The 288,358-nt window shown below is 37.2% G+C and overlaps 16 protein-coding genes, 1 long non-coding RNA gene and 1 pseudogene across 33 annotated transcripts in view; 5 read left to right on the top strand and 13 right to left on the bottom strand.

Annotated features, from left to right (window-relative positions):
• Positions 1-5,586, bottom strand: part of tomm40 (translocase of outer mitochondrial membrane 40 homolog (yeast)) — a 7,303-nt gene extending 1,717 nt beyond the window's left edge. Inside the window, exons 1-9 of one of the 3 annotated variants that reach the window (XM_051865789.1) lie at positions 5,433-5,586; positions 4,645-4,868; positions 4,489-4,556; positions 3,713-3,805; positions 3,462-3,563; positions 3,060-3,165; positions 2,368-2,490; positions 2,187-2,263; positions 1,979-2,081 (exon numbers count right to left, since the gene is read on the bottom strand). In XM_051865789.1, coding sequence (XP_051721749.1) covers positions 1,979-2,081; positions 2,187-2,263; positions 2,368-2,490; positions 3,060-3,165; positions 3,462-3,563; positions 3,713-3,805; positions 4,489-4,556; positions 4,645-4,867 — 895 coding nt within the window. In that variant the 5' untranslated portion in view covers position 4,868; positions 5,433-5,586. Of the gene's footprint in view, positions 1-1,978; positions 2,082-2,186; positions 2,264-2,367; positions 2,491-3,059; positions 3,166-3,461; positions 3,564-3,712; positions 3,806-4,488; positions 4,557-4,644; positions 4,869-5,064; positions 5,084-5,116; positions 5,349-5,432 lie in introns of those variants that run through there. The other 2 variants (XM_051865788.1, XM_051865790.1) reach the window with 2 other exon arrangements.
• Positions 5,587-6,925: 1,339 nt separating this feature from the next.
• On the bottom strand, positions 6,926-14,632 carry ddx61 (DEAD (Asp-Glu-Ala-Asp) box helicase 61). Of its 2 annotated transcripts, none has more exons than XM_051865786.1 (14): positions 14,465-14,632; positions 12,783-13,729; positions 12,573-12,636; positions 12,374-12,478; positions 12,125-12,254; positions 11,411-11,557; positions 10,566-10,660; positions 10,349-10,471; positions 10,088-10,216; positions 9,767-9,883; positions 9,030-9,093; positions 8,834-8,935; positions 8,457-8,665; positions 6,926-8,353 (listed from the first exon to the last, which is right to left on the bottom strand). In XM_051865786.1, the coding sequence occupies exons 2-13, from the start codon at positions 12,956-12,958 to the stop codon at positions 8,466-8,468; spliced, it is 1,452 nt and encodes a 483-aa protein (XP_051721746.1). In that variant the 5' UTR covers positions 12,959-13,729; positions 14,465-14,632; the 3' UTR covers positions 6,926-8,353; positions 8,457-8,465. The 2 variants fall into 2 exon arrangements, with proteins under 2 accessions (XP_051721746.1, XP_051721747.1); XM_051865787.1 differs by having other exon boundaries at positions 6,926-8,256.
• Positions 14,633-15,064: 432 nt separating this feature from the next.
• On the bottom strand, positions 15,065-40,245 carry bcl3 (BCL3 transcription coactivator). Of its 2 annotated transcripts, none has more exons than XM_051864259.1 (9): positions 39,936-40,245; positions 36,504-36,651; positions 27,520-27,628; positions 20,587-20,794; positions 19,641-19,729; positions 19,425-19,502; positions 18,659-18,826; positions 17,039-17,096; positions 15,065-16,945 (listed from the first exon to the last, which is right to left on the bottom strand). In XM_051864259.1, exons 1-9 carry the CDS (start codon positions 40,006-40,008, stop codon positions 16,428-16,430), a joined length of 1,449 nt encoding a protein of 482 aa, XP_051720219.1. In that variant the 5' UTR covers positions 40,009-40,245; the 3' UTR covers positions 15,065-16,427. The 2 variants fall into 2 exon arrangements, with proteins under 2 accessions (XP_051720219.1, XP_051720217.1); XM_051864257.1 differs by lacking the exon at positions 39,936-40,245 and adding an exon at positions 37,712-38,612.
• A 1,923-nt stretch (positions 40,246-42,168) lies between these two features.
• On the top strand, positions 42,169-57,366 carry cblc (Cbl proto-oncogene C, E3 ubiquitin protein ligase). 3 transcript variants are annotated; one of them, XM_051864261.1, is made up of 13 exons: positions 42,169-43,085; positions 43,328-43,930; positions 46,948-47,094; positions 47,195-47,351; positions 49,503-49,624; positions 49,733-49,870; positions 49,955-50,042; positions 50,190-50,321; positions 50,985-51,182; positions 56,033-56,179; positions 56,358-56,413; positions 56,643-56,698; positions 56,907-57,366. In XM_051864261.1, exons 2-13 carry the CDS (start codon positions 43,542-43,544, stop codon positions 57,062-57,064), a joined length of 1,788 nt encoding a protein of 595 aa, XP_051720221.1. In that variant the 5' UTR covers positions 42,169-43,085; positions 43,328-43,541; the 3' UTR covers positions 57,065-57,366. The 3 variants fall into 3 exon arrangements, with proteins under 3 accessions (XP_051720221.1, XP_051720220.1, XP_051720222.1); XM_051864260.1 differs by having other exon boundaries at positions 42,169-43,930; XM_051864262.1 differs by having other exon boundaries at positions 42,185-43,930; positions 56,033-56,161.
• Positions 57,367-58,333: 967 nt separating this feature from the next.
• On the top strand, positions 58,334-65,273 carry irgq1 (immunity-related GTPase family, q1). 2 transcript variants are annotated; one of them, XM_051864264.1, is made up of 4 exons: positions 58,348-58,431; positions 58,521-58,567; positions 59,288-60,022; positions 62,831-65,273. In XM_051864264.1, the coding sequence occupies exons 2-4, from the start codon at positions 58,560-58,562 to the stop codon at positions 63,543-63,545; spliced, it is 1,458 nt and encodes a 485-aa protein (XP_051720224.1). In that variant the 5' UTR covers positions 58,348-58,431; positions 58,521-58,559; the 3' UTR covers positions 63,546-65,273. The 2 variants fall into 2 exon arrangements, with proteins under 2 accessions (XP_051720223.1, XP_051720224.1); XM_051864263.1 differs by having other exon boundaries at positions 58,334-58,567.
• Positions 65,274-66,959: 1,686 nt separating this feature from the next.
• On the bottom strand, positions 66,960-69,677 carry LOC127496633 (interferon-inducible GTPase 5-like). 2 transcript variants are annotated; one of them, XM_051864265.1, is made up of 3 exons: positions 69,486-69,677; positions 68,857-68,927; positions 66,960-68,589 (listed from the first exon to the last, which is right to left on the bottom strand). In XM_051864265.1, exon 3 carries the CDS (start codon positions 68,565-68,567, stop codon positions 67,398-67,400), a length of 1,170 nt encoding a protein of 389 aa, XP_051720225.1. In that variant the 5' UTR covers positions 68,568-68,589; positions 68,857-68,927; positions 69,486-69,677; the 3' UTR covers positions 66,960-67,397. The 2 variants fall into 2 exon arrangements, with proteins under 2 accessions (XP_051720225.1, XP_051720226.1); XM_051864266.1 differs by lacking the exon at positions 69,486-69,677 and having other exon boundaries at positions 68,857-69,197.
• Positions 69,678-74,140: 4,463 nt separating this feature from the next.
• Positions 74,141-77,242, bottom strand: LOC127497799 (interferon-inducible GTPase 5-like). 2 transcript variants are annotated; one of them, XM_051866544.1, is made up of 3 exons: positions 77,043-77,242; positions 76,794-76,844; positions 74,141-76,352 (listed from the first exon to the last, which is right to left on the bottom strand). In XM_051866544.1, exon 3 carries the CDS (start codon positions 76,345-76,347, stop codon positions 75,178-75,180), a length of 1,170 nt encoding a protein of 389 aa, XP_051722504.1. In that variant the 5' UTR covers positions 76,348-76,352; positions 76,794-76,844; positions 77,043-77,242; the 3' UTR covers positions 74,141-75,177. The 2 variants fall into 2 exon arrangements, with proteins under 2 accessions (XP_051722504.1, XP_051722505.1); XM_051866545.1 differs by lacking the exon at positions 76,794-76,844.
• A 547-nt stretch (positions 77,243-77,789) lies between these two features.
• LOC127497355 (interferon-inducible GTPase 5-like) lies at positions 77,790-80,440 on the bottom strand (annotated as a pseudogene).
• Positions 80,441-85,683: 5,243 nt separating this feature from the next.
• On the bottom strand, positions 85,684-89,679 carry LOC127497274 (interferon-inducible GTPase 5-like). The gene has a single exon (XM_051865634.1). It carries the CDS (start codon positions 89,653-89,655, stop codon positions 87,904-87,906), a length of 1,752 nt encoding a protein of 583 aa, XP_051721594.1. The 5' UTR covers positions 89,656-89,679; the 3' UTR covers positions 85,684-87,903.
• Positions 89,680-92,790: 3,111 nt separating this feature from the next.
• On the bottom strand, positions 92,791-94,770 carry LOC127497440 (interferon-inducible GTPase 5). Its single transcript, XM_051865903.1, has 2 exons — positions 94,664-94,770; positions 92,791-94,504 (listed from the first exon to the last, which is right to left on the bottom strand). The coding sequence occupies exons 1-2, from the start codon at positions 94,723-94,725 to the stop codon at positions 93,019-93,021; spliced, it is 1,548 nt and encodes a 515-aa protein (XP_051721863.1). The 5' UTR covers positions 94,726-94,770; the 3' UTR covers positions 92,791-93,018.
• An 11,800-nt stretch (positions 94,771-106,570) lies between these two features.
• Positions 106,571-107,916, top strand: prss59.1 (serine protease 59, tandem duplicate 1). The gene is made up of 6 exons (XM_051866353.1): positions 106,571-106,726; positions 106,836-106,986; positions 107,066-107,316; positions 107,416-107,552; positions 107,642-107,743; positions 107,832-107,916. The coding sequence occupies exons 1-6, from the start codon at positions 106,687-106,689 to the stop codon at positions 107,877-107,879; spliced, it is 729 nt and encodes a 242-aa protein (XP_051722313.1). The 5' UTR covers positions 106,571-106,686; the 3' UTR covers positions 107,880-107,916.
• A 2,699-nt stretch (positions 107,917-110,615) lies between these two features.
• Positions 110,616-113,232, top strand: LOC127497461 (uncharacterized). The gene is made up of 4 exons (XR_007925559.1): positions 110,616-112,191; positions 112,373-112,528; positions 112,721-112,876; positions 113,041-113,232. It is a non-coding gene; the product is annotated as an uncharacterized LOC127497461 (long non-coding RNA).
• A 921-nt stretch (positions 113,233-114,153) lies between these two features.
• On the top strand, positions 114,154-115,584 carry mrpl17 (mitochondrial ribosomal protein L17). The gene is made up of 3 exons (XM_051866388.1): positions 114,154-114,560; positions 115,090-115,158; positions 115,259-115,584. The coding sequence occupies exons 1-3, from the start codon at positions 114,387-114,389 to the stop codon at positions 115,517-115,519; spliced, it is 504 nt and encodes a 167-aa protein (XP_051722348.1). The 5' UTR covers positions 114,154-114,386; the 3' UTR covers positions 115,520-115,584.
• A 667-nt stretch (positions 115,585-116,251) lies between these two features.
• Positions 116,252-136,569, bottom strand: tmem145 (transmembrane protein 145). The gene is made up of 15 exons (XM_051866383.1): positions 136,307-136,569; positions 131,933-132,007; positions 130,281-130,358; positions 129,802-129,888; positions 129,395-129,496; positions 127,060-127,144; positions 125,037-125,108; positions 124,752-124,820; positions 124,436-124,516; positions 123,590-123,668; positions 123,258-123,351; positions 121,665-121,837; positions 120,198-120,318; positions 119,920-120,105; positions 116,252-118,300 (listed from the first exon to the last, which is right to left on the bottom strand). Exons 1-15 carry the CDS (start codon positions 136,400-136,402, stop codon positions 118,064-118,066), a joined length of 1,635 nt encoding a protein of 544 aa, XP_051722343.1. The 5' UTR covers positions 136,403-136,569; the 3' UTR covers positions 116,252-118,063.
• Positions 136,570-136,743: 174 nt separating this feature from the next.
• On the bottom strand, positions 136,744-165,220 carry lipeb (lipase, hormone-sensitive b). Of its 2 annotated transcripts, XM_051866380.1 has the most exons (14): positions 165,055-165,163; positions 161,721-161,755; positions 155,909-156,150; positions 155,288-155,572; positions 154,471-154,561; positions 152,874-153,019; positions 151,841-152,026; positions 151,017-151,169; positions 148,019-148,163; positions 146,489-146,716; positions 144,761-144,901; positions 142,594-142,838; positions 140,863-141,123; positions 136,744-140,747 (listed from the first exon to the last, which is right to left on the bottom strand). In XM_051866380.1, the coding sequence occupies exons 2-14, from the start codon at positions 161,734-161,736 to the stop codon at positions 140,340-140,342; spliced, it is 2,547 nt and encodes an 848-aa protein (XP_051722340.1). In that variant the 5' UTR covers positions 161,737-161,755; positions 165,055-165,163; the 3' UTR covers positions 136,744-140,339. The 2 variants fall into 2 exon arrangements, with proteins under 2 accessions (XP_051722340.1, XP_051722339.1); XM_051866379.1 differs by lacking the exon at positions 161,721-161,755 and having other exon boundaries at positions 165,055-165,220.
• Positions 165,221-165,523: 303 nt separating this feature from the next.
• On the bottom strand, positions 165,524-168,480 carry cd79a (CD79a molecule, immunoglobulin-associated alpha). 3 transcript variants are annotated; one of them, XM_051866385.1, is made up of 5 exons: positions 168,316-168,480; positions 167,284-167,610; positions 166,154-166,269; positions 165,970-166,029; positions 165,524-165,883 (listed from the first exon to the last, which is right to left on the bottom strand). In XM_051866385.1, exons 1-5 carry the CDS (start codon positions 168,353-168,355, stop codon positions 165,767-165,769), a joined length of 660 nt encoding a protein of 219 aa, XP_051722345.1. In that variant the 5' UTR covers positions 168,356-168,480; the 3' UTR covers positions 165,524-165,766. The 3 variants fall into 3 exon arrangements, with proteins under 3 accessions (XP_051722345.1, XP_051722347.1, XP_051722346.1); XM_051866387.1 differs by having other exon boundaries at positions 167,284-167,598; positions 168,316-168,459; XM_051866386.1 differs by having other exon boundaries at positions 167,284-167,601; positions 168,316-168,457.
• Positions 168,481-168,580: 100 nt separating this feature from the next.
• On the bottom strand, positions 168,581-215,330 carry arhgef1b (Rho guanine nucleotide exchange factor (GEF) 1b). 5 transcript variants are annotated; one of them, XM_051866375.1, is made up of 33 exons: positions 215,075-215,330; positions 201,735-201,799; positions 197,557-197,643; positions 196,068-196,181; positions 195,194-195,292; positions 193,709-193,751; positions 193,481-193,586; positions 193,163-193,303; positions 189,122-189,151; positions 187,192-187,309; positions 187,017-187,074; positions 186,670-186,702; positions 185,930-186,103; positions 182,569-182,710; positions 181,574-181,585; positions 178,474-178,629; positions 178,090-178,280; positions 177,822-177,968; positions 177,597-177,679; positions 177,353-177,478; positions 176,984-177,098; positions 176,589-176,689; positions 176,263-176,337; positions 176,093-176,168; positions 175,812-175,979; positions 174,751-174,838; positions 174,491-174,610; positions 174,298-174,356; positions 174,059-174,202; positions 173,853-173,960; positions 173,042-173,214; positions 171,609-171,709; positions 168,581-171,500 (listed from the first exon to the last, which is right to left on the bottom strand). In XM_051866375.1, the coding sequence occupies exons 2-32, from the start codon at positions 201,759-201,761 to the stop codon at positions 171,635-171,637; spliced, it is 3,189 nt and encodes a 1,062-aa protein (XP_051722335.1). In that variant the 5' UTR covers positions 201,762-201,799; positions 215,075-215,330; the 3' UTR covers positions 168,581-171,500; positions 171,609-171,634. The 5 variants fall into 5 exon arrangements, with proteins under 5 accessions (XP_051722335.1, XP_051722337.1, XP_051722334.1 ...); XM_051866377.1 differs by lacking the exon at positions 201,735-201,799; XM_051866374.1 differs by lacking the exons at positions 181,574-181,585; positions 215,075-215,330 and adding an exon at positions 209,923-209,947.
• Positions 215,331-215,509: 179 nt separating this feature from the next.
• Positions 215,510-252,416, bottom strand: erfl1 (Ets2 repressor factor like 1). The gene is made up of 7 exons (XM_051866384.1): positions 252,106-252,416; positions 248,404-248,557; positions 225,773-225,849; positions 223,742-223,976; positions 222,144-222,330; positions 220,233-220,362; positions 215,510-218,456 (listed from the first exon to the last, which is right to left on the bottom strand). Exons 3-7 carry the CDS (start codon positions 225,834-225,836, stop codon positions 217,630-217,632), a joined length of 1,443 nt encoding a protein of 480 aa, XP_051722344.1. The 5' UTR covers positions 225,837-225,849; positions 248,404-248,557; positions 252,106-252,416; the 3' UTR covers positions 215,510-217,629.
• Positions 252,417-288,358: the final 35,942 nt, after the last annotated feature.

Raw genomic sequence — 288,358 nt, 5'->3', positions numbered from 1 at the left:
TTAATTGGTTCACAGTAAATGCTGCTCCACACAAACTCCATTGGCTCTGAGTTTGAGGCACTTTAAAGGGTTAGTTTACCCAAAAATGAAAATTCTGTCATTAATTACTCACCCTCATGGCGTTCCACACCCGTAAGACGAGAATATTTTTGGTGCGCCAAAAAAACAAAATAACGACTTATATAGTGATGGCCGATTTCTAAACACTGCTTCTGGAAGCTTCGGAGCGTTATGAATCAGCGTATCGAATCATGATTCGGATCGCATGTCATGTGATGCTGAAATCACGTAACTTTGGCGCTCCGAACTGCTGATTCGACGCGCTGATTTGACATGCTGATTCATAACGCTCCGAAGCTTCCTGAAGCAGTGTTTTGAAATCGGGCATCACCATATAAGTCGTTATTTTATTTTTTTTGGCGCACCAAAAATATTCACGTTGCTTTATAATATTAATATTGAACCACTGTACTCCCATGAACTGATTTAAATATGTTTTTAGTACATTAATGGATCTTGAGAGAGGAAATGTCATTGCTGGCTATGCAGGCCTCACTGAGCCATCGGATTTGAACAAAAATATCTTAATTTGCGTTTCGAAGATTAACGAAGGTCTTACAGGTGGAACGGCATGAGGGTGAGTAATTAATGACATTATTTTCATTTTTGGGTGAACTAACCCTTTAACGTGCATTTGAGAATGCAACATATGCCAACCTTCTTCCCATACTTGTAAGGAGAAGTGCTTATCGACTGTATTGGCGAGTCTCATAAACATTGCCAGTTGTCTTATGTTAAACAGTTGAGGAACAAAAACACATAATAAACCTGCTGCAAGCTGTCCTTAAAGGGACAAAAATGGAAATTGTCATTAATTACTCACCTTCATGTTGTTCCACACCCGTAAGACCTTCGTTCATCTTCGGAACACAAATGAAGATATTTTTGATGAAATTCGAGGTTTTTTTTTTTAATTCCCCATAGACAGCAATTTTTTAAAAGGTACTAAAGACATCGTTAAAATAGTCCATGTGACTGCAGTGGTTCAATCTTAACTTTATGAAGCGATGAGAATACTTTGTGCGCCAAAACAAAAATAAGTTTTTTCAACAATATCTTCTCATTTGTGCCATTCTCCTATGTTGTTTATGTCCAGTGCTTACAGGTTCTACGTCTGAACGCCGGCTCAGTATTGGCCGACGCTGTTCATGTGAGCAGCACGATGTATGTGTGTGATGCTGACGCAGGAGCCGGCCAATAATGAGTCGGCGTTCTGACGTAGAACCTGGAAGCGCTGGACAGTGTAGGAGCGTAGGAGATTGACACAGAAGATATTGTTGAAAAGTATTTTCGTCGCTTCATAAAATTAAGGTTGAACCACTGCAGTCACGTTGACTATTTGAACGCTGTCTTTAGCACCTTTTTGGAAAGTGGTGGTTAAATTGCTGTATATGGGGGATTTCATCAAAAATATCTTAATTTGTGTTCTGAAGATGAACGAAGTTCTTACAGGTGTGGAACGACATGAATGTGAGTAATTAATGACAGAAATTTCATTTTTGGGTGAACTAACACTTTAATTTTAATCAAACAAATGACAGAAAAATCACTCACTGCTCCTGACTGAATAACTTTTGTAACTTTAATAAGGATTAATCTACGTTTAATTTATACAGTTAAGACTATGCAGTGTTATTTTACTTTTGATTACTTTATTAAATTTCTATACCTGAAAATTGTGACTTTTCACTGGTATCTAAAATTTTGGTGTCATAACTGCCTGTTTTTGCAAAAACAGGCTCCCGGCTGGTAAAAAATATTTATGGCCAGTAAATTTCACCGGCCATTGGCAGGTGTGGCAAAAAGTTTTAGGTCCAGTGTGTATTTTTATATATATATTATATATATATATATATCAGGACAATCAATCTCAACTCAACTTTCGAATGCTAACAGTTCAAGAAAAGCCTTCCAATACCTTTAAACAGCAGATTTGCTTTGGGTACATCCAACTGATAACCAAACGACATGCTTGTGTCCTGCATCCGTGTGCTAGCCTCAAATTCCACCCCAACCTGGAGCTGTAGGAGGTTTTAAGATTCAAAGGAGTGAGTTTAACAGACCAAGGGTCTTATCTTGAGTAACAGATCTGTCATTTAATTGGTCTACATCCATATATGAAGTACCTGGTCATTAGCTTTGTGGTAGTATGATGCATGTGCACCAGCTCCTCCAACAGTCAACGTGGCAACATAGTTACTACCTGAGGATAAAAAGGTAGCATGTCAAATCAGTACATTTTATAAAATTATGATTTTTGCCAGACGTTGAATAAAATGTGATAAAGAATGATCTGGAAATGATTACCTGTGTACCTGCCCACTAATGATGTGACAGTGCCCTCCTCTCCTGGTCTCCTGTGATAGACCAGCTCACCCCCCAATACCAAAGAGGGAGACAAGGACTGGAGGTAGTGTGCCACAATGATACCTATCAGATGAAACATGAATGTGAATGTGAGCTCTTACATAAGGGAGATTATCAGTAAATAGTTTACATTTCTGTGTGTTCCTCACCAAAAAACAATCATATGACTTCTGAAGACTTACACTAACATTCAAAAGTTTAGGGTCAGTAAGAGGTTTTTTTTTTTTTTAGAAAGAAATTAATACTTCAGTAATTCAGCAAGGATGCATTAAATTGATCAAAAGTGACAGTAAAATGTATCTGGTTTCCACAAAAATATTAAGCAGCACAACTGCTTTCAACATTGATAATAAGAAATGTTTCTTGAGCACCAAATCAGCATATTAGAATGATTTCTTAAGGATCATGTGACACTGAAGTGACATGAAGGCCAAGTATGGTAACCCATACTTGGAATTTGTCCTCTGCATTTAAACCATCCAAGTTAGTGCACAAAAAAAAAATCTCACAGACCCAAATTTTTAACAGTAGTGTGTAATAGGAATATAGTGTAAAAAAAAAAAAAAAAAAATCTTGTATAGTAATTTTTGAAGCTAGACAATCATGGTCAATAGCAAATGCAAACTGGTTACCAGATCCAACAAGAACATCTGGGTTGCCAAGGGTAACAGCAGCTGTGAAGTCATTGCCACGGTATTCTGCATCACATTGCCAGTTTACAAACTTCTGTTGCTGCGTCTGTAACCCATGATTTAGTAAGGCAATTAATAACAGTACACTATGCAGCACTGAGCATCATTTAACAAGTAAAAGAAAAAAAAAAAAAAAAAAAAAATCAGTGCAGTAATTTAAAAATAATTTAGCCATCTAGGAATACAATTCTTCTCACCAAATCATAGGAATGATTTTTCTCACAGCAAGTCTTAATCACATTAAAAACAATGCCATGTGTAAGGTGTACTGGGCCATAATTTGTTCTATTTCCTTATAACTCTGATTGTAACCAGCGAACACGATTGCAAAGCTGTACATACCTGAATGGCCACTTTAGAGCGAACATGGTTGGTCAGCTGATGGATGATCTGTGCATTTAGACTGCCTGTGTTGTCCATGTCACCTACCATGACCGGAAAAGACTGAGGGGGGCAGAATGCAAAAAAGAGAGGTGTGAACATCACATCATACTCACCTTTTCATTCTGAAACAATAATGGTGCAGCAAGTTGACAGAAAATCAAGTCAAATTTTTGTCAGCCTGTCAGTTAAAAAGTAACTAAGGTGCTCACCTCTGCAGGTCCTGTTTGCTTGCTGCCCACATATGTGGCTCCGAATCTGTACCCCGAGTCCCCCAAGGTGCTTAGAGTAATTGTGTGACTAACCTGAGGAAGCAAATCAAGATGTTATACACTACAGTAAAAAGTATGAAATGATTTTTTTTAAAAAGGAGTCGCTTATGCTCTCAAAGCCTGCATTTATTTGATAAATACAGTAAAAAAATATATATATATATATTATGAAATTTAAAAATATTTCATATAAATATTTTATAAATATTATAATATATTTTAAAACATAATTTATCCCTGTGATGGTAAAGCTGGATTTTCAGCCATTACTCCAGTCTTCAGTGACACATGATCCTTTAGAAATGGCTGCTCATTTATTATTAATGGATCTTATTATACTTAATGTTGAAAACATTTTTTCTCTCTCTCTTTTATTTTAAATCTATCTTACTCCACACTTTAGAATGGTAGGGTATCACAATTTCCTCAACAATTTCAAGCAGCAAAAAGGCTCATGTGACACTGATATATATATATATATATAAAAAAGAAAATGGTTCATTTGAATTGTTTTAATATTTCAAAATAATTTTGATCAAATAAATGCAGCCTTGGTGAGCATAAGAGACTTCTTTCAAAAACATTAAAAATTCCTAATTATTCCAAACTTTTGGCCATTAGTGTATATATTGTTGTCCTTTGATATTTCAATTCTAAGAAGAAAAAAATGAATTATTCAAGAGCTTGTGAATCCCATTTATAAAGTGGTGACTGACCTGGAAGTGATTACTCAAGCCTTTGTTGACAACCAAGCGTACCCCCTCCATCTGCACAGGGAAGACCTCTGAGAAGCAGACGAAAAGACTGTAAGTAAACAGAACATATATTATGGAACCACAGGAGGAATGCAAGACAATTAGCCTTAAACAAACCTTTGCATTTGCGATGACACTCTTCAAACGTGCCGGGGTTGGGGAGAGAGCCTTCTGTGTCCGTCCCGGGCTGCCCTTGTGTGCCTGAGGAGGGTGGGACTGCAGACACTGGGGGCATAGTGAAACCTGGTGGTACCGTCACTAAACCTGCACCTCCTGGGGCACTGCCACCCCCTGAAGCCGGGGGTGGGTTTGGAGAGCTGGCAGCCAACACACTGCCCATGCTGAAGGACAAGACAACAGTATGATAACATTGAAATAACATTAAATGTCATAACACTATCATTAACTTCAGGATGATCTACTTCCACTGACAACAATCATAGGGCAAAAGGTCACGTTCCTACAATCAAAAAGACTATCAGTAACCAACATATTTTTGCTTCTAACAATTGCCAACTGTCAAAACCAAATGAAAACCTTGATCTCTCCCTAGGTTTAGGCAACTGACGAGTAGTTCAGCAGCGAGTACCTAGTTATGAACACCAATTTTGTGTGCACAGCAACGACTAGAATCTGGCTCACTAGAGAAAAGTAGTGCACTAGCATGTGAAGCTTCATTCACGCCTCATTGGCTATATAGCAGGTAAGCTAAGGTTAATGCTAGCTAACTAGCTAACGTGTGAAAAAACAAAGAAAGACTGGCACATTTCTAAATGAGACGCACGAAAGAAGCTGTATTCTATATTAGCTGGACAGTCGTTTCTATCAATAAATGACGGACTAATTAATAGTAAGTGTATGAATACATTTTATGTAACTATTTGCAGGCCTCGTGCTATACTCACGTTTAGCAATGCAGTCCAGTTATACGGCTGAGAGGCACCGGTAGGATGACAGACTACGTAACGGACGTCTTGGCCAACCCATTCCGGCTGTATTAATAGATCATTGGATAAAAGACGCCACAACTGTCTGATGATTGGCTACTGAATATGGCGTCCTTGTGAGGTATCGGGGAAGGAAATACGACGGTTCGTGGCGTGTATTCTACACTCCTTCAAAGTTACACTTCAAGGGTATGAGCTGTACATTTGCGTTTGCGTTATTCATGCATGTTTTTTGTTGTAAAGACTGGCAATAAAAAACGACAGGATGTTATTTACAAAAAAGCAAGGGTATGAGTGCTGTCATAGGATTCTCTTTATTATCATTAATAACTGACATTCAGATTTTAAAACAGTTCACATTACAAATAAATAAAGTTTTAACATTTTTTAAATATATTTTTTTTCCAGTTAACATTTATTTTAAGTAATGAAAATGTTTTTTTTTTTTTTTTTATGGTTTTAGATATCCCTGATTCTTGTGAGAATATATATTACAATTATATAGGCCTATTCATCATGAATTTGTATTTGTTTTATTCTCAAATGTGTTCTAGTGTTACTGAATTAAATTGATACTCTTTACTTTTCATACCTTCATACATTTAATATCTTTTGCATTAAAATATTTTAATTATGAAGGTTCATTTCTCTACAATGAAAAACTAATATATCCTGCATGAAAACCAAAGCTTTGCCTATAATTTTGCCTTTGAAGCCAACAAGATTTCTAGCTCTAACTAGACTTTTTTTTTTCCCTATCACAGCACAAAATCAGTTTTACAAAGTTTGAGATTGTTATGGCCTCAGGCGGGAGCTAATATTGATCTTTCACAGAAGTGGCTTTTCTTTAGCCTCCCAAAGAGGCTGAAGTGCTTAAGAGATTGATGTCTGGAGAGTTTCTACCATTTCAGCCAGAGTCCCACAGTACTGTTTGTGCTGTAATTGGCCACTTTTTCACTTTTTTGAAACTTACTTGTTCAGTTTGCTAGCCTTGGTATTGTGTGGGCTGAGCCATGTGGTTTTTTCCATTCTGTAGTGGGCCTAAAGATTTTATAACGTTTATCTCAAACTTTGCTCAACAAGACATAGTTTATGTAGTGTATAGTCACTTAAAAAAAAAAAAAAAAAAAACCTTTTAATACTATAGGAAAATACTATAGAAAAAACGGCTTGTTTACATATAGTTTATCTTATTTTAAACAATTCATGTAGCGATTGTAGATTAATATGTGAGAGCTGTACATTTATCTGGTGGTGGTGAGATTCAATCAACCTACAAAAATTTTGAAAATAAAAAATTATAGGAAAGAAAAGTTAAAGCATTCAACTGCTGTGCCTATAATATGAAGACAATCAACATGCATATTTATTCTGTGCCAATGCCAATTAGGTCACTGAAATGATAAAATTAGTTTCCTAGACTTCAAGGTACTTGGAAGAAAATACAAACATTTGGAGAATATGCTGGACTTTATTTTGTTTAAAAGCTTTGGCCATTCTCCCATAAATCCTCGCAGTAAAACATACAGCTTCTACTTAATACAACACATGGCAGAGAGCACAATTCAACACATACAATGGGACAAAAGTTTACACTTCAAGAGCTACCAACTTTATTACAGCTGCCATTTCATCTCAGCATTTGTGCTGATATGTTGTAAAAGACATTACTTAGATTCTTTCTGTGCATTAGACACCACCAGGGAAAGACTGAATTTAATCAATCACATTACATTGTTTTAATGAAATAAAACCTGACTGTATGATTCAACTGGAAAAAAGTATAATGAACAACCTAAACTGTCCGCCAGTTTTTAAAAAAAACCAAAAAAAACCAAAAAAAAAAAACAGGCTGAACTATTGAAATTAAAGTCCTGCCTCACCAAACATCTGAGCTGGGATACCTGGTTGCCAGACACAAGCAAATCTATTGCTCACCCAGTCAATGCTGAGGTAGGTACTGTTCACTACCAATGAACTGGTGGGTCAAATAGAGAACAAGTGATTTATGGGTTTGAGGTATTACAGCAGTCTAAATCTAGCTGGTAACAATTTCTTCCACTAACAATCCTGACCAAAGCAGAGGTTTTTTTTTTTTTTTTTTTTTGCACTGCGCACCTAGAGTGCTCCCTCCTACCCAGAGGAAGAATATAGATTAAGGCACTTGGAGAGACAGAAATGGCCAAAGTCAGAATGAATTTTAAAAATGGTTGGAAGTTTTCAAAAACTCTTGGGAAAGATGAAACGGTGGTGAGTCAAAAGTTAGCCAAAGAAAAAGTCTGTTTGCATTAGAAAGCACGAGCTTCTCTCAAGATATTTACACACACAAGGCTGTAAACAACCAACAAAAGACCATTATGAATGTGTTAAATCTCCCTGGTTTTCCCTGATCAACTGTAAAGCTCTGAGTAAAACTCATTATATAATGCGCAAAAACCTTTCACATTAGGAGATGGATAGACTAAACGTATTCCTAGTAAAGCTTAGGCATTTGTTTTGGCACCAACTCCTGCCAGTATTTTCTATTTTTATTGTTCTGGTAGATAAAAGAGGGGGCAAAATCCTTATGAACAGCAGTTATGGATGGTAAATGGTCTTTGCCAATGCTCTGGGTTCAAAGAACAGTGGCTTATTGTGCTCCAAATGGAAAAGGGGTAAGCTGCCTCAGTGAGTCCATAGAGAACAAGCCTAATGACTTTATACTGGCCTCTAAACTTGTGGCAGCCAATCACATTTTACCATGGCAGTTCCAGACCGCTGAAGCATTTGGTGAGAAGATGAACTACAACAAACAAAACAAAAACAAAAAACAAAGTCATCTTTGCGTCTGTCTTCAGTAAAAATTGTGCAGAATGCCAAGCATTGGTCCCTTTATTCTCCTGAAAGAAAGGGAGATATTGGTACATTACAAATGAATTTAGTCACATCTGTACATGAGTTGAAGAGCTTCAGATCAGGTCATTTAGGACATGGCCTTCTTACCAGTAAGGGTTAATTAAGCTCGCCTGGTTTGTGAGCAGCCTCCTCCTCGTCAGGGTTCATGGAGTGAAACTCCGCCACATACAGGCTCTTATCAATGCTGCTGGGTATGGGCTTTATGTCAGTCATCAGCTGGTCCTCAATGCCCTTTAGGTTGAAACGATCTTCTGAAGTGATCAGGTTAATGGCCAGACCCAGGTGACCGTACCTACCTGAGAACAGAGAGAGAAAACACTGAAATACACTACATGTAGACCCAAACACAAAACACATTTAAAAAAAAAAATAAATTAAAAAAAAAAAAAAAGACTGGACAAAAATGCAAATGATTAATTGAAACCCTACAATAGTAATCGGTTAAATTATGCATTGATGGTTACCTGATCGACCAATACGGTGCAAGTATGTCTCTGCGTTTTTGGGGAAGTCAAAGTTGATGACTACATTGACAGCCTGGATGTCAATTCCTCTTGTGAAAAGATCTGTGACAAGTAAAACACCACCAAAAAGGTTTCAGAAACATTTAGGAAAATCCCTTGAAAACAGGAAGAGTGGCGCGAATGTGGCTATCCATACCTGTGCAGACCAGGTTCCTACACAGTCCGTTTCTGAAGTCATGGAACACACGATTTCTGTATTCCTGTGATGATATAAAAATAATGTAGGAGAACACAAATCACAACATTATAAAGGACATGCACTACTGTTCAAAACTTTGGAGTCAGTAAGATTGTTTTTGAAAGTTCCTTAGGCTCAGCAAGACTGCATTTATTTGATCAAAAAGAAATTTTTGAAATACAGGGCTCTAACATTTTTCTTTAGGAGCACTTTCTGATCAAAAACATTGGGGGGGACTCGCACCGGTGCGCCTAAATATTTTTTTCACACTCGCACGCAGTAATTTTTAGTCGCAAATGCGAGCGAAATGGTCGCAGTGTAGAGCCCAGAAATATAATTTAAAATAACATTTCCATTTTAATTTATTTTAAAAGGTTATTTTAAAATATTACTTCGTTATTACTCCAGTCTTCAGTGTCACATGATCCATTCTATTTTGCTGATTTGCTGCTCAAGAAACATTTCTTATTATCAATGTTGAAAACTTTTGTGCTGCTTACCATTTTTGTGGAAACCACAATACATTTGTTTTCAGGAACAGAAGTTTAAAAGCACAGCATTTATTTGAAATAGAAATCTTTTATAACAAATGTCTTTACTGTCACTATTTATTTAACGCATCTTTGCTGAATAAAATATTACATTTCTTTAAAAACAACAACTTTTGAATTGTGTAGCTGCATTCTGAAGCTGACCTGCATCATCTTGGCATGGATGTAAAAGCAAGAATAGCCAAGCTGTGTGATCTTCTTGGCAAGGAGTTCCACTCTTTGAGTGGAGTTACAGAAGATGATAGACTGGTTGATTTGGAGCTAAGAAAGAAAGATATCAAATAAATACAAATAAAATAAATAAATGACTTTTTCCCAAGGTGAGGACAAATCGTTCAAAAAGGCTTTAAGACAATACAGTTAGTCAAATGTAGTATGCCAAAGAAGCTTTAGAGTAATACAAATGGAAAACTGGCAAAATACCAGTCGAATCTAGAGCAGATCTTGGAGGGAATGTCTGCTTACCCTTGAGAACAATGTGTTGAGACAGTGCACTTTCTGTCTTTCTGTCACATAGGCATAGTATTGAGTGATGCCTTTCAGTGTCAGCTCATCCATCAGATTGATTTCATATGGCTTCTGAAGGTGTTTGGACTACATAATGGGACATTAGCATGGTTAAAGCAAATTAATATGAAAAATAATCTGAATATAGTAAAATGTTGTACACATTAAATCCAAGACATTTGGCTTCAAAAAGTCTAGGCTGATTATAAAATCTCTCACCATAAATTTCTGCACACTGATGGGGAAAGTGGCAGAATAGAGAAGAATCTGACGGTTTTTGGGCAGGAAGCTGATGATGTCCTCAATAAGCACCACAAAGTCTTGAGAAAGCAACTTATCAGCCTGTGAAGAACAAATCAGATGTCATGAATCATTAGTATTCATTTAGAGAGGATGCTAAGTTGGAAATAGGCTGTTTTTGCATTATTTTTCTCACCTCATCCATGACAACCATCTGAGCTTTGTCAACCTTGGCCACACCTTTCTTTATCAAGTCAAGGATCCTTCCTGGGGTAGCTATTATAACATGTACTAGAGAGAAAAAAATATTAAGGTTAACAGAAGGAGAAAGAGGGACTTCATTCGTCATTGAGAGTGCATTGAACATCCAAATTCTTTTATATAAATTCAATTTCAACTGCCATGATGACATGGCCTGTATAAAAGGGGTGTCCAATCCTGCTACTGGAGGGCCACTATCCTGCAGAGTTTAGGTCCTTTGTCAATGTTAAGATTCTTTTTAATATGCCAATACAAATACTACAGGCTTTCTCAAAGTCTTTATCACTTTATCGCGTAGTACAAGAGCACAAGGATGCAAGATCACTTAAGAACACATTGAGAAATGGCCAAGGTCTTTGGGAATGCCAGAAACCTACAAGCAAATGTGTATTGAGGAAGGCTGGGCATTGGACAACCCTGTATTATAATGAAGTGCATATAATTATGAGACTACTTATCTAATATCATTGTTCCTTGAGAAACAAGGAAGCACATCTTAAGAATTGCTCAAATGACTGGTCTGGCAAGACTTCAGAAAACAGTCAGTAGGTGTGACATCCCGGCAAATCAAGCCATTTCGAGTGGAATGCCGCCTTTGGGCAAATTTACTGCTCAAACATTTCTCACTGAAGAATTCACACAAGGATTGCCTGCAAGGCTGCCATTTGTTACTGTAAAGTTTTTTTTAATTCAATTTTATAACCCTTTCCTTAATTCTCATATCACTACAAACGGTTTAAAACTTGGGGAAACTCAAAGATGGTAAAGAAATCCAATTACCAGTCTCATCAAGACGCATGATGTCATCCCTCAGGTTGGTGCCACCTGTTGTAGCCATAACCTTGATGCCACCAAGGTGCTTGCTCATGTTGATACTTATCTGGCTCACCTGCAGAGCCAACTCACGAGTTGGTACCATCACTAAGGCTAAAACAAAGTTAGAATAAATAATTAAGTAAATGTATATACACAACCATTCAAAGGTTTGAGGTCAGCAAGATTTTCTTTTTAAAGAAATTAACACTTCTTAATATTCTGCAAGGATGGATTAAATTGATCAAAATTGACAGTTATAGACTTTTACATAGCTACAAAATTTCTGTTTCAAATGTACGCTGTTCTTTTGAACTCTCTTAATCAAACAATCCTGAAAAAAAAATATTAGGAAGCACAACTGTTGTCAACAATGATAGGAAATGTTTCCTGAGCACCAAATTAGCACATTAGAATGATTTCTGAAGGATCATGTGACACTGAAGACTGGAGTAATGATGCTAAAAATTCAGCTTTGCCATCACAAGAAAAATTAAATTTAAAAATACATTAAAATATTTGAACTTGCAATGATCTTTCACAATATTACTGTATTTTTGATCAAATAAATACAGGCTTTGAGAGCATAAGAGACATCATACCAACCCCAAACTTCTGAATGGTAGTTTATGTAATTAGTGTATAGAATTTTATAAATAATTTATTCAATGCATGTCAAACCTTGAACATGGTCCTTCTTCAGATCAATCCTTTCCAAGAGGGGGATGAGGTAGGCTCCACTTTTACCTGTGCCATTTTTAGCTCGGGCGAGAATATCCCTCCCTGACAAGACAATGGGAATACTCTCCTCCTACAGAGACAATGTGGGATATAAATCTCAGGACAGGCTCATTCTAAAAGGAATAAGCCAAGCCAATAGAACACAAAAATACCACAGTTTATTTTGTAACTGTACACTAATTAGACTACCTGGATAGGGGAAGGCTTCTCCCAGCCCATCTCAAATATACCCATCAGCAGTTCCCTCTTAAGGCAGTAATCTTCAAATTCGTTCCCCTTAGTTGCGGTCACATCCTGTCAAAAAATAGGGAGTACAAAATCAAAAACTGGGATATCTGCAACCCATTCCAAAATAACCATCTAATAAGAAAAAATTCTCACAACTTACTGTGGTTCGCACTCTCATGTCTTTCGGTGGAAGTTGCAGGCACTTCTTCCAGTCATCTCCAAACCTAAAATTAATTGTTAACAAAATAAATTTGACTTTATACATTATGAATAAAAGCTTGAATAACAAACAGCTCAACTAGCATGAGTAATGAGGAAACAATGTCAAAAGGTACCAGACTCAATTCAAATAACTATACATAAAGATTACCTGATACCGCCACTGCTTTGTGGTATACTGCTTCCTTTCTGGGGCATCATAGGTGTTTTTCCTGACTGTGTTGAGGAAGTAAGCGATCCTGACTGGAGGGTCATAGGCTTGGACTGTCCATTCTGTTTGGTCATTTGCATGACTGAAGCAGGGATCTCTGTTCTCGCTGTAGCCATTGTCAGATGTTTTCCTCAACAGTTTCAATCAAATTAATATTTTTGTATTTTTCTTTTCTTTTTTTTGCTACTTTTGAGCTATTCTTTAAACTGTTTTACTGTTACGCTCAACGCGCTTTTGTGTAAACAGTTTCCGGTACGTACAGACCTCTTAAAAAGAAGAGTGCCTGGCGTATAACAATTGTTTATAATAAGCTCTCCCAAAATAGGAGAAAATTATATTTATATGAATAAATATATCACAAGCCTAGAGTCAACGTACAAAATAACTAGCAAACAAGTACTTGTAAAATTCAAGTCTTGCACAAGGATTTCAAAAATGCAAGTGAGCAAAAATCTATTAATGCCTTCCAAAAGTCACTTTTACGTTATCCCTGAAAAGTGACAAAGTATTCACTTTTATTTTTTAAACCGCTGGATTGCAGAAATCCTGAAGTACCCTCTGTATTCCTTTTGGTATCCAAAAAGTATAAAGTATTTACATTCAAAAGCACAAGGCTCAGCTAAAGGTTCTTAATGTGCTCTTAAAATTCTAGTATTCTCTTCGTCATGAGGAATTTCAAACTTTGCTCAGTGTCACTTGCTCCTATTTAACCTGCTGAAAAACTCCAACGACACTGAGGGATTTCAAACTGAAAGTCAATGCAGGATTATGAGTCCAAAATTAAGTTAAGTCCATAAATGTTTCTACTCTTGGCTTCACGATGTCCGTTTCTCCTCACTTTACTGTCACAGTTCCCGAACACTTCAGTGGAGGAAATTCTGGAACACCTGCCAAATATTAAAGTTATAAAACAAAATGAGTTTCATATCAAGGACATGCTATTTCTGGCATCAAGCAATGGGTTAGTTTCACAGTTTATCTTTAAATACATATGAACATTTGTGTTCAAATCATATTAAAAAGAACAGAACATATATAGCATAGTTCTGCGTTAATAATACCTTTCAACACACAAACTAGCTAATTAGCAAGACACCCACGTTTAGCTAACAATTTCAAACACTTGTTAAAAGTGTGGAAACACTTGGAATTCGTATGACAATTCGGATTAATAACACATTTGTTTCAATTCGAATCTGATTTAAGGTCCTTCACTAATTCGCTAAAGGTTTAACGATAAGCTCTGAAGCTAAAAGTGTGCGCGAGAGTCAAGAGTTGTTAGCGGAGCTAGCCGACAAACACCACAAAGGTGGTTTATCGACAAAGTTTTTTCGTGTCAGATTCAACGAGAGTTCGCGAATATAGTTCCGAGTATTATACAAGAACAACTCAGCGCAAAACGTTTTTCTGGGGACAGAGTGAACTTTGTTTCTTGAGTTGAGCAATCGCTTAACTATATTTAAAACCTATTATTAAACAGCATGCTAGCTCAACCTGCCAGCGGTACATTGTTAAGATGGGTTAGCTTAGCTAAATGCTAATAAGAGAGCAAGAGAGAGACGCTGTGCACGTTGGGAAAGATAAATGTCTAGTTTAACTAAATTCATGTTTGACTATGTTACCTCCTAATTTTGAAGGATTTGAATCTTCGTGGATTTGATTAATTCTTCGAATGTTTCTTGAGAAATTCTTTGTTGCTGTGGCTTTTGTCTCTTCCGTCTAGAGATTTAACATGGCCGTGCGCTGAATTGATCTCGGAGGACGTAAACGCACCGAAAAGTCGACATCGACCAATCAGGTGACAGAGTTTGAATTTGGTGGGCGGTACCATTATCAAATCCACCCCTGTACTTCTATGGGCACTTTCGTGCCTACATAAAAATATTGTTTAAAGGAGATTGATTTTTCTTTATTTTCATCACCCACCACAAGTTTTATATTTCATATCAAACATGCTTCACTGACAAGGCCAAATATATAGTTGTGGTAAAAATGTTGTCATGTTTGAAAAATTATAATAGCTTATTAAAATTATTAGGCTATTGATATAAATAATTTTCAAAATAAATATTGACATGATGTATATTTAGATCATTAGTTTTAAACATTAGTGTTCTTTTTATGTTAATACTGAAATCCTGTGTCACAAAAGGTGAATAAATAAATGCATCTATGCATAAAAAGAATTTGAAAAGTAGTAAAAAAATTATAAAGGCATGGGAAAAGTTTCAAAGACAGTTTTAATGTGACCTTCATATGACAAAAAGAAAATCATTAAAATATTTTTGTTGTCGTTGTTCCAAAAGTGCTTAATGTTGAAGAAATAATCATGTAGGCTACTGTATTATACAAATATTAGTCATGAAATGTACAGATATGTATAAAAATATGCATTATTTATTCAAAGCAAACTATGCTTCTTTATATTTCTGCACTTATATTCACACATTCATATGAAAATCAAAATTTATACATTCACATAACTGTCAGATATCACAATTAAGTACCTTTATGGCAAAACATAAAAGCCCGTGTTGGTATTTAATCACAGTTTCTAAAGATTCTGGGAATGGTTTTAATTCTCTAGCTACCACAGTTACTTTTTTCCAAATTGGCTTTCTACAAGATTATCCATTTTAAGCCACTGGACAGTGATTCAAAACTCATAATTTGTCACAGAACTTCATCAGAGATTTTAAGCTGCCATTCAAAGATTTGCACTAAAATAAAAGTGGCAATAAAAGTCACAATTTTGGTGTACATGGCGTTATCAACATGCACATAAACAATATACATAACTGCAAAAAAAATCTCAATCTCAGAATGTTTTCTTTGACAATAGTTGACAATGTTTATTGTAGATAAAACTATCCTGGCCTCTAGGCATTGTACTTGGTTGATATTGGCTGTCGTGTGTACCCTAATAACACCCTTTTGAGGGCCTTACTGTGTGATATACAATTTTTGACAATTACATTTTTTGTAAATACGAATGCTATTTTCTGTCATACGAATTTGGGTAACTTAAATCTGGACAATCTGAACATGGGAAAAACAAAATGTTGTCAATAAATAAACAGACTCCATGGTAAACAAAAGAAAACCACAAATGAAAACAGGAAAAAATAAAAGATAATTCTGCTGTCTTGCTATAGAAGTATAAATATCAGAGCTCTTTAAAATGCATGACAAAATCACCAAAATCATTTCAATTATGCAGCAAAACACTTGGTAACACAAATATACAGTTACATATTATTGATTTTGCAACACTTCAAAACATGAAAATCAACTTTTAAAAATGTGAAAAGATTAAAAAAAAAATGCTTAGATACATATAAATGCTATAATCAGTCAGTATGTTACCAACCACAAAAAATATTCAAACACCACTTATAAACGAGTCAGTTCACTCAAAAATCATAATTTACTCACTCTCATGTCACTCCAAACCCATGTCTCAGTTTTTTTTTTTCAATAGAAGTCTATGGTCACCAAAGCCATTTGGTTACTACATATGTTCAAACAGGATTTTTGGTAAACTATCCCTTTAAGATGGCCAGCTGCTTAAATATCTAGCAGCTATCAACTCACACCTCTTTCTTCACTGTTTACGCTCACAGTAGACATGTCTGATTGGTCACTGCTGCGGCTGGATGGCCGTGATTGGTTAATGGCACCCTGTGAGGGAGAACCATGTGTGATTGGCACGTGGATACTGGGGAGAAAGATTATGTGTGCATCTGGGTAATATGGAGGTCTTTGAATACCAGGGGGATAGTAAAGAGGGTTAGTGATTAGAGTACTTCTCTGGATGTGAGAGACAGTGGGCTTCATTTGGTCGTACCCAGACGGTGACAGATAATGGAAAGGATGGAAAGCCATTCCGTAGCCTGCCCTGTTGTCTGCTATATTATGGTGTGTCCGAGGCAACATTTGCAAAAGTGTTTTTTCATTGCTGTTCATCGGTGATTGACGTTCTGAAATGCTCTCCGCTGACTGACTTCGTGGTAAATTTGGAGTCACAGGAGAATGTGATGTACTGCGCTGAAATGTGGGAGTCATCCGGGGAGAATGGTTGGAGCTGCCAGGGGACAGTGAGCCTAAACAGGAGAAAAATGAGTAAAAATTTTAAATGGCCTACTTAAGTTGTTTAGAGATAAAGATCATGCTTGTAATTTCAGAGAGACTCTTACCATTACCCGTTTTTCCAGTGCAACTGCGAGTGCCCCTCCCACGCAGCACATCAGACACCTTAAGCCAAAACCACATAAATACTTGTTTAGATGAGTTACAGAAGTTGTGGTGACACACATGGATGGATTATGGGGTCAATGTTTTTTTTTTTTTTTGAGAAGCCTGAAGTGGACTGGCACAGAAAATAAGGCTTTACTAATGTAGCATTGAAATTGACAGATGGACAGAGCTTGAATGTGTGACAAAGTGAAGTAAAGATATGATAAATGTTATTAATCCCAGGTACTCTTTAATAATATAAACTGGAATTGTAGTTAAATTGTAGTTCTTCAATTTAAGCCACATTTTCATGTAATTATGATTTAAAATTCAGAGATTTTAAGCTGCAATATGAAATATTATTTTTTTTTATTGTTTTTTTTTTCTTACAAGAAATGGTCTCCATGAGACTTTATACAACTATAATTCATCTTTGGTGACACATCTGACTCGTAAAGGTGTATTTTTAAAGGATTAGTTCACGTCAGAATTAAAATTTCCTGATAATTTACTCACCCCCATGTCATCCAAGATGTTCATGTTATTCTTTCTTCAGTTGAAAAGAAAAGGATTTTGAGGAAAATATTCCAGGATTTTTCTCCATATTGTGGATTTCAGTGGGGTACAACGGGTTGAAGGTCCAAATTGCAGTTTCAATGCAGCTTCAAAGAGCTCTACGCGATCCCAGATGATAAATAAGGGCCTTATCTAGTGGTCATTTTCAAAAAAAAAAAAAATGTATATACTTTTTAACCACAAATGCTTGTCTTGCACTGCTCTGCAATGTGCATTATGTAGTCGTGTTGGAAAAGGTCACGCGTGAAGTAGGCAAAGTGCCGACTTGTGTTTATATAGCGAATGTGCAAAAACTTCATATGCCCTTTACAAAAAAAAAAAGGTAAAACAACGATGTCGAACGATTTTGAAGATGAGATGGAGTTTTTCACCCTACTACGGTACTTCCGTCTACGTGTCACCTTTCCAACGTGATTACGTAATGCGTATTGAAGAGCTAGTACAAGATGTGCATTTGTGGTTAAAAAGTATATATATTTTTTTAGAAAATGACAGATCGTTTCAGTAGATAAGACCCTTATTCCTCGGCTGGGATCGTGTAGAGCCCTTTGAAGCTGCATTCAAACTGCAATTTGGACCTTCAATCCGTTGAACCCCATTGAAGTCCACTATATGGAGAAAAATCCTGGAATGTTTTCCTCAAAAACCTTCATTTCTTTTCGACTGAAGAAAGAAAGACATAACCATCTTGGATGACATGGGGGTGAGTAAATTGTGACTGAGTAAAAGTGAACTAATCCTTTAATATGCAAAACAACTGAGCAATGAAAGTTTTGTGAATCGCCACTTGTTGGCAGTGTTGACATACTATATATAATATTCTACTGACTTTATTAACTATTATGATGAAAGACTTGGTGAATTTCTCTAATTTATTTCAAAATATGATGCTGATAAATAGAAAAAAAAACAATTATTTTGTAAATAAATACATAACTAGGCAAGACTAATAAATATACAGTACATGTTTTTGAATGCACTACTGCCATCCTTTCAGTTCTTACCTTTTTGTTTTTTGCTACCATGATGGCGGTGTCATTGTGGTTGTTTTTAAGACTACTGTCAGCTCCATTCTTCAGCAAGACCCTGACAATCTCTATCTGACCTCTGCCACAGGCGCTGTGTAAGGCTGTGTTCCCACTGTAAGACTGTGCGTTTACATCACACCCACTCTGAAAGACACAGCACACAGAAAAAGGCATTGTGAACACTAATAACTGCTTCACATCCACTCTCAGACAAACAATGAGTAATAATGAATAATAGTTTCAGTCTCCCCAGCAAGCAATTTCACATTTAAAAGACGTCTAATAGTCTAATATAGTCTAATAGTCCGAACACAGCCCTGATGTCTAGGCTAAAACAAGGCAAAATTTGGGCTGTCAGTGAAAATTTAATAGACGTCTAACCTTGTAATCACTGTTGACTTTACTTACATGAAGGATTATCATACATCTCGCAAGTTATTTTGGCAAAAACGACATGTAACCAAATTCAAGGATATTTTGGCTAGAAGTGGGTTACTCATAGCCAGACTATATAAGGTCTATAGTTAACAGAGATGGTGAAATGACGGCTATTGCTTGCAGGGTCATAGTCATACATGTTCTCTCTTGTGCTCACCAACATAGAAGTACAAGATAAAAAATGAAAGGAACAGACAAAAGTGATGATCAGAAAAATTATCAGCTTTAACAGCTGATTTATTGAATTTGATGTGTGAAGTGTGAAGTGTGAAAAAACAGAAAAAAAATATATATGCACACACACCTCGATCAGCAATATGACCATGTCATTAGAGTTGTTTTCTACAGCATGAATCAGTGCACTGCGACCGCTCTTATTATCCTGTGGTAAAAGAGGAAAAGCGACACAATAAACAGTGAGTGCGGTAAACCATAGAGATCATAATACACAATTAATTGCACAGATACTATCACACCTGAAAGCATAAAAGGTAGTGGAAATGATGACAAATTCACTTACCCCAGCGTTGATTTCTGCTCCGCTCTCCAATAAGAGTCTTGTCAATGTTTCATTTCCATTCTGCACAGCCAGGTGGAGGGGCGTCAGACCTTAAATGAACCAACAATATATTCATGCAGTAATCTGAATGACCCAGTGAAGCGAGTTTGGTCATGTTTCAATAGGTGAAATACACAAGCAAAACACTAAAACACATCCTCTCTGTGTTTCTAGGGACTTTTTGAATCATGACAGCAACAGGAAATGTCTCATCTTACATTTCATACACATGAATGAAGCCAATACCAAATGCAAGGACTGTTTAGGAGTACTCTGACAGATGATAATATTCTGAAACTCTGAAAATAAAATAAAATACTCTGAAATAAAATAAAATAAAATGCTAAAACTAATGTCGTTTTCGGCATACTTAAATATGACATTTTGTCTTTAGTAGTACAGAAGTGGTTATCTGAGTACTGTACTGTTACAAGAGGGAATTATTGTGTCAGAATCCACAAATAAAGCTAGATGGTGATATACTTCCCTCCTTCCTGATAAGCAAAAATTTGTTCCAAAACATAACCATCCATTAATGCAGGAAAATCAATGACAAGCAGCTCTTCTTCTGTCTACTGCCCCCCAGTGGAACACAGCATAGCAAAAAAGTTCATCCTTCTGAAGATGTCATGTAAAATTTTCCATAGTGTTGGATTATGACACAAACAGGAAGAATGTTCACTTCCAGTTATGTATTTGCTCATATTGCTGTACTAAACAGACCCATATAGTTAAGAGAGCTTTAGTGTCAGCACATCCATTCAAGTGGTGCTCACTGCAGAGCCAAATGGGTGGAGCTTAACCTAATTATGAAATAACATTTCCCTGAGATCAATTGTGCTACCATAATTTTTTTTTTAATATATTTCAATAAATGTACCCATCTAGATGTAGGTCCAGCACTCACCCTCATAGTTCCTGATCTCCAGGTGGGGTGAAGGGTTTTGGGGGTAGTGTCCGAGAATGACAGAGAGGCAGTCTACATGTTCGTGCTCGCAGCACAAGTGCAGCGCTGTCTGTCCATTACGGTCCAGTGCTCCAGGGTCAGATCCTGCATCCAGCAAAGCTTTCACCAGAATAGGCTGCTTGGTGATTACAGCCAAGTGCAATGGTGTCTGAGAGAAAAAGAGTTTAATGATTCAGTTAATCAAATCCACAATATATTTAAGAAACAGTTTTATTTAGAATGCATGATAAAAACTCTTACAACTCTTGTTGCATGTCAATATTTAAGCAGTGTATCACAAAAATCTACCGCTCTGATGTCTGATAAGGTGTTCAGGTTTATATGGGCTAATAGATTGAGTCACATCCTGGTTTGGATTCCTGTAACTGTAGCTGCTAACCTGGAACTTGTCTAACAGGTTAAAGGTCAGTTCCACAGATCTGATGAGATAAAAAAACGAGATAAAACCTTTGCAAACAGCTATGCGGTGACTTATCTAATGCACAAACAAACTGCTACTAAAGGCGTAAACATGACTTTGGGTGGGGGTGGTAATTAAGGATTTAAAGGGATTTAAGGAAATAAAGAAAAAGAAAGAAAGAAAAATGGTAAAAGAACAAGAATTCATTGCAAAGCAATACATTTGTGAATAATTTTTTGGTTTAAAATGTGCACATATTCACTCATTATCATATGCAAGTATGCTAAAAGCGAATTTGTTAATGTTTCTTGTCACATTCAATTATGAAATGCATGAATCTCGTAAATGATTGCCTATATTTTATATTCAAAACAGCAAAATTTGACAAAAATGTTGAGTAGTTTGCATCACTGGATATTACTGTCGGTTGTTTAACATTTCTATCACAAAACAACTGGAAATCGCGCTTGCTTCTGTGAATAGTAAAGCTAAGCGTAAATGTAAATAGTGATTACAATGTCTATGGTGGTTACAGCCCTATGTACTATAAACTGATTAAAGTAGAGTGATACATTTATAGAAAAATATAAACTTATAAATATTTAAATTTCACATACAAATTAAACACATTCAACCGACATAACTGTGACAAGCCAAAGTTTGCGTGTCTGCTTGGCGTTTATGCATGAGTGAACTCTTATGAGTAATCTTGGTCAAACCAATCAGTGTACTTTATTTTTGTTTCCTTCACCTGAGGTAAATTCCTAAGAACTAGCATTGTTGAAAGCAGTTAAACAATAAAGTGAAAGAAAAAAAAATAAAGGCTTTCCGACAAGAACTGAGAGTCAAGATGACAACACACAGCACTAGTTCCTTCAATGTAAGTATTTACCTCAGGCAAAAGAAGCTAAAATATTAGTATTACATGAGTCACTTGACAGTTTTTGAATATGTAAATGTTCAATCTTGCATTTAGATATATAATAAAATCATATATATATTTGAAGGTTAGCATTTTTGCTAATATAGGAAGCTAAAACTGCATAGTAAGTCAAATAATCTACTGGTATGTGTTTTGTTGACAGAGAGGAAGATTAAAAGATAAAGAGAGGTTTGTGGTTTTTAATGATACCCGCTAAAGATTAGCATCAGTTCAGGATTGCTAGCAGGTAAAGTTGGTTCTCGGCTAGGACACAGAGGTGGGGGGTGGGGGGCTGGAGGGAGGATGTTCCAGTAAGGCACAGTAGAGAAAAAAAGTACAGCGAGAATGAAGACAGAAATTCCTCTGGTGTCACAATGCCTTTGGCCCTCCCTTCCTATGAAAACAACTCTATTTCCCTGAATCCTGTCTGACTCAACAAGCATCACACACTCGAGTTTTGTGTGTATGTGCTAAAAGACATGTTACCACACACATAAAATTTGATGGGTATTTCTTTGTGCTCAGATCAATCGCAAATCTAACTTAGGAACAGTGATGGATAAAACACACTCACATCCTCTTTAGGCAAGCCCTGAAACAGGAAATTGTATAAGAAAGGACGTCACAATACATTGAGAAGAGAAATTATAGTGCAGTAGTACCTTTCTCATTTTACAATTCCAATGAACCTGCGATAACTGACCAATAAACCACCAATAAAGGTTTAAAGAGAAACTGTAAATGCTTAGGGGAGAAAAGGAGGGACGAGAAAGACAGAGAAAGGGAAAGGAGGAGCCGGAAATGATAGAGCAAAGGGAGCGATGAAGGGAAGAGATGGATCAGAGAGGGAAAATCCCTTTCCTCTCCCCTGCAGTGCGTCCTTAGATTCACATTCCTGCGTGTAAACACAGAAAAAAAAGAATGAATAAAGGGGAATGTTGGATGAATAAGGAAAGTGATTAAGGGGAAGACTCATGACACATGCATGAGCCAAAAACACATTCTAGTGAACTGAAACTAAATCCTGCATGATTTAGCATTGATGACTGGGCTGAAACAAAAACACACGGACAAGAAAAGACAGGAAAAATAAACAGTGCACTCAATGCATGCACCAAAAAGATGAATGCTGTTTTTATACATTAAGGTTAAAACCATTGTAATTCCATAATGTGACGTATGTGAAGCAGGATATTTGATGCAAAATAAAATGTCTTTTTTATTATCCATGGGGAATTGTAAAAAAAAAAAAAAAAAAAAAAAAAAAAAAAAAGGCGGTGGTGGTGGTGGGGGTGGGGTGAGGTGGGGTGGGGTGATCTTGCGTGCCAAAATAGAGCCAGATCTAAATGCTAAATGCCTGAAAACCCAGGTTAAACCAGCCTAAGATGGTTTTCCAGTCTTATGTGGTTTAAGCTGGTCTCCGAGCCTGGCCAAGCTGGTGTTCAGCTGGTTTTAGGATAATCAGCTGCCTGATCCCCCAGACCAGGCCCCAAACCCCTCTGAAACCGGCCAATGTGCCAGTCTTATGAGGCTGAGAAACCAGCTAAGACCAGCACACCAATTTAGGCTGGTTTCAATTTTTTTTTTCCGCAAGTTTGATTTGTCTGTTGGTTAACATTAAAATGCGAGTTTGTTAAAATATGCTAAATACCTGAAAGATCCAGCTTAAATCAGCCTAAGATTGCTGATTTTAAGCTGGTCTCCCAGCCTGGCCAAGTTTGTGTTCAACTGGTTTTAGACTGGTTGGCCATCTGGTCCCCCAGCCTGACCATCTGAAAAGTGCCCAAAATCCCTCTAAAACCCGTCCACGGAGCAGTGTGAACAAGCTGAGCATGGTAGCTATTTGGCTATTGGTTAACATTCACATTAAGCAACATAAGCAAGTTGACAGGAGCAAATTTTGACATCTTGACCAAAATCATAAATTGAAGGTATTTTTTCTTTGGAGTAACTAATCATTCACAATAAGACTAGGAACATGCATTAAGGAAGTAAAATGGCAGTACTGATCATATGCTTCATGCTTGAAATGAATGTTAATATAGCTATGCATAGTTAACTTATGGTTCAGTTTTTCTGTGAAGAAATCTACAGGTCTCTTAGTCGTAATAAAAGCATACAGGAATGTTTTATAATTCTGAGTTTAAAAAGATAAGCATGTTACAAGAGTGCAGAAGAGAGAGAGACAGCGAGAGAGAGAGAGAGAGAGAGAGAGAGAGAGAGAGAGAGAGAGCGAAAGGGAAAGTCCCTTTTAATACCCTGCAAAACCTCAACACAAGGTATGTTGAGAAACAACCCAGGGTGTGAGGGGGGTCATGTGACTTCTCGGAATGAGGATACTTAAGTTCAGATGCATACAGCAGCCTCTTTAACTGTGTTTGCACATACACTCATACTAGTATAAAAACATACATACTCCAGTAAACTGAATTCACTGACAGGCCATGCAAGCAGCTCATCAGCTGCGGTCTTGCTTGACTGATAATACGCAAAACACATTTGTCATGTGCACACACACACACACACACACACACACACACACACACACACACACACACACACACACACACACACACACACTGCATGCTGCTTCTCATGTGCATTTCAAATGCCAGTGTCAGTGCTGGTCATGACAGACGTGGGAGGACAAGACTTACAATAGTGAGGAGCAAACCGGAGACAAGGCGTCATTCCACCATGTACAATTTCTAGTAGTAGTAATAATGATAGCTGTAGTAACACTTTCCTCGGTACCGTACCAGTCTGCTGTGTGTCTACCAGCCGTTGTAATATCACGTCACTCATTGTATTCGCTCCCTAATCTTGGATTTTAGAAACACCAAAACAGGATTTTTTTTAACAAATGCTGCAACAAAACTTACTCAAAACTCCATCTAAGCTTCAAAGACATGCTAATGCGCAGTTCACATTTCTGGGGAAATAAGAATTGAACACAGGATATAACACAAAAGTTAACCTCAACAATCTGAGAGAAACAAGTTTCAGCCCGTGGCTAAGACATACGCGCAGCTTCTGGTAACTGCCGGCTGCCTGTGAATGTACAAGCATTCGTGTTTGTGTGTGTGAAAGAGTGCGTCTGTACGTCAAGTGAAACCTAACAATGAATTTGAGGTAATTTTTGAGGTCTGGCTAGACATGCAATGGCGGTAATTGATAATGCAGCTGAGTGACAGTGGTGGAAGTAAGGTTTAACATAAACCAGAAAAGGAGAAGAGCAGGATGTGAAAGCCTGGGAACAGTCTGACAGGTCGGTGCGCTCAAAATGCTGCTGACACATGGGAACAAGATGAAGCAGCACACAGGTTGCGTGTGTTGTGGTGACCATGTGGTGAGCACACAAGTGGGCAGGCCAGTGACTTCTAAAGGTGCTCAAATAACCGCAAACAGTACTGTGGCACTGCCTGAGAACAACAGTGCCCTGGGAGTAATTTCCTATTCTGCTCAAACCTAAGCTAAAAGTATCATGTAACAGTTAAGAACACATTTTTGGAAATTACAGTTAACAAACGTATGCCCCACAGGGACAAGAATTCGGGTTTAACTAGCCTGGTGATTTTTTGTGTATTAAATCCTCTAATGCAGCAATCGCTAACATTAATTCACTTCTTTCCTTCTACACCCTGTTGCAAAGACCAATGTAGGTATTCTTACTGTAACACTTTACAATAAGCTTTGCTTTGTTAACTTTAGTTAATGCATTAAGTATCATGAACTAACAATAGCATATCATTTTAATAATTAATTAACAATTCAATATTTTTTTTAAATATACAAATATTAATAATTTTATTTGTATAATTTTGACTGTTCATATATTATATACTATTGTTCATTATTAATTCATGTTTGTTCAAGATACATCAGTTGATTTTAATTTATAAAACTTGAAATGTTAAACATTTATTAGTCTACGTAGAAATTAACATTAGTCTAGATTCCCCTCATAAAAGATACAATATTTCCTCCAGTATTTCTGCCATAATTATGACAAAGCTGCTTGTTTTTATTAACAAAAATAAAACTTATATGATTTCTTGATTTTATGTGTTATTAAATGTTTTAATTAAGTATTAAATACGTTTTTAATATTAAATATTTCAATTATTTTTGTTATATTAATATTAATTGTATTCATAATAATAATAATATTATTATATTAATTTGAATAATTTAAAGGGTTAGTTCACCCAAAAATGAAATTTCTGTCATTAATTACTCACCCTCATGTCGTTCCACACACACAAGACCTTCGTTCATCTTCGGAACACAATTTAAAGGCGTAGTGTGTACATTTTAGTGGCATCTAGCGGTGAGGTTGCGAATTGGAATATAGAGAAGCTACGGTGGCCAACACAGGACAAAGATGTCATCATCTGAGACAGCAGAGAGAAGCCGGTCAAGCAAACGCGCTCTGTAGAGCAGTTTGTCCGTTTAGGGCTACTGTAGAAACATGCTAGCACAAAATGACGACTTAACATGTAAGGGGACCCGCGTTGTATATAGATAGAAATGGCTCATTCTAAGGTAATAAAAACATAACGGTTCATTATGTAAAGTCTTTATACACCACTGAAAACATTGTTATGTATATTATATTTATTATATTGCATTTCTGTCAATAGATCCTCCTAAAATGTACACATTGCACCTTTAAGATATTTTGTTGAAATCCGAGAGGTTTTTTTACCCTTCATTGAAAGCAAAGAAATTACCACATTCAATGTCCAGAAAAGTAGTAAAAACATCGTTAAACTATTCAACATGACTACAACCTTAATGTTATGAAGTGACAAGAATATTTTTTGTGCACAAAAATAACGACTTTATTCAACAATTTCTTCTTCCCTGTCAGTCTGTTGCGCAGTTGCCGCAGAGCTGCGTTTCCGTGTTTACGTCCGAACGCTGGCTCATTAATGGCCGGCTCCTGCGTCAGTCTCACACGCATGCCTCGTGCTGCTCATGTGAACAGGCAACAATACTGAGCAGCCGTTCGGACGTAGAACCTGGAAGCGCTGCAATGAAAACAGCATAGCAGAATGACAGGGGAGAGATGAATTAGTTGAATAAAGTTGTTATTTTTGTTTTGTTTTTGCACACAAAAAGTATTCTTGCCGCTTCATAACATAAAGGTTGAACCACTGTAGTCACGTTTATCTATTTTATCTATTTATCTATTTTAACGATGTTTTTACTACTTTTCTGGACATTGAATGTGGTCATTTCGTTGCTTTCAATGGAGGATAAAAACCTATTTTTTATCCAAAATATCTTAATTTGTGTTCCGAAGATGAACGAAGGTTTGGAACGACATGAGTGTGAGTAATTCATTTCATTCTGTGGCTCACTTACAAGTTTGCTGAGGCCCCCTGCTGGCTCCTAGCCCACTGGTTTAGAAACACTGATCTATTTTAATAAATGCTGTAAGTATAGTTTATTGTTAATTCATGATACCTAATGTATTAACTAATGTTAACAAATAAAAACTTATTGTAAAATGCTACCTTTTTTGCTGTGTTTGTATACACCTTACCTGCCATAGGTTATTGAAAATGTCCAGGTCTTTGCGGGCCCGTCGAAATATTTCAATAAGCCAACTGACCAGCTGGATGTTCCCCTTGACCACAGCAATGTGAAGAGGTCTGTAAATAATACACACATGCATTATTCACCTAAACACATAAATAACTCTAAAAGCAGCATGCATACTCCTGTAAATGCATTAACATTAAACCACACAAACAAAACTAGTAACATTAAAATGTATAGTGATGCATTTCTTGACTGTCTTTTGTAATGGCCCGCACAAGTCAGCTAACAAGTTCAAAAGGTTGACTGAATGACACTTCACCTGACGGACTAAAGGTTTGTGAAACAATCATGTGTATGACTCATCTTGTACACAGTGGCTTTAAATGCAACCAGTGTTGGTAAGTACAGGGAAATGCTTATCTCCCTATCGTTTCACAGAAAACCTCTCTGAGGTGAGAGTGTAGAAGTCAAAGTTTGGGAACAGGAAGAAAACAGTGTGTGAGAAAGAGAGAGGGACTCTTCATGAAATGTTTTAAATGATGTTTTTTTCTTTCTAAATCTGCTTCCAGTAACAGCTACTTTGGTTTGAAGTCACTTCCTGCCCTCAGGGACAATGGCACTGTTCTTTCTGTTTTGAATACTAATTATCATTATATTTACTGTTGCATTAGGGGCTTTCTGTGCTTTTCAGAGTCCTCTATCAGAACTTCCCATGAAACCCTGAAAAAAATTACAAAGAAAAACCTTGCACTGACTTGAAACACAAGCTCGGTATATTCACAGCATGCTCCATTTGCATGACAATTGATCACTACAAAATGCAAAACAATATTAAAACAGTGGAATCAATACTATGTGCAAAATGCAACAACATACAGTATATGGCCACAGAATATTGCATATTATGAAACAAATATCTGAAGCATTGCAAACATGCAGAAGTCATTAAGATAAAAGATATAATTTTAAAACACTGGCAAGAATGTTAATAGGCCCTGATGGGAAGCCGTACTGCAACAGCAGGAAAAAATGAAAGAGGGATAGAAAAAAGGGAACAGAGAAGAACAGGGGCTCTCATTGTTTATATTGTCTTTTGACTCGTATATTGAGTCATTGTGGGATGAAACAAGCCGGAACACAGAGAGTGGGAAAGCAAATGATTTGAATTATGGTGCTGATTCATATTCTTAGTGATATAAATGTAAATATTGTCATATAATGGGCTGTTGCGATTGCCTCATGTGGGTTATTCTATTGTGGCAAGATTTTGGAAATAAAACAGAGAGAAGGAAATCAAATACTACACATATAAGTGTATTAGGCACCATGCCACCTAACATCCTGAAGTGTGGCTTTCTGTTTGGATCAACAGTCACCATAAAATCAAAGTCCTTTACGAAGCATCAAACCAAAAGAGGAAGAGAAGAGTGATTTAGTCAAAATGAATACAAGCTGGCCTGACTCAGGCTATGACCCGCCTAAGTGAACTGCCTGTTCCTTGGTTTTGATAAGAAAGCAGAAGAGATTATATTAGTAGCTTAATTCTGTCTTTATTTGCCTCCATTCCTGTAAGTGAGCTCACTGTCAGCGTACTTCAGGAAATCTCATGCTTTTTCAGTTCTGCCATCAGGGCCATGTGTTCAGCCCTTCTGACAAGACCCTGTTTTGTTGATCAAGGAGTCTTTATCAGGTTTGAGAATTGTGTGTTTACATAGAACAAGTAAGACTGGACTGTGTCATGGTGCAAAGGCCACATTAAAAGCATACGGGCAGAAGTATTTTCTCTCTTTTCACCAAAACTGCAAGTAGAGCTGCACAAAATGAACAAATCTCTGCCTATTGCATTTGCAGTAAGCTCTGTAATAGTAAAATAATACAAGGGTCTTTAAAGTCATCATGGAACAGAAATTGCAACCGCTTTCTTTCTCTATAGGGGCTTATATTTGAGTAAAACAAACTGTATTGTAGAGCAGGAATTGATTGTGCCATTGTCGTTTGCTAATTGCTGCGATCTCATGTAAGCGACAAGTTACTGGAGGGGAACTGCACACATCATCAGAGAAGAGATTAAAGTCAGAATGAAATGGAAGTTGCGATAGTCTTTTCTTCCCTATTGTGACGTATATATCAGAGTAAAATGGCTTCCCGAACAAGAAAAAAAATGTAGGGCAGGACTTGATTTTGTCCATTGGGAATTGATTGGATCGTTGGATGGTTGTTGTTTACTATTGTTTTGATCTCATGTAAGTGACAGGTTGTCCCAACCTCGTGCCAGTAAACACATCATTCACGAGTTCACACTTAAAAATAAGTCAGATAGAATAAATGGTATGCATATTTGGCGTGCTGTCCGAGAAGAGGGCTCCGAGCTTGGTATTTGGCCCAAACCCAGAATACTCCCTCCGTATTCCTGGCTGTGGTAGGAACAAACCAAGAGTGAGGAGTCGGGGTGGTGGAGGGATGCTGAAAACTGTCAAGAAAAAACTGTAGGTGATTCGACTGTGATATTGATTAGACATGATAACTGCTGATGACGAGTTGATTGGATAGATCATTTGAACGTGCTCCTCCTGAACTTTGTTAAAGGATTAGTTCATTTCAGATATAAAATTTCCTGATAATTTACTCACCCCTATGTCATCCAAGATGTTTATGTCTTTCTACGGAGCCCCGGACATGACATGCAGGAAAAAAATAGTAGGCTAAATCGTGCGCACGATTTATTAATTCGTTCCCTCGATTTACTAAAACATGCGCACGATTTATATTTCATTCCCTCGATTTACTAAAACGTGCGCACGATTTATATTTCGTTCCCTCGATTTACTAAAACGTGCGCACAATTTACTATTTCGTTCCCTCGATTTATAAATCATGCGCATGATTTATAAATCGAGGAAACGAAATAGTAAATCGTGCGCACATTTTAGTAAATCGAGGGAATGAATTAGTAAATCGTGCGAACATTTTAGTAAATCGTGCGCACGATTTAGTAAATCGAGGGAATGAATTAGTAAATCGTTTTTTTCTTGCATGTTATGTGCGGGGCTCCATGTCTTTCTTTCTTCAGTCGAAAAGAAATTAAGGAAAACATTCCAGGATTTTTCTCCATATAGTTGACTTCACTGGGGTTCAACGGGTTGAAGGTCCAAATTGCAGTTTCAGTGCAGCTTCAAAGCGCTCTACACGATCCCAGCCGAGGAATAAGGGTCTTGTAAAGCGAAACGAATGGTCATTTTCTAAAAAAAAAAAAAAAAAAAAAAAAAAAAAATATATATATATATATATACTTTTAACCACAAATGCTCGTCTTGCACTAGCTCTGCGATGTGCCACGCATTACGCAATCACATTGGAAAGGTCACGCATGACGTAGGCGGAAGTACCGATCCAGTGTCTACAAAGCGAATGTGCAAAGACTAAGTCAAACGGCCTTTACAAAAAAAGGTAAAACAACGATGTCGGACGATTTTGAAGTTGGAGGAGAAAATGAGATTCAGTTTTTCGCCCTACCGCAGTACTTCCGCCTATGTCACACGCAAACTTTTCAACGTGATTACGTAATGCGTGGTGCATCGCAGAGCAGTGCAAGACAAGCATTTGTGGTCAAAAAGCATATAATTTTTTTTTTTTTTTAGAAAATGACCAATTGTTTCGCTAGATAAGACCCTTATTCCTCAGCTGGGATTGTGTAGAGCGCTTTGAAGCTGCACTGAAACTGCAATTTGGACCTTCAACCCGTTGAACCCCATTGAAGTCCACTATATGGAGAAAAATCCTGGAATGTTTTCCTCAAAAACCTTAATTTCTCTTTAACTGAGGAAAAACAGACCTAAACATCTTGGATGACATGGGGGTGAGTAAATTATCAAGAAATTTTAATTCTGAAGTGAACTAATCCTTTAATGAAACATCATTAAGAGAAGAGAAGAGATGTCGCTGCAAGATTTTCATTATGAGGGCATATGAATTTGAAAAAAATAGTGATGTCCTTGCACAAAGACGTCTGAAACGAAGGAAAACGTCTGAATACCACTGATAGTGCATACAGCAAAAAACAAACAAACAACAACAAAAACAGTTAGTCTTTTCATTAAATCTGTCTGCAAAGAGATCCTTTATATTTTATATCACTTTGTGGCTGACAAAGAAAAGCCAACCTTTGTGTTTTGGATAAACAGACCGATCATAAACACATCAAATGAAAATGTGTCATTTAATGTTCATACTAGTGTAAACTAATTGGCTATTTATCTTATATTCTTGTTACATATCTGTCTACGTGATGATCACTGGCTTTGCTGTCACTTATACTGCAGGTCAGAATTTAGTTTCTCTCTCTCTTTCTTTTCGACAGATGAAACTCTCTGGGTTCCTGGAAGTGACTGAGAGTTAGTTAGACCGCAGCCCCAGATAAGGCCCGGGCTGACACTGACGTAGGAACCTGAACATCATCAGAAGGAGATGAAGGGCTTATGGCGGGGCAGTGGCGCATGTGTGGCATCCTGTACAGCCCAGAAACACAAACCTCTAACATCCCCTGTAGCACATAGGGTTGCTGCTGCTGTAACAAACAAACTCAGAGGCTGAGACAAGACATAAACAGCCTGAGCCAAACACATGCAACCACTTACAGGTAGAGACTTTAAAAGTCCTACAAGCAAGGCGAGTGAAAGTAACTGTGTAAAGGCTCTGTTTCTCTGCATAGCCATGAGAGCTGAAAACAGCCTTCATAATACATATAACCTAAAAATCTACATGAATACATCTGGAAGACACTTATCCAAAGTGACTTTTATTGCATTGAATACATTCCCTGGGAATCAAATCCAAGACTATGGTGTTACTAAGACCATACACTACTGTTTGAGAAACTGAAATACATGCTATTCCAAGTCTATAATACTTTTAATTTTTTTTGTCCATATAATGAAAGTCAATGGGGTCCAAAAAATATATGTTGGACCCCATTGACCTTCATTATATGGACATTTTTCAAAATATCTTAATTTGTGTTCCACAGAATAAAGAAAGTCATACAGGTTTGAAACTACATGAGGGTGAATAAATGATATAAATGATGATAGCATTTCCATTTTTGGTGAACTAACCTTAAAAAGCATGCAATACCTGTCATGCAACCTTATGGTGCTTCATACAAATGTGCAGACTACAAAAGAGAAGGAAGGAGGACAAAGTGGGTATAAAGTGCAGAAATGTCACAGGGATGTAAGCTTACAGTACAGAGTGAAAGGGGGGAGAGAGAGAGTGATAAGCAACAGAGAAAAAGCGGTAAAGAAGGAAGTGAAGAGCGGATGTTTGGGTTTTTGAGCCCATTCATTTTAAACACACAAAGCAGTGAAAAAAGATGAAAGAGAGAGAGAGAGAGAACGACACCTGAAAAAACCGCAGTCACACAACAGACTCGCACTCACATCAGGCTTTCCCGAAAATGAGGGTCTGTGAGGTGCTGAGAAGAAAACAAGGTGAGAGCACGAGACGCCCTTTGACGCAAGAGCCAGAACAGAGTACAAACAAGGGGGAGGGCAGTGTGAGAAAAATTAACATAGAGAATGTTGTTTTTCTGTTTGTGTTTGTATAAATGCAGTTGATTTAATAGCATGATTGACAGATGTACATGCAAACAATACACAGAAACCAGGAAATGGGGATCTACTGGAAACCAAAACTTTGCTAAAAAAGTAAGCAGCGTATCAGTTTAGAGATGAAATGTGGTAAAAATGTGGTCAAAAAATCTCACCAATAAGAAAGCCAAAGAAAATATCAGCAACATTTTATTAAGAAAACAGTTCACCCTAACAGGTTACCTCATCATTTGCATGTTATTTTAAACTTACACATGAATTTTTTTTTTCCTTCTGTGGAACATAATATGAGAAATTCTGTAGAATTGTACTGGTGGTTCTTTTCTATGCAATTACAATGACAAGCATAAGCATCATAAATGTGGTCAATATGACTTGTGTGTTGCAGTACATATTATCATGCATGGTGTTGCTAGCGCCATGCTGAACCATTTGAATGACAGGAACACTGTCTTTTGAGTCTTTATGAAAGAAACAAACATAAATTTAAGTTGTTATTCACTGATATTCTTCTTCCAGGGAGCATTACATTACAGCTTCGTGCAAAACTTTTGTGGCATTTCCATTAACTGATGTTATTCAACTAAAACATAATTTTTTCTTCTCCGATCCTCCCCAGCGAATGTCCCGTTGATGGCACGACTCATAAATTGAATTGTACTGTGCATGTGTCGAACTCGGTCATCCGCGGTTGAGTATACTTTGAAAGATGCGCGGACACGACGCGTCTGGGTGCGGAAAGTGAAGTATACCCGGGCCTTAAATCCATTGCAGTTTTGCAAAATATTCCTTTTTCCAATTGCCTAAAAAAAACACAACATGAGAGCATTTTTTTTGTGATATACGGGAGTTTTTGCGAAATTGACGTGTTTCCATTGCATGTATTTTTCAATTTTTCAATTTCAATTTGCGCAATTTGAAGGGTAATGAAAACACAGCTAGTGATTTGAACTTTGAGAACAAAAACAGTGTTATTTGAGACTTATACAAAGTTCTGTCATGAAACTCTAGATGGCACAGGCTAATAGGTCCTAACTCAACCTGCCTGCAATCACATCATTCTCTATAGGCCACAGCTGATTGGCTCCTGCTGTATCAGTAGCCAATGAGCTTGTGTGCTCAACCTTCAAATACTTGGTTAGCATTTGCCTTGCAGCGGGCTTTCAGAAACCCTTCACCTTCCCCAGCTCCACCTGTATAGGTCTGCTACGGTTAATTCATGTACGCTATATTGTACAGCAGCAGCGTGTCATGTATGTATTGGCGGTAGCAAGTTACATACATGTTTTGCTGCAGCAACAGCAATAACCAACAGCAGCAGCAGCAGAACAGATCTATTCCACCAAGACCAAATATATCAACATTGTCATACTAATTACCATGCCAAACACTCCCGAAAGTTGTCATGACAGATAAATCATTCAGACTAGGGCTGCACGATTATTCAAATTTCTAATCGCGATTACGATTACGGATGCCACGATTACGTAATCGTTCAAAGGCGCGATTACATCAAAAAATATCCACTTACATTATTCTGCGTACTTAAGAGGTGTGTTTAGAGCATGTTACAGTGTGAGAGGCAAATCACGACTACTTCAGAGTGTTTAAATGTCCAACCCAGCACAAAAGGAACTACCAGTGACGTAAGTGTATGCCGATTTTTCGAACGAACGTGAAACACCAGCACCCACCATTTGTAAAAAGCCATGTACACAGCTTATCATGTTGACATTTGCTCCATATACTATTACTTTAATACACCACAAGGAGCTATAGGGCAGATTATCAGTGAATAAGGACTTTAAGTTTATTAAATGTTGGTCTGTTTCTCATAATATGGCTTCAGAATAAATCATATGAACAACTTTTACGATACTTTAGTGCCCATTTTAAAGCTTGAGGTACCTGTTAATTGTAACTACATGGAAAAGATCACGATTAACTCACTCAGTCAAAATATCTTCATTTGTGTTCTGAAGATGAACTAAAGTCTAAAGGTGTCGTCACATTTCACTTTGTTTAGTGGATTTTCCTGGGCAAAATCCAGTCATTTCAATAGGAATATTTGCAATCAGGAATTTAGTGTGAGGGGGAAAGATTTCCCCAAGCAGATTTCGCAATGGGTTCAAGGGATTCACCGTATTGACCAACAGAAAGCTGCTTAACGTGACTTCTGTGTGTACTGTGCTTCATACATCAATACACTATTAACAATAGACCTTTTTGCTTGAAAAAATTTGATAAAATTTCACCTTTATGGGTGTGGAACGACATGAGGGTGAGTAAATAATGACAAAAACAGGTTTATTTTTGGGGGCTGGGGGGATGGGGGGTACTGTCCCTTTAAATAACTATATGGGATAGGTTTTATGAAGCCATGCGGGATGAGTCAAATAAATATCGTGTTAGTAAAAATAAGCAGTGCTCCATATATCATCACATTTCTCAAAACGGGAATCAGCTTAATTTGCTTACTAAGCATTAGATGCTCACAGCAATGTTTTTAACTGCTGCTGACTAAACCTTGATATCAATATTGCGTGACACCAGGTGTCATTTTTGGAGAAGTTTCACTCACATGAGAAATGATATTTTCATACTGAGTGAAGGTTCAGATATTACAGTAACACGTACATGTACTTGTGTTCATGCCAAAGCCTGAGGGAGCCAGAATGTTCATCTCTGGCATCCCCGTGACCAGCCACACTCATAAAGCCAAGCCCTGAAACAGCAGCACGTGAAACAGCGAAAACCAGTTTCTCTCAGTTACTCATACCCACAAGCCATACCCTCCTCCAGAATCAGTCTCCCTTTCTCTCTCTCTCTTTCAAAAAGAACAGAGAATCTCTTTCTTTGGTGTTGATCATCAGATAAGATGATTTTGGTGGGCTCAATGATCTTGTTGAACAGGAAGTGTAACAATGGTGATGAAGTGTACTGGGTAACAGGGGTCACAATGACTCCTTACTAAAATTTTGTCTTTTGTGATTCAACATAAACAGAAGGCACGTCTACATATTTTTAGCCACACTGGATCTATGACTTAGGAATATTTCTTTTTGTTCTGGATGACTAAGCAAAGAGTCAGAGTGAAATATCTAGGATAATCTGGAATTTCCAAATAGCAAACAAAAAGTACGTCAACCCTACTGGTACTCATAATTTATCTTTAGATGCTAATAATAAACCCATACGCAGTTTGAATCTATTTAAATATATAGTACATTTTATAAAATATGAAAAATCCTGAATTGAAAATCCTCTGTTGAAATGCATGATGGCCCTGACAATTTTGAGGAACGTTGTTTAAGCTTAATCAATTTTTAGACTACATCATACCATGAAATGAGACCTCATAAAAGGGCGAAAGACTCACGTGTCACCATCTTCATCCTGATGAGTTGCCGCAGCAATATCTGCCAGTATCCGATCTGTGCTTTCCAACGTATAAGGAGGCGAAAGACTGGATTTCTGAGGACTGGTGTACTGCCGAGGACACGGGAAATATGGATAGCCTTGTATAACTTAAGAGGAGAAGAAATACGCACATTAGCCAAAACAACCATGCGTCTCAAACCAGCATTAATGAAAAAGAGTTCATTGACGAGTGACCAAAAATGGGAATGGCCATAATGAAAAATGGACCTTTGCCATGTATAGAAAGCAGTTTCTTTCATTGCTACTTCCTTACATCTTACCAACTAAGGAGAAGTAAAAAGAGATATATGTTTGTTAATAAGTTGCTAATATGCTTTGGCTCAATTTTATAAAGTGGCAGTGTGGATACATCTGGTTTTGTTTATCTATATGACAAAATAAGATTGTTCTGCATAGCACACCATCAAGACCAAGAAATCAGTGCCAGAAAGAGGAATGTATTCATTCCAATCTGTGACGTTTTCAGCATAATTATGTAGATTATTATTTGTATGTTAGATTATCTGTATAAAGCAGACTGAGGAATGGTAGGATGTAACACTGTCGGTTAAATATGAGCTAAAGGGGTTATCATATGGCCACCACCCACCACCATCTAGCTTTCTGAGCTAAGTTATGTTATATAACATCACACACAAGATATATAACAACACGCTTTTTATCCAAAAAAAAAAAAAAAAAAAAAATGGAAAAAATAAAAGAAATAACATTACTAATAATAACATGGGGACAGGTCATTTCATTGACATATATTCACGCACATAATTTACAATGTCTATGTTTTCAAACGGTGTTCCTTTGTAATTTGCTAAGTAATATGCCTATGAGGATATTATGTTACGATTTTGGTAAATAACATTATGTATTATAACACTCCTCGGTTTCACCTACAATACCCACTGACACGTTTTGAAAGCTGCTGAACCAAACATCCTGCTGATTAGCTCGATGGTTTCGCGTTGACTGTGTGGTTCGCTGACTGGACTGACCATGACTGCGCAATCATATTTCGGACGCACACGTTCCACGCGAACGGACACATACTTTCAAAATGACACATCAATTATGAACAAGCTGAACTGCGCAAAGTTTTCGCTTGAAATATGAAATGAGTGATCGATAAAAATAAACATATTGTAAACTTACGATATGGTACGTGTTGCACGAACTGAGAGTCATTAAAGCTCTGGATTTCAAGAATTGGATTGGATTTCCGTGCTGCACCTGTTTGTGTTTGTATTTGCAATTTTGCAGACGGGCTCTGTGGAATATTTCTTGGACCACTGCTATCATGATCCACATCCGGAGGGAAAGGACGTTTCCTTAACGGAAGCTTGGAAACTGAGGAATCCGCCGGCTTCCCTGCAGCGTCGGTCTGAGTGATGCACTTCACGCTGGGGGTTACAGGTCGGGTTTGTTTGGGACCCTCACGCGTCCTGTTTCCCCTTACATCGTCCGTTTGAGTCGTCTGCGATTCTGCTCCATCACAACTGTCCTGTGGTTCAGACGGAAGAATTCCGTGTCCATTGCTGCACTTGTGCTCCGGTTTCACCTGTCTTTCTGGAGTATGTCTAGGGCGACCTTGGTCTCCCGTCTGCGCGCTGCTCCCACGCTCTCTGGTTTTGTTGGTAAGATCCAGTGGCACAGATCGCATAGTGTGATTACTGCCGCTCATGGTCATTGTCCTCAGGTAGGCGATATTTGGGTCCTAGACGAATCCTTTTATTAACATTATGCCAATATGACTAACTTGTCTCGGTCCCAAGATGACTATCACCTCTTGCTGCCTAGATTAAACAACATACTTACATATTCTTTTCTCAATTTTAGCAGCTCACTGAAGCACTTAAATTCATAGTCTTCGCTTATAAAGTTTTCTATTAAATGATTAGTTTAAAAAAAATATAACTGAATAAACATCCTAAATAATTTCACATGCAATTATAATAATGCCATTTTAGGTCATCAATATGTCATGTGCATTATTATTATTATTAGGCTATTACTGATCACGCGCTGCAGTCATGATGATAACTTCTGCGCTGTGCTGCTCGCTGTCTCTATGATCTGAACTGAATTCACAGAGTCTCCCTCTCTCATTCACTCAAATTAGGAAGTAGGTGGGTGAGTGAACTGGGGGTTTTCCCTTCAGCTATAACTGAATCGTTCGCAAGCCACGGGCACCCATTTGAGAAACGATTAAAACGCTCTGCTGAAGGTCTGTGCAGTTGAGATCAAAACTAGTTTTTATTAGTAGGATATTTTGTAGCCTACTTAGCATTATTGTAACTTGTATGCGTCGTATAAGGTAAGAGGTTTCATGGAATCGGTTTCGGTTTAGTTACTAGATGACGGTGTTTGGCGTGTTTTCTTGTCTGGCTATTGAATCTTTTGAACCTTTGTGTTTTCATTTTTTCGGTGCAGCTGAATGTGTCGCGTGCTGTTGAATAACAGGTGTACAGTTTTGCTTTCCTTTTAGCCGTACTTTTTTGTTCACCCTGGTGCCTGGTAGGAAGCGGGCTGGATCTCAGGCGGGGATCTCCCTCACAGCTGTTGTCGGGAAACCTGCCAGACTCGACCTCCTGTCTTCCTGTTGCCTATTTGACCACATTCACATTGGGTCAGCGGATCATTAGTGGTTGATTGAACTGATAAGATCCTTTTCTTACATTAGAGATTAAATTTATGACTCATATCGATGATAACAACAAATGACTGGCTTTCACATGCCATCTCAGCATCTTATCTGGAAAGCACCCCCATTTTGATCAGATCCCTTAAAGATGCTTAGCCTAGCTAGTAATTTTTGGTTGCTAGAAGCAAACCAAGTTTTTGGTTACAAAATAAAACCTAAAGAGAACAGTCCTAGAACGATAGGAATTGGTTCTTTAAGAGAGAGAGAGAGAGAGAGAGAGAATTGTATGCTAACCTTAGAACAACACAGGAAGCAATTTTGAGTTTAAAGACGTCTAATAGCCGTACAAACACAGCCTGATGTCTAGGCTAAAACAAGGCAAAATTTGGGCTGTCAGTGAAAAGTTATTTTGGCAAAAATGAAATGTCACCAAATTAAAAGTTATTTTGGCTAAAAGTGGGTTACTCATAGCTGAACTATATTAGGTCTATAGTTAACTGAGATGGTGAAATGGTGGCTGTCGCTTGCAGGGTTAGCTTCTGTGTTAGCTGGGAGTTTGATATCATTAGCATCAGCCTTCTGATCTACCTCTATGTAGAATCAAGAAACCTTACAAAAAAGACACGGGTATCAGATTATGCTACAAATAAAAATCTTATGTCATACCCCTCTCTTTCCACCTACAGTACACCCCACTAGCCTTAGTCCCTCCTCACGCCAGGGGTTTGGAGTTACCTGGGCCAGTTTGGGACTTTCCTTCATTGTCGGGTTGAGTGGGTATGGAACGGCAAACGGAAAAAATATACATGGGTGTTTAAAGTCCCCAAAACACCAAGAAGAGTCCTTGGTGGGTCTGAACTTGTCAGTTGGTGACAATATCCTCAAAATGCTGAGTCACAGCCAGTTTAGTCCCCACGGGTCAACTGAAGATCTACAAAAAGATAGGATCTGCAAATTAATTTGAACACACAGTTCAGTTTAACAATATGTTAATGTTAGGTTTTTATTTAAACCACAGAAGGACATTAGGGCTACAACATGCTTTAGAGAGAAAAAAAGACAGCAATATACTGGTGTATTCAAAGTTGTTCAAATTTACTTACGGCCAATTGTATGTATTGTATATGTTTTATTCTTTTAAGCTGATATTATACGCTTGTATTATCTTTTGTGCTCTTCTGTGTTGTAAGGACAGGGTGTTCATCCTGTTCTCGGTTGTGTTTTCTTAGAATTGGCTACATGGAACACATTTTCAGGAAAAGTGATGTGCTATAGGCAGAACAGGCCCCAAAGGGAGAGTGTACATGTGCTAGAAATGACAGTTGGGTTGGTAGGTTGTAAGGCTAAGGTAAGTAAATGGCCTTAAATAATCAGATCTCATAGACAGTGCTAGACATTTTTTCTCCTTTTATAGTTTATAGTTTATAGTTTATTTTATTTTTTATTTATTTAACATATTTTATTTATTTATTTTTATTTTAAGAGGGGGTCACTAACATAATATGGGCTGACAGGGACTTTTTCCAGGACATGCTCCATTTATATGTGCCATTCATAGCCTACATTACAACCATATTAGTAGTGAGAAGGGGAAAAAAAACTATTTGGTATTTGCATTCAAGTAGCCTACATATTCAGGATTATGCAATCAATCAAGCCTAAAGTAAATCAATTTGTTCATGCATGTATTAATTATTTACCATAAAGGGACCAAAATCGTCAAAGCTACCCATTAGTTCATTCAGATCACTAAAAGCATCTTGCACATTTTTCAAAAGCTGTTGAACGCTTGTCATTCGAGCCCTTTGGTTGACGATGAAATGTTGTAAGGCAGTGCCCTCTGCTGGTGTCTCTTTAGAACACAAATTATTTCAACATGAAAATCACAGTAGATCAAATTCTGAAAACTATGTAGAATTCATTTATTTTGTAACAATAATTTTGTTCCTAATCAAATATGAGTTTGTCATAATAAGTCAGACAAAAAATACTCCCCCTCTATTGAACCGATTGGTAACGCCCAACCAATGAACCAACGTGAGTGGTGCTCTACTGTTTGAATGGGAGAGCACGGGTAGCACCAAAAATGAAGAGAACCGGGACGTTAAAAAGAATAAAACATGTACTGAGAAGGAGGTATGAGAATATTGTGTAATAGCTAAGTACACTCCACATATTAGCTAGCTATTCCATTGCAATTTAGCCATAACTATCAGTACAACAAGTTACCAGAAAAGCCGTCTGTTTTGTTAGTTCATTTTTTCAATAATGTCTATAATTATCAATGACAAAATTATTCACATCGGTGTTTGTTTTCTTCCTAAATTAATCTGACATTTGAACGAATTGGCTGCATGAACGATTTAAGTGGCTCACTCATTAAAACAGCGAATCGCTGCCGCCTACTGGCGGTTTCAATTTTTAACATAATTTCTTTCTTTTTAGAATCGCTCAGTTATGTTAGAATTTGATGAATGATTATACATAAATTTCATAAAGTTATGAGGTGTAGATAGATAGATTGCACTATGCACTATGGATTATGCACCGTAACAGAAAAAAATCCTTATGAAAGAATAATGGGTTACCCGAATATAATATATTAAAAATGAAAAATTTATATAAATTCAGAGTTATGATTATTTCATAGGCTATGGATTATTCAGGAAAATCCTGAAGAAAAAATATGGGTTACCCGAATATAATATTTTAAAAACTAAAAATAAATAAAGATTACAAACAAAGGTAAAAAGTTACACATGGCATGGTCAAGAGAAGCTTATGTCATTCATGTCCTTTAGAGGGCCACAAAGAGCCAACTGTTTAAATCAAGTTAAATCTCAAGAAAATTAGTGCTTATACTTACTAGCTGCTAATGTGAGATTAATATCAGTCTCTAAATCGTTTATTTTTTATCTGTGTGGATGTGTTGAGTCTTTGATTTCTGTTAGGATGTTAGGATTGTTGTTCTTTTTATTTGATGTAGTTCTATTTTATTTTATTCTAAAGGGATATACCCTATATATTGAAGATATATTTAACATCATATCATGAAGAGTCTTATCAACATGGTATTAGTTTTAATGTTAATTAATTTATGTCATTTTAAGGCCAGCCCTACAAAAGCAAAGAAACTCTATCACTCCCTCCCTTCTATAGTCTTTTGTTATGTATTCAGGAAGTTGTTCACACATGGTCTGTCCAATACGTCACAATTCAAACAGCGTCCCAACTGCACACAGCCCGTGCTACACAGCTCACTCACAGGCACAAAAGAAAACAAACCTGTTTGTCTGCCTCTTAGCTACCCGGAAACTGATCAGAGAGAGAGAGAGAGAGAGAGGTGAATGTCTTGAGTTCCTGTCCGCAACCAACATGAGTGTAAGTGCCTCTTCAAAATTTTGGACACAGAGATACAATCAGACAGATTGAGAGACACCATATGGATGAGAGAGATAATGACTGAGCAAGAGCACTAAATGGCTGTGTGGGTGGAGTGACGTTGCAGGAGGCCGGTAGATCTGAGAGCAAAAATTAGTATCTGAAGAATTCATGTTTTAGGGTTTCGTTTAGCTTGTTCGCAACATCTTTGTAATGGAGAAATGTCAAAAGGACACCTGAACTTTGGAGCTTTTTTTTCCTCTAGAGCAATAGCATATTTTTTGACGACATCTGGAACCAACCTGCATACTTTTCGTAAGGTGTTGCAGGTGTGTTGTTTGAATAAGTGAGCTCTTCTTGTTCTGCTTGTGAAGCATCTGTATCCCTCAGTAGCAATGGTGACAAACATCTCTCGTCACTTCGTCGCCTTTGACCTGATCTGTGGACCTTGATATGGACAATTCAAGATTTTTCAACTGGATTATAGAACAAAGTTTTGCAGTGGTAAGATGACAATTAATTTCGAAATCATTACAATTACAGACATTTTTAAACCACTGTTTCATCATTATATCATCAACATCAGTGATAACAAGACAAAGAGTTACCTGGGAAGTGGTTTTCAGATGCACGCTACCTAAAAATAGATATCTTTTCTGAGAATAATGGGACAAACTAACCACTTGTTATTGTATCTGACAATTTGATAAGTTATAGGCTCAGAGGTTTTCATCTTTTCATGCTAGCTCTGCTAAAAACGATGCTCTCCATAGACTCAACCGATCATCAATTGTTGTATCATGCATACAAGAGGACAACTGAATCGAATAGACCTTAATTGTGTGAAGGAAGTGAGTGGATTCAACACTATCTTAGACAACTGTTGATTCAGACTCTTGTCTGAACATTAACATAGGCTGGCTAGCACTCCACGTGTGACTCATTGGATACAACTCATCTATGATGGCAACAGCTAGGCGTTCAGGGCCTGCAGGCCGAACTCAAATTCTTGATGCTTCTCAATCTATGTCCCAGTCCCCCACCAGTGCGGACCGTAAACTTCTTGATAAAGTTTTCAAGAGACTGGACAAACTGCATAAACTGAGCACCGACCCCAGGCTGGGTCTAAAAAACAGTCCGCCGTACCTCCCCGAGCTGGTGTCGGAGACGGCCATCCACCTGACAGAAGTATGGGCTCCCTACCGGGGGTCAATGATGGCCGTGCCACGAGGGGACGAGGGTGATTATCTGAGGATCCATATTCGACACTTGCTGGACAAGACAGATAGAGCTGTGCTGCTGTTCAAAGATGGCAAGGAGAAGATGTTTGAAGAGACATCAAGCTACAGGTAAGACAAAGACAAGCAGTTTTTAGTCTTTGCACACTGGTCACAGTATGTGTGCTCTTCAGGTGTCCACATTCAAACATCTCAAAGACAAGCAAAGTCGGCAGAATGATGGTAAAAACAAAGTATATAGATAGTAAAGCAGATTATTCCTGTTTGTTTTAAGTAGTTCAGTCAAAGATGTCCTTTAATACAGAATGGCATGTATAGTTTTTGTTATAGTTTTATAGAGTTTGCAATAAATAAATAATAAAGCATAAAATGCTGAAAAATGAATGATGTAAAAAATCTTTTAAAAAACTCTGGAAGATTAGGTATGCAGAAATGTATAATAATATACAATAAATAATATAAATGTCAACATTACTTTAATATCACCACTTCTCTAATAAAACCTCTCATGGTTCTATTATTGTTGTAACAGTCTAATCTCATCATTTCAAAAAAGATTACAATTAAGAGGCAGAAACATAAAAAGTATTAAAACTCATTGAAATTATTCACTGTGGGTTTAAATCAGTCATCAAATAAAATTACCACATTATTATTTAATATTCAACAGTGCTTTGATCTGCCTGCATTGACACCATTCTTTAAGAGCTGCTGTGCAGCCAAAATTATATACTAGTTATCACTGTAAAGCTGCTTTGACACAATCTGCATTGTAAAAAGCGCTATATAAATAAAGGTGACTTGACTAGACTATTAATGTGAAATGTCTGCATACTACAGAAGTACAATGCTTGGCAAAAATGTCCGCCAAAAAATGTAGATATAAATGCGTTCATGTCCATACATGTATAAAGAGAATATCATGTGCATCAGTTTTGCGATAGAAGACAGTATGTTCCTAGTATACCACTGACTGCAACAAAACGGCTTATTTATTAGTCTTAAGAAACCAGAGATGGCAGACCCTATTTAGTCTTGACCAAGTTTCTGGTCTGCTGCGACTACTAATGACCAGTGTGTATAGTGCGGCATTATCATGGAAATGGAGGAAACTTCCCTCTAGCAATGGAAGCCAGCAGTTAAATGTTATGTTTCGGCACAGCAGTGGCCATTCTGTCTACTTCCTGATCACAAAACTTTTTTTTTTTTTTATTCATGGCAAAAAGAGAGAATGAAATATTCTCCTCTAATAATATATTAAGTTTAAATAACCTAAAATACCCAATAGATAATATTCAGTCTACTCTTCATTTATCTTCAAGTAACGGTAAATAAATGGCTTGTTCGCAAGGTCTGCACATTGTTTTCTCTTCTCTTCTGTTAAAAGTTAAATAGCAAGACATACAGGTCACAACTGTTTCTTTCTGCTTGTCCAGCAAATTATTAAATGTTTCACACAGCATGTTACAACTAGAAATTCAGTGTAGAAAAACTAATGATCTGAAGGGAAACAGTCTGTCACACACACACACACACACACACACACACACACACACACACACACACACACAGGTTTGTTTTTTTATCAAAGTGAGGACATTCCATAGGCGTAATGGTTTTTATACAAACTATACATTCTATCCCCCTACACTACCCCTACCCCTAAACCTACCCATCACAGAAAACATTCTGCATTTTTACATTTTTAATAAAACATTGTTTAATATGTTTTTAAAGCTATTTTAAATATGAGGACTCGTGAAATGTCCTCATATTTCATGTTTACGTCGTAATAACAGTGTAATACCCATGTCATTATACAAATTTGTGTCCTCATAAATCACTTAAAAACCCACACACACACGACTATGCTGAAGACATACATAATCTGAACACCATATGTTTAATATATTTCATAAATAAACAGTGGTTCACACTTCATTCCTCAAAGTTTTAATTTTTCAGTGTGAAGCATGAAACACACACACACACACACACACACACACATATATCGCTCCTTGTGACTAATTTATTTTATTCATTCACTATTAAAGGGATGGAATCACCACGCAAACCTATTACAGTACATGTGGGTAAATTTAGCTAATTGCACCTATTTTGTGACTGCTTGGCAATGCTGAAACCGTGTCAACATGGTTAGTGGACAGGACAGTGTAAACGTGTGGTGGAAAATTTAAAAACTCAACTAAAGGAAAGTTCAAGCCTAAGAAGCGGTGCACTAGGTACTTTGTGGCTAAGCTAGAGATAAAAGTAGAAACTAAGCTGTCATATTGCCTGAGTGGAAAAATCTGTTGCATACAAGCTATAGTTGGTCATTTTAAGACCCAGGCCAGAGAGTTTATGCATATGCACCTTAACACACTAAACCACATTATCTACAGTCACACAGAAATAGCCTCAATGAATGTCAAATACAAGAAGATTTATTATTTAAACAATCTCTCAAAACTCTTAATAGTCATAAATATATTAAAATTAAAAGCAGTGCTTTTCTCAAACATTACTACAGCATTTTTAAATAGATTGCATATTACATCTGCCATGTTATGTTTTTTTATAATATAATATAATATAATATAATATAATATAATATAATGTATTTTCTTTACATTTAGGAGCAGCTTTCTTTGTAAAGAATCAGCGTGCAGATTATTTGACAAAAATAGTATAACAAATGAATGGTGCCGATCTGTGCTGTGCTGTGTAGAGGATGCTGACATTACCATGACAACTTCTTTGATCAATTAGTAATGGAAAATTCTGTCACCACAAACACTCAGGACAGGATGTATCAAAGTACTACTTCCTGTTTCTAGTACTTTAGAGTGTGTTGTGCTTATCTTTTTTTTGTTTCTTTTTTTGGGTGTGTTTGTGTGCATGCAGGAATATGTTGTTAATAAACTTGTTAACATGATTAAATCACACAACAATCGTCATGTCCTCAAATTAGTAAATAAGCACCACAGATCTCCTGTGCACTGTGCCAACTTTATATACAGACAGATGTGTTTTACTATGTGCAACATGCACTAAATATTTTTGTTCATATTTATTAATTAAAAAAATATGTTTTAATGTTTAATGTTTTAATTTGCTTTCTCTTTCAGGAGAAATCTTACTAAGCTGTCGCTTCTGTTCAGCCACATGTTGAACGAACTACGAACTCTGTTTCCTGGGGGACGATTTCAGGGTGATACTTATAGAGTTACAAAGACAGAGGCCAAAGATTTCTGGAGGAAGGCTTTTGGACACAAGTATGACAAAAATAATTGATTGAATGTGTATTAACCACTTAAACCGTATGCATCCATTTTTGGACAATCATCCCTCTCTCTTTCTCTCTCTGTCTTTCAGGTGTATAGTGCAGTGGAACATTTTTAAACAGCAGTTGAGGAAGGTTCATTACTTCGAAGAGGGAATGGAGGCCATGGCTTTGAAGTCCACAGTTGATCTCACTTGTAACGATCATATATCCATCTTTGAGTTTGATATTTTCACCAGGCTTTTTCAGGTATCTTGAGCTTGAGGAGAACTTCTGTTAGACACTACCTATAATATGCTTTGGTTGCTCACATGACTAATGCTTCTTAAAAATACTTAAAAACTTCTTAAAAATAGCAGACTCATTCCATGAATATGGTATGTCGTTTTTTTTTTTTTTTTTTTTTTTTTTTGAGACTTAAATATGTTTGATAAACTAAATCATATAAAATAAATATAGTATGAAAAGTAGATCAAATGGGCATTTTGGCCTGATTGACTATTTGGCTGTGATTTTGATCATCTTATACAAAAGTCTTATCATTTACATAATATTGATATTAAGATTACTGTAGTAAAAATAAAGAATTAAAGGGTTAGTTCACCCAAAAATGAAAATTCAGTCATTAATTACTCACCCTCACGTCGTTCCACACCTGTAAGACCTTCGTTCATCTTCAGAACACAAATTAAAATATTTTTGATGAAACACTTTCAAGGTCTAGAAAGGTACTAAAGACATTGTCAAAACAGTCGACGTGACTACAGTGGTTCAACCTTCATTTTATGAAGTGACGAGAATACTTTTTGTGTGCAAAAACAAAACCAAAATAACGACTTTGTTCAACAATATCTTCTCTTCTGTGTCATTCTCATACGTTGTTTACGTCCAGCGCTTCCAGTTTCTAAATTTCTATGCCAGTTTCTGTGACCAATACTGAGCCGGCGTTCGGACGTAAACATGGAAGCCTTTACTGTGCTTACAGCAGCAACTGTGTAAGGATAATGACAGGCAAGAGAAGAGATTGTTGAATAAAGTCGTTATTTTTGTTTTGTTTTTGCGCACAAAAAGTATGCTCGTCGCTTCATAAAATTAATGTTGAACCACTGCAGTCACGTCGACTGTTTTGACGATGTCTTTAGTACCTTTCTGGACCTTGAAAGTGTTGATTATATTGCTGTCTATGGACGAGTCATATACCTTTTGGATTTCATCAAAAATATCTTAATTTGTGTTCTGAAGATAAACGAAGGTCTTAAGGGTGTGGAACGACATGAGGGTGAGTCATTAATGACAGAAATTTCTGGGTGAACTAACCCTTTAACTCATTTTAATGACCAAAAAACATAATATTTATCTGTTACATGTTTTGTTTCAAATTATTTACAAATTCCCTAAAATAACATTATTTGGACCCTTTCTACACCATTTTATTACACAAATTGATTTGTGAAGCTCAGATTTTATCTATTTAATTTTGATATATATTTTATGTTTATGCAAAATGGCAAACCCCACAGAAATTTAAAATAAAATAAAACATTTATATAAAATATATCTATAATATATTTCTTACAAGTTTAAAGGATTAGTTCACTTTGAAATAAAATTTACTCCAAGCTATACTCACCCTTAAGCCATCCTAGGTGTATATGACTTTCTTCTGATGAACATAATCATATTAATAAATATTCTGACGCATCCAAACTTTATAATGGCACGGAACAGGAAAAAAACGAGTATGAAGCTGAAGAAAGTGTCTCCATCCACATCCATCAATCATAAACAGTTCAAAACGCTTACACTACATCCTATACCTTCCGTATTCAACTTATGGAAAAAGCTTAACTGATGTGACGCCAGTTCCGTTTTTTTTTCGTAATTTGAATATGGAAGGCGGTCTGGCGGAAGCTAGATATTTTACTTCATAACTTGTTAAATATGGATTTTTTTTTTTTTTACACAAACGCATCACTTCACTTCAGAAGGCCTTTATTAACCCCCCGTAGCCGTGTGGAGTACGTTTATGATGGATGGGTGCACTTTATTCAGCTCATACTCGTTGATCCTCGCTCACTGCCATTATAAAGTTTGGATGCGTCAGTATATTTATTAATATTTCTCCGATTGTGTTCATCAGAAGAAAGAAAGTCATATACATCTAGGATGGCTTGAGGATGAGTAAAGCTTGGGGTAATTTTCATTTCAAAGTGAACTAATCCTTTAAGGCATTATTTTATATTCTATTTATTAAAAGTGCCAACATGACCTCCTGGTCCTTTCATTCCTCCCCTTACTTTTTGTTTGAATTTGTTTGCATTTTGCTCCTTTGTCATTTTCTTTTTCATGTTGTAATCACTTCAAAACATAAAGCTATTTAATCATCTATTCTGCCTTTAGCCCTGGTCAACTTTGATAAGGAACTGGAATCACTTAGCAGTAACTCACCCTGGATACATGGCGTTTCTCACCTACGACCAGGTCCGGGTTCGACTGGAGCACTACAGACATCGTCCTGGCAGGTGAGACATGCAGCAGACAATATCGGGGTTAAAAATAAACAAGTATTTATTATAGGATGCTTAACTGTAATACTAAAACTCTTACTGGCTTTCTCTCTGCATCCACAGCTACATCTTTCGTCTCAGTTGCACACAAATGGGTCAGTGGGCGATTGGTCACGTGACCAGTGATGGCAGCATCGTGCAAACCATTCCCCAGAATACACCTCTCTACCAAGCACTCATACAAGGTTTCAGGGAGGGCTGGTGTGTATTATTTTAGGAAAAAAAATACACACTGAAATTAAATCTGTCATCATAATGTTAACATAATAATACTTACATCTGCAGCTACTTATACCCCGATGGACGTGATGTGAACCCTGACCTCACCAGCCTGTGCAGTCCAGCTAACAAGGGTCGAGTCAAAGTCACAGAGGTAACTGAAAGTCAATAAATTAAGGTTTCAAATTTATTTATAATTTGCTTGTTTCTTTTATCTCTTGAATGCAAGTGCATTTTTGTCTCTAATGCAAGATGCAAGACTTCTTTCTCTCTCCTTCATTTGTTCACTTTCTCTCTTCAGGAGCAATATGAATTATACTGTGAGATTGGCAGCACATTTCAGCTCTGCAAAATCTGCACAGAACGAGACAAGGACACTCGCATTCAGCCCTGTGGGCATCTGCTGTGTCAGCCCTGCTTGACTGGCTGGCAGGTATGTTATTTTCTTATTATGCTCAAACCTTTACATTTACATCTCCCATTCACACTTGAATTCACACTCACGAACAATTATGTTGAGGTCACACCCAAAAAAACCACAATCAGAACAGCTATACAGCACATGATTACATGATTGTGTTCTGTCAAATATATAAACATAATAAATAGAACAACTTAATAGAGTATAATTCTGTTAGTATCAATAAACCAGTAACATAAACTGATAATTAAATACTTGCAAAAAGCAAAGTCATTCAGGAAGTAGCGCTGCACGAATTATAGTGTTTGCCACAGCGTCATGCAGCATGACCTGACTTTTTGGCTCAAGCTTCCTGCCTGTGTTTGATCAAGCATGTGTGTGCGTGTGACTGATTTTCCACTCTCATGTTCACAGTTACACATCATTGCATGTTAAGATAACATTTACCTTAGAGAATGAGAGGATGTGATGCATTTCTGCAGCTCTAGAGTTATTGTAACACATTCAGGTATTGTGCAACGCATTCTCGTAAGATGCCAAGAGACCAGCAGATCTTTCATGTGGTATGATGTCTCTGGGAACTAAGAACTCGAGTCCATGGTTTTGGTGTCCTGTGCATTAGATAAGTGGGTGAATTTGCGTTTAGAAAGTTGTGTCACTCCCTCTAATATGCAGAAGTCAGATGGACACACATGTCCCTACTGCCGCTGTGACATCAGAGGCACGGAGTCCATCCTCATTGAGCCCTACCTGCCAGCGAGAGCCAGGAGGGCAGGGGGGAATGAGGAAGAGGATGAAGATGAAGATGAAGATGACGAGGATGATCATGAGGATGTAGAGCTGGTAATGAAAAAACTGGCTTGTATGAAAAAGGTGAGAGTGCATAATTCAGGAAAGTTTTGCGGTTACACTTTATTTTGATGGTCCACTAGATCCACTAACTTCTCAACTACCTCTCATTCAAGTATTAGTAGGCTGTAATAGACTGTTAGGTTAGGGTTAGGTGTTAGGGTTCGGATTAGTAGAATAAGTTGACATGTAGCTGTAAACCCTGCAAACAAGCCTGCACTTGCCCTTTACAGGCCCACTTAGGGCTAGCGTAAGGGCCCCCAGCAGGCTGGCAAAACGTTGGCCCCTTAGCGCTGGCCCTGCATGGGCAGCCCTCATTTAGCCCCCAGGAAGCCCTCACTAGGCCCACAAAGGGCCCGCACTATTAATCTACAACAGTAAATCTGGCAGCACAAGGTGCCAAACGTATATCATTAATGAAAATAAAGGGTAAAGATTGTTAAAAACGAAATGGTCAATGACTGGGAGAAGCATCTGCCAAACAAAAACTGTAAAATTAAGCTAAATCATCCTCTGTAAAATGTAAATCTCTTTTAGTTAACAATTAGCTAGCAACAGTACACACGCATGAGCTGATATAACTATCACTCCATCAGCAGCTACACAGTTATTGCCTTTAATTAAAGCAACATGCAGCATAACATCAGCATTTTTAGGCTCATCATTGACTAAAGCACTGGCTCTACTCTTCAGCACGATGGTGACCCACAAAACTCAGACAATAGAAACAGAACATTTAAACATTAAACACTAAACAATCTCTGCATCTTCACTTATTACAATCCAGTATGACTTTATTTCTTTCATTCAAAACTTCTTATTAAAAATGAACTGAGGTTTAGATGTTTTTGTTTTATTTAAAGTAATACAGCCGTTGCTGCCAGTCATTTGACTGGCATTGTATTAATTACAGATTATTTTTGTAATTTTACATACATTTGTATGTAATTTAAGAAAACAAAAAAATACAGTAATTTTTCTGTATAAAAAATGTGAATTACTCTAATTTGTCATTACTTTTTATTCCTTCTGTGCAGAGTTATAAATGGAAGGTCTTATTGAATTTCACATTAAATTTTAAAAAGCAGCCAAACAGAGCGTAGGAAACGAAAGTGGGCTGCCTACACAAAAACTGCATGGGCCCAAACGTACAAAAGTTGCTCCAGGCCCGAACGGGCTGGCCCACACTGGGTCATCATAGGCTTAATGTGGGCAGTCCGCTAGTGTGGGCTGCTCACAGAGACTCCACAGTGAGCCCAAAGCTGTGGGCCTTGCCTGGGCAAGCCCACACTGTGCCTATTTAGGTTTGGTGTGGGCTGGCCCTAGCCCACTGTGCCCGCAAAAAGCCAGCATGGGCCCCGCAGGGGTATTTTTGCAGGGAAAGTTACTTATATTCAGTAGAATGTCTGTTGGGAGAAATATTATCAAAATAAAGTGTTAGCAGATAGTAAGCAGACAGTCTACTAATACTCTAATGACAGTTAGTTGACATATAGTTGCAAAGTTACTTAGTAGAATGTCTAAAGTTGACCATCCAGATAAAGTATTAACACTTTTGCTTGCCAATCTGAAACCTACATCCTTACTGAATTTTATGACTGCTTACATTATCTAGAGTTTATTGAATATTTCACGCGACTTTACCCTTATATGTTTACTCATATGTTCTTTGTTTGCATTGTTTGCATTTTTGTATTATATTTGTATTATCAACCACATTCACACAAAACGCCAAGACCTCTAGATCTCACACTGTTCTTTCAATCAAAATGCATTCACATTAAACAAATAGACACTCTAAATATACAGCAGTGTAATGACTAGATTATAGGTGATTAAACTAGGAATGCACAGTATTGGCACTATGTATATATTATTGTATATTTAATTGTGAATGCTCATTTCCCCTGTTTTAACATTTACATTACTGTTGCCATCATCTAAAGTTTACAATTTACACTCACCAGCCACTTTATTAGGTACACCTTGCTAGTACTGAGTTGGATCCCCATTGGCCTTCAGAAGTGCCTTAACTCTTCATGGCATAGATTCAACAAAGTGCTGGAAACATTCCTTAGAGATTTTGGTCCATAATTCACCATACTTCACTTGTCTCGCTGCACATTCATGACGCAAATCTAAGGGGCCCTAAGTGTGCCAAAAAATATCCCCCACACCATTACACCACCACCAGCCTGAACTGTTGATATAAGACAGGATGGATCCATGCTTTCATGTTGTTTACGCCAAATTCTGACCCTACCATCTGAATGTGGCAGCAGAAATCGAGAGAGATGAGACAAGGCAATGTTTTCTAATCTTCTATTGTCCAATTTTGGTGAGCCCGTGCGAATTGTATCTTCTGCAGACCTCGGTTGGAACGAGTGGTTATTTGTATTACTGTTGCCTATCAGCTCAAACCAGTCTGGCCATTCTGCTCTGACATCTGGCAGCAAGGCATTTTCGCCCACAGAACTGCTGCTCACTGGATATTTTCTCTTTTTTGGACCATTCTCTGTAAGCCCTAGAGATGGTTGTGCGTGAAAATCCCAGGAGTCTGAAATACTCTGAATTTGCATTAGGGATGCACCGATACCGATACCAAGCTCATGTACTTGTACTCGTAAAAATACCCCCGATACCAAAGACCGATACCTCACGTGACAACTGACAGAATTTTCCGTGCATAGAGACACCGTCGGCAGCAGCAGAGACAATGTCAGCTTCAGAGGTGTGGAAATACTTCAAAATTAATGATGACAACACACACATTGCGAACTGCATGCTTTTAATCACAATTCGTTATTGATAAGTGAAGGCGGGATAGGCGGAATCGCGCTGAATGACACAGACTAGAAGTGCTCTCTCTCGCGCGCGCTCTCTCTCTTTCTTGCACGCGATCCCAGTTCTCTCAGACAGCGCGCGATCAGTTCTCCTTGCGCCTGAATGGTCAAATGCACACATAGCTGTCAAAGTGTCCATCGTGTGGAGTATGGACATAACGTAATCACGTAAATACAGTCGGTTATGGCTTAAGTGGACGTAAATGTTTGGGTGAAAACAGGATATGTGTCAGTATGGATTCGGTCTTAAAGGGACCATAGCCTATATTTGTCATTAATGTTAATAAAAAAATGTTTATTTAATTTGTATCTCTGTAGTATTTGTTGTATTGTTTGTAATTTGTTTGTAAATTTCTTTATATATAACAACAATTATATATATTGGTAATTATGCCCTTTGAAGGTTATTGGACACTGTGAAATTTTTGTTCTTTAAGTTTGTGACAAGCACATAAAAATTATTACTTTTTTCATTAGAGTAATAATAAAGAAGCTGTCCTACATTCATTAGTCTCACTGTGTTGTGCTTGGAAAATGGCAACATCAAAAAAAAAGAGAGAAATTAATAAATGTATAGGCATCGGTATCGGTATCGGCGAGTACTAGAAAAAAGTACTCGGTCCTTAAAAAATGGTATCGGTGCATCCCTAATTTGCATATACACATATTCAACAAATAATAACATATAATAAAATAAAACCTTTTAAAAACATTTACACGCCATTAATTCATTCTCTAAATAATGTACAACAGTTTCAAAATGACTCAAAGACACCAAGTTATGTAGCCTCAGTTTTGTTTGAAATCAATTCCAGTCAGAGGTTGCGGCATATTTAAAGGCAGTTTTACCAAGTTCAGTTCTAACGGGAGGTAAAATTAATAACCCAAGCTTTATATATCATTAAGTACCAGTGCATTTTCCTTCGAATAGTTAACAAAGACCGAGCAAATCTTTTATACAATATCCAATGATGTGTTGAGAATTTACAATCCGTTATTAATCAATAAAGGTACATGCCTGAATGCATTGAGTTGCTGCCATGTAATTGACCGTTCGCAAAGACCCGCCCCCTTTAGTTACTGTTGCTACGTCCGACAAGCCATGCCGCTCTCACACTACACATCATGTTCTCACGCAGTGAATAATACATCGTGGAGCAAAGAGGACAACACGTCGACAGACAAGACAGAGCAGGTTACTTTTGATATGCAACAAGGTCTCAAATTTCAAATTGTCATTTTTAAGGAAATTTAAACAATAAATACCATTTTGTGGCTCTTTAATGTGTAGTGACAGATCGCTATAGTGCCTCAGTTTAAGCGGCTCGTGAACCGATCATCTCTTCCTACTAGTTCATTTATAGCATCAAATAAACATGAATGAACATCATAAGGAATGTTGCTTCAACCACGGAAAGATGTCAGTACACACCATTTTTCAAGTTCAAGTCCACCGACGTTAATCTACTAACTCCGCTAACTGCTTTGTCGGACAAAATGGCGGATTCTGCGTTATGATTGGTTAGATCGCCTGTCAATCAAACTCCCGGCGAAGAGTCAATTGGCTGATTAGATATTTGCATTAATAAGCAGTTGAACAGGTCTACTTAATAAAGTGGCCAGTGAGTGTACTTGTAGCATTTCAAATGATTGTTTTTAGTTTTAACATTTTATTATTGTTATTTTATTTAGACAAATTAGTATTGAATATTAATATCTGGTATTTATCGGTTAGTGGCAATGAAATGAAAATGATGGCTTATCCCTAATTGCTAGAATTTTATTATCGGAGCATGCAACGCTAGATTAAACTATTTTATCAAGCATTTTGTATTCTCAGATGTCTGTTCTGATGTTTGTCATTATGTATTGTATCATATATGTATCAAGCTGCTTTGCTAAGAAAATGTCTGCTTAGACAATAAAGTTGAATGTAAGTGTAGGTTTATCTATTTTCCTGAGTCTGTGCATTTCTTCACTTCACTCCGACTTTAATGGTTGATTAATCTCATTCCTCTCTCACTATTACAGATATCACAGGACGAGTATCAAGTTCCCCGTTCCGGTCTGTTACCTCCTCCCCTTCCTCCCAAAAGAAATTCACTCTCGCCATGTCCTTCTCCCAAAACACACTCCAGATCTTTTGACGCAGGCATACAGGTCAGCCAGTATAGTTTGGTGGGTTGGTCGGTCTGTCTGTCTGTCTGTCTATGTTTTGCTTTTTAAACCACTTTTTGGTTGGTAACCCAATTATGAAATGAATAATGTTACTTTTGTTAAGTGCATGGTCCTTAGTAGTTAGTAAGTGAATTCAAACTGATCGTTATCATGAAAATAAGTTATGTTTTCTCCCCAGAAAGTCAAACACAGTTCCTGGTCAGAAAACATGCTAAGACAAACTTCCTCAGATAGGTAAGAAAATATCTGACTAAGCATTATTTTACAGCATATACATGGGTAAGATTCTCCTTGCAGTAATGACTATATTAGCATTAGATTATCTACCAGGACGTCTTTGTGAACTTAAAGGGAACTCATGTCATGCATCCACTAAAAATAATGTTGACACTAAGCAAAATAACTAAGTTCTGTTTCTGTCATCCTTTTACTCCTTTACTGTTCCCATTCCATCCGGATTCAGAAGCGAGGAACTTTTGGAAGACTTCCGTCCCTCCTCTTTGCCATGTGGTAGACACGGTGGGTATCATAACTAACCTTGATTAATCTCTGTGTGCTTATCATAACTGTGATCATTTTTAAGCCTGAGAATACTTCTGACATTCTCTTGAACAAGACAACCAGGCATGACTTTTGCTGCTGTTGTACAGGCATCTGGTGGCAGAGATTGTAATTACATAGAGTATAAACCACATCTGATGAAAAATAATTTCCTTATCTCTCTTAGGTGGGATACCCTGGGAAGGGCCTTCAGAAACTGTAAAAAAGAAGAGGAGAGCGAAAAGAAGGGACAGGGAAGACGAGAGTGAGAGAGGTGTGGCGGACTCAGCATCTCTCTCAGGAAGACACTGCCATGGGGAGACCCAAGAAAACACTTCAACCTGACAACAAAATTTCATCTCAGACTTCAGACTGTAAAATATATTAGCAAGACAAAGAAATCGTGCGATATCATCAACACTGGACAACCAAAATAATTCAAAGGACTTAATATTTACCAGATTCAGAAGAGATGTGTATATAGGAATGTTAGTTCAATTGATCTTTGCATTGACAAAGCAGAAAACACATCTTAATGCTCACACATTTTAAGACATTTTAAATTCTACCTCATGCCTACTAAATGTTTAGAGAAAAGCACTGTTTTGATAGATCGCATTGAATAAAAAAAATTAAGATAAAACAAACAGACTTTTTATCTCTTCTTTCTGTCTCTGAATTTCTGAATTTACATTCCGATAAAAACTGTTTTTCCAAGGCTGGCTGTAAATGTGCTCCAAATAGTGGCGTCTCCCTCATTAATGATCTATAAACTGTCTTTGCTGCCCTCTGCTGGATTGAGACAGAACTCCATTTGTGTTAAAATACTGGAGTACTTTGATTGGTTTAGAAGTGATTGGGGATCACCTGAATGCATTCTTCCAGTTCCCTTCATTCCTTCATTCTTTTATAATGTGCCATGGTTAAGGTAAACCTGACTTTCAAGACATACAACATTTAATCTGTTTGTTTTGCTCCCCCGTTTTGCTAGTAAACCGAGGAAATAAAATCAGAAACATTTTACATAAAACAATCCTTGTATTATGTCAACATATTATTTATAAATGAATGTAGTCATGACTGGTTTGATATCTCTACTATAATTGAAAAGTGAACATTATTTTGGAAGATATAGTGTATAAGATACACTAGGCCTACATTACAGACATGAAATAATATTTTACATACATACCATCAGCACTGCTGCATGTAATGTTATTATTCACCAAGTTCTTATGTTTATATCCTAAAGATTGAGGAATTAGACAGGTGGCTTGCAAGTTGCAATTGGTTAATGTATCCTGGGCATTTACTAACAGCTCAGTTCTAAATCTTTTAGAGAAAATAGACACTAATTACTTTTTTTTTATTAGATATTGCTATTATTACTTTTTTTCAAATAATAAAATACAAATAATAACAAAAAATAAACAACAATGAACATTTTATAATACAAAATCTGATAGCTGGAAAATAGGTCTATATTTAGAATCACGACCTGCATATCACTACATAAAAATAACGTTACAAAAACTATTAAATAACTATTAATTGCTTTACTAGGTAAACGATAATGTAAATAGGCCATGTGTCTTCAGGTTAACTTTCATGACGTCGTTCTCTCCTCCCTCTGCCGTTGTTTGGTAATTCGGCGTAAGAGATGGGTCGTCTTTATAAGATACTTTACAAGATAGGATAAGACAGTTCTGAACGTAAATTGTCAAGATAGTCTGAGAAATATGGCATTGTGTTTGTTTTGTTAATGCATTTTGCTCATATCCCATACTTTCGATTTCACTAGGATTTCGTGGAAACTGAAACCGTCATAAACGGCAGCGCAATGGATGGGTGAGTGGATTTACTTGGCAAGACTGTCATGAATTACCTATTGCCGAAAAACTGTCAATAATAAGTGTTGAAATTGAACGTTTAAACGTTATCCACTCGTCAAAGTCGCTGTGATTAAAAATGGCTGTCGAGTAAATTTCCTGGTATGATAGATATGACAACGTTAAATGTTTCGATGCCTGTTAGCGACCGTGTGTAAGTCCAATTCAGAAGCGTTCGGTTCAAGAGCTAAAAGTCATCTTGAGCAATTTACACACGAACGCACTCATTTTGCGAGACGCAACAGTGAAAAGAAAAACGCAGGGTCTAGAGATGTGTTTTTAAAAGTTTTTAAAAGAACCTCTTCGACGCAACGGTCGGACCGACGCGACAGAAGACAATATAGAAACTATTATAATCAGTGATGTACTGTTATGGAATGGGGCGAAATAAATAAATAAACATGTACGTAAACTGTTAAAAGATCCCTGAGGCATAATTTCGAGCTTCTCAGTATTGATTCATCACAGATACTCACAGTCATATTTGAGGCACTTTCCAAAGTGTCGAGAGAACCCAAAAGGGCCCCAAGTAGGCTATCTTTTCATTTTTGCAGTGTAGCTCATTGGACCCCCAACTACAGGATGCCAAACACTCCAAATGTGCGATGATGGAATAATGTTATTAAAAAAAAAAAATGTTACAGCATAAAATGTTGACAGAATATTATATTTTCCATAGATTTTACATGCCAGAAAAAATTCAAGAAGATCATTTCAACAAAATCAAGGATGTGTTTGCTTCTGAAAGCCCTGAGGAAATTCCCCATCAACTTATTTCTCTTTTGGAGGTTTTTGACCATTTTAAGATAGATATCGCTGTGACTGGAGAGTCTGGTGCAGGAAAGTCTTCTCTTATCAATGCATTCCTCGGACTGAATCCTGATGACAGAAGGGCTGCTTCAACTGGATCTGTTGAAACCACAAAGGAAGCAACTATGTATCAGTATCCAAATCTTCCACATGTCAAACTGTGGGATCTTCCAGGGATGGGCACCCCTACCTTTACATCCAAGAATTATGTAAAGACAATGAACTTTGATCTATATGACATGTTTATGGTTGTGATATCAGAGAGAGTCAGAGAAAACAACATGATTTTGATTGACGAAATTGGGCAACGAAAGAAGCCATTTTATTTCATTAGAACAAAAGTTGATAATGATATGATGTCCCAAAGAAAGAAAAGAAAATTCTCTGAAAAACATGCATTGGATCAAATGAGACAAGACTGTGAGAAGTATCTGAAGGAGAAGAAATTGGACCCCCATGTGTTCCTAGTTTCAGCACATGAAACACAAAATTATGAGATGCAAAAGCTTACGGACACTTTTAAGGATGAGGTTTCTCAGCTTAGAGCAGAAGTATTTTCAAGTTTTCTGGACAAGTTGTTTCACGGAGGATGGATGAAAGCAAGGTGAGTATGTACTGTAAATAAATACTTGTTCAAAATAGTAGTAAGTCCTAAAGCCACCGGGGTGAGCCACCGGGGTACTTGATGAAATTTTTCTTTTTCAAGAATTTCATTTTATAATGAGGCTTTTTTCTTCATTATTATATTACTTCATACCTGAAATCAAACATCACAATTGAGGGGCCGTTTACACGACACAATTTTCAACTAAAAACGGGAAACTTTGTATGCATTTTGGCTGTTCATTTACACAACACCGTTTTGGTGGCCTGGAAGTGCAAGTTTTTGAAATCGAGTTTAAAAGTGCAAGTTTTTGAAAACTGTACCATTATCATCTCCATGTAAACACAAAAAAACGTGAATTTGTGAAAACGGTGACGTTGTGTGCATGCGTATTACATGTGTTCAGTCTATAGTAATGTTTCTTTACAAGGTGACATTTTCCAACTACTGGCCTGTTATGCATAATGCAGTGTTTTTAGTCGTTTTCGCGGATACTTGTGAACGGGGATCGCTTTGACAACGCTGTTGTCTGTACACGAAAAAAGCAAAGGAAAAACTTTTCCATTTTTACTACATCGATGTCGTGTAAACGTATCTTTCTTTCTGTCAGGACCACTATCATCAAATATGATTGATAATTGCATAGAGTTTGGATTGGCGGTATGGTTCTGTTCTGGGCAAGAAGTCCCTGTGCGTCCATGCGGACTAGCATGGATAAGAGCAGGAAGAGCAGCAATAACCCCCCTTAGGGTAAACAGAACAGAACCAACATAAATAAGCAGTTATCATTGATGTTCAATAATTTAATGTACAAACCCGATTCCAAAAAAGTTGGGACACTGTACAAATTGTGAATAAAAAAGGAATGCAATAATTTACAGTTCTCATAAACTTATATTTTATTCACAATAGAATATAGATAACATATCAAATGTTGAAAGTGAGACATTTTGAAATGTCATGCCAAATATTGGCTCATTTTGGATTTCATGAGAGATACACATTCCAAAAAAGTTGGGACAGGTAGCAATAAGAGGCCGGAAAAGTTAAATGTACATATAAGGAACAGCTGGAGTTTAGGTCAATTTAGGTGCAACTTATTAGGTCAATTGGCAAAATGATTGGGTATAAAAAGAGCCTCTCAGAGTGGCAGTGTCTCTCAGAAGTCAAGATGGGCAGAGGATCACCAATTCCCCCAATGCTGCGGTGAAAAATAGTGGAGCAATATCAGAAAGGAGTCTCTCAGAGAAAAATTGCAAAGAGTTTGAAGTTATCATCATCTACAGTGCATAATATTGTTCCAGATTCAGAGAATCTGGAACAATCTCTGTGCGTAAGGGTCAAGGCCGGAAAACCATGCTGGATGCCCGTGATCTTTGGGCCCTTAGACGGCACTGCAACACATACAGGAATGCTACTGTAATGGAAATCACAACATGGGCTCAGGAATACTTCCAGAAAACATTGTCGGTGAACACAATCCACCGTGCCATTCGCCGTTGCCAGCTAAAACTCTATAGGTCAAAAAAGAAGCCATATCTAAACATGATCCAGAAGTGCAGGCGTTTTCTCTGGGCCAAGGCTCATTTAAAATGGACTGTGGCAAAGTGGAAAACTGTTCTTTGGTCAGACGAATCAAAATTTGAAGTTCTTTTTGGAAAACTGGGACGCCATGTCATCCGGACTAAAGAGGACAAGGACAACCCAAGTTGTTATCAGTGCTCAGTTCAGAAGCCTGCATCTCTGATGGTATGGGGTTGCATGAGTGCGTGTGGCATGGGCAGCTTACACATCTGGAAAGGCACCATCAATGCTGAAAGGTATATCCAAGTTCTAGAACAACATATGCTCCCATCCAGACGTTGTCTCTTTCAGGGAAGACCTTGCATTTTCCAACATGACAATGCCAGACCACATACTGCATCAATTACAACATCATGGCTGCGTAGAAGAAGGATCCAGGTACTGAAATGGCCAGCCTGCAGTCTAGATCTTTCACCCATAGAAAACATTTGGCGCATCATAAAGAGGAAGATGCGACAAAGAAGACCTAAGACAGTTGAGCAACTAGAAGCCTGTATTAGACAAGAATGGGACAACATTCCTATTCCTAAACTTGAGCAACTTGTCTCCTCAGTCCCCAGACGTTTGCAGACTGTTATAAAAAGAAGAGGGGATGCCACACAGTGGTAAACATGGCCTTGTCCCAACTTTTTTGAGATGTGTTGATGCCATGAAATTTAAAATCAACTTATTTTTCCCTTAAAATGATACATTTTCTCAGTTTAAACATTTGATATGTCATCTATGTTGTATTCTGAATAAAATATTGAAATTTGAAACTTCCACATCATTGCATTCCTTTTTTATTCACAATTTGTACAGTGTCCCAACTTTTTTGGAATCGGGTTTGTATACATAATTCGAGAACTTAGTGATTTAAAGGGGAATCAGAAGGCCAAATCCTGACTGGACAAGAGGAGGAGCTGGGGATAGAGGAGGGTAATTACCTCCTGAGAAATGCGATAGCTGCTGATAATATTGAAGGAGCTTATATATGAATGCTGTGATAGGCGTTGTATTCCTATAGGTAGACGTGAGTCACCTGGGCATCAGCTGATGCAAGCTTGACTAACATGACCTGCCAGAACTAATGCTATGCTTGATCTTAGATCATAGATGAGGTTTATTGAAGTAATTGAATGTTTGAATGGCATTTTTAGTGTATTTCTGAATAGTTGAATAGAGAGGACAATAAATAATTGTCACATCACCCTATCATTAATTGATATTTCTTTATTACTTTAGGCATGCTACGAACCACATCCAACAGACTGGGAAACTTCAAGCTGACGACATCACAGCATTGCAAAATATGTATAAGCGCACAGGCTTTGGAGCCGCAAAAGTCAGCGTTGTACTGGAGGCTCTAAGTCACTTTCAGCTAGATGTTGCAGTTTTGGGTGAGACGGGGTCTGGAGCATCGACTCTGGTAAATGCCTTAATTGGGCCAGAGAATGAGGTGTGTGGTGCAGCAACAGCATCCATCAGCAACCCAGCAATGAGTCCTGGATACCCAGATGTCCGGTTCTGGGATGTATCCGGCATAGAGGCAGTCATGGATTACTCAATGTATGAGATGAAACAAGTCCTGAATTGTTATGACTTCTATATCATCATTGTATCAGACTGGCAGAAGGCACGGCATATAAAACTAGCCAAAGCAGTTGAAGGACTAAGGAAGCATTATCTCTTGGTCCAAACCAAAGTAGACTGTCATCTACAGACGCAAAAAGATTTGTACTGCGATGAAGCTGAGATACTTGATGGGCTACGGGCACAATATACACAAGAGCTTCAGACAGCAAAACTGTCTGAACAGCAGATTTTTGTCGTCAACAGCCTAGACAGAAGTGCATTTGACTTTGTAGGCTTAGAAAGTGCACTGTCCAGTGACCTCAACACTGTCAGGACAAGTGCGTTTGCATATTATATAGCAAGAATAGTGAAGCAACATAAATAAAATGACACGAGAGATACTTGAGATATGATTTTTTAATGAAGTAATATTGTACTATTTTAAGTTCAATAAACAGAAATGTAGGACATTTTGTAATGAGACCACATGCATGATCTGTATTTAAATTGTCAGTACTAAAATCACTGTAAACCCTAAAGGACCTGATAAACGAAATTGAAGAACGAACTGATGTGACGTCATTTCGAACAAAATCAGGCCAAAACAAAGTTCATTTTGTGTTCGTTTTGGGAGTTTGAAACAGCTTGCCAAAGCGAACTTTCAGGAAAAGTTTGCTTCAGCTGTAAAACACCTTCGTACTACCATTGGTCCGTGTCAATAACGTAATAGGAGGTGTGCGCTGAGGCTCCGCCTTCTTTCACGCGGGACTCTTCTCTGGCTCATTTCGTCTGTTGAGCTCGTCGAGATAAGATCTCTGCGGGTGAAAACATGAACACACTGGATAGTACAACATGGAATTGTGCTTCTGATGAAATGAGGCACTGAAACTGTTTTTCATGTTTGATACTATAAAGCTGCTTGCTTTTAAGCAATCTATTGAATAAAGTGCTATATAAATAAATGTGATTTGACAGGAGTGCCAATTTGCAGAGCTCGTGCTAACATGTGTTATGATCAGACACTTTTCTTATGCTTTCTAGAAAAAATGCTTGCTGTTTTCTCATTTTTGTTGTGTTTATTTTGTTACTGAGAAGAAAGTGCACAGCTCATATTTACATATTCATCTAACCGTCACTCTCATCAGTGTAAGTGGCGTCAGATGCTCGATTACAGTATATCACTGTTCATGTATTTCAAACTTTTTTTTACTCCTAAACGAGAATGAAAAAGAACTTCGTTTTAAGTATATCGGGGCCTTAACACTCAAAATAATTAATTGGTTTGAGTAGGGCAAACTCAAATTAAACAAATTATTTCAATCAAATTAACTTTTATAAGTATTTAGAACTTTTTCTTTTGAGTTCATGAAACCGACACATTTTAAGTAATCTGAATTGTTTCATTTTTTGAGTTGAATGAACTTGTTTCTTTTAATTTAGACAAACTTAAATTTACCTGAAACTGGGCTGGGATTATTATTTCCCAGCATGCTTTTCATGACACTCGAAAGGGAGAATAAATGCTAAAATTAAGTGTTATATAATGTTTTTTTTTGTGTTATTAATGTTAATTGGGGGATTTAGTAGTGTTTAATGCTTTGCTCCCAATTTAGAAGAGTTTCTGTTATGTTGTTTTATGTACACCTCCCGCTGCCTGCGTAGGACACACAACATCATAAGAGACCGGTTCCATCCAGCACACAGCCTGTTCCACCTGTTGTCCTCTGGTAGGAGGTACAGGTCCCTTCAGGCCAGAACCTCCACAATGGCCAACTGTTTCTATCCACAGGCAGTCAGACTGCTGAATAAACACTGTTCCCCTCTCCCTCCTTCACTCACTTAATTCGTATTCATCATGCATCGTTTTCCAGCAATTGCAATAACTGAGAACTGGACTTTGCATTGCTGCAGCACACACAACTATACACATTTTTCTGGTTACTATCATTTTTCAACCTCATATACTATATTCCTTGTCTATTACATGTTGTATTGTCCTGTTTATATATTGTGCTATTGCTGATCTTTTGCACTTTATGAAATTGCACTATCGATTGATGCTCTAATGTAATCTTGTTGTATTTAACAATGACAATAAATTAAATTATTATTATTGTTTTTTTTTTTGTGGGGGTTACCATCATGGTGATGAGTGGAGGTTACTCAAACTTTTACTCAACTTACTCAAAAAAGTTAAGAGCAGTTAAAATATGAGTACAAAATTGAAATCTGCCAGTTCTGCTTATACTTAAACTTTGAATTTCTTAACTTAAATTGATGTACCTGATTACCTCAAATTGTTGAGTTTTGCCAGTTTTTTCAGGTTTACCTGTGTAACCTACAGGCTTCAAATTCTGATTCAGAGGATTCTGATTCCAAATTATTGCAAAAGAATAGAAGAGATAGGGACTGCTATGCAGATTGTCAGATCACTGTCTTAAGGCAGTTAAGACTATTTCTTTAATAAAAGGTTCATGAAAAATGCACCAAACTTCTATTGTTATACTAACTAAAAAAAACTGGTTAGTTATACTATAATGTAATATTTAGATTTTTTAACAGACCTGAAAATCATAGAAGTAATTTTAGTAAAACTGTATGTTAATCAGGGATAGGCAACATCAGTCAACCCTGGAAATAATGCTGCCTTCACGTGCTCTCTGAATTATCATAAATACAAGTTTCCTAAGTAAAAATTGCACATGAACGCCCTCCCATTTTGAAACTTGAATGCAATGAGCTCGTAATTATGACTTCAGAAGTGGGAATTATCAAATTTCCGATAGCACGTGAAGGCAGCATTAAACTCACCTGCCTATAGCCTTAGTAATCCTGAAGAATTTTATCGGCTTGTTCAGGTGTGTTTGATTAGGGTTGGAGCTAAACTATGCAGGACAGCGGCACTCCAGGACCAACGTTGCCTATCTCTGATCTAGATGCTAGTAATTTGTCCCTAACACAATCAAGAATCATGCTGTGCACTTTCCGGATCAACTTCTATATGCTTCATGTTGTTATGGGTAACAGCACAAACAAATACTTCATGACTCCATGCAGGTATCAATGTTAAGAACTGGACTAATCTTTTACTATGACACCCAACTCAACGGCTTAGGCACACCCTACTTTTCAACAGACTTAATACATTACAAATGTGTCATAAAGCTGATAAAATGTCCAAAAATAAACCTGTGAACAAAGGGTTGGGCTATTTTTGTCTTATAGCTTCACGTATTCACACACCAAAACCAACACCTTTGTTAATATAACACATTTGTGAATATAAATAGAAAATCTATTTTCATTCTGGTAACACTTTACAATAAGGTTCATTAGTTAAACATTAGTTAATGTATTAACTAACATGAACTAACCATGAGCAATACATTTGTTACTGTATTTACTAATCTTCGTTAACATTAGTTAATAAAAATACAGTTGTTAATTGTTTGTTCATGTTAATTCACAGTGCATTAACTAATGTTAACAAAATTTTAATAATGTATTAGTAAATGTTGAAATTAACATTAACAAGGATTAATAAATGCTGTGTAAGTGCAGTTCATTATTAGTTCATGTTAGCTAATGTAGTTAACTAATGAACCTTATTGTAAAGTGTTACCATCATTCTTTATTATTATTTCACATTTTCTGCCATTTTTTATAGTACACCACACACATTTTGGATAATAAATGTAAATCCCTACATCATACAACTATAGCACATCCTGAAAGTCAACACATGCCACTAAGCCTTTTATCATTTGCATAAAACAAATTCACTAATTAAAAAATAAAGGAATATACAGAAATGGTTTATTGTTTAGTAGAAGGTACTGTAAAGAGATCCTGACCCTTGGCATGAAACCCTTCTATACAAGGTAAAACAAGTTAAACATTCAGTAAAGTTAATAGTCCTCATTTACAAAACTGCACAATAAAAAGATTAGATAGAAAATTTCTTGCACAAACCACCAGATTCCCACATTTTCACACATTTTATTACATATACATATTATTCTATATTCCATTTCATTTAACATGCACCTTGATAAAATATGAAGAAAATTACTGAATATAACATTCAGTATAACTTCCTCTTTCCAGCCATTTTCCTTTTCTGGGGGATAAATCTGCAGTGCAAATTCCCCAGTGCAAACTTAATAAACTCAGTTTTGATGTTCTGATTTAACATAAACAGTTTCTGTAAACATCTGTTTGCTGTACCAGCTTGATTTTACTCATCCAAATCTGCGGCTTGGAGAACCTGTCTCATGTCATTTGTCATCTCATTTAGAGCTTCACTCAAGACAGTGTATGTCATTTTGAAGGCCACAGTTGCATTCTGAATACTGGTAAAAATAAATTTACTATCTAGCAGATCCTCTAAGCTTTTCACTGGTTTTGTCACAGATGTACGAGGCATAATGCCTAGTCTGTTTACCACTGCCAATGCTACAGGAGACTTTATAGCTGATTTCAGCTGTGAGAGAGGCTTGTTCGTTCTCTCTGACAATTTGATGAGTGATTTCTCATTCAAACCCAAATTGTAATGACAACTTAAGAGATAGGTCGTCATTACCGTTTTGTCAATGGCCACAGGTAATAAAGGGACAGGGACAACAGCACCCAAACCTGAGGCCAATGCTGGAAGCCAAATCAACTTCTCCATAGCCTCTTTCTTCTTTTCTAGCATTGCCAGAGAGCACACAGGCACAGACTGAACCAGAGCAAATCTCTTGTGTTCTGAAAGGTCTAACTCTAGGGTATCTACCAGGTCTTGGAAGTCATATTTTGCCAGGTCATAAGAGGATATCAGAAACACCTTGGGGTTTCCTACTTCTTTCAAATTTCTGTTGCAGTCCTCTCTAATTGTGCAAAGTGCCTGCTGCTCATTAAAATTTCTTTTCTGTGCTACTGAACGAATGTCATTATCAATCTTGGTCCGCACAAAATAAAAATTTTTCTTCTTTTTTTGAATCTCCTTGGCCAAAAAGACATCATTTTCCTTGAACCTCTCAGAGGAAATGATGACAAATAAATCATATGTATCAAATTTAACTTCTTGGAGGAATTTGTTAGCCTTGAAATTTGGCATACCAGTGCCCGGCAGGTCCCACAGTCTGACGTTTGATTTCGTGGGATGGGTGTACATGGTAATTTGCTTTGTGGTTTCAGTTAACCCAGTTGGTGCAGAACTATCATCATCGTCACCCAGACCTCGAAATGCATTAATGAAAGCAGATTTTCCTGCTCCTGTTTCCCCAGTCACAGCAATATTCAGAGTCACACTGTCAAGACTGTCCAGTTGTTCTTTAGCCTTTGCAACAGCTGCATTTGGGTCATGTTCTCCCAGTCTCTGCAAAGCTCCAGAGAAATCCATGTCAGAAGAAGTATTTTCTGTCATTATGCCTGGTTAAATTCTTTTACTGTAAAGCACATAAACAAAATATTAAATTATGTATAGTATAAAGTCATTCGGCATGAAAGCTTGGGAAAAGATAGCATGAATCATTTTCGTCATTATTTGTGTTTATTAATTTTTGTTATTGTATTTATTAAGGGAAAGTACAGTGTAATTTTAAAGATACCTCTTAAGTGATGATAGATATGATACTTGATAGATGTAATACTTATTTAAATAATGGAATTTAATAATTAAACTGACAAAAAAAGAAAAAAAGAATTATACTTACTTTTATTTATTGGTTCCAGCTGGAGAAGTGAGACACTGTGTTTCTCTTCAGTTAAGGACGCTGTAAATGTTCTACAAATAGGCAACAAATATTAATCAATATCAAAGATAAAAAATAAAAATGCCCCCTAAAGAACTTCTTTCTTCTTCCTGTACGTTTACAGGTCACTGTGGACGTGTCCCATAAGATTCAATTCAGTTCACGTTTATTTGTATAGCGCTTTTAACAATACATATCGTTTCAAAGTAGCTTTACAGAAAATGCATGTGTCAATACAATAAGCTAGACGATTACAATAAGAGAAACGAAACTGACAATTGCATTGCAGGGAATCGAAACTATACATTCTATACTGACAATTGCATTCGTGAATGATAGACTCATAGGCCAACAATAAAAACAAAATTATATATATATATATATATATATATATATATAAAAACCCAAAAAAACCCTAATATTTAGACCTTAAAGTTGTGAGAACTCAACAATAATAACGGCTCAATTTACAGTAGTTTTGATTTCCCACTCATGAATTAGCCTATATCTAAAACTATTTTACGACATAGGATATAGGTCTATTGGTTAAATATTATGTATTCATATAGTAAAGTGAAATTTCAACATACCTTAAAACTTTTCAAACCATAAAGTCGTTTCAGTAGCTTGTCTAAATGTAGGGATTTGCTCAGGAAGCGAATCGACCAATCAAACTGCATTAAAGGAGGAGCTTCTCTGCTTCCACCAGTCAAGTAAAGCAAAAGGAATTTGTGATAACCCACATATTGTGGTGCTGGGGCACGTTCAAGCTCAAACCGGTGCGTAACGTTTTGCTACGGTTACCGGGTTGAACGACATGTTTCCTGGAAACGGTGTGCAACGGGTTTGAGATACGTTTTCTCTTGTTTGATGGGTGTGTCAAAAATGTCAGCCCAATCAGCAACAACATGTAGCCTATATAAACCAAGCGGTATTAAAGAGACAACTCGCACGATGGGTCCACGTAAAGTGACTAGTGTAACATAAAAATACTATACATATTTATATATTTTGCTATTGTATTTTGGAGTGACACTTTCATAAACGTTTCTCCTCTGATTATATAATGGTAAATATTACAATATCATAGCACAGCAACAGTGATCAGCAATAAGGATAAGCCTAATAGTCACAATAAAAATAATAAGGTCATATAGATCATAACACAGAGGTAAGAAGTTGTGGGGACATGACCAGAGTAAAGGCAGGGAGACACTGCTTGAAGTCAATATAAAATGTTTATTGACTCAAAACTTGCATTTCACCAAAAAAAAAAACACATTAAACCCGGGACACTAATGTTGACCCTCCTTACGGAGGCCCCAACCAGAACTGATTATAACAAACATAGCAAGCCCTTTCAAACTCAAGAGACAAACCAAATCATAATCACAGGGAACATAGAAAAATCATACATATACATAAACACCTAAATCAACTCAACAATTGAATATCAAATTCAAAATAAATTTTATCAATCAATACTACCCAAATAAATACAAGAAATAAAACAAAACAATACAATTATACATACATTCAAATAAACACAATGAAACAATGACCCCCCTGCTGGTACTGCTAAGTAGACTATGCCTACACTATCCATAATTCCTCTGAATTGCATAAAAAAAGGAAACAGGAAGGCCACACTTCCTCTTAAACCCCCACCCCCGGAACCATGCTGCAGCCATGAACCCAGAGATAAAAAGGTAAGAAAATGAAGTTGCTAAACTATAAATAAAAAAGAAAGAAAAAAAAGAAAGAAAACTCTTGGTGTCCTTTTTCTTTTGTCTAATGTGCACCTTAGACTAGGAAAAATAACCCAAAGTAATTTTTAAACGACAACCATTTATGCAAATAAACCAAACAAATATAAACCAAAATAAACAGGGTATACACACAAGAAATAGGAGTAATTAGGGGTAACATGAGACCTTCACAGAAGTGGATTATCTTTCACCTGAAATGTTTGTATTTTCATCCTGAAATGCGAGGCAAATGTTGGATCACAATAATTAGAAGTTTCCACAAATCCCTTCGCTTGATTGGGATGTTCTCTTTTATTCTGGACGGCAAGGGAAGTGACATTGAGCTTATTTTGCAGTATTAAACACATATTTATACTGATTTCATCAGGCTCCGAAAATTCTTCAAAAAGAACACAAATAATGGCCTTCTCAGCTGCCATAGTTGCAACGCTTGCGTCATCAGAACAGGGTGTTCAACGCGCCACCGTTTCCGTTTAAAAAAACGTTTTGCCAGGGCTGAACGCAAACCTGGTTGTAGGCAGGGATGGGCAGTATTTATGATACATGTATTTCAAATACAAAATAGTATTTTGTAATTTGTATTTAATAGGGTTGATGAAAATGGCTTTGTATTTTTGTAGTTTTAAAATACTGTAAAATACTTTGTAAGAAGTCTACATGATGACATCATAAAAATGCAGGCCTCTGATTGGTGCCTACTCAGTAGTTTGCCCAGACTTGTTAAGATCAGAACAGAAAATTGATCCATATGAAAGAATGTGGTCAAGGTAAGAAAGCTGACAGCTTTCTATCAATTTTTTTGCATAAATTGCTAACATTTTTAACAGTTCATGTTAGGTTTTGGTGTTTGTTTTAGTAGCCTAGGCTAAATAGTTTATCAATTTTCATAATGTTCTTGAAAACCATTATACCGAGTAGCAGCCCTCTATATTTATGATTAACAATCAAATAATTTATTATTTAGAAACTAGCTGCTATGAATACAGGTGCCATCAGTTGTCTTCTTATGAATGACTTGTTTGTCATTGAGTCAGTGTTGCTGATGCAAAGTAGGCCCTTTGTTACCAAACACCAATTACATAAATTATGATACAATTATGAGTCATTCGCAAACTGTTAAAAATTAAACTGTTGGTTACTTTAAAACTAACCTTCATCTAGGAATGCACAGGGATATGTTAATATTTGATCTGTTCAGGCCACAATATGTAAATTTTTTTTGATTTTGTGAAATCATGGGATGTGTTGTCTTCACATCTACAGCCAGTGTAAAAGAATCGGGATGGGACTCTGTCAGAAATCATGTTTATGGATGAGAGTATTAATGTTACTGTAGTATGAAGCAGAGCATGGTCGAGTGCTGTGTGAGTAGAAACAAGGCCGCTGGAGCGATTGCTAATGAGAGACGAGCGCGACACACATCTCTAGAGCAACGGAACTTTTATTATGCCGCAGTCATTGCTTCCGCTTCTTCCAGTCAAGCGTATGTGTGGTAAAGCAGCGCTGTTTTATCATATAAGATACATTTGTGTGTTGAAAGTTGTTATAATGCTACTCTGCGTTCGCTCTGAGGCTGCTAAGAGACACTTGTTGCACACTGCATTAAGCTATATTGATATTAGTCATGGTAAAACATGGTACTCGTGGTAAATCAAGAAAACAAGAAGCTATATAACATGATTCGTTTTCTGTCGATGAATGAATGCAAACAGTTCCTCATCTGTCTAATAAAACACAATGTTTTATTAGACAGATGAGGAATATAATGCATATTTGGCGCTTCCATGGTTTCTACAAAATAAAACCACAAACTGAGGGTAAAACGGGTATGATGTCATTGATAGGCGATGCACGGACACAGCCCGTGTCCTGGTTAAAATTGCTTATTTCTCTGGATTTAAACAATCTTGGAAACATTTGGGATAATTTAAGTACACAAGTCAACAAATTATATAACATTGTTCTAGTGGTTTTTGGATATTTTAATCTAAAAATCCTACTGTACATATTGTGCCTTTAACTGGTTTCATATGTCAGATTTATTGCATGACTCGGGCAGAGAAAAGCTGTTGCTATCAAACATTGTTTACTTAATCAACTGAGTCAGTGTAATGGTGAAAGGATAGATCAAATAGACCAATTGATGGAAGGTTTGCGAATAAATTTCATGCTCCTTGTAAAAGTATTTTGTAGTATTTTTAAAATACAAAAATACAGTAGTTTATTTTGATACATGTTGTATTTTGTAGTTTATTTTGATACACTTAAAATTAAGGTATTTGGTATTTTATTTTAAAATACATTTTGAAGTATTTTTGCCCAACCCTGGTTGTAGGCCTAGATCGAGATCGAGATCAAGATCAATAGCAAACCAAAATCAACTTAGAAAAAGGTATAGAAAACCTGTAAAAGACATAAAATATAGAAGTTATAAATCTTCTACAATGAATCATTGCATGGTTTAAGTAAATTTAAAGTCATGACTTCTTTTGTTGGGTCATGGATATTTCACGTCTAACTGTTTCATGTGACTTTATATCTCCCAACTGAAACTGTATGTATATCACAACGTGTTTTTATTTCCTTATATTACAGTTTTTTCTCAACTGCCTACACACATTTTTAAAACTTTGCCTCTTTTTTTTTTTTCAAATCTTTACACACAAATCCAAGAATTGTACACACAAAATGCAAAATGCCTCACATCTTTCATACATCTCAAAATGAAGCACTGCATTCAAAATATTACCAACACATCTCAAAAGCGAACATTTGTCTTACACCTTTGCCATAATATTCTGTTTTTGGATATATCATATACAGTTATTCAAAACCTAAAGCTCTTCTTTCATGAGCTCCTATGTACATTTCTGTACAAGATTGAAAGTAATTGGCAGAGAGATGTTGAAAAATTCACGGTAAACACGAAAGCAAGACTGAAACCAAACTGTCTATTTTTTTTACTGTAAGCATTTGTGGTTGTTGTCTTACAGAGTACGAAAGAAAAGAAATACATCAACCATGTGTAGTTGGACAGAAACAATGGTTGTTTGAAAAAGGAAATCAAGATACTTCCTGTTAGATTTTTGTGTGTTACACAGAGAATTGTGTTGTGTTTTGAAAAAAGTGTTTTATGAAATTGAAAACTGAGTTGAAGGCTGAGAATTAGTGTATGGTTCTGCAGATTTGGTGTGTGGTTCTGGTGTTTGAGTGTCAGGTTTCAGAAATTGTGTGACAAGTAAGGATTTTGTGTGTAAGCAGCTGAAAAAAACTGTAAACTTCATATTTTTTATTTATAGGTGGAAACAGCAGTAGCCCCTCACTCACTGCAGAACCCGAGATCCAGGAGGCGGAGACGGGTATGTTTAGGGATAAGTGGGAGGAGTTGGATCTCGATCTGACCTCGCCCCCTGGATCTTGTGTTTTGCAGTGAGGGCCATCTCGGAAACAGGCTTTCATAAATAATTGTTCAGGAAAATTTTTTAAATATTTTTAATTATTAGAAATATTAAAACATTGGGTATAGTATATGTAGGATTAGTAACTACATATTCAAACATTTATCACAGACAGGTATATAAACATATTTGTATTGTGTGAGATGTGATTATCCAATAACAAATACATTATTATGAGACAGAAAATTTGTTCAGATTTCAGAGAAAATTAACACAAATTGTGAACTATTTAAATACTATAGCGTATAACACTCAACATGAAATTCAATAAAAGAGTTTTAAACAATGTTTCTGTCACAAACGGTTGCCAATAATGTAAGGAAAGGATCCAAGTGCAGCAGTAAACAGTCAAACTAATCACTATGAACAAAACACTTATGGGAACACACTATAAAATGGGAACAGAAGAACCGGTAAAATCATGACGTGAACTGACAATCAACTAAAAGAAACACAGAGCTTAAATTCCCAAACAATCTAATCAAAAAAATGAGACATACCTAATTCAAACAAATCAAACAATGAGAAACCAAGGTGCCTGAACAGCACAGGAAACTGATTGAAAACAAAGACACAGAACTGAAATACACAGACCAGATTAACAGTTACAGTTTCCTCTAATACAGTGTTAATGACATCTGAAATCATCCATATGCATAGTGATAGACACATTGGTACTCTAATCTCCTTTCTCAGCTCACAATCTAACAAACATTATATGGCCACTCCATAACAAAAGCAAAAAATGTTTACATGCCCTATAGAAATTAAATCAATCAATAAAAGCAATATAAACCATATATTGTTAAGGAAAAACATGTTCAGGACATCTTAATACCCGTACCCACAGGGAACAGGTAGCTTATACATGGCAGCTACTGCCTCATACATACATATAATACAAAGCACAGTTGTAACAGCAGATGAATGAGTGTTGTAACCACAAGGTAGAGTGCCTACTACTAAGTAATCATGTCTTTAATTATTAATAAGGGACCCTCTCAGGCAGCCAATGAGGGGAAATGTTTATCTCAGGGTTAATACAATTGAGCTGTTCAGTTAATGCATAGTATGTCCAGCTCCGCCTCTTTTCTGATTTCTCTAGCAATATTTGCCAGTTCATTTAATCCTTCTTTCAAGAGGTAATAAGTAGTACCAAAGGATATTCCTGCAGCAGCAACACTGCCCCCACCTGGAAGGAGACTTGCAGCATATTCAACAGTAGCAAGTGTTGCAAGTGCAGCAGAGACTTGTAATCTGGCCATTGTTTTTTCACGGATGGCAGATGCAAACTTTGATTTGGCCAGATGTTCCAGCAAGGGCTTGTTCACTTTTTCTGAAAGCCTTGACAGTGATCCATCATCCAAACCAAATGCATAGTAGCACCTTGTGAGAAAGGCCAACACCATGCCTGCATCACATGCTGCTGATAGTCCAGGTACAGGGATCACTGCTATACCAGCAGAGGCAAGAGATGCAGCCCAGATCATGCCTTTAAACATCTTGATCTTCTTTTCAAGAGATGCTGTGGAGCACACTGGCCAGGCTTGTAGAAGAGCATATCTCTTATGGTCTGGAAGCTCCTCTTCAAGAGTGTTTTGAAGAATTTCAAAATCATATTTGTCCAAGTCAAAAGATGTTATCAAGAAAACTTTGGGGTCTCCCAGTTCTGTCAAGTTTTTCTGACAGTCCTCTCTTATTATGGAAAGAACTTTCTGCTCATCAAATCCTTTTTTCTTTTCCTCTGCTCTGATGTCGTTATCAATCTTGGAACGAACAAAGTAAAAGTTTTTCTTCTGTTTTCTTATTTCTTTAGCCAGCATGACATCATTCTGCATGAACCTCTCTGAGTTAAGAATAATGAAGAAATCATAGGTGTCAAGCTTGACTTCTTTAAGGTATTTATCTGCTTTGAAGTTTGGACTTCCTATTCCAGGCAGGTCCCAGATCTTCACATTTGGCATTGTAGGATGCTCATACATGGTGGCCTTCATTGTAGTTTCTGTGACTCCAGTAGGTGCTGCTCCATCATCATCTTCACTTACACCTCTAAGTGCATTTATAAAGGAGGATTTTCCTGATCCTGTCTTTCCAGTCACAGCGACGTTAAGTGAGACATTTAACAACTGGTCTATTTTTTCTTTAGCTTTTGCAGTAGCCTTCTCCAGGGTGGACTCGCCTGATGCTTTTACTGCCTCAACAACATCAGGGTCTTGATTTTCCATGTTTACTGCAAAAGATAAATATATAGAAGTATATGTATATTAAGTATATGCTAATCCTACAATAATCATCAAATAGTTTCAGTTATGCGATTCACACTTAACCCAAAGTGCTTTGTTTAATAAATGGAGTTAACACAGAGACCTTGTTACTGTTTAAGGCCAGATGATGTCTTGCTGTTCCAAAATGGTCAGGAACTGCAATAATTCTGGTTGATCATGTTTATCAATTAACATTTCAGTAATAAAACTGAAATCATTGAATAAAATGGAAACAGATGCAACTTATGTTTGGGCAGTTGCAGTTAAACAAACAAAATACAACTAAATTAAGATATACTTAAATAAATAAATATGTAATACGTATATAAAATATAAAAGAAAAACAGAAATAGCCTTTTATGTTTAGATGATATCTGCAGTAGCCGATACTAACGCATTATACTAACCTTTTGTGTGGAGAGCTTTTATCTTTATATTTCCCTGTGAGCTCTTCGACGCTGCATGGGTTAATAATTAATCATAAAATAGACATTAGCGGAACAGACAACATGGATAATTTGCTTCAGCTGCATAAATGTAATGTGTAAACTATGTTATAGTGTAACCTAATTTTGGTGACTTATTAATACTTAATACATAACATTATTTAAATAAATTAATTCAACGAAAGTGATAAAAAGTTATAGCCTACTTACTTTTACGTTTTTGGTTCTAGAAGTAGTGACTCAGTTACAGGAGAGGCTTAAGAAAACACTATAAAATGTCTACAGACAGAAAATGAATATGAATCATTATGAAAAATGAAAACGGCTGTCAGTTACAGAGCTGTTATCACAGTTTCCATTTCCAAGAACTGCTTTCTTCTTCCTTGTGAAGCAGAAAGCATAATGATGTTGACAAGTCATTGTAGACGTGTCCCATCATGTAGGGTAAATGAAACTGTACTGTCAATTGACCATGACAGATAAATGCGTCAGCCTAAATGGCCAATTAAATCGCTGCACTGAGAAGCTTTGTTGCCATCCTCCATTGCCATACAAACCTTTTTCCTTTTATTTATTTATTTATTTATTTTTTTGGCAAATTCCAAAAAATATGGTAAAAAGTTGTTAGATGCATGTAATTCGGATACCCAGAGTGGCCGTTTATTTTATAAAAATCCCCTTGTAATTTTAATTCTTTAAAATAACGGTTCCAAAAAGCAGTTTTTTCCTCAAAGAACCTTTCAGTGAACAGTTATTAAAAGAAGAACCATTTTCCAAAAGAACCTTTTGTGCAATGAAAAGTTTCCATTGATGTTAAAAGGTTTTTCATGGAACCATAGATGCCAATAAAGAAACTTTATTTTTAAGAGTGTGACACAAACATTTTTAAGATTTTTTTTATTACAATTTATTACATCATTTCACTTCTGACATGACAGAAAATGGGTGAGAGTCTGAGTGGGTGAGTTGTTTACTTTGTACGCGTCACTCGTATTATTTTGAATGGGAGTAAGTACAACGCCTTCGAAATAAGAGCCAAACGCCGATTGGTAAAGTCATCGCGTCACTGCAGCGGCCGTTAGAAGCTCCGGTTCCTCTAGAAACAGTCAGACGCGCGCCTCCGAAATGAGGCACAAGAGCCGCGCTTTTAGGACTGCGCATGCCTGAAAAATATCGTTTTTTTGTCATGATTTGAGTGTTTAGAAACAAAATGTATGAGACAGTTGTTGTTAGATTTCATTGGTGATTTCAAATATGAAATTTAATTGAAAGCTTGGCAAACAGCTTTGGAGAATTTGATGTTTCCCCATTCAAAGAGATAGGAGCTGCACTTAAATGTCCGAGAGGCGTTTCAAAGATGGCCGCCGAGTGAAATGACTTGTCTTAAAGGGACTTTGGTAATGCTTAATCTTAACCTATTCTTGTGTTTAGCTGTTTATAAGTGGTCTCTTTGGAAAAAATTATGAGGCAATAGGCAATCCTTGAAGGCATGCATGTATACTACTGCAGTATTTCACAAGATATAGGCAATCCTTGAAATAAATGTCACATTTATGATCCATTAAGCGTCCTTTTGTTCATGCTGAAATGGTTACATTTTTAGATTAGTAATAATATGCTACAAAATCAGAACAGAAAAGAAACCATATATATATACTATTTCAAGGCCCCACCCAAAGTGCACTCTATGTATCTATCGCATCCTTGAATGCTTTACTTTTTGTCCTTAGTCTTCATTGCTTTAAAGTCCAAGTAAAATGTAGTTTTTAAGTTACTTAAAAAAAAGAATTATGAGTGATTCTTACTAAATAGGCTTAACCAAAATGATCAATGACCACAGCAGTTTCATAACCTTTTGACTGTGATCTATTTTAATAGACATCAGTCAGACCTGCAGCTTTCAGCACTTCTCTGGCTGTACCAGCGAGATCTTGAAGTCCTGCTCTCAGAAGGTTCAGTGTTGCAGAGTAAGTCATTTCTGCTGTTATTTTACTCCCTACAACAGGAACCATACTCCATGCAAATTTAACACCTGCTTCCTTACTTATCAGCGCTGACAGCTCTTTGTTACTGAGTTTCTTTTGTCCAATAGCGACCACTAGAGGTGAACTTCTTACAGATTTCAGGGATGGATTGTTGACCCTCATTGACAACTTATCTATTGAATCATCATCCAGACCGAATGCATAGTAGCACTTGGTGAAGAAACCCAGCAAAATGGCAGCATCACAAGCAATGGAAAGACCAGGCACAGGAGCCACAGCAATGCAACCAGACGCAGCAGCTGCTGACAGGGTTTGCTTCATAAATGTTTCAATTTTCTTCTCCAGAATCTTGGAGGAGTATATAGTCAAGGATAAAACCAAAGCATCTCTCTTGTAAGCAGGTAGCTGCTTCTCCAATGCGTCGATGAGAGTCTGAAAATCATATTTATGCAATTCAAAGGAGGAAATCAGGAAACATTTGGGTTACTCATATCCTTAAGGTTTCTATGGCAGTCCTCACGAATTTGAGAGAGCACTTTCTGCTCATCAAAGCCTTTCCTTTGAGATTCCGCTTGAACGTCATTGTCAATCTTCGAGCGGAGGAAGTAAAACAACTTTTTCCTCTCTTTTATTGCTTCAGCCAGCATGATGTCATTTTCTTTGAATCTCTCTGAGGAGATGATGATGAAGAAGTCAAAGGTTTCAAGTTTGACCTCTTTTAGATATTTTTTGGCTTTGAATTTGAGACTTCCAGTCCCTGGTAGATCCCAGAGTTTTACATTGGGCATTGTAGGATGTGTGTACATCGTTGGTATCATTGTCGTCTCAGTCGCTGCTGTGGGAGCTGCATTGACATCATCGGGTTGAAGACCTCGCATTGCATTGATAAAGCTGGATTTTCCTGCTCCAGTTGATCCTGTAACAGCAATATGAAGTGTGACGTTGTCCAGATGCTTGAGTTGCTCTTTCACTCGTTCTGTTTCATGAAAGTATTCAGCAGATCTAGTGAGTATATCATCAGGCACTTCATATATATGCTCGTTTTCTTGCTTGTTAGGCTTTGTGTTTATACTTTTTCTATTCCCTGTGCTTTCTGATTTTAAACACGGATTCTCTTTTGCTTTACACTGAGACACTTTATCTGTGTCATCTTGTGACTTCTTGGCATTTTTTTGTTTCTCTTTATTTCCAGCCTTCACATGTTGTTTTTCTTTGGTCACTTCACGTGGATCCCCAGCTATGGTTTGCTTATTTTGCTCCTCAAGACATTTTTCCTTCTGTATCATGTCTACATTAAACAACTTCAACTTCTTCTGATTCATCTACAGTTATTTCAGTTATTTTATTTATCACATCTTTCTCTGCTTGCTTTTTTTTATGATTCTTCTTTTTTCCCCTCAGACTTTCTCTTTTTTTCGTAACATTAAGTTTTGATTCAACAATGTTCAGTACTGTATTTTGTTGTTTTTCCATAGTTTTACTGATTTTTGACTGGACGATTCCTAGGGACTCTGTTTTTCTCTGTTGCTCTCTCAACACAATGTCCTTATGAAAAGATTCAGTAAGCCCATCGGCTACTGCTATCTGATCAAGATTTGTGTAGATTTTGAGGAAAGGGTCCATAAAGACATTGACTTCATCTGACATGAGCCTGAAAAAAGCAAAGCAACTGGTTAAATATCACCAAACATTCATGTTTTTTTCTGCCATAAAGCCAGAGTTTCTAGTGAAACTTTTGTACTGTTGGCTTTGTAGTAACAGTGACATTTTTTGTAGCTAATATTATAAATTCAGTCTTTTATCTTATGATGTTCTGGTCAGCCGTTAGAATTTCAGCTGTTTACACTAGAGGTCGCTCATGTGTAATTTAAACGTGCAGTTTACAAACAGTTCAATGCAAAAGATATCATTTTATATTTATAAATATAATTTTGAAACTTAAAATTTCTGTCATCATTTACTCACCCTCAAGTTTCACCCTCATCTTCCAAACCTTAATGAATTTCTTTCTTCTGCTGAACACAAAATAAGATATTTTAACCATACCAAAAGTTGATGGGCCCCATTGACTTCCATGCTATGGAAAAAAATAGGTACTATGGAAGTCAATGGGGCCCATCAACTGTTTGGTTAAAATATCTTATTTTGTGTTTAGTAGAACAAAGAAATTCATACAGGTTTAGAACTACTTGAGAGTAAGTAAATAATGACAACATTTTAATTTTTGAGTGAACTATCCCTTTAAAGTACATTTCGTTCACTGATTTTCTTTTACTGTTGCGCTGACATCTGGCGGCGTATTGCATATACGTGATGGTATCTTTCTAATTCTCCAGAATTGCTAAATTATATTGTTTTATGTGATTGGAAACAAACAAAAAGCAGTAAACCTTTCTATACTTGCATTTATAATAAGATAAACTCACCTTATCTGTGCACAGATAGTTATAATTTCAGTACTTCTGCATGTCTTAAAGTGATGTGAGCTGTTTATAACAAAAGAAGCCAATAAGGTGTGGATTTAGGGTGTGGTTTAGAAACCATAAGGACTGAAGCTAAATATCTGGTTAGAGCTACTTTATTAGAAATCCTTGATTAAATATGAGTTAAATAATTGACATGCTGTCAATTAATAATTTGTAAAACTTCACAAAAACTAAACTAAAGCTAAATTTGTAAAACAAAACTGTTGATGAATGCACTTACAGAAGAAGTCATGTATGTGATATCATTTGTCTATTTTAAAATATATGTGAACCATATTTAATAGGGCTATTTCCTGTCCATATATCTTATTTACATCTATTATTTCTTTTTTTTTTTTTTTCAAAATAATATCTACATTCTGTCTCTATGCTGTTTCTAACTAATAGCAATTCCAAACATGCACATTTCCATATGAATGCTGTTTAGCAGGAAGTGTTTTAGATTCAGGATTCAAACATTCAAAAAAAAAAAAAAAAAAAAAAAAAACTGTTTATCAGTGCACAAAGTTTGTTTATCTTTATGGTTGGTGTTTTTTAAGCCATGGAAACAGTTTTTTTACGGTGGCCGAGAAAGCTCAACTGAGGAAAACACATGCAAATGGAAAAAACACCATCAAATAAAGAAAACATCTTCATCAGTTTGACAACACATGTGCTGCAAGTTCACAACGCACCTAAATACAGAAACGCGCTGCAAAAGTTCACAACACAACCAAATACAAAAACGCGCCGCAAATACTCCCAACACAACCAAATACAAAAACGCGCTAGCAACAGGGCAGCGTCAGTAGCTCACCGACTGCAACCATTTGACGTCATCGACGTAGAATGCACTGTGCACCTAAACAAAATGGCGCCCCCCATTGTCTAAATATGTCATGGATTTTTTAAATAACATAAATCTTTTATGGGTTTTCTACTACATATTTCAGTCAGAGACATCATTTACATTATATTAATTCCATACAAGTCTTAATACCAGGGGTTCTCTTTAATACATTCAAGAATCACATGAGGTATTGTTTCTTCAACATGACATTGTTCACATAACCCGTTTGGATGTTTCCCTATAATTTTAAGTGTGCTATTTAACTTTGAATGACCTAACATTATTCTATTATAAATAACCTCTTCTTTCCTTGATTTACCTATAAATTTTATCTTTTGATTTACTTTATTAATTAAGCTCCACTTAAACATCTCATGATGTTTAATATCTTCTGACATTTCTCAACTGTTTTGTTTATATGTTCAGCCCATGTAAGTTTCGTATCAAAATAAATACTTAAAAATTTAAAAACCTTCACCCTCTCCAATGATCTCTCATAGGCTACATCTTCATACTCACTTCTGGAACAACCCTCTTCCTAGAGAAAATTTCAGTGTCCTCTGAATGTAGCTTATTTTTCACTGCGTGAGAACATGTGTGGCGTGAGAAGAGTGCGGCATGGCTTGTCGGACGTAGCAACAGTAACTAAAGGGGTCTTTGTGAACAGGTTAACTCTGTACCAGAAAAAAAAAACAAGGATGGCACAGTCTGTTTCTTCTTTTTCAGCTCTATAATTAGATCAGAGATGGTATGCTGTTTCCGTGTAAGGAGTATTGCACTCTTTTCTGAAACCACTGTAAACGTATGAGCTGTCCTTTTCACAGATATCTGAACCGACCAGTCTCAGAAATGAAAACCTCAAAGGGGAATTCACTAAGTTTTGAAGTGCACCCGTTGACAGTACTGTTTATTTGCTGTTTATTTGCACATACTGTGCTTGCTGTTTTAAGGCCCAATTCCCCATCTTGTGGGTTGAGAGCTAGGTTCTAGAGGATGCAGAATTTCTTATTTCTACAGGAGGCAGTAATAGTGAGATGCATGTGTAATACTAGGGAGCTAGGAAGGCAGATGGAAGTGGAGGATCATAAGTGATTTTAATAAAAAAAGAAAGCAAAACCAAACCAGGGAAACACTGGGAACACAAACCAGTTTGATACTAATAAAGCAACAAGGGAAACACAGGGGCTATAAATACACAAGGGGGCTAATAGGCTGACAAGACACACCTGGGAACAATCAAGAGTAATCAACAAGAAAGACTACAAGGACTACAAACTTGGCAACCGGGACAGGAAACAGGAAGTTTAACAAACGTCTAGACATGACACAGTGAACAATTAACAGCATGAGGCTAATTTATTGTAGGTAGCGTGTATGTGCAGAAATGAAAGATATTTACCTTAAATGCTCACTTAATAAGCGATAACATGGTCCATATATATGTAAAAATGAAGGGCTAGAATCATGAACAAAAACAGAAATTCACAAAAGTCCACAACAAGAAAACCCAGATACTGGTTGCTAAAAGAAATATCTACTACACTAAAAAAATAGGTGTAGAAACAATTTTTACTCTGACATTGCTAGTAAATTTAACAATTACTTACAAAGAAGTAGCAAGTATCACATTAAATTAAGCATGATATTTTTAAGTAGATAAACTGAAATAGTATTTTCTTGTAAAACATACTCCAATGATATTTGTTTTATTTACAACTTCAAAAAAGTTTTTTTTTTCAGTGTATTAAGTAAGGGCAGCTCCCAATGCATAACAATTAATTGAATAAAAATAAAATGTGATATTATCGATATTATCTGTAAACCATCCATTTTTATGAGCTAGCTGTCTTAAAGAGATTCTCAATCAGACTGCAGATATAAAAATACAAAATTTCTTCTTTCAGAGTACAGAATTCACAATTTCAGAATTAAGCACATCTTTAATTAAATTTCAAGATGAGACTTACTGACACCTGCTGCATGTATATTGTACTGCATGTACTGCAACTGTGTGTGTGAATTGCCCTGGCCAAAACTGCTGTAGAAGTATGACTTATATGTTTTAAAGACATCTGAACCAACTGGTCTTAAACAGAAAAACTTTCCATGAGAAAGAGAGAAATTTCACTGCATGCAGACTTCATAAGCATTTTAAAACAAATGTGTGACAAAAACGTGCCATCTAGATGTAAATAATCTGCTTGACAAAGGCTTTCCTGACAGACGGCTAATGGAATACTAGTCTTCTGCTTACTATGTAATATGTACACTGAAAAACAATGAACAGAACAGAAACATAGGTACGCTATTTTTGAAACAACTTTTACATAGGTTGACTGACATCCATATTAAGCATAACTGTAAGATAATGCATAACATAGGTTCATTTTGAGTTGAGGGCTCTCTCAGCCTGGGAAAAAGCTGTTGAGCAGTCTAGCAGAGAGGGCTCTGATGCTTCAGTACCGTCTTCCTGATGGCAGGAGCTGTAAGACTGTGGGAGTTATGGGTTACGATACTGGTGGCTTTGCTGGTGCATCTTACAAGGAAAATGTCCAGGATGGAGGGGAGAGGGTCACAGATAATCTTTGCAGCTGTACTCGCACCCCCAAGAATTTAGTGCTGCTGACTTTCTCCACAGTTGAGCTGCCGATAGTCAGTGGGGGGTGGTCGACAGAGTTCCTCCAGAAGTCCATCACAACCTTCTTTGTCTTCCCCACATTGAGGAACAGGTTGTTTGCGCTACACCATTCAAGTAGCACGGCCAAGTAGCACGTCCGTTCTGCGCCTGTGTATGATGAAATGCCTATCCGTACCAGCAGGTGGCAGTAGCTGAACAGCCAATCAGAATGATCAGATGGCCCGACGAGCTCCGACGCCGATTCAACATGTCGAATCGGCCGGGGAAAAAAAGCAGATGAGGACCAACTTCAGCCGACGGTGCGGAACACACTGAGAAAACTTAGTCAGAGATCGTATTATTATAGGGAGATAAGAGGGTCTGTTTACCATTACCATTGGAGAAAGGGTAACAGCTAACTTAATCACGTGCGGCACCTCTCAGCCTATCGTGTCGCCGTTCAAAACTCCTCCCTGCGTTAGGTTACAGGCTTGCCTTCCGGTGGCTTTGACTTAGTCGACCGTCGGCTTGGTGTGTTCCTGCCTTTAAAGTCCCCGTGAACCGAAAGTTGCAAACGACTTTTCTCCAGTGTTGTATCGTATTTCCAAGTGAAACGGAATATTGAACAGAGGGCAGGGTTTTATGTTAGCGCTCCTCCTCTCCATCTCTCGCTCATAGCAGACTAATAACGGTTGGAGGGGAGTGGTTTAAGCGTTTTCAACCCAAGCTGTCAAACTGACGTCATCAGAGAAGGAACGCCATTCCGGTCTGGAACTTTAGTAACTTTTCAGTTTTTGATTAAAGATTACCACGACAAACAATTTTTTCTGTGTATTAACTTGCACGGATTAATTGTTCAACACAAGACTAGTAGTATGCACTAACAAAGTAAATAGTGTGATTTCATGACGACTTTAAGGCCCAGCATGTTTAGTTTGTTGTTTAGTTTGTTACTAAAGTACTTTAGTATTGTTTTTGTATTTTTACACAAAATTAGGCAATATTGAGAGCTATATGGGCCAGAAAATTGCTTTTGAAATTTCTATTGTAGTAGCCTAATTAGATATTTGCTTAGTTATCACCAATGCTCGCAGCCAAAGTCAAGTGCAAAATTAGTTAAGAAATTTTTTGGGGGAAAAAATCATGTTGCATAATTTATTTAAAATCAGTTAAGGGTCAGCTACAAAAATAAGTATCTTTTCGTTGCTATAGTTTTTCCATCATGTGTCTTTAGTAAATCCTGACAGTAGTTTTTTAACGCCAAAAGAGGGTTTGCGCTGGTGCAAGCTGTTAGTAAATCTGGCCCCTAACCCTGTCCTTATAGTCGGCTGCCTTTTTTAAAACTTTTATTGATAACTGTTGGGAGGACACCTGTTATGATGGGAAGAGGAGGAAATAGTTAGTGTTATGTGTCGGTTTTCTGAAATTAGGTCTCCTTTTTGTGTGTGTGTGTTTTTTTTTTTTTATAGGATGCAAATAGCCTATATCATTCTGTTTTAAGGTTAACAGGCACAATCAAAATTTACAAGCAAACAATACCATCATATTTTGTGTATATATTAACATTTAAATAACAGTAGCCTAATAAAAAACAACTGACATAAAGAATTTTTTTTTTTTTTTTTTAACATTCAAGATTGACAATAATATTGACCTATTTGTTGTAGGCCTATATTTTGTTTGTTACTACTAATGGTTGTTTAGCTTATATGGTTGCTCATCAAATTATTGGATTTGTCATCAGTCGAATATTATAACAGTCAAATATTTTCTCTTTTGTTTTTTACTTTGCAACAAAAAACCCATTTGTACTGAAAAACAAAAATAACTGTTAAAAAACTAAAAAAACTACTCAATTGGTATTAATAATTAGCCACAGCACACAACAGATAAATGAGTAGCGCTTAATCTTTACCTATTCTTACATTTAGCTAGTTTATAAACACATTTATAAGTGGTCTGTTTGGAAAAAATCATGAGGCAATAGGTAATCCTTGAAGACATACATGTATACTACTGCAGTATTTTACAAGATAAGCAATCCTTAAAAGCATACATACTTCAGTATTTAACATTTATGATCCATTAAACACAAAAAGCATCCTTTTGTTCATGCTCAAATGGCTACATTTTTGGAATAGTAATGTTAAACTACAAAGTCAGTACAGAAAAGAACCCAGTCTAAAAAGATGGTGTTAAAGGATTAGTTCACTTTGAAATGAAAATTACCCCAAGCTTTACTCACCCTCAAGCCATCCTAGGTGTATATGACTTTCTTCTTTCTGATGACCATAATTGCAGAAATATTAATAAATATCCTGACGCATTCAAGCTTTATAATGGCAGTGATAAGGATCAATGAGTATGAGCTGAACAAAGTGCTTCCATCCACATCCATCCATCATAAATATGTGCTCCAAACGGCTCCGGGGGGTTAATAAAGGCCTTCTGAAGTGAAGCGATGTGTTTGTGTAAAAAAATATCCATATTTAAACAAGTTATGAAGTAAAATAAATATTTATCTTCCGCCAGACCACCTTCCATATTGAAGTTACAAAGAAAGTGTAAACTGGCGTCACGTCAGTTACACTTTTTCCGCAAGTTGAATACGGAAGTCGTTGTGAACTGCAAGAGTTTTACACTACTAATCGCATTGCATTGACTTTTTTTTTTATTTATTTTTTTTATTAACCCCCCGGAGCCGTTTGGAGCACATATTTATGATGGATGGATGTGGATGGAAGCACTTTGTTCAGCTCATACTCATTGATCCTTATCACTGATATTATAAAGCTTGAATGCGTCAGGATATTTATTAATATTTCTGCAATTATGGTCATCAGAAAGAAGAAAGTCATATACACCTAGGATGGCTTGAGGGTGAGTAAAGCTTGGGCTAATTTTCATTTCAAAGTGAACTAATCCTTTAATATTATATATATATATTATTTCAAGGCCCCACCTCAATGTATCTATCATATCCTTGAATGCTTTTACTTTTTGTCCTTGGAATTCATTGGTTTAAAGTCCAAGTAAAATGTAGTTTTTAAAAGTTATTTAAAATGTTCTCATACTATTGGCAATATGGCAAATAGGCTTAACCAAAATGATCAATGACCACAGCAGTTTCATAACCTTTTGACTGTGATCTATTTTAATAGACATCAGTCAGACCTGCAGCTTTCAGCACTTCTCTGGCTGTACCAGCGAGATCTTGAAGTCCTGCTCTTAGAAGGTTCAGTGTTGTAGAGTAAGTCATTTCTGCTGTTATTTTACTCCCTACAACAGGAACCATACTCCATGCAAATTTAGCAGCTGCTTCCTTACTTATCAGCGCTGACAGCTCTTTGTTACTGAGTTTCTTTTGTCCAATAGCGACCACTAGAGGTGAACTTCTTACAGATTTCAGGGATGGATTGTTGACCCTCATTGACAACTTATCTATTGAATCATCATCCAGACCGAATGCATAGTAGCACTTGGTAAAGAAACCCAGCAAAATGGCAGCATCACAAGCAATGGAAAGACCAGGCACAGGAGCCACAGCAATGCAACCAGACGCAGCAGCTGCTGACCAGGTTTGCTTCATAAATGTTTCAATTTTCTTCTCCAGAATCTTAGAGGAATATATTGGCAATGACAAAACCAAAGCATCTCTCTTGTGAGCAGGTAGCTGCTTCTCCATTGTGTTGATGAGAGTCTGAAAATCATATTTATGCAATTCAAAGGTGGAAATCAGGAAAACATTTGGGTTACTCATATCCTTAAGGTTTCTATGGCAGTCCTCACGAATTTGAGAGAGCACTTTCTGCTCATCAAAGCCTTTCCTTTGAGATTCCGCTTGAATGTCATTGTCAATCTTCGAGCGGAGGAAGTAAAACAACTTTTTCCTCTCTTTTATTGCTTCAGCCAGCTTGATGTCGTTTTCTTTGAATCTCTCTGAGGAGATGATGATGAAGAAGTCAAAGGTTTCAAGTTTGACCTCTTTTAGATATTTTTTGGCTTTGAATTTGGGACTTCCAGTCCCTGGTAGATCCCAGAGTTTTACATTGGGCATTGTAGGATGTGTGTACATCGTTGGTATCATTGTCGTCTCAGTCGCTCCTGTGGGAGCTGCATTGACATCATCGGGTTGAAGACCTCGCATTGCATTGATAAAGCTGGATTTTCCTGCTCCAGTTGATCCTGTAACAGCAATATGAAGTGTGACGTTGTCCAGATGCTTGAGTTGCTCTTTAACTCGTTCTGTTTCATGAAAGTATTCAGCAGATCTAGTGAGTATATCATCAGGCACTTCATATATATGCTCGTTTTCTTGCTTGTTAGGCTTTGTGTTTATACTTTTTCTATTCCCTGTGCTTTCTGATTTTAAACACGGATTCTCTTTTGCTTTACACTGAGACACTTTATCTGTGTCATCTTGTGACTTCTTGGCATTTTTTTGTTTCTCTTTATTTCCAGCCTTCACATGTTGTTTTTCTTTGGTCACTTCACGTGGATCCCCAGCTATGGTTTGCTTATTTTGCTCCTCAAGACATTTTTCCCTCTGTATCATGTCTACATTACACACTTCAACTTCTTCTGATTTATCGCCAGTTGTTTCATTTGTTCTATTTATCATGTCTTTCTCTGCTTGCTTTTCTTTATCATTCTCACTTTTTTTTCCCAGCCTTTCTCTTCCCTTCACACCAATAGGTTTTGATTCAACAGTGTCCAGAACTAAACAAGTTCTTTGTTCGGATGGTCGTTTTTCCATAGTATTACTGATTTTTGACTGGATGATTCCTAGGGACTCTGTTTTTCTCTGTTGCTCTCTCAACACAATGTCCTTGTGAAAGGATTCTGTAAGCCCATCGGCTACTGCTATCTGATCAAGATTTGTGTAGATTTTGAAGAAAGGGTCCATAAAGACATTGACTTCAACTGATATGATGAGTCTGAAAAAGCAAAGCAACTTTATAAATATCACCAAACATTCATGTTTTTTTTTTATGCCATAAAGGCAGTTTCTAGTGAAATGTTTATACTGTTGGTTTTTCAGTAATAAAATGGAAAAAATACTATGGGAAAAATACTATGAAAGTCAGTGGGGCCTATCAGCTGTTTGGTAAATGACATTCTTCAAAATATCTTCTTTTGTTCAGTAGAAGAAAAAAATTCATACAGGTTTGGAACAACTTAAGGGTGAGTAAATGATAGAATTTTCATTTTTGGGTGATCCCTGTTCCATTTAGTTCACTGAGTATTTTCTTTTAATGTTGCGCTGACATCTAGCGGCGTAAATGCAGTATCAAAGAAAAAAGATCTATTTATGTTTTCAGACGTAAAACATTAAATCACACCCCACCTTTCGTAGAATAAAACAGTACAATAAGTGCAAGATAACATGACAGCGTTTAATGCGGTTCGGTTACTTGACTCTGAGGTGCAAGTAATTTATTATATACGAAAAGTATTAGGTATATACAGTGCAGCAACTTCCATTTTATTTAGCGCCAGTTTATCAGGAATGACGATTTTGTTCGCTTCGACTCACTGCATGGAAACGCTACTTTATTCGCAAATGTTTTATGCGATAGGCTCTTCCAAATGTGCGCAAGTTAAATTCCCAACTTTTGATGGAAACATAGCTATTGATACAAAAGCAGTAAACTTTTCTATATTTGCGTTTACAATAAGATAAACTCACCTTGTCTGTCCACAGATGGTTATAATTTCGGTACCTTTGCAATGCATGTCTTAAAATGATGTGAGCTGTTTATGAAAAAAGTAGCCAGTAAGGTGTGGGTTTAGGGTGTGGTTCAGAAAACATCTGAGGGCTGAAGGTAATATCTGGTTAGAGCTACTTTTATTAGAAATCTATTATGTCCTCGATTAAATATCAGTTAAGTGACATGCTGTCAATTACCCCAGAAAATAAGTTGTAAAACTTAACAAAAACTACACTAAAACTAAATTGGTAAAACTAAAGTGTTGATAAATGCACTTTCAAAAGAAGCCATGTATGCGAGTGTCTGTTTTAAAGTGAACCATATTTAAATAGGCCTATTTCCTTATTTACATCTGTTTTATTTATTTATTTTATTTATCAATCTAGGCCTACATTCTGTCTCTATGCTGTTTCTAATTAAAACACATAGCAATTCCAAACATGCACATTTCCATATGAATGTTGTTTAGCAGGAAGTGTTTTACAGATCATAAAGTTTTGAAGCTTATCATGTAGATTGGCAAATCACATGCATAAATGATCATGTTTCTTGACATGTAAATAAATTTTTTACTTAAAGTGCCCCAATTATGGATTTTTGAAAATAACCTTTCATGTAGTGTGTAACATAGCTCTAAGTGAATGAAAACATCCTGCAAAGTGCACTGTATATAAAGTTATTGTCTCTCAAAAGTAAGAGTCGACTCTGAGTCAATTAAACGAGTCGTTTGTAAAACGAATCCCAAGCAGTTTCATTGTGACGTCACTTATTGCCCGCCATCTTCTTGCGCGCGCAGACGCCAGGGGAAATTCATATTTTCAACAAAACCACAGCAGTACAATTTTTTGTTGTGTTCCCGTCATTTTACTGATGACTGCTTCTCAAACCTCAGGGAGTTTAACGCAGGATTCACAAAAACGCTTGGTCTTAAAATATGGATCAATGCCCAGTTTATTTGGACCAGCTTGCTTCTCTGAATCTCAACCTGTAAGTATGATTCATAATTGATGTTTATATTTTCTAGCGATCGTTCAAAATTCGTAGTTTTGTATGTTATGTTGTGTAACGTACACCCTAGTCTGTAACGTTATTTCTCCTGCTAGCTGGCTAACTCATGTTTCTGTAGTTCTGCTATGCAGATGTGGGTCCAATATTTCTCGATTTAATAGATTTGAGCAACCATAAACGACGCAAAACATAGGAATTTTGAGTTTGTGATAGGATTCCTATATAGAAAAAATCACTCCTTGCCCTCCAGCCGCATTTCGCGTGCAGCAATGACGTCGTGTGCAAACAACCTATTTAGGGGTAAGGCTATGGTTAGAGGATAGAATATTCAGCTTGTACTGTACAAAAATCATTCTGTCTTTGGAAAGTCCACATAAAGCATGCAAACCCAACATGCATGTATGCGTGTGTGTGTGTTCTTGTATATGGTTTATGAGGACACAAATGTGTATAATGACATAGGTATTACAATGTTAACATGGTTTATGAGGACACTTCCTGCTTCCTACCATTATGCCTATGGAGAGTTCCTATAAATCACATATACAAGTAGGCTATGTGTGTGTGTGTACATGTTTTTCTATCACGGTGGGGACTTCAACCTGAATGCACACAGACTCATGGGGACTCGTGTGTCATCCAGGGGAACTGAATTGAGGAAACAAGCTTATAAATCATACAGAATGAGTTTTTCTGAAAATGTAAAAATGCAGAAAGTTTTCTGTTATGGTTTAGGGGTATATAATATATGGTTTGTACAGTATAAAAAAACATCTATGGAGAGTCCCCACAAGGATAGGAAACCAGATGTGTGTGTGTGTGTGTGTGGTTCAGGTATAATAGGGACAGTATGTCCCCACAAATATGGCAATATCTGAAATCCTTTTCCTTGTGGGGACATTTTTTGGTCCCCATGATGAAAACAGCTTATAAATCTAAGTGAATGCTAAATACTAAGTGATGTTTTTTGAAAATGTAAAAATGCAGAAAGCTTTCTGTGATGGGTAGGTTTTAAGGGTAGGGGACAGAATATACAGTTTGTATAGTATAAAGTCAATATGTCTATGGAATTAGTTGACCCTTTCAGGCCAATCTACAACATTAATTGCTACATTTTTTAGGAAAGTACTGGGAAGTGTTGTTGTAAATTATTTCTATTTAAACATGTCTGTGTGTTTTTAGATTTTTAAAGTTAGTTATTTGATAAGGTTGCAAAACCAATGAGAGAAGTCTTCTCACAGTGAAAACAATAAGTATTTTATTTCTTGCACAAAGTTCAGCATGCACACACTATATAGTTATATAGACACAGATAAAAATGACATTTACATTGGGAAAAAAAGTGTTTTATTATGCTCTAAATCACATTTCCAAGAAATTTTAATTTAATCATAATTACAAAGAAGCGGATAATTAGTAAGTTTACTTTTACCTATTAATTTTCAAAACTGCAAGACGCATTTTCTGCAACATCAGAGCCGTTATATAATTTCTGTTAATTGTTGTATAAGACCAAAGCCTGATCTAAGGCTCATTTTTTTCTGTGTATATTAGGAAAGTTGTGATTCAGCAAGCACCTTTTTGGTGTCTTCTGTCATCTCATTCAGTCCCTTGTTAAGCAGGTATTGTACAGAGGCGACAGCCGCCCCACTCGCCGGTAGAGCTCCGAATGGCAGCAGAGACATTACGGTCCCCAGCGTCTTGGCTGTAGCAATGACTGGTTTAGACAACAAATCTTTCATAACTTCATGGGTGACTCCATCTTTGAAGCGTGACTTCATAACAGATTTCAGATCCTCTACAGGTTTGTTCACTCGTGCTGATAGCACCTCTAGGGCTTCATTTGATAAGCCATAGCTGGTGAAGACTTGTTTAAAGAAATTCTTCATTATGCCATAATCACAGGCCACTGACAATCCCGGGAGGGGAGGCAGTGCCCCGATCCCGGCCGCAAATGCATTCAGCCAAATCATTTTCTTGAAGTACTTTTTCTTTTTCATCAGGGCTTCCTGAGAGTAAATGGGCAGAGACTGAATGAGAGCAAATCTTTTGTTCTCGGGAAGTTCATCCTCGAGGGTGTCGATCAGCTTCTGAAAGTCATATTTGTCCAATTGAAATGAAGATACTAGGAAAATTTTGGATATTCCGACTTTCAGCAGGTTCTTCTTACAGTCCTCTCGGATGTTATCAAGCAACTTCCACTCATTAAAGTCTCTTTTATGTGATTCAGCACGAACGTCATTGTCAATTTTAGTGCGAATGAAATAAAATAGCTTCTTGCTCTTCTGGATTGCTGTGGCCAGCTCTATGTCGTTCTCCTTAAACCTTTCAGAGGTCACTATAAGAAAGAAGTCATACATGTTGAACTTGACATCTTTCAGGTACTTCTTCGCTCTAAATTTTGGACTACCAATTCCAGGCAGATCCCAGATTTTCACGTTTGGCATGAAGGGATGTGGGTACATGTTTGGCTTCATGGTTGTCTCAGTTGTTCCTGTGGGAGCTGCTCTCCCATCATCATTATGAAGTCCTCTCAGGGCATTGACAAAGGAAGACTTTCCTGCCCCTGTCATCCCAGTTACAGCGATGTTAAGTGTAATATTCTCCAACTCCTTCAGTTTACTTTTCAGTTTGTTTGTTTTTTGTGCAGGTGGAGAGTCAGTTATTTCTTGTAATTCTGAGGCAAGAGAGTCTGAATCTTCTTCTTCTTCTTCCTCCTCTTCTTCGTTTGCTGTGGCCTCAGACAATATACCTACAAACTCTCTATTCAAATACACATTTTTGTTTTTGTCCTTTTGCTCAGGCTTTTCGATGTCCTTTTCTTTAAGTTCATCAAAACAATCAATTTGTACATTTTTCTCAGCCTTTTCCATTTTGCTTGGACTGATTGTTGGGCAGAGAGTACGTGGGGAATGAGCTCTTTTGTCTTTAGACTCTTCTTTGCTTAAAGTTTTTGGTATATTTAAAGATGATCCAGATGACTGGCTGGAGCGATCATCATCATTATAGGGATTTACCAAATCTGACTTGGTAGCTCTATAAAGTAATAAAGAATTTATGAAATAATATTTGATTAATAATAAATTAACAGTGTTAAGTACAATACCTTATGCTGTTACACAATTAAAAATTCATATAAAATATATCCAGTATCTAGAATTGTGGAAATCAATTGCAAATGACAGTGTAACCCACCCCTGTGAGTCTAGAATTTTCTGCTCAGCCTCTGGAAGCTTCAGTATCGTCCACTGCAACATGTAGTGGGACTGCTACTTACAATCAATCATACATGCAAACCTCTCACTGATAAGATAATTTCATAATTGATCTGAAACATATAGCACAATATGTTGCATTCATTCCTTAATTGCATAAAAACACAACATAAATTAGATATTTTTTGTTGAATTGCTTATAGCTCAATGAGAGCCATTTAACAAGTTCAACTTGTATGATAAAGCATGCAATAAATTAAAATGTTGTTTCAACGATAAGCCTATTCATCTTAAAACATAGTGATTCAAATGTTATTTCTTCCAAAACCAACTGTATTATTATTATTATTACAAAAGAAAGTATGGGATAAGCCCTGCACTATAAGTCTTAAGACATAAACAACTCACAAACATTTTTATTTACTTTAAAACATATGTTTAAAAAATTATTTATTTAGATAATTGTGTTTATGTGAATGTAAAGATATTTTTATATATATATATAAAATGTATCATGCTATTCAAACTGATCTTACCTTTGGTAAGTAAGAGTTGAGTAAACGGCATCATTTCAAAACCAAATACGCAGTATGAGCTGCCTTGAGTGCAGAAAGAGTTTTATAAACTTCAGGATGTGTCCTTTATCTAGACCTTGTTACGGTGTGGGTGTGTTTTGTTGTCATTTCTTTTCCCTTGGTTGCCTTTTGTGCTGTTGTGGCAGGAGAGATGGGCAACACCTGGTCCAAATTAGGATGTGGAGATATACTCTTAATACCTAATAAAACTAATACTAAAATATACAACCATTAAAACAACAGAAGACCTAAAAGCAGGAAATGGTTTGACACATATTCAGACCCAGTTACTACTGACATTAGAAGGGAGTGGATACAATATTCCAGAAGTGCACATTAAATCAAGCAGACAATTTTCAGAAGCCTGAATGACAAATGAACTTACTTACTGTAGATGTGGAGCCCTTTCCAAGAATTTAAAGGATTAGTCCACTTTTAAATAAAATTTTCCTGATAATTTACTCACCCCCATGTCATCCAAGATGTTCATGTCTTTCTTTCGTCAGTCGAAAAGAAATTAAGGTTTTTGATGAAAATATTCCAGGATTATTCTCCTTATATTGGACTTCAGTGGCCTCCAAACGGTTGAAGGTCAGAATTACAGTTTCAGTGCAGCTTCAAAGGGCTTTAAACGATACCAGACGAGGAATAAGGGTCTTATCTAGAGAAACAATTGGTCATTTTCGAAAAAAATACAACTGTATATGCTTTATAAACACAAATTAACGCCTTGCACGTGCTTCCGCTTTCCGTATTCTCCAAAACGCTTAAGCTGTATGTCCTACGCCTTCCCTATTCTACTTACGGAACGAACGCGGCGCCGTTTCGTTTTTTTCTGTAAGTTGGATGACATGGGGGTGAGTAAATTATCAGGGAAATTTTATTTAAAATTGGACTAATCCTTTAACATTGTCTCACATGAGGCATCATTCAGTGTCAAGTACAAAACACCATAATCAAACTACTGGTTTAACTGGTAGAGAATGATGCTAACAACACAAAGGTCAGGGATATGATTCCCAGGGAACACAAAATCTAATCCAATGTATATTCTGAATGCACTGTATATTGCTTTGGACAAAAGTGTTTATTTAATGTAAATGTAATGTCATTTCTTAAAGCTACAAATTAGGTCAATCAAGTAAGAAATGAACTCAAAGGGGCAGACATGTGCTTCTACACAAAGTCAGCTTTATGCTAAATGCAAATTGATCGAATGGGGGCTTCTCTTGCTCCTTCCTCAGTATTTAATCAACCTTCCTATTCTTTTATAGCACCATTTAATATTTCAGCATTATTTCAGTCTGAAGCTATTCTATTTACTAACTCTTCATTTCATTGTATTTCTTACACAAGTAGCCTACTGAAATGTTGTTTTTCAGATTATGACCCGCTGTCAGTAACAGTATAATTTCTCACACAGAAAAAAAAAAAAAAAAAAAAAAAAAAAAAATATATATATATATATATATGTATATGTGTGTGTGTGTAAAAAAAAAAAAAAAACCCACAAAACTTGACTGCCAGTGAAATGACTGTTGAATAGCTGATATTTTACACCCATTTTTATGAAAGATTTTTTAAATACCATCTTTTGCAGTTTCACTTCTTAGCAAGATCATATGCATGATAGCACCTACACTTACACTTACAATCAAACTCATTCAACCCCATAGAGAATGTAACAAGTTAGAAAATGTAAGCTTTTCTAAACATCCAGAGTTTTTTAAAAATATATATATATAGCACGTTAGTGACATATTAAACACGATAATGTCAACAATATATTTGAGTTATAGAATTTTTTCATAATACAGTCGTCATAATTATTTAAAGAATATCAGTGAGCTGCAGTTTTTGCACACAAGGAATGGGCTAAGATTCCAGTAGAGAGTGTCAGCGATTACAGGCAATGTTTATTTGAGGTTATAAAGAGTGAGGTTATAAAGGATTCTCCACAAAATTTGGGGAGTTGGGGACTTTTGGGGGTTGAATAATTTTGTATATTGATTTTTATTATTTATTTTTTTTTCCTTATTTGAACTCAGTAACTCAACTTAATATTGTCAGAATCACTCAAATGTGTATCAATATGTGTAATAATATTAAAATTAAATCTATGATGGTTTACTGATGCTTTAGTTGAAGTGTTTTATACAGTTTTGTTCACAAAACCAGAATGTCTTGCAGGTCAGGGGGGTTCAATAATTTTAATTGCAAATGTAGTTCTTGAGAGATGCATAAGCATTTTTTACTACGTTAAAACTTTGTGTCATTATGGAGGATGATATTTTGCTTCATCATTACATCTCTGGAAATTCTCTTATCATGTTTCTATTCAGTTTTGTTTTGTGGCTGCCTTTACAGTCAATGGCCTGGTTCTCTGCTACGTCAAGCCTATTATCAAATCATATAGCCCTACAGGTAATGTGATTATCACATTTTCAAACATGTACTTTATAGAAATTTCTCCACTTTTTCCCATCAGTTGATGAAAGACCTCCCAGTCATTACTAGCAAGAGACTTACCTAATAGATTTGAAAAAGCCATCTTGACTGAAGCTAAAATATACCCTAATCCCTGTCCATTCTTGCTCCAATAGACAGGATAAATGCCATAATTTAACATGAATAAAGACGAGGATAGTACAGTCTGCTGATGTACAACCCGAACTCCAGAAAAGTTTGGAAGTTTTTAAATTAATAAAATGAAAACTAAAAGACTTTCAAATCACATGAGGCAATATTTTATTCACAATAGAACATAGATAACATAAATGTTTAAACTGAGAAATTTTACACTTTTATCCACTAAATGAGCTCATTTCAAATTTGATGCCTGCTGCAGGTCTCAAAAAAGTTGGCACATGGGCAACAAATGGCTGAAAAAGCAAGAAATAAATTTGTTTCAGTCTTATTCAGCTGGGAGAACATCTGTCAACTAATTAAGTTAATTGATGTCAGGTCTATAACATTCATTAAACGAAAAATACGTCAAAGATGACCACAAACTCTTCAGCAGCTGGAAACCTATATCAAGCAAGAATGGGACCAAATTCCAACACCAAAACTCCAGAAACTCATTACCTCGATGCCCAGACGTCTTCAAACTGTTTTGAAAAGAAGAGGAGATGTCCCAACTATTTTGAGACCTGTAGCAGGCATCAAATTTGAAATGAGCTCATTATGTGGATAAAATTGTAAAGTTTCTCCATTTAAACATTTGTTATGTTATCTATGTTCTATTGTGAATAAAATAGTGGCTCATGTGATTTGTCTTTTAGTTTTCATTTTATTCAAATTTAAAAAACGCCCCAACTTTTCTGGAATTTGGGTTGTAACACTATCTTCAGGTCATAGGCCAGTTTTCACAGCCCATGTTTTCCATCATTTTTGTGTACTGTATTTTGTAGAAAGATAAATTTGTAAAGTTTTTTTGACTGAATGATCCATACCCTAGTACACAACAAATTTATCAGACTGTATTTCTATAAATAACAGATAGGGTGATTGGGACACTTTTTGCCATTGAGATGACTTGGAAAAACTGTCCCAATCAACCTGAATTCACCATATTATTTCTAATAATTCTCATAAGCCTTGTGTTCTTTTCAGTACTATTAATGCTGCTCTGAACACCCCTCAATCAACTTGTCTGGAGTTTTCTTTTGAAATGTGTGAAAACTTTCTACTTTTTTTTTTTTTTTTTTTTTTGACAAGACTGCTACTGTTAGAGCACACATCTCACATCCCTCTACTAATCCATCTATCACCACTACGTGCTCTGCTGTTTTTAACCAGTTTGAGCCTGTGTTTTTCTTTAAGAGAGATTATTGGTAAAATGAAATCACCTGCCTGCCTGTTCCTCTTTTTTTTTCTTTTTTTTTTTTTCTTTTTTTTCTTTTCTTTTTTTTTTTATAAATGTTTTTGAAACCACTGGACCCAAAATTCAAATAATTGTAAATTGTAGTCTTGCCTCAGGTGTTGTACCTTCAGAACTATGCAGGAACCATTGATCAAAAATGGTTCCTTTCCAAAATATTGGAGAAAGTTGTATTTATACAATTTCAATCTTGTTTTTAGATCTACATGGTTTTGAGGAAGTGTTTCAATCTGGTTTTAAATCTCTTCATGCACAGAAACAGCCCTGTTAAAAGTTTTTAATGACCTGTAACTAGCCACTGACTAGATCTCTACACTATAACATCTTGATTTTCTTGTTTGAAGCATTGGAGCTTGGAGTGGTTTAGATTTTTATCTGTCTGACTGTGTTTTTTCTGTCCACCTTGGGGATTTTATATCCTCCTTGGCATCTCTCTCATGTGGAGTCCTTCAGATCTTCATTCTTGGGCCTGTCCTGTTCTCCTTATACATGCTTCCCTAAGGGTCCATTTTTAGGAAGTATGGCGTCTTATTTCATTGTTACCCACCTTGACTACTAATGGCCTTTATGTAGGTAATAGCCAGGCCTCCCTAACACATTTGCACATGGTACAGAATGCTGCTGCTCATCTGCTAACAGGAATGTGCAAGCAAGAACATATTACACCAATATTAGCCTGCTTTCACTGGCTTCCTGTTCATTTTAGATTTTAGTTTTAGTATTTAATTCGTTAAATGAACTAGCACCAAGATATCCTTCTGATTTAATACAGCCACATGCTGCATCAAGACCACTTTGCCGAGCATTTACTTTTGGTTGTCCCTTGAACAAGGCTGAAGAGCATGGTTGATCGTGCTTTTGCAGTTGCAGCCCCGAAACTTTGGAATAATTTGTCTCTACGTGTTAAAACTAGTCTTAAAACTATTTTTTACTCTGTAGCCTGTTTTATGATTTTGTTCTTGTTTTATGTTTTGTTGTATGTGTTTACTGTTTTGTTCTAATTTTTGTACAGCATTTTAGCAAACACTTGTTTTTTTTTTGTTGTTTTTTTAAAGTGCTCTATAAATAAACTTTGAGTTTGAGTCTCAATCTCTCATAGTCTAATCTGATCTGGCATCTTACTTGAACAATTACCTCTTAAGTATTTTTTTTTACATTTTCATTAAGTGGTTTAACAATAATTACAGCAATAATGACAATAAAGTTTACAGCTCTATATAATTAGATCAGAGACAGATGAAGGGCATAGGTTTGATTTTGATATAATATTGGTGGGACAGCCACCGCACCCCAGCCCGCACATTTTTGCCCGCAAAAATCAACAACTAATAGATATGGCAGCCAAGCCAACTGACTCATAACTAATAACATATTTTTGATTGTTAACCAGCAGTTTAGCTTTGTGTACTTTATGATATAATATCTAAACAGTTCAAGGTAATGATGAAAAGGAGGCAGTTTAGCAGAAGTTTAACTTTTACTTTTTGTGTGTGTGTGTGTGTGTGTGTGTGTGTGTGTGTGTGGATATTGCAGCTAGCAGTTTGCTTCATACATTCAGTTTAACAACATTAAGATAAAGTTGATGTCTACTTTAAAACGTAGGTTACGTCCTTGAAAGAGTGCTGTTTTCTTACATATTTACTTTGGCTTCTCTGGTATGAACCATTTCAGATGTGGCCAAAATTACAACAGCAGTGGTTACATAAATATATTTCAGTTGTTTGATCAAAATTATTGCTATGGACAATTCAGTAGGCGCTGGATATTGTCAGGGACATGACCCGAGGTTTCTTTGCTAAAACTATTGTAAAAGTATGTGATATGCCTTTCACAAATATCTAAACCAACCAGATTAGAAATGATAACCTCAAGGGGGAATTCACAAGGAAGTTTTGATGTGCACCCACTGATAGCACTGTTTATTTGCACGCACTGTGCTTGTTGTTTAAGGCCCAATTCTCCATCTTGTGGGTTCAGCGCTAGGTTCTGGAGGATGCAGAATTTCTGACTCCCGCAGGCGGTAATAGCGAGATGCATGTGTAGGGTACAACAAGGCTAAAGGCGCACCGGGGTAAAAGGCGAATTTATTCTCTTTTAAACCACTTTGGAACAAAAATTCAGATTTTCACTTTCCTTAAAAACCGCTATTGGTAATGCACCTGGAAATTTGACTGATCCTTCACGCGATCTTGGACAGCAGTGCAAAGTTGATTGTGCGCTATTTTGGTCTAATATTTAATGTTTTAAAAAAAAATATTGCAAAATAAGAATTGATAAAATGATTAAATATATTGTCTTGTTAAAGTGCCCCTATTATGGATATTTTAAATTTACCTTTCATGTAGTGTGTAACATAGCTCTAAGTGAATGAAAACATCCTGCAAAGTTTTAAATCTGAAAGTGCACCGTATATAAAGTTATTGTCTCTCAAAAGTAAGAGTCGACTCTGAGTCAATTAAATAAGTCGTTTGTCAAAGGAATCCTGATTGACGTCACAACGTAACATTAGCATATTGCCCGCCCACTTATTGCGAGCGCAGACACAATGGGTGCGTGATGCACGCAGTAGACCAATCACAAAGGATTGGACCATCTGACCAATCAGAGCAGTGTAGGCTCACTGAAAGCCTAACTATTAATAAGCAGTAAATTAGGAGTTTGTTGAGGCAAAAGTCATGGTTAATAGTGAATATGTGTTCCCCATTTTAAAGTGTTACTGAAATTGCTAGTAAATTTCACAATTATAAAGAAATGGCAAGTATCACATTGAATTAATCATTTTTAAGTAGAAAGACTGAAACAGTATTTTCTTGTAATCCAATAATCTTTGTTTTATTTACAACTTTGAAAAATCTTTTCTTTTCTTTCTTTTTTTTTTTTTTTTTTTTTTTTTTTTTTACAGTGTATTAGGGCCCCAAAAGGGCAGCTCACAACACATAACAATTAATTGAATAAAAATAAAATGTGCTAAACATTTTTACTTTGTGCAGAAAACATTATCATGGGAACTAACACTATTGAGTAAATGTAAGTGTTTTTGATTGTGTAAATAGATGTCTCCTAAGCCATCTAAACACTATTATTTACAAGGTATGCCAGGATTTAACCTTTATGTGGTTTGTTTTTATTAAATTCACAGCAATATTTCCAGGCAAAAAAATCAGCCACAACCATCTATTTTTATGAACAAACTGTCTTAAAGAGATTCTGAATCAGACTGCAGATAAAAAAAACAAAAAAACAACTTCTTTCAGAGTGCAGAATTCACCATTTCAGAATTAAGCACATCTTTAATAATTTCCAAGATGAGACTTACTGACACCTGCTGCATGTATATTGTACTGCAACTGTGCATGTGAATTGCCTTGGCCAAAACTGCCACAGTAGCCCCTCACTGCAGAACACTTGAGATCCAGGGGGCGGAGTCGGGTAGGTTAAGGGATATATAAAGTGGGAGGAGTTGGATCCAGATAGAGGGGGTGGGGATGGGTAGTTTTAGATCCAGGGGGCGGAGGCGGGTAGGTTTAGGGATAAGTAAAGTGGGAGGAGTTGGATCTGCAGTGAGGACCATCTCGAAAAGAGAGAGTTCATGCAGTAAATTTCATTCCATTCAGACTTCATAGGTGTTTTAAAAGAAATGTGTGACAAAAACATGCCTTAAAGCTGCAAATAATCTGCTTGCCAAAGGCTTTCCTGACAGATGGCTAATGGAATAGCCTTCTGCTTACTGTGTAATATTTACACTGAATACAGTAAACAGAACAGAAATGCTATTTTTGAACAACTTATTTTACATAAGTTGAATGAAATCCATATTAAGCATAATTGTAAGATAATGCATAACATAGGTTCATTTGAGTAACATGAAACTAGGCCAGCATAGCCCTTTACCACACAAGCAGTTTAAGAGAAAATTAATATATAGGCTATATTAAAAAAAAAAAATACTATGAATCCCTTGGTTTATGATCTGAGAGTTTATGATTTAAGACTAGAGATTGAAGAATATTTGCTCTATGCTTCTCTAAGAGGTTTTGATTTTTGAGAAAGTCAATTGTGAACATTAACCTAAATGTTAGTTAACTGCTGCCTAAGGTCTAATGGAGAGTCTCATCAGAGAGTCAAATCTTAAAATTAATGGCAAATTAAAATAGAAAAGCTATTCTGAAAGCTATGTCCCTGGATACTAGAGAATGGCAAGAAAAGACTGAGTCTTTGGAGCTGAATTTTTGGTTCATTTGGTTATTCGTTTAATATTAAAAGCACTGAATTTACTGAATTCTGTCTCCCAATACAAATCCACTTGTAGGAGTAAATACCCCACATTTCAAGATAATATAAATATAGAGATCTTGCCTCTCACCTTGTCCTTGGATTTTTCCGGTGACCTGTGACAGCATCTGGGTGTTTCCCAGCTTATAGTACAAATTTGGATCCACATGTTTGGTAGTCTAAAGCCTTTTATACTTTTAAACTAAATATAGTTTATATTTATATAGTTTAAAACTACACAATAAAACCACCAGTGTTAAATGAACACTGTTAGTGTTAAATTAACATTGCCAGTGTTTATATAATCCACACCGGATTATATAAACACCGGGTGACACTGGAAGTGTTAATTTAACACTGGTTGTTTTGCTGTGTATATATAGCCATTTCTACAAAAAGGACTAACTATATGTTATTTATATAGATAATAAGGATTGTTAAGGTATTTTTCAGCAACAATATATTTTAACTTTAACATAAGAAACTACTACTTTTAAAGTAAAAAATACCTGATTCTGTGAGGAGAAAGTAGTTTTGGAAATTAAGATTTCAATATTAATTTTTTTTAATTTACAAATTAATTCTCAAGTAAATTTTGATGCATTTCACTCAGCATCATTTCATACAAGAGCTAGGAACAATACCTGATAGTAGTTCAGCGCATTAAAAAAAAACTTTCATTTTTTTCATTAAGAAAAAATATTGAGTGCAGCTGTGACAATTTAACAAATCTAATCATAACCCATTTTTCTATGTATTCCTCTGTCTGAGGTCTGTTTGGGTGAGCACAACATTACTGAATGCGAGTTCTGAACAGTTCATTGACTCTGAATGTGCCATCAGCCACCTCAGTTATGACTGGAACATCATCAGTATATGCAGCCCATGTGCCCCTGCTGGCTCCATTTTCAGTGTCACTGGAGGAAAGGCCATGAGCTCCAGTGAGTAAAAGCTTTGAGTCAGTTTGTTACCAATTATGACGTGTTAAGATTGTTTATTATAGACTTTTTTTCTTTAGCTGCTCATTCCAAAAAGAGGCAGTGTCTGACATTCCCATCAGGCTTCACATGACTGTGCTGTGCTGCATACACTTGCAAAACAAGGACTCTTGCCAGTTAAAGAACAAGAGTCATTCGTAATACATTTAAACACAAAATGATTTGCTTTGAACTGTTTGCCTAGTTAACCTAACATAAAGGACCTTAACAATCACAATATACAGTACATTTTAGATTTAATCCACTATTCCTGGTGATCCTGGATTGAACTCGACTTTATATTTAAAAATGTGACCAGCAATGTCTTCCAAAGTAACTAAAGAAATAATAAAGAATAAATGTATTCCTGGTAGACATTTGTGCACTTTTTTTCTTTTCTCCAAATAATTAGCAGGAAAAATTCTGCACACTTTTATAAGAAAAAATTGTAACTATTTTATTGTTCTCAAGGAAAAATAATGCCATGAACACTGATGTTAACAGTGTGGAGCCAAGAAAATAACAGAATATTATAAGCAAAGGATCATTTACTCTGCCATTACCGCACTTGAAATTTTCAAATAGACCTGTACATCTGTTGTTTCTAGATGACTTTTTTTGTGCTACTTGATAACCTGTGTCAGGCTTTAGGGCACAATACCAATAACCAATTGTCTTATGCATGTTGCAAATAATTTTACAAAAATTATTAAGTGAAGTGAAGCTGCAATAAATTAATAAGTTAATTGGTAATTAATAAGCAGGTACCTTTGACTAAACTTAACAGACACGCTATAACTGTGCAAAATCAAAAATCTGAAAATACACTGGGATCAAAAGTGTTTTACAAGAATCTTTAGATGGCATGTTTTAGGTCACGTGAAGATATATGTTACACCAAAATGAAAGAAAAAAACATATCTCTCCTGCTGAAAATGTTTGTTAAGGTCTATTGAGAAAAATAAATTCAATTAAATGCAAAATCTCTAGTTTGAGTCTATTCAATTATGCATTTATTGTTTTTCTATTTTTAATTAATTATTTTAATTTTAAATTATGAATTAATTCATCAGTTAGATATTGCAAAAGATAACATTTACTTTCAAGTCTTTTGAAATTTGTAACAATTTGTAGTGTAATTTCATGGAAATATCAATTGTTATGCATTCTAATTGCACAGATAAAATAATCTATAGTTAATAAGATGTATGAATAGTTATAGTTAATAATAGCATGAAAAAGCCACAACAAATAGTTGCATGAAGCACAAATACTGAATGCATTTCATTTAAACATGTAAGTAATACATATCAATAACATAAATGACTTACCAACTAGCCATGAAATCAATGACAGAAACAACTCATGAGTAAAATAAAAAATTTACAGGCAAAACAAACTGGCCACAAATATAATTGCATGCTTGTTAAATGAATGTTTACTACAGGACTATTAGAAATGCAACTCTATTAACTTATAAGCAGTTTTCATGAGAAATATTACCAGGAAAAATGTCCTGTTTTCTGACTTAATTGTGAAATAGTCAGGGACAAGTATAGATGTAAAACCTGGGTGAGAAGATGGACAGCTGTGGAAAACTTGTTTCAGAGTGGAAGCCTGCTGTCAAGGTTGCAAAGCCAACAGCACAGCTGCTGGATCTCCCTGGTTGTATCCAAAACTGACGTACTGTCTTATCTACACACTGTCAACACTTTGTTCAAAATGTAATTTTGCCCTCTAATATGTTTCTCAGAATGTTAATACTTCTGTATTGCAGGTAGATTTCCACTGTTAGGTTAAGGAGGTTTTGGCTTTACGTTTTTGAAAATGTATGACAAAAACATTTTACCTTTGAGAATATACACTAAGTAATCATAAAAACAATATATTTTTTTACTTTACATGCTCTATTCACTCTAAAAAATGCTGGGTTGTTTCAACCCATGTTTGGCTCAAATATGGACGAACCAATCTGTTGGTTTAAATGGTTGGGTTGTCCATATTTGATCCAAACATGGGTTGAAACAACCCAGCATTTTTAGAGTGTACACTGGGTGACATTAGAGTGTCAATGCAGCCCCTAGCATAGTGTTGTAACATTCAAGCAATCAAGATGTAATACTGTTTTTCTTCATGGAAACACAATGATAGTGAATTATTTATCAGACTTCAGATAGGTCTTTTGGAGCTGATTGGTCAATGGCAGACCGCTGGGGCGTGGATCTATAGGCTGACAGTCTCATAAATACTGCGAGTAAGGAGCGAAGCCATCATCGAACAGGTTCAATCAGCAGTCATGAGGTCTTTGGTGTTCCTGGTGCTCCTTGGAGCTGCCTGTGAGTAAAAATTCCATTTTATAATAGCAATTATGAATTTTGCACATTTCACAAGTAGTGATGGAAAAGGTGAGTCAATATACTGATGATACTCTCTCATTGTATGTAGTCGCTCTGGATGATGACAAGATTGTCGGGGGATATGAGTGCACACCCTATTCCCAGCCCTGGACAGTTTCTCTGAACTCTGGCTACCACTTTTGCGGTGGCTCTCTGGTCAGCGAGTACTGGGTTGTGTCTGCTGCTCACTGCTACAAGTCGTAAGTGGCGTCTTCATAGAGTAGCTCATGTTCCGGTCCGTTGGTTTCCTCAGTTCTGAACAGTAGTTTTGTCTTTCAGACGTGTGGAGGTCCGTTTGGGCGAGCACAATATCGCAGTTAATGAGGGTTCTGAGCAGTACATCACCTCTGAAAAGGTCATTCGCCACCCCAGCTATAACTCCTGGACCATTGACAGTGACATCATGCTGATCAAGCTTAGCAAGGCTGCCACCCTCAATCAGTATGTGCAGCCTGTGGCCCTGCCCAGTGGCTGTGCCGCCGCTGGCACCTTGTGCAGAGTCGCTGGCTGGGGAAACACCATGAGTTCCAGTGAGTGACTGAGTTCATGATGTCACTTCCTTCACACTTGATGTTCATAGCACTTGAGTGTACTCTTGCTTCATTGCTGTTTTATTCATTTCTTTGTAGCTGCTGATTCCAACAAGCTTCAGTGTCTGGAGATCCCCATCTTGTCCGACAGTGACTGTAACAACTCCTATCCTGGCATGATCACCAGCACTATGTTCTGTGCTGGATACCTGGAGGGAGGAAAGGACTCTTGCCAGGTAGGAGATGATAAGAAATAGTGTTGTCAAGCAAATATTATCTGTGACTATCTTAAAAATAACCAGCGGTTATCTTTCTTTTTTTTCAGGGTGACTCTGGTGGCCCTGTGGTGTGCAATAATCAGCTGCATGGTATTGTGTCCTGGGGTTATGGCTGTGCTGAGAAGAATCATCCTGGTGTCTATGGCAAGGTAATATTGTTAATAAGTGTTACAAAACAATATGTTTGGTGTGATATGAAGGACTTACAAGATTTCTATGAATTCTCTTTTCTTCAAGGTCTGTTCATTCAGCCAATGGATCGCCGACACCATAAGCAGCAACTAAAGATGACCCAAAGTCACATACACCCTCCAAATCTGCAATCCATCATTTTTTTTTTTTTTCTTTATTTTGGAGATAAAAAACTTATGTGAAAATAAAAGCATTTAAAAAAATCCTGCTTTTTCCCAAGTGCTTCATTCATATTTGTGAATAAATACTGAATATATTGTTGTAAGTACTTTAAGAGGCCTATATTTAAATGTACAATGCTCTCAGCAAACAATTACTTACCAAAGCAACACATTTTTTATTTTTTATTTTTTTTTTACAGGAATCTAAAAGTTTCTAATACTTCTAATAATCAAGACAAACAATTTATCAAGACACACAGCTATTAATTAAGTAAATTAGCTATTAACACAGCTATTAAGTAAAAATTATTGTCTTGTTTTCAGAAAAATTAAGTCAAAATTAAGTGAGTTTTTCCTTAAAACAAGCAAAATAATCTGCCAATGGGGTAAGCAAAATAATCTTATTTCAAACCAAAAAAACAAGATTATTTTGCTTACCCCATTGAAAGATTATTTTGCTTGTTTTAAGGAAAAACTCACTTAATTTTGACTTATTTTTTTCTGAAAACAAGACAATAATTTTTACTTGTCTAGAAAATGTTTCTTGATTTAAGAATTCTTAGATATTTGGACTAGAAAGAAGACAAAAAAAAAAAAAAAAAAATCTTTTGCAGTGCAGAATTAGTGTTGTAGTCAAGACCACCTAAACTGAGACCAAGTCGACCAAGCTTTTACGGTATGAGATTCAGATGAACTATAAAAACGAGAAGAAAGTCGTGTCTGAAAGCTGCAATCAAATGTTTATTGGTAAAAATGAATGGAGAATGTCTCGTGTTTTTCGGTGGGTGCTCGACCATTTCCGTCGGTGTTCGAGCCTATAAAAAATAATGGTTTAAAATGCTTAGTCGATCTTTGTATTTGTATTGCAAGTCCAGTTTAATCCAACGAAACAGCATAGATCTCCCGTCACTCACACAAACACTTGAGTTATTGTGCTCCGTGCTCCATTGTGATGTCATTATGATCGCCACATTCCAATAGAACGTTCGGTGACAAATATGACGGCAGAGGCATTTATGCATTTTGTAGCGAGTTGGCGAGTGATCGTGAGTATGATTTTTTTTATACAGGGTTTGGGGATTTGAATTATAATACATATTGCAAAATCTCAGAGAAGATTCTTCTTAAACAACAGAATGTTATTAAGTCATTGCACATTGAGATAAATTAATAGGCATGCTATAGGCTACACAGTTGTGATTTGTGTGGAAAGTTTCGGGGAGGCTGATATGTAAACCAATAATAATCAAAACAATGAAAAATGGGTTTGATTTTTTAGATATATTTGTTGATAATTATGCTCCCATACACAGATGATATCCTCCTTTTCATTTAGCCCCCTTATGCCTCTAACAGCCATTTTTGACAGAAGAATGTTCATTTGAATGTCTATTCTCATTGGTTAGTTTAGCATGAACAGAGCCTTTATTGCTGTCATCCTCTTCTATTCTGCAGTCAATAAAATTTGCCTTGACTACCGGGCATGACAGAAAAAGATACATACTTTTACATTATATGCATCTTAGTTAATTTGTAGGTAAATTGATAAGAACAAAACTTAACTTTTTCAGCTTCATTATTCATTTTTAATACATTTTAAGGCCTTGCCTTGCCTCTTCTGATGGACAGCCACTGGGCATACACTGTAAAAAAAAAAAAAAAAAAAAGGAAAAATGGAGAATTTTTAGAACTAAGACAATCAGCTTCCAGGTTCTTGTTTACTGAACTCATCTCTTTCCTTATCCTCTTCCTTTCACAGTGTTTTACAGATATAGATTGCAGTATTGTTCAGTTCTTTAGACTATCATATCCAAAATGAATATGAGTATGTCAACGATGCCCACCAGTTTTCCTGAGAGTGGAGAGCAATCTCCTGAACTCTCAGATGAGCTCACCATGGCCCTTGCTGCAGGGCGGTGGTGGGCAATAATGGAGGTTGCATGCCCCATCTCTGAGGAACCTGAGTATGGGGACCTCACCTCAGGGCTGTGGTGGGGAACAGTGGAGGCAGGAGATACTTCACGCCCTACATCCCCGGTCTTCATTGATGCATCTGAGAAGGCTCAGTCCCTGCATTCAAGTTTCTCAGATGCAAAGGTGAAGACCACGAAGCAGTGGAGGCAAAGGAAGACACAGGGCGCACCAATGCCTGCTGGGTCTACACAGGGACCACCTGTGCCCGCCAGGTCCCAACAGGGAACACCTGTGCATGCCAGTTCTAAGAAAGTGAACCTCACCTCATCCCTGGTCTTCAGTGATGCATCTGAGAAGGCCCTGCACTCAGATGCAACACTGAAGACCACGGAGCAGCAGAGAAAGCAAAGGCTGAAAAAGCCACAGGGAGCACAAGTGGCTGCCAAGTCCTCACAGGCAGCACCTGTGTTTGCTGGGTCTCCACAGGAAGCATCCGTGCCCAAGTCTCTGCAGAGAGCACCTGTGCCTGCCCCAAAGGTGCCCTCATGTTCCCCACAGGAAACACCCATGCCAGAAAAGGTCCCAGTTAGGCAAAAACTAATTTTCCCTGAGCCGCTGAGGCAGCAGCAGAAGTCTCAAGCTTCTTTTTCTTTTCAGAGAACACTGCCTGAGAACATATCAAAGATGCAAAAGCTAAAGATTCCTGAGCCTTTGGGAAGAGAGCTTCTGCAGCAGAAGCCTCATGGTTCTTCTCTTCAGGGAGCACCTGTGCCTGAAAAGACCTCAAAGCAGAAAAAAATAAAGATCCTTGAGCCACTGAGACGAGAGCTACTGCAGCAGAAGCCTCAAGTTTCTCTTCAGGTAGCACCGCTTGACAACATCTCAAAGAGGCAAAAGCTCAAGATTCCTGAGCCTTTGAGACGAGAGCTTCTGCAGCAGAAGTCTCAAGCTTCTTTTTCTTTTCAGAGAACACTGCCTGACAACATCTCAAAGAGGCAAAAGCTCAAGATTCCTGAACCACTGAGACGAGAGCTACTGCAGCAAAAGCCTCAAGCTTCTCTTCAGGGAGCTCTGTCTGACAACATCTCAAAGAGGCAAAAGCTCAAGGTTCCTGAGCCTATAAAACAGGAGCTGCTACAACAAAATCCTCAAGCATCTTCTCTTCAGGGAGCACTTGTGCCTGACAAGACCCCTAAGAGGCAAAAACTAAAGATCCCGGAGCCACTGAAGAAGGAGATGCTCCAGCAGAAGCCTGTCAGTTGGACACAGGGAGCACCCGTCCCTGACAAGATCCCAGAGAAGAAAAAACTGAAAATCCCTGAGCTGCTGAGAAAGGAGTTGTTACAGCAGAAGCCCAAAGCCTCTTTCGTACAGGGAGCCATGCCTGCCAAGTCACCACAGGATACTCCTATACCTGACAGGACCCCAGTGGGAGCTCCTGTGCATGCCAGGACTCCACAGGGAGCTGCAGTGCCCGTTAGGTCTCCAAAGGGAGCAGATATCCCCTCACGGATCCCAAAAGGTGCGCTTGTGCATTCTGGGACCTCACAAGGAGCACTTGTGCCTGCAGGTTCCCCACAACAGGTAGAAATCCCTAAGCAGCAGAGGCAAAAGCAGAGAAAGCAGCAGAGAGAGCAGATGCAACAGAATATCCCAAAGGGAGCGTCTGTGCCTCCTAAGACCTCACAGAGAGCACTTCTTCCACCTTGTTCCCCACAAGGAGTGTCCAAGTTTCAACAGGAAGCACTTATGGCTGCCAGTGCTCCACAAGCTGCACCAGTGCCCGTGAACCTGTCCCTATTCCTACAGGGGACCCCCCAGGGAGCAGAAGTGCCCGATACCATAAAGCAAGGGAAATGCTGGATCCCTCAACATCTGAGGCAGCAGAAGCCCAGTCCCTTAGTACAGTCCCTTCCTGGACCACCCATGTCCAGTCAGAGTAAGAGGCTGTGCCCGTGGAGCACAGAAGCACCTGTAAGTCCTTTCCATCTCTCATTTAAAAAAAAAAAAAAAAAATGAATCATTGACTTCAAATATGCTACTATGTTTTCTAGGTACTCTATTAAAAATCTTTTATATTGTATTTCAAAAAGATAGAAAGATATGTCTTTAGATTTAGTCTAAGAAGCACTCATTAAAGCTGCCCAACATGATTATGTTTGTTCCTTCAACAGGACAATGTAGGTGTGTGTCAGCCACCTCCACAAAATAAAATATGTGTGGAAATTGACAAGAAGGTGCAGCAAAGGAGCCAGAACCAGATAAGCACTTCACGCCTTGACCAGAGCAGCCTTCAGCCCAGGTCCCAGCTGAACCGGAAGAGAGCACTGGTTAGTTTCCTCCTCTCTTTCAAATTTTATTTCAAACACTTTTATAATTTAATCTATGACATATTATTTTCAGTTTAAAGAACCCTCAAATAGAAATTGTAGAAGCAGTCTTTAGATTTTCTCTAAAAATCACTCATGAAATCTGGTCAGCGTTATATGATTATGTCTGTTCCTTCAACAGGACAACGTAGGTGTGTGTCAGCCACCTCCACAAAATAAAATATGTGTGGAAATTGACAAGAAGGTGCAGCTAAGGAGCCAGAACCACATAAGCACTTCACGCCTCGACCAGAGCAGCCTTCAGCTCAGGTCCCGGCTGAACCGGAAGAGAGCATTGGTTAGTTTCCTCCTTTCTTTCAAATTTTATTTCAAACACTTTAATAATTTCATCTATGACTAGTATCATATTCTTTTCAGTTTATAGAACCCTCATACTGAAATTGAAGAAGCAATATGTCTTTAGATTTTCTCTAAGAATCACTCATGAAATTTGGTCAGCGTTACATAAGTATGTCTGTTCCTTCAACAGGACAATGTAGGTGTGTGTCAGCCACCTCCACAAAATAAAATATGTGTGGAAATTGACAAGAAGGAGAAGCGAAGGAGCCAGAACCACATAAGCTCTTCACGCCTCGACCAGAGCAGCCTTCAGCTCAGGTCCCGGCTGAACCGGAAGAGAGCATTGGTTAGTTTCCTCCTTTCTTTCAAATTTTATTTTAAACACTTTAATTATTTAATCTATGACTAGTATATTCTTTTCAGTTTATAGAACCCTGTTTTTAGATTTTCTCTAAGAATCACTCATGAAATCTGGTCAGCGTTACATGATTATGTCTGTTCCTTCAACAGGACAATGCAGGTGTGGACCAGTCACCTCCACATAAAAAGCAGCGCTTGGCAATCAAAGACCAGCAGTTGGAACCAGGGAGCTTTAAGCAAATGTGCTATTTATGTAGCATATTCATACATTTTTGTAACGTTTTAAATATTTAATATATAATATGTCATGTTAATTTGTTATATTGTTTTTTTTATTATTTGTATTGTGTACGTTTTTAATTTGAATGTATGTGTAATAAAAAAAATAAAATATAAACTGTTTTATTTATATATCAAGGATAACACATTAATTAAGGTGAATTCAGGTTGATTGGGACACTTTTTTCCAGTCATCTCAATGGCAAAAAGTGTCCCAATCACCCTGAATTCACCCCTTTATAAATATGCCACTTTAAGCCAAAATAGATAATCTCCTGTCTCTGGGCTGATTAAATGTTAAAAAGAAGCTGTACACTAAGCCAAAGGATACCATTGTAACAACATAATTCCTATTTTCTACAATTTATGGCTGAAGAAAATGGTTGTATAATACAACTGTATATTCACTTTCAGTATACATTTTTGCATGAATAGCCTGTATCCTAAACATCATCACATAAAGGTTTGTTTTAATAACATTTTTATGACAGATTTAAGTCCAAATAACCTTGTGAAAATCTTATCTCACTGACCATTGGGTTCCCCAAGACTTTTTCTACTTTTCTTTTATCAGTGGGCCTTTTGTATACCAAAATAATAATAATAAAAAAAAATAAAAAATTGTGAATCTCTAAAGCTAGTTATAAATATTTGTTTCTATAAATTATATTAGCCAGTATAATTGCATATAATAAAATAACTTTTGGATTTCTAAAGTGTGTTTTGGAGGAGTATGTATATAGTATATATGGGTATCAGACACTCCAAGCACGGACTATAACACTTAGCCTAAAGCTTAAAAGTTCTCCTCTAAGTATTTTCTGAATAAATGATGATAACATTTAGTTATCTCAGATCTACTTAATATATGACAAGGAAAACTGACATAAAGCTTTTCAGTGGTAAAATTTAACCTTATTTAGTGCTTTATGTAATCGCTTTTGTCAACGCTTGCATGCGGAACTTTATTCAAGTCTCGTTTTTCATTCAGGACTCTTCAGACCGACGTACCATCACACATGTATTGCTGCTGTGCTGTCGTCTGAATGTACAACCTTATACTCTAGATGAAATAAATGCGCTTGTTTATCTACAGTGGGTGCAGTCACTGACCACAGCAGTGCTCGTTTGAGTTTTATTTGTTTTTGCAATAAATATAACGTTTTGTAACAAAGGCGATTTATTTTTTGGAGTAGTGTCCTTCATCGCTTCTTGAAATGCGACTCACCCTGCGGGCTTTGATTTCCCATGGCCGGGTGGCTCGTCGGATGGGGCTCGGACCTGAGTCCAGAATCAACATTCTTCGGAACATACTCACTGGTCTGGTTCGACACGAGAGAATAGAAACAACAAGAGCTCGAGCCGATGAAGTTCGCTTTTACGCTGAAAAGGCAAGTACAAGTAGGCTACAAGTTTTCAGTACCTTGCTTTCCATTTTTCACTGAGGGACATTTTTGACTAGTTATTGTTATTTTTGATAAATTTATGAAATTTATGATTTTACTTACGAAAAATATTTTGACAGAATAAAGATTTGATCGTGATCGTAAAATTGATCAAACTCACTGCTGGTCTGACTGCCATGAGATCTTGTCACATTAGAATAATAGAATAAATATGAACTTTTTTTGTAGTTTCTTGGCATTTAAGAAAACAATTACTAATATATATAATATATAAAATATATATATATATATATATATGTGATATTGAGGTTAAGCTGAAATGTCCAAAATAGTAAAATTCTGAAAGATTTAAAATTTGAAGAAAAAAAATTAGAAAAAAAGTAGAGTTTTGTGGTTTCAACACAAATAAAAAGTTTAAATCCATTTATTCTATTCTTTAAAATGATTGTTTTGAATGATTGTTTTGTTTCTATTTTGGCTTTTTATTTTTTTAACATATGTGTTCTTTTTTTAGTTGATTGATTATGCTAAAAAAGGAGATACTAATGAAAAGTCAATGAAAATGGCTGATTTCTGGCTAACGGTAAGTTTTCAGTCATTATTTAAAGTGTTTCTAACAATTAAGTGTAAAGCAAATCTACATTGATTTTGATTTTTAACATTTTTTATAATTCTCTATTCAGGAAAAAGATTTGATCCCCAAACTCTTCAAAGTTCTGGCGGTAAGATTTGAGAATCAGACAGGTGGATATACACGCATGGCCCGCATTCCTAACAGAGAGAATCTGGACCGCGCAGCCATGGCTGTCCTGGAGTACAAAGGCAACCCTTTCCCTCCCCTGTTCCCCATGAAACGTGTCAGTGAACTCAGCTTGGTAAACCAACTTCTGAAAGGATACCGAGAAGAAAAAGCTCAAATGGTCACTGAGAAAAAGGACTTATAATCTTTCTTTGTATTTGTACATTATATTTCATGTAATAAACCAGCATATATTAAATTAAAATCTCAGTTTTGTGTCTGTATGGTTGATGCCTAACATGTTCATGATTTCAATTGATTTTAAATCAATATTTTCAGAATATATATGACTGTATAAGATAAGTGTGTTTGGGGTCCTGTAACTGGTAACAAACATGTTATTTTCACCATTTTTAATTAGCATTTTGTCTTCACTAATTCATTCCAGATGGTCCTGTTGTGACAAGCGAATGAAAGGATACATATTCCATATCTCTCAGTTAATGGTCATTAAAAAAAGTATTGCTTGACAGTATAAATAAATATCTAACTTAGCTCCTGCAGTTCTAAAAAATCTGTACTATTAAAATGTGGGATGAAACAGGCTAAAACAAACAAAAAAGGTTTGTGTGAATATATTATTTTGGATGAATCTGTTCATGTTCCGAAGTACTCATCTTTGTTTGGGTGCAGCCCCCTGTTTTAATTTTTTCCTTGCCTCCCAATATGGGTCAAAATGCTCGTTTTTTTTATTATGAATATTGTAAAATTTAAGATTCACTTTGATGAATAAAGGGACGTGAGACTACATGGTTTTAAACTGATTTTCAGCCCCATGACAATGATTTGTTCAGCAGCTGTATGTACTTTAGTATAGTAGGATTACAATTAGCTACCTTCATTGCTAATGTAATTGCAAAATGAAACAAACAAGCCATTGTAGTAAAACAGACCATTTTAATTTGGCAAAAAGTGTATGCACTGCCAAGTCATTTGACACTATTAAAATGCATTCAGTATGAACAGTGCAACAGAAATGTGCTTAACTGAATCTTTCTGTGCTCCCGAATGTGATGTGCTAATATCTATCATACATTCAAAAAGTGTGCTCTCTCTTCTCTGCTAGATGTGCACACTCACTGAAGAGATGGAAAAATCATGGCAAAGCCTCTTAGAATAACCTTTTCTGGTGGCTTCCAGATAAAATCAATTTGCAAATCAAGCGTTTCAGGCCCAAGTCTATCTGTTAATACAAAAAAAATAAAAATAAAATAAACCACAAGAACCTAGCTTTAATGATTCTTCAAGTATGGTTCCTCTCTTTAAAAAAAACTATTTTGAATATAAATATGTCATTATGTACATAACTTATAGGATTATATTTAAAACAAGTCAATTTCAGATGGAGATTATATAGGATTTGTTGATATTATATATAACATAAATACGATCCACAGCTTGTTTTTTTTTTTTTTTAAATAAAACAAATACAGCAGTGATAATGGGCATTTTACAGATAAAACCTTCACATTTTACCTGTACATTTGTAAGTCACTCTATTGCATTACGATTGCATTTTCAAGGGTCTCTGATGGTAATGAAACAAGTGTTTAAAAACAGTAAAGTGCTCCATGCAGTCAATACAAAGTGTTTCTGTAAGAGTAGAGCTATATTTTCATCACACTCAAGTAAACAAACCTTACGACAACCCCAGTGGACTGAATGATTCTACTTTCTACTCACAGACAGAATAAAAGTATCTGCTCCATGATCGCTGTGAGCATTATTACATGTACAAATGTATAACAAAGTTTGCAAAAAAAAAAAAAAAAAAAAAAAATTTTAAACTCCACAAACCCCAGCACTGTATTATCTGAACTAAACTGCTATTATGGAGTAGACAATACAGAAAGACCAGGATGAATATGAGGATGTCATCATTCATCGTCTGCTCAAGTTAAATATTCTCTACATACTGTAGCTATAAACAGGGTGTACTGTATACAAAATTAAGACTGCTAGTTGTAAAAACTAGACACACCCAAAATTACATTGAATATATCAGAATGTAGACAAAGCACAAACATGCATGGTATACAAATACTGCCTAGTTGTTCCACAGTTAACTTGCCATTGCAGTTTAACATTAGTTTGCAAAGTCTAGCTGTATTCAATGTGAATAAAAATATATAAACCCTAAATGATCTCAACTTTACAGACAAAATTTGTAAAAAAAAAAAAAAAAAAAAAAAAAATTAGTGGGAGATGAATACTTGGTTCTGTTGCATTAAAATGGCAAGGAAATACAAATATTAACGGCACCACTTGAAGTGAACAAAGCATTAAAAAATATGTCAAGAGCTCACTGTACTGTTACTGTACACATCGCTATCCTACTGTCACATTAAGCTTGAAATATCTATACTCTAGATTCACCGTCATGTCCTGTCGCTCTATTGCACTGCCTGTATATCATCTCCCTCCAGTGACTCTCGTCATCTCGCTGAAATATTTATTGCTTCTTATTTTTTAGGAGCAGTGTGAGCAGGTTATGCCCCACTCTCTTGATGTTCTGCAGCTTGCATTTCTCTTTACAAATTCAAAGATACGGATGTTTGGTAACTTTTTTTGAAAATGGCTTTACTTTTTCACGCTTGCCTTAACCTAATCTATTGAAATATTGAACCCTTTTCCACCTCATAGATGTTTGAAAGTTGTTTCCGCATGGCCCGTTCCTCTACGGCCCGCTCTAGGCATTGGAACCCATCGCCGTGGCCCCTTGCATACTAAAATACTCGGTGAAGTGGGACGTTAATCTAGGAGGAGGAGGAGGAGAGTGTGCAGAGCTGCGTGGCGGTATGGGAGGAGGAAGAGGGGAGAATGTAGACGACAGGTCTGCCGTCGTGGTGATGATCTTGTGCTCGCTGTTCCTTGGCGCTTCTTGTCCCTTCCGAGCCACCGTCTCATCTATCGTCTTGACAGGCTCCTTAATAGGGAAACATGACATGGAATATAAGATATAACACAATTGAACACTCTTAAAAAGAAAGGATCTTCATTGGCATCTATGGTTCCATGAAGAAACTTTAACACCCATGGAACATTTCCATTCCACAAAAGGTTCTTTATAGTGGAAAGAAGTTCTACACTTGAATAAAATGGTTCTGTTAAAGGATTTGTTCACTTTAAAATGAAAATTAACACAAGCTTTACTCACCCTCAAGCCATCCTGTGTGTGTATGACTTTCTTCTTTCTGATGAACACAATCAGAGTTATATTAATAAATATCCTGACGCATCCAAGCTTTATAATGGCAGTGAACGGGAAACAACGAGTATGAAGCTAAAGAAAGTGCATCCATCCAAAGCAAAACTTCCTCCACACGGCTCTGGGGGGTTAATAAAGGCCTTCTGAAGTCAAGCAATGCATTTGTGCAAGAAAAATATCCATATTTAACAAGTTATAAAGTAAAATATCTAGCTTCCGCCAGACCGCCTTCTGTATTCATCTTACGAAAAAAGCGCAACGGACGTCGCGTCAGTTACACTTTTTTCTAATTTGAATGCCGAAGGTGTAGGACGTAGTGTAAGCATTTTGAACTGCGAGAGGCATTACACTTTCTTCGTAAGCTGAATATAGAAGGCGGTCTAGCAGGAAGCTAGATGTTTTAATTCAAAATTTGTTAAATATGGATAGTTTTCTTACACAAACGCATCGCTTCAAAAGGCCTTTATTAACCCCCGTGAAGTACGTTTATGATGGATGGATGCACTTTTTTGTTCAGATTCATACTCTGAACAACCCATCCACTGCCATTATAAAGTTTGGATGCATCAGGATATTTATTAATATAACTCAGATTGTGCTCATCAGAAAGAAGAAAGTCATATACACCTAGGATGGCTTGAGGGTGAGTAAAGCTTGGGGCAATTTTCATTTTAAAGTGAACTTATCCTTTAAGAACTGTTCACTGAAAGTTTCTTCTGAGAACCAAAAATACTGTAGTTCTTCTATGGCATCGCTGCGAAAACCCCCTAAACTTTGCGAAAAACTTTTATTTATTTTTTTAAAGGGGTCATGACATGAGAAATCAAATTTGCCTTGATCTTTTAAAATATAAGAGGTCTTTGTACCAGTAAAACATCCTGCAAGTTTCATAGCTTAACACGTCCTCCTCATTATAAACAAAGCATTTATTTCATCAAGCTCCAAAACATACAGATGCGCATTCAGTTTCTGATATAATCTGGCGACAACAGGGCAAATGGAAGAGCGGAAGAATGTTCGTTTGTGTCACTGTAGAGACTTCAGAAGGATTCCAGCATCAGAAACAAGTGGATGGTTTATTTCAATGGCGTCACGGATCGCGTCGGAGGATTATGTTTGTTTAGAGCATTTTTTAAATGAGGCAGTGTAATGGAGAGTTCGCAAAGAAACATCAAGGAACATATTAAAATAATAAATAAATCCATGCCATAACCCCTTTGAGAGCATAGCTTAATCATTTGTAAAGCTGCCCAGCCTGATTATATTATCATTAAAATAAGTTCATTTATATTCAACTCATATTTAAATCATTCCAATCTATAACATCTAACACTCACTGAGTGGATGGAGAAGAGCTCTGTGAAGTTTGGCTGAGAGTCTCCCAGGAAGGAGCTATTCCCATAAGCATGATGTGGGAAGCTTTCTGCCCCCATGCCTTTAGGACTGGAGAGAAGGATTCCTATCTGTGACGTCCGCACATGGTAAGGAAAGTTCTTATTGGCTGCTGATGGACGTGTGATGGCCTAAAATGACAGGATTAGTCACATGCAGGGCTGTTTAATCATACAATTCACTTTAATAAATTAAAAAATAAACAACAACAACAAAATCTTACAAGGAAGACGATATGGGCATAGAGATGGATGCCAAGTTGGATGCCGTTTACAATCTTTTCCCTGGCCCAGCGTGAGATACCAAAGTTGGCAATTAGAGCCATGACTGGCACAGCAAAAAACCTATGGGTGAAAAAGTAATGGATGAAAAGAGGAACAGCAGCTTTATACTGCCAGTCTTCTTTACAGATTTACAAAGGCTGTGGAGAACTATAACCCACAAGATTTTTTAGTCAAAGTAGAGACGAACAGTTTCAGCCTGGTGAATATGAATATCATGAATATGTACACATTCTTGAAAATGATGATGTGCTACATTTTACTGTGATTTACATATGAAATGTCTACCAGGTGGCATCAAAAATTATTCAAACCCATGTTTTTACCATTTACTTGTGCTCTATTCTATGCCGTTTTTTAGAATAAATGGTATGAGTAGTGCATTTATACTGCAAATTCCAAAAATAAAAAGTGCACTTCAAATAACTGGATGATGCACTTAATTAACTGAAAATGAAGTGTGGAATGTTAGACACTTCATGCACTCAACTGTCGCAGCTTTCCTTGCATAGCGAAGAGAGGGGCTATCAGACTCTGATGTTGAACAACGAAATATCCTTATAAAATTCATAAACTTGATGGTTGAGTACACAGTGCATCGTATAAGTGCACAGTGCAGTATGTATTTTGGGACACAACTAAGGCTTGCGTGAGGTGTTGAACAAAATATTTAGATTGTAAAAGTTCACACCAAAGCCAAGATATTGTATTTGCTCAGGCTGATGTTTTCGACTGTCGTCAATTCAACTGTAATTCATGTAATGAAAATACTATACAATAAGTGATGTTTAAGGCTCTATTAAAGTCCCAAACGAAAGTAGCGACAAATCTTTTCTTCCGTATTGTGACATACATCCGAGTGAAACGGATATCGAAAAAGAAAAAAAAAAGTAGGGCGGGAACTTGGTTCTATCCAACAGCTGTTGACTGGATGGAAGCAGAACTGAATGCGAGCTTGCAGTCATTGTAAGAAAGGGGCTGTGTTTAAGCAACTAAACGACTGGAGAAGTCACGCAAACATGACTAGAGTCAGTCTGTCATTTCACCCGAAGATCAAATTGACAACATTTTGATTGAAAATTATGAAGTAAAAAAATAAAAATAAAATAAAATAAAATAAATAAAACGTGCACAGTTCACAATAAGACCCATAACATGCATTTAGAAAACATATAGGGTAAATTTCTTTTCATGCTGATTTTAACCAATCATGTTAAAATGGGAGTAAAAGTGTTTTTTAGAGCCATTGGACATCGCAAATATCAAAACATTTATGTTTCCTCTTGCCCATTTAATGGCAAGTTTTTTTCAGTAAATTAAGCAAAGCACCCTAAAATATATTAAAATGAGCTTCTGGTATATGTACATACACTATATTTTATTTATGGCATCTTTATAGCAGAACTCACCACAGAGTGTACGCAGTGAAGAAGGGGATGTAGAAAGGTTGTTTTTCAGGGTAGTGTTTGAGGGACACCAGCACAGCATAGCAGAACCAAACGTACGCAAGCAGCTGCAGACCCATTAGACCGTACCCTGCAGGGCTGTCATAAGCATACAGCACCTCGCCTGGATCAAAGAACTACAAACACACACGCAGTGGGAGTGGGAACAGGGAAATCACCGCCCTCGGCATCCCATCTGTATGAGTGATGGTTTTAAATCCGACCATGGCACAATCTGTTAGGCTGCATAAGTGGAAACTGGCGGAACATTTCTCAAATCCAAACATCTAAAGCTGCATTAGAGTAAAGGGTGACACTGACACAGGATGCAACAGGAGCTCTTCCATGATACTGCAAGAGCTTATCTGGGTCATTCTCTTTACCTGTCTTTCCCTCGCTCTATTTATCTGTCTATCTGCCGGGTTCCATTACACCACGCTACAGCAGAACGACATGCTCGTGCTGAGTAACTTCATCTCACAGCCTTACATTATGTATAGAGCAGAGTAGCTCTCGGGTGCAGCATGAGAAAATGCAGTTGATAGTGCTGAAAGATAATGAGTTTTACACATTAGGTAATATGGAAATTAATAGACATTTTGAATATATTTCTGGTCTGATATTTTCTGGTATCTACAGTATTGTAACTTCAAAAATATTTCTTGATAAACCTTAATATTTTTTAGCATTATTTGATATATTCATATTTAAAATGTATATGAACATATTAATATTTTAACAAGTTTCTTTTCCAATTATATTAGTCATTTCAAATAAACAGTCATTGTATCAAATTATATTCATTTTTATATTCATTCAAATTTAATGCAAAAACTAAAATACAATAAAAAACAAAACAAAAAAACAAAACAAGGCATGCTTTCTACACCTTTTTCCCAATAATGAACAAAAGGATAAATTTAACTATTAATTTTATTTAATTTTGCTCAATTGTACTGCCAGAAAAACCATCAGAAACACACTACCATTCAAAAGTTTGGGGTCAATAGTATTTTTAAAATGTTTTAAAATAAGTTGTTTTATGCTCATTTATTTGATCAAAAATAAAGTAAAAACATTTTAGCATTACAATTTAAAATAACAGTTTTCTATTTTAATATATTTTTAAATGTAATTTATCCCTGTGATAGCAAAGCTGAGTTTTCAGCATCATTACTCCAGTCTTCAGTGTCACATGATCCTTCACAAATCATTCGAATATGCTGATTTGCTGCTCAAGAAACATTTCTTATTATTATCAATGTTGAAAACAGTTGTGCTGCTTATCTTTTGGAAACCATGATACTTTTTTTCAAGATTTTTTGATGAATAGAAAGAATTGCATTTATTTGAAATAGATATCTTTTTAACATAATGTTTTTACTGTCACTTTTGATCAGTTTAATGCATCCCTGATGAATAAAATAAATTTCTTTACAAAAAAAATTACCGACCCCAAACTCTTGAACAGTAGTGCACTGTATATTATGAATATCCAGCATATTGCCCAGCCTCAGCATATGATCAAAGAAAAAGATAAAGGCAAGCAGATCTTACCTCTGCTTCATATATGAAGAGAATGATGTGGGTGATGGTGTACACTGTCATATAAATGGATAGTTTAACAGAGCCACTGTGACTTATTCTTGCCCTGGGAAGCAAAAAAAGAAAACATTCTTTGAAAACATGGGTTAAAAGACCCATTGGCAGAACTGCATACCTAAAGAACACCCGCATCAACAGTTAAGAAGCACGTTCATCACCTAATTCAGTACATACTCTGAAAGTATGGGAATTTGGATACAGAATTGTCTTCACATCTGGGTCACATTAGCATGATTAACCTTGTAAGTCATTACCCACATTATGTGAGAAGTAAGGCCTCCTACCTGGTGACTGTGAATCCCTTCCCCAAGAGAATCAGCATGAGCAAGAAAATCAGGAAGCTCACAGAAAAGAGTAATTTCCCTGGTGAGAGGGAGAGAGCCACAAAGAGTTACACAGGTGACCACAAGTAGGTTACGAATCAGGTCAGCATTTAAGTCTCGCACAGTCTCGCACAAGTGTGATGCTAAAACCAAGTGTTTAGATATTGTATTGTTTAGAACTTTATTTATCTGGAATACTTCATTCTCATTGGTCATTTATGGTTCGATCAAATATTTTTACAAAACCATGTTCCTTAAAACAGACTTAAAACACTTTAGACATTCAACAAACTATAAGCAACTTTGCAATTACATGTCAACTAGCAGTCATTAGAGTATTAGTAGACTGTCTGCTTAATATCTGCTAACCCTGACCCTAAAGTCGACTAATACTCTAATGAGAGTTAGTTGACATACAGTAATAATAATGAAATTATATATGGAAACGGCTCAAGGGCAGGTTTTTTTTTTAGCAGTACAACAAAACTTATGCGGCAATGTGTTTTTTAGGGAAAGCATCATTACACACACCATTTTATCAGTAGAAGGCCAATTGGATGGAAACAAGGCAAATTTTGCTTTTTTTTCACTTTTTTTCCACTTTGTCGATAACAAAAACTGTATGGAAACTTGGCTAATGAAAACAGCGCATTAATATAGAACAGTGATGAAACTGACTTTTTAACTGACGGTTTTATTGCACACCTTCCAGCCAATCAGAATAGAGTATTCAGACAGACCATGGTATAATTTGCGACGATGAGAATTTGACTGTGTAGTATCCTTTACATGCAGTGCTTTCCTCACCTAATATCTTGAGGCTGCCGTTCCCGACGCCATCCCTGGCATAAAGGCCCCAGTAAATGCAAAAGAAGAGCAGGCTTAAGACTGAGAGGAAGGAATCAGAAAGTGAAAGAAAGGATGCCAGAGATAAGAGAAGAGAGAGTGAGAGATAAGTCACAGTAGCAGCAGTGAGAGCGCAGAAGTGGGGAGGAGATAAGGATGAAAGAAATAAGGGATGACACAAGAGATATTGTTATGCATCCAGTGTTGCAAAGCCCAGTGTCATAAAAAGTGTGTGCTAGTGTTTATCTATATGAATGTGTTCAGTGGCCTTTCTCACCCTCCACTCCAGCCGCAGTCATAAACATCTTATAGGTCGTATGGAGCAGCTGTCTTCCCTTTAAATTATCTTAAGGGATTACACAGAGGGAGAGATTCAGAGGAAACTAATAACTTAAACAGAGGGACTAAGAAAAGAGAAGAACCATTGTATCTGTATGTTGGTTTATCTGGAGGATGGAGGATGGCTAAGAATATCCTTTAATTTAACACTAAATAATAAAACTTGCAAATTATGAACTAACACATTTATGATCTTTTATACCTCCAGGACATGGGAACTCACAAGCAAAATAACAAGACAGTGTAAACACAGTGGCAAATATGACCAAGAACGTGATGTCTGTCTCCAGGATGCCTGAAACAGAACAAAACAAGAATAGCATTCAGTCACAGTGTAAGCATGAATGTCTTAAAGAGTTAGTTCAACCGAAAATTACATTTCTGTCATTAATTACTCACCCTCATGTCCTTCCAAACCCATAAGACCTTCTTTCATCTTCAGAACACAAATTAGGATATTTTTGATGACATCCAAGAGGTTTTTATCCCCCATAGAAAGCAACGTAATTACTGTCATTCAAGGTCCAGATGAAGCGACGAGAATACTTTTTGTGAGCAAAAACAAAGCAAAAGTGACGTTGACTATGTTAATGATGTCTGTGGACCTTGAATGTGGTAATTTCGTTGCTTTCTATGGGAGATAAAAAACCTCTCAGATTTCATCAAAAATACCTTAATTTGTGTTCTGAAGATAAACGAAGGTCTTACGGGTTTGGAACGGCATGAGTACTTAATGACAGAAATTTCATTTTTGGGTGAACTAACCCTTTAACGAGATAGTTCACCCAAGAATTCATCATTAATCACTCTCATTCCAAACCCATATGACTTTCTTTCTTCAATGGGACACAAAAGGAGAAATTTAGCAGAATGTTAACACTGCTCTTTTCAATACAAAACATATTATTATTATTATTTAGGGATGCACCGATACCATTTTTTAAGGACCGAGTACGAGTACCGATACTTTTTTTCTAGTATTCGCCAATACCAATGCCTATACATTTATTAATTTTTCTCTCTCTCTCTCTCTCTTTTTTTTTTTTTTGGTGATGTTGCAGTTTTCCAAGCACAACACAGTGAGACTAATGAATGTAGGACAGCTTCTTTATTATTACTCTAATGAAAAAATGTATAATTTTTATGTGCTTGTCACAAACTTAAAGAATAAAAATTTCAGTGTCCAATAACCTTCAAAGGGCATAATTACCAATATATATAATTGTTGTTATATAAAAAGAAATTTACAAACAAATTACAAACAATACAACAAATACTATAGAGATACGAATTAAATAAACTTGTTTTTCAGATACAGTAGGTTTATTTACCATGTATACATTTATTTAACATATTTTGTTTTATTAACATTATTGACAAATATAGGCTATGGTCTCTTTAAGACTGAATCCATGGATACTGACACATATCCTGTTTTCATCCAAATGTTTACGTCGACTTAAGACATAACCGACTGTATACTCCACATTTTGGACATTTTGACAACTATGTGTGCATTTGACCATTTAGGCACAAGGAGAACTGATCGCGCACTGTCTGAGAGAACTGGGATCGCGCGCAAGAAAGAGAGAGAGCGCTTCTGGTCTGTGTCATTCAGCGCGATTCCGCCTATCCCGCCTTCACTAATCGATTGAAAGCATGCAGTTCGCAATGTGTGTGTTGTCATCATTAATTTTGAAGTATTTCCACACCTCTGAGGCTGACATTGTTTATGCTGCTGCCGACGGTGTCTCTGTCAGTTACGTCACGTGAGGTATCGGTCTTTGGTATCGGGGGTATTTTTACAAGTACATGAGCTTGGTATCGGTGCATCCCTATTATTTATTAATCAAATGTTTAATTTATTAATTAAGCAAATCTGTTGTTTGTTTCTTACACAAAGCTGTCATATCACTTCAGAAAACTTGGAATATAGTGCAAAATTGTATAGACTAACATTATGGTGCTGTTTTGCATTTTTGGAGCCTGGCAACTACTGGTCACCATTCAGAAAAATGACACTGGTTTGGAAAGAGGGGTAAGTAAATAATTTTTATGTGTCCTATTTCTTTAAGTCTAAATCTAAGATCACATTTCAGTGATAACTGAACTGGTATTATTCATATTACAAAGTTTAAGAAATCTATATTGTTTTTCATACTATATATAATACATATAATGAATATATTTTGCCAACTTTTCACATAATACAAAATAAATTCCTCCCTCTTTGAGCTGTGTCTCACCAAATTCATCTGCAGAGAAATGCTGGGTCCAGAAGGACTGTCCATTGGTTAACGTCATTTCATATTCCAGCTGTAGCCCATCTCCCTGTGTTTCGTGGCAAAAGAGAAAAAAGGGTAATTCAGAGGATGGGAAAAGCAGGAGGTGTAAAACAGAGAAAAAATCTGAGTGGGGAGCTGCAGAGACCATGTAAACACTGAGTGCACAAATAGATCTTTCGGCAATAAAAGACTTCAAAGCAGCACAGTTTCTAGCTGTTGAGAGGATTTTGGCCCAGCTTAATCAAAGAGAATCACTTTGATTTCACTTGGTAGGAAAGACCCATTCCCTTTCCCTCACTCCAAAATGGTGAGGTGCATATGAAGCTTGCCCTTTCACCAAATCAATGTGGCCAGAGATGGAGAGGCGAAAGAGAGCGAGACAATGATACAGAGCTAGAGAGGGACAGAGAAAAGACTGTAATATACAAAGTGAATGAGCATGAAAGGCTGAAGTGAGTAATCAAAAACTGGAACAGAAGTTACGAGGTACAGTAGTATACGGCTGGCCAATAAGAAGGGAAGTATGAGGGAGATGAGAAGAGAAATTGGCAGCAGGCACAGAGAAGCTCCCTTAGGGGCAGAGCTGAGAGCTTGCTGCTCGGAGACAGTGCTTTACTTCAGTCCAACAGGATTTAGCTTTGTGTCCATCAGCCTGCCTCCATCCATGAAACAAGCCTTTACATTTTGCCCCATTTATCTGGCTAAAATCCCTTCACAGCGTGTACTTCTCCAACACTACATGTGCATCACTTTAAACAGCTATAACAAGAATCACTCACTACCTCCTGTAGAGAGCCCAATTCAGCACTGAGGTCCTGTTTACACCTGGTATTAAGATGCATTTTGGTCGATCGGATCACAAGTAGATGGAGACACATTCCTGTTTACACCTGGTGTTTTAATCTGTCGCTTTTGTCCACTTGTTTTGTTGATTTCTTTGAGGGTAGGGTCTACTGGAGGGGTAAATGAATGGGCTTTTTAAGCTCTTTCAATCTAATGGATGAAACAAGCTCACGAAATTTAAATATGAGCGTGAAAGGAGACAACTGAAAAACACACTGGGAGCAGCAACTTTAGTTTTTGCTCTGATAGCCAAAAGACCACGTTGAACGCAGTTAGAAATCAGGAATGATGAGAGAACATTGTGCTTGGTACGTTTTCGTCTTCAAACCAAACTTGGGTCTTCAGCCGACAAAGTTTAAATCCCGTCTGGCTAGCGCCTTCCCATAATGTTTACGCATTAGGTCAGTAGGCGAAGAGTAGGCAGTCTTTTGTGGCCGTTCGAATGCATTTGACCACATGAGCGTCTATACTACAAAAGCAATCAGGTCAAATGTGTTTTTGACTCCCTCTGGTCGAAAGTGGACAAACTCAAAACATTTTAGGCCCCAATTACACCTGTATTTAGATTCGTCCACTTGTGATCTGATTGACCAAAACACATCTTAATACCAGGTGTAAACAGGGCCTAAGCCTCTTTGTCCATCAAGAAATCCATTGAAACACCTTCTCTTACATGCCATATATGGAAGCAGTGAATTATATTGTAAATTCATAGTCATAATAAAAATGGAACCTGTAGAAAAAACATATATTGTAAATGTAACGTCTATTCAAGCAAATATTTTAGTATTAACGGCCTCTCAGTATCTATCTCTCAGTATTCGGACAGAATCAAATGTGGGCGGGACTTCAACCAGAAGTGTGTCAACATTTTAGAAATAATTCTAAGCCATTTGTAGTTCCCATTTAGCAAATATACCTTGTATAATTCATAAAATTTCTCATTCCTTTTTATTACAACCTTTATATAAAATAAATAAATGTTAAAAATGATCAAACTAAAATAAATAGATTGTAACCCCAGAAGAAGTGTTATTTTAGTAATTTTCATATACTTATAGTATTTATTAACATTTTGAATTAGCTTCTTTTTTTTTTAAAAGGTGAAAAATATGTATGATATAGTATCTTATTTTAATGTTCAGATTTTTCAGAGTCTCGCAGTAAAAGAAGACAGCAACACGGTCATCCGATTTGAATTTCACACCATTCTCATTTTAATTCACAGGATACCATCCCACTTTAGTCATACCGACTTCACAGACTAACCATTATGTTTTTTGATATGTTCATTAAAAATATTGTTTTGCCCTTGTTCCATAATCAGTCAAACGTATTATTCAGTAGAATTAGCTATTCATTGTGAAGTCATTAATCATGCCTTTGTGAATAAGGTATTCCGCTTCAGGCACATTCTTAGTCACTACATATTGTTTACTGTATCACCACTCACCCCACACTTGCTGAGCGCAATGTACCACCATCTCTCTCTGACAGAACGAAAACTTCGACCTCCTACACAACTCAGCATCTCTTCATTACCTTCACCTTCCACCTGGTAGAAGCAGATATAAAGAAATAAGATTACAAAAAGCAGCAGCTCTTCATTGTGTAATTGTACAGTACTGATTTAACAGAGAATGCTTATAATTTGATGTGTGTAATTCATTTATTTCTCCTAATCCATTCATAAAACTGTGAAAACACAAATCAATATGCATACATTATGTTTGTTTGAGTTGGCTCAACCATTGGCAGATAGGCAGTGTGTTTGGGAAACTAGTTTGAAAACCATTATTTTTGCAGTATTGTTTGGTTGTGCACACAGACTACTGTATGTAAGACTTGTTTGTTTCTTACCATACAGCCAGACCAGGTGTAACGGGTGGTCAGGTTGATGACCTGGTTATTTTCAGGCCTCAGTACTGACTCTTTCTGGTAGCAGTCCTGTAGAGCACATAAACCCTCCATTAACAAACATGCTCTCTGTGGGATTTCAGACCTTTAACAATATCAAGAGCTGAAGTACTAAGTAGCAGATTATGACTGAAGGAGCGTGATGAAGAGCAGGGGCTTCCTAGAGTCCCGCAATGCAGATCCTGCCACAGAGAGGGAGAAAATGTGCTGTATTTAAATACTCGTGTCTTTTTCGGAGACTGGATTTGGACTCCTAATCCACAGAGCCCTGCTGACACTTCTCCTTTAATCCTCATACTTTCTACTTCTGATGTGTAACACACATTCATACTCTCTGTTTGTTCACACACACACATGCAGTCTGTCGGTACATTCAATATTTTCACACACACAAACACAAAGTCTGTCAGTGTGTGTCTCACCTTGTCCGGCCTCTTGTACACAGCTGGCCACTGAGAGCTTTCATCAAAGTAGAGCAATATGTTCTGACAGCATCGGGACTTTCAGTGAGCAACAGACATAGAGAGAGTGAGAGGAAGACAGGATAGATGGAGAGATAGATAGAGAGAGGGGGAGAGATTAATACTGGAACTGGCTATGTCACCTATTGGATCTATGGAGAGTGTGACTGACATATACACAAAGAAGAAAGGCGCAGTATGACAACATCATTTAATAGTTACACCTTGTATAAGTTTTTTTTACAGTGATCATTTGGTAACACTTTATAATAAGGTTCATTAGCTAACATTAGTTAAATACATTAGTTAAAATGAAGTAATAATGAACTGCTCTTCTACAGCATTTATTCATCTTTGTTAATTTTAATTTCAACATTTACTAGTACATTATTAAAATCAAGAGTTAACATTAGTTAATGCACTGTGAACTAACATGAACAATGAACTGCTGTATTTTTATTAACTAACGTTAACAAAGATGAACAAATACAGTAACAAATGTATTGCTCATGTTAAGTAAGCAATAAGGTACTCAAGGCTAGTGCTGTATAGTGAATACAGCACAGCACTCCGCTTCGCATCGTAATGCCCTTCAGCCGTGACTTATTCACGATACAGCACTAGCCTCGAGTACTTTATTGCTTTTATAAAACCGTTACCACACAATACAAATATTAAAGCCAAAAATATGTATCAATGCAACTTTCATTAAGTAAACTCTTACTAAAAGCCTTCCTTTCCGCCGAAAATAATAGTCCCTGACCGTGAACAGCAACAGAAGTTACATTATTACACCATTAGATGGCGGCAAAGACTGTCTTTATGTAGTGAAGACCTTTACATTGAAAAGACTGAACTGTTGTGAACACGGAACAAGACGCAACTGACAAATGCTTTGACTAGCGCTGTCAGTCATGGGAAAACCCCTTAACTGTTAAAAGGACAAGATAATACATCTGACATTTAAACCGATTTTTTATTATGAACTTAGGACTGACCTGAAGGAAAATGCTAAATCTGAATGCAGGTAATAAACTCGCTCACTCGATTTCTTTCTCACAACACTCTTCTACATAAAACAGTAAGCTTCAATGAACAATATCAATTGAGAACATACAGTTTACGTTGCTAAGAGTGGTTGCTAAGGGTGTTGTGTAGTGATACACAGAACCGTTGGGTGAAGCGATCATAGCCGTGTTTTATCGTGAATAAAACACAGCTATTGACCAATCAGAATCAAGGACAGGAACTAATCATTTCATAACTAATGTTAACAAATGAACCTTATTGTAAATTGTTACCGTTTATTTACTTTTTTTTTCTTTCAGATTTTCTATAGGATTCAAGTCTGGGTTCTGACTGGGCTATTCCAAAACATTTATCTTTCTTTGCTGAAGCCATTCTTTTGTAGATAGTATTAGCATGAAATCAAAATTATGTCAGAAAAAAATTATGTCTGTTTTCTACAACAGAAAAAACAGCTGTTTTCATAGAAGTGTGTAGACTTTTTATATCCACTGCATCATGCATTTGAGAAAGTATTAGGAGATTTAGTACAACATCAGTAATCCGGTCATGAGTGAAAAATTCAAATATAGGTCTTTTAATCTTACCTTGGGGTATCGGAACTTAAAGTTCAATCGGCCAAAATCGGTCAGGAAGCAAAACCTTGTGAGGAAAACCCAGTCCTGTGGAAAAGAGGGGAGGGTAACAAGTAAGGAAGTAAGAAGTGATGTAGTGGCCGCGTCTGGATGGTAACCCTCATTTTGTGAAGAGTCTCATGGGATTCACTGGCGACATTCATGCACTGTTTATTTGGAGTCCCGCAGCAACCGTACCCTGCTAGCAGCAAACAAAAAACTTGTAAGACTCACAGAACGGCCTCATCATCTAGACATGACATCATTTAGCAGACAAAGCAACTAACAGTACATTTATTAGAAGGATATTTTCCCTGGAGCTTGCTCAACAACACAATAGTGATGGCTCACAGCTTGAGGGATCAAACCAGCAATCTTCTCATTCCAAGCCCTGAGCTTTACACCACATAAATTCATAAATTCAATCTTATCTAATAGAAGTCTGATCTAATGCACTGATAACAGTTTAAAGACCTCCATATCACATTATATGATAATAGTTGCAGGGTTAATGAAGTTCCTGCAGTGTTTAAGACTTCAGCTGGGCTTCATCTCACACACTCTCTCGAACTTGCGCTGACATGCACGCAGTCAGTGAAGTGTAAAATGGCACTAAGTGCGCTCTAGCTTTCAGCCCCTTGTCCATATTAACTTCCCCTTCAGTGTCTGCTGTTAGTGGTTTCTATAACAACAGGTTTCCTTGACAATACAGACAGCAGCCCTAAGACTCTCTGACCCAGAACTGAGCCCAAACAACCATTAAGAGCCAGGCATCACATGACCGAGCTTCTGAAAGACCACCTTGTCTCTCTAAAACAGAAGTACACGTAAAAGAGCACCTATGGTCAGTCAGCCAGTTAAACAAACACCCACTCAAAAAAAAAAGCCCTCACTGAAACAAAAATCTCAGTACTATTGTCATGGCAACGGACACATAATGCACTTTACAGCTACTATAGAAACCAGGAGAGGCCCGACTCTGTCTAAACTCCCTTATAGCAAGAACGACCATCTTCTAATCCTGGTTTTTAAAACCAAAGGACTTTTTTTTTTTTTCTGTCCTTGTTCACATTCCCATCTGTTATGTTTTCTATGTGATTGCACAGCCAGAAGCATTTATGCGTGTAAAAAAATTCTCTCATTTTCTTCTGTACCTCATGCGGTTGTTAAATATTTGGGGTTCAGTACAAGTTAAGCTCAACTGAGAAATTTTGTGGTGTAATGTTGACGACCACAATAAAAAAATGGACTCATTCCTCTAAATTACAGTAAGGTAACTACAATGGAAGTGAATGGGGCCAATATGTAAATGTTAAAGGGTTAGTTCACCCAAAAATGAAATTTCTGTCATTAAATACTCATTAAGTACTCATGCCGTTTGAAATCGCCCATCACTAGATATTGTGGAATAAAGTCGTTATTTTGTTATTTTTGGCGCACAAAAAGTATTGTCGTCGCTTTATAATATTAAGGTTGAACCACTGTAGTCACATGAACTGTTTTAAATATGTTTTTAGTAGCTTTATGGGCATTGAAAAAGGGAGTGTTATTGCTGGCAATGCAGGCCTCACTGAGCCATCATATTTTATCAAAAATATCTTAATTTGTGTTCTGAAAATGAACGAAGGTCTTACAGGTGTGGAACGACATGAGGGTGAGTAATAAATGACATAATTTTCATTTTTAGGTGAACTAATCCTTTAAAATAGCCACTATAGATATGAGATGTGAACAATACAGTATGTGTGTTAACATGATGTAAAAATTTGCTTACCAACCTTTTCTATTTAAAGCTATATCCAATTTTATTATTATATTGCTATGACAATTTAATAGCAATAATAACTATTGGTTATAATTGGTTACACTTTATTTTAAAAATCCTTGTTACAGTGTAATTATACATTTAAGTACTGAGTAATATTAATTAACAACATACTATAGGGTTAGGGTTAGGAGTAGGGTTTGGTTTAGGGTTCGTTGCATGTATTTATGTATAATTTACTATTACTACAGAAATTATATTACATGAATTAATACAGAATATAGAATACAGAAATCATATTATTGTACAGGTATAATAATATTGTAATTATTATTACATAATACTAATACTACTACTAATAATAATAATTTCATAAAACATTTGTAAAATGCTTTACAGCTCCAATAACAGCAATTAATTAAAGCACTTTTACTGAATTATAGACTTCACATTTCTGCTTTTAAACCCTGCAAAAATTAACCCCAATTCACTTCCATTGTAAGTGCTGCACCATAACCTTGATTTTTGCCTTTTTTAAAAGAAAACGAGGGATGAGTTCAAACTTTTTTGTGTGATCAACATAATGCCACAAAATTTTGTTGACTGAGCTTAACTTGTGTTCGAGAAGATTGTATGTTTATGAGGGTAAACTCGGTTGTATACTGGCTGGCTGCACAACAGTACGTGTGTGTTGTGACGCAGAATGGGCCATAAAGAACATCACTATTAATCTCTGCCATCCGTCTTATCCCCCACAGATACTGCATTGTAATACAAAGTCATTGAATCAGCCAACGGGAGGATGAGAGACACGGCACACAGACCCTACATTAATCAAACACTATACCCAGATGCGGTATCCGGTCACTTTACCGAATCAGTGGTGGCCTCACCTCTCACTGTCTTTCCGGATCTCTGTCCGCTCGCTAAGCCTCATTAAGAATTAATTACCAATCAACTATAGTCATGTCACCCCAGGTCCACTGGGCTTTTAAATGATTCATTACTTAAGTTACACAATGAAGCAACACATAAATACACTCACATGCGCATACACACATACTGTATACACTAACACACACAACACGTCGACCTGAGTGCCCCCAGAAGGAGTCTTATATGCCTGTGGCAATGTTAGTTACCCATAGGCAGTTACCTGCACAACCTTCTGGGACTCAATTCAGAGCTTTGCTGGAATGATGTAGTATTAAATTTATGTTAAAATTAGAGCTGTGCACACACATACATACACACACACGCATTTACATATATACATATTTATGTTTTAAAAATTAAGGGAAAAAATAAAGGACAATTATGTTTTTTCGCTGTCTCCAATTAAGTTTTGATTAAAGGGGCAAATCTCTCACCCAACCAAACACCTTTAACGTGATAAAACTTCCCGGTAATGTATGTGCGCATGTGTGAGTGTGTGCATGGCAGTGTAAAAGAACGACCTTGTAAGGAAATAAACAGAAGTGAGATTAATGGACTGTTTAACCATCTCACAGAGACCCAAAACAGAGCAGGATCAGCATTTGGATACAGGCAGGAACAGGTTGTTGTGACATTACCCACAGGAAACAGAAGACAGAGCTCATCCACAAATGCCACATTTAAATGGAAGAAACAAAAACCTACTTAATCATGATTTAATGACTTAACTTGCCCGTATTATTTACATTGTGTCCACATGAGTGAATTCAAAAGAAGTATCTATGGAAGCTTTTAAGTAATAAAAAGTAATTTTAAGCAGTTCTTTCTGTACTATATGCTTCTATGCTATGGATTTTTAAAGGAAATGTAATTGTTCCCTCATTTCTTCATATTTTCTTCATTTTTGTTTTTCAAATCAATGTGATGACAATTACTTTTTGCAGCAGTCAGCCTCACTGTTTGCTTCAAGCCAACATTTACTTTTTACACTACGTATGTGTCCATCAAATAATAATAACCAGTGTTTCCCACAAGACATACTGCAAATAAATTCAAATAAAACAGCCATTAAGAAAATGACGTACGGCAAATACGGACACACTTCAACAGCAATATGTGACTCAAATCGTCTGCTGTGCCTTATTTCCACGTAAATTTTGTGCAGAGTTGTTGTTTGAATTATGTCTAACATGCACATTAATGCACATCACACACTCGCACCTTTATAAGCACAGCTAATCAACCTTAAATCTGTTTGGACACAAACATCAGCATGCGATAAATGTCACAATGCTGTAATGACACCATCTAATACACAGAAGAGCATCTTGGTCGACACACACCTGTAAAAGCGGATGGGAGGGTGTAAGTTGGCTGTCGGCAATACGCCGTTTAAAATGTGTTTTTCGTGCCTTGAGGAGGAATTAAGCTTTCATCGGCTCAACAGCGGCGGGTGTAATGATCTTGGAAACGCGTAGCTTATTAAAGCATCAGGCTTCCAGATGCGCGCGAATGCAGAGGCGTTAATACACACTTGCTATAAGAGCCCATTAATAACAGACATCGGAAGATGCGCAGCTGAAGAACGCCGGAAAACTCAGAGCCATTACCAGCACAAGAGTAAAAAATGTAAACACTATACTCACCTCTTTTGTGTTGACGATACCTTTGACGTATTTCCCCAAAACCGAGCCGACACATAACATACTGGATACCACGGCGAGTCCTAATACTTTCTCCATCTTCACCTGTCCACCGTAGCGTTTCTGCGCTCTCCTTCCTATATTGTGTAAGCAGGAAGGCTGGTGAAGATCTACCTAGTGTGGCTGCCAGACGCGCGTCCTCGTTCTTCGCCTCAAACGCATGTATCCCCCAGAATTTTCGCCGGGAGCGCGCCTAGTATCGCACGCGCTTTGTCAGGAAAACGTGAAACGCGCGCTGCCGATATTTTATTGCGACATAACATTACACAAATATCTACTCCTTATAGGCACTTTTTATCGTTTTAATCCCATTTAATTCCATTACAGAATTATTAGCCATGTTTTTGCGTTCTCCATCCGTCACAAGGTAAACACAGAGATGCAGAGAAAATATTTATTCAAATATAAATCAACACAGGGAAAATACATACTGCAGAAAAATACTCTCATTTATCATTGTAACATTCCTACAGTCCTCACAAGTCTCAAAATACTCTGTTAACAACAAAAAAAGACAACTTAAGAGTATAATTATGGTCTATACAATAAATGTCATCTATGCATATACAGTACATTCCAAATACACAGGTTTGCACTTACGGTGTCTTTACATGAGGAAAAATCATATTAATAATAATAATAATAATAATAAATATTATTATTATAAATATTATTATTATTATTAATAATAGTTATAATTATTAAAAATAAAGAATCATATAATCATAAAGAAGCTAACTCTCAGTTCCTGAATGGCAGTGAGGGCACCTGAAAGCTCCCTCACATGCCACCACAGATGCAGCTATACAATGAACTATAAAGTGCTTATTAGCTGAGATTGTCCTGAAAACATCAGGTCTGACTGAATGCGAGAAAGTTTGCCTAGGACATACAGTGCAGTTTGTATCACTCAATATATCACTCATTGGATTTATCATCACTCAGTTACGGCAGTGAAAATGAGGAGAGAATAGACATCAGCACCCTCGCAAATGATACTGCAGTGGTCATTAGAGCCTGCACTTAAAGTGAGCAACATCACTGGTGGTGGACTTCAAGAGGACAGGAGCTCAAAAACCACTTGCAGCAAATCCATTCTGAGACAATGAAACAACCTACCGATTAAAACCCTAAGTCAGTGACAGATTGACTATAACTCTTGAGAACAGATGTTAAATGCAATGACACGACTCAGTGAACTTGTGCCTCTGATGGGAGATGATGCAGCACGGTTTTGGCTGCTTACACCTCAGTAATAAGTGCAGGTATGGTCGTTTAAACAGAGGACTAAATTAACATAGTGTTTTATATAACACCCTTGAGATGAATGAGTAATCTCTCTCCGAGGGAGGCAGTTTGAGAGTCACACACACACATACAAAAAAAAAAAAAACCCAAAAAAACAAGGTGGAAATGCTCAAGTGCATTCAAGGTTACATCGTCCTACCAAACTAAAAAAAAAAAAAAGGCTACAGAGACAACTCGACTGGAACGGATAACCAGAGGGCGTCAGAGTGTCTTATCGTTCCTCTCCCAGTTCTGATTGTTTTAGTCATGGTTCCATGAAGGGACTACACACAATGTAGAATCAAGAAGCACAATGGCATTGAGAAGCTTTTCCATGCAGAGCTGAAATAACTATAACACAAAGTGCGACAAACAAACAGTTTCTGAACACATACAGAACCAAGCTGACCAAAACGGGCTGACAAACATACCTAGAAAAACAATTGACGAGACAAGTATTATATATGAACCATGACAAAAAATGCAGAGTAACCAAGACTTGGGGTTTCAAATCCATCACCAGAATGGAGCAGCTTTGACACGGTGAAAAGAGCAAGCAAGCAAATCTTTTTATATCGTGACACTCTAAGAAACTGACTCTCAAATGCTGCAATCAGCAGTAGATGGAGTATTGTTTTCTCTCAGCAGATAAAGCCTGACTTCAGCTCCGGCTTAATCCAATCATAGACACACCGATAAAGACCAGGCCTTTGCCGAGGATATATACAGTCCCAAAAGACATGTCGTGCTGTGCCGCTGAGCACAGCAACTCTTAAAATGACAGCAAGTGGAATTATAACCCATTGTTGTTTCAATAATAAGGTCGACAATACTTTAAAATAGGATATGCGCGCTATATAAACACACTGCGGGAGGTCAGGCCACTGTCACATAGCAGAGCTGTGCACACAAAGGTCCAAACCTCCCATATAGCACTAATACATTTTATCGAGTGCCAAAATGTTGTTTCAGAGAGTCAATACAGTCAATTAGTGCCAGAGAGAGAGGAGACCTGATTCAAATAAAGACACGCTATCACAGCGGTATGTATCACACATGTGCAGGCTGAAAGATTTCATTGGCTCAAGGTTGCTGGGTGTTAAGGGAGTCTGCTTAAAATACCTCTAGGACGGGCTGGGTGAGAATTGAAAAGTGTGCTCAAAATGGGTCAGCATGCACGGGGAGAGACGACACGACTGTGAACAAGAGGGAAACAAACTGACTGAAGGAACGAGGGAGATGGAAAAATAATGGAAGCTTGCGCTGACATGCCGACTAAGAGGGAAAGGCAGTGATGTAGAGGTAACAGCCCATGTTTTTTCTCTCTAAGCTCTTGTCCAGTTTTCAAACCAGTATATATATTCTTGTCTTTTTGACAAATAATCTAATCTAACAGATAAATAATGTGATTATAATATGATTATAATAAACAAACAAGTCAAATATGCCATTTCGACGCCACTTGTGACTTAGAGATGTAATTCATCCAAATAATGAAAATTCTGGCATTATTTACTTATATCGTTCCAAACCTGTATGACTTTCATTGTTTTGTGGAACAAAAAAAAAAAAATTCTCAGTGTTTTTTTTCTCTCGCTCATACAATGAAAATCAATGGGGTCCCACGTTGGTTTGTTTTAGACCCCAGTGGCTTTCATTGTTTGAGCAAAAATAGCTGAAACGTTCTTCAAGAAATAGCCATTCAGGTTTGAAGCAACATGAGCGTAAGAAAATGATGACAGAATTTTTGTTTTTGGGTGCACTAGCAATTTTAAGTAAACATTTACAGACAATAAACACAATTCTCCATGCCACTATGAAGATAATATATGAAAGTAGCAAAATAGACCATTATCTTGACTATAACAAGACTGGACACCATAGAACACAAGTAACACTATATCACAAATTCGGTGCTGTTTTGTGTAACTTGAGCTTTCCTTCCACAGAACGCTTGTGGAAATTTGATCACGATTAATTGCATTTACTAATCATTGAACTCTATGAGGACAAAGCAGCATCAGAAATCCCATTCAAACACTAGTCACACAAAATGTCCCCTAGGTGCCAAGAGGCAGGTAGATTAATAAAGGGTGATTAACATACACAGTAACACCATATTATAATTCGGTGTCATAAATATTTCAAAAGCTACTATAAAGAAAAAATTCAACCATTAATAAATGCTTTCGTCAGTTAGCCCCAGGATGCCTAGCAGCAACGCATTCTACGGAGTATAAATTCTAACACACGGGTATAATATTGAATCACAGTTTGTAGACAGATTTCATTATTGTATAAGAACATTTAGTGCTATAAGGAGTGAGGTTTGGGTTTATACATCCATTTGTAATAATGATGTTATGTGCTGGGATGTTTTTGTAGAACAAGGCAGGATATTAGTTTTTGTGCTGGTATAACGCAACAAAAGGCAAAGTGGTAAAATAGATGTAAAGGGAGTGCATGTGTACGCCATCACATTTGAACAATAAAGCTAGAGGTGTATTAATTTGATCTTTTTCCTCTCTAAAACTTAATTTTCTCATATAAGTTATCATTTAATAATTGGTTAATTGCTTTATTTTTCTCTCTATACTCTTATCCACTATAATCATTCACATAATATGACCTTACTCTGGTCTATGTATCTCTCTTTTGGTATCATTCAGATTAAAAACCAGTCCAAAATCTAAGCTTGAACCTTTTCATATTCAGAATTAGTGGGAGGGTAAAAACCAGTAAGTCCCTCCTCATCCACAACAGAAGCCTCTCCCCCAACAGATACCCCCTCTTCTTCCAGCACGGTCACTTGTGAAAGTTGAATGTGGTCTATTTTGGTAGCAGAGGGCATCTGATTGGTCCGTACCAATTTGCGATGTTTGCGCATCTCTGGCGGAGGGTCTTTCATAGTGAAGACATCCTTGATTCGCTCCATGCATACGTTAGCAGCTTCTCGAGTCTCCCTCGAGAGCTGTGACAGGCTGAGGAAGCCATGAGGAAGGTCATCCACGACGCACAGGGTCACTGGCTGATCGACATTTCGGAGCCTTTTGGCAAACATCACAGAGTCGTCTAGCATGGGGTCCAGATGACAGGCCTAAGAAAAGGGGGATAAAGAGGAGTCTCAAACTTAGGCAAAAAAAAAAAAAAAAGAAGTACCAAGCACATCTTCTTAAACTCATCAATTGTAAAAGGACTTTGGTCAGTCTTACCACTATGTGTATGGGAGGTAGTCCCTTTAGCATGCTGTCTGGAGCCAGAAGGGGGGACATGTAGGGGTTTCTGACGATTGGAGAACTCTGTACGTTCATTTCTGCTAATTGCTCTGAGCGCAGAGGCTCAAAGCCGTCTGGAAATTCCCGGGGTTCCTCAGAGTCCTCCTCACCACCAGGGGGTGGAATGGCCACAGTAGAAAAGGATTCTGACACAGCGGGATCCACCTCTTTGCAAAGGAAGAAACTCACATCCTCGGGCTAGGAGAGAGGTGGAGGTAAATTGAGGTCAATAAGATTTGAACATGAGGCGACAAGGTTCATCCAGGGCTGATGAACAAAGTGAAACATCTCCATGACCTGAGCTGTTTGAATATCAAACATTCCTGCATAATGAGTATGATGGGTCACACTGGCCATATATATATTTTTTTCTTTTTCTTTTTTTAAAATTATGTTAAAAATTCGGGCTCTGTAAGACTTTTTACAATTTTTTTTTAAAACAAGCCTCTTATGTTCACCAAAGCTGAATTTATTTGATCACAAATACAGAAACAGTAATATTGTGAAATATTATTACAATTTATAATAGCTCTTTTCTATTTCAATGTATTTTAAAATGTAATTTATTCCTGTGATGGCAAAGCTGAATTTTCAGCATCATTACTCCAGTCTTCAGTGTCACATGATCCTTCAGAAATCATTCTAATATGCTGATTTGGTGCTCAATAAACATTTCTTATTATCATCAATGTTGAAAACAGTCGTGCTGTTTTTATTTGTTGAAAATATGATACATTTTTTATTTCATGTATTATATAAGGCAGTGGATATTTGTAAGGAACACGGAGGAACGGAGATGGGGAATGGGTTCAGGAGAAGCTGAGATGACTCATTTGAAACAGGCAGTAAAAATTAGCGTTTCAAATCCAGCAATTATTCACACGTCTGACGTCATCTTATCATGGGATTCTCAGCAGGATTTTAACACATACTTGAACAATGGCATACAAAATCCAAGTGACATCATTGCAGCATAATTCTTTGCACTTTCTCAGAGTTGCACAACTACTCTCAGCACTAAACTTTCTCAAGCTGGATAGAGAGGAATACAGTGAAATAATTGTGTAGAATCAAAAAAGCTATGTGATTTATTTGCACACAGTGTTCCAGACTAAAATAACCAGATCAACAATTTACCGCAAGCTATTAAAATCAGGCAGCGTTAAGAGGCCAGTTAATTCTGTGCATTAGGCAGCCTGCGTTCTGCCACAGCTCTGACTCTGATGCTAATTATGGCACAACAAACTCCTGTTTTTCTGCCACCAATGGCAATTTAATACTCTGTACGAATATCTGTGCTGCACTCCAGCAAACATACCAGATTCTTACTAACAATGGGACTGTTTGTTATTTAAATGCGATGTTTGACTATGATATAAGCAACACTGTTTAATTGTTGAAGGCTAGGTCATTCTCACTCTAGTGCAAATTAATCAGCGCAAATATTGGCATATGTTTCACATACTCATAAAGCCATGAAAAACAGCCTGATGGATGCTGCGTAGCAGAGATTGGCACCCTAGTAGAATGCAAATCAGCCAGATGATTAATATGACTCACTGTTGCAATCTGTAAAAGAGAGACCTTCGACTCCGAGCGAGCTTTAGGAACACGGTGGAAAGAGAAATTTGATTAAATCCTTCTAAAGCACAAGATGAGGAGCTGTACCTTGCTCTCGGGTGTCAGCGTGATGTCAAGGATGGAGCTGTGGTTGGTTGTGGTGGTGATAAGGTGGTTGGCAGTCTGGCTGTCATTTTTCTGCACTTTGCTGTTAGCGTGGGTGCCCAAGTCCTGACACGTCTGGCTCCTCTGAGACCCTTTCCCCTGGGAGTACTCAGACGGCTTGGCGGACACCGGCGGGTCTGCGTGAGGAGAGGTCAGAGACACTTCTGAAACGCTTTTTCTCACAGAGTCTGAAAAGAAAAAAGGGGAGATATTTAGGAAGTTTTTAGTGGAAATACTGACAATGAATGTCATTTCAAGGTCATCCTGGTGATGTGGATGTTTTAAAGTCACATATATTGACTGATGTTGCACTCCTGTTATTATTTTGTAAGATAATGTCTATGTGAGATATTAACGGGCCAAAAATGTGATGGTGGAAAACAAAACCAACAAAACTAAGGTAATCCTGAATTCCCAAAGCAAATTCTAAGCAATCAGGAAGAGAGGAAATTCCTCTTCAAAATCTTATAGAGAGCATAAATGCCTCCATAAACATTTCTTAATGCAAATATGTAGAAAGGCAAAATGAGAAAGTAAATAAATATGTAAAACGAGTACAAATGGACAGAGGGTAGGAATTTTAAGCAAAAGGGGTGGGGGATTACAAAGACCCTCACACAGACATTGGTGGAGACTGTTGGCGAGGAAACAGTTGCCAGGGAGAGGTAAGGCATGTGACTGATGTGAAGTGCATGTGTGTGGCATTAAACAGACATTCGGGAAAATATTAAGGCCCTCGAACTACCATACAAACAGACAACTGACCAGCCACAACACAGCTGTCTTCCCCATAGCCATAATCTTGTGAAAAACTATTCTCAGCTATGCTGGTATAGTGAATAATGAATTCATGGCCATCATGAGGCAATTAGAATGCTTTGTGTTGTGTGTGACACCACACTAATGATGCCTTTTAGCCACACTGCATTGACATCCTGCACAGCCCTACTCTTTCTCTCTCTGTGTGAGCTAATGAACTCAAATGATATGAGATCTGGGGTTGATAGTAGCCCATTTAAACCATTGACTTAAAATCCGACGAGAATGTGGCACAACGCAGTATGTGAAGCCATTAGAAAGGGCTTTGATTGAGATGGTTATTATCAGCTTTTCAGTTCAGCTGTGCGACTATGCAACCAAAACCACAATAAAACAAGAATAAAAATGCAGAAACAGTCAGAGGTGAGCATTTGTGACATAATTTTATTAGAAATGTAAAACATATTGGCACCATATCTATTATTGGCAAATATTAGATTTTATAATTTATTAATATTTCATATTTAACTGTCCTCGCTCATTTATTTCACATATTTAATAACACTCTTTTATGTAATCTTTAGCAAATATAAAACAATTCTTATACTGTAATATTGTGATGCCTAAATTCATGTGTAGCATTTAAAAATTATTTTAGTGTTTAGTGTTTTATTTTTTTATTCTCATAGACAAAATAGTATAGAATTCTAATATAACTATAACATAACTTTAAATAGTAATTGGTAGCAACCAACTGAAGCAGGGGAGGCGGGGCTGAACTACTGGTGTTGGAATATCATGGGGAAGATCATGGCTTGCCGAGTTAGTAACACTTAATACTACTATAGAGAGAAGAGTAAGGAATTGTGTAGTTGTGGCACAAAAGGCAATTGGGCTGTGGGACCATGCATACATTAGCCTTCCAGGTATCCTTTAACAGCATGCTTAGATGACGGATACAGACTGAATCAGGGCCTCCGTTCAGAAGCATTCAGTCAGCACATGCTCAGAAGGACCACTTTCCACAAAACCATCTGTGGGTCACGCACCACAAGCTGGAGAATGAGTTCAGAAGCTACCACATATAGCTCTGAACAAATGGCTATTATCACCATGGAGCCAATTATATCAAGCAAAGCAGAGTGCTACGAGGGATGTGTTTGCCTTAATTTAAACCTAATTAAAACAGATCAAATAATTAGCCAGCTGCACTATTACAAAGGCATCATCATAAGTGCGTGTAGGGATTATAATCATAAAAAGACATATTGATAATGCCGTCTTAGACACACTCGGCACAATGAGTACACTCTAAAACAGAATACACTCTATTTCAGCCCTATACATGTACCTGCACTCCCTTTATCCAGCAGAGAATGGATCCAGTTGGATGCCCCCTGTTTGAAGTCTCGGAGCAGCAAGGCAGTATCTCTCCTCACCATGCTAAAAGTGCTCACCTTCTCCACCTGCTTCTCCACCTGTGGATCTGTGCCTACACACAGCAGAGAAGGAAATAACATATAGTAGGATCAAAAAATCCAAATCGAATGTGTAGGATTCAATCAATCAATATATAAACAAATAAACAAATTAAAATGAAATGAAAAACAATATATGAAAATGTAAAATAAAAGAAATGACATAAAATAAATAAAAAAATATTTTAAATTCTGCTTTATTTCTAGGCCAGTAATGAATTAACCAAATTTGCATATGTACTAATTTGTACAAAAGGAGGCGTTCTTGCCAGTGTTGGGGGTAACGTATTACAAGTAACTTGAGTTATGTATAATCAGATTACTTTTTCCAAGTAACTAGTAAAGTAACGCATTACTTTTTCAATTTACAACAAAATATCTGTTACTTTTTCGAATAAGTAATGCAAGTAACACAAATTACGTAGTGTGTGCGCTGTGTGTAAAAATTATGCTTATTGTAGTTCTAGACTAAATGTGAACATGCATTTACTCATCTCACTTGCACAAAAACATTCAGCATTCCTCAAAATGAATAAAAACAGTGAAATGCAATCTTAGAATTTTATGCAAACCTGTAATAATTAACTATATTAAATTACACAAATATACTTTATGTATTTAATCTCACTTTATTAACCAATGTCTTTGCTGCTGACCTTCAATGATCTAAGTCAATCATACTAATAAGCAAAAATGACTTTAGATTAGATTTAGAACTAAGAGTGTTTAACTTCCTTCTCCTGTATCCTATTCTTCTTTAATCCAGATTGGCAGCACAGCTGAAAGGTTTGTTTGAGCTGCGCCCTCTACTGTACAGACGTACAGTATCTTCAGCCTGAGGCTTATTTATTTCACCTTTGGTGTGAAATGGGCTTCAAATTTGTGAAAAAAAACAGAACTGTTTTTGTCGTTATTAAAAAACAAACAAGCAAGCCCAGCCAAGTTGAGAAAAAGTAATGCAAAAGTAATGTAACCCATTACTTTTCATAAAAAGTAACTAAGTAACACAATTAGATACTTTTTTAGGGAGTAACACAATATTGTAATGCATTACTTTTAAAAGTAACTTTCCCCAACACTGATTCTTGCTTCTACTGAAGCACAAAATGGTTTTTGAAGCATTCTCAAATTATGCTGTTCATTAGGTTTTACTCAGTCTTGTGGAGTTCATGTAGCTTGTAAAAGTGTTAAAAAATAAAATATCAAAATAGAAGCATTTTAGATCCCATAGACATTAAATATCCAGTATTTCTATAACAAAAAGACAATATTGCTACAGTTCACCTGCAGAGGAAAGACAATACAAGCCGTGGGCCACTGATTTGACTTCACCATTACTATGATTGAAAACACTACTAATCGGATCATTTATAACAAAATTCAAAGCTATTAATCTATTCCTGACGTGTGTGGCTTCACTTAACTTTACTTGTTGAAATCATTCATCATCATTAAGGTGTCTACACTCCCTAAATTGCGAATATGCTAAACTTTTACTAGCGATAAATTATGCATCGGACCTGACCATTTCAGCTTCCTAATAACCTAAGTCACAACACAGCACTATTTGTCATAAAATCCTATTACGGTTCCAGACTGACCTGCGTAAGCACTGAGGCAGCGTGAGAGCACACTGAGGGGTAACAGAGGGTCTATGAGGGTGAGCAGGCGGGATGGCGAGGCATACACGGTGAGCAGGGTGGCGGGGTACGCGGCGACGATGCCATCCGGCATGCGCACGCCGTGAGCAGCGGCCCGCATCGACACAGTCACACACAGGTTTCCTCCTGCGCTGTCACCGGCCAAACACACACGCTCACCAGTCCAACCTGAGGAAGAGAGGGGCCAACAGAAGAGATTTAGGAAGGAGGTGCAAAGCAGAAAATGAAGTAATGAGCAATAGATCAAATAAAAAATGATTTAGAGAATCAAGAAGATAAATACACTCTATAATTCTTAAATGAGGTCACATATTTATCACTGATGTGGTGTGGTTTTCACACCAAAGACACCGAAAGGGAATTATTAGAAGCGCGTGATCTGCGTGATGATCCTGAGATAGATAGCAGAGGTGAGAGAACACTGAATGATGAATATGTTTACGCTGCTGTAGTCAGACCGAGTGTGAGCTGAGTTTCAATAGGCATCTTTGTTCCCTGTGGGATCTCGACACCAGCACAGTACAACAGTATGACAGATCGTCAAGTCGCCCAATTTCACTTGTCTTGTACCTTAATCAGTTTTTTTAATCTAATCAAATGACTGAATAAAACAAAAATGTTGAAAAAAAAATTAAATTTAAATTTAAATTAATAATGTAAAAAGCAGTCTGGTAGATGGATGATGCAATTACTATAAATGTTGTATTCAGTGTTTCATTAAAGTGGTAATAAAACTAACAAAAATTAAATGAATAAAATCACATATTTCTCCACAAAATGTGTTCTGACATTCTGTAGAAAACTCATTTATTTATGTGAGTTGGAGTGCAGGTTTTGCACTCATAAAAGCTGAAGGACCACGTAAAAGCTAAATGCCGTTTTATCGGTTGTGAATAAAATCACCTCCGATTGGTCAATCATGTCAACCATGAAAAGACAATCATGCCTGATGTGTGCTACGAGCAGTCGTGCATGACAAAGAAAAAAAAAAGCTTTTCAAGTGCTGCCACCTCCCACTCAAAATGAACTTGAAATGAACTGCGTACCATACAAAGGACTTTTAAAGTGGGCATGCAATGAAAATTCACCCCATCTTTTTTTTTTTTTTTTGACCTCATAATACTCCAATTAAAAAGGTCATAACCAGACCTTCTGCTGTTGACATCCATATCACTTCTCTAATCATTTAGTTTGCTTAAACCCGCTCCTGCAAGCTCACGTTCACCTGCCTCTACTTTTCAATGCAACACCGACATCCCAAAATCCAATCAACAACCAATGAATAGAACCAAGTCCCCACCCAATATTTTTTTCTTGTTTCTTATTTTTTAAACTGTTACATTTGGATGTACATTACAATACCGGAAAAAATATCTGTTGTTACTTCCGTTTCATCACGACTTTAAGAAGCAAAAATAAATTACAATATTATGTGATAAGGAAGTATAAAGAAGGGGCTATTCTTCTCACCTAGCAGGTTGTGATTCTTGATGGCCCAGCAGTATGCGTAGAAACATTCCTCTAAAGCCCGAGGAAACGGGGCCTCAGGGGCCAGAGAATAGTCCACTGAAAGGATGGGGGCATTCAGGTCTTGAGACCAGCTCCTTAGATATGGCTGGAGAGAGAGAGAGAGAGAGAGAGAGAGAGAGAGAGAGAGAGAGAGAGAGAGAGAGAGAGAGAGAGAGAGAGAGAGAGGAAAAATAGAATCAAAACATTTTTTATCTACATTTTCATCTACATTTTTAGGGATTAGAAATCATAGACAATGTCGAAAAATTCACACTAGGATTTTCAGGTTTAGTTATTTCTTCTTTTTTTCTTCTTGCTTTATAGGGGACATGGTATTTGTTTTTTATGGAATGTTGCAGCATTTATATTAATTTATTTTTCAGTCCACATTGCTTTAATTCATGTTAAAGGGATAATTCACCCAAAAATGAAATTTCTGTCATCATTTACTCACCCTCAAGTTCTTCTGCTGAACACAAAAGAAGATATTTTGAAGAATTGGTAACCAAACAGTTGATGGGCCCCACTGACTTCCACATGGGAAAAAAATACTATGGAAGTCAATGGGGCCCCATCAACGGTTTGGTTACCGACATCCTTCAAAATATATTCTTTTGTGTTCAGCAGAAGAAAGAAATTCATACAAGTTTGGAACAACTTGAGGGTGAGTAAATGATGACTTTCTTTTTTGGGTGAACTATCCTTTTAATGTTTTTTTTTAAATCAAAATCATTAACATGCCTTCCCCCTCTGAAAAACATCTCTTCCTTGATGATATGTACTCCGGTGCAGGGGTTAGCCCATAAGTTTTTAATCCCTCCCCTCCAGCAACCTGTCATTCCACAACTGACTGCAAACTTGCATTCAGATCTGCCTCCATTTAGTTTGCAACTCCCACTTTCTACAATCCAATCAAATCCTAATGGACAAATCAGATCCTGCCCTTCACATTTCACTTAGAAATATGCCACAATAGTGAAGAAATGTTTGTTGTGATTTCCAGTTCGTGCTGACTTTGTTTAGCATTTAATTGCCTGTTTTACCTTAACTGAATCTCTCAATAAATGGTTCCAAATCCTCAATACTGTACTCACTTATCCTGAGTCTGAATATGGATACTTATTAGATAGTATGTGAAAAGCAATACATAAAATGTGTAGCATGTCTAAATATGCAACATTCAGTGGGCATACAGTATGTAACCCAGATTACCTACTTTTCCACCAAGATTTTAAAGTGTGTATTCAATGGACACTATTATCTACATGAGGCCACATGAGGTGCGTTGTCATATTTGTAAATAGCAGGGAACAGTGTCACGGCTGCAACTGATGATAATGCCAACATATCACATGTAGTATGTTCAAACTGTAAAAGTGAACGAAAAGTATGTTTTTCCTGAAATGTAGTACATATTATGACTATATTATGGCTTTATTTCACTTCTGTCAATTAAGTAGTTCTAGTGTTACTAACTGATGGCAAAGATCCACATTTTAAAATCCTGAACTGCTTACCCAGCTCACACCCCTAATTCCTTTCTGAATCCTGGCCTCCTGTAGTTTCCAGCTTTAAGACAGTAGTTTCAGTGTGACTGCAACTCCTGAAAAGAGCCTGAATTAGGGTCCTCAACCCTAAATGTTCATTTCAAATAGCTTCTGTCACCCTGAATATCCATCTGAATGTGCCTCACCACCAAGCATTAAGAGAAAACACTTAGGGAATGAGCATATTTCTTCTCAGATATTTCAGTCTCTTTGCATCTTTTTTTCTTGTTCTCACTCTCTCAGTTTTGTTTTGTAGTTTAAAGAAATGATGCGTGCTGACAGGCGTCACAACATGTTGCTCTGACTGCCAGTTACATCTCATATCAATGTGTCCATTGTTGAGTGGCGCTCGTTCAAGCAGTTAATGCATTGTGTCAAGAGCGCAGGCTCCCGCTGGTGAGAGTTTGTGTGAATTTTGCATGAGTGGAGTGATAACATGATACTTTAACAGAGCAGAAGTCTTATACTTTGCACAAGACATGGGACACAATCAAACACAAATGACCAATATCTTATACTGCTTGCCAAGAAGCTGCTCAAGGAGAGGCACTGTTAAAACCACTAAATGAATAATCAGACATAGAAGTGGGATTCCGAGTGACTGCAATCAATGTCTAAAGACAAAGTATTCAAAATTCTAATAAATATGCCATCAACAACTTAAGTTGCTTAGGATTAATCTAATGGTAAAAGATGCTCTGTAGACTCTAGCATCTTGATATGTCTTTTTTACTTTGGGCGCCTTTGTGAAAATAACCTCTTAAAAACAATTTAATTTGTCCACTAACAATGTCCAACAGTGAATCACAGGAGAATTAAAAATTCTCACCACAGTGTCATTTCCACCACTTCTTAAGTGACGTATTGTGTTAAATTACATTCTGTGTTGGAAATGGCACTTTAAATTTTTTTTGAATAAAACACTTTTACACTTTTAAATACTTTTAAACTCTTTTATTCTGCTACTGCTAATTTCACAGCTAACATTTTATGTATCCTAAATACACAAAATTACATAATATTTTCACATTTTTGCATCATTTAACAAAATTACAGCTTGAAATGACACACAATAAAAATATAAGTGATTTTACCTTGATTTTGCTTCATACATCACTGGTCTCATTTTTCATATGAAGACACAGTTATCACACAAATATTACATTTACAAATAAAAATTATTGGGGGAAAATTGTTGTGGTGGAAATGACATCAAAACTGTGAGACTGTCTATTTTTTTATTTTTTTTTAATCATATGAAATATAGCAATGGGTTATGTTTATTTCACTGTTTATTCCCACCCCAAGGCTCTACGATATTCTGCTTCCAAGTTTTAAAGTAAGTCTATAAGATTTGTCTGCATGATTTAAGGTAGGATGAAAAAGGGGACATAAGGAGAGAAGAGAGATACCTCATGTGATTTGGAAGTCTGTGCCACAAAGCCTCCTCCGTGGAAGTGCAACACCAGCCATGGGGAAGGGGGACTGCGCTTCGGCTTTAGGCCCAAAGAAAGAGATATCGGGCCCCCCTCTGAGCGACACAGTGCTAGTAATTTCTCACTGTCCTGAAGAAAATAAAAAATAAAATGGACCACAAGCACCAGAACAATGAGGAGAAACCTATGAAAAATTGTAAAAAGGTGAAAATTTCATCACAACACAACTTCCTGAATAATACTTAATTTGAATCTCTTTGAAGCTCTGTGCCCCACACGAAGACAAAAACTCCCATTTAGACAAGAGATGTGTAATTAAACGCTACAGACGCATGGTTCTTAAACACGTTTACGCCTCAGCTGGATCAATAGGAGTTCAAAGGGTGTGAAGAATAAGTCAAGTAGGCTTTTTTAAGCACCATTACATCTTACTCATCTATATTGCAACCAGTTCAAGCCCTCCCATGACACAGAGATGTATATCAGGAATTATAGGGCTTAAAGTAAAGGATACAAGGAGATAAAAGGATAAAAGCTCAACCACTTTATTTAGCTAAGCACACCTCATTATGACTGGTGGTGATTTTATTCATTCCTTGCTATCTGTGCATAGTTATTTATTTATTTATTGACAAGATAAGAGCATGTAGAGTGGAAAAATGACTCTCAAGAACAAAGAGGTCAAATTATGATTCAAATGAAAAGTTCACGCGTGAGGAGGAGAAAGAAACATAAGTGAGAGATGATTATCATTCAAGACTAATTAAGATGGTCAATGACATCGGTATGAACTGTTGTACCTGTCCTTCTCTCAGCTCATATGAGATCAACCTCATCAGCACAGGGCCCGGGCCGGTATGAGCTGCTGGAGGAGACACGGTCACCATGTGGGTGGGATCCGCCACCAACGGCAGGTCAAAGGGCATAGGGGGCACAGAAAGAGCTCGATTCACCTTCACTGTTGTGGCTGTCATAGACATCAGACCCTTGATAGAGAGATGAGATAAAGCACAGATTAATTTCTGTTTCACTACTATGTGAATTGAACTTTGCAATATGAGAACTTGGACAGGTTATAATCTGATCTGATCAGCTGTAGCAAAAGATTGTCAAGTATATTAAAAGACACTGGTGCAAGAAGTAGATGTCAGTAGAGTTTTATAACTCAAGGGAATATCTGACAAATATTGTCAATGCAATTTGAACTGTGATATCAACAATTGATAGCTCTTGTTTCTGCTGAAAGAGCTAAGATATCAAGACTAAAATGTTTTTCCCACACTCTGCTGTCAATATACTTTAAATGTGTTTAAAATTTAAAAAGTTTAGAAAGAGAGAGAGAAAAAAAATGTTCTCTCAGTTGAGCCAAAGTAAACTAAGTAAAAATGAATACAGTTCTATTTGAATCCACACTGGGCCTAAAACTGAAAGTGGATTTTTAGGTCCACTTTAGTTGTGATAGGAATTCAGCCAATGTGGAAAATTAATATATTTTGTCGACCCCAGTGGACAACTTTTTTATTTAATTTTTCCATTTCATTTCACATTTAGCTTTGCATTCACTTTTTTAAACACCAGTTCAAATAATATATAATATAATATAATATAATATAATATAATATAATACTAGTAATAATAATAAATTATCATTATTATTATGAAGATTACAATTTTATTATTACAGTGGTAATATGCTTCTGGCATAAATTCTTTACTTTCAAGCAGCATTTTTTTTTTTTTTGTGGTTAAATAATACAAGGTCAAACCTCAAACCTATTTTCTTTCAATTAATTGTGATGTCCTAACTGAAACACACAGATGGTTAATACTAACTGATAAAACTTCAGTCTCTGTAACGTTCCAGAATGTCTTCCAAAAATGAACATCCAGGTTCTGAGTGATGCGTTCATACTCCTGACCTCTCAGTTCAGGGTCAATGGCATACTTCCCAGAGGTGAGGAAAGAACTTGCTGCTACACCTGAGAGAAACACAGACAAATAGACAGTTAGATGAATGCCTGTCTACATAACTGGCATATCACACCAGGACATCATACTTAGGCAGTAATACAGAGGGGAAAGAAGTGAAAGTGGGTTGCCGACAAACAGAAACACACAAATAACAGTGACCTCGATCATCTTACCTTGACGAACATGCATAAGCAATTAGTTTAATATTTACAAACATCAATAGACACTTAAAAAAAGTCAAAACTGATCTGTAACCAGTCCAACCAATTCCTGTTCTAATGCTGATGCACAGCTTAGGAACTAGGGGTGGGAGAAAAAAATATATTCTCAGATGCATCACTGTTTTCTTTTCAAACTTCAGAATTGCTCCAGCGCTTAGTTTTTTCCCCCCGCATATGCATGACGGCACTTGTGAGCGCTAGAGCAGGGGTTCTCAACTCTGGATCCTCTTTTCTGCAGAGTTTTACTCCAACCCTAATCAACCACACCTCAATAAGCTAACCAAGCTCCTTAGGATTACTAGAAAGATACAGACAGGTGAGTTTGATCAAGGTTGGAGCTAAACTCTGCAGGAAAGTAGACCTCGAGGGCCAGAGTTAAGAACCCCTGCATTAGAGACAGCCATATTCTGCCTGCTGCCAATTACACACACACACAAAACCATCGGAAAGTATATAAACTTGCATAAAGTTTCATGATCGAAATACAAGGGGTTGGAATCGGAATAAAAGGGTAATCGCAGGTTTTGTTGCACAGGATATGCGCTGTTAGAAATGTATTTCAGTATACATATTTCAGGGTTTTCTTTTCCACATGCTCTACAGAAACATAATTTATGCTTTTTTCGGAATGCAGTATATATTCAATATAAAACCCACTTACCAACAGACAGCTGCTTTTAAATGCTCATGTGACTCTTTGTAAGTGGTTAAACACACTTGCATCTAAAAATGTATAAGTACTTATAATTATATAAGTAATTTAATAAAAATGCACAAATAAATTTGATATTCAAAGAAATTGTAGATCACAAATTCTCAGAATTGGAATCGCATCAGATCCGGAGGTGCCTAAAGATTCCCACCCCTAGCAGGCACAGGCACGGATCGTCTCTATAGAGGAAAAAGGTAATCTACCAGAAGAAAGGATGACAGGTTTGGTAAGGACACAAATTTCTCTCATCCATACCGCCCTCTATGAGAGCTACTCACCATATGGTGCAATATCTCCTGCCTCCACTAGGGTGCAGCATTGAGCACAAGAGACAATATTAGAATGCCTCTGCAGGTCAGAATGTATTCAACTGCACTTTTGTGTCCTAAATTAACACAAGAGGAAAACCTGCTGTGCAGACACTCTCAAAGATAAAGTAGTGTGAAATAGTGACCTGTTCCCATAAATCGTGAGGCACATAAAGGAAGGTTTATCAGACCAGGCTGAATGTGACAGCTCTACTGACCTATGCCTGACTGATGCTTCTTGTAGTTGTCTCCAAAGGCAACCAGGCTAATAGCAATTGACTGCAGGCATGGACGGATGGCAGGAGTAAACTAAAAGGAAAGAGAACAAGATATTCACCTTAAAACATGACAAATATGGAAGAAAATTAAAATGAATCCTTGATATACCAAGGCTGAAATACAGTAAAAACAGTAATACTGTGAAATATTATTACAATTAGTGTCACATGATCCATCAGAAATCACTCTAATATGCTGATTTGGATCTCAAGAAACATACAGTCAGACTGTTCAAACTGGAATCGGACACTGATGGAGAGACTCAGGAAGAAGTTACAACTTATAGAATGCATCTGGATGTTTCTGAAAGGTTAGCTTCAGAAACATCCAGATGCAACTTTTCTTCTTCTCTAAAGCAGCCCAACATGGCCTCGCCCCTTTTGTTGCGTGTTCTCAGGGGCAAGGTTTATGTAAATTTTAGAGTTAGTGATGTCACTAACCCAGGAAGAAGTAGTAGTTGTTGTAGTCCCTACCAGCCATTTGTTGTAGTCCTTAAACAGAATTTTTTTAAATATCTCCCTTTGCATTGAACTTTGAGCGTTGTTACTTTGCAGATGTTGTTTATGCTCTAACAGCAAAATGACACACTAACTAAAGTTAAAAAAGTGAAATCATAATCAACCACCCCTTTAACAACAATGGTTTTGTTGAAATTACTTCAGATTCCAACCTTAAACTAACTGTAGAAATGTGATTTTAACATTTATCAATGGAATCCTGTGAGTCACAATCTCATGTGCTCTTGAACAAACTCACCTGAAATCCAACACAGCGGCCATAGAAGCAACCCTTATGCATGGAGGCATACTCTCTCAGGAAGCTCTGACTGAGGCCACTTTCCTCCTGGAAGAAGAGGTTGCCATGGCTATTGTCATGAAGCAGTCTCTGAGCTAGATAGAGCAGCGCCCTGAGCTGACACAGAGCGCTACAGTATGCTTCCATCTCTGCCGCATTGTGGCTGGCACGGAAAAAGATGCTTCGCCTGTTGGATGAGATATAGCGCCCTTTGTGGATGATGTGGAGGAGGCAACAGCGCACCACCTGAGGAAGAGGACGACAGAGTGAGATGAATGGAGGAGTATGCTAGGAAACATACGCAAACGCATCATGCAGGAGAAAGAAAGTGCAACGTAAAAACTGCTTATTGAGAGAAACGTCATAGAAAGGACGAGAGTGGAAGGACTAAGGAAACATGCCCTCTGCAGAAATAAGCAGAATACGTAAACCAGTTAACTGTGATGACTAACTGCTGAAAATGATGCACTTGAAGCAGCTATTTTCAGCAAAGAGTAAACTAAGAAAGAGGCAGGTAGGAAAGACTTCTCTTGCCCTTAAGCTAACTCATTAAAATCATTAAACACACAGTCAGAAATGCACCTTAACAAGGGAGCGATATCCATTGGCGGGGATATGAGGGTCAAAGTCAAAATGGTGGTAGATGGCAGCGAATCCAGAGATGACAGGCTCCAGGCTCCGGGCGTGTTCCTGGATGGTGCTCATGGCATCCACCAGGCGTTGAGCTGCATCCCCGGCTTGGCCCTTTGTGGCCCCAGAGAAAAAGGCGACATTTTCTTCACACACGTCATACAAGGCAGTAAAAACTGCCTTGGTGTCCATCACTAAAGAGGATCAGATGGGATAAGGACAGAAGTATTACTACAAATTGGCACATATACTGAAATACTTTAAAGCCAATATAGAGCGATTAAGCTCAGGACAAAAGCAAAGCATTTGTGTAGACTGTGGTTACAAACAGCGCTATAAACATTTTATATATCAATCAATCCCTCAGCCAAAGTACTTCACTTCAGAAAATAATTTTCCTCGTCAGTACTTTGTCATGTTTCCAGCACAATAGCTAAACATCCTTAAAACAAGATAAATGTGCACGAGAAAAATTTGCATAAGATATTACGAGTTGTTTTTAGAGCACACTACTGTTCAAAGTTTGGGATCAATAAGATTTTTTTTTTTAAAGAAATTAATACTTTTATTTAGCAAAATAAGGTTAAATGGCCAGATATGTTTGTATATGTTTGTGTGTGTTTGTGTGTTTGTTTTTGTGATTTATGAGGACACAAATTTGTATAATGACACAGGTATTACACTGGTATTACGACGTAAACATGAAATATGAGGACATTCCATGAGTCCTCATATTTAAAATAGCTTTACAAACATACTAAACAATGTTTTATTAAAAATGTAAAAATGCATAATGTTTTCTGTGATAGAATGTACAGTTTGTATAAAAACCATTACGCCTATGGAATGTCTTCACTTTGATAGCAAAACAAACCTGTGTGTGCGTTTTGTTTTGCTGGTGTGGTGAAAGATTGTATTAAATTGAACATTGTTACAAAAAAATCTATTTCAAATAAATGCTGTCCTGGGGAAAAAAAATGTATTTCTACAAAAACATTAAGCAGCACATCTGTTTTCAACATTGATAATGACAAAAGGATCATGTGACACTGATGATTAGAGTAATGGAGTAAATTCAGCTTTGTAAATTAAAATAAATTACATTTTAAAATATATTCAAATAGAAAAAAGGTTATTTTAAACTGTAATAATATTACAGCAGTATATTTTCTTGTTTAAAGTATAAACCTCAAATTTTATTACAGTAGATTTAGCGATTTTAAGTAAATTTATCGTTTTAGGGATGTTTTTACTGTGAAATAAGACAAAAATACTGTTTTAAAAAATAATTTTCACTGTCCAGTGTCTATGAAAACAAAAACATACTTGCTAAAAGGTACTACGACTATCACACATACAACAACACAACCAATTGCCTCTATCAGAACACATTACAATACAACATACATCTTAAAGATGCTGACTGCTAAGAAAGCTAAGGAAACTACTGTTGCTTGTTTTTTCTACAGGAAAATAAGAAACAGTAAGTGCAGCAAGCTACATGGGACAGAAGCTGTAGACAAGATCACAGGACATATTACTGAGTAACCAGTGACGAGTGGCCATGAGCCAGCTACTTCATACACTCATGCACATTTATCTGATCAAGGCTGACATGCCAGATACAGAGACAATACAGGTGAGTAAGGTCTCTCAGTGACAAGATTATAACAGGTGACTATAGGTCAATCTGTTGCACTCTGTGTGAGCGACCTGACAACTAAGAGGGTCACAAGCAAATTCACAATAGCAGGCAATGCCAGGAAAAGCAGGACCCTAAACAAACCTTCAGCTTTTTATGATTTCATACTAAACCACAAATCATTTTCATTTATATTATATTATATATATATATATATATATATATATATATATATAATTAAAGATCATATATATAATCATTTATATAATTAAAGATAGGGCATTTCCTCACAACTAAGGGTGATCAAAACCTAAGCAACAGTTAAAGACAAACATACAGAAGCTTGTCTTACTTTACATTGTGGTGGCAAGATTTTTTATAAACAGCAAAAACAGTTGGGCTTCAAATGTCTGAATCCAAAAGTGCTTACTTTGTCGATGCAACATTTTTTTCTTACATGCATTACATTTCCAGTGTTATTTAGAGCTGAATTCCCAAGATATCCTCTTATCTGCTCCACATATGGGTTTAAACAAGACCTGGCCCTTTGCTTTCTGCCCTTTACCCCAGATAACCCCACCCATCACACGTCCAGTCATTCTCTTCTCAGACTTTCCAAACTCTCCCTTTTTCAACTGACAAAATATCCTATGTTGCGTCTCTAACTGTTGGTGATCTCTTCCCTTCATTGGCAAAAACAAACATTACATCTTCCTCCCTCAAAAAAAACTGTCCTCTCTTCTCTTCTATTTCTGTACCCTGTCCTCATTCTAAAGGCTGTAGCCAGACCCTGAGAGATTAGTGTCCTAATCTGCATGGGAAACCAAGTATGTTACTGTGTCACTGCTCAAATCTCTTGCATTGAGAGATAATAATTAAACAACTACCATAAAACTAGTTTGAGTCTTGTAGTTTGAGAAATTACTTTCACAGCTGTGATGGGTTTCAGTTCAGAAGGTATTAGAGCATTGACTAAATGAACCTCATGGTTGTTGTGGATTATCTAAATCTTTCATTATGGAAACATGTGCAACAAGAGAACCTACCACCCAATCCCTTTGCTTAATGATAGACTCCCCTGCACCAGTTTACCACAGCAAAACACACATATGGTCACCTGAAAACACTCTACAGTTAAGAATTCAATGCTCTTGACCCATTTATGATGGAAAAAGACTGACAAATCTATAAAAACTATTCACTTTAGAGGAATGTTGAAGGTTAAATATGAAATAAGCTTATTACAACTGAAAATAATTTCAATTCATCTAAGTTGTAAAACAAAAAAGTTATTAAAATACCCTAACAATGGAAGTCTAAAGGCAATATGGGGTGCGTTGCCCTCATAGAATTTCTTTGTAAGCTTGTAACTGCCACCACACAGTTTTATTAGAAATTAGTAATGCTGAAAGAGTGAAACTATGAAAATTTAGATTATAGTAGTTACATTATAAAAGATATGTCACTTCATTTAGACTAATATCTTATAACTTTAACTTAAAAGTTTGGGGTCGGTAAGATGTTTTTGAAAGTAATCCCTTAATTTTCAGTAGCCATTACTACTGTCTTTAGTGTCACATGAACCTTCAGAAATCATTCTAATATGCTGATTTGCTTCTCAAGAAACTTTTCTTTTTATTATCAGTGTTGAAAACAGTTGTCTACTTATTTTTATGGAAACCCTGATACATTGTTTTTAGGATTCTCTGATGAATGAACCACATTTATTTGAACTATAAATCTTTTGTATCATCATAAATGTACTGTCACTTCTGATCAATGAAATGCATCCTATCTGAATAAAAGTATTAATTTCTTTTGAAAAATCCTGCAATGGCTGCAGATAATCTTGCAAAACTCAGAATATTTGCTACTAGGGATGTGCAATACTAGTTGACTAGTCGATTAAACTAGGGCAGTTGTGGCCTAATGGTTAGAGAGTCAGACTAGTTACCTGAAGGTCACGGGTTTGAGTCTCAGTACCCGCAGAAAATATAGATGGGGGAGTGAATGAACAGAGCTACTCATTACTCACAACTGAGGTGCCCTTGAGCAAGGCACCGAACCCCCAATCGTTCCCCAGGCGTGTGTGTTCATGATGTGTGCGTATTCAATACTCACTGCTGTGTGTGTGCACATGTATGGGTGAAATGCAGAGCACAAATTCTGAGTATGGGACACCACACTTGGCTACACGTCACGTCACTTAAACAATACTGCTGCTGCTAATAATCGACTTGGAAATACTAGTTGTTTACATTTTTTTTTTTTTTTTGTACATTTAGGCCTAATGTTTTGCTTTATATTTTTACAAAGGCTATGTTTAAATTACCGTCATGTTACTGTTACATTTTAAAATTGAAATGTCCACTCTGAAGATGAGCAAGATGAGGGAGTATTTTCACAGCCTACACAAAACATTTCCGTTTTCTTCTATGTCATGTCAAACTAGTATAACAATTAAAGGGTTAGTTCACCCAAAAATGAAAATTCTGTCATTAATTACTCACCTTCATGTCAGTCCACAGTCATAAGACCTTCATTCATCTTTTGAACACAAATTAAGATATTTTTGGTGAAATCCGATGGCTCAGTGAGGCCTCCATTGCCAGCAAAATAATTAACACTTTCAACCCAGAAAGTTACTACAGTTATATTTAAAACAGTTCATGTGAGTACAGTGGTTCAACCTTAATATTATGAAGTGATGAGAATACTTTTTGTGCTCCAAAAAAACAAAATAACGACTTTATTCAATAATATATAGGGATGGGTGATTTCAAAACACTGCTTCATGAAGCTTCGAAGCTTTACGAATCTTTTGTTTCGAATCAGTGGTTCGGAGCATGTATCAAACTGCCAAAGTCACGTGATTTCAGAAAACGAGGCTTCGTTACGTCATAAGTGTTTCGAAACTAATTCGAAACAAAAGATTCGTAAAGCTTCATGAAGCAGTGTTTTGAATTTGCCCATCACTAGATATTGTTGAATAAAGTCGTTATTTTGTTTTTTTGGCGCACAAAAAGTATTCTCGTCGCTTCATAACATTAAGGTTGAACCACTGTAGTCACATAAACTGTTTTAAATATGTCTTTAGTAGCTTTCTGGGCATCTGAAAGTGTTAATTATCTTGCTGGCAATGCAGGCCTCACTGAGCCATCAGATTTTTATCAAAAATATCTTAATTTGTGTTCCGAAGATGAACGAAGGTCTTACGGGTATGGAACGACATGAGGGTGAGTAATTAATGACAGAATTTTCATTTTTGGGTGAACTAACCCTTTAAGCTTGCTTATAGGCTTGTTATACTACCGGTTATGAGGGACAATATGGTATGAAATTTTATATCAGATTAAAAGAGAAACATTATGAATGAAATTAACTTGTTGCTATATTATCCTACCGAAGAGAATATGCTTAAATAATGTATAGTTGTCAGTACATATCAAGCTTTTGATTCGATTTTGCCACCCGTCATGTGTACAATTTTCATAGTACACGAGAAGCGTGTTCAAACCCAGACACTCAAGTGGTTGCAGTGGTAAAGAACAGTTAGACTAGTCAACTAGTCGGTTGCAAAATTTCTGTTTAAATGTTAATGAAATTATCCCTATTTGCTACTGCTGGCAAATTCAGTTGTTAGACAGAAGATGGTAAATAGAACATTTATCAATCAACACTGTTCATTCCAATTAGTACCACAACCCCACTGGATCAATCAATCAAAGAAAAAAGCAAAACAAAGCCTACCCAATGCTGGCCACTTTGAATGTGATAATCATTCATGCTTGCAAAAAAGTCATCTTTTCAATTCATCCAAACACAGTACATATCTACAGCCAAAGTCTGGCCTAACCAGCTAAGCCAAACTACTGCAAGGACACCTGCTACTGCAAGGGCACCTGCTTTTTCAGTGACACTGCATTAAAATACATGAATATAATTTACCCATAAAGCATACAGCACAATCCACAGCAGAGAAGCAACAAGACACTTGTAAGGGACACAAGGGGGTAAAGCAGAGCTTAAGTGTGAGAATCTACAACCTAAGAACATGCAAAACAGAGCACAAACACACACAAAAACACACAGGGACTGATCCCTGGAGAATCTGAACGTTACCCTCTTCTGAACTCATGCTGGAGTCCTTGTGCGTCCTGTTCCCTCAATACCAGCACAGCCATGGAGCCAGGGAAAGAGACATGGGAAAGGGGTGGTAAATAAAAGGGGAAGACAGTAAGATAGAGTGTTTCGATTGGACGCTCGCACTCGCCCTCCCTCCCACCTGTTCGTCCCCTCAGATCACGACACGGCATTCTGTCACTTTCTATTTCATCGCCTGTTCTTTTCTGTGTACTTCTCCTTCCTTTATTCTCATTCCCCTCATTCCCTGGAGAGAACAGCTTTGTTATTTTCTACCATACCAACTGTCCGTCTGTTGTAGTGAGATGGCTTTTCACCCAGTGTGCAATGAAAATAAATTACTCACTGCAACATGCACATATGTGCCACACACACACACACAGTGTTTGCTGTTTAAAAGGATCCAGGCTAACTGCAAACCCACAATTGCCTAAGTAACCTTTGTTTCTATTGGTTGTATCATCCGGGGGTGGCCACTGGCCAGTGACCTTCACCCTAACTGGACGATCTGAAATTGGTCCAGAAAGAATGACCTCTAAATTCTTTTTCTTTTTTTTCTTTCCTTTTTCATCATTGCTACACATTGCTAGAGATTAGTTTCTGGCGAATCTGATTTTTTAATGGTACAAACCAAGCTTATTTTTAGCATAAGCTACAAAAGGCTTTTACAGTTAACTTGCATTTCCCATCCTCATGGTTCAAGGACCATACATTTCTACTAAGAATATTTGTGGTAGGGACATTGAGACACAAACCAAAGTAAACTGACAAGATCTTCCTCTTTTTGTTCTACATGCATCAAGAACCACTTCCTTTATTCATTTGGCTGGCAGTAAGGAACAATGGAAGGATCTGAGCAGACCTTTGTCCCAGATTATATTGTAAATGTGGTAAAATCATCTCAACAGGAAAAGAAAAACAATGCACTGGCCCTGAAATCAGTGAAGAGTTTCCTCTCACTCTCATCCAAACATGACAGCAGCGAGTAAAACAACTTACTTATACCGAAAATACATAATGTGAACAGCCTGATATAGTCAATACATTAATACACAGGACTACAAATCTTTTCATACTGTTCTACTGCACATCTGAGAACTCAGTTAAAATGGCTGAGTGAGGCGTTTAGATGGCAAATCCTCTCACTGATCCTCTGGACGAGGCAGGGGACTATGGTGAAAACTTTAAACCAAACAGCCAGTGACACTCTGGCTGTTGCAACACAAAGAACATGGGAAGTTCTCGTACCATCTCAATAACAGTGTGGTGAAATAAAAGGTTATTTAAAGGCCCACAGTAGTTTTTGATAACAGTCAAAACAGTCACTCTTAAATGAGGTCAAAGCATATCTTCACAATCATCTTAAAGTGATAGTTCACCCAAAAAAGTTAATTTCTGTCATTTACTCACCCTCATGTATAACTTTTTTTCTTTTATTTTCTTATTTGTGGAACATAAAAGAAAATATTTTGACACATCTCAGTGTTTTTGTCCAGTGGTGTGCGGTGGTGTAAAATGAGGACGGAAAGTCCCCACATTTTTATATATATATATATATATATATATATATATATATATCTCAAATATAAATGTATGTCCCGGTTACACATAATTTTCCTGGTTAAATAAACATTACATAAAAGGAGAGACCAAATACAATTCTATTTTGTATTTTTACACTATGTAGTGTTCTATTTATTAAAACCAAGCATAAATTTCATTGTGTTTTTACGCATTTTCACATTAATTCCAAAATAATAACTAAAGGCAGTAACAATTTAAACAATATATATTATGAACGAACGTTCAGCTTCTCTTTTTAATAGTCAACTTATTTTCAGCAGTCATCAAGCTGGTATACACCAGTCATAGACACAGACACGAAGATGTACCTTTAATTTCCCCAGGCTGACTGCACTAAAAAACCCCACAGTCATCGTGTTTTCAGGCCATTTCAAGTTTGATTTTGATGTGACAAAGTGGTGATATCTAAGTGGCTGAGCTGTATACTTACTTTTTAAACTAGTCTTCCCATTAACGCCATAGTTGTCTTCATTTAGGCCGATTCGAGAATGTGCACGAAATCAAGAGGCGGGATTTATCGCACAAACCAATCATAACCGATCATATCCAATCATAGCGTGATGAAGGCATTGCTTTAGGGGGTCTGTTTGAAGTCAATGGGCTCAGGAGAGGCAAGCCTCCCACTGTAACTTTACCTGCAGGTATAGCTGTTGAACAGTGTTACTTTTTAAAATGAGTGACTTTTACACTTTTTAATGCCACATTTTGTAATATTTGCATTGTTTTATTTTTGTAATATTGATTATTTTCTCATCCAGTTTTTTTGAGGAGACACTGCCTCCTTTTCCTCCTCGGAGGAAACACCCCTGTTTTCATACAATGAAAGTCAGTAGTCACAGTTTGGTTACCAACATATCTTCTTTTTTGTTCCACAGAAGAAAATATTTAAGAACATCTACAATTTCTACACACATCTTCACTGTGATTATAAGCTTAAAGGGACAGTTCACATAAAAATGTAAATTCTGTCTTCTTTTTGAAGAATACCAAACAGTTGATGGGCCACACTGACTTTGAGAGTACGAGGGGAAAAAATCTATGTCAATGGGGCCCATCAACTGTTTGGTTACTGACATTCTTAAAAATATCTTTTGAAGTATCTTTTGACATTCTTTAAAATATCTTCCGTGTTCAGCAGAAGAAAGAAATTCATGCAGGTTTGGAACAACTTGAGGGTGAGTAAATGATGACAGAATTTTCATTTTTGGCTTAACTATCCCTTTAAAACCACAGTCTCTATCATTCATGCATCATATTAAATTTTAGGCAAATACAAATACAGGTCATTCAAACGTACACTCTCTCCTGCCTAAGAACAGTGAAAGCGTGCCGTCATCACAGTTTATGTAAATGTATTACAATTTAATACAGTTTTATTACAATGCAATCAATTTAAGTGGAAATGTCATCAATGCATATCACTACACTACAGTGTTACAGTAGCCGATGTATTGCATAACACAAAACAGTTCAAACGTGATTAAAGCATGTTGGTTTAGAGCTACAGCCTCTTGAGAGATTTCAAAATGTGTGTTTATATATTAATAAGGAAATACCAGTGCTCAAACGATGTGGTACATTGGTCCAGCATTACTGTACACAGTAAGCGTTCGGGCTTTAATCTTCTTTTTAACACTTCTGGAACTATCTAACCGGGAGCGCGGATGCCATTTACAAGCGACAGCTGCCCCACTAAAAAGCGGTTATGTTTATTAAAAAAAGAATATACCTATTGGAACTTCTTTGTGCTTTGAAGAGCGCCTCCTGTTTGCTGCTTTTTCAAGAACACCGCTCCCAGACTTCTTTGCAGACGCCATCTTCCTCAAACACGAATCATTACCTCCCACCTCTGCTCTGTCTGGACATACCTTACAGACGGCCACGCCCACATTAAAATCTATAGCCAATAACGCGTCAGAGAATATTCAAAGCACCTATCACATAGTTTTTACTTCAAAGTACCGCCCATCATGCTGCCCATATTTAGCCAAGTGACGTTCCTACAATGTGTGTGACGTCAAAATAAATAAATAAATAAATACCCGTTTTCTCTCTCTCACTTAGTCTACTGCATTACTATTTAATTCTCACTTTGATTATCCAGTGGAGTCCATTTTTTATAACAATAATGTATTTATTATTTATACTTTTATAATATTATTGTGACATACATCAAAATCCACACAAAACAACGCAAATGTTTTATACAATTTATTTAAATCATTAGCAGATATTTTCGATTTTCCACTGCAAGACATAAACAATCTTATATTCAAACTATTAGACAGATGCAAAGACATACTGACACAGTAGGCTCATGAAATGCTAAAATTACCAATTAAACAATTCATCTCAAATAAAACACAGAGTTCACCCTTTTCCTTGTTTGTCTATCATGTAAGCCTGTCAAATGGTTCCTTTCCTTGTTTCTTCATATCCAGCTATGGCTTCTCCAACTGAATGTCTTCTCCACAGCTGGCCACATCCTGATAAGGGCCTTGCTGACTGGAGCGTTGAATTTGATGGTAAGCTGAGTTGCACTCATCCAGGTTTAGACCCTGTGGATGGATATGTGAAGGTCTCTTTCATAAATACACAGCATGTTAGTAAAAAGAAAAAGAAAATGTAGCAGAAATGGACATACCTCATAGATATTCTCCTCCTCCCGTCCTTTCTTCTTGCTCAGTTCATTCAACGTCTTTGACTAGAGAAAAAAAAAAATTGCACACCTATGATCTTCATGGAATCACTCTGTTTGTTTATTGTTTGGTGTGGTGCAGATACGTTTTCATATGGTGTTGAATCAACATTAAATCAACATGTCTGACCTTGCAGAGCAACATAATGCCAGGGATCAGCACAAACAGCAGCAGCAACACCCCTTCTGCTGTAATGATGCTGTTCTTCACACTCTCACTGAGGTTCAAGCTCTTCTGCAAAGGTACTAATAAAAAAAGAATATTTTAACCCATTATGATTCTTAGGGATGACAAAAGCACTTCATTGCAAGTAGATCAAACTGACTATGGACCATTGTCTCGAGAAGAAAAATCCAACTGAAAAAAAGAGCTGACATGTTTACTTCATCTGACAATAAATCTTACCAGTGTACATGTAAGGAGAGTTACGCAACACAAACTTAGCATGAATGAGTAGAATTTGGGTTCATTGAATGGGCTATTTGTATTTGCCTAACTCAGCCAATTAAATGATTTGTGGGGATTATTGCACAGTGCAGCCTCTTAGAGAGCTTGAGTGCCTGCATTGTTAAGCTTATGACTTTCTTATATTCATGTAATGAAAAATAAATAGTTGGTCTACAACAAATTATGTACAGTGTTACAATACAATGCATAATTTTAAGTATATACAGTACATTATATATTATACACTATTGTTCAAAATTTGGGGTACATATTTTAAGATATTAATACTTTTATTCAGCAAGGATGCATTAAATTAATCAAAAGTGCCAGTAAAGACTTTTACATTGCTACAAAAAAATCTAGTCAAAAATCAAATAAATGTTGTCCTTTTCAATTTTTCAAGAATCCTGAAAAAAATTATCACTGTTACTACAAAATATATTAAGAAGCACAACATTGATAATAATAAATGTTTCTTGAACTCCAAATCAATATATTAGAATGATTTCTGAAGGATCATGTGACACTGAAGATTGGAGTAATGATGCTGAAAATTCAACTTTGTCATCCAAGGAATAAATTAAATTTTTATATATTAAAATCAAAAACATCTATTTTTAAATCTTTCAAAATATAACTGTTTTTACTATATTTTTGATCAAATAAATGTGATCTTGGTAAGCATAAGACATTGAAAAGATCTTACAGACGCCAAACTTTTGAACAGTACTGTATATTATCTGAAATGGTTTTCGTAATGATGACAAGAAATAAAATTTAGAATTCTTAAACATAACTATGATCTGACTCACTGTATACTTGAAGAAAGGTACCATGGGTAAAAGTTTGAAGTGTGCTATGATGCAGTTTACACTGGTAAAGGCCGGTATCATTGAGTTGAGTGCTCTTCAAAAGCAGAAAATTGCATTTGACTCCTTTCGTTTCATTCTTCATCATCTTCACAGTGTCAGAGTCATTTATGATTTTAGATTCGGTTTCTTTGATGGCATGAACATGCTTAAACCAGTCGACTTTGTGTTCCATCTCCCAACGGTAGCAGCAGCGGATTGCGGCTTCATGGGTAACGGGCACACGCTGAAATGGCACATCTGCCTCCAGTTTCAGTCCTTCTTCAGCAGCTTATGCAAAGGACATTAAACCAAAAAGCAACATAATAGTTAAAAATAATATGCTCTAATTATAGTTGGCAAGACAGCAGAACAAAGTATTCCAGTTTAAAACAGTCAGTGACTTGTCCACAGTGGGGGGTTTCCTTTAAGATACGACCATTAGTGATTAAAAACCTCTTATATCAAAGCAGCTTAATATGGGCAACAGCTTTAGTCTCCCCCAACAGGCATTCTCTTCAGTCCACATGATATCAGAAAGTTTAAATCTATTAGCTAAACCGTACACTTCCCACCCACAAAATGCTGTATAGACAAGACTTAAATTCATACAGTGAAAAGCTACACAATATAGCGTAAAATTAAATTAGACCCTTAAAATTGAAAGTCACACTGGAAAAAAAGAAGAAAAAAAAAGATAAAAATTGTAACATCTGCTCTGAGAGGAACTCAGCTTCACTGAAGCAGAACGCAGACGTGCAGATGAAAATTTTGTGTACTTTGTTCTTTTGTAGAAGATAAAAAAGTTTAATAATCAATTTGAAATGCTATGCTTTCTAAAAACTCTAAATTTAGATTTGTAACATTTTTTTGTGCTCAAAGAGAACCCAGATTACTTTAAAACCAATTAGTCATAATGAATGCTGAACAAATATTAACATTCCATATTAAAATCAATGCTACATAAACACATTAGATGTATGTTTAAACACCCACCTGCCCAGAAACACAAAAAAATGACCAGTCTGAACTCCATTTTCTCCAATAAACCAGACAAACTGAAGAAACCTTCTGCTGCTTGTGAGTAAATGCACTGTTTGAGTGTTTGCCTTCCTTTCCTGTATCATCTACACCCACCCATTCTTCTATTTCAGTTTGAGGTAAACACACATGCACATATATTCTTCTCTTTTTTGGATAAGAGGGTAATCTGTTAATATCAAGCAAATGCTTCTGAAAATGACGACAATAAAAGCTCAAGTTATTTTCAATCATTTATTTAAAAAAAAAAAGAAAGAAAAGAAAATTATAATAAAAAAAAACGTACCTACATTTTTCTTATGTATCTTACATATAAAATCAAAGCCCAAATACACAGAATAGTCCTTGCATAATCAATTATATAGACAGACAGCAATGGAATGCCTGTATCAAGTGGACTCCTGTACACAGAATTACATAAAAGACAGTTATAGATTGCAGAGGGTTTAAAAGATCTAACAAAGAGCACTCAGTACTAAGCACTCATTTTATATGGGGTTTGGAGCAAAATATCAGATCAGCATTTAACATTGAACATGGTTAAATGAGGAGATGGCATGTCATCAAACCCAATTTGCACAAGGCACCCTATAAATAGATTTAAACATACAGATATATCAGTATATATACGTATATGTGACAGATACACATGAAATGTTTAAGGAATGAGAGAGAAGTGACCGCACCCAAAACCCTGTCTTACTAATTATAAAGAGTTATCCATGAAAATCACTTTCTAATCGAGTTTAAATTGTGGTAAATTCCAAATGCAGCTCTTGCCATAAAAGTGGAAATCAGTGAAGACTTTCATAGTCTGGTTAAGGGTGTACTTTATGTCTCTCTCAGTCCATTATTTATAATAGGCAATGCATAGTACTGTAATTAGTTTTCGAAGAAAATGAAAACTAATCTAAGAGAATGAATGAACCACTCATTCACGCAATCGCGAATGAAAAGACTGTGCAAAAGGACTGTAGGAAGTCAAGTGGGTAGAACAGATCTTGCACCATGATAGTTTCATTATCAAACTTTAAGCATTATCATTTGCTACTTCTAAAAAGTAAAAAAAAGAAGAAAAAGTTATGATTGACATGTACTAGAAACAACACTGCTGGCCAGAAAGCAAGACTTCTGCCGAGTTGTTCTGGTAAACCACTTTGTATAAGACCTACAGAGAAATAAGGCCTTACATAAATCAAAGTAAACAACACAATTACAACATAAACGTGAATATAAATCACACTACATAACAAATAAGGTAAAATAAGTTGCATAATTTGACAGTTGGTGGGGGGCAGAAAAACCTGTTGCAGTAGCATCATGAATACATAAAAATAATTACAGTACTGGTGTGAAAACCTACTGTTGTTTTCCTGTCTCCAAACTCTGAGATAAAACACGTAAGCCCCTACAAGTGCCTGATCCTCTGTGGTTTGGCTTCCTAATAAGATAGCAGGAGAGAACAAGCTGGTCCCTAAAGCTGAAAAACATGGACTGATAATGAAATCCAGGATACAGCTCTATAATTGATACAGCAAATCAGTCCTGACAATTCTCACTTTTAATTCCTTCTGTCTTAAATAGGATTATAATCTATCACATTTACAAGCCAATCCATCTACCATTTTCTGGGTTGATCCGCAGCTAAGGCAAAGTTTGGAAAGGGGTGGGTGACTAGATCCCCCTTTCAACTCAGGAAGTCATTCCAATTTACAGCTGACCTCCCTATGCAAAACAAAGATTTTTTCATATCTAAATTTTGTCACGCTATCATATCTTTGGTCCTGCTTATATAGAAAACTACTCCCTAAAATAAAATAATTGAGAAACAATAAAATAATTAGCTATTCCAGAAAAAAAAAACACTATATTTTTTTGCAAACCAGGAATATACATCCATTGCAACTTGTAACTGTAATGTAGAACATAAAAAACTGAAATATACTAAATGACTGAAGCCTTTTACAGCCGCAAATCATGAATTTGCATAAAGGCTCAAAAATAGGCAATGTGTGATGATTATCATCAGATCTGTATAAAATTACCACAGTACTATCTGCAACACCTGGGTTAGAGAATGTTATACATTGTGCATGCTTCATATGTTCATATAACAACACCGATGTGTGGATGTACCTACAAGCTGGTCTGTGTGCATTGGTTACATTCAAGCTGCTACCTAATATGTGCATATTTCCTCAAACTCTGATGACATCTCTCAACATTAAACCTTGCCACATCAAATTTTGTATCTCTCAACATCAAACCTTGCCTGATTTCACTACAGAGGGGTCAGGCTTAACTTGAAGCAAGCCGAGTTTCCCCAAACCTCCTATCTACTTCCTTTCCTCATCCATGTATTGATCTATCCTACTTAGCATTTCTTTTCTCGTTCATAATAACAGGACTTCTGGTAAGAAGACAAAACTAAACAAAAACACAAAACAAAACAAAACCAAAAAAAAAAGAAATTGCTTTAACTCTCCATTTTACTAAAAAAAAAAAAAACCTACATATATCCATTTCAATATCTGTAAATTTTGAAAATACATGTATGTACTATGGTAATAAATATTAGGATGAGCAAACATCTTGAAATGGCAAAAAAAAAAAAAAAGAAATAAGGGCACATTATCTGTTTGAATTAAATTGAAATTAAAAACCAGTCTGAGCAGCAGGCTTCATATGCGTCAGACTGCATTCACAAATATGCAAGTATACTTTCCTATGAATATAGATAGTCTTTTGAAACTAAATTACTTTTGACATGCTTAGACAGTTTAATCTTTGTGTGCGTGCATGTTTGTGTATGTTATAATGCATCCACATGCACACTTAGCGTTTCGCTCTGATATCTCTCTAGGTGTTGCACATTTCTTTGGCATTTTTTGGTAAGACTGTCTCTCACACCTCTAAACAGAAAAATATACACTTCTCATTCATGCTCAAGGATCACTATAATTTCTCAACACCCACTTCATTTCATTTCTCAGTGGCATGGAAACTGCTGGCGGCCTGCTGTCAGTCTTCTGAAAGGACAGTTGAGAAGAGAGATGAGATAGAGCAGGAACATTTAGGCAGCATTAGTCAATCAGCGAAATCCCCCAAAAGCAAGTCTCAAGTCCAGCACATACAGTGATCTGAGGACAAAAACGACAGATGATAAAAAATTAGTTGCTTTGCCTAGAAAAAACAGAATGGCACTATATATAAATGAAGATGTATTTGTATTTAGTATGTGGTCATACCTTGTAACAGCAGGTTGTGATGTTTCTCAGTTCAAATGGCCACCCTGAAGTGAATATTTAGCAAGAGCTTCTTGCAACTTATAATGGTCCTCCTCAACAGCCTGGGAACAAACAGAACACCAGAGATACATATTAGTAAGGACACCTCTCTCAGCTTCCCCTCACTTTTACTTCACTCCTACTTTTCAAGAACTCAAGAACTGACCCTGTTCTGTTTCACATAGGGCTGCACTATTAATCGTGATAACCATTTCTGCTTCTCTCGATTGATTAAAAATATTTTTTTTTTACTTTGACATTTCCGTTATCTTGCATTGATGACAAGCTTGGGGTTTTCCTGCTTGGGGTTGTCAAGAGAATAAATCTTATCCCCCAAACTGAGCTTTTCTCTTAAAAGGATAAATTTTTTACCAAGTGTTTTACTTAAAGGGTTAGTTCACCCAAAAATGAAAATTCTGTCATTAATTACTCGCCCTCATGTCGTTCCACACCCGTAAGACCTTCGGTAAAGGAGGCCTCACTGAGCCATCGGATTAATTTGTGTTCTGAAGATGAACGAAGGTCTTACGGGTGTGGAACGACATGAGGGTGAGTAAGTAATGACAGAATTTTCATTTTTGGGTGAACTAACCCTTTAACCTTCTTAATTTGACAACCATCTCTCTGTGCTGAAAAAAAGCACCGATGATCTGACAACACCCACAAAGTTTAGCGATGATCATTGGGAAATTCTGCTCAAATGAAAGTGTCAAACAGCCGGACTTGTCTTCCTTCATGAGGCCGTGTGTGCGATTTGCTGCTACTAAATCTGTGAGGAACTGTAATAAATCCAAACATGATTCTTGAGACCATATTGTTTGCGATTATGGTTGGCGAATAAAGGCGGCTCTGTACTACAATACAAAACATAATTTGGAATTATTGGAATTAATATTAGGAATTTCAGTGTTTCACATTTTAGCTTTTGAGAGAATCTTCTTAAGGTTTTACCAGTTTTCATAAAGCAGTTAAAAACTATACAGCTGCTTTGTTTGTTAGTATTTAGCCATTTCAAAGATGAAAATGGTTAAAAGAAAAAAGAAACATGATGAGTATCGCTCATTGAGGTCTGTCTGTAGGAATTTGCATTTTTGGAGCGCTCTAAATCTAATGGTTTCAGTCTCATTTGCATATAAACTGCTTCTCATAAAATATCTAATGTGAAGACAAATTACAAAGCACTCACCAAAACCATGTATTACCATAAGTCATATTAATGGTAAGTAGTGTTCAATTTACTCTTATCAATACAATTGTAATCAATTCAATTTTTTTGTATTTGACTTCCTGCTATCAGATCCATGTGCCATCTACAGGCCTATTATGTGAAGTTTAAGCTGTTAGTACACTATCATGCAGCCCTAGTTTCACAAATGCAATTGATTCCTCCTCACCTGCAGTCTCTTCAGTTGCTCCTCGAGTGCCTGCAGTCTCCTCTGCACCTCCTCCATGCGTTCCTGAGAAAGCACGAGAGGAGCGCTGATCCCTCTTTCCTCTTCTCCTTTATTCCCTCCATCTCCTCCACCCTCTTCTCCTTCAGTTCGTCCTTCTGTGCTGGATTCCTCTACTGAGAGGGAAAAAGGCATCAAGAATTTCAAAATGTATCTGAAGAAACACCCCCAAGTTCCACTTATGATTGTTTCTCCCAAGTTCCACTTACAATGTTAGTAAAAAAGTGTATTGCACACAAAAATACATAATTTATGACAGTTTTCCATCTTCTCTCTCACACTTTATAAACAATAAACAACAGGCTGTTTTTTTGCGGCTGTTCCGTAAAGACTTTAATGTAAATGCCCTCGCTTTGCATATATTTTTTATACACACACAAACTACATAGATACACATTTTTTTAACATACATTGTTAGTAAGTGCATTAACTAATGGTTTATTATTATATGCATATATGTGTATGTATACATACTTAATAAATACAGATATAAGATTATTGTATTCATATACATTTTACACACAAACATATATTTATATATATATTATATATATATATATATATATATATATATAGAAATAAAATATTATAGAGCAACATTTTTTTACTAGGATTCATCACAGACCTGAATGAGGATTCATTTCTGAACAGTTTGGATAGGATGGATCATAGCTGTACTTGATGATTAAGTGTAAGGCTGAACCTCCTCAGTTTAAAACCTAGAGCAATTTGTGTGCAGTACTTGACGACTGACCTCCATCTGCCTCCTGGCTTTCAGGCGCTGTCCCTCCATTTTCCCCAAGAGTCTGAGAGTCATCTGACAGGCTAATACTCCCAACCAATAGTCTCTTCAAATACATGACTGTGAGAGGAATACAAGCAAGAAAATTAAGTTCGGAATTAAATGATAGCAGTTTAATGCAGTCTGTTAGAACTGTATAAAATTTCATAAATGCTGACCTTCGTCCAAAGCACCATTAGCGGACTTATCTGGAGGGGCATGGCTGTGGGTGAGCAGGTCAAAGCCATTGGCCGCTAGGTAGTCTATGAGTGAAGGATCAGTTTCTCTGCCTTTCTCATCAGTAAGACTGTCTTTAAATCGCCCTACGGTGAAAATAAAACACACAGTCACAATAAAACACCACAGTAAAATTTCTTGGATAGGCTTAATATCTGTTTCCATGAGTCAAAAATCTCACCACCGCGACTTTTCAACAGGTCTCCTCCGTTTTCAGTAGGGCTAAGAGGAGGTTGGAAACTGGAAAAGAGAAGTGGAAAGAGCTTAAATGACTGAAGTTGGCTTAGAGTAGTCTAGTGGGACGCCACCCTAAAAGGATGCTCGTATTCTCTTATGGGGCCTTGCTATTTGCCAAAAAAATAAAAAACACTCACGCGCTGTATGCAGGTCCAATGGAGCTGCTGGCCACGCTGCCACCTCTGTGTCTATCCAGCTTGTCTCTCCCGCCCCTCTTCTTCAAATCCTCAACCGCAGACTTAATTGCCTCTGTCCAACTGGAGCATTAAAAAGACTGTCAGATCAAACTGCATGCTCTGGATTCTCGATTGATCAAAAGCAGTTTCATATAATCTGCCTGTCAGTTATTCATGTAAGAGTTCCATGTAAGTGGCTTTTATATGGTTAACATACTTACTTTTTCCTCTCCCCTATGGACTGAGCCACTAATTCATAGATCTGTGCTCCACTGTCCCAGGTGAAGATGACGTAGAGGGCCTTTGGATCTGATGGAAAGAAGGAAAGTAACTGCATATTAAAATCACATTCTTCAGAATACAACAAGCTTGGGAGAATTGTCTTGTATTTTGAGGCTTAAAAAGGATCTATTAATAACATATTGTAAGAAATGGATGGAGTACCATAATGCACACAATATTCAATGAGAGCGTGTATGTAAACCTATACTTGGCACAAAAACAGAATGTATACCCCTTGTTCTATTGTTTAATTGTTTTATTTCTTCCCTTACATAATTCTATTGTTACAACCCTCTAGTCTATCTCTGTGTTCTGTTCTGTTTGAGGGAAGTGTTTAGTGTGTATTCTGTCCAGAAAGAAGACTGATTCCTGCAGACACATTACTACTACACCTTGATGGTCAGCTGACACCTGCAGTCCTATTTTTTGAGTAATTTGAGAGTGTTTCGTGTGTTTGCTTGTGTGTTTGCTTGAAAGACAGTTTGTGTGATTGACTAGTTCGGACATTTTGTGATAATGACTACAGCCTGTTGACCCACTTGACTTTGGTATTGCTCTTTTCTGATTTGTTCGCTTGTCTTTGTAAATATTCCATTTGTATATGTTGATATATAATATATGGGAAGTAGGGTATCTGATGCCATTTGTTAGAACTTTATTTATTGTTTATGCTTAGGGAGTCATGGAAGTTAATTTTCTTTTCTTTTGTGAATTAGGTCTAGTTAGAGGGAACTACTGTTTAGCTTTTCTGTTTGATATTTTGGCCTTGTCGGCTCCTAATTTTAAAATCCATTTTTCATTGCCATTAAAGCATAAACATTTTTCAAAATCTTTACAGTTTCATTCTAAAGTCTTTTTACTTTTCATGTTGTGTCTTTTACCCCTAGGCAGGGCGTAACAACTATATCAAACATTTTCTTGAAAATCAATAATAAAAATTAGGTGTAAAAAAAAAAAAAAAAAGAAAACAACAAGCTAACTCACTGAAACTCTCACTCACCAGTGGCCACGTCTCTGAGGAAAACAGACTCCAGTTTGATGATTGGACTCAGCATCAGTTTGCCTTCTTGAGCGGCAATATTGCTTTTGCTCTGACACTTCAAAACCATCTTATCATCCTGCTTTTGAAGCAAGACCAGCAGGTCTGACAGCAACACACAGTGCACATCTGCAAACACAAAAATAGGGTGAGCAACAGGCCCAGTTCTTGACACACTGAAAACCATGAAATTTGTCAATTTGTAAGAAACTCTTAATTTGGGGAATGTGTTGACAGGTTACCGATCGCTTTCTCCTTGGTCACCCTCCATGTCAGAGGTCCTTCAAACAGCATCTTTCTGGTGGTCAGATCAATGTTCTGATGAATAGAGAAAAGAGTGGATATCATACAAGTCCGAGAGCGCCTTCATTAGTAAGCTAACTGATACATGAGACGTCAAGGTTTTTCTCACCTTGTACTCACTGTAGAGGTCATTGCTGGGTTTCAATCCTGAGGTGTCCAGTCGGCGCTGGTAGTCTTTCAAAATCTGAGATGAAAGATGAGCGGATATTTAGGAGAAAAAGAATTGAGAGAGGTGGTAGGGAAAACGCATATTAGAAATTGTGAATCAAGCTTAAATTATCCATATAGGGTGTGCAGTATGAGTAAAATCTTATATCATAGTATGAGCAATTTTATAAAACACTAAATAAATACATCACAACATGCAGGAATGTAGTAACGCATGTATAATGCCGAACCACACAACCCTGTTTTTTTGAAGGAACTTCAACTAACCAGCAGGTTTTCCATGAGTTTGACTTCTTCATTGACGTGGTTGAGGATCTTGCGGCAGGATTCAGCTGCTTGGTTAATATTCTCTTTTTCTGCTTCATCCTCTGTGAGAAATGGACATTGGTTATAAACTTTACTTTTTTTTTTGTCTAATATATTGCAGTATTGTTAGTGCTGTCAATCAGTTGTAATTGATGTAATTACATGATATGCTGAATAAGCAATCAAACCAAGCATAATTCATTGCATATACTGTGTCAATTGTTGAGAAAAATCCCCAAAGACAAAATTTTATGACAATACAATATTGTGGCAGATGAGTTCATCATTGAATAGGTTGCACTATTTGCACAAAAGGTTTAATAGAAATAAAGTATGATTAGATTTGAAACACACACCTGTGTCCTTGGCAATGTTGGCCAGCAGAAGAGGGTACTTGGTTAGTCTTTGCATCTCTATGGGAATGATATCCTTCAGCTGTAGCCTCCGACACTGTGGCTTACTCTCTGCGTCCTACAACACAAACACAAAAGAATCCATTTACCAAAAGACATTTTAATAGAGAATAGAACAGAATAGAATAGAATAGAATAGAATAGAATAGAATATACTTTAGACTTACAATAGACTTTATTGTATTTTTTTTATTTGTCTTCTATTACAATGACTACAAGATGCCAAGTTAAAACTTTTATCCACCACAATCAATCTGTGTCTGTTGACTACTAGCAATAACATGGACAACAGTGTTTTAAGTGTAAACGTACCAGTATGAAAGCATTAAAACGGGGGTCCTTCTTCTGTCTGCTCTTTATCTGCTCCAGAGCCCAGGACTGGTAGCTACAGAAGCGCGCGGTGAGCTTCTGAAACCATTCTCCTTCTGATCCACTGAACTACAGAGATAAAGACATGTCTACTTGTATAACAGCTAATATACATTCAAACATTCAAGAAGAATGCTGAATGACTCAGTGTTCAAAAAGAGCGTTTAGCACACTCTAAGCCACTTACCCTGTTGAGAAGTGGCGTGCTTATGATTTTGACAATGTAATCATTTTCCTGGCGCAGTTTTTTCAGGTTCTCATAGAAAGCATCTAAAAAAAAGAATGATTTTTTTTATTTATATCAAGTCTGTTGTGACTTAACTATTTCTGTATACAACACTTGACAGGCAAACAAATTATTTTATAACCATGCAGATTTCAGTGTATTAATGCATTTGAAGTAGTTACGTACAGTGCATCTCTATGATCTCATCGAGGCTGGGGAAGATGGTGGCCAGCTCAGTTATGCTCATAATCTCTTCCCTTTCCAGTGGACGAGAAAACACGGTCTGCAATACGCTCAGCATACGAACATGGGCGTGCTCTGTCGCAAATAGCTCTGAAAGACACAGAAAGAAAAACATGTTCATTGCACCTGGCTACATTGCAGATCCAACAAAACAATAAGGCACTTGAATGTGCGTTTTTATCTATTTTTTCAAAGTTCTTGCTTTTATTACCATTGATGACTTCTTGTCTTTTGGTTTCCTTCTTGCTCAGTTTTTTTAGGTTCTCACTGGGAGCAAGTTCCCTCCAGTTGGGGGGGTCCTGCTCGAGCTCCAGGAGGCGGGGCTCTATTTCCTCCTGCTGAGGGAAGGGGCCAAAAGCAGGACCAGTGAAGGCGCCATCAGGCAACAATCCACCTTCCACACTGAGAGACAAATAAAGGGAACAAAGTGAAAAGGGATAGATACATATTAAGCATCGTGAAAATAGTTAAGGTAGTGATGATCATAATCTCTGAACTCTATGAGTTACTGAGAAACCCCGAGTGCTGCTGTCTCCTGTGGACGGTGTGTATATGAGTGTTACTGAGTGTGCGTGACAGTTAGTTTTTGCCTTACGGGACAGAATGCTGTGGGGAGGGTGAGAGGGGGTGGGAAGTGGAAGTTGACTGCAGGTCCACGTCGCTACGGGAGCGAGACTGCTTGGCCCGGGTAGAGCCACCACGACGAGAGTGACGGCGCTCCACACAAAGGCTCTCGCTGCGCCGCACATTCCTGAACACCCAAGAGACGGGGAGGTTGAAAGAAAAGGATGAAGTAGGAAAGGTAATTAAATGAAACAAATGAAAAAGGAAAAGGCAGAGAAGCAAAAGGAAACAGAAAGGAAGGAAAGGAGGAAGAAACAATAGGTAAGGAAAAAAGGAAATGTAAGAAAATAAAAGGAAGAGGAAGAAGAAAATAGGGAACAGGAAAGAAAGGGACAGGGAAAATAAAAAAGGAAAGGAAAAAAGGGAAAAGAAAGGAGGTTTAAAGGAAAGGAAAGGAAAGAAAAGGAAAGGAAAGGAAAGGAAAGGAAAGGAAAGGAAAGGAAAGGAAAAGGAAAAGGAAAAGGAAGAGGAAGGAAAGGAAAGGAAAGGAAAGGAAAGGAAAGGAAAGGGAAATTGAAGAGGAAATAAGAAAACAAAAAATAGAAAACAAAAGAAAAGGAAAGAGGATGATGAAGGAAAGGAAAGGGGAAGGAAAGAAATGAAAGAGAGGAAGAAGAAGAAGAAGAAGAGGGAAAGGAATGAAAATAAAGGAAAGAGGAAATGAAAGAAAAGGAAGAGGAAGAAAAGAAAAGGAACAGAAAAGGAAAGGGAAAAGGAAGAGGTAAGGGAACAGGAATGAACAAGAAAAAGAAAAGGAAGAAGAGGAGGAGAGAAAAGAAAGGAAATTTAAGGGTTGAAGAGTGAAAAGGAAAGGGTAATGAAGTAGCAGAAATTTTTTAGTGCATGGAAATGTTTGAGAAAAAAAAAAAAAAAAAAGTGGAAGGGACAGATAGATGTCAGTGAGGTTAGACACCACAGATCAAATGTAACATGAACAGATGATAGAAATAGGAAATTTAACAATGATGAAGTGAGAAACAAAGAGTGAAATGTGAAGACAAATGATGTTAAAACCACTATATAACATGTTAATCAGGTCATCAGAGAGATTCATTCAGCCCCAACAGTCAAAACCCTTCTGAGATCCACATTAGAAAAACATCTCCTTCTCTTTCTAAAAGTATCATATACAGGTGCTGGTCATATAATTAGAATATCATCAAAAAGTTGATTTATTTCACTAATTCCATTCAAAAAGTGAAACTTGTATATTATATTCATTCATTACACACAGACTGATATATTTAAAATGTTTATTTCTTTTAATTTTGATGATTATAACTGACAACTAAAGAAAATCCCAAATTCAGTATCTCAGAAAATTAGAATATTGTGAAAAGGTTCAATATTGAAGACACCTGGTGCCACACTCTAATCAGCTAATTAACTCAAAACACCTGCAAAGGCCTTTAAATGGTCTCTCAGTCTAGTTCTGTAGGCTACACAATCATGGGGAAGACTGCTGACTTGACAGTTGTTCAAAAGATGACCATTGACACCTTGCACAAGGAGGGCAAGACACAAAAGGTCATTGCAAAAGAGGCTGGCTGTTCACAGAGCTCTGTGTCCAAGCACAATAATAGAGAGGTGAAGGGAAGGAAAAGATGTGGTAGAAAAAAGTGTACAAGCAATAGGGATAACCGCACCCTGGAGAGGATTGTGAAACAAAACCCATTCAAAAATGTGGGGGAGATTCACAAAGAGTGGACTGCAGCTGGAGTCAGTGCTTCAAGAACCACTACGCACAGACGTATGCAAGACATGGGTTTCAGCTGTCGCATTCCTTGTGTCAAGCCACTCTTGAACAACAGACAGCGTCAGAAGCGTCTCGCCTGGGCTAAAGACAAAAAGGACTGGACTGCTGCTGGGTGGTCCAAAGTTATGTTCTCTGATGAAAGTAAATTTTGCATTTCCTTTGGAAATCAGGGTCCCAGAGTCTGGAGGAAGAGAGGAGAGGCACACAATCCACATTGCTTGAGGTCCAGTGTAAAGTTTCCACAGTCAGTGATGGTTTGGGGTGCCATGTCATCTGCTGGTGTTGGTCCACTGTGTTTTCTGAGGTCCAAGGTCAACGCAGCCGTATACCAGGAAATTTTAGAGCACTTCATGCTTCCTGCTGCTGACCAACTTTATGGAGATGCAGATTTCATTATCCAACAGGACTTGGCACCTGCACACAGTGCCAAAGCTACCAGTACCTGGTTTAAGGACCATGGTATCGCTGTTCTTAATTGTCCAGCAAACTCGCCTGACTTTAACCCCATAGAAAATCTATGGGGTATTGTGAAGAGGAAGATGTGATATGCCAGACCCAACAATGCAGAAGAGCTGAAGGCCACTATCAGAGCAACCTGGGCTCTTATAACACCTGAGCAGTGCCACAGACTGATCGACTCCATGCCACGCCGCATTGCTGCAGTAATTCAGGCAAAAGGAGCCCCAACTAAGTATTGAGTGCTGTACATGCTCATACTTTTCATGTTCATACTTTTCAGTTGGCCAAGATTTCTAAAAATCCTTTCTTTGTACTGGTCTTAAGTAATATTCTAATTTTCTGAGATACTGAATTTGGGATTTTCCTTAGTTGTCAGTTATAATCATCAAAATTAAAAGAAATAAACATTTGAAATATATCAGTCTGTGTGTAATGAATGAATATAATATACAAGTTTCACTTTTTGAATGGAATTAGTGAAATAAATCAACTTTTTGATGATATTCTAATTATATGACCAGCACCTGTATAGCATCTCAGTGCATTTGAACACCTAAAACACTACTGGCATGTAACTGGGCTCCAATCGTGCAAAGCAATCCAAAAAAGCGATACTTCTGCCCTAAATCGGTACAACCCAAAAACCAGAGTAGAACCATACTTAGCCATGCAGTGAATGTCTGTGTGAGTCTGTATGTGAATCTAAAGCATAAAAAAACCATGCCACTCATTTTACAATATTTCTACGATATGGATTATAAAACGTAATGTCATCTGTATTTGGTAAGAGAGCATGTGTGGATCAGTAGCAGCTTGAGGCTGGCAGAAAATCCCAGAGACATTTGCGCAGACCCACCTAGTCTTCTTTCTGTAAAAACATAGGACAACGAATAGTTAACAGCATAACTGACAACAAACCATTTATTAACATACACCAAACCAAAACTTACAACTATAAACCAACTAACCTCAAAGCAAACCGCATCTCAAGGCTAACAACAAAGCGAGACAGAGTGTACAACAATGGACAACAGCAACAAACAATGCTTCCACATGAAGGACAGTTGCACGAGCAAAATAAAAATGCACAGCTAATCCAGTTATGCTAGTTTTATGCCATATACTATAAACAACAAATAAAGCAGCTACATTATATTAAGTTTAATTTTAAAATCTGGTGACCTGAAGGTTGCTGGTTCAATTCCCTCAAGTAACTATCACCACTGCAAGACACTAGGTTGCTCCAGCAAAATTTTCCCTGTCATATGTGCACCGTAAGTCACTTGATGACAGCTTCTGTTAAATAACAACCTACTAACTACAAAGCCAAAAACATGACCCTCCAAATAGTTTGGTGGTCGTAATATTTGCCCAAATCTCACAACCTGCTTATTTTGATAGCTTTGTGCCTTGGCGCAACATTGCAGGACACAGCGCTGGATGGCTGCGAAGGAAGACTGCGGGACGAGCAAATCGTAAAATGAAAGCTTACAAAAATGACTCACATAGCAGTACGTCATGTGAGACAAGGAATAAACAGACAACAAGGAACAAAAAGGAGGCAACAAAATGCAGAGAAAGAAGTGAGTAGTGAGAAAAAAGGGTGTTAGGATAGAAGGGGAAAGGGAGGGAGGCGGTATGCGCAGTAAGGGATCGTCTTGGTCCTAGTTGTCCACAAGGAGGGTAACGTATATTGCGGGCAGCAGCAGGAGCAGCAGCACATGAGGGACACAGCACGCTCCCCAGGACAAAGCAGACAGGGAGTTTTACCACACTGAAAAGTATACTAACTGTCTTTTTATTTATTGTGGTCTTTATAAGCTCTCCTCATTCCTTTTCCAGCTTTCTTACTTGCCACTGTCCTGATTGTCCTCTGGAGGGATGTCAATGGGAGAGAGAGGTTCACAGATGGTAAGACTCCCACTAGTGCTGACAGGAGATGCATCACCCCCCTCCGAGACTGGTTTGGGGTCTGCCCGATTGTTATTGACACCTATAGGAGGAAAGAGACAACATTTCTGCACATGAAACACTAGGTGACATTCAATAATATTAACATCCAGGATTAGGATTAGGGTTAGGGTTAGCATTTATTTGTATGCATTTAATTTTACCAAGTTTTTTTTTTTTTTTTTTTTTAACTAAAAGTAAAACTATTAAAATTAACATGTTTGATATGTTGAAAACTGAAATAATATAAAATATAAATATCAGATGAAAAACTTAAACTAAATAAAAATTAGAATTGTAGTCTTGGCAACAAATTGAAGCACTAAAATGAACCGGAAAAAAAAATAAAAAATTGTAATATTAAAAAAAAAAAAAACTAATAAAGCACAACAATTACAAAAAATTTTTTAAACTAAAATTAAAATATAAAAAAAGCTAAAATTAATATACTATAATAGCACATATTAGTAATATTAATTATAATATACTTGTCACGATTAGTGATCGCATGACGCAGGAGAATCCAAACAAACACTTCTTTATTAATCCACAAAGCAACATACAGGAGATCACAGGAGCAAACTAACACACAACCACATAAAACAAAGACGATACCGGACAATGAAACAAAGGAAACTGAGGGCTTAAATACACAGGGGAGTAATCAAGGTAAAACAAAACAGCTGAAGGAACTAGTTAACTACCAGGAAGACTAATAATAATCAGTAACACGGGCAAAACAAGAACAGGGAAAACGGAACCAAAACACAATGAAACAAAACAGACATAGAACTACATGTTATAATACTATAATATGAATTGCACATACTCATTTTCTTTATTTGTACATTTTGATTACTTTTGCTCAATAAATGTTAATATTTAAAAAAATAATCTAAAGGGTTTTTTTTCAAAGAATTTTTATGCATCAATCGCTTTTTTTATTGCCGATGTGCGAACAGATTGTAACGAAAACTAAAAAATAAGATCTTCCCTGAAGACTGATTTTTATTTGAAGGACATTTTTGCCGGGAAAATCAAAAAGATGTGACGTTTACGCATGCTCCGTAGAGCCTCTCTTCCATTCACTGACACAAATTAAATGCTTACAATGTTCAGGATAATGCCGAAAGAGCTATTCTGTACTGTAATGTCAATGTGTTGTGCAATAAAAAGGGATTAATTCACACTAGAGTCTCACATTTGCCAGATCTGTATAGTCTATCCACCTTTTTCCTAACGAGCCTACTGCGTTTTTGGTTTGGGGAATCTCCACCAAAGACTTTACATTCCACTCAAAAAGACTGAAACAAATTATTTAAAATCATATGGTCGCGCTACAAATAATCCTTACTCGTCAGTTTGACTGAATGAGCTGTAATATTTTATACTTTATGTTCTATTTTCAGATATCAGGAGAATAATTTAACATTGGGTATTTTAGTATGACATGGTATAACAAGAATATCTATGGCAAGAGCTCTTTTCAGTCACTGCATTCTTTTCCTCCTGATTGTTTTCTTTTTCCTCTTTGTATTCCGCTGTAACAGTATGAAAAAAAGACAACATTTACTGCGCATTTGTGGTGTGTTCTCCCCATTTAATTTATAATATATACACCATGAATAACTCAACTCACTAAGAATATCTTGCTTTTTTCCCCCAAATCCTCACGTCTCTTTCCAGGTTCGTTTTCACACAGGTGCTTTAAAACGTAATTGTCTCTCCTTTTCACTTCTAATCGCTATTAGCAATGTTTAATGAAATGCTTCTAAAGCAGGTAAATACAATATTTGTTATCTGTCAAAATGACGGAAATCACTTTGAAATATTATCACTCAAATGTTCCAGTTAATAAACATTTTTGATTAAGGCAACGTATGTCACATAAAACATACATATATTACTACAGTAATATATTTAACACATCCGTAATAATGCTGAGGAAATAATTTTGGGGTTATTCATGGTCTGTTGTAGTGATTTGTTAATGCTTTTACACTTTTAAATTTCCTTTTAATGTTTAATGGTTGAAGGACGAGCAGAATAATGTCATCTCGTTGTACACAGTTTTTGAAAAAGCTTATTGCATTCACAGGAAAACTTTGAAGTTACTCCCATAATTCGCGCAAAGTGTTATGGGGTGTAGGAAAAAGGTGGATAGTCTCAAATATATACTTTATAATCAAACTTTCACAACAGTGTAATTTTAATGGCCTCATCTGTCAATATGATGCCGACGCAGAGCTGGTGCAAAAACATCCACATCGCTACGATCAGATGCTTTTTAATGGCTACTTTCTCACCGCTGTCATCTTTGATGTGTGTTTATTTTGTTATTGAGAGAAAAGCCCACAGAACATACATTTACATATTCATCTATATATTCATACATATACATATTCATTTACATATTCATCTAAACATCGCTCTCAGCAATATGGATGGTGTTTGGTGTGTTTTTTTTAACAGTATATCACTGCAAAGGTATTTCCAACTTCTTTTTACTTCTAAGCAAAGAATGAGAAATTACACACACATATATATATAGTCAAAACAAAAATTATTCAGACACTAGATATCATTTTTTATATTTTTTTTACTGGTGGGTGCAGGACACTATAGTTCATTTATGTAAGTGAGGATAGCAAAATAAAGTAAACTGTGACATATTATACCCAAAAATTCTTCATTCATACAGTGGACTACCAGTAAAAATGCTTAAGTGTTATCTGACATAATTAAGATTATTTTTTTCTGACACAGTTTAACTCTGAGATCTATATATATGTGCAACATACTCGCCGGGAGTATAAGTTGCTGGCTGCAGTTCACTTAATGGCCACCAGTGTCACTAATAACAAGACTTTTTGAATTCTACGTAAGCCCCTTTAATAACACACTTAAACTTAATTTTAACAAATGTCAAAACGAAATTTTTTTTATATACTGTGCATTACAATGCATAAAAATTCACATGTACCGTAGCATTTAAAATGGTTGATTTTAGTTAGTGTTTTATTTATTGTTTTATTTAGACAAATTAGTACAGAATATGATTATCAGCTATTTAGATATTGTCCAAAACATGAAAATAATTAATGGCTTGTTGGTATTAGCCACATTTTTAATATTGGTGCCTCCCTGAAATGTGTTTGGTGGCAATGTAGCTTTGTATGAATTGTTTTCATATACCTTTATATTCCCAGATGTCCAATGTTCTTAAATCTAAAACATGTATGAGACATTTTCTGATCCTTACCCGTGTCACTTTGAGAGTCGGGGCTGGGAGTCACGATGACGCTGGTGATCAACTCCTCACTGCTCTCTGGGCCATGGATGCTACCTGACCCTGCCACACCAGCTTTTCGCCCTGGAGTGGTGTTGCCATCACTTATGGACGGTCGATGAGGTGGGGCAGGTTTGATTGGCTTTACTAGACCAAGAGAAAGTGATAGAGAACAGAGAGAGAGAGAAATGAGAGCACCACATCAATTATGTGCAATTATAAACTATTATTAAACATGGACATGATCGTTGTGTGGCTCTAACAAGAAAACGTGACAACTAAATAAAGGAGAAAGGGGGTAACCAGGAGTTTGATCCAACAGTGTTAGTCATTCATTGGGAAAAGAGGTTTTCAGGGTCCGCCAAGCCCAAAAATCTTGAGCAAAGGGGAAACCAAACACGGACAAACATCACACACGAAAATGGTGCAAAGTATAATCTATTGATGAATACATCACCCTTGGTATATTCTAATGGTAAGATCAAGAAAAGATTTGTAAGCAAGCATTAAAGGACACTTTTTTTTCATCACAACAAAGTCATCTCAACCAGAAAACCATACCAGATTTGCTAAACGGATGGATAAAGAAACGAAAGCTACAGACAAACCCATGAGTTTGAAGTGGAACATGCAAACATGCATTAGATTTGTTTAGCAAGGGAATGTACCATCCAAGAAAAGAGGATCTACACAAAGAGAACAGACCATAATACCTTCAAAGTCCAATCTAGTTTGCTTACCATCATCTGCAAGAGGAAAACATAGCAACACAAACAAGTTCTTTTAAATTCTACATCAATCTTTGATCTTGCAGGTATTTTAATGAATATATGCAGAAAGTTTATCATACTATAAACTACAGAAGTGCCGTCTTGTTTTTGTGTACATTGATCTCAATTATCTTAGCAGGTGTATGAGATGTTATGGGTAATTAGTGTAAATGGCAGAATGGAAATCGATGTGCACAGTGAAATAATACAGGTTTGGTCAATGAGAGTGTGATGTAAGTAGGGCGTGTGTTCTGAAGGAGGGGAATGAAAGGATTCTGTTGAATACGTACGGCTGAATAATTGAGATGGTTTTGGTGTGGTTTGCCTGGGTTTGTTGGTTCCCCATGGCTGTTCAACACAAATAGAAACAATACTGTTAGACAAGATAATACAAATACAGTCCATACAGTGAAAAACAGAGGAATTTATGTTACATTAAATGAACGATGGAGTATGTCATCTAACCTTCAACACAGAAGGGACAGAGGGCCGCCATCCTGACTTAGTCTTCTTGTTGTCAAGTGCTCTGGTCTTGACGCCAAGGTGCTTCATATAGAAGGCCACTGCTCCAAAGATGGAGTTACTGAAGGATAAAAAGAACAGAAATGGTTATAGAGAGTACTGAAATGTGAAAAAAGTCACTTTTATAGCTTAATGTGTTGTTAGCAGCACTTCAACAATGTAATTTTGCACACACACACAAAAATTTTTTTATATATATATATATATATATATATATATATATATATATATATAAGTGTCTTGGACACGGCCACAGTTCTTCTGGATTTAGTTTGTCTCAGTTTCATCTGTTTCTTCATGTAATCACAGACGGACTCGATGATGGTGAGATCAGATCTCCATGTGGAGCACCGGCTGTTGTCAGACTCCTTGTGCATTCAAAAATCTCACTGGATTATTAAAATTAATGGCAAAATTAATGTTTGAAAATGTGAAATGATATTTCCTACTGACACACTACAACAATATATAAATAACTGGCTTAAAACCCTTTTTTGGGGGTAAAAATACTGATGTGCCTAAGACTTTTGCACAGTACTGTATATAATTTATATACAAATAAACTACAGTTCAAATGTGTTTTTAAAGATTTTTTTAATGGTTTTGAAAGAAGCCTCTTATGCTTAGCAAGGCTGCATTTATTTTATGAAAAATACAGAAAAATAGTAATATTGTGAAATATTATTACAATTAAAAATAACTGTTTTCTATTTATTTATTTAGAAATATAATTAAAATGTGTATATTTCTGTTTATTACTTTGTGATGCAAAGCTCAGTTTTCAGCAGCCATTAGTGCAGTCTTGAGCGTCACACATAATCCATCAGAAATCATTGTAATATGCTGATTTGTTGCTAAAAAAAAATAATTTCTTCTTATCATCAATGTTGAAAACAGTTGTGTTGCTTAGTATTTTTGTGAAAACCACCATGATACTTTTTTTTTTTTTTTCAGGATTTTTAATGACTAGAACATTCAAAAGAGCAGCATTTATTTGAAATAGACATTTTTGTAACACTATAAATGTCTTTACCGTCACTTTCTTTTCTTAAAAAAAAAAAAAAAAAAAAAATCTTACCCACTCCAAACTTTTAAATGGTAGTGTATATTTGGCATTCAGAGTTCACTATACAAAATGAATAATGACTGTCACACCATTACAGTAAGCTGCTGTATGTGGATAGAGGTATTTTTCTCTGACTGTTGCCATATATTGACAAAGTGCAACTGAAATCATGTGATCTGTGACTTGTCAATGCAACCCCCGTGGCGTACTATGAAATTGTCTAAGTACCTCAGGGGGGATCTTCAATTGGCATCAAGCCATTTCCTTCCCTCTAAAGGAGTAGCAGAATCTCCAGTGAAGGAGGAGAAAGAGAAGAGGGAGGGGAAGGAGGGCTGAAAAGAGGAGGGACAGAAGTCTGGAGGTGGAGACTGTGCACATGTGTGCATGTCCATTGTCTCATGCACACATGGATTAAGTGACACAGCTGTGCATGACAAAATGAACAACTGCAGTAGCTTCAAGTTTCCACCAACAGCTTGTCTCACAGACACATTGTGCACCATTTAACTTCAGTCAAATAAATGCATAATTTTTTTTTTTTTTTTAAATAAAAATCAAACCAAACTAACTAAACTGCAAGAAATGACTGATATTTTTATGAAAACATTTCCTTAAAATAATTTTCAGTCGAAAAACTTACAGAAAAGTGACAGACATATACTTTTACAACTACATAAAATCTACTATACAATAGTTATAGTTAGAAAATAACAAAACTACAAACCCATCAATGCAACAATAACCACATAGGAACATGCAAATGACTTCTGCAAAAAAAAAGAAAAAAGAAAAAAAAAAAAGACTCACCCTTTGTCCTTGTCGGCAACAATTGAGGGGCTGCAAAAAGCAAAACAGAAATAATTATTAAAGGGATTTCAAAGGAAAAATGCAGCACAATGCTGGTCTAATGGACTCACCGTTTAAAGTTAAGTAACATTTTTTCTTCCTCGTTCTCGACCGGATTTTAACTCTGTTTTAGGACGGTGGAATCTGAAGCGTTCACGCTTTTCCTGACTCAAAATGACAGTAACTGTTGTATTGTTTGTAGAATTCAAACTAATGAACATATTCTGTCACTTGCAAATGAAATAAAAAGAAAACTAAAATAAAAAAAAAGATCTAAAAAAATAGTGGTGCATCAAAAATTGCACTCCAGGCAAATTATGACAGACAAAACTATGCAAAAATAAAGTTCAGTGAAACAATCTCTTGCAAAACTAGATGTCTAGAAGTCTGAGCTACACTATCTTCTCAAACTGCAAGCACTACGATGGAACTCTCCTAAGGCACTGAGGCTGTCCTACGGTGATGTCCACAAGCAATCAAAGTGCCACGGCGTTACTATTTAACTGTGTTTTTGTCTGATGCAACAAGCATGCAAGAACATCGAAATCGGATCCTTGTGTTTTCCTATGATAATACAAAAGGAGGAGTGCGATAAGGAATCCCCAGCTTCTGGCCAATCAAAAACCTTGATCCGCCTCTCAGATTAAAAGTGCAGCCAATGAGAGCATCTGTAAGTGAGGTCATTACTGTTATACTGAGGGAGGAGAATGAATGAGGGAGCAAAAAAAAAAAAAAAAAAAAAACTGCGAGAGGAAGCAGACAGTGTTTGAGAAAACAGAGGACAATTGTGTGAGTGAATATGAAGACTGAATAGACATATTGAGACTAGACATAAAAAGAATCTGTGTGAAGTCTCTGAGGACACATTATGCCACTGAATGAGTGAGAGACAATGTTTTACATGCATTTGTTTTTCAGTGCAGCCTCTATATCTCTTTACAACATCACTTTACCCTGGTGGATCTGGTATATTTTAACTATTCTGTCTGCAAACTGTCTTTTGTCCCTTGCAGTCTTTTTTCTCCCTCTGCCGCCTCAAACTTGACCCCTGTCTCATCCCTCTTTCCATATTTCTCTCTGGCAGAGAGCCAGAAAGCAGAGACTTCCTGCCAGCGTGGCACTTCTGACTCCATCTCTCTACCATTTCCTCCTTTTTTTTGAGGCAGATTCAGTTGTAACGTGGTGTATGTTTTTAACAGAAATAAACGGTGTGACTAGGCAGAACATTCATACAACAAAATCAGAGAGTGATTAGTGTGGATTCATGAACAAATGACTCCTACAAACTAGTTATTTTAATGAGTCACCCAAAAAGATTCACAAGTGTTCACTTTGATTCAATTTGATGGATTCTTAGCAGTTACTGAATCACCATCTTACTCTCTAGTCTTTATATCCAGACATGCTTGACACAAAATGAAGCCAGAACTGTTGTGTGCTAGAGGTTTGTGAAATAGCTTAGTTTGTTATTGTGTCTTATAGTTTAACTATGAATTATATCTTGTACACTACCGCTCAAAAGTTTGGGGTCAGTCTGAGGTTTATTCAGCAAGGATGCATTTTTAGTTGAGCTGTTCCTTTAAGCAAAGCAACTTGGGTGCTTTAATTGGCAGGGATCGCAAAGGGTCGATGAGTGCAGTAGATTCACATTAAAGGGTGAACGTGGGTTTGTAGGCATTAATATATTACACCCCACGGGAAGTGAGGATCCCCATGCAGGAAGTGAGACAGGAGGAGACTGCTGAGCCTTTCACTTCTGCTGCACACTCTGCCAATCTGGATTCAGATCATTATTTCTGCACAACGAAAGACAGCAGGGAAAATCTGGCACTCAATGCACACTGTACAGTGAAAAAAAAACACACATGTCCCTCTGATGAAAGGTCTATCTTGTGGACCATGTGTACAGATCAATGTAGTTCCTAACTACATATATGAAAACAACAATTTTGTACATATATTACCAGTTTGGAGTAAAAAAGATTTATTTATTTGAAATAGAAATTATTTGAAACATTATCCCCCGGACTAGTCCCAGACTAAAATGTATGTTTGAGCTGTTTTAACTGAAAGTAACTTGCACTGACATATCTTAAAACATGTCAGTGCCATTGTTTTGTCACAAGATGCACACCAGTAATGTTTTTTTCTAGTGAACATGTACAAAATTTACTTAAATGCCCTAACTAAGGCCTAATCCTGGCTTAGGCTAAGCCCTGTCTGTGAAACCGGGCCTATAATTGTCACTTTTGATCCATTTAAATGTGTCGTTGCTGAATAAAAGTCTTAATTTCTTTCCAAAAAAAAAAAAAAAAAAAAATTTACTGACCCTTAACTTTTAAATGATAAAATAAATAATTTTAAATTAAATTTAGGCATCAAAACAAGATGTAACAATAGGGGAACTGAGCATGCACAGTTAAATATCCAATATTGACAAAAACCAATACATTTATTTAAAAAAAAAATCTGTAATATCGGCAGATAACCAATACGGTACCGATATACTGTGCATCCCTACTTAGGAAGACTAGGAATACAGCACAGAAGTCATGGACTACGCTTATTATTGTTAACATTTTTTTGTCCTTTTTGAGCAGCCTGATCATTGTGCTAAATATCTCCTTTTGTGTTCCATAAAAGACAAAAAAAAAAAAAAAAAAACATATTGGTTTCAAACATGTTCATTTTAGGCAAGCATCCCTTGAACTTTTGCCACATATTTTCAAAAGGTGACTAACTGCATTCAGTTTAAGCGAAGAAAGGCCCTAACCCATAACAAAAGAACAATTTTAGAGTCGAGAATGAAACTGAATTCTGATACAACCATTATAGAATTCACTACAAGGGGTCAAAGAGCCCAGCAGCAAGAAGATCCTGTGCAGTATGACAAATTCAATAGGCATCAGTTAGCAGCCGGTGAGTGAATATCGACAGAGACTCGGGGGGTTCTGATCGGCTGTGAATGCAGATTTGACAATAGCTGTATTCTGTCTAAGCGAATCGAGAGAGAGAGTACTGTTTGTAGCAAATGATCCTCTTCCCCACTGCATAGATGGTGTTGGACTCAGCAGGGCAACACAAAAAAAAAAAAAATCACACAGCAGACAGTGAGAAATCAGGATTGGATTATAGGCTAGGCACTACGGAGGGCAGCAAAAACTAAAAGTCTGGCTCTGTGTTTCAGATGAGATCAGAGCACCCCTGGTTCTTTCACAACCATGACACCAAAGCCAAAGGCCCTGTTTACACCTGGTAGTTAGATGCGTTTTGGTCGGTCAGATCACAAGTAGACGAGGGAGACACACTCCCGTTTTACCTGGTGTTTTAATCTGTCTCTTTTGTTCACTTTCGACCACTTTAGTCTTGATTTCTTTGAGGGGAGGGTCTATGGGTGGGTAAGTATATGGGTTTCTTCAGATCTTTCAATCTAATGGACGTAATAAACTTGTGTAATCTACATATGAATGCAAAAGGAGACAAAGGAAAAACATACGGAGAGCAGAAGCTTTCGTTTCTGCTCTGGCAGCCAAAAGACCTCGCCGAATGCTGTGAATGCGTGTTAGAAGTCAGGAATGGTGAGAGATCATTGTGCTTAGTACATTTTTCAAACCAAACTTAGATCTTCAGCAGACAAAGTTTAAATCCCGTCTGGCTAGCGCGCTTCCCATAATGTCTTTCGTGGCTGTTTGAACACATTTGACCACATGAGCATTTGCACTATGAAAGCAATCCGGTCTAATCTGTTTTTGACTACCTCTATAAGTGGTCAACAGTGGACAAACTAAAAACATTTTAGACCCCATTTCCACCTGTATTTAGCATTGTTCACTTGTGATCGGATTGATGAAAACACTTCTTAATACCAAGTGTGAACAGGGCCAAAGAGAAAACAGACATCCTGTAAACTGACCATAACATATGGGATAATTCCACAAAAACTAGGGATGCATAAATCCAAATACTATTATTATTATTATTATTATTATTAACAGTTCTTACTTGGCATCAACCATCTTTTCCAGCAAGGTTTCAGCTACAGCCTTCTCCTTCATCTCCATTGGGATGCGGTCAGTGGGACGATGTGATTCCACATCACTTAGTTCATGCTCATTAGGAGTCATTCCCATCATCCTCTTCTGCCTAATGTGGGAAACAAAGACAAGTATGGTATTGGACCACCAGGGATAGATGAATACTTGTTACCAGGGGCTGACATTTTTTAGCTTTTATATTGTATGTAAATATAATATGAATTGTGAATGCAAAGTACTCCAGGTTTAATTTATTTTGAAATTCACTTGCTGGTCACTGACTCACCTAAAGTCTTCCAGCTGCCGGAGTATTTCTGGACTCTGTGTGAATTTTACTTCAGTAACATAACGTCTTTGTTGATCTTCGCTGCAAATTTCTGGACGCAAGCGATCTGAAGGAACACAGCGGAGAGACAGAGGGGCGAGTGGATTTAATAAAACTACAGCAATGAAACAATATCAACATTAAGTACAGTGAGAGAAGAACTTTCATTTTTACTGGTGAAGGCCTTACCCAGTTCAGACGCTAAGTTATTTGGCACTGATACTTTGAGAATCTGAAAGAGAGAAGGAATGAAAAGAGAGAATTAAAAACTTTCCAATCCAAATCCAACAGTAAGGATTTGTTATATTGGCTTGGTTGTATTTTATATATTACATCATTAACAAAAAATAAGGAATAATTATAAATAAATTACAAATAAATAAATTTACTCCAGATTTTAAATAAATAAATAAAATACTGTTGCATTATATTAATAATTATTATATTTAAAAGTTCATGTTTTTGTCCATCAGTGTAGAATGTAATTCAGCACAGCACCACCAGAGGTCACAACAATATAAATAACCAGATATTGGTTATTCACTATTTTCTTTCATTTAGCTTCCAACTCAGTCCACAGGTCCACAGCCTTGATGTCAACTCAAAGAAATGTGCAGAGAGTAAAATATCCAATAGAAAAAAAAAAAAAAGACCCAACTTAAAAACAAAACAGTCATTCATCAGGGGGGGTCATTCCCATGACCCAAAGCAGGAAGTTAGGGTCGGACAAACACTAAGATGAGACAGAAAAGGAGAACATGTCTAAAAGAAGGATAAAGAACACACCGAGACAAAAATGTTACATTGGACAGAAGGGATATGCAGACAGACTGGGGGGAAAGGACAAACACAAAAACAAGTCTAAACAGAGATGGATTTGGGGAAAAATAGATGAGTGGGGAAATTACCTGATATACAGTATCATGAGAAATTAAAAGAAAGAATTGGGTAACATACTGTCCATCTCTAATGACTATATTAGTGACATTCAAAATATAGTCATAAAGAACCATAAAAATTCACTCCTACCAACGATGAAATGAAAAAGCACTCGTTATTCACTCATTTTACAGCAAAATAAAACCCACTTGAAAAAAAAAAAAAAAATTTTTATAACTTTTTTTATATTATTTTATAACTATTATTTATGCGGTTTATGACCTTATAATAATTAAAAGGTGACATGGAACATTTGACCTTTTAAAACATGTATTTTTAAATATGACTGTTTATAAATTATAAATACATCTTAAAAAATTGATAAATAAAACAACAAGGAATGACATGGGCATGTGATGGTTATGTGACATGGACATGTGATAGTTATGTGTCAACTACCATTCTGCATTATAAAACTCTTGTTTTTGTTTCACTATATGTTCCACATAATTTCAAGTTAATCTGCCTATTTCAGAAAACAACAAACAAAAACAATTTCAGCACTTTGAAAGACAACAAGCTCAAAGATAAGATTGACGGACAGCAGATCATCTGTTTTGAAAAATAAAATACAGCTTCAAAAAAATTCCCCAGCATTCCTTTAGGGGGTCTAACAAAAACGTGGATGATAAAACGAAGGGCGGACTGAAAAGTGTGACAGAACAAAGAGGAAAACTTGTAAAGAGATAAACAAACTTGACAGCTGAATGTCTAGAATTCTTCTTGTTCACATACCGCTCCTTTTTCAAGGAAAGTGTTGTAGAATTCCCCAAAGTGCTTCTTTGTGTCTTTGGCACTGAAGTTCTTGAAGAGGTCAGCATGAAGGTAGCATAGCTAGGACAGGGAAAAAGAGAGAGAACGAAAGAGGGAGATTAAAGAAAAACAAGAATAACAAAACTGACAGATTTAGACACCAAAAATAGAGGAATAGTGATGTGTTCTATGTTAACCTATACGTTAACCTGGACTTTATTGACTGAATGGAGAGGCAACTGAAAATTTCAAAATTTCAGAGTCTCTTTTAGAGCAGTGAGAAAAGTGTATCAGGAGAAATGACAGGGACAAATGGACCAATCTAAAATTAATGAACACAACATAGTACCTGTTGGATCTGAAACCAAACATAACTGGTCCAACTCAATAATACATTAAAGATACACAAAAGGAAAACAATATAGGGAAAGATGTCCACCTCCAATTTTTCCCTTGACCACTAAATCACAAACTTAATAAACGCTTATGCTCCTACTAATTTAGATTTTTCATCTGAACATTAACATCTGTGAGATGTATTTTATCTGAACAGTTGTTTTTTTTTTTTAGGTTAAATGAAGAAAGACATGAAGGATTTGGGTTTGGGAGACGGTACCTGGGGTAGATCACATTGGCTGCATGCCAAACAAAGGAAGAAATACTCATGCTTTAATCACATGAAAAGGGCTTTATCTAAATATTAATACATATATGACACCCTCACCCCCTAAACACACACAAAATTCAGAGCTGAACAAGAGATAATGTAAGAAACACAAAGAGCCTCACATATTAAAGTAAGCGCATGCATGCGGACTGACAAAAATAAACTGCCACACATTCTGTAATTTCTCACCACAGGAGCACAGTCAAACTGTAACATGACATGATGAATGAAGACCAGCAGGTGGGTGGGCCTGGACTTCAACAGTTCAATACTGTTAAAGTGACTGCACTGATCATCCACCATCTGAGAAGAAAAGTGATTACATAAATATATATATAAAAAAATAAATAAAAAATGTATACATAAATATATTTGAAATGTTTTTGAGAGAAGTCTCTTAGGCTTACAAAGGCTGCATTTATTTAATCCAAAATACAGTAAAAAATAATAATAGTTTGAAATATCATTACAATTTAAAATAACCGTTTTCTATTTTAATATATTTTAAAATGTAATTCATTCCTGTGATGGCAAAGCTGAATTTTCAGCATTACTCCAGTCACATGATCCTTCAAAAATCATTCTAATATGCTGATTATCAATGTTAAAAACAGTTCTGCCGCTTAATATGTTTAAAGCTGCAGTCCGTAAGTTTTCCCTCTTTGTCGCCATCTGTTTGAAACCTGCAATTGCATTTATTTGCGGAATTATCATCTTTACGTGGGTTGTGCATCGGCACGGCTCCTCAGGGCGGATGAATCTAATGTTTGCCGTCAGTCATCACATCGGTGTGGATACTGTACTTCGGAATCACAGATTCAACGTCTTGGAAGTATGACCAAAATAAGAATTTTCACTGGAAAATATCATCTGAACAAGTAAGTAACATGTCTGCCACTTTTTTTGTTTATAATAAATTGTTATTATTGTTATACTTTGTTCTCAAATTGTTAATGTTAACAACATCTGCATTGTGTGACTATGTGTATTTAGTGTGTATTAGCGTTACCTGTAGATTTCAATTTCTGTAGCCACTCCGCAGTCCGAAGTATTTTGCTTTTGACTACGGGTGAATCTCCAGTTGTCACTGATGAATGTCATTTGGACCATTCTGGATTACAATGCGGCATCAAAATTATAAGTTTAATTATTGCAACTGCTGTGAGAAAAGGCTATAAATGATCCGCCGCCTGTAGCATCCTCCACATGCCATACTATACTAGCTGGACTCCTTCTCTATGTAAAAAGACGTGACGTAATGATGCAAAGACGAACGGCTGCATGCTCGAATTTCCCTGCGGAAACCCGCCAGTACCATCCAGATTAGGAAACATTATTACAAGCTTACCATTGTGAATCGGGCTAAGGTAAAGAGATAGTTTAAAACACTGGCTGGTTATGTACTTGCTCAAAAATTGATTTTGGATAATTGTTAACCAAAAAAAGTTACGGACTGCAGCTTAAAGGAAACCATCATAAATGATTCTTTGATCAACAAAGTTTAAAAGAGCAGCATTTATTTGAAATAGAAATCTTTTGTAACATTGTTTCTTTACTGTCAGTTTTGATCAATTTAATGTATATTCCAAATATGTATACCTCAAATAAAAGAATCATTAAGGAAGCAAAATCTTTACCATTCCCATCCCTACTAGTTCTGAGCTAATGTATCACTCACAGGTTGCTCATCATTCTCAAAGTCTTCATCCTCTGCTCCAATTATACTCATGGCTGGATTTGAACTCTGAGCACCAGACGGCCCGCGCTGTGGAGAGAGAAAGATGAGATTAGCATTAACAGGAAAGCATTAACTGAAATAATCTACACAGTATTTCACACAATAATAATAATAAAGAAGAACAATTCCCTCCACACTATAAAAATGACTAAAAACAAAGCCCTTATTAACAAATGTTACATGCTGCATGTAACATTATACTGTCTATGAGATTATTTCTAATTAAAGGAGATAAATTGAAAACATTGAGTAGCTGGCACAAATATTCTGACTTGAGGCTAAATTAAAAGATTCATGCTCTGAACTGGAGCTCAGGGAGCCAAGGAGAACATTTAAACATGGAGGAGAGTGAATTAATATTCTTACTCCACCACCTAAATGAAGCTCATTCATTCACACAAGGTAACATCAGGTTAAACTGTGATCATATTTCTTTCTACCTGTTGATAAGAAACTAAACTGAATCAGAGGAATATTAAATAAACCAGGCCAATGCATCTGGCCCAATGGCTATAAATGTAACAGTGTTCTACTGTGAGAGTTGTTAGGAACAAATTTTCTTCTGTCGCTGTTGTGCAATAATTACTCAATGGAAAGAGGCTGAAAATCCCTGTACAAGTCAAACTCCAGCAATTCAACAGACTAACAGTGTTTCCTTCATTAGAAACAAAAAAGCAATTGTGATACTACAAGCACAAATTGAGCTAATGGTTTCTCAGTAGAAACGTTTAATCTTAGATAAAATGTGCATGTGTTTACTAAACATTTAAAAGGATAGTACCCTAAACATGAACATTCTGTCATCATGTACTCACGCCTATGCCGTTACAAACCTGTATGACCTGTATCAGAAGAAAGTTATACTGGTTTGGAAAAATAATGATGACATAATGTTCATTTTTGGGTGAACTTTCCCTTTAAGCAAAGAGAGATATACAAACAAAGCCAACGCAGGATCAACATTTGCTCAAGCCAGAGCAGCAGTAGTGGTTTCTGAATTAATCAATGTTTTTGAACAAATCGGTTGAATTAATGATTCAGTGACTCACTCATAAATCCGTTACTTGTTGCCTCCTACTGTTGTGACAATGTAACCTGAACTAAGATTCACTACAGTAAGGGAGTCTGATAGAGTCCCATACACTGTAAACCCGTTGTTTCTCAACCCGCGGCCCGTCACGAATGCAAATGCGGCCTACGATATGCCGACCACAATTAAAAAATAAATTCCAGTTTTGCAATTTATTTTTGTTTTTAAATTCAATTCAAATGGATTGAATTTAATTGAGAACTATAATGTTTTTTGTCATATAAAATCATTTTGGTGATTATGTATTATTTTCAGACATGCGCAGACCTACTATACTCAGGTAACGAACACTTACAAGCGCTTTGGCAGAATTACAATAGTAGCCATTATTTTTGTACATTTAGGGATTAAAATGGACACATTTGTTATTAGAGGAGAAAAACAAAATGAGGAACATACCAATGAAGGAACACATTGCAAACAAGAAGAGTCGTAGCATCAGCAGCGAAGGTAAGAAGAATGGAAGAATTAGTTTGTGTCAATGAGCAAGATGGGCAGCCTTTGTTTGCTCTGTAGTTAAGTACTTGGCATATGCAAAACATACAATATCAAAAGACATGTGAATTCAATGTGTTTGTTTGATGTACTTGTATTTTAAATCGATAAAAAATAACCGCATCGGTGCACCTGCGGATGCTGCGCGAGGGATTGCGACGTGACAGAATGCTTCATATCGTCAGAGATTGTAATTACAATGCGCTCAATGTTGTTTGTAAAAAGGATTGAGTAACAGCTTAAGGTGTTTGTGGCCTATATAACATTCTGTCATTGTTTGGTGACTGTTACGATGCTGTTGAAGAGACTTTACATCCAGAGTTAAATAGTTAGGTTACTTAAAGTGCTTGTATACATCTTGTGTATGTTCATTGAGCATTATTATCTGTTTACTGTAATGCTAATGTCAGTAAGTTTTTATTTGGTGGAATACATTGTTCTAATTTTCTGTGACATACTGTATATCAGGGGATTGTGTAACGTGAGTTTATTGAACAAGAGAGTTTCACTTCGATATGAAGAAGTCACACTTCCAGCCATTTCAACGCACTGTGAAACAAAAACTAATTTCTTATAGTATTTGTTGATTTTGCAGAGTGTGACAGAAATAAAATACTGTATGTGCCACTAGAAAACACCGCCTCGTCTGTGTGTGCAACATCTAGGTATGATAATAATATTATTTGCTAATACCACAACATTAAATGTGATTGGTTTTCATTGGTGCCGTCATATGTAAATGATATGCGGCCGTGACACTTGCACTTGGACCATAGCGCGGCCCACTGGGAAAAAAGGTTGAGAACCACTGCTGTAAACCCTAACGCTCAAAATAATTAATTGGTTTGAGTTGGGAAAACTCAAATTAAACAAATTAGTTCAATCAAATTAACTTTTATAAATACTTAGAACTTTTTCTTTTGAGTTCACGAAACTGACACATTTTGTGAAATCTGCATTGTTTAATTTTTTGAGTTGAATGAACTTGTTTTTTTTTAAATTTAGACAAACTTAAATTTACCTGAAACTGGGCTGGGATTTCTAATCCCCAGCATGCTTTGCCATTCGAAAGCGAGAATAAATGCTAAAATTACATTTTATACAATGTTTTTGTGCAAGATTAATGTTAAGAGGGGGATTTAGTAATGTTTAATGCTTTGCTATCCCAATTTAGCAGAGTTTCTGTTAAGTGGGTTTTTTCAGGGGGTTATCATCATGGTGACTAGTGGAGCATGAGCTTAGTTTGAGAACAGGTATATGATAAATGTTCTATATTGCCTTACACTTTCAGCAATTGCTACACTATGCTAATGTTATCAAAGAATTGTGTTACCAGTTAGCATTTGCTGAATTAGCTAGTTATAAATTTCCACTACTAAAAGTTGAGATTACATGATAATTTTAAGTTAAATGCATGAATTAACTTACTCAAACATTTTAAGTTAAATGCATGAATTAACTTACTCAAACATTTTAAGTTAAGTGCAATTAAAATGTATGAATAAATAACTGAAATCTGCCAGTTCTGCTTACTTAAACTTTGAATTTCTTAACTTAAAAAATTATGTAACTGAGTTTTGCCGACTTATTCTGGTTTACAGTGCATCTCTGCTAGACTGCTACATTTAGGGCTTTACAGTTGTACTTCCCAGACTCTAATAAACCCCCTCAGAAAGGTCAGACCTCCTTCAGACTGGTGAGAATATGAAGAAGTGTAACTCATTGCACAAGACACTCAGAGAAGAGTCAGCTGTGCCGCCCCACCTACTACAGCACACATTCCTGATTTTATTAAGCATCCAGAAACATTTGCGTCTCGGCAGCTGTAAATGTCAGACAGTGTATGCTTTTGTGTTTTAGTGTATTCATTGTCCATAATCTGATGTGAATTTGATCTAATAACACAAATAAAACTACTACTATTACTACCCCTTCGATAATATACATTTCATGTACAAATGTATTCAATAATCTGTGTACTCAAATACAAGAGGCATAGTCCATCTACTTATTGTCATTAAGGTCAAAGAAAAAGAAAGTGTAATAGGTCAGATAAAAGTTCATTAATTTCACAATAATGCACAGTTTTGTGTTTATGGTAAACAAATGTACCTATGTAAATATTTCTGAATCTGTCCTGTCCCAGTAAGTCAGTTATGTGAACATTAAAACATAAAAAAACATTAGAACAAAAATTTACATTTATATTTATATTGTACTAAAGTCAAAAGAAATGATTAATCTTGATGTCTTGAAATGATTAGTGATAATGAAATTGCAATTATTATATTAAAAATAAATATATTAAATTAATAAATGAAAAATATATTTTTTTAATTTTCCACAGATTACCTGGCACCCCTTGAGGCTCCCTGAAACCCCCCTTAAAAAATCTCTTGCTCTAGTTGGTTTGGTAATAATGGTGGAAACTGTGATTACGCCATCTCTGTTATCAAATCAGATGCAGGTCACTTATAAAAACATCAAGAACAAATGGAAACAAACAAATACGATGAGCTTCAGATGTCTTTACCCCATTTTGGGCGTCTTCATAATCCATGCTGTCGAAGTTTGCACCAACACTGGTTAACCGAGGTCCTGCAAAGCCAAGACATCATGAATAGCTAGAATGGCATCCTTTGTCAACAAGACAACACAAAGCAGAGCACATACAATCATACTGCCCGGAGCAAAGCAGATTGGGCGATCCAAGTATACAGAATGGAGAACAACAACATCAGGACCAGCCAATAAATCAATAACAGATAGAACCATGTGGAAAAACTAGAGCCAGATACAGCCTATCAATGAGGACGGTTTTGAATGAATAACAGTGACTTCATTTCTCAGTGGTCAAAAGATCTATAGTTCAGTTTATTTGTTGTGTTCCTTATCCTCCGCCTTCAGAATAATAGATAAGAGATCTTTACTGCAGAAGAGATTTTTAAAAGGTTTGTTCACTGCTGATGTGTTTGTCTACTCATTCTCCAATAAAAAACAAAGGCTTCTTATGATCTAATCTCAATGAGCATCAATACTGGCATTGGGGTACTGTACTGCATTGAGTTTCGCAGTGAAAGTGCACCAACTTTCAGACAAAAAAAAAAAGCAGATAACAGGGGGATGTCTTTGCATACCAGACTACCGTATGCAGCTGTTGGGACAATGGCCTTGTCCTCTGGACTGGAGCAGTGTGATAGCAAAGGCCTAAAATAACTGCTAATGGAGCAGTGTTTGTGTTCGGGTTTTATCAGCTGCTTTAATCAGCCAAGTCTCTGAGATCTTCAAAGCTTTCCAAAAAGCTGCGTCTACAGTGCAGGCAAGCATAAAGAGACAAGAGAGAGACAGAGAGAGAGAGAGAGAGAGGGAGGAAGTGGGTGTAATTTCCTCAGGAAACGATCAGAGCCATTTTTTGTCAACCTGTCTGCAAAAAGTCATGTTCAGAGTAACAGAGAGCATAAAACAAAGGAAAAAGACAAGGAGGGACAAACACACACAAGTATATGACACATAAAAGAGAAAGGTGAAAAGATTTATGGCACCTTCCACAACTAGGGTACGCTTTGGTGTCCCATTATTGTTTTAAAGCATTATAGGTACAAATATGTTTTCATTTGTAGTGAGAACTAATACAAATGTTAGATTTAGACAAATTTAAATCAAATTTAAAATTAATCTAGTATGAAAAGTTGCTAGTGAGCAATACATCAAATGTCTGTAAACCCCAACACATTTTGGTCTTGACCTTCTCAACTCTTTCAAACAATTAAAATAATACAAAAACAAAACCATTTTGATCTGTTCAACTGACATTAAAATTATTGCATTTTTTATATTTTTAAAATCTAATTTAGAAATTCTGTTAAATTTAAAAAAAAAAAAAAAAAAATCAGGTTTTTAAACTATTTAGACATTTTGAATTTAGAACATTTAGAAAAAATTAAAACAACTCATATGTAGTTTGACTTCAGGCTCTATTTTGTATCCAACTGATGTAAAGCATATAAAGTGCAAGACAGATAATGATGATGCTTTCTCTCTCTTTTTGTGACATTGTCTCTGTCATAAAGAGAAACATCATGACATCAGCGGAATAGTAAAATTATTAATAAAAAGAGGAAGAGCTAGCAAGAAAAGCAGCAATAGATGAAGTCATTCATGAATACATATGGAAGCAGCGAGAAAAAAAAAAAAAAAAAAAAAAAAAAAAACTTGTTTGAGCCGTAACCTTATTTGAACGAAACAAGTCAAGTGAGAACAATGATGCAGGATAAGAGAGGAAAGATAAAAACTGACAGATAAAAAAAGTGGGTAGAAAAATGATAAAAGTCATAACTGTTCTAGACATCACAAGCATTACTCAGACAGGACTCTTCATGAACTATCAGTATGACACAGATTACATACTAAAATGCGATTTTGATAAATGACAACCTAAAAGAAATTTAAATACACCCACAGATTTTAATAAATCATCTTAACAGCTGTCAAGATCAATCAGCAAGACTCTTCAAGAAAGAGAGAGGAAGATCTGCATGGCGGCTAAAGACAGTGTGTTTCATCTCAGTTTATGAGAGCGTGGAGCCACTGGGGTGTTACAGGTGGGGTTAATGAGGGCTATCTCCTCAAAAGTATGTAATGACTGCACTCTCTCTCTCTGATTCTCTCTGGACTGTGTGGTATTTCAATACTGCAAGGAGATTAGAGATCTCTGAGCTTCTCGCAGTCGTTCCAATAAGAGCAGAGGAAGGGCGGTGTACAGGCATGTGGCCTCACTGACCATGTGAGCATAAAGTGCAAAGAGAGAAAGAGAGAGAGGTAGTTAGGAATGAACAGAGTGACAATGTTTAGAGCAAAAGACTGTAAGGATGTGTGACTGAGAGGTGTTAACCTCTAATAAACATCACACATTCTCCTCCCATAACTTCTCTCTTTCTTGCTTTCAGCGTTCCCATTTTCTACTTTATCTAGGTAATATAAATTTAAATGTAATTTATTTCTGTGATGTCAAAACTGAATTTTCAGCATCATTACTCCAGTCTTCAGTGTCACATGATCCTTCAGAAATCATTCTAATATGATGATTTGGTGCTCAAGAAACATTTCTTAATATTATCAATGTTGAAAATGGTGGTGCTGCTTAATTTTTTTGTGGAAAATCGTGACAAAACATTCTTTACGCACATAAACTTCCTACTTCCTTCAACTCTCTATTTCCAAGTATAGTAAGAATGCTTGAAACACCATTAATTCCGAAAAAAGGAGGGGAAAAAGCTTGTTATTTACCCTGCTGCGCACTTTCATCTCCTCCTGCTTTCTTTCTATAGCCCCAACTTCCCATCATTGCTAATAGACGTAAACGTTGCCTGGAATAACCCGGAGGCATGCGTTCTGAACATACTTAAAGGTAATCAAGACCCATTTCACTACATTTCCTATGTTTCATACAGGACATATTTCAAGTATATCTATTACTGCTGTAATATCTGAGGCATCCATAGTATTAAAAGCACCTGAATAAGAATCAGAAACACTGTTCCCTGGCAAATACGTTTCCCTTGTGATGGAAGGCAAAACACATTTTCAGCCTGTTGCGTGAGGTTGGCAAGCCTGTGAATTTTCCGATTGCATCCCTCCTTTAGATCTACCACTTTCCATCTTCTCGTTTTCGTTCATCCTCCATTTTGTATTTTTTAACAGTACTCGAAATGAAAAACTGACAAAAATGCCCATCTGATATGCGCACTATTGACATGCTCGCAAGCTCCGCAGCAGACTTCTACCCGACAGTCAAAGCGGCATTATGTCACAAAAGTGCGGACTCTGAGGAAGATTGCGAGGGCTTAGGGTTCCATTTGGGACAGGGCCGTAATAGAGCAGACCCTCATGATTTTGTGTAAAGGTCATTAAGGCTCTTGAAATATTTGATAATTTTAGCTTTTTTATTACAAGTAGGGCTGCACAATTAATCGAGTTTCTAATCGTGATTATGGATGCCACGATTTCGTAATTGTTCAAAGGTGCGATTACAACAAAAAATATCCACTTTAAATTATTCTGTGTGCTTAAAGGGCTAGTTCACCCAAAAATGAAAATAATGTCATTTATTACTCACCCTCATGCCGTTCCACACCCATAAGACCTTCGTTAATCTTTGGAACGCAAATTAAGATATTTTTTATTGAAATCCGATGGCTCAGTGAGGCCTCCATAGCCAGCAATGACATTTCCTCTCTCAAGATCCATTAATGTACTAAAAACATATTTAAATCAGTTTATGTGAGTACAGTGGTTCAATATTAATATTATAAAGCAACGAGAATATTTTTGGTGCGCCAAAAAAACAAAATAACGACTTACATAGTGATGGCCTATTTCAAAACACTGCTTCATGAAGCTTTTTGAGCGTTATGAATCTTTTGTGTCGAATCAATGACATTATTTTCATTTTTGGGTGAACTAACCCTTTAAGAGGTGTGTTTAGAGCATGTTATGCTGTGAGAGGCGAATCACGACTACTTCAGAGTGTAAAAGGTCTAACCCAGCACAAAAGGAACTACTAGTGATGAAAGTGTACGCTGAATGGTCGAACAAACGCGAAACACCAACACCCGCCATTTTTAAAAAGCCATGTACAGAGCCTAATTATTTACTCCATGAACTAACTCTACAAACATGGAAAACAGTGATAGATGGACCTCTCAACCTTACGCTAAGGAGAAAATCAGCGTGACTTTGAGCAGACCAAGCGAAACATGATTGTATGTATGTATTTCTGATCAGTTACTAGCATCAACCACACGGCAAAAGCTAATACTTTTTCATATACTGTCTACTTTCTACAGATCGTAAACTAATGAAGACAGAGAATGCCGTCAAAATAAAAGTCACAACAACAAGCGCAGTTTACGTCACTTCAGAGTTCCTACTGGCGGTTTGAATGCAATCAGTAAAATGGCCCCAGGGGAGCATTAGTTCTAGGGCAACCACCCTGGTTCCTAGAACAACATGGTGCAAAAGCCCTTATTATTATTATTACATGCATATGTTGACTTTTTTATTTAAAGAAGAAACCAAACCAATGTATAGTTGAGGCTTTTGAGGCTTAATGCTATAGAAAAGCGTTTAAAAAAAATTCAGGAAGATTTTCAATTTTTTTTATTTTTTATTTTACATAAAATATGACATGCAGTTGCTTCAAACAATGGTATAAAGCTATGATTTGTGTATTGTGATAATCGTAATTAATAATCACAATTACAATTTCAAGGGAATAATCGACAATTATGATTTTTGTCATAATCGTGCAGCTCTAATTAAAAGGCATAAAAACATAACTTTCAAAAGTTAACTCTTTAAATTTTCTAAAATACATTATTATATATAAAAATGTTATTGTCTTTAACTTTATAAAAAATAATTTTTTTAAAGTTTTTTTTTTTTTTTAAATATTCATTTGAAAATTGTATAAAAACATTCTTAAATCAGCATGAATACAATTTTTTTTTTCTTTATCTAAGACCCATTTTGCAAACATCTGCCAAAATTATCATCAATATCATATGATACTGCTTGTAAGGACAGGGTTTGGTGGCTAAGCGGGGCACTATTGTCCAACGGGTGCAAATGCTGGGCAAGCGAACCAGTGCCGCACCACAGAATTGATTGGTAGAAGCCGTGGCAGCCTGCAATCTCCCTCTAACTGTTTCCAAATGTGGTCTGCGAGTCCAGGGAGTAATCAGCTCCGCTTCAAACACAGAGCCCTTTGACTGCACACAAACCTGGCCTGTCCGGCTGCCCAACAGACCTGCTCCACCTCTGGCACGCCGACCGGGATTCAGCGAGTTTGTGTGTGTGTGTAAGAGTGAGTTAACGTCTGAGTATGCATCTGTGTTTCAGTGTGTACACGTGTCCATGTATGTTCTCACGTTGAACATCTCTGAACGGAGCACAGTTATTCAGGAACTTTACATCGTGTAGCGTTTGTTTCCAGTGGCTGAGTGCTGGAGGAGCAGGGAATGCCAGGAAGCTCCAGCACTGTGATCGGCAGCCAGGATTCAACCCACCCTTTTTACGGAGCCAACCACATTTAGTCTATATGCCTAAAACACACTCCCAGAAACAACTATGAAGTCTGGTAGATCATCCAACTTTAACCTCCATCTTGAGTCAAGTCTGAGAGATGACTATATCTGTACCTCTTGAAAATGTGCCAGTACCAACAGGAAAATGCTAGAATTCGGTCAAAACAAGTCGTCTCAATGGAGACAGGTGATCACTCCATAGCTCAACTCCAGATCTGAACACTGGCATCACCCCACATCAAATCATTTTCCTGCCCTCCACCAGCCTCGCTCGCTTTCCCTTCCACAGTCCTGTCACCGCATCCATCATTCTGTCAGTTCATCACTCCACCCTGGGCAATCTGACTCAACCTGACTGCAACTCGTTTCTCTTCAGCGATTCCCGCCTGCATCACGTCTCACCACCAACATCTGAGAAAGGATCCTGGAACACCACATCATTTTCTGACACATGCCTTTGCATCAAACACAGCAATGGAGATGAATAATTCCACCGATTTTAACTATTCATTTTGTCTTTTGAATTGTACCTAGTTCCAATTAAGGGAATTACCGTTAACTAAAATGATCACAATTCAAAGACTATTAGTGAAAAAATGTTAAAAAAAATAATAATATGAAAGAAAACAAAATCGAAAATATGGTGCAGATGATTTCAGAAAAACAATGTAAAGACCATGCGAATTGTTTTATTGATCCAAACTGCCTCAAGCTAATTAACATATCTCAAGGATTATATGCCATTCACTTTGCAAAACTTGGCAAATCCAAGATCTGAGTGGATTTATCTAGTCCATACTGTGGAAACATAAATGCTCTGGAGTTGCTGAGAGTGATGATTTTAACTGCTGAATGTAGCAGTAATGGCACATTTATTGCACTGCCAGTAAGTACTGCAGTATAGTGTGTTGTTGTGATTTTCGACAAATAAAACTTTGATCACAGACTCTGATGCTATTATTTTGTGTATGGTGCAGTTTCTGATGAAATGCAGTATGTATCACCACAAAGAGATTGAACAATGTGGTGCTATGTGCTATTTTTCAAAAACAAAACACACACAAAAAAACTGAACTTAAACACAAAAAGTAAAATTTTAAAATGATAATAAATTTTGTTCAAATAAAATATATTTTTTTAAATACAAAACAAAACTTGTTTGCATTATAGAAATATATTGGATTAAATACTATTTAAAGTATTCTAGGTTCAATACAATAAGATCACAAACCTGCATCAAAAGTAAATAAATCTTTCCTTCAGTTTCTGTAAACAACAAAAATGCTATCAGTTTAAAGGGTTAGTTCACCCAAAAATGAAATTTCTGTTATTAATTACTCACCCTCACGTCGTTCCACACCCGTAAGCTTTACAAATCTTTTGTTTCGAATCAGTGGTTCCGAGCGTGTATCAAACTGCCAAAGTCACGGGGCCCAGTGGTGAACCATTGGAATTTCGAAACACTTATGATGTAACGAAGCCTCGTTTACTGAAATCATGTGACTTTGGCAGTTTGATACACGCTCCGAACCACTGATTCGAAACAAAAGATTCGTAAAGCTTTGAAGCTTCATGAAGCAGTGTTTTGAAATCGCCCATCATTGTTGAATAAAGTCGTTATTTTTTTTTTTTTTGCGCACAAAAAGTATTCTCGTCGCTTCATAACACGAAGGTTGAACCACTGTAGTCACATGAACTGATTTAAATATATCTTTAGTAGCTTTCTGGGCATTGAAAGTGTTAATTATCTTGCTAGCAATGGAGGCCTCACTGAGCCATCAGATTTTATTGAAAATATCTTAATTTGTGTTCTGAAGATGAACGAAGATCTTACGGGTGTGGAACGACATGAGGATGAGTATTTAATGACAGAATTTTCATTTTTGGGTGAACTAACCCTTTGACATGTTCATTTTGTATGGTTAAATTACAAAGGAGAAAAATTTAATAAAAAAAAATTACACAATTAATCATGCCCTCTGATCAATACAAAAATTCAGCAATTCAAGCTTTAAGTTCCACCATCATGTTTTTGTGAGATTAAATCATGTGCTGTTCCTACTTGATCACTTAATCCAACTGATCACAGTCTGCCCCTCCATGAATGAATGACTTCAGATCGCTTTAAATTCACTGTCAGTGTGAACGCACCTGAAGCAAACAACAGGCAACTCCCTGCGCCAGACCACACTGAGCAGATGGACGAAGACAGACAGAATTCTGAAGAAGAACAGGGATCTTGAGACACACTTTTTTTAATTTATTTATTTTTTATAAAGTTGACAACTTTTAAGCGCCCGAAGCAAGAGACGACACAACAGTCAAAGACATCAACAAAAGTCCTGTTCTGCTGTCATTGACAACCAACTCACAGAGGCTCTATAACAAAAACCCTTTAGTTTCTCTTTGGTCAATTTAGGCAATCTCTCTTTTATTCTGTCTTCTTTAACTTTCCATTTCCATATTTCAATAGGACCTACTCATTCCTCTCTATTTACTTTTCATACGAAGACATATCTCTCAGTTATACCTTCTCTTTAAAACTCTGTCACTCTTTCAGCTTTTTAAAACGTATTTAGCTCACTTTAAGCTTAATATTTTCCACTTATATAACAAGTAAGTAACTTTTCTACACACCTGGTTGCATCTGGATAAAGTTAAAGCGTCCACACACACCTTTGCTTCCTAATAACATACAAGCACAATTCACACTGTGAACACATCCACTGACAGCTTCCACAAACATACCTCCCACCCAGACATACGCCACTACTATTACTCATGACAAGACATAGGGTTCTTTGTTAATGGGTCAGAGAACACCAACAGTTTCTGTTGCTACCTCAGCAAAGTATGCCAAAAACATCACATTACACATATACACACATCCCCAGCACACTGTGAGAGCTTTGTCACCGCATAAACACACAAACAGGGGACACTCTGCTGCTGTTTGCACTGGCCTTCTGATGTCTCATTTCAGTAGATATTTACAAACTGGACTCAATAGAAAACGAAATTAGCTAATTTAAAGCTCTATACAATAAAGACACAAAACAGAACAACTTTTTTATTCCTCTGCAACAAGAAGCTACTTGACTGTGTTCACATTTTCTCACCTGCTGCACAGACATCCATGCATACACACAAACTTGCTAGGAAAAATATCTATATTGTGATTATATACCATTATCGTGAAATAGAATTACTCATATCACGATATTACATATTGCCCACCCCTATTGGACCCCATTGCCTTGCAGTATATACACATTTTTTCCATGCATGTTTGGAAACAACATGAAGTTGAGTAAACTGACAGAATTTCCAGGTGAACTGTCCCTGACGCTGTTTAATTTTTAATATGAAAAGATAAAAGAGTCCAATATATTAGGTATGATCAAAGTCTAATATTGTGATATGAGTATTTCTGTTCTATAATATTAATTCTAATATTGTGATATAAGTAATTCTATTCTATAATAGTAATCCTAATTATATTTCATGATAATGATATATAATCACATATTTTCCTGGAAATAATGTTGTAAAGATGCCAACATTGTAGATGACATTCAAATTTCACAATTCTCAATTATTTCAATAACACAGCAAAAAATAATATTTAGCCTAACTAATATAAGTAAAAAGTTCTTCATTTTTAAAGACAAGTAAATAACGATGAGTAATTAAATAGTAATAAAGAAACTTATTACAAGAAATGGGACAAATATATACAATAGAACAAAAATAAAAATGAAAAAGTGTTTTCAGGTACTGTAGGTCTAAAGAAATATTAACAAGGAACTATCAAGTAATAAAACACTGCACAATCATCACTGCATGAATTAAAAATGGTTGCTTTTAAAGCTGCAAAAGTTATTCAGTCAAGAGCAGTGAGTGATTTTCTCTTTTTCTTTATATTAGGCTGCCGTCACTTTAAGACCTAATGCACGGCTCTAATATACTGACACGCATCCTCTATTCTCTCAAATGTGCTTATATATACTCACTAAAATGGGCATTTTGACAAAACTTTTTGTGCCCTTGACAGTAAGCACAATAAAGTGAAAAAGAGCGCAATTCAGTACTCAGTTAGTTCTCACAATTGGCATTCTGCAGACGCGCTTAACCGGTTTATAATTGCTAGTTTAAAAATGGCTTAAATATGCATGAAAAGGATAAACTTTTGTGACGCCACAGCACTGCAAATGTCACATGAGCGCAATCATGATAGAGACAATCTAAAATCAAACCGGCTGACATATTTCTACAGATTTATCGTGTCTACCATTATATCGCCCATTGCGGTGAATCTATCAACTTGCATGCTTGAATTTACATTTTTCTAAATTACTGTGTGCCACTTGTTATTACAAAATATAATTTCCCATAAGCAGCACACTATAATTCCTATGGTCTAATGACATTATTCTCTATTCCAGGAGTAAACACAAAGCACTCACTGTCTATCGAAAAACAACACCGTGTATGAGGAAGTGAGACACAGTGAGAAAAAGGCAGGTAATGGAGTGATACAAAATGAAATGGCCTGCATTCCTTCAAAAGAAAGAGTCAGTAGCATTACTCTGGACAAGATTGTACTTGCCTCTCTGTATGAAAGTCAGAGAGAGAGAGAGAGACGAGAAATGTCAGAACAGGAAGAGGAAGTGGTAAGGCACCCCTATTGTTTCAGTTATAATCCACCAAATGACAAATCTGGGAGCAAAGCACTTCACACAAATTTATACTGAGCAACACATTATTACACAGTGTACAGGTGCTACAGTAGTGACGTGAGGCCCAAGCTTTGAAATATCCGCAGTGACACAGTATTTTCAAAACGGTAGTACCGTGATGCATGGTAGAGTATATTCACAAAGTCTCCCTTCATTTTCTGTTTAAAAAAACTGTTGTGTGAAAGTGAAGAAAATAAAACATTTGTTCAGTATATTATTTATGCATTACCACAGCAATAATAATAATAATAATAATAATAATACAATTGTGTACTAACTGTAAATAAGTAATACAACAGAACAGCAATAACATCACATCCTCATGATAAAAGAAATATTGCAATACTACTTGGTAGTGACAACCCTAACTTATACTAATCTAAACAGCTGAAGCAACTTACAGGATCATGTCTAAAAAATATCAGTTAAAAAAATGTTTTTCATACATTAATGTTCAAAATTTTTTTATTAAATTAATACTTTTATTCAGCAAGTTTACATTAAATTAATAAAATGTGATAGTGAGGACTTTTACATTGATACAAAAGATTTCTATTTCAAATAAATGCTGTTCTTTCTTCTATTCATCACAAAATCCTGAAAAAAGTATGAAGGTTTCCACAAAAAATAAGCAGAACAACTGTTTTCAACATTGATAATAATAATAATAAGAAGAAATGTTCCTGGAGCAGCAAATCAGCATATTAGAATGATTTCTGAAGGATCATGTGACACTGAAGACTGGAGTAATGATGCTGAAAATTCAGCTTTGCCATCACAAAAATAAATTACATTTTAATATGTAATAAAATAGAAAACAATCATTTTATATTGTTAGAATATTTCACAATATTACTGTTTTTTACTGTATTTCTTATTAAATAAATGCAGCCATGGTGAACATAAGAAATGTCTTTCAAAAACATTAAAAAAGATCTTACTAACCTCATACGGTATGTATTCTAATAATTGATATTGCACAGAGATTAGAAATGCTTGCTTTGAGATTTTTAATACAAACAAGCTTGAATCTTGCAGATCCTGTATAAAGCCAATCCAACTGGCTTTCGTGACAACCTAATCATTCCAGCTTTTCCACTGAACTACAGTAATTAGGAATCTCTTTGTGATGAGTCGTACCATCTGAAGTCAAAAAGGCCTGAAGCTATTTATTGTTGACTTAAAACTTTTTGCGTATAAGTGACTTGTCTTCCTGTTTTTCCATTATGATCTACAGTAACATAATACCACAAACTGCTGCTACAACGAGAACAATGCTTGTGTTTGGCCATTCCATGTGTTAGTCCTACATAACAAAATAATCTACATAACAAAATATGACTCTTAAAGGATTATACATTATACAGTGATGCGTTTTAGTCCAAATAATACAAATAGGCCTAATACTCAGATTATTTTAAAATGCAACATCAAGGAAACAAGCAATGAGAATGTTTACATAAAACAACAGTGGGATGAAACCCGAGTACTATCAGCTGAGCTGACAGAGAAATACAGGCAGGTTAACTGATGACTGCAATTTCTCTTCAAATGCATCCAATAAATATGAACAAGGCTCACTCCATGAAGGTTAAACTAATCTAATCCCAGTTCACTCTAGCTGTCAGACGGTCGTAGCTAAGAACTACATCAAGACTAACGATGCTTCTTAAGTGCTCCTTGCCCAAAAATGTAATGGACTACGGTGGTTTTCTACACAACGAATTACCTGGAAGCCAAACATAAAATGTAAACAATGGCCTACATCAATTTACCTTGACATTCGCTTATATAACGACTGTAAAAACAGAGTCTCAAGTTAAAGATACTTTATGTACTGACAAGTACAAGGGTTACAAATTGTACTGAGTTTATTATTAAAGTATATCAATAAAATTCATAATAAACCCTATGTTTTCTGCCTGCCAGGGCTTATTTTAAACGTATCATGCATTATACAGCAGACTCAAATTTGATTGGATGAGGTGTTTCAAGAGTGTAGTTATTTAATATAACAGTACAGGGACAGAGACCGAAGAATGTGAGAGGAACAAGTTTTCTGAAAGCTGAAGTTAGTTACTGTGTTTTCTCTCACGAATAGAAGCGAACTGTGTGATTTTGCTTGAAGCGATTAGGTGTTTCTCTAACCAGTGAAATGCAAAACACGGGCTGGAACAACAGCCCAGTGATTAGCTACAGAAGGCCTAGACTAGAGTAATGATCCACTGATCCAGACCAGGCTTTCACTTTGTCCGTTGGTTGGAGACACGTAAAAGTTGTTGCTTTGGTGTATTTTGTAGCTATTTTATTTGGCGGAGAAGAAATACATATTAACTACTTGAGTATTGAACTGTTGTATAAAAGCAATATGACATTCATAATCGTGCGGAATTACAGCCGTGCTAATATGCAGTAGTGTACAACATATCTCTCGCTACTCGTGTGATAGCTTATTGCTTAAAACATTAATAAACTCATAATAAAAATTCCAGACTGGTGTTACCTGCAAGGTCTTACATTTCTATCACGAACTAAAGTTGATATAATCAGCTTATTATAAATGTATGAAATTACAGTAGTGCTATAACGTCCTATCATTGTTGATCAGGCAGAAATATCAATAACAACGCAAACGGTGGTTATGTTGACATTGCTTTTGCATGTACTGCAAACATTTTGTCGAGACATTTTAAGTAAAAAATATTTAGCTGTCAAAGATCGGAAGCTATTTTATTTGCTCATTCAAAGCATCTTGCGAAGAAGCTAGATTCAAATGTTTTCATCGCTGTCTGTTTGTTGAAAAATAGAGGCGCAGGTCGTCGGAAATAATAGGAATGCTGGCAAAGGTTACATTGTAGCCAAACACAACATTCCTCTCGCTGAGCAAAGGCAAACTGGCAGGATCGGATCGCTCGCGGATCATGCTAGTAATGAAGCATGCGAATGCTCCCTCTGATGACAAATCACATCATTGCGGACAAGAAAAATAATAAAATGCCTCAAAAATCAAAACAGACCCTGTAATCCAGATGTTTAAGCTTAAAACTTACCTTCTAAAAGGTGAGAAGGAGTGACAAGCGCCTCTGAAGGCTTCCTGTTCTAAACTTGTCGTATGTCGTTTGAAAAAAACATTGTACGCGGAAGTGGAGACAAATTCAAGCGCGCGACGTTTGACAGCATATATAAGAGCAGGACTAAATCATTCTTCTTAATGTGCGGATGATCATTAAATATGTTTAATAACCACCGAGTGCACTCGACAGGAAGCTGTGTGTATTTTGCGGTGGAAACGTAACTTTTCGCCGTCCACTGCCTCTTCCTGTGTGACTTGCGACCACCAGAGGCCGAAAGACGTCCAAAAAATCTTTCATGTATGTATGCCCGTATGGTTCCGTGCAGTGTTACACTAAATTTGTTCCCCTCCATTTGTATGTCTCTCAGGGCTCTTGAACGCGTGTTCAGGGACACTGTGGCTCCCCGTGGCATTATTATACACATACACACATTTATGAATGTGAACCCGTGCTGGGGTATATGGTAGACCTGTACCTTACGTGAAACTGCATTTTGATTTATTTGTGAGCTACACTGCACTCGTATAGATTTTTGTATGCACAGGAAATGTGATAGGACTATAGGTCATTAGTTGTTTATTCATCATTTCCTTTTATCTAGATGATCTCAGAAATTCAGCGAGTTTGGTACCTGACAGGATGTAGGCCACCTCGTGAAACCTTTTACACATACAGAAAAAATGAACGAGTATTTTTTTTTTTTTTTTTATCACATATAGCCTACTGAATGCAAGAGAAAAATCCATACTCTTACAATTGAATCTCAAGAATATTGTTTATTGCTTTTGAAGATATTACTCTTTGCTCATTTTTTGTTCTAGTCATCCTTTCTGTTTTAAATTTCACAATAAAACAAAGAAAAGGCTTTACTGTTAGGTAAATGGTATTTTTTCCTTTTCGATGTGTACACACAAATACACAAAGTTCTATGTACAGATGAAATCTCCTTTACAGTACGGGTAAGTCAAGGACACCAACTGTCATGTAACAACTCTTTCAAATTGTTATCTAGAATCAGATAAGAACTTTCCAAAGAATTGTAAGAATATATCCGTGAAAATTGTTGGCACAAGTTTGGTAAAATCTTACTTTTATTTTGCCGTTGTTATGGATAGGCCCTTTTTGTTCTCACCTTGTCTGAATTGTTTTCAATGGAAAATCCATTCATCAATATGTGTCATTCTGCTCTTATGCATTGTCTTTACATTCAGATTGGATGTTCATATATCAAACTTAAACATTAGAATGAACATTGGTTAAAGAAATGAGCAGATGCTGCAACTAATATTATTCACATTTGATTAATTATAGTACATCACCACTGGGTGAATGAATTATTGAAATATAAGACTAGCGGCATAACTCAGTCCAGTAGGGTCATCTACTTTTCTGAGGTATCTGGAGCAAATTTCCACAGGGCACAATTAGAGGGAGCAGAATATTTTTTGCACACCCTTTCCGTCTAAACTCTAAACCATTCTTATGAGCAATGTGAAAAACAATTGCTCTTTCTTGGTCAACTTTGGGTCACTACACATATACTTATCCATTTCCCCGTCTCATATATCACTCTTCAATTAGGTACAGAGTAAAATGACACCAATACAACTATCCCATATAGTAATAGTAATTAAACATAATGTACACAATAATAAAATATATACAATGAAATAGATACAAACTTTAAATATTCACTGACATGAGCAGTATTGTCTCTCATTTTTAGGCTCATAAATTTTTTAAACATTTTAAAAAGGACATGGACTGGACATGAAATTTTAAAGTTAAAATAAATAAATAAATAAATAAATAAATAAATAAATAAGTTTTTCTTTAAAAAAAAAAAAAAAAAAAAAACCTATGAAGGGCTTTGAAAAGTATAACCACAAGATGGCAATGTTTGACCATATATTTTTCTGCATCAGCACAATAAAACAAAAGTGCTTCATTGCAACACCTTAAAATTACTATCAGTGTTGCCATTATTGCATTTTGCTTGTGTTACACTGTTCAGTTGAACACTGTATTGCAGAGCTTAGCATTAACTTATGAAAAAGTCTGTGAAATACACCAAGCAGAACAAACTTACTGCCTATCTCAGCATGGCCAGAATGCAGTGCAATTCAAAAAGTGGTGATAAAAGATCTGCATATTCCATTACTGTGCTGTCTTGGCTATAAAATATCTGTTTCCTAATGGAGATTAGAGAATAAGAATTCTTTAGATATTTAAACATTCTAATCTGAAAAGCTGTTTTGTTTGTGTGTGTGTGTGTGCTGCACTTCTACTCTCAGAATGACAAAAACTAAGATTGCATTGAGAGTATCATTGTGCGATACAGAAATTGAAGAAAGCAGAAATTGAGAGCTCTGATATTAAGACCGCATGAGTGGCTTCGGAGGACAGCGGAACAGAGGAAGGGGAAAAAATGAAATGGGAATATACAGCATTATTTCACAAATGCAGGAATACACAGACAAAAAAAGAGAAAGAGAACCTGCAAGACATCAAAAATCACACAACAGAACATATTAACTGTGAGCAAGTTTAAGTGTTTCTGTTTCCCTGTGCCGGTCAACCATACTGAGGGAGGGAGAGAGGGATGGAGGCAGGGATGACGGTGGAGGAGTCAGGGGTCCCAGACTTTTGAGGGGATGTGGAGACACAGGTGGAGGAAGAGAAGAGAGAGGGGGCAGGACTCCCCCGAGACCCCCGGATTTGGCCTCTAAAAGGTGTGAGCGACCACCCAGCCCTGGCTCCTTCCCTAGAGAGAAGTCCGGTTCATTCTCGTTCTCCGAGCTGCAGTCGCTCAGGTCTGTGATCTCCAGCTCAGAGTCAGACTCCGGATCCTGCTTTACACCCTTTCTCCGCTCGGAAGGGCTTTGACGGCCTCCACCTCCGCTTCCCACGCTGAGCCCACCCAAACCCAATCCTAGGCCTAACCCTAAACCAAGGCCTCCACCTGCGACACCGGTGTTGGTCTCCCCTCTTTCCCGGTCGCCTACACCCGTACCCCCGTTTCCCAACTCAGTCCGACCAAGTGGCACGCTCCCTGGGTATGGAGGGATGCAGAGTCTGGGGGGCTGACCGTTAGTTCCTCCCGTTTGACCGCGTTCGGCCCCAGTCGTGTCTCCAGGGGGTAAGAGTGAAGAGAAGGGGTGTGGGAGCTGAGACAGGCTGGACTGGAGCGGATTGGGGTAGAAATGTGAGGAGTAGAGGGAGCCTGGGGGCAATTTGGGACAGTTGTTCAGAGAAAAGGCCCCTGGGAGGTAGGGGTTGAAGCCCCAGGGGTAGTCAAAAGAGGGGTTCCGCGGGTAAGGACCCAACAGGGATGGAGGTTTGGAGTAACAAGGAGCCCCTGTGGGAGAAATTGAAAAACATGGAACGGAAACCAGTGTTAATGTTTAAGATCAGATGTTAGAGACATGACTGAGAACAGAGAACTGAGAGGGAAAACTAGAAGGACATTATGAATCATATATTTCAAAAACTTTATATATACGCTCTAAAACAAGCCAAGTTGGGTTGAAAATGGACAAACCCAGTGATTGGGTTGTTTTAACCCAGCAGTGGGGTTAAATGTTTGCCAAACCTGCTGGGTAGTTGTATTTAACTCAACTATTGTTTAAAGATTACTGTATTGCTTGCTTAAAATGAGCCCAAAGTATGTTGGAAATGAACATTTATTAATATGTTTAATAAATGAACATTTAATAATAAGCTTAATGAATAATAATTAAACAATAAACATTTATTAAATTGCTTATTAATAAATGTTCACCTTTTGATTATTGTTGTTGCTTCTAGTAATTATGTGTCTGATTTTTAATTTTCAAACTATTTTGGGTTCATTTTATGCAATTTTTAAACAATAATTAGGTTAAATAAAACAACAAACATTTAACCCAACCGCTGGATTTGTCCATTTTTAACCCAACTTGGCTTGTTTTTAACACAGCATTTTTTTGAAAATGTCTTTTGAAAAAGTCTTCATTGTCACCTGATACTTCAGAAATCATTCTAATATGCTGATTTGATAATAAAAATAGTTATCAATGTTATAAACTGTTGTGCTGTGATTATATGTTTTTGTGGACACTTGATGCAATTTTTGTCAGGATTCTTCAATGAATAGATAGTTCAAACAAACACATTTATTTGAAATAAAAAATAATCCTTTGTAAAATTATAAATGTCTTTACTGTCACTTTTGACTATAGCTTAATAATTTGAGCATTTGTGTATTAATTCCGTAATAATTTGAAAAACAATTACCTACCACATACTTTTCTATATATACAGTATATGTAAGATAAAACAGAAATTAGATGTCAGCCAGCTTATTTTTTCACAGATGAATTAATAAATAAGAGTTGATATGCCTGATTTCACACTACTAATACTTATGCTTTTCACCAAATGTTCACTTACATTACAAACATCTTTTCTTCATTTTCTTCCATACAGTATACTTCCTCTCAGTCTCTTTCTTTCTTTATTCCTCCCTACTTCATTTTCTCTCCTCTCTCTCTCTTTTTATCTCCACAGCCTCTCTCTGTGTTATTTGCTATGCAGGGCTAATTTGACAGTGCTAGAGAGTGTGTGTATGTAGGGCCAGGAGTAGCTGGCAGACACATGAATATTGAATCAGTCAGGCAGGCCTCACTTGCTTATGAAAACACAGTAATGGGTGCCCACAGGCCACAAACTGAAGCCTGCACCCTCAATTAGGGCCTTCCTGCTTGGGAAGGGATTAGGACAGGGGGTACACATGGGAGGCAGAGAGGGGTAAGAAGAGGAGGAGGGTGGAACAGGACCTCAGGACAAACAAAGTTGGGGGGGGGGGGGGTTGCTTTTGGAGTGGGAAGTCACACTGACATACTCATACCCTCATACATTCTGATACACTGATATTTCAATGTACATTCAGAACATCCGAAAAAACAAAAGAATATGTACATGATACCGTAGCCTTCGCAGGTGCTAGAGTGCAGAAATGCTAATGGAAACTAACATTGTCAAGAACATACTGATAACAGTGTGAACTGATCACATATATCTGAACTCAACATATTTTTATACTGTACTTCACTGCTCTGAAAAACAAATCAAACTTGTTTAATTTATGTCTCACCTGAGCCGAGGAAAGGAAAAGTGTCCAGTCTCAGCTTGTCCCCATCAGGCCCTGGGGCCCCTGCACTGCGCTCAAACAGAGAGGGCCCTCGACCCGATTCAGGCAAACGAGGGAATAAAGACTGAAGGGCCTGAGAAAGATGGGATAGAGAAAAGACAGCGTGTGGGGATCATTAGACAGTGAGAAGAATTTAATAAATGACATGACAGACTAGTTTTTTTAAAAATTACATAATATAGTATAATATATATATTACACTAAAACATAAAATTGTGTATTTTAACAGTTATTATGAATTTTAATAAAGGAATAGATCATTTTATTAAAGGAAGATATTTGGAAGAATGTTTGTAACCAAGCAGATCTCGCCCCCCATTGACTACCATAGTAGGGGAAAAAAACTATGGTAGTCAATGGGGGGCGAGATCTGCTTTTTTGCAAACATTCTTCCAAATATCTTCCTTTGTGTACAGCAGAACAAAGAAATTCATACAGGTTTGGAACAACTTGAGGATGAGTAAATGATGACAGAAATTTAATTTTTTCCCTTTAACCATTTTACTGGGATGTTTATGTACTGCTAAAAATGTGGATAATCAGATTAATTTGTAAATAAGCGCATAAACAGATAAATAATTCACTGCTGTAAATTCACATTCAAAGAATGATAAGAAATGTGAAACTATCATGACATCTTTAACACCGTCTTAGAAATCTTGTCTTAAAGACTTCATAAGATGTCAGTGAGAGTATAGGCCACAAAGAGATCCCGGGGTTTTTACCTCCCAAAATGTGGAACGGCTTTTGGGAGCAGATTAGAAAAGGGTGGTGGGGGATGAAGCTCAATATAAAAACCTGGAAGTCACTGCAGGAATCTTATCGGATGAACACCATAAAGATTTTCTCTTTTTTATTATTAGTGACATGAAGGTGATCAATAATTTCTGTCACTCTTCTCTTTTCAGTGAGAAAGACAGGACTGTACTTCGAAGCTACGTAATCTGGATTGCTTAACAAAACCGCATTAATTACATGGCACTGATCTGACAGCCCCACCTTCTCTTTCATTTCTCACATGTCTTTCATTTTCAATCAATGGCAGTGATGAGTACGCCTTCAAGACTGAGATGAGAGGAAAGGGATAATGTCTTCTTTTGTTTTAAGGCTGCTTAACGCCATCTGTGACATTCTCTCTACTTTCTTCTTCACCTCTGGATCTTTCCCTTCTCCTTCAGTCTCCTCTAGTCAAGATGTACAGCAGATAACTTTCTCATAGAATGACCTGGGTATATACTTTGTAAGGCTAAAATAAAATCAGGTTATTAATAAAAAATAATATTAATGTTATTGAATTTTATCAGACTACTTGTTTTAAATTACACTTTTGAGGAGCATATTTTAAGTGGATTTCAGATTTGACTAAACCTTTATTGATAAAAACCTATTCTCATACTCTTTGTATTCATGCAGAACATAATAAGTAATGCTTTGCCCCTGGTATTTAGATGATAACTATTTTAGTTAAAGTTTAACAATGACCGAAGACAAATAATTGCTGAACACCAATACTGCAGCAATTACAGACAGCGCAAAAGAAATAAAATAAATACAAAAAAGACACCTACATACTGATTGACTTTGTACAATCAATGGCCTGATCCTTCACATCAAAGCTAATACAGAAAGCCTTATACAGTATGGATAAAAAACATCAATCATTAAACACTGGCAATAGAGTTGTTATTATCACAAAGCACGTCAGCCCTTCAGGTTTTTGTCTGATTTCATTCTTCTGTTATACCTGGCGGTTCATTCCTGTCTCTCATTATATTGGGATTTTTTGTTCTGTTGATTTTACGCTTCTGTAATCACACTGCACCAAATACATGCGATGCATTTTTTCCTTCATACCTCGGGTGTGACAGGGCTGCAGTCCGGTGTGGCTGCTCCTCCATTGAAGTGGTTCTGGGCCAGCAGGAACGGAGAGCTGGCCATGTCCAGCAGCGGGTAATTCACCAAAACCACCTTACTGAAGTTGAACTTGTAGGTGAAGCGCTTGCCTTTAGTTTTGTGCAAAATGCGTTTGTTGTAGTAGTACCTGCAAAGATAATACAATAAAATAAGCTGTAAACATTTGTCCCTCACTTTCACAAGTAGTAATGTTTAAAAAAAAATAAGAAAACACGACTGCATCTGTGCGTACAAGAATGAATGCTTGAATTACAGGGATAGATCACCCAAAAAAGTCATAATTTGTCATCATTTACCTCATGTTGTTCAAAACCTGCATTAATTTATTTTTTTTGTGGAACAAAAAAGACATTTTGAAGAATGTCTCAGTGGTTTTTGTGCATACAACAGGGTCCAAAGTTCTTGTTCTTCAAGCCATACAGGTTTAGAATGACATTAGGATTAAAAAATGATGACACAGATTTCATTTTCAAATGAACCATCCCTTTAAAGGGGGGAAAGGCTGCCGTCACCTCCACTGAAACATTTTCCAGGGTCACGGCCTTCATTGGGAATGCCAGCTTTGTCGGCTGCCTGTTCTGCACGGTGATGACTGCTTAGATTTCACACGACGACGTATCATTCAGTTGGAAATAAGAGATGGATCTATACAGAGTCTTTTCCCCTGACCATCACCCGTTTGCGCTCATCACGAGTGTCAGAACGCTTTGAGGATGCTCACCTGTGCATGAGAGCGAGGCTCTTTAATCTCAGCACACTTTATGCTTGACTTCACTTTACCGCGGTCCGGCAGCCTACACGAGTTCCCGTGATGCAATCTGCCGGAGCAATAATTTGTAAGCTTTTATTTTATGTGGCAATTGTGCCCCTTAATTGAGCAATTAAGCAAGGCTAATCAACGAGGCTAATTATGGCCTGTGCCTATTCATAACAATTAGCGGATAGCGACAGCATCTATTAAAGGGAGGCTGGGGGAGGGTAGAAGGGGAGCAGAGCGATAAAAAAGGCGGGATGAGAAATGGCTAAGCATATGTGCATGAATAAGAGCAAAACTACTTCAACCAGAGTCAAAGTTCAAAAGTTTTATGTTAGAGTTTTGAGTTTAAAAAGAGATCTGATATAAGTTCAGTGAGGTACAAATCAATTTTAGACTTAATTTCAAAAACCCCATTGACAAGTATTCTTTATATAAGCTTCTCGCCAGAGAACATCCAGAATCCATTTAGATGTTCAAAGATTCTACAAATTGGACTGTATTGATGTTCTTGAGAGGGAAGGCGGCACTTAAAATATCCACATACTATCAAGCATCAAGCATGGAGCGGCCAAGGCTATTATACAGGATATTGTGTGAGGAAAAAATAAATGATGATTTTCCCCCCATAAGATGCAAGATAAAAACACATACACACAAAAGAAACAGCCAAACACACTGTGTACTCAACAAAGCACATCATCTAGAATATACATACTGCATGAGAGAGCATTAACACAGAAAACAATCCTTTGAATATGAAACACACACATGCTGTGCATACCTAAGCGCTCGACTGAGCTTGTCGTAGTTCATGTGAGGTTTGCACTTCCGAATGCCCCACAGTCTTGCCACCTCGTCTGGGTCTTTGATCACAAATTCACCATAGTCTCCCTGCCAGGCAATCACCCCCTGGTATTCCTCCTTCTGCAGCAGCTCCAGGATGAAGTGCCACAGCTGGATCTGCCTGGAGCCTGGGCTTGACTCTGGCTTATAGGCCCAGTCTGGGAAGGCGATGCCTGAGGAAAGGCAGGCAAGTAAGTGAAAGGATTTGGATAAGGCCTGTTGGTTTTGTTACTTGCTAAAAGCATTCCTGTCTAAATAACTGATGAAGCGATGGTTGGCTCAATAGGGTATTTTAAGCCTAGGGAGCAGTTAGCCTGTGTTTTAAACAAGTATAGGTAAGAGAACTTTCTTTTTTCTTTTTTCTTTTTTTATTGATTTTGTTAAAGTTTTGATGAAGGCTGTACATGTACCAGATTATTGTTCAAACTGTAGCAAACAGCCTATAATGACAACCAGGAACAAAAAAAATGATTACCTATTATATGATTCTACCTATTTGATTGGCTGAGCTGCGTTCTGGGACTTTTTTTTCTTGTTTGTATCACAGACTATGCAAAGTCAGTTTATACATTAGTAGTTGGGATTTTTAAAGGAATAGTTCACCTAAAAATGCAAATTCTGACATCATTTGCTTACCCTCAAGTAGTTCCAAACCTGTATGAATTTCTTTGTTCTGTTGAACACAAAGGAAGATTTTTGGAAGAATGTCAGTAACCAAACAGATCTCGCCCCCATTTACTACCACAGTATTTATTTTTCCTACTACGGTAGTCAATGGGGGACAAGATCTGGTTGGTTACCAACATTCTTCCAAATATCTTCCCTTGTGTACAGCAGAACAAAGAAATTCATACAGGTTTGGAACTACTTGATGGTGAGTAAATGATGACAGAATTTTCATTTTTGGGGGAACTATCCCTTTAAAGGATTCTTTCTGCAAGTTACATCATTACGCCAGTAGGTGGCGACACGTGATTGTCTTTATGAGTGAGTCATCTGAATCATTCATTCAACCGATTCATTCAAAACACTGATTTATTCAAGAACTAAACAAGTGACTGTCTTTGGCTGCAGCTGAAAGCTGAAAAATGCTGCCTCCCCTGGCAGCATACGGCGGTAGGAAGGCAACAAGACATGTCCGAATATCCAATGATCATGTCACATCCTGCGAATCTGATGGATTTTTAAAGGCAGCATAGAAGTATCTATCACTTTGATATCCCACAATCCTCTGCGTTATGCTAAGTTATGTTAAATTATGCATAGTTATGCTAAAAAAATAAATATAGCGTCTGAAAATTGCGGTTGGTGGTCAGTTTGTATGCAAATGTACATTTTTGACCCACTTTTCCCACTTTTAATGTAATTTAGTGAGAAATTACTATTGAAACAATTAAATATTCACTTAGGTATCACCAGAGCTCTCTCTATTTTGTAGTAGATCATTAAACCGTTACGCTGCCTCAGAAGTCTGTCCAAAATCAGTTTCATGAAGCACCTTCGTGCTCAAACACTGCATGAAGTCATTGCTTGATAAAGCAGCGAGGCAACAAGTCAGCTGCCTAAGGTTTCGGACGCAGCCTATTAAAGTGAGTCAGTGAATAATTTACTCAACTGATTAGTTTAAAACACTGATTTATTCAGGAACGAAACACTACTACTGTGGGTTGCTAGGAGACGCAGCGTCAATTCTTCCTTGGCTTCGTTTGGAACGATTTTCATTGCCGGAACAATAAATAGACACGAAACTGGACATATTGTGTCTAAAATGTAAGTTGCTTAATATTAACTTCCTGTTGAGTAAACTGTTGTATAATAACATATTGTGTCATGCTGTTGGTTGGAACTCTTGTTCATGTGATAAATTGCTTAAATATGTATCAGAGATCTATGCATTGTTACTGCCCTGTCATGCATAATGAAGAAAAAGACATTTAAGATGAAAAAAAATCCTCTTCCGGTGTCTCACCTGGTGTCCAGAGGGTTGGGACGGGTGGCGTGAGCAGCAGGTCACTAACACAGTTACAGTCCATACCTCCACTACACCTGCATTCACACACAAACCAACACAATTTGAGTGTGAACCATTTTAGGTTAGGCCACAGAACATAAGGCTAAAGCATAACACTTTGACTCCACAAATTTGTGTCATGTTCTTATGGACTTGTTTCACCCACCACACACCAGTTTGTCAGAACATGCTGTTGTAAACCATGAGGGCATGTCATTCCAGTGGCCTCTGAAATCAATCAATGCCTTTTCATTTGAAGGGTTTCTTTAAATATGGTTGCCGAAGGCTGTCCCTTCAGCCATGCAGAAGATCACTGAGCATTTTTTCACAAAGTGCAACGTTCAAAAGACCCCATCTCATGTTGAACATCTATGACAGTGTGCGAGGCCCTCAAGCAATTAGTCCATATAGGTTTTCATAGGTATCTGTTTGCACTTTAATGCATTACATTTTGTAATAATGATCAATATACCAAAATGCACATTTTCAGCTTCCACACGTTATGCACTACAACTGAACTTCATTTCCAACATGAAATGTTCACATTGCAGCAAAAGGAAATAAACATACCACAGTGGGCATGTGTTCATACAAATAACTTCAAAGCAGGATATCAAAAATCATTGAAGATTGCATCTGCTATCAGAACAACTGGGAGCATCAGTAAAGATCCATCTCTCCATGCAGCAATTCAGTATACATGGCTAGAGAAGTTCTATCTCTCCTCAGACATCACAATTTCATAAAGGTTGTTTTACAAAGCTCGGGAAGAAGAAGGAGCCGGTACAAGGGTATCTTTAATGCTGGCCTCTCCCTCTCCCCCTCTCCTCTCTCACTCTATTTAATTATGCTCTGTGAATTTTGGATCTTCCCTCCAGCATTGAAATGGAACGTGAATTATTGAGGTGTGTTTGTATAAATTATTATTGCTAACTCCAGGCACTTCTCTCTCACACACAAGTACACACACACACACACACACACACACATGCTTTGTTGCTTTTACTCTTTGGACTGTCCACTTGCTCTCCCCCACCCTCGCACCGTCTACTTCTCATCTCGCTCTTTTTTTCGTAACATTCATCTGTTGTTATTTCTTTAGTATGGTATCTTTCCTACTCAAGAAAGCTGGTTTATTAATTTACTTGGATGTATTTTACTTACCTGCTTTGCGAAGGCATAGTAGATTTTCAGACTTTGTGCTCACCTATAAAATTTGACTTACTGGGCCAGTCCTATACAAGGCTATCAACTTAAAAATAGATACTACTTTAACACTATTAAATCCATTTGAGAACAGTGCAACTGGTCCAGTCCAGATCACACCTGTATATTAATTAATTTGTAAAATCTGTATTCAGCGCCTATCAGGCAGCCTATCCGATCAAAGGAAACCCTTACCTGCCTGTGCACCTAACTGCACTCTCTCTCTTTCTCTCCTCTGTATGTTTTGCTCCCGCTCAGTAATTTTCCGTTTGATTTCGGAGGTAATGCATTTTTTACAAATCAAAGAGGAAGCCAGGACGCCCCCCACCCTCCCTTTCCCTCGATCTCTTTCTTTTGCCCTGCTCTTCCCCTCCAGGCCAGTGAAGAGATAAAGGAGCCCCCATCATTTCCTTGTTAGTTTTGATTTGGGCAGCACAGGGCTTTCAAGTTCTCCCCATCACCCCCAGAAACATTATAACTAGCAGCCAAGGGAATACATCTTCTCACAATCTCCTAGATATGAAGATACTGATTCAGGGAGTGCACAACCACCACACACACCAAACAAAAAACTCTGAAATAAAAGATGGACATGGACAGGGCAACACAAAGTAACACCGTTCCCCAAGACAACATGCTCAAATGCACTCTTGAGGAAAGTAAAACTCTTCTGTGACAGGTACATATAATCACATCAAGGTCACAAACTAACAGATGCTCACAATTATATCATCTGTGAGCATACGCACACAAAATATGATCAAAGTAATAAAAAAGTGGAAGTAAATGAATATATATGTATATATACATATATTTTATTTAATTTAAAATTATATATATATATACAGTCAAACCAAAATTTATTCAGACACCTTGAACATTTCATTCATTAATACAGTTTATTCACTATAGTTTAAAAAAATGGTAATAAAATAACAAGATCTCAGAGTTAAACTGTGTCAGAAAAAATTAATCTTCATAGATAACACTTAAGCAAAATATGGTCAGGTCAAAGTGTCTGAATAATTTTTGGTCCCAAATTTTTTTATCAATTTTACTGGTAGTCCACTGTATGAAGAATTTTGGGTATAATATGGCACAGTTTACTGTATTTTGCTGTCCTCGCTTACATAAATGAACTATAGTCTCCTGCACCCACTAGTAAAAATATATCAAAAATGTCTGAATAATTTTTGGTTTGACTGTATATAAATGTGTTTTAATAAAAATTATATATATGTAAATTTATATAAATGTATATGTATGTTCAGTGAAAAAAGTGAAATTATATCATATATCATATTTATATACATTGTAAAATAAATAATTGTTGGTTTAACTTAAAAAAGTAAGTTACCTGGTTGCATATAGTTCACTGACATTAAAAATTTGAGTTAATACAATGAAGGCGATTGGTTTAATCAACAGAAACTCAAAATATTATGTTATCTGAACCACATTAATTATTGAAGTTGATTTGACAAAAGAAAAAATGTTGTGATAACAAATAATGAAAATAATTACAGTGTATACACTAAATCTGACTTACATATATATTAACATAAAAAATAATCTAGATGAGCCAGATTAATTCATATATACAGGAATATATATGTAAAAAAAAAATGCAGTAAAGTGAGGATGCTTTTAAAAAAAATGTCATAAATAGATTTATCAATTAACTTCTATCAACTCATTCAAATCAATATTTGGTGTGACCACCCTTTGCGTTTAAAACAGCTTTTGTCCTAGGTACACTTGCGCATAGTTTTTCAGGTAGTTTTTCATCAAGTTCAAGTTGCCACAGTTCTGTTTCTTCATGTAATCCCAGATGGACTCGATGATGGTGAGATCAGATCTCCGTATGGAGCGTTCCAACTGTTGTCAGACTCCTTGTGCATACAAAAATCTCACTGGATTATTACAATTAATGGCAAAAGGAATGTTTGGAAAAGTAAACTGATGTGTCTTATACTGACACCTATACAAAAATACTAATGCCTAAGACTTTTGCACAGGACTGTATATATATATATAAATTCAGCTTGCTCGTCTGGATTATTATGTTAATATATGTAAGGCATTTCATGGTTTAATATTAAATATTCCGACCATATGTTAAATCATTTTTAATCATTTAGTAAATCTATGCTTTGTAATGGTGTGGGGATTCAAGGAATTCTAGTTCAATGCCGTGGAAAAATGATTTGCGCTAATCTTATAGCACAAAAACACTAAGTATGAAATAATAAGTGTGCTTTTATAAACATTATTACATTTAAACACAGGCATTGATTACTCATTCATTATGGAATAGCCATGCCCTGCAGAATTAACACATTTACCCCTGTGACTAATTACATTTTGTGAAAAGCTCTGCTGATTGCACATTAATGTTTCGACAAAACAGAGCTGCTGGAAACAATTTTGTGTTATGGGTGGACCACAAAATAAAATGGTACAAAGATGAGGTTCAGAAGTGGACTAAAGAGTACAGTGAAAGACAAGAAACTGAGTAACAGATGGCAGACATTGTTTCTAGTTGTGAAAAAGATGGACAGCAAGGTTCTGAAACAGAGATACTGAGGGAATGTGATGAGTCTTGTCCCTCTCGCTCTCTGCTCCCAGGACATGAAACAAACCCTCCGTATCTGTGTCATCTTTCTGTTTCGGGCTGCCACTGAAAAGGGACTTACTGAGCACCCTCGCCCCTCTCTCTCTTTCTCCCCCCCACTGTTCCTTCCTCTTTCCCTCTTTTACTTTTTCTCGATCTCTCGATTTCTCTTGACTCTACTCTGACAGTCTGCACAGCCTCAGGGTCAAAGAACAGAAGGACTGGCTGGTGTGTTTGTTATGAAGAAGGAAAAAGGGAGAGCAGGGGAAAGAGAAGGGAAAGATGGTCAAGATGGAGAACTCGTGATGGGACGCATCAGACAAATTGTGCACACTACGAGATAAAAATGACAGTTCCAATGTAAACACGTGGAAATGAAATATTTGCAGGTGGCTCACAAAATTCTATGAGAGCTTTATTTTTAACGGATGTATACGTATTCATAAAGACTCAGATGAGACATCTTTGTCTTTTGCCTGGAGCATGCAAAATGAGGGACATTTGATCACATTACTGAAAACTATTAATTTCTCTACAAAAGTTTTGGATCCTTTTTGTAAGGGATTTCTATAAAGGGAGTGTAATAAATTTAGGTTTCATTTCATGTTATGCCAGTTATTTGAATTTGCAATTTGAGAGAGAGACCAGGGAATGTAACACATTTTTGTTTAAACACCTGTGTGTTGTATTGCACTGTCTCAAACATATATATCATATTTTCATATCTGCTTCACATCAAAGCAGTTTAGAATTTATTCTTAAACTGTGTAAATCAATGTTAAGTAGCCTACAATTAATCTAATATTGACTTCCACTAAACTTTGTGCATTCATTGTGTCATATCACAAATGGATATGAAATTACACTTTCTTACATCAAAATCGTTTTTGTCCTGTGAATGCTTTATATTTTTACATTCACAGACTTACAGTTTCTTCTGTCACCTCAGGAGGGTGGTCATGCACGATAGTGATTTCAACTTCTGGTTGGTTACGTGATGTGGGTGAGACGTGTTACACCTCTCTCCTCATACCAGCGATCATCTTTCCTAACACTAGCAAAGTTTAGATACGAAACCCAATAATTGAGATAATAAGGTGAGGAGACCGTGAAAGTTTCGGCGGTGCTCAGCTCAGCACTTGTGGATGAGAAAGCTGAGGAAAGTTGGTTAAAAAAAAGAGAGAGAGAAAGAGAGAGAGAGGGAGAGATGGAACAGAACTTGCTCAACTTTAGGAGCGATGATAGGAGCGAGCGTAGGCTACGATATGGTATCAGTTTCTTATAGAACATCGGACTTAAGATACAAGGAAAAGAAGGGGAAAAAAGACGGAGAAAAAGTATCAATCGATAGGGTTAAATTATTCATCGTCATTAATTATCGATCGCTCTCCGTTGCCGACTCGTCCGCCTCGCGCCAGAGTTGAAAGGAGGGAAAGCGCGCTTTATTAAAACCGGCTCGAGCCTCATTGTTTCATGTCCCGCGGCAAAGAAAAAGCTCGAGCTTGGTTCTGCCCGCGCCAGTGAAAAATATACACACACATCGCCCCCCTTAAAGCTCTTTTTCTCTCCTCGCTCGCTTTCCCTCCCGACGCGCGGGAGAGCTTTGGGGAGCCTCGTACGGTGTTCACGGGGCGGCTGTGTCTCGCGTGGATCGATGTGGGATCAATGGCTCTCGCTGACTAATAGCCAGAGAGCGCCTTTGATCTCGCGGCTGAGAGATCAAAACCTGCGCGAGAGGGAAGAGAGAAGGGAAGAGAAAGAGGAAAATGCGCGGGAGAGCGAGCGGACCTTAAACTTCACACAAATACGCGCGCCGCTCGTACTTCGTTACATCTGCCGTCATCCTGTGAGGTGACATCATAACGTATTGTCCACGATTGTTTACTTCCCTTCAATGAGCAGGTAATATAACGCCCTGTCATACATAAACAAGACAAACAAGCTAATTTAGCCATTTCAGCATATGTTTTTACTACAAGTCAGCCTATATGAAGACTGTGGTAACTCAAGAAACCTGTCCTTTAATGTAGCCTATCTCTCAGTCTTCACTAATTTCCCTCAGTAGACGTATAAGTTACACAAGTGAGTTTCACTGCCGTCATAATTGAAATCTCAATGTTTGTATATCCCTTTGTACATTTTTAAAAATCAATTTTACGCGAAAACCCAAAACACGTTAATTCTGATTCAAATTATTATTTAAATGGTGCACCAGGGAACTTTTTGGCTCTGCTTGACGTTAATTTAAAAAGTGTGGAAAGCTAATTAATAGAAGTATTTGGTGAAAGAGAGAGTGGTGAAAAAGTGAAGTGCAGACTGCTCAAGGTCTTGAGATCACAGCAATTCCAGTGTGCATTTGAACAGATGATTCTCCATAAAATCACTCTAAAAAAAGAAGCAACCAGTTAGGCTAATGAATCCTGCTGATTTATGTGTCCTTCATATGTCTTTATCATAAATTTAGCCTAGCCTATTGTACAAGACAGAAGCTAAACAGCTATTGCACATTTCTTATTTGCTATCCCCCTCTCTTTATCCCTCCTCCCTCTGGTCAGTGAGTTACTCTCTCTATCGCTCTCACTTCCCGAATTAACCACTCAAGAAGTCACCACCGACTCAATCAATAGCTCATACATAAACCCTGCTATAATCGCTCCACATGCCTGTCTGTCTGCCCCCTCATCCCTCGTTACCCCTTCATTCTCTCTCTCTCTCTCTCTCCCTCACACACATTTCTTCTGTCCCCTTACCTTCTATTTATGTTGGCTTGACAAACTGTTCTACTAATTAAACTTACTGTTCACTTTCTTAACGCAGCCTTCTAATAACTGCTTCAATTTCATCCATTGGCACTGTGCAAAAACTAATTAATCTAGGCTAATCATTGTGTTGCTATGCGTCAGAAAATGTATGTGAAACCTCATTTCGCTAGAATCAGTCTGAAATGGCATTTTTGCTTTGTCTTGTTCCCTCTGAACATGGTGACATCACGTCTTCCTTGCACAACTTTGACTATTTCTATCAACATTTATATATTAGTACATGAATGACTATTCACTTTTAGAAAAAGAATATCTTACTACTGCAGCATATAATTGTTGGGTTTTTTCAACATTTAATGTACAAAATCTGGTTTGTGTGGTAACATAAATTAAGGTAACACTTTATTTTACAGTGCCATAGTTACATGTTACTACATGTACTTATAACAGTAAATTATGCATAATTACAAGTAACTAACCCTAAACTAAACCCTAACTGTAACTCTATAGTAGTTAATTAATAGTACTCAGTACTTATTTGAGTAATTACAATGTAACTACGGCACTGTAAAATAAAGCGTAATCGTTTTATTCAAGTTAAAAATATTTGATATAACCGTATCAACCTACATTAAGAACACACACACACACACACACACACACACACACACACACACACACACACACACACAAATATCAGATCTTTAAGGTAACAATTGCACTTTACCACTTTTTGCAGTGTAGTTAGTCAATCAATATTTAATGTTCTGTCTCCTGTTTAGGTGCATGTGTAATAAAAAGTTTTTTCGATATCTACGATTCATTTGTTTTGGCCAAAGCAAGTAAATATCCAAGCTGGACACACGCTCTCACTCTCTTTTTAGCCCCTGCTGATCTCCTTCTCATATTCAAAAATATGAAAACACAGAAACCAACACACATACACACAAACAGTCTCACACACAAGACACATAGAGAATTTAAAGATTACACACGAACGGGCCCCTGCTCATATTCCCTGCGCTCCAGCCTCTCTTTCCCTCTGTCTCTGTTTCAAACTCTTTGATTCGATGGAGCGGTTTGATCTGTGCGAGAGCGAGTTTTGTAAACACATTTTTGCGATCATATAGCCATGGGCAAGGCGCGTATAAATGAGGGAGAGAGAGGGAGTATGGCGAAGCAAAGAGAGAGAGAGAGCGACGTTTAATGAGAGGCTCAAGTGGAAAGGCACAAGGACGGATTCAAACTTGAATACGAGAAATGTGGAGAAATCAGCCTTCCCCACCGGATAGGTTGATGAAATATAATGTAATAGTGGATGGCTGGCTCTGCTTTTAAACAAACAACTCGAGTGAAAAGTGCTATATAGTATCTAAATCGACATTTCCCCACGGAGAAAAAGAGAGAGAGGACAATTTTGCAAAAGGGACATAGCAATCACAAGCAAGGACAGACACAAACACATTACGGTGGGAGCAAATAAAGAGAAAACCTTGGCGAAAAACGGATTCGGAGCGAGCTAAACTAATAAATGTGCGCGGTCCTATTCTTTTCTCTGTTTCTTTTCTCCACATCGGCGTCGTGAGCTGCTAATTCGTTTAACTTCGATTGCTAGCGCAATAATAGCGCTAACCCGTCGCCTCCGTCTCCTGTATTGCAGAGACTTCAGATCACATCTCATTGGGAGGGGAAGAAGCTATGACCCCATGTCACTGATTATGACTATACAAAATTAAATAATCCACTATTTAATCTAGCCAAATAAGTAGCTTAAAATTGTAAAGTAACTTAAATCAATGCGTATTATTGTGAATAACAAAAGTAATTACTCTCTGACTATGGCTATATTTTAATAGGCCTACAATATTTTTAGCATAAGCTAGTAGGCTAATCATTTTTATGAGTTTTGAAATGGAAACGGGACTAAAAAATGATGAAACGCTTTACGTATAAGTTCTTTAAATGAAATGCATTATTAAATGGCATAATTTCCACTGTCCCTTTTGTCTGTGTGTATTAATTGGTACAGATGACGCAACTTATCAACTCATGCACCGTATCGTTATTTGCATAAGCATCCCATGCCTCAGTCCCTTGCGCAGAAAAGGAAAGCTCTTCTTTTCTATCCTTGTTTAGTGTGTGCTTTTCCAGCTTTTTAAAAAACGAATAGCTCGAAGCCGTAAGTGTGTCTCTGTTCGGCAGTGGTGGTGTGCGTGTATGTGTGAGTGCCCGCGCGCGCTTTCTTTTCTTCCTATTCTATCCACCTCTGTCCAGGGAATTGTTCTCAACATTCACAAACACATCGCAAATACCCGCCGGCTTCACAGTATCGATTTCTAATTAGACGGCAGGATAATCGTTGGAGAGAGAGAGATGAAAAAGGGAAGAGGGTGGCAAGAATAAATAAATAAATAAAGGTCTCGTGATTAACTGAATTAATAAGAGAAGTGCAAAAACAAGAGAGAAATGCAAAATAATGGCCTTTCTTTGCATTCTTACTGTAACAAAACGCCTAATGTGCCTCTATGAAATTAAATGAAAGGATTTTAACAAGAACATCGTTTCTGTTGTAATGCTAGGCAATTAGTTTGGGGAAAAAAGAAACGTACATTTTCTGGCCGCATTTCCTGCAACTTTTCTCACTGTCGTTTCTCTCGTTTTGACGTCAGTCACTACGAACTTCTCACTCTGAACTTTACTCTATGCTCTCCCTCCATCCTCCTCCTCCACCACCTTTCCCTCATCCGTCTCTGCCCTTCTTGACAGTGTGCGTCACAGAGGTTAGTCCGGGGCTCAGGTAGCTCATTTACTTTAATCAAGCTTTCATCATCAGGCCTATACGCATGTCTTTGGCGCGCGCGCGCACATTCACGAAGCTCTTTCCCTCATCCTCTTTCTTCCTTTAGTTTTTCGTAGAACGTCTCTCTATATCTCGCTCTTTTCCCCTCGCTCTCTCCTCAAGCATATGCTAATAACTCGGGTGAATACACACCTACTTAACCCTTCTCTCCTTTGTGCTCTCCTCCCTCTTTGGCGCTCTCTGTCATTAAGATGGTGATAAAGTGTAGGATTACTCAGAAGGCTAAAACAGTGACTGCCCTGCCCCGAACTCAGCGCACACTATCAATCTCCCGGAGTCCTACTTCTGTCTCTGCACTTTTGCTGTTTTATCTATCGCCCTTATCCTACTTTCATTCACACAACTCTTTATTCTAATGTGTAGGTTAGCAGTGTTGGAAGTAATTTATCTTTTGTCTTGTGGCTTCAGATTTTTTTGTTGTTGCATTTGTCAAATTTATGATTATGAAGTCGCTTTTAATAAGAGATGAACTTTTTTGTCTTGCAGAAAAAAAAAACTTGAAGGCAGATGCACGCAGTAAACACATTGATTTATTCTCTCTCTCTCTTGTATCAGAGATCCGTTAGGATTTCTTTTTTCCGTTTGTTTGAAGTTCTCGGCATGTCTCATTACCGACAAGCAAGAATCTCTCAATAAAGGAAGCACGTCTTATAGGCAGGTTTTACTCCTTCCAGGTGTTGTTTCTGCATAGCACGCCAGCAAAACCATTATTATTATTATTATTATTATTATTATCAAATTATTATTATTACAGTAATATAGTATTATTAATAATAATAATAATACGTTTTTTGTAGGTTTATTAGAGTTGGGTCAGACTGATACTTATGAACATTTCCATCCGAGAATCTTCTTAAATTAATCAGCACATAAATCATGATGTAACTGCAAAGCAATTCTCATCTTGTCTCTGATGAGAAGGTCCATCAGACGCGCGTGGCTGTGCGCGTGTCATTTGTGACGCGATCTGAACTGTAGTCCGGGTTCAGGTTTTCCCAGACTAGCATGTAGAAGTAAATTGTTACAGGAGCTGTCAGGTTCAAATGGGCTGAACAAAACCTTCACCAATACTGTATCTCAGGGACAGGGACTCCCTAACACAACGGTACGAAATTAAAGATAAAAATCGCATGTTATCTGTCGAGGTTTTAGTGAACATAAATAAGTAGGCTATGCCTATTGGTTAAGTTTCAGGAATGGTCATGTTCAACTGCATAGAGAATAATAAATTTGGCTTAAAATAAACACATGCAATGTGATTAGATGAGATGTGGATGATTATAAGGGGCTCGACAATTCGCAAAAATATAATGTGACATCTGTGACTGACTGGAGCAGATCTGAACTTGTAATTGAAAGAAGAAGAGGATGACATGCGTCACACACGTTAACTTCATTTATTTATGAGGAGGGTCACATATTTCTGGTAAAAGTAATAGGCCTATCTTGATTAAGAATAACTATAAATAAAAAGACTGCATTGTTTAGCAAATGATAAATGTTTAACTTATTGTCTGTCACATGATATGCAGAGACTACGAGTATCTTTTTCAAAACGATTTTACAACAGTTTTATTCTCGGATATCATTTTGTGTACAATGACTTTGCAAAAATCAAAATGCATTAATATCGTTTATGTTTTGACAGTTCTGTCCTCTCTCTCTCTCTCTCTGATAAACTGGTGAAGAAACGAAAAAGCTCTGTGTATAGATTTACGAGATATCCGCGGCTGTCGTTAATTTACGGATTTTTTTTACGTGTTATACATAGATGTATTTGTGAATTTCTTTACTGTTTTGGGAAACCGAACCCTGACAGAAATATAAGGAACATATTTGAGAACCTTAGATATCGCTATGGAACATTTCCCAACATTTTAAGTGCAAATTGAGGATCACTATAAACTGTTTTTTATGTTTAGTGTGAATTCAGCATGGTTTCCTGAAAATCTTGCAAATCAGAGTCCTAAAGAAATAATTCATAGAAAAATTTTAATTATGTAGGCCTAATTTTTTACTCACCCATGTGTCTTTTGAAACTGTGATGTTGTTTATTCTGTGAAGTCATACAGGTATTGAACACCAGAGTGATGGTTAACTGACTGTTTTACAAACCAGCACATCACTAGAATTTTAGTGCATTTTCAGGTCGTAATCTGTTGAACTAGGCCAAAACTTCCACCAATATGTTCAAAAGGTTGTCTCACACTAAAATGTGAATGAAATCTCAGATATAGTGTAATGACTTTGCAATTATCAATATGTATTAAGATATGCATTAAGTGTCCCTTTTGTCTCTGATAAATGGTAATTAGAGAGATTGCAAGTAAAAAGTTGCAAGTAAAGAGCTGTTCACATATTGAGCATTTTGCATTGACAAATCAACCAGAGATCATTCATTTTCATTGAGACTAAGCAATTTCTGGTGATGTGATGTGGAGTTAGCTGATTCAGACTCCTTAAACTAACTGGTGTACAGGTATTTTAAAGGCTTGAGTATGACAAATCTGTAGATCCCAAAAGGAGCTGGCAGATGTGACTGTTCCCAAAATTGCTGATGACAAACCAAAGGAGGCAAAGGAAATAAATCACTAACTGCAACTAACTCTTTAAGAAGACTCCAGGATGGAGCAGGTGCGCCCAACATGACTTTAGACACCATAGCATCTTCTTTACCATCTAAATCTTCATCACTGCATTGGTCATTTTAGACCCTTTAGAACACTGAAAAGTTCACTAATTTCTAATCCTCAAATGTTTTATTTGTGTCCCTATGGACATAGTTCATCACCATAGCTGCACTGAGGACAGAAGACTGCAATGCTCTTGAAAATTTTAGCAGGACTGTAGACTATGGGAGAGTTACTGTGGCATTTATTATCCTCACTGCACACTCTAAAAAATGCTAAGTTGTTTCACCCTATGTTTGGGTCAAATATGGACAAACCCAACCGTTGGTTTAAATTAACCTAAATTCTATGGGTTTGTCCATATTTTGTGCAAAAGTGTAAAAAGTGTATATAAAATAGTGCACTCATTTCTTTTTAATTATTTAATTTCCCTAATGTCACTCCAAACATCTGATTCTTTGTTCCATAGAACACAAAAAGTGAATTTTGAATTCTTTAAAAGTTTTGCAGCTGTGTGAAGATCGAAAAAGCCCTTAAGACCAGAGTAGAAGTAAAAGTTACAACAATTTATCAGTTAATTATTTTTGAATTTTCATTACTTTTAATATCTAAATAGAAGCCAAGTGAAATCAGCATTACAATGTTTCCAATATTATCTCCCTTCAATAGTGTTGCAGCTGCTCATGTCTTTCTTAATTTAAAATGGACACACTCCATCCCTGACAATCACTGTTTTAATGATCCTTGGAGTTTGCAGCAATGTTCTTTACAAGTAAAAAAACCTCAAAAATAATCATCTGATAAATTTTTACTTCTACTCTGGTCTTAAAGGGATAGCTCACCCAAATAAATAAAAATTCTGTCATCATTTACTCACCCTCAAGTTGTTCCAAACCTCTATGTTTTTTTTTTTCTTATGCTGAACACAAAAGAATATATTTTGTTTCATCTCTTTTTGTTCATACATTGAAAGTCCATGGGATCCAAAACAACACTAGAGCCCACTGACTTTCATTGTATGTACAAAAATAGACATCTGATACATTTTTCAAAATATCTGTTCAACAGAAGAAAGTCATACATGGGTGCATTTCCCAAAAGCATTGTTATCAACTATGACCGGAATTTCCGTCATTACCAACATAGTTCAACGATTTGGTTTTGTTTACCAAAATCATAGTTCCAACGACCATTTGCAAACAGCATCGCAAACTTGTGTGGTTGGAACTACAGCTCTCAACCTTGTTAGAACTATAGTTTCTTGTTATGAACAAGCTCTTGGACACAGTAAGCAAGATATCATTCAGTACATTCTATATCTTTAATCCCATTTAAATCTATACATTTCAATCTATATATTTCAGTGTGTCAACTATCAGCACCAATTTTGAAGAGTGTGCATGTGCATAATTTCACGAGTTCACACTTACAAATAATCAGATAGCTAATATGCGTATTGGAGAGTAATAGTACGCGTATTTGGTGTGCTGTCCGAGGAGAGGGCCACGAGCTCGGTATTTGGCTCGAACCCAGAGTACTCCCCCTGTATTTCTGGTTTAGGTAAATAACCAGGCGAGTGTGAGGAGACGGGGTGGTGGAGGGATGCTGAAAATGATCAAAAAACCATCGACTGCCTTTATATATAGGTCTCCACTCATGCTGATTGGGTAGATATGTTGATTGCTGATTGATGACTGCTGGTTGGAGTGATGTGATGATTAGTTAGACCATTTGAATGTGTTCCTCCCGAACTTTGTTAATAAAACATCATTACGTAAGGGAACCCCTGAGCATGACGTAAACTAGAGGAAACCCACGATCAATCAAACATCAAATAAAACAAAATGACGAGAACAAAAAAAAGTGAAGTAGTCCTCATATGCCATGTTCGTTAGAGTAGCAGTAATCTGACATTAACTGCAATCTTGAATCGATTAATTAGCAGAAGATATTACTCCACCACCTGTGTATGAAGTCATTAAGTAAAGTCCTATATTGCTGAACTGACATGGTTCAAACGACGGAGGTGTGACCATGTTACTTTGGTTTGAGGAAACAGTTGTGACTAGCTAGGTAATTTCTCCAATGATGCATCGTAATATGCTAGTTAAGCAGCGAGTTACATTGTTGTATGGCAAACACACCCCAGGTTTGGAATGACATGAGGGTGAGTAAATGCTGACAGGATTTTCATTTTTGGGTGAACTATCCCTTTAAGTTAAAATTTTCTCATAAAATAAGCAACATTTTTTTAAAATAGTTTTTCAAACTATAGGGCCACCCACAACCTCTTTCACACATAACTCTTACTACCCTTTGTCTTCAGTCAAACTCTGGACCTTATTTCCACTCTTGTATCCCCCCCCCACTTCCCCCTCAACCAAACAGCCCACCTCTGTGCGTGTCAAATCGAATCTCCACCACAGCGCCTACTACACCCGCTGTGTCCATGTATAATACGTCATACACACAGGGAGTGTGAGATGACGGATTACTGAATTAGACGAATAATGACACCTGACACTTCTGTTACCGCTCCCTGAGCTGCCACAGCCAGCGCAGCAGCGCCGGTAAATAAAGACCAGAGATGAGGAAACACAGAGAGAGATGAACAAGGAGGGGGAGCAGCAGGGAGATGAATGGAGAGAGCAAATGGAGGTGTGTAGGCCCATATACAAAGAGAGATGGAAGGGAAACCGAAGACAAAAAGAAAAAGAAACTCGACAAGTCAGCTAGATGGATGTACGAGAGCATTTTTATTTGCAATCTGCTTTGCTTCACAATAGTTCACAATGGCGTACGTCTGTTTTCAAAACCAATAAACGCACGAAAGGAGAGGCTGTGTATTGGCTAGACTTTAGGTGCTGGTAGCATCAGCACAACTTGAGTTGCATGTGATGTTAGTTTGTGGCCTGACCTATAGTGAGTGCACTGGGACCTTGGCCTGAAGTTGTTTAGATATGAATGAAATTATCTGCAAGGAATATAATAAAGGGATAGTTCTCCCAAAAATGAAAATAATATTTTTTTCTGTGGAACATAAAAGAAGATATTTAGAAAAATGTGTCAACTGCTTTTATCCATATAATGAAAGTCAAAGGGGTCCAAAACAACACCTTTCATTTATCTAAATATGTTCTTTAGTGTTCTGCAGAAGAAGGTTTGAAACAACATTATAAATGATTACAGAATTGTCATTATTGGGTGAATTGTCCCTTTAATGCTATATCAGAATAATATGGAAAAATAGATGTAAGATATAAAACTACACTTAAAAATCCTTGGATTTGGTGTGAGCACCATACAAAAATAATACACCATCATACAAACAGTTTTAACAATCCAAATATCTGTCACTGTCATAAACTTATGTGTAGGAAAATCACATCAGACGTTTTCCAAGGCTTTCTACAGGTTTGGGAGTAACATGACACCCACATAACACCGTATGTGTTTGCGAGAGAGACAGAAACATGGAGAGAGTGGGAGCCAGAAAGAAATATTGACAAAGCCTAGATATACACATAAGTCATTGAGTGTGGCCTGCCCGGCTCTTGTATTTTATAGCTACGCTCTGTGCTGGCGGAACAAGATGACAGCTGAGTTCCTTCAACGGAAAATATGGTGCCTCTCTTGTTTTCTCCGTCTCCCTCCATCGTTCCTGTTTTCTGTCTATCCCTCTTTATATTACTCTGTCACCTCACAATTCTGTTCTCCCCCCCCCCCCCCCCCCCCCTGTTTTTTGCTTTCTCTTTATGGTTGTCCTCTGTTCTCTTGCCATGCATGTTTCTTTTTGCTTGTTATCTTTGTCAGCCTCAATCTTCTTTCTCTTTACCACAATGTGTCTAGTTTTTCCTTTCTGCCATTCCCTCTATTTGTTCTTCAGGCTCCTCTGTTTTACTTTTGTCTCATTTATCTCTTCCTATCACTGGACATTTATGTTATATGAAATGTATGCTTCCATTCAAAAGTTTGGGGTTGGTAAGATTTTATATGTTTTTGAAAGAAGTGTCTTACCAAGACTGCATTTATGTTATCAAAAATACAGTAAAAACAGTAATATTGCGAAATATTCTTCAGTCTTCAGTGTCACATTGTGCTTCAGAAATCATTCTAATATGCTGATTTGGTGATTATAGGCTCAAGAAACATTTCTTATTATTATCAATGTTGAAAACAGTTGTGCTGCTTAATATTTTTGTGGAAGCCCTGATACATTTCTTTCAGGATTCTTTGATGAATAGAAAGTTCAAAAGAACTGCATTTATTTAAAATTGATTTTTTGTAACAGTGTAAAAGTCTTTACTGTGACTTTTAATCAATTTAATTTATAAAAAAAAAGAAAAAAAAAAAGACTGAATCTTGAAATGCCTCCTATAAGTGAACTTTTTCTGCAGAAAGCATGCAATTTTATTTTTGCTGTTTTTCTTTGTCACCATTTTTAACGCTTATTCTTCTCTCTTTTTACATCAATGTGTCTATCTTTTTCTCTCGGACGTTTCCTTTATCTGTTCTGCTGGATCATCCGTGTTACTTTTCTCTCTTTTCTCATTTACATCTCATTTTTTTAATTGGACATTCTGTTTCATCTGCCATCTTGTAACTTGTAGGCTACAAGATGGGAGGTGGAACTTGTAGGTTCACATCTCTTCATATTTTCTGTACTCTTATCTGCCTAACATTTGATATAAAATATATAAGCAACAAAATATTTAAATATAGTACCAACTTCAAATGCATATTAAATGCATCTGAATCAGCTCATACCTTTACGCCTTATTTTATTCACCCTCGTTTCTTTTGCTTGTTCCTCACCACTTCCCTCTCACACTCTCTACATTCCAGCCACCCCTCCCGCCTTCTTCCGCAGCCCGAGCACAGAGCCCCAAGTGTCGGAATCAATTAAGAGTGAGCGCCGTCGCGCCCGTTCCTTCACGGAGGTAAATATTAAACTGCAAGGAACGGCAGGCAGAGAGAGAGAGAGAAAGAGAGATAGAGGAGGGGAGAGCGAGCCCTCCGTCCCTAATCCGCCGCATCGATCAGCCGGGGATGAGGGTAATATATTATTTTGACAAGATACGATCCTCCGACGCGCACCGCTATCCCCGGCGATCGATTTCTTTTTCTCTCTCCCTTTTTTCTTTTTCTTTTTTCCCTTCAGCAGTAGGGACACTGCATGCGCACCTCTGTTTTGTTGTTAGTCGCTGTGTGTGCAAGTGTGACTGAGCGAAACAGTGTGAAGCCAACAATAGTTGAGGAAACGCCTGGAGAAAACTTCTCATCTGAGCGGCACAATCTCAGCGTCTCGACAAAACGATAGCAGACATGAAGTCTTAATAATGTCTTTACGGTGTCGTCTAAGGAACATAAATTTCAAAGTGATCACCCATCGTCAAAACAGTTCATAAAACGGCAAAGGAAAGCCATTCACTTGTGCTACAAACAGAAGAGTATTAAATGAAAAAACTTCAAAAAATAAAGGAGTTTTTCCAACAGAGATTTCTATATTTTGGAGCTGAGGCGCCTGGGTGATGCTGACCAATTGTAAAGTTAAGTGACTGGCCCCTCCGGTCCCCTGTGCTCTTTTGCCTTCCATCCATATCGCTTTGTAAACTGTGTCTAAATGCTAAATTCCCAGATCAATTTTTTTTTCATTCAACCTCTCCCCCCATCCCTTTGTGCCCGCTGCCCCCTGCCTCCGCCTCCGAAGTGGATTGAAGTTCACTGTCTCTTTGCACACGCAGTCTGCAGCGTTCTCGCGTGTATGCAGTTGTGTGTGAACAAGCACAGTGAGATTTATAAACGCAGAAAAATCTAGCAAATCAGCTTGTTTCATAATTTCAACCACCGCTCAGCAGGCCGCTCTGCCTCCCAGAGCGCTCAGGCACCAGTCTCAGTCTTTCGTTCACTCTCTCCCTTTTTTTATTGTGCCATTTTCTGCCACTTCGGCTGCTGTGAGGGAGGCAGTAATGCAGTCACTGTCCCTCTGCAGCCCCCTGCTGTGTGTGCAAGTGACTTGGCCTGTAAGGAGAGGGGGGGAGACGCGGGGTCAAGGTGAGCTCTAATACACTATTGATCCGCCCCAATTGAAAACCTGATGGAAATTTTACCCCCCTCCCCTTTTCTCCTTCCCATCTGTGTATCTCTGTCTTTCCCTTGTCTTTCTTTTTTTTCTGTCTCCCTAGTGAACAACTTCTTCTGTGCTTCCTCCCTTTTGCAAATTAGATCCTACCCAGAGGCTGTCTTTGTGGCATCTTTTTCTCTCATGTTGTCCCCCTTCTTCTTCTTTGTCCCCTTTTACATCTTTACACTTTGGAGACATCTAAACCAGTTCCTTGTTTTTTTTTTTTTCTCATTCGAAAAGGGACCCTCACAAAGAGACCTTCTTGTCTCTTTTCTCGCTTTTTCAGTTTGTCTTTTTGAAGAATTGCATATGTAGTCTTTGAATGCATTTAAACTTGAGTGAGAATGTGTGTGATTGAGTAAATAAGAGCACACACACACAGAGACACTGTGAGCAGTGTGGCAGTATGGTCACCAGTGCAGTGTATTAAATGCCACTGTGGGTTTGGCCTCAGGGCTGCACAGCGATCCCTCAGCAGGAAGAGCCAGTCGATAGCACTCCATCCTGGCCAACAATGAACAACGCTCCACAAAATCTATGTCAACACTTAAGTATTTTCACTGCGGGAAAAGTGGAAAATGAGACGGACTTCATCCGTCACGTTTTAAAGAACTCTCTCTTTCTTTGTCTCTTTATATTTAACATTACTAACGTGGACCGCAGATGCTATAAGAAGCTATAGCTAACTCTGGCACAACATTGGTGTTATATGGTCCCTGTTAAATAAATGAAATAAAAAAATGGTGCAACCAATAATACATATGTCAGGGTTGGGCAACATTAAGGAAAAGGAATCAATCAATCAATCAATCAATCTATCTATCTATCTATCTATCTATCTATCTATCTATCTATCATCTATCTATCTATCTATCTATCTATCTATCTTTTTTCAAAACTTTCAAACAAGGCCTTGTCAACATTTAAAGTTTGCCTTAATAAACCTAGATTTTCTAGTTATGAGCTTCTTTGAATATCAGTTCATTTGAATTCTGCTTCCTTACATGGGAATGGCAATTCTACATCCCGTTTGCTGCCTCAATTCGAATTCAGCAACTGAATTGGAATTGAAAATGCATTTTCACTTTAATTCTGAATAGCGTACAATCCTGACATATGTAAATAAGAGGCTTAAAATCACTGAAAGCCTTAAAGGGTTAGTTCACCCAAAAATGAAAATTATCCCATGATTTACACTCAAGCCATCCCAAAATATCCGTATTTAAAACTTTATTAACTATAATAGCTAGCTTTCGGCAGACAGCCGTATGATGCAATGATGAACACGGAAGCGCAGAGGATAGAGCAAAACAAAACACCGGTCACGAATTAGAACTCTAAAACGAGAAATTTTAAAGAGAAATGGTGGAGGATTTTGATATAAGAGAAGAGGAGCTTGAGCTTGTTGCCCACCCCTATTTGTTTAAATTGTGAGAGGTGTATAAGCTTACGATACTCCTACATCCTGCGTCATACATCACGTCACGGGTTACTCATTTGGCGCAAGTCAACTTGCGCAGTATGCGTGCGGTTGTCCGCCGGAAGCTATTTATACAGTTTTAAATATGGATAGATATTTTTCTCACAAAAACGCATCACTTCGCTTCAAAAGGCCTTTATTAGGAGTCGTTTGGATCACTTTGATTATGGATGGATGCATTTTTTTTGCTTCAAAATGTGTCCCCCCATTCACAACTATCATAAAGCTTGGAGGAGCAAGGATATTTTTAAATATATCTCCGATTGTGTTCGTCTGAAGGAATATAGTCAAATACACCTAGGATGGCTTGAGGGTGAGTAAATCATGGGATAATTTTCATTTTTACATTAATAATTACGTTAATAATTCTGTTCCCCAACAATGATTGGTCAATTTAAAGACTATATTAGACCCAATCATGTCTAAAATAATACTTTTTTTTTTTTTTAAAAATCATGGGACTCTGAATCTGAAATTCACTCTCCATCAGCATCTCTCTGCTTTGACCTTTCCCTGCTTGCATAGTTGTTAATTACTTTGTAGAACAGACTATGTGATAAAACTGTCTCTCTGAGTGCATGCAAGAGCTTCCAGGTGTGATTTATGTTCTGTTGTGTATCTGTCAGGTGGTAGCGCTATCTGTACCACAATCTCCCCATGGACGCAGAAACATTACACATGTGGTGAGGCCCTGTGTCGACCTGCAACCCGTGATACACATCTGGAACATCAATGACAATGATGCACACTAAGGATGAGGAATGAGACAATGCTAGACAGAAACACTGAAGCAAAGGTTGTTCTGTCTCTTATTCCTTACTCCATACACATGTGCTAAAGAGCCAAATAAACCCAAAATAATCACCTTCTCTTTTTATCTCGCTCTCTCTTTCTCAGTCTCTCTCTCAGAGAGTCTTAGCTTAATTGCTTTTAAACCGGATTAATGACTGACCGGGGACATGTTGCCTTAATCTCCGCTCTTGTAAAGCTGCTGTGTCTCAGCTGTGCCTTCTCTCTTTCCTGTCCTCATCCATCCTCTCAACCCACTTACTCTTCGTCTCCCTCTCCCGCACTTTCCCTCAGTCACCATCAGTCTCCCTGTCCGTATTGCTCCGTCTTTCCCAAGCACAGTTTCTGCTTCTTCTGCACATTATAACTCAATCCTGTTATGCCATTTGTCTCTCTGTCTCTCTTATGCTCTTCGCTGATGTATTCTTATCTTTTACTTTCATCTCTAGCTCTGTCCGAGTTATGAGCTCACTTACTCATAAGTGCACACACACTCAAACCCCTCTGCTGTGTGTGTGTGTACGCTGTAGTCGTGATGCATGGCCAGTCGTGGAGTCTTGTATTAGCACATGTCGATGGAAGACTGTCATTGCCTCCTAAGTGTTTTGGCAATACGGGATCTGCTGTCATGCCAGTGCAACTAATCTCAATCGAATTACATTGAGCTGGTATTGAGATGGTGAGAGAGGACAAGAGGCTGTGTACTTGACTAAGCTCCTCTCATGGCCAACAAGTGTTAGAGTGTGTGTTTGCTACCAGTCCTTAATATCAAAAATCATAAAAGCTATTTTTTCTCTAAACATGTTAAAGTGAGGTTAATTTAAATTGTCATTACTCACGCATATGTCATTTGACTTTCTTTTGCAGAACACAACCGAAGATATATTGAAGAATGTTTTAACTGTCCATATAATGAAAGTTAGTCGGGTACAAAACAACATTGGACCCCAGTGACTATCATTATATGGACCAAAAACATTTTTCACAATATCTCCTTTTTCGTTTCACCGAACAACAAAAGTCATGCAGGTTTAGAATGATATGAAGTGAATAAATGATGACAGAATTTTCATTTTATGGTGAATTATCCCTTTAAATAACCATGCAAGGCTTTTATTTGATATTGCTGATAAAATATATTTAGGAATGATAGTTTGGCTCTCTTTCTCTCTCCACACTCTTCTGTCTGTTCCAAAAGTCTAATATGTCTAACCTCTGAACTCTTTTATTTAACCTACACCCTCTCGTCTATATTAGTCTGTGCAACTTTCTAGTAAGCCTACTGTCTCTTTCTCTCTCGTGGACATTTCTATCTCCTCCTCTCCCCTTGCAGTTGCCGTCAGGATTAAACAGTTATCTCGGAGGCCCTCTATCGCCCCTAAATACTGCGGATGATAAGACTCGCTTGGATTTGTCAAATTGGGCACCATCGATTAACTGACCTTTCCTTACTCTCAGGCTCCCAGGCACTCTCCACACCGCCGACAAGCCAGATAGAGAGATAGATGGATATATATTGGTGTTATTATTGTGTACAAGTTTGTAGCTACCAGGGGTGCACGGGAGGTGGACGAGATAGGAGGAAAGAAGAACACAGTGGGGAGGGAGAAAGGACAGAGCAGGAACTGGGAGGAAAGGAGAGAAATGCCTTTGCTTTTTAGTATAAAGACTACAAAAAAAAAAAAAAAGTTTGCCTTAAGAACACAAAATGTGTATCTGATTTAACTGTAAATTAATAAATTTGTCTTTACAATATGTTATTATTCTAATGGTTACAAACACAAGATGGAAGCATAGTAAAGATAAAATACTGTATAACCATTTCAGCATTCATCTTGTGAGATCCATACTGAAACTATTTTTAAAAGTGATTTTCACTGCAGGTGACAATATTTCAATTCTTACAAATGGAATAACAGATGCTGCGAAGAAAGCGTGCTTATGTTTGGCAACCTGTTGTGAACAAATTCACGATGCGAGTGAATACAAATGTGTGTTTCTCAGTAGTGTTGGCTATACAGCGCATCATTTACGTAGCAAAATAGGTGCGAGATGAAAAATGATGCGAGTGTTTCGTGCTATAACAGCAGACCCGTGTGTGTTTGTTTTCGGAGCTGAACTTACCGGCACTCCCAAGTGGCCTCGCCTCAGACGGAAACCAAGGGCCGGAGCCGGCACCGTGGCTGCGGGCTGTAGGATGGACCGAAAATCTCTGGGCTTTATCTGATCCAATTCGAAGAGCAAAGATTGTGCCGTTCCGTGCAGTATAATTGATGCGCTGAAACGGAAAAATATATTGTTGATAAAAAATTAAAAAAAAAAAAAAGTTTATAAAACGCATTTTAATCATTTTCCACTCTTTTATTGATAAATTAGGCTGCTTTTTCTTTGTTCTTTAACAAACATAGCAGCCTAGTTAAAATTGTAAGAGTAAGAATGATATGTTACTTCATTTCATAACATTAATCACTTCTTCTACTGTATGTGACAGCAGAGATTTGGAAAGCTTAATGGAAAGAGTCATTTTGTTCTGCAAATTTTATTCAATATGTATTTTTTTTTTTTACACCTTAAAACACAGATTTTCGAACATTTCGGATAAAAAGCTGTCGGGTAATGTGCAGAGTAAAACTTTGAATACGACTAAAATACAAAGCGCCATTGGCCTGAAGTCAGTTGCAGTAACCGCGTTCATCTAAAAGAGGTCTAAAAGCGAAAATGACACGTGAAGTTTGACATTAGACAAGAATAGGGGGGAAAAAAATTCGGATTCGCTTTACATTAATTTTTATTTATTTATTTATTTATTTATTTTTTTTAAATAAAACTCAATATTTTGTTTGTTTTTTAGTCAGAGAATCAGTGCGTTTATAACAGTAGCGCTCATATTACCTACCTATCATTATAAATAAAAATGCAATTTTAAGAACTTTCTAACATGGAGGATGAGAAAATAGCCTAAATAAAATGTATGCCTATGTGTTTAATTTGAAAAGTATTTTTATCCTAACTAAAGAGTCTTTTTTAAAACAAGTTTCAGCCGTGACTTACCTAAAGTGTGAAGCTTCACAAATAAAAAAAATGACGGGCAAATATTTAACGATACAATAAAATATAAAGTTTTCTATATGAATGTTTACGAAATGCAAAAATAGGCTACTTTAAAATAGTTTAATTGTATGAAGCTAATTATTTATTTTTAAAATGACTGAAGTTATTAGAATAGTAGCCTAATAATAGTTATATTACTATTCATTATTACTAGTTATAATATTGCCTATTATTATTAACACAATAATGCCAGCCACATTATTATATTTACATATTATCATTATCTTCTACAGTGGCTGGAGCATGAGACTCCAAACAAAGTTGGCCAGGTGAGCAGTTTCGGTATCGCGGACTAAGCAAAGGCAGTGGGGGTGGAGGGAGGGGGGAGTTACTGAGTGATGTGGAGAGGAGAGATATCCCCAAATGCCATTTAATGTCGGAAATATTTCCTACAAATATTGACAGAGAGATAGACGCAGGAGGGAGACGCAGAGGAACGGCTTAGACGGGCAAGTGATTGAATTAATGGATGTTCTGGATATTGTCCAAATTCGTGGACTGACATCCTGCGGTTAATTACTTTGATTGAAATCAAATAATGTGAAAACACGTAAAGAATGCAGTGAACTCGGAAGATGCAATAGGCCCTATATGTGTTCAAGGACTGAGGCAGGAGTACGGCCTTAAAATGATAATTAGGGATATTTACATCAAGTGACAAAACAAAATCACTCTTGTGGAAAATCCCCGTGATTCTCAATCGGGTCTTTAATAGTCTTCACTTTCTTTCCTTTCCCCAATTATTTTTGCGGACTAATAATAATGATAATGATAATAGGCTAATAATAATAATATTTATTATTATTATTACACCTAGTACACAAAAATATTATTACTTATTACGTGTATAATTATTTTTAAGAGTTCACAAAAAAAATGCACACAATTAAACAAAATTACTTATTAAAATTAAAATATTACTCTGGCAAAATAGGCAGATGCGTATATTTTCAAAGCTAGCCTATTATATTAAGCAAACTTTAAATTTAACAAATTAAACAAATTTCCAAAATTATCGACGAACCGTTTCTAAATAAAATATGCTAAATATTATTACCCGAAAGCTTAGTTTTAATAAATTTTATTTAATAAAATTAATATATAGCCTATAAAAAACTTAACTTTTCGTTTTCGTTTCTATTTAAAACCAAAGTTTTTTAAAAATGGAATTCTTTGAACCATCACCTTGATTAACATTTTTACAGTGTAATATTGTTGCATACAAGTCACATTCAAACCATTTCTATGATTTTCTTCAACACTTTCAAGATTTAGTGCAGTGCTGGAAGCTTCAAATGTTTACCAACGAACTTTAGAGATGAGCCGAGTCAGGGCTGTGAAGTAAACGCAAAAGAGCAAAAACAAAACCCAAGCAACCAGAGTTTTCAGAACTCACATGTTTTTAATGAATAATTTAACAAATCCAAACAAAATATTTCGGTTGATTTAAAAAAAAAAAAAAAAAAAAAAAAAAAATCTAAAGATCAGTAAGCCTACATCTAAAATGGTTAAATCTAAGTATCTGTTTTTTGATTTATAAAGACTTATCAAAAACATTGCGTAAGTAATAATTGATTAGATATGTAGGCTATGCTCTGTTCTAACATGGATTTGTACCAAAGAGCGGCCGTGGTAGACATTTTGATGCAACTTTTTATAAACATACTAACCGAATTATGGATCAAATACAGGCTCAGCCTATTCGAGCTCTTATAACGGGGTACATATTGAACATAATCCTTTAAAGTTTTCCTACAAAAACAGTTTTATTATAATGTGCTGAATTTTTGCACAGAAAAAAAGTTTTTCAAGTCACAGATTACTGGGCCTAAACCTAAATTCTCCACACAAATTACAAGGATATTCAACATTAAACGCTGCATGCCTAATATTATAAACCAAATATAAACATACTCATTATGGCTCTCTCTTCAAAAAAATATTTTAGTTATAATTAATATTCTAGTAGCCTACATTTCCAAAACTCCAAAATGCCCCAGAACATAAGAAATCAAACCCCGCAACTAAGCAACGGAAAATGTATCTAAATAAATATGAGTAGAAAGTGAATATTGTCCTCTCGCTCGCACTTGACCAGTGGCCAACATGACAAGGATGAATGAATGGAGCAGCACACGTTATGCACTTGTGAGAGTAAATTGAGCTTGGTCATTTGGCTGATCGAAGGGATACACGCACACCCGGCGCTTAGTCCACATTAAACGTCTCTAGTTGCCGTGAGAGTGACTGTTTAATTGACTGATTGATAGTGTGGCGTGTAGGTGAGGGCTCAACGAACAGCGTTAACAAATAGAGACACTTAACAGCTAATCCGACGTGGCACGGACCGCACGGCTCGCGAGACTGTTTGCGAGTGTGCACGCGGATGTCAGCGCTTTTCAAAATGACACAAAACTCAAAGGATTTGTCATACTGTAACATTTCCTTATAATTTAATAAGATTGTACGAAAACACATCTTTGTGCTAAACACACACACATGAACAAGAAACAATTCGTACTTAAGTTGAAATAGCCTATTTAAAATACGCCTAATAATAATAATAATGATAAACAAAACTTTAAAAAATAAAATCCATCCATAAAATATGAGTATTTTGTAAAACGACAAAAAAGTTCAAAAATTTAAAAAAAGAGAAAAGTTTGTGAAATCATCGTAATTTTTTTTTTTTATAACACAGTGCGGATGACATACCTCAGCCTTTCCTGATCGTGTTCTCCAACCGTCCAAAGTAGAAACTATCTAACCCGTGTGCGCTTTCACTCTCCTGGTGTGTGATCCGGGGGCGCGCGGAGCCGGGATCCGTGGAAGCACCTCTACACTAATAACCACGACCGAGGGAACTGAATGAGAAGGAGGGAGGGCGCTGAGGAGGTGTGCATCTCTCGGTAAGTAGTTAATTAGTAAATCCCCATTCGCTGTGCCTCGGGTCGGTTTGTTTTCCCCGGTCGACAAGCCGAGAGGAAAGAGAATTTGAAGTAGGATTCGACCCGTTTCCGCTCCTCTGTCTCGTATATGAAGTGCGTGTGTATGTGTGTGTGTATGTGTGTGTTGTCCTCCCTCCCACCCTCCCTTCTTCTCTCTCTCTCTCTCTCTCTCTCTCTCTCTCTCTCTCTCTCTCTCATTCTTTTCGCCAGAAAATCCCCTTTACTCTCGTCCTAACATTCTCGCATACACAATTGCCCGTTTCGCGATTCTCCAGTGTCCATTTTGCTTCTGGACTAAATGTCCAATGTCCAGGCTAACTTTCAGCTTAACATTCAGCCACATGCACTATAAATACTCCATGCATCACACTCCCATCACCACCATTAAAAATCAGTGATTTAGTTTTAGTTCTTAAAATGAAGCCTATTAAAACAACAACAAAAAGGATTATTTTATCAACTCCTTAAGTCAAGTTGAGGCGCTATATTTGGTGAGCCTATACTGCTATTCCACCTAAAAACCTTTGCCTGGTGGTGCATGAAATGAAAGAGAGTGCTAAAATTTTAGAGCAATTTCAGGACTTGATCTTGATTGGGCCTATATAATTTAACTGTCAAAATGATAAAAACCTTCAACGCTGGAAACCTTGAGTGCAAACTAAACTTGATCTCACCGGCATGTAGGCCATCCCGATTCCGTATTTCGAACAGAAGTAAACATCACTTAAAGTCTTCACGGTCTTTTCCAAGCCATTGACTGCACCTAACAAACTTAAATGACTTAATTGATCGACTACGTAATAATCCATTAGGTAAACCTATGGAAACCATTGGGGTGTGGAAGGAGGCATTTGATGAAACTAAGAGCGGATGCATAAAGAGAATGAAATGAGAAAGATGGATTAAGTAGCGGTACACAAAGGTACTGCCAATTATACAGTCTCAAACGATATCAAACTGACTTGTACACAATACCATCATGGACCTCTTTATCGCCCCCTAGTGAACACAATAACTACAGAGGGTCTCAAGTCCATTCTGGTGTGAATCAGAGTTACAAGCTCAGAAATAAAATAATGCTTATAAAAATGATTTTATAGTGATTACACTCAGCCTGTGTGTGTGTGTGTGTGTGTGTGTGTGTGTGTTTGTGATTTATTGTTTGTGACACAAATTTGTATAATGACATGGGTATTACACTGGTATTACGACGTAAACATGAAATATGAAATACTTAAACTTTTTTTGAGTCCTCATATTTAAAATAGCTTTAAAAACATACTAAACAATGTTTTATTTTAGTAGTTTTCTGTGATGGGTAGGTTTAGGAGTAGGGGTAGTGTAGGGGGATAGAATGTACAGTTTGTACAGTATAAAAACCATTACGCCTATGAAATGTCCTCAGTAAGATGTGTGTTTGTGTGTGTGTGTGTGTGTGTGTGTGTGTGTTTTATACATGGTTTATGAGGACACAAATGTGTATAATGACATGGGTATTACAACGTAAACATATAGTTTATGAAGACACTTCCTAAACCAAATGGCTTAAAAAACATACTAAACTGTGTTTTTTTGCAATTCAAAAAATGCAGACAGTTTTCTGTGATGGGTAGGTTTAGGGGTAGGGGTAGTGTAGGGGGATAAAATATACAGTTTGTACAGTATAAAAACCATTACGTCTATGGAGAGTCCCCGCAAACCACATATACAAGTGTGTGTGTGTGTGTGTGTATAGTTCAGGTATTTCCTACTTTGTGTGGACAAAATATCCCCACAAGGATGTCAATACCAAAACATCTTTGACATTTTGGGGACATTTTTTGTTCCCCATGAGGGAATCAGCTTTTAAATTGTAATATATTATGTTTTTTGAAAATGTAAAAATACAGAAAGTTTTTTGTGATGGGTAGGTTTAGGGTTAGGGGATAGAATATGCAGTTTGTACAGTAAAAAAAACCAACACAACATGCACACAAAGACACACACACTAGCAATGTCAACATCGTGGGTTTGATTCCCAGGTAACACAAACTGGTTACTCGGAATGAATTGTAAGTCGCATCTGCCAAATGTTCAATGAGAGGATGCGCATACGACCCCAGACACATGTAATAGACCTTAATGTCCTGTGTATTACAGGCCTCTCTGATGGCATTATGAATGCAAGGTGCGTGGTTTGCTCTAATGTCAGTGACTGTGGTGACAACTGATGGTGCATCTATTAGGTGGGAGGGGGAAGACTGACCTATCCCATTATCAGTGATTGAGGTTATTCGTATAGGTAGAGCAGAGATTTTTAAAGCTCACTTTGCACCGTATGGATTTACTGTCCACTTCCTTACTGTATAGTTTATTACTTTACAATGTGGATCCGATTCACAACCACATCATGTTGGCAAAGAACGTATTGTGCTGCTGTTGTACAATCATACACAATTTTTAGATTTTAAGTCTAAGCTAAAGTAGTTTGCTTTTGAATGAATATTTAAATAAAGAAATTTCATAATAATTATTATTTTATTTTACATTTTGATAACTATGACATCATACCTACATCATACATAAAAATTAAATAAAAGAAACTGTTTATTTGCAGTAGGCAGAGAAAGAGAGAGGCCTCTTACAGAGATGAGATAGATACAAATGGATAGAACAAGGAACAACAAATAGAAAGAGAGACAGAAATAAATGGAAAGAAAAGAGGAAGAACAGACAAGCTGTAAAAGAACTGAAGAGAGGGATGGGAAAACGAAGAGAAAAGGAGAGGGAAAGAGAGCAAGAAAGAGCTCCAGTCCCCAGTCTTAATCTGAGCAGGTCTGATCAATAGCCCATTTCCCATTGTTGCCAGAGCTCTTCGATCGCTACACCACCGAATTAACACACCCACTTTAATCTGAGGGGGAGACGGGCCCCATGGGTTGGGGGTGGGGTTGTTGTTAGGTGCTGGGGTTCAGACTGGTCTGTTCGAGGGGTTGGAGGACTATGGGGGGCAGGGGTAGCAGCTGTGGAGGCATCCTCAAATGAAATCAAATCTAATTGTTATCACTGTTGGGCCTGGTGTTATTACTACTACTGTTTACAATTATCTCTAACTGCATCGCCTTTTCTGGGCTGCCTCTCTCTCCAGCAACAGAGCATGAGGTAAACTGGACATTTATAAGCGCTATGAAAGTATTAGGCTGGTGGTGATTATAATAATTGTTAGCAATGGATGCTCTAGTGCTGGTAAAACAGCAATAGCCTAAACAGCTAAAAGTAAGATTAGTGCAACCAGATTGTGTGTATGAAGCGTTAGAAGTCAATACATCACATTTGTTTTGTGATGTTCACTCAACCCTGACCCAGTCTTACGAGGAATTTTAGAATGTACGATGTCATCGACTCATACAGTAAAAGTAGTTTTGTTAATCAGGCCTGGTTTCCTTTGAGAGTAGCTGAGTAAAGTGCATACAAATGGACATGTCTATTGCAAACACATTTCACTATGTGAATACAGGTGAGCACAAAGTGCAACAAATAACATCTCTCCCTTTCTCATTCACATAATTTTTTTTTTCAAATTGACAAAAGATACTCCAATTTAATGTGTACACTCTAAAAAAAAAATGGTGCTATATAGTACTAAAAGTGGTTCTTTGGCTCGTAATCATAGGGGAACCACTTTAAGTGCTGTATAGCACCAAATCTGGGTGCTTCAGTGGTTCTTTGGGATGACGGAGGTGCTATATAGCACCACTACCATATACAGAACCTGTTAAGCCCCTGTATGGTTCTTCAGTGGTTCTTTGGGGTGGTTAAGGTGCTATATAGCACCACTGCCGTACAAAGAACCTGTTATGTCCCTTTAAAGGTTCTTTACGAGCCAAAGAACCACTGTTGGTGCTGTTTAGCACCATTTTTGTTGAAGAAATAAAATACAATATGGCACCTCTTATGGCTTCTACATAGCACCATTTGACAAAGGTGCTGTAGAGTACCTTTAAAGATATGGTGCTACATAGCACCAAAAGTGGTTCCCCTATAATTACGAGCCAAGAACCACTTTTAGTGCTATTTAACACCTTTTTTTAGAGTGTATTGATGTCTTATAAAACACTTTATGGGCAGACAGAATATCTACAAAGTAGCATAGATTTTCTTATTTCATTTAATTTACATATTGGCAACAAATTGTTCTATATTTAGAAAGTGTGGCTCCTAAACTCTACATTTCAAGTATAAAATAATTAAAAAATATGAATAACTTGAGTTTGAGGTGAGAGTCATTCACCTTCTTGAGAACACAGACCTTTTTTATCTAATCCAAAACAATTTCTTTTCCTTCACATCTTTTAACCCTTTTTAAGAAATACATTTTGTTGAGAAAGTCACCAAACTGATTTATCTCTCAGGAATATATCATAAAAAAATGCATGTATAGAGTCTAGAGGTCATTAGACTTGCTCTACCAAAACTCTGAAATGCATTACCTAGCTGAAAAGCTGTACATCAATCCATCTTCATCATAAACTCACAAATAAATCATGTTAATTAGTTAAACATGTTAATCTAGCCCCAAAACTAATTGGGAGTAGTTTTTTGATTTTAAACTCTTATTACTTGATTGGACCAAAGTTTGGACTAGTACTAAAATCTGCACCAAAATCATGCTAGGAATAAAATCAATCTTGCTATAAGTCAAAACAACACTCTTTCAAGCACTGCATTATTTGAAATTTGTTTGTATTTATGGTCCCGAGGCATGGCAACTACATCCCCTATAAACTTACAATTCTTTCTTTGAGACCTCATAACTCAACACAGCTTATTTGTCCGGTCGAGCAGCCCACCAAAGTCTGTTCTCGTCACGCTTCCATGTGCATTTCATATCAAAGTAATTTTCTCGTTTGCTAAGTGATTTAATTGAGGGTAATTAGGCATGCTTCTCGAGTGGATAGAGCTGTGTGTGGCTAACTTAGGTTAAATTAGTTTCAGTTCAGCTGTGAAATATGGGGTTAAGTGGGAGTAAAAGAAGGGAGGTGGGGTGGACTGCAGTGAAAGTGTTGTGCTATTACTTTGAACTTTAAAGTTTTGTTATAGCGGTTTTGCTCCACTCCTACACCTTGGTGTACATAATATTTTAATAAATATTTGTAAACTGAAAACTTACTAGGTCTTAAACCTAACAATTGTATGGTAAGAGTCAGTCACCATTAGCAAAATATGTAATCTGTCATCAGATCAATTAAAGTGACAAATCAGACCATCACAGTTTTAAGCCCAGCGCACAGATATCACTTACAGCGCCCAGCTAAATAAAACCAGTATCCTGATTTTCGTTAACTCTTACTTAAACCTCTGGAAGCCCATAAATGTCTCAGAGCCATAAAGGGAATGAGGAATGATGTGGTCATTGACTGTAGAGCAGTGTGCTGTCATCACTGCAATGAATGGGGGAGAAGGGCATATTCAAGTAAAGCGTTATGAGTGTTTTATCCTCACTGGAGCAGTAATGAGTCTGTTATACCCTCCATAAATTTCGTCTTATAAGCTTAGCAGACATGCTTGTGTGTCCGAGCTGAACTCAGAGAGAACTTAAACTACATTTCCCATCATGCCTAACAAACATCCTCACAGGCACTTTTAATATTCTGCTTTTGAAGATATGCCTATTTTCAGTCGTATTACCATTCAGAAAGAAGAAACACGTAGTGCCATATACATTGAATTTTCACATTGTTGAAGGCCTGACTATACCAGACCTAGTGATCTAAGTGAGAGAAGAAAAGTGTTTATAAACAGCATTCTGGCCACTATAAAAGTACATGATTCAAGTGTATTGTTTACCTGCTAAAGCTGATTTGTAATATCTACTCAAAGCACAAAATATCCTACACAAGATACGGGAAATAGAATATCAAATGAAGGTGCAAAATACTAAATGCTAAGCAACAGTGCTTTGATAAGTCTACAGTGCAGTCTAGTTATACTCTTGAATTAAGACGAATCCAACACAAACTTAAAACTTCAAAACAAAGCATGACACCGACCAATAAGCGCAAGGAATCATCACCATTAAAGCATTCGCTTCGCTTGTGCAGGTGTACCGAGCATCACCTTTCAATTCCCCTTCCTTTCTCACCCTTTCCCATAAGCGCCGTTACGCGCCCCGCAGCTATAAAACACCACACGGCGTAATGTGACACGTTTTTCTAATCATTGTCATGAAAAGTAAAATGCTGTCTGCAACGGGGGCAAATTCACAGACACCCAAGTTGGCAGCATATTGTCATGCTCTCTCAGTCACTCGCTACGGACAAGTTACTTTTCCTGTAAATGAACATTCTTTGTTTTGAAACAGGGTCTGCTCTCAGACATAGTCTACAAAGTAGAGAGTTTTACTCACCTGCCGCTGCGCATTCACATCGACTTAACACTTGGTTTTCCGGTGTCCCGTGGATAGCAATATCTGCAACCCACAACAGCGACTGAAAATCAACTTGTACATTAAGTTGGTTTTTATCTCTCCGAATTATCGTTCACAATGAGGCAAAATATTGTGATAATTCTGACAAAGCAATAGCACGACGAGTGAGCACGAGACAAAACACAAATTTAAACAAAACTGAGAAGGAAAATATAAAAAAAAGAGTTTCCTTTAGGATCACGAATTTGGTAATGAAATAAAATGACGCCCACCCCATAGGTTTCTGTAGTCCCTCGCAAGATCGCCTGCAAAGTGTGCAGGATGTGTTGAAAAGAGTGAGCTCAAACTGAACTGCACATGACGAGTCGCGCGCTAGTCGCAAGTGGAGCGCGCCGGTGAACAGAGGAAGAGAGAGGGGGACATGTCAGGGAGGACCAAGAAGATAGGTCAAGGGGGGATGGAGGAGGTAAGGAGTATGGGGTATATCCCCTAAAGCTAAGCTAATCGCGTTTTGGGAGCGTTCGCTAGTCTGCACCTGGTCTCGCGCTAAAGGGTCAGAAAATTGACCGGCGACTGAGAGCAAAAACGGAGACCGGCGCAGAAAATATATGTAGACAGTGGGCAGATAGGAGATCGATCGGGTTATAATTTTGTCCAAAGTCGGGGAAAATAAAGTTCATGGAGGAATGAAATTTGAAAACATACGGCGAATCCCGTCGCCCTAAATAAGTTTCGATCTCTCAAAAATAGAGTGTAGATAATATTTGGTTGGACGTTTGATGGAAAATGACGGATTTTTCATTTTGGACAGGTGGGGGTGAAGGAGAACTGGGCTGAGGGGTGAGCTCAAGTCAAAGAACGTGTTGCTTGCGTGGAATAGGCTGCTGCAGTACGCTTAAGGAAGAAAACTAAACTTGCTATGCGAAAGAGAGGTCTTTTTTCCGCTTTTACCCCCTGTGCCCACTTTCTTTTGTACCACAAATGTCTAAATACCCCCCCCCCCCCCCCCACCCCCCACCCCCATACAAGGGGGAGAGGGAGAGAGAGTGAAAGAGAGAAAACAAGAATACCAAATAAATGAGAAATTTTCGTACAGGCACCGCTTCCGTACGTTCCATGCTAGCAATAACAATTAAATATCGACCGCTTTCCTCGGCCGGAGAGAACCTGAGATACTCAGAGACTGCCAAGTACCAAGACCCCGCTCACCCCTCCCTCTATTTCTCCATCTACCGCACACATCTACACTCTCTTCTTTCTCCATCTCTTTCTTGAATATAATCTAAATCCATCCCTATCTATCTGCGTAACTTATTACCTTTGCTTAATATTCATATTCATCTCACAATCATTTTTATTTGCCTAAACTGTTAGGCAGTTTAATAAATGTTTGAAGACAATGTCATCTGTTATAATATCACCCCCCAAAAATCTCTAACAGTGTAAGGTGTTAACGACATTAAATCTAAATGTTTAGTGGGCCTGCTTTTGATGAAGGAGTTCATTCCACATTTAACATCTGCTCCAGTCCAGAGTTTGGCCACAGATCACAAGCTTAATTGAATAATGGAGGACTGTAATAGGATAGAGTGGACATGGATGATCAATTGAAAGGTTTCCCCTCTCTGTCTGGTGGTATAAGCATAGAAACTTGTGACCTAAGATCCGTGACAACATTACAGTGATGAGAGGTGCAAGCCAACATTAAATATCTGTTAGATATATGAATCAAACCTATCTTCATAATCTTTTGCACCTGCCAATCATGAAAGACAAAACTTTTCACCATTATTCATATGTTGTGCTAGCAAAATATTCTGATAACATAACAGGAGGGTTGCGAGATAGTCATAAAATTATATTAGTGGATCTCTTTAATTTGAGAATAGGCTCCATATTTGTAAGCCGATTTTTATAAAGGTTATGAATCTCTTTGTATAAAACTTTTTTTTAAATCTAGAAAAATGACTGAGTGCACCTTTAAGCAAAGTGATGAAATCTAGTTCTCTTAGTTTCATCTTCGTTGTCTTAAAGCTTACAAAAATACGTTGTATAGCCTACTTTATAACTGGAAAAAACCTTGCAATGCATTGCAGTGATTGGATCTGAAATGGCCCATCTGTGGTAATCTGAGTGAGCCAACACATAAGAGGTGAGACTGGTGCCCTTAAAACAACTTTTCAGGCTGAACAACTATCAAAAGTTTCTCAATCAACGTCATCGCCTTTCACTCTCCTTATATATTTTTTTCCGCCTCAGAACTTCTTTCCCGAACTCAAACCATTCGATTTCTATTTATTTCCCCCCACCGTTCGCTCAGCCTTCTCATCCGATCTTACCATTTTCACACCTCCAAGCCTCAACTCCAGCTATTAAACCCATTCTTCGCGAGCGGTGCCCGAGTGGCCGTCACTCTTTTTCCTGTCGTGTTCTCCATCCCATCTCGTTTTCTCATCGTTTTGTATTTAATTAGTTAATGCATTAATTATTTACGCCCCAATACCTGCACTATTAACATCCCTTTCCCCCTAAACACCCCCAGCTCACCCTGTCAGCTGTGGGTCTGTTTCCGTAAACGCTGAAAAAAACCGTTACGCGGCTGTAGTTTTTTTCCCTTTTACCCCATACCTCTTTTTCACTCTATATCTCGTTCTTCCCCTCTTTGCCCCCTACCTATTTCCCCACAGCCATCTCTTCTCCTTCTATCTTTCTTTTTGCCCCCCTTCGCCCCATACACTCTCTGCTTTTCTCAGTGCCTTGCAGTCGCCTCCGTCGGCTAGTCTCTCTCCCCGGCGTTGGAATTATGAAAAATGCGCCCATCGACAGAGCGCCTCAGCTTCGATTAGCCGAGATGGGACATGACAGGCCGCGATCAATACTTATACCGTCCTATAACGTGTCAACTAATGAATCAATCTCGGCTAAATTTTCCATTTTTCAAAAGCCGACGCGAGAGACTGGAATATCCTCTTTTGTAAAGATATTATTATCGATTTCGTCGGCAATTTGACATCGGGGGTAGTTAATTCCACTCTAGAATAAAATTGAAAACACTTGAGATTGAAGTGAGAGAGGTAGAGAGAGGGAGGGAGGCAAGGGCAGAACAGAGCGGGAGGGGGAGAGACGGTTGTTGACTTGATAAAAGAGGATGGGAAGGGATGGAAGAAGGGAAGAAGAGATACCAGGGGTGGCAAAGGAGAGAAAACAATATCTATCTATCTATCTATCTATCTATGCAGTCTGTTTGTCCTATATTTATCCGTCCATCCATCTATCCATCCATTCATCCAACCATCCATCTATCCGTCCGTCCTATAGCTATCTATCCATCTGCCCATCCATCCATCTATCTATCATCTATCCATCTATCTATCTATCTATCTATCTATCTATCTATCTATCTATCTAACTGTCCGTCCATCTATCTACCTATCTATCTTCTTTGTCCTATATCCATCCGTCCATCCATCCATCCAGTCTGTTTGTCCTATAGCTATCTATCCGTCCACCCATCCATCCATCTATCTATCTATCTATCTATCCATCTATCCGTCCATCCAGTCTGTTTGTTTTATATCTATCTATCTATCTATCTATCTATCTATCTATCGTTTGTCTTATATCTATCCATCCATCCATCCATCCATCCGTCCGTCCATCCAGTCTGTTTGTTCTCTATCTATCTATCTATCTATCTATCCTGTTTCTCCTATATCTATCAGTCATCCATCCATTCATCCATCCATCCATGCATCTATCTATCCGTCCGTCTATCCAGTCTGTTTGTCCTATAGCTATCCATCTATCTATCTATCTATCTATCTATCTATCTATCTATCTATCCTGTTTGTCCTATATCTATCTATCTATCTATCTATCTATCTATCTATCCATCCATCCATCTATCCATCCAATAGAATTACACCTGCTGATACATAACAGGAAGTTACCTGAGTATTGCAGAATATGATTGCATCATAAAGCTTTGGTTAGTCTTGCATTAGATGTTTTCCTGAGATGGTATGTATACAAATTCTAGACCTACAGCATATAATAAAATAGCTATTTCTGCACATTATGTGACGATGTGCAAGTGAATTTGTTTGGTGAGTCCCAAATGTAAGGTGAGAGCATTCATGTACTGTATGCTGGGGTCTGTGTATAAAGAAACATACAGAAAAAGACAAGAAAAGGAAGAACTAGAAAGAGGATTGAGGGATTAAAAGACAGAAAGGAATAGAGGGGGACAGAGAGAAGGAGAAAGAGAGAGGGGCAGTCAGCACGCGTGTCAGAGTGAAATATAGATGGAGGAGGCCAGTGTGTGTGGGGGTCAGAAAGGTGCAGTGTAACTGTCGACAATCACAGCCTTATTTACCTGTCAAAAACACTATCATCCCACACAGCCCCAGCCAAGCAATTTCTGCTGTCGCTCCCTCCCTCTTCTTTCTCTCTTTCTCTGCCTCCAATTACAAGCTAGAGGGCTATTTCTCTTCAGGACAAAAACACTGCCCGCCAGCCCTCCCTCTCTCTTCCGATCACCCTCTTTTTCTCTCCCTCTCTTGCCCCTACTCCCTTAGACAACAGTTGCAGAGTGGAAATGAACAAGCTGTAAACACACACCACTTAGCACCGTGTGTGTGAGTGCGCATTTGCCAGTGTGTTTGTGTGTGTCCAAAGAGTTTTGTGGAGACAAGTACTGACTAAAATGACAAACCTGACTGCTCAGTGATTGACAGCTGTGATGACCCGCACCTCTGATCAGTGACTGTTTCCTTTTTGTTTAAGCAGAACATCAGAGCTTATTTTTAAGCATTGTACTACAGTATATTGACATGATAAACACACTGGTGAGGTGATGTAGAGTCATATCTGCTCTGCTGTACCTTATCTAAATTCAATGAAACATTATGTGCTTTCAGACAGCAACGAGAAGGGAAAAAATCCTAAACTAAAAGTTGTACCTCCAAAACTGAGCTGTTGCTGAAGGCTAAAGCTGCTATTGTGCCATCTGAGGGGAAACTGAATGTTGTAACAGCATTAAAAACCACTGAGATCTTTTCATGTCATCACTGACAGAAAGAAAATGGCACAGTTTTTTTTCCCCCTTAAAAAGCATAACAGATAGACTAGTGCTGAAGAATGGATTCACACCTAAAACGTATTTTCAGAATTAGAAACTACTAAAGTCACTGATCTATCCTATAAATTCAGAATGAAACTGAGGTTGTACTCAATTTATGTATTTTAAATAATGTAGGGTGGGACTTGATTTTGAGCTTTGATACTTTTTGACTGAAGAGTACAAAGCCAAAAATGGATAAATTGTTTAGAATGATACCAGCAACATGCATTGTGCATAAATAAATTAATTATATGTCAATAAAAGTCTCCTAAGCATTCCACATCAGAGTCTATGGAGTTTTCCACGTGTTGACCTTGAAGCGGGTCTCGTGGCTAATTCTCACTCTTAAATATCACAACCCCAGTGGCCAAGCTGATCCAAGTACAGCATTTAGAGCATTTCCAGCCAGCCTGTTGACTGACAGAGAGTGACAGATAACAAAGGTGGCCAATGCACAGCTTGGTTGATATGCTGTGTGGACTCACAGTTACAAGACCGGACGGATACGTGGATGGCATGTCTTTGTAGTAAAGTGTCACTCAGTCACAATGACGCACACATAGGAGTCTACATACACAACCACTAACATGTACACTCACAGTCATCTGTCATGATACCAGTATAAGCTCAATGAGTGCCTGACACATTATGCAAGACAATGTCTAAATATTAAAACTATAGATTCTTAAACAACACGGTGCATGTATCTTCATCTCATTTAGTCCAACAGTTAAATCTCTTGTACTCAATAACAACAATCCTACCACAATTACTGGAGTACAATATAAACATTTCACTTATAACTGCATTAGTTAGAATGAATACATGACTTCACACAACAATTACTTCAACATATGTAATCAGCCTGGACCCTTTTACATTTTCTTCTCCATACATCTCTAAACTCCTCATGTGCGCACTATAATTAGCATTGGCACTCTACAGTATCACATGTTCTGTGTGTAATGTGTTTGCACGTTTTGACTTGCACCCCCGGTATTGAATTGAATTTATATTACTAAATGATCTGCTTCTTATGTCTTAGCAGTCCACTATTATAAATAAAAATCTCTTCTTAATAGCTTTCCTTGCTTAAAGAGGAAAACTATCAAGCTGATAAATGTTGAAAATTCAATACACAATTAAATAAGCTTTACATTTGTAAAAGAGCGGACAAATAATGTGTTTTTTAGAGATGACAAGTACTGCATGTTACAGTGAGACAAGGGTCATAATGGGATTTAAAAGCTTCTGTGTTCTCTAATTATTCTGCGTTAAAGGCACACTATGTACATTTTCACCACTAGAGGTCGCTTATTCAAAACAAAGGCGTAGCTTGATGACGTTGAGATTGAGCGTGGAATCTTGGGAGATGTTGTCTTCTCCTCACAGCCGGTGGAAAAGAATCGGGAGGGGACTCGAGCAGAAATCATGTTCATGGATGAGATTATTAACGTTACTGTAGTATGAAGCAGAGCATGGCCGAGTGCTATGGAAGCGGAACGAGGCCGTTAGAGCGACTGCTAATGAGAGACAAGTGCGACACATGGCACGTCTTGAGAGCAACTTTTATTATGCCGCAGTCGCCATTTCCGCTTCTTCCGGTCAAGCGTATGTGGTGTAAAGCAGCGCTGTTTTATCATATTAGATACATTTGTGTGTTGAAAATTATTATAGTGCTACTCTGCGTTCGCTCGGCGGCTACTATGAGATACTTGTTGCTCACTGCAGTAAGCTAGATCGATATTAGGCATGATAAACTCACGGTAAATCAAGAAAACGAGATTTAAACAATAAGACTTACTGTGTTGAGCAGTTGCTCAACAGTTGCTCACCTGTCTAATAAAACACATGATATATTAAAGCATCTTTGGTGTTTTCATGGTTTTTACTAAATAAAACTGGAAACTAAGGGTAACGTGGGTATGATGTCATTGATAGGCAATACACAGACACGGTCCGTGTCCTGGTTAAAATTGCTTATTTCTCTGGATTTAAACATTCTTGTACACATTTGGGATAATGTAAGTACACAAGTCAACAAAATATATAACATTGTTCTAGTGGTTTTTGGATATTTTAATCCAAAAATCTTACATATTGTGCTTTTAAAGTAAATAAATTAGCTGATTTTCAACTGAGGGGATTTTTAAGGGTTGATAGTTTGAAAGGACAAATACGTGCCCTGTTATCAACAAGTGACAACTGGTGAAAGATAGTGTCAAAAATAAAGAACTGATACAAATGGAAAGGCTGGATAAAAGCAAAAACTCATCGCAAAAGCTGGAGAATCAAAATTTACTGACCAGTGAAGTGGCAAAACTGAGACACCTCTGGAGAGGAAAGCACCAGGGAGATTGCTTTGACAAATTTTGCGAGTCACTGTGATGTGGAAACCATATCACGGCTACCAATCCCCAAGATCTGCCACCAGATTCTGTAACTGGGCTGTCACCTTCTTTAACAGTGTGAATCCACTATGAGATTTATGAGAACAGATGTATACCTGACAAAAAGCATTACGTGTAATAACAAATTATGATATCAACAGTGAGGGGGAATATAACTTCCCATAAATAAACAGTACAACATTGGGCAAATAAGATAATACATACCAAGTTGTGCTTGAAAGTTTACATAGCCTTCGCAGAATATCTAAGATATTTAGCATTTTTAAAAATAAGAGATAAAAATAATATAAGTAGAGAAAAAAGTGTACATATACATATATAAAAAGTGTACATCTGAGGGTGCAAAAAAATCTAAATATTGAGAAAATCGTCAAAATTAAGTCCTTAGCAATGCATATCCACTCACAAAAATAAATTTTTGATATATTTATGGTAGGAAATTTACAAAATATCTTCATGGAACATGATCTTTACTTAATATCGTAATGATTTTTGGCACAAAAGAAAAATCGATCATTTTGACCCATACAATGTATTGTTGGCTATTGCTACAAATATACCCGTGCAACTTCTGACTGGTTTTGTGGTCCAGGGTCACACACACACACACACACATATATAAATACATACATACAGTATATGCACTACTTTTCAATAGTTTGAGGTAAGTTTTTTTAAGAACATTTTTTTCAGCAAGGACGCATTGAACTTATCAAAAGTGACAGTAAAGACATTATGTTACAAAAAGATGTTACAATATTTCTATTTAAAAAAAAAAAATGTATTCATCAAAGAATTCAGAAAAAAAATGTATCACAGTTTCCACAAAAACAATAAGCAGTATATAATATTTTTTTCTCTGGCAGTGATAAAACTGGATAGAGCTTTACATCAACAATGTGTTTATTAGTCAAAAGTATGATTAATTTTTATAGGTGTAAAACTTTGAAAAAAGTGAAAAAAAAAAATTGCTTTAAGGTACAAATGGATAGAGAGAGAAAGAGAGAATGAAAAGACAGAGAGAAAAGAATTTAAGAAGGGAAGATGGGGAGGGGGCAAAAGAGAGTGATGGTGGATTGAGTGTGTGTTAATGCGCTGTGCTGTGGATTAGTACGGGCCGCCCGGGCAGCTGAGCAGAACCAGCCAGCCCTCACAAACCAATCAGGCCTTCATTAGGCCAGGCGGGGGGGATCGATGCTCAGCCCACATCAATTAAACAGGCCCCAAACCATGCACACTCTTTAACACACACACACTCACAACTATCCTGCACCTGTACATTCTATTTTGTTCTACTTTAGATGTGAACAAACTTTATCATATATTTCATGACACTTTAAAATAGGAACAAATACTTTTGAAATCATACCTGAAAGCCCTTAATAAATAAAATTAATTTTTATATTTTCAGATGTTCTCTGTTCCTTTATGCTCTCTTTTTTTTTTTTAGCACAATACCATAAACTATTGACACATAAATGCCACACATTTAAATACCTCTGCATCACACAAACACTCCACATTCACAGTACAAAGGTCTTTTTCAGTCTCTTTCACAGACTCTGTAACCTACTAGTTTGCACATGCACACACAGAACTGTGAACTCCCATTGTTCACTGTGTTCTATTTCCAGACCCTTGCATGTTTGTTTATTAAATATTGGGGTTAATTTTATAATGCTTTCTGCTACAGACTGCACAGAATGCACAGTAGTATGTTCAGCTCTTTTAAACATGTTTTATGTTTAAATCCACTCTGCAGACTTCAGAAAATGCAATAAATTCATCTGGGACTAAACATGGTTTTGTCAGAACATTTGTTTGAACATATTTTACAATATGTATGTGACTAAATGATAACAGAATTTTCCTTTTTGGGGTGAACTATCCCTTTAACAGTTCTGCAGTTGTGGTGGACACAGCCTTCTGGACACTCAAAAATGTGTGCCTGTATAGTACATATGTTAGATCTTAGATGTTAGATACACATCCAGAGCTACATTCACACCTGCAGCTTTAAAGGGTTAGTTCACCCAAAAATGAAAATTCTGTCATTAATTACTCACCCTCATGTTGTTTCACACCCGTAAGACCTTCGTTCATCTTCGGAACACAAATTAAGATATTTATGATGAAATGTGAGAAGTATATGACTCATCCATAGACAGCAATATAATCACCACTTTCAAGTTCCAGAAAGGGACTAAAGACATCGTTAAAACCATTGACGTGGCTGCAGTGGTTCAACCTTAATTTTATGAAGTGACGAGTATATTTTTTGTGCACAAAAACAAAAATAAGACTTTATTCAACAATATCTTCTCTTCTGTGTCGTTCTCATATGTGACCCTGGACCACAAAACCAGTCGTAAGGGTCAGTTTGTTAGGATAGGACAATATTTGGCCGAGATACAACTATTTGAAAATCTGGAATCTGAGGGTGCAAAAAAATCAAAATATTGAGAAAATTGCCTTTAAATTTGTCCAAATGAAGTCCTTAGCAATGCATTTCCACTCCACTATATTTACAGTAGGAAATTTACAAAATATCTTAATGGAACATGATCTTTACTTAATATCCTAATGATTTTTGGCATAAAAGAAAAATTGATAATTTTGACCCAGGCTTTTGGTTGGCCATTGCTACAAATATACCTGTGCGACTTATGACTGGTTTTGTGGTCCAGGGTCACATATGTTGTTTACGTCCAGCGCTTCCAGGTTCTATGTCAGAACGCTGACTTATTATTGCCCGGCTAATGCGTCAGAATCACACACATGTGGCATGCTGCTCACGTGATCAGCTTTGACCAATACTGAGCCAGCATTCGATGTAAACATGGAAGCCTTCACTTACTGCGTAACCTGCGTAAGGATAATGACATGGAAGAGAAGAGATTGTTGAATAAACGTATTTTTGTTTTGTTTTTGCGCACAAAAAATATTCTCGTCGCTTCATAAAATTAATTTAGAACCACTGCAGTCACGTCGACTGTTTTAACGATGTCTTTAGTACCTTTCTGGACCCTGAAAGTGTTGATTATATTTCTGTCTATGGACGAGTCATATACCTCTCGGATTTCATCAAAAATATCTTAATTTGTGTTCCGAAGATGAACAAAGGTCTTACAGGTGTGGAACAACATGAGGGTAAGTAATTAATGACATAATTTTCATTTTTGGGTGAACTAACCCTTTAACAAGTCAGCTTTTATGACACTAACACAAACCAAGAGACTTAATATTTTTAGGTGTAAAGCAGTCACTTAGAATCACTTATTGTGATAAGCATACCAAGTAGAAGATACTGCAAAAACTGTGATGACTGGTGAGCTAATGGATATTATACTAAATTTATATACTATAATACTATAATAAGTTCAATTTATATATATATATATATATATATATATATATATATATATAATACATTTTTTAATAAATAAGTTAGTTCCAGTCTTTTAATTTGATTGGTAAAGTTTATAGCTTTCAAGACCAGAGTATGTGAGTGGTGCACAAGCAGAGTTTGTCCAAGATCACTCAGAGTTTTCTCTCACAAATGAGGAAATGGAAAACGAGGAGTGGAACTGGAGCAGACTGAGTGGAAATCCATGTCACTTTGCTCCACTCATACATGCTGTTACAGTCTAGATTTTAGTCTGTGTAGTGCTTGACACTTCATCTGGAACTATATTTATTTGCAAAGAAATACACAAACTAACTGACCATTTTTTAAATGCGGATATTAAAAGCTACCAATAGTAACTTCTTGATCTGTTGTACAAAAGCAATATCACACTCCCAATAATGCTGCAGTTGAGGCCTACTGAATATCAGCACAGCTGTGATTACATGTGGCCTCATGCCCACAGCCAAATAACAGCAGTGCTGATGTTCAGTCTTTAAAATAAAATAAAAATCCACAAACAGTCAACAAACTTTTTAATGATCCTGTCAGTGTTCAGGACTTAAATGAGTTGGCCCAAGTTAGCCAAGAGACTTGGATACACAGTTACACAGTTGATACTACGTATAGAATGCCCTCTAGTGTACGCCGTCTACGTACACTTTATGGAACATGAGCACGAGACGAGAACAAACCTGCAGAAAACGCATGTAAACGTTCGCGTCCAGCCTGAAGTTACTCTTACCCACACAAACGCGCGCGTAACATCGATAACACCCAATTACATCCACGTTCGCACACAGCAAGTCTTGAGCACACAATTACACGCGCTACGGACAACCTTTTATTAACACTCAATTACACACACGCATAAATCACCAACGAAGCGCGCACCGCACCGTGACCGCAGGAGCGCGCACGGGTCGTTAGCCTTCACGCGCTCAAAACCTAGAGAAAGACAGTGTGTGAGAGAGAAAGAGGAAGAGAGAGAGACAGAGCGAGACTCAAAATAAACGTGTCTGTGTTAGACGATTACCGGGCCGCGCTTCCTGCCCCGCCATATCACCTGCGTTCAGCAGCATTGACACGTCAGTCTGCGGCGGCTAACGCGTTGTGACAGCGCTTAGATTATAATATCTGGCCCGTATTACTGGGCATTAACGCTATTACGGCACCCCGCCCTCGCTTAGCCCGCTCAGGTGGACCATTTTGGAAATGGAGAAAAAGAAATGAGGAAACCGATAAAAATGCATGGAGAAGAGCGAGACAGGGGGAAAACAAGGGGTACTCATTAAGTTATCCCACAACTGAGAAGTAGACTAAAATATCTGAAACATGCCAACAGTTTGGACCTAAATTAAACAATTTCTGCTCTCAGGACCAGTGAGTGGCAAACTCCCCCTGAAAGTGGTATTGTTTGTTTCAGAGAGGCCTGCAAAGCAGTAACACATCCTGATCCTATTAGATAGATGATTAAGCTTTAGTGGAAAGAGATCAGCAAGTTCTATTAGGAGTAAAACCGTTTATCTAAATGAATTTATGTATTTTTTTTAAGGATGTGCGTAATTACACAGACTTGGGTGCAATCTTCTTAATATGTTCGTTTGGCTCAGAAATGATGAAGAGTAGGAATCAACCCCAGAGAAGATGATTTACGGTTTGTACAGCGACACGCTTGACTTGGTATTGCTTTTCAAAAACCCTCATTTATTACACAAAGAATACACTTATATATCTAGGTCTTGTTGTTTTAATTAGGGAAATTAATAAGTACGAATAAATTAATATTGCCTTGTCTAGGCCCAGCAACTTCAATAGTGGGGCATTTCTGGGCGAGGATACATTTGCGCAGCACAATTAACGCTTAATAAGTAAGTGATTAATTATGATTAGCATGCGGATTCGTGGTAATGGTCTCTCGGTGAGCTCACAATAAGGCTCGACGTGTTTATTCGCTCATGAGCCCGTATATTCATCTCTGTCTGTGGGTGTGATCATCTCAACCCCAATCTACATATCCAAACGTGAGTGAGTGGGTTCACTTACATCTCCATTTGTGCTGGAGGCCTATTTGTTCTGCTCACTGTGGATGGTTGTTCCCTTTGTCTATTCATCAGCAGTCCATTAGTGGCGCGCCGTTTGAACGGCTTGGTGCACACAGACGTCATCTGATTAAAGAAGCATTCATTTTTTTCCCCCTAGATGTCTTTATTTGCACTGTGAGAAGGGGTGTGAGTGTTAGATGTCTTCTTTGTCACCCCAGCAGGGTAATATAGTGTGGATTGGAGGCGTCCATCAATCGAGGAACTGTGATATCCACAATCGAAGGCTTGTGCCATGGGGCACTAGGGTTCTACGGGTGCCAGTTGTCTCCAAGGCAACCTTGACAGACTTTTGACAGGTGAAATGATGACATCATGACCATCTCCTTTGGCGAAACATAAAGGCTATGTTCGAGGCCAAACTTCAGATGAGGTAGGTATACCGAAACTCAAAACCGCTCTCGTTTGGTCTGGTCTGGTAGAGTGGCCATTTGACCAGAACACTGGCAACACTTGAAGATGACTATAGTTACTTTTGAGACAATTCATACAAAGAGGCTGGGCATTTTTCCCCTTTCTCTCCCTCTCTCTCACTCACTCACAATGTTCATTGCCCAGAAAAATAATTTCTTGGTCATTTCAACCCTTTTGTGAGCGGCAATCAATTTCTCTTCTTTTCATGATGGTTTGAGAGTGTGCGCACAGAAGTTTGACCTTCTCTAAAAGATCTATCAATTCATCCATCCTGCAATCTGTCTATTTATGTTGTGATCGCTCTGCTTTTTCGTGTTCGTTGATGTGAGAGCATCCATAGGCTCATCTGGTCGTCAATCCGTCATCTTGTGTGGCATTCTGCAATTATCCAGATACAATATAAGAAAAAAAAAAAAGATCAGGTGATGGCGGAAAAGGAAAAAAAGAGGCTGTTATTTGGCCAAATGCATAGCCTACAGAAGAATGGATTTATACACTGTATATAAAAGTCACATATAGACTCCTCACAAGGTTTAAGGGGAAACATATCCTACCTGAATTCCAGATTCTCTTGTACTTCATCAGTCCAACATGAAAATCATAAAAACAGTTTTTACACACACACATTTTATATATATATATATATATATATATATATTGATTTAATTGTAATAATCCAGTGAAATGATCTCACCACCATTGAGTCAGTCTGGGATGAAGATTAGAGACGAAAATTAGAGACTAAATCCATAAGAACTGCGGCAAGATCTCCATGATGCTTGGAGAAATCTACCTGCAAAACTACTTTAAAACTGTGCACAAGTGGACTAGGATAAAAGTTGTTTTAAAGGCAAATGGTCATACCAAAGATTCTGTGTAGAACTTAGTCTAAATTTTTGTGTAGTCTAATCCACAATCCAAGACGCTTGACGCAGAATGAAATATACTAGGAGACTTTAATGAACATGGAGTATAAACAGGAGAAACCTCTAAACACACACTACACTTTACGATACCGAACAAGAAACGGAAACAATTGAGGGTATTAGTGTACACAGGGATAATTAACAGAATAAGAACCAGGTGAAACTCAATCAAAAACCATGCCAACAAAATAAAAACAGGCAACATGAACAGGGAGCATGGGAAATGGGGAATTCCAGAGGTTGGCGAAGAGCTGACAATACACAGGAAACTGAGACCGCAGAACCGCAGGCTTGCGGTACCAAGGCTCGGCAGATCAGGGCGAAGCCGGTGGGAGTGAGGACAAAGGTGGATCTGGGGGGGAAGCAGGAGCCCAGTGGAGCCGAAGGGGTGTAGGGATGGAAGTAACCGGAGACCCAGAAGTCTGTGGAATAACCAGGGTGATGACTGCTTAAGGTGGAGCAGGAAGGACAAGGCAGCCCAGTGAAGCCTGAGGGATGATGTACCACAGTGGAGCCAAGGGAGCATGGAGGCAATGGGCAGACAGGCCGAGGTGGAGTCCAGGGCTTGGAGGCCTGAGGTAGAGCTAGAGGATTATCACACTAAGGCGAAGCTGGAGACCAAAAAGCCCACGGCGGATCAGAGTAACTGGGCAGGGCCACCAAAGGAGGAGCCATGGGGCTTAAGGAAGCCAGCAGAGGAACTGGATGGAGTCAACAGAGAAGGAGGGTGTGGGAGACTGGGTGGGAGACTTGGGGCTTGGCAGAACCAGCAGCGACAAAGGAGACTTGGGGCTGCATGGAACCAATAGCCCACGAAGGAGACAGAAGACTGGATGGAACCAGCGGAGATTTGGGGAACATACATCTTCCAGCTCATCGTATATTTCTGTGGGGACCAGGCACAGCAAACCTTCTTTCGTGACAGGAGTATGGGCGGGGCTCCAATCCATTACATCAAACTCTACTAAAATTCTAAAATCTACTATATCCTCAGGCATGGACATTGGTGCCGGCTCATGCACCTGGTCAGACTCCACGATTGGCTCAGGTTCCGAGACCAAAATGGCTTCCGGCATTTCCTGGTCTCTAGATCCGAGGTGGGCTCAGGGCTAGTCTTGTCCTCCTCCGCTGAGCAAATGGTGAGGGGGATCCACACTGCTCAAGCACCCACTCAACACATTCAACACAACTCCCTCAAGGACCATTCATGGGCAGGCAAGCCTTGGACTGCTTATTGAAGCTGGTGTGGTAAAAAACGCAGACTTGAGCAAGTGTGTGAGTGAGTGAGTGAGGCGCGCCGGATCCAGGAAATCCCTTGTGTGGTCCTTAAGGGAACACTTCTCTTGTTCAAGCAAAACACGTACTGCAGGAATGTCCATTCCTTGTTTAATCCTGTTTAATAAACATGGAGTATACACAGGACAGAACTCTTAAAACACACTACACCTTCACATTGAGAACACTGAACAAGGAAAAGAAAGAACTAAGGGTACAAGTAAACACAGGGAAGGGATAATTAACAGAACAAGAACCAGGTGCGTAACTCAATCAGAAACCAACGCAACAAACTAGAAATGAGAACAACATGAACAGGGAACACAGGAAAACCAAACTCAAAACAACATGACCGTGACATAATATATACTAAAACCTATTTAAATTGTTCTGTTGTTCTAAACTATTTTCTGTTTTAATGCTTTGGCAATACTCTCTCTCTCTCGAAACGTCATGTAATATACATATGAATACAATTTATATATAAAAGAAATTTAGAAATTGGGGTGAAAAAGAAGGAATGAGTAGCAACAAACATTGAACACAAAAAAATAATTTTGCAATAATTTAACTCCTCCTCTTAAGTTTGTTTAATTGAGTTTTCATTTCTGAAGAGGTCCATCGGAAAGCAATCACCTCATTTCACAGATTTAAATGTTATGACAAAACTAAGGGAGACTTCCAGGTTACATGAACAACAAAGTTATAAAGGTCAGATCCAAGTTTTTTTCTCTATCTCACTTTCATCTTCTTTATTTCTTCTGGCTACAACAACACACTCTTCCTATCAATCCCTCCTCTTCCATTTTTCCTTCATCTTCACTACCATCCTTCTCATCTTTCACTATCCCTCCATTCTCATTGTTTGTTCCTGTCCAGCCACTTTCCCCTTCACTTATTCCCTGTCCCTCCCTGCAACACACACTGTCCCTTCCAATCTCCCTCTTCCTCTCGCTCTCGCTCTCCCTCACTCACAGGACGATATTATATATTCCAGTCTGTTCTTTGCATGATTTGGGGAGTAGATGAAGCCATATCCCGCTCTCCTCCTTGGTCTCTCCCTCCCTCCTGCTTCTCGCCTTGTTGTTTAATGTTTCAATTTGGAGGAAGCAAACATTCAATCAGACAGATTAACTGTTTAATGCATGTCATCAGTCAAACTGTCTACAAGAGGGGGACTCTTTGCCTCCACCCCCCTATCCAAACGCGCACACACACTTACACACACATACACCCCAACACCCGCACGCTGATGCTCTGACCTTCTCACTCCCAGGATTTCTGTGGCCCATGCAGACACTGTCTACTCTAATATAAATACGCACATTCAGCAAGATATGCATGGCTCTTTCTCAGTTATTCTTACATGTATAAATTCAGATTAATATAAAAGAGAACTAGGGAGAAAAGAAGCATGACTGAAAAGGGGGAGTCTGGTTTATAAAGGTGACATTATGTGGTAGCAAATAATTAGAAATTCATAAAATCAGTCAGATTCAGGTTTACTGAGATGCAGTCTGCAATTTATGCATATTACTTGCGCATAATTTTTTGTCATATGTATACCACAACAACAACAACAGACGTTTGTGAATACAAACATATTTTAACAGTCTGTCTCTCCTGCTCTCACTTACAGACTCACACAGACACGCACACAGAGAGCACAGGCCAGTGGATAGGGAAATCAAAGTGACAGGGAGGGAGAAAGTGGAGGGAGTGAGAGATTAAAGGAAATGAAAAGAGTAAAAAGGAAAGAGGGAGAGAAGGAATGAGAGGTAGAGCGTGGAGAAGGTGGAGTGGACTGTAAAACAGGCACAGATAGAGCTGTGCACCGTAGAAGTGACGTATACAGGCACGCATTGCAAAGGTCACTGCAAATATGTCTGTGAAATTACACATTATTATAAAACCTCGGTGGGTTATTTGTATAACTCACATTTATTATCCTTTGATTAAAAATTATTCCAATAATATGATAAAATTATCACATAAATTCCTCTCTCACTCTTCATTCTCATCCAGCATGTGTCTTTTTCCCCCACTCTCAGTGTGTCTGCTTCATGACCGCAGCTCTCAGGGTGTCTAAACCAGGTAAGTATTGACAGCCAGCTCAAGTGACTCGCAGTCCAACAGTCAATATGCAGACAGAGACGGGGTCCAAAGGTCAATGACAAAAGGAGAACGAGAAGAGGCAGAGAGACACAGAGAGAAAAGACATTCAGCATTTTGTGTGATTACTGTTATTTCATACTAAACAGTTGCCAAAATGAATGAATTGCCTAAAATGCGAAAGCTAGATTGAGGTGAGATTATGATACTGAAGAGGAAAATGGCTGATGAGGGTCAGAGGCCACTGGTCTTTCTTGAGTTTTTCATCACATGCTTTTACAACATGGTTTGGGGGATTCTAATATATAGTGTTATTTAGAAATGTGCACAGAATTAAAGTTTTATAATATAAATCCATATACGATATAAAAGTTTTTACTGGGCAAGTTGTGTGTATATATATATATATATATATATATATATATATATATAAAAGACTCACTCAAACATACGGTACAACATTAATAGAGACAAGTTACCTAGATAGTGTGCTTAGAGGAGACATACACACTTTGTATTGACACTCAGGGAGTGTCAGTGTGTATTGAATGAAAGGAGTAAATGAACACCCCCCACCCCACCCTCTTTCTCTCTCTCTGTCCATCTCTCTATCGGCTATCAGTCTCTTTTCCTCTAATCATTTCCTTCCTTCTGGCCTTCTTTTCTTTCTAATGCAATTACCTTTCATTCATCTCTTCCTTCTCCCTCTCTCTCTCTCTCATTCTCAGTCACTTCATCCCCCTCCTTATAATCTGGCTCTCTGTTTGTATTACTTCACCCTATGGGGTATTGGTTTCCTTTACTTACTCTGCAGTGATTCTCTCTGATTCACTTCTTGTTTTGTGACAGGCACCGCTGAAATTCCGCTGAGTGTGAACGTCTTTGTCTCCCTCCAGATCCCTCTTCACACTTTACTCAACTTTATCTCCACCTGCACCACAAGGCCTTGGAAACAAAAATAAGCAAGATGCTCATTAATCTATCATACTGACATATTGACTTATTCTATTGCATACAAGTCTTTTAAGGAGTCACCTTTGAAGACTGAGACAGAGACAGACAGACAGACAGACAGATAGATAGATAGATAGATAGATAGATAGATAGATAGATAGATAGATAGATAGATAGATAGATAGATGGCATTGGATTTAGTTCATGAAAGTTTTAAGAGACATCTTGAGGTGGTATGTCTGCATGACAAATGATAGATCTATCTATCTAAATTATTTCTTCCTGTCAAACTTACACTGAATGATTAAAATGCATTCACTTTTCTTTAGACATATACATAAAATCTTGTCATTTAGTCATTTAGCATTAATGCATGGAAAGATTTAGCATAAATGACTTTCACTAGCTATTAGAAAAGGTGTGTAAAATGTCCAGTCCAGATAATTAAGGAGTAAATAGTGCAAAGGCATGTTAGGAAAATAAGGCGGATTTTGTTTCAAAGAGTGATAATAAGAAAAAGTGTCGTGTTAAAACTCGGAATTGCAAAAGGAAGGATCACGGCACTTTGCCAGGAAAGAAAAAAAGGAACAGGAAAATAACATGTCTTTTCTTACCTTCTGTTCTCTCTCAAAAGTGGGAGCGAGAATGAAAATAAATAAAGTGGTTCACATTCTCGGTAACGACCTTACTGGCTGACAAACACCTTTCCCTCTAAAAATTTGTGAATTCAGCTTCCTGCCCCGTGCGCATAGCTCTGCCAGAAACAGATGGCTGCCGGAATTGTCCTCAAGCAAATTTCTAAAAGTGTTTGCCAAGAACGTCGCTGATGAGCGGTGAGGGCATCTAGTAGCACGTGTGTCATTTGAGAAATATTCTAAAATTTGCACACGTGCGTGTAGAATATCAGCTCTTGCTCTGCAAAGAGCATACAGTGCTATTCTGGTGACTATGTAAAAATAGTCATATTCATCATACTAAGAGCCAGACTAACTAAAATGACTAAAAATTAATAAAAAATGTATGAAAAATAAAAATGGGTGCGCTGTCCATGGTGCTTAAATTTCGGGGGCCACTGAAAACCATTTGCAGCCTCTGAAGTTCTTTGATCTGATTTACATACATATTCAAATTACTGACCAATTTTGACACATTTTAAAATAAATGCGTCTAATGTCAAAGGTCAATATTTGACGTGGGAGATGATGCACGGGGCAGTGTACGGCCCGGACACATCTCTCGAGTGAACAACAGAAGTATTTGAGGCCTCATTTAGCACTCAGCTTTAGGAGCATCTATTTCAATTAGACTGTTGTAATCTCCAGCTCTTTGCGGTTCTGTGCTCTGCTTGTTCTACCATGATGCCAACACTCAATACTTTGATCTGGACTCGGCAACCCTGACGATCCGGTCCTTTGGTAAAAAGAGCACAAGTGGGCTCATCTGAGTGACCCTGCATGACCTTGACCACCTACACTGCGGCCTTGGGTTTGGACGGCCATGCCCCGGACACAGAGCTTTCCCGCGAGAGATCTGTGGATCGTTTCATCAAACGCTGTCTAACAGCGCGTGCTAACTAACGGACCTCCCACTCCTAACAGCAAGCGCGAGAACATCAATAGTATACTAAGATCATTTACAAACACTGCCAATCAGCATTCATTGAGCAAGAACTTCATATTCAACATAGATATTAGGGAAGCATTCACATGAAATGGAGATGAAGGAAGACCCATGTCGATGTGTGGACGGACAGATAAATGGATGAGTGGATTTGTCTGCATGGGTGAATAGATAATTGGATAATATAAAGTTTGCATTCTAAAAGAAAGAGAGTGCTGAGAACCGGCTACGCTTGCTGTCACTCAGTCATTAATAACTGCAGGCAAATTAAGCTGCTTTTAATTGAGATACTGGGCGTGCATAATTATTTTTGCATACATTGAATAAAATTATGGTATATGAGAAACGATGATGTATAGTTAGTACAAGGGAGCTGAAACGCTCATGATTTAGTGAGTACAGGTAGCTGCAGCGATACAGAGGTGCGAATAATGACTTGAACCCCAAGGCGGCTTAAAATCATAGGCCTACACTTTTATGTGTAACTTTATAGATGCTTCAGCTGGGGTTTCAAATATTTGAAACCCCAGCTGAAGCTGAGTGCCTCTTTTCACCTGGCAGTAAAAAGATGCTAGTGAACATAAGTCGCCTTTGTCTGAAGAGTTAAAGGGTTAGTTCACCCACAAATGAAAATTCCGTCATTAATTACTCACCCTCATGTCATTCCACACCCGTAAGGCCTTCGTTCATCTTCAGAACACAATTTAAGATATTTTATCAGTGAGGCCTGCATTGACAGAAAGTTAATTTACACTTTCAAACGCCCAGAAAGGTGCTAAAGATGTATTTAAAACAGTTCATTTGACTACAGTGGTTCAACCTTAATGTTATGAAGTGACGAGAATACTTTTTGTGTGCCAAAAAATAAGGACTTTATTCAACAATATCTAGTGATGGGCAATTTCAAAACACTGCTTCATGAAGCTTTGAAGCTTTACGAATCTTTTGTTTCGAATCAGTAGTTCGGAGCACGTATCAAACTGTCAAAGTCACGTGAACCATTAAAATTTTGAAACACTTATGACGTAGCAAAGTACGTCATAAGTGATTTCAGTAAACAAGGCTCCATAGCAAAGCCTTGTTTACTGAAATCTCTTGACTTTGTAGTTTGATACACGCTCTGAACTACTGATTCGAAACAAAAGATTCGTAAATCTTCAAAGCTTCATGAAGCAGTGTTTTGAAATCGGCCATCACTATATTGTTGAATAAAGTCGTTATTTTGTTTGTTTTTTTTGCCGCACAAAAGGTATTCTCGTCGCTTCATAACATTAAGGTTGAACCACTGTAGTCACATAAACTGTTTTAAATATATCTTTAGTACCTTTCTGGGTGTTTGAAAGTGTAAATTAACTTGGTGTCAATGCAGGCCTCACTGATCCATCAAATTTTATCAAAAATATCTTAATTTGTATTCCGATGATGAACAAAGGTCTTACGGGTGTGGAATGACATGAGGGCGAGTAATTAATGACAGAATTTTCATTTTTGGGTGAACTAACCCTTTAAGTATAGCAACCATAGGCCTACGGAACTATTTGGATCATTATTCAACTTTTTGCATCGCAAAAAATCTATTTTGTCATTATTCAACATCCAAAACATTTATAAAAACCGTTGGGAGAACAGATTGTACTCCTAATTTTTTGATCCCCCTGATATAATTGTATAATTCGCACACGGCCAAATTCGATACACAAAAATAAGAACGGAACAACACAGAGAGACTTACCCCCCTCCTCCCGTACACCTCCACCGCTACCTCTCTTCACTCTCTCCACTGGAGAAACGGCAAGGAACCGCGACGCGAAGGGCCGCACATAGCTGATCAATATTCGATTTAGTTGCTAATTTAGGGCCTTTCTATAGCTGTCATCCCGTGATGTATGAGTCCTAACCCGAGGTCGCCGTGGAAAAGAAGAAGGAGGAAAAAAGAAAAAAATATCAAACACCAGTCAACTTTTCACTTAACAATAGACCGACTTGAATATTATTTATGGCCGAAAGCGCCACTTTATGGGTGAATTGCTCCTATCGCTGGCTGAATGATGAAGCGGGCCTGTAAGTACAGGACATACAAGCACACACACACACACGCAAAGGGGTGAAAACGAATAAGAACAACTACCACACGCTGGATTGAATGAGAGCATTTACAGGGGTCGAGGAAATATTAATTTCCAAAGACTTAACCGAGTGGCCTTTGCATAGCTGTTAGTGCGTGTGATTTTCCATTGCAGGCAGCAGATTCCATCTCGAGAGAGTCATGCTCACTTTTTTCAGTCGACGCAGGTCAGGGACAAAATATGTAAGTGATTGTAAGCACTCAATGAGAAACTTTCCGTTAATAGGTTACAAAAAATGGATGGTAGAGTAAGAAAATTAGATCTGACAAAAACACACAAGGCATAAAATACAGCGACGTTCACACAAACACTCTCGCACGCGTTCCTCTCTCTCTTACACACTCACACACACACACACACACACACACAAATATCTGCTTTATTTCGCCTCTTAATGTCTTCCCGATCGATCACCGTTCTCAGGATGTTATCAATAATTTGAAAGCTTGATTAACTTCAACGTTTCCATAACAATTCTTCGCGTTCATACTCTCCAGCATTTTAATTAACACTTGCTTAATTAGCTCGAGATGGTATTGGACTATGATGGGTATTTGTATGGGGGAGGGCGGAAATTAACATAAAACCTCTCCTGATAAATTGATATATTATCAGGAAAGCAATGTTGTAGGAATTTCTAAGCGGAACGAATCATAAACAGACATCAATCAAAAGCAAGTAGCTCAAGACAACGTATAATTCTTTAAGAAAATTATTTAATTATTTCTGCAAAAGGCGTTAATTTCACATGGAGAAAAAGATTAGAACCAAGGCAGAAAATAGTTTGTTGACTAGAGTGGAGGAATAAACTCTAAGCAAATAAAACACATATAAAGCATTATTGTATAACGTGAAGAAACTGATGTAGGCTATTACCTAGTATTTCATGTTTTTTTCTTCTTCTAACACACTGTGGCCTATATACAGTACCTACACCTGCAGCCAATGTGTGAGGAAACTCTATGACTACATGGCCACACTCTCACTGAACCTGAATTGTGATCAAGGCGATCGTCTCATGCTTCTTAATTACAATGTACATCACAATTACAAGTTTCCACAAGTGCTTTAATGACTATAGAAGTCCATTCTGAGTGATTAGGATGCCTAGGCAAATCAATGCCAGCTCTAAGTTTTGAAGTTCTGTGCCTGGGTGGAATCTGGGGCTTGTTTTATCAATTAACTCTTATGTAAAGACTGGCAAAGGCTAATCCGTATGGGGTTAAAGGGTTAGTTCACCCAAAAATGAAAATAATGTAATTTATTACTCACCCTCATGTCGTTCTATACACCCGTAAGACCTTCGTTCATCTTCGGAACAGAAATTAAGATATTGTTGATGAAATCCGATGTGAGGCCTCTATTGAGAACAAAGAAATTCAAACTCTCAAGGTCCATAAAGGTACTAAAAACATATTTAAAACAGTTTGTGTGAGTTCAGTGGTTCTATCTTAATATTATAAAGTGACAAGAATACTTTTTGTGCGGCAAAAAAAAAAAAAAAAAAAAAAAAACGACTTTTCAACTATCTATATGGGCCGATTTCAAGATGAACGAAGGTCTTACGGTTGTGGAACGACATGAGGGTGAGTAATAAATTACATTATTTTCATTTTTGGGTGAACTAACCATTTAAGGGTTTATAAATAACCAATGCCATAAGTTATACTGAAAAATAATAAACTGCATACTACTATATGAAGCATCAAGGTCTTAATGTAAATACTATAATAATGATTTTTTTTGCATTGTCATATATAAACATTTTCAAACATTAATGTAATTTAAAAATCAGCTTCAGAATCCATCATTTAAAGTTAAATTATATATGCAAACGCAGTTGGATGATTAGAAGCACTTAGTCTGTGTGTATTAATGTGATATCATGTCTCAATATGACAAACAGGACCCATCTCCTGCTTTGCATATGACAGGCCTAGGGCCCCAGCTGAGGCCTCCTGGCTCATTTGTATAATGACTTGAATGGGGTTAATCTTTCGTTATTTTAACCTACTTGAATAACAAAAATATGAATTCCCACTGGTCATATAATGGAATCAAAGCTGCATGTCCAACATGTTCCCTGAGTTGAATAAGCCTTATTAATAAGTATGTTAATCCATTCCATTTAGTCTAATTTTGCTTTGTTTGTGTATACTTGTATTTCCTTAAGATGTATTGTAGGCATGCTATTTTTCAGACCCTTTGCTGTCTAAAACATCACACATAGAATATTAGTAACATAATAATATAATGCAAATTATGCAAAAGTAGGCTTATTGATTGCAGCACTGTAAAAATGATTGTAATTTTAACAGTAAAAGACTGTAAAAATCCTATGGAAAAAAACTGTAATGGATCTATCAGGACATTTCATGTAATTTTACAGTAAAATACTGTTAAATACAGTTTTTTAAAGTAAAAAGAACAAGTCATCTTATCCACCTTATTTTGCAACGTGGAAGTAAGTTATTTTCTGTGAATATGCGAGACTTCTGATTCATTAGCCGTTATTATTCAAATAACTAGAAGAATAACAAAGTGCAGTAAACACTAAACTATTTGTGCTACAAACCAGTGTGTTTATAATTATGACAATACATTAAAATAATATGATAAGAAATACCAGTTTGTAATATTAAGCAGCATAACGAGTCGTTTTCTATACAGCTAAAAAATAACTGGAAGCTGATGACACCGGAAGCCAGACACATTGAATTTACAAATGGCCACAACTGCTCTTATGTTAAAAATAATGTGGATAATTTACAGTGAAAAAATATAAATTGACATTCCTAGAATTCCCTGTGTGACATTTATTTGATGGTATTTGATTTAAATAATTGTGTTATTAATTTTTGTTATAAGTTACATTATGTTTTTGTGTTAGGCCTACATCTTATGTTGTTTACCTCAGTTTGTGGAAAACTTACTAAACTTTGATTCATGGCGTAGCTTTCTCTTTACTGCCTGCGTTATGTGGTTGCCAGTATATGTTAAAGAATCAAAAAATATTTTAGTTGAAGTTTAGTTACTGGTTTAATTGTCATCATTTACTCTTTCTACACCTGTATGACTTTCTTTCTTCTGTGGAACACTTTTTTTTTTTGGGGTGGGTCTAAAACGTGTTTTAAAAGTATGATCCCCACAATATGACCCCAGACCACTGAAACATTTCTATGCTCATAAGAAGAGAAGTATGAAGGATGAAAAGAGCGAAGAGAAGAAAACCAAGCGAAAAGTTTATAACAATTTACAGTGATGATAATCAGGGTTGACTCACCTCTGAGTCCCATCTTCTTGACTGACAGCCAGTAAGAGAGAAACAAAAAAAAGCGCAAAGATGGATACAACAGTGGGAGATATGGATAATAGAAGCAAGACAATGGAAAGAACTAAACTTCAAAACTACACAAGTTGACAAAATCAGACAAAAGGAGATGTATGCTGAAGGGAAATATACAAACACTCATAACAGCTTCTAAATCAGTCACAAACATGAGAGAGACAAGAAACCAAAGGGCTAACAGGTCCCTCCAGACAAATCTGAGCGCCCTCCGTGCTGTTCCCTCCCTGATTTCCTCCTAACCTCTCCTTCCCCTCATCTCCCAGTTCTCCACAAACATCGTCCCCCTAAACTAGCTGGGCTCTGGGGACTTCTGAGGGATGACGGGAGCCACGGAAAGCAGGTGAGAGAGTGAGTGTTTCCATGAGAGAGAGAGAGAGAGAGAGAGAAGAGGGGATAAGGAGATTGAAGCGTTTCTAATTTGAATAAACCCTTCGGCAGACTAAAACTGGCAGCCGGCTTCCCCTCTGTGCACAGGAAAAGAAAGCAAAGCAAAGAAATGGAAAGGAGGCAGGGCAGGAGGAAAGGAGAGATAGATGGGGGATATAGAGATGTCTCCACATGCATTTGGCTCTGGAGTATGAGAGTTTGGGCTGGAAGGGGGTGGAATGAGAAAGAGATGTTGGAGAACGACAGAGCTAAGGGAAGAGATTGGATCACAGCGAAAGAAATAAAACATCGAGAAGGGACCTTCTAAGGGCAGGGAGACAAAAAGTGAAAAAATATGTGATTTTAAAAAATTACCGGATCAAAGACTTTCCCAATTGGTCAAAAGTCTGTCCACTACTTCACCTCTCCTCTTTCTACCTCTCTCTCACAAGTGCTCTCTTGAAAATAAAGGTTTCTGCTATAAATACAAAAAGTGTTTTACAGCCCAATGCCTGGAGAAGTTCCTCAAAAACTTTCTCTCCAGTTTTTAACCAGCTATGCAAGTACTTTAAATAACCCCAAAACCAACAGGCTAATCTGTAGAACATATAAATGTACCATCAAGTACTTTACCATGAAGAACCAACTCAAGAACCCTATACAGGAAATGGTTCTTTGCTGAACCTTCAGAGAACTTTTGAAGAACATTTTATGACACAGAATTCAAAGCATAATTCATAATTGTGTTGTGGTAGAGATTTTAGTAGACTTGTGTTTTAGTTTAAGTCTGTATTTATTATTTATGCTAGTCTGCCTATATGAAGAGAAAGACTTTAATGACAAAAATATAAGTAGCTACTAGCGCAAAATGTTGTAGAATTTTGAATTTTTGACCCGCGTCATTGTAAAAGGATGAGGAATAGCCTACACCGCGCATACTCGCGCGGATGATGACACGATATTACCGAGGCGAGAAACGTATTTCTGTTTAAGTACACTAGTAGGTCTAACAAAAAGGAGGAGATAAGGAGGGAGAAGGTTTCTCTAACACCTACACACAGCGTAAAACAGAGCGACAGGGAGAGAGAGAGGGAGAGAGCGAGCGAGAGAGAAACACACAAGAACTGGCTCCGGCTTCAGCGGCGCTGAAGTGAAGCGGCGACGCTGGGAGAACCATAAATCTTCATATAGAGGCTGTTTTGATTAATGCAGCCGAGTCGAGCTAGGGGGCTGGACCTATCCCATTACGCCCTAATGGAAGATGGAGCGCCGCTGTCTCCACCACTAGGCCCCTGTCATTTGTTCCACTTTGCAGTCCATTTGGCCGAGAGACTACAAGCCACTCCATCAAAAATATTTTCAGAGTTAATTTCCGCCCGCTTAATTCGCCTTGATTCGGATTGCGTATCGAATGGCAGGATCGATTTTCGCCTGGCGTCTAAATTAAATAAAAGAGGGGGGTATACTTTAAGACCGCGTTTTCTTTCTTTTCTCTTTTCCATTCTTTCTCTCCCCCTTTTCCAGCTATCCTTCACTTTAGTCCATCTCATTCTTTTTCCCTTGTTGCATCTCATTTCCCTCTCTCCTTTGGCTGTTATAGATATTATAGGGGGTGGGGCATGACGGTGTATTACACATAATCCGAGATCGAGGGAAAGACAGTTGGAATGGGGTGATAGATATATGGATATTTCCAGAAACTGTAAACTGGCATATCAAACAGGACAAAATGAAAAAGAGTTTTAAATTGGAACACATTCAAAATACTCCACAATGTGTGCGAATTATACGGGTCGACTTTTTTAAAGGAATGTTTATAGAAAAGTTTGTTATGCAAATGCATATTTAGGTAAAATAATTATAAAGTAGGCTATTTGTCATCATGCAAAATATTTGAGCTGTATACGGTTGCTATGGTTACCTCAGTCAAACGCGACTTCTATTCGCGAGCACCTTACGCGCTATTTCTACTTTATAAAAACTATATTAAACGGGTTATTTTAAACAGAATGTGTAGGTTACTTTACACAGCCAATAATTATTCATTAAAAGAGAAAAAACACACACGTATCGTACGTGTTTTGAAGACATGGAAAAATAATAAAGAAAAACTAGCCAAAAGAAATGGAGAGAAGGGTAAAAAGCGCAGTGACAAATTGGTCGAGTGTGTCGCGAATTCCCTTTTAGATTTAAAGCCGCATGTAGCCCATCGTCATATCTTTCCAGAGTAATTTATTTTCCCATTTCTCTCTCTTCCTCAGCCCCTCTCTGTGAATTTATCTGTTGGCCCCCGCGCGTGCTCCAGTCACGTGCGATTGAAGAGGGGGGGAAAGTCAATAAAAGTCTCCAGCGACAACTGTTTCCCCCCTTGGGCTCTTGCACTTCTGGTACTATTTCTTTTCCCCTTTTGTTTCTATTTGTTTATCTCCAGAAAACCTTTCTACAATTTCTTGGAACTCTTACAGACCAATTGGTAAAATTAAACTGAATAATATAGGAATACTAGCATAATATTAAAATTAAAAAATGTCAGAAACACTATTTTCATTAAAATAAAAATTAAGGGGACATTTGGGCAAGTTTTCTTCAAAAGCCAAAGTACATTCAACATAATTATGCTGAAACAATTGATCGGTTGATCCTATAACTAGAACCACCGAATCCATTCACAGCTGGATCATTTAAACACACAAAGTAGGCCTAGCCAAAATGTTGAATTATCTGGTACATCTTCCCTGACAAACTTTGACCGTATCTAAGGGCTTGTCAGTGAAACATGAGGTGTTTCAAACCCCATGAAACTACAACAAGGTTTGACTTTGCAGCCACCCCATGGAGACAAAGACGATGGTTAAGACAAACCCAGATGTGACCATATCGACTCGTTTCAGGCCACCAATATACTCTCTCTATCTAAGTCCACACATCAGTTATTGTCTGATTCTTGAGAAAAATGCCCCAACCCAGAATAATGAATAAATACACAACGTACACAGTCAACAGGCCTCTGGTAAGATACACACTGTGTCAATATTAATCTCACTGACAGAAGATCGAAATATAGCAACTGTCACACATCATCTTTCCCCTCTCCTGTCTCTCCATGGAGTGGGGGTTCAGACAGAGAAAGAGTCTGAGAGAAATAGTGAGTAAGAGAAAAAACATGAAAAAGAGAGAAAAGCCAATCAACACAGAAAGGAGAAAAGGAAAGAGATGTAGGTATTAAAATAGGATGGAAATTAACACAACGAAAAGAACAGCACTGGGAAATTTAACAAGGTAGAGTGTATAAGAGCTAAGTGAGGTGTTGGGAAAAGAAGGAATGACAAGAGGAAAAGTGGAGGATGCACAGCGAGGAAAGAGATATAGAGGGCCCACCAGGGATCGTTTTACGAGCATCCAATTGCTTTCATTGGGGCACTACTCTCTCT

The sequence above is a fragment of the Ctenopharyngodon idella genome, chromosome 16, assembly GCF_019924925.1.
Source record: "Ctenopharyngodon idella isolate HZGC_01 chromosome 16, HZGC01, whole genome shotgun sequence".
NCBI lineage: Eukaryota > Metazoa > Chordata > Actinopteri > Cypriniformes > Xenocyprididae > Ctenopharyngodon > Ctenopharyngodon idella.
This window is presented reverse-complemented; position numbering and strand designations above follow the sequence as displayed.

What these genes read in the sequence shown, in the direction of transcription:
- ddx61 (XM_051865786.1), bottom strand. Translation starts at nt 12,958, where the DNA reads ATGGCTACAGCGAGAACAGAGATCCCTGCTTCAGTCATGCAAATGACC. An exon ending in AGATGGTTGTCATGGATGAG is followed by an intron (nt 10,472 to 10,565) that starts GTGAGAAAAATA and finishes TGTTCTTCACAG; the next exon opens with GCTGATAAGTTGCTTTCTCA. An exon ending in TAGGAACCTGGTCTGCACAG is followed by an intron (nt 8,936 to 9,029) that starts GTATGGATAGCC and finishes TACTTGTCACAG; the next exon opens with ATCTTTTCACAAGAGGAATT.
- bcl3 (XM_051864257.1), bottom strand. Translation starts at nt 38,246, where the DNA reads ATGACCATGAGCGGCAGTAATCACACTATGCGATCTGTGCCACTGGAT. An exon ending in CAGGATGAAGATGGTGACAC is followed by an intron (nt 27,629 to 36,503) that starts GTGAGTCTTTCG and finishes TATTATTTACAG; the next exon opens with ACCTCTTCACATTGCTGTGG. An exon ending in TGGTCATATTGCTGATCGAG is followed by an intron (nt 18,827 to 19,424) that starts GTGTGTGTGCAT and finishes TGTGTCTTTCAG; the next exon opens with AGTGGGTGTGATGTAAACGC.
- cblc (XM_051864261.1), top strand. Translation starts at nt 43,542, where the DNA reads ATGATGGCAACAGCTAGGCGTTCAGGGCCTGCAGGCCGAACTCAAATT. An exon ending in TACAGACATCGTCCTGGCAG is followed by an intron (nt 49,625 to 49,732) that starts GTGAGACATGCA and finishes CTGCATCCACAG; the next exon opens with CTACATCTTTCGTCTCAGTT. An exon ending in AGGTCAGCCAGTATAGTTTG is followed by an intron (nt 56,180 to 56,357) that starts GTGGGTTGGTCG and finishes TTTTCTCCCCAG; the next exon opens with AAAGTCAAACACAGTTCCTG.
- irgq1 (XM_051864263.1), top strand. An exon ending in GGAGGATGGATGAAAGCAAG is followed by an intron (nt 60,023 to 62,830) that starts GTGAGTATGTAC and finishes TTATTACTTTAG; the next exon opens with GCATGCTACGAACCACATCC.
- LOC127496633 (XM_051864265.1), bottom strand. Translation starts at nt 68,567, where the DNA reads ATGACAGAAAATACTTCTTCTGACATGGATTTCTCTGGAGCTTTGCAG.
- LOC127497799 (XM_051866544.1), bottom strand. Translation starts at nt 76,347, where the DNA reads ATGGAAAATCAAGACCCTGATGTTGTTGAGGCAGTAAAAGCATCAGGC.
- LOC127497274 (XM_051865634.1), bottom strand. Translation starts at nt 89,655, where the DNA reads ATGGACCCTTTCTTCAAAATCTACACAAATCTTGATCAGATAGCAGTA.
- LOC127497440 (XM_051865903.1), bottom strand. Translation starts at nt 94,725, where the DNA reads ATGTTGCAGTGGACGATACTGAAGCTTCCAGAGGCTGAGCAGAAAATT. An exon ending in AAAATTCTAGACTCACAGGG is followed by an intron (nt 94,505 to 94,663) that starts GTGGGTTACACT and finishes ATTACTTTATAG; the next exon opens with AGCTACCAAGTCAGATTTGG.
- prss59.1 (XM_051866353.1), top strand. Translation starts at nt 106,687, where the DNA reads ATGAGGTCTTTGGTGTTCCTGGTGCTCCTTGGAGCTGCCT. An exon ending in GCTGCTCACTGCTACAAGTC is followed by an intron (nt 106,987 to 107,065) that starts GTAAGTGGCGTC and finishes TTTGTCTTTCAG; the next exon opens with ACGTGTGGAGGTCCGTTTGG. An exon ending in ATCCTGGTGTCTATGGCAAG is followed by an intron (nt 107,744 to 107,831) that starts GTAATATTGTTA and finishes CTTTTCTTCAAG; the next exon opens with GTCTGTTCATTCAGCCAATG.
- mrpl17 (XM_051866388.1), top strand. Translation starts at nt 114,387, where the DNA reads ATGCGACTCACCCTGCGGGCTTTGATTTCCCATGGCCGGGTGGCTCGT. An exon ending in TTCGCTTTTACGCTGAAAAG is followed by an intron (nt 114,561 to 115,089) that starts GCAAGTACAAGT and finishes TTCTTTTTTTAG; the next exon opens with TTGATTGATTATGCTAAAAA. An exon ending in TGGCTGATTTCTGGCTAACG is followed by an intron (nt 115,159 to 115,258) that starts GTAAGTTTTCAG and finishes TTCTCTATTCAG; the next exon opens with GAAAAAGATTTGATCCCCAA.
- tmem145 (XM_051866383.1), bottom strand. Translation starts at nt 136,402, where the DNA reads ATGGAGAAAGTATTAGGACTCGCCGTGGTATCCAGTATGTTATGTGTC. An exon ending in TCTTCATATATGAAGCAGAG is followed by an intron (nt 121,838 to 123,257) that starts GTAAGATCTGCT and finishes GTGTGTTTGTAG; the next exon opens with TTCTTTGATCCAGGCGAGGT. An exon ending in ATGCCCATATCGTCTTCCTT is followed by an intron (nt 120,106 to 120,197) that starts GTAAGATTTTGT and finishes CTGTCATTTTAG; the next exon opens with GCCATCACACGTCCATCAGC.
- lipeb (XM_051866379.1), bottom strand. Translation starts at nt 165,142, where the DNA reads ATGGCGTCTGCAAAGAAGTCTGGGAGCGGTGTTCTTGAAAAAGCAGCA. An exon ending in GAAGCATCAGTCAGGCATAG is followed by an intron (nt 153,020 to 154,470) that starts GTCAGTAGAGCT and finishes TGTTTCTCTCAG; the next exon opens with GTGTAGCAGCAAGTTCTTTC. An exon ending in CAGAGACTGAAGTTTTATCA is followed by an intron (nt 152,027 to 152,873) that starts GTTAGTATTAAC and finishes CTCTCTATCAAG; the next exon opens with GGTCTGATGTCTATGACAGC.
- cd79a (XM_051866385.1), bottom strand. Translation starts at nt 168,355, where the DNA reads ATGGAGTTCAGACTGGTCATTTTTTTGTGTTTCTGGGCAG. An exon ending in TTTTTTGTGTTTCTGGGCAG is followed by an intron (nt 167,611 to 168,315) that starts GTGGGTGTTTAA and finishes CCTTTGCATAAG; the next exon opens with CTGCTGAAGAAGGACTGAAA. An exon ending in TACCTTTCTTCAAGTATACA is followed by an intron (nt 166,270 to 167,283) that starts GTGAGTCAGATC and finishes TTTTTTTATTAG; the next exon opens with TACCTTTGCAGAAGAGCTTG.
- arhgef1b (XM_051866374.1), bottom strand. An exon ending in GTTTTAATGCTTTCATACTG is followed by an intron (nt 177,099 to 177,352) that starts GTACGTTTACAC and finishes TTTGTGTTGTAG; the next exon opens with GACGCAGAGAGTAAGCCACA. An exon ending in TCCATAGGGGAGAGGAAAAA is followed by an intron (nt 174,611 to 174,750) that starts GTAAGTATGTTA and finishes TTAATGCTCCAG; the next exon opens with TTGGACAGAGGCAATTAAGT.
- erfl1 (XM_051866384.1), bottom strand. Translation starts at nt 225,836, where the DNA reads ATGGACTGTAACTGTGTTAGTGACCTGCTGCTCACGCCACCCGTCCCA. An exon ending in CCCAACCCTCTGGACACCAG is followed by an intron (nt 223,977 to 225,772) that starts GTGAGACACCGG and finishes GCCTTTCCTCAG; the next exon opens with GCATCGCCTTCCCAGACTGG. An exon ending in AAGCTCAGTCGAGCGCTTAG is followed by an intron (nt 222,331 to 223,741) that starts GTATGCACAGCA and finishes TTATCTTTGCAG; the next exon opens with GTACTACTACAACAAACGCA.